The sequence below is a fragment of the Athene noctua genome, chromosome 5 (genome assembly GCF_965140245.1).
Source record: "Athene noctua chromosome 5, bAthNoc1.hap1.1, whole genome shotgun sequence".
In the NCBI taxonomy this organism is placed as follows: Eukaryota; Metazoa; Chordata; class Aves; order Strigiformes; family Strigidae; genus Athene; species Athene noctua.
In genome coordinates, this window is record NC_134041.1 from 62,445,025 (window position 1) to 62,731,096 (window position 286,072).

Consider the following 286,072-nt stretch of genomic DNA (forward strand, 5'->3'; position numbering starts at 1 on the left):
CAGGATCAGTCTGGTTTATCTGCACAATACTCTGAGAGGCTATGAAGGACATGTCCTCACTCCCTTGCCACATGGGGTAGGGAGGAAGAAACAGTGGTCCTAATTCAATGAGGAGAGGAAAAACTAAACTCAAGGGTTATGTCAACAGGAGCAATTCTCACTTGAGCGAAATCTGTGTTATTATTTTAAAATTTCATGTTTGTTTTGCGGGAGAGTATAGAGACTCCCTGTAGGTACTTTGCAGTTGTACCCAGTGAATTAAAAACAAGAAAATGGTGAGCAGGACAGAAGGCTGCTTTAAGTTAGCCTGATGATATTGACTTCAAGGATCTGACCCACAGTGCCTGACTTCAAGGCTTTTTGTTACTGGCCAGATGTTACCAAATTTATGGCAAGCATAGAGATCAATATGTGTGTGTTCTAGGCACAGCTGTAACTGCTGTATTTCTGTCACAGAATCACAGGATCATAAAATACCGGGTTAGAAGGGACCTCAAGGATCACCTGGTCCAGCCTTTCTTGGCAAAAGCACGGTCTAGACAAGAGGGCCCAGCACACTGCCCAGCTCAATCTTAGAAGTGTCCAGTGTATACCACTTAGCTACACGATATTTCCTCTTCAACACTACAGGGATAAAAGATAGAAAGTTTACAGCCGGTTTTAAAAGCATTCAGTAGTCTGTATGTCTGGGGAGAGGGGATGTGCAGAGCACTGGGTACAGAGGATGGGCGTCAGTGACGGCTGACTTCTCCATCTCATATTGGACAATGGCTGAGCGCTTCATCTTTTGGTTCCCCACATGCATATTTTGTGAATATAATTTCGTGAACAGTGTATCTAACAGGATTTGGCTATTTTAAAAGGTTTGTATCTGAGATTAAGCAAAGATAGTTCTTTATATGCATTATTTTCTCCTCACTAAATTGCAAACAACAGAAGAATTAGGCCATGTCAAAAGGAAGGTTGCAGTAGCCTTCCATGGTGGAAAATATGGTAAACTACCTGATTCCAGTATAATCTGGAATCATCTATAAATGTAATCATAAATAAATGTAATCATCTTTTTTTTAATTATTTTTCTGAGTCCTATTATCACAACACATTGTTATTCAAACCTTGTTTGGGAGCCTGGAGAAAGTATTTGAAAGTTAAGGCATATCAGACTGTAGACTGCCGTGGTTTTCATTCCACCATCTTCTGCACATGCATTATGAAACCGCTTTTGATTGCACGGCTTTTTGATTAAAAAAAAGGGCGTATCATTTTTTGCAAAGGGCTCTTCTGTGTGCAGTGCAATGGCAGGCCACATCCTGCAGTCTTTATAATGAGCTGCCAGAGTCATGGTGGTTCTGCCAGCACAAGAAATGTCAACTCGGGACCTAAGTGGGGCAGGGACGTGCTACTGGCTACTCCCAAACATTAAGTCCAGTAAAACACTGTTGAGTGAAAATCATCCAAAAAATGTATGAATAATTGTGAATGGAGTCTAGATCGAAAAGCCACTGGCTCGTGCAGCTGCAGAGTGTGTGACCCAGCCAGGGTTTGATAGGAAAAAGTTGCCATGGGAATGGTACGGCATTGTTTGCGGCTGACTTCAGCTTTTATTGTTGTGCTCTGATTACAGCCTTTGTTTCACTGTGAAGTACGGTTGTTAAACGCCAGCTTGAAACAAAGATGTATTTACAGGCGATGGCAGAGTTCAAATGATTTCTATTTTTAGAGATATCATTGCTTTAAGCTAGGAAAAAAAAATCTATTTCAGATAACGCTAAGTATTGTCTTATAAATTTAGTATTATGCTTAGAAGAGAAGTAACTTCCCGTTACAACAGGTTAAATATCATTAGTGGAAATTGTTAATCGCCACCGGGACTGTAATGACCGATGGCAAAAACCTCGGAGGTAGCACCTGAACCGACAAGCCACCTGCGGGAAGGGCAGGGGAAGAGTCTCCACACGTCCAGACTGTTCACTCCTTTTCTACTGGCCCCTCTGCACTAAATTTAACATTAAAACCAGAGCAGTTCCGCGTTCGAAAAAAAGAAAGCTGCACAAAATGACGTGAGCGCTGTCCCGCGGCACCGAGGGCCGCAGCGGGCCGCGCCGCCGCGCCTACAGCTCCCGTCAGCCATTGCGCCGCGCCTGCCCCCGCCGCACTACATATCCCAGGAGGCCCCGCGGCGCCGCCCCGCCCGGGGAGGTGGGGCCCGGCGCATGCGCGCGGCGGGGCGGGGGCCTCGGCGGTGTCGCCGCGGTCGGTGGCGGCGGGAGGCGGCGGCGAAGTTTCTTCGGAGGGAGAAGGGGGCGGGAAGGGAAAGGGCCGCCCGCTGCGCCGAGCCGAGCCGGGCTGGGCCGGGAGGGGAGCGCGGCAGGAGGCGGCGGGTCCCTGCGCGGGCCCGGCTCTCCTCACGGGGGCTCCCGGACTGCCCTGGACTCCAGTAAGTGCCTCGGCCCGGGGCGGGGGCGCTGAGGCGGGGCCGGGGGGGCTGAGGCGGCGGGGCGGCCCGGCCCGGCCGTGTGGGGAAGGCGCCTGGTTGATGCTCTTCCTGCCGTGCTTGCCCGGTGTTTGACCGGGCAGGGCACTGCCCCGTTCCCTCGACGCCCCTGTCTTTGTGTAGCTCCTCGATCGTGACCGCTTCGTGCCTTCCCCTACCCTCCTCCCTCTCCTTTTCTTAGTTTTCGTTTTCCCTCGAAGCCGCCGCCTTGGCGTGGGGGCTCTCCCCGTGTTTCACCTCGGGGGCAGCGTATAGGAGGCCGTGGCATAATTGCCCTGGTAGAGCAGTCAAGGCTCTGTCACATCCCCAGAGGTAAGAGGATGATCTCATTACCCGTAATAATTTTATTTTTTTTTTTCCTTCTCTCTTCTTCTCAACTTCGGTCTTTGAGCATGATGGGAAGGAGCGATCTTATCTGGGCAGAGCCCTGCAGTGATGGTGCCTGGGAGGGTGTGGGCTCCCGAAGCACCCCTGCTGCCAAGCCGGGCCTCTCTCGGCTGTGCTCGCCTTCGGTATTGAAATCTCAAACTGCAGCTTCCAGGAGAGCTGAGTGTGATCGGGACAGCTAACATTTAGTGGCTAGTTTGGTTTCAGCTTTTGAAGGCGCTACTTCTGAAGAGGGCTGTTTTGGAAAGCTGTTGCCTCTGCTAGCAGTGCAAGTCTGCACCTCTGAGTTGTGTTCTAGCTTAGTTGCAACCTGGGCTGGTTATTTACTGAAGCAAAGTGTCTTTATATGGATAACTCGACTATAAATGAATGTTAAACTATAACTAATGTTGTCATATTTGCAGGTTTTAGCACGTGTAAAATACCAGATAGTCACTTGACGTGCTACTGACTTAACACAGTCTTAAATACCGTATGTCTTGTGCAGTTCCCTTAGGTGTAACTAATGCATTAAAGGTATTATATTATTGCATAGAATATTTGCAAAGGAACATCAAGAGGACAGCAATTTCTCTTTGGGGAACAGGCTTCTGTTTTGAGGCCCTTCTCAAAAAAAAAAAAAAGTAATTTTCACTAATCAGTGTACTACATTAGTTTATAAACAAGCAAAAAGAACAGTTTATCTTCGAGTGAGGAAACAATTGTTAGATTGAGCATTTTGAATTAGGCGTGAGCAAAGTGGTGTTGCTTATCTAGAGTAAAGCCGAGAGGGAGAATTACTTTGGTTTTAGATTCTTAAGATCTAGATCTCTCCATGCTTCACGTTCTTACAAAAGCACAGTACTTTTAAAGAGACCACTAGACATACCTGCATTGTAGTAGGCTGAATGGCATCAGCTTTTTGTTGCCTTCTGACAAACTGCTTACTTTACTAAAAGAGGCCCTAATGTCTGTAAAGATACATTTTTCTGTTCTCTTCCCCGTTACCCAATCCCATACATGACACTGGAAGACAGAGCCATATTTGATCATACAGTTTGGGCCTGTAAGGTGCCAGGAATAGTTTCTTACTGTTGAGTGCAGCAGGGTTTGGTTTTTTGGGTGTTTTCTTTGATTTGTCCTCTTCCTTTTTATACTTGGCTGTATTCATTATGATACAGCACAAACACAATCTGTACTGAGATGGAGCTGTGCGTGGCAACTTTGGCTGGTTGCTCTATGATGAGTTACTCTGTCTTAATGAATTTACTATACTGCACTTTTAAGGATGGGGTTTTTAATAGTTTTGGTTTGAAAGTAGCTCTGAAGTATGGTGAAGTCTTGTATCATTTATTTCACAACTGAGTTACAGGTGCAACTTTAAAGCAAATTCAGTAGTCCTTGAGGTCTATACATCCAATTACATATAGGAAGACTTCTTTAAGTTTGTTCACTTGTTCTCCTGAGGCTTCACGCTGGATAAATTCACAGGACACTAGTAAGTTTCTTTACTATAATATACATTCTAGTAAGTCTTAACGGGGGGTTTGGAACAGTGGACTTGCCTTTTAGGTCCTTGCAGTCTTGTTTCCTACTAATGTTGGTTATTTTTACTTGAGTCACACAAGTAACAATACATAAAACTGTCAGGTATGTAAAGCAGAGAACTGTAGAATTGCTGTTTTCCTGTTTGTCACATGAGTAAGTGTTAAAAGTAGGCTGACATCTCTCATGCTAGAGAGAGATTCTTTGCCTCGTTGATATACAAAGGAGAGCCTTTTAATTCAGGGATAAATAAGCACTGATGTTGCAGAAAGTGATAATTCAAAAGAGAATACTTTCGTGTATCCTAGATATCACTGAATATTAGATTGCTGGAGACAGCTTTGCATAAAAAGTAAAACTTTGTGTGACTCTCTTGTGTCCTTTTACAGTTACTAAAAATTTCGATTTTATTTTGTTAGTGTAGAAAATTTAATTTTGAGTTAGTAACTTGTAAAGATTAAATATGTTTTCTTAAGCTACTTCTGTATTTTCTAACTGCAGTTGGCGTTATGTTCCATTGTATAACCATGCATTTCAATGGCAGAAATAAAAAGATGCACAGTAGGTCACTGTCAGGTATATTATAGTGTTTAAATGTTTCAGAGGAGCAGATGCTTTCATACAAGTTAGACAAAGAACCAGTGTATAAAGAAAATAGGAAGCATCTTTTCCTCCTCTTCTGCCCTGTATTTATTCTTCCTCAGGAGTAGTAACTGAGTGACAGAAGACAGACACATTCGTGGGGAGTAAGGAAGGCAGGAATATGAGGAAAAGACCTGAATGCAGGAAAAGTTCTTGGTTTTTCCAGGTAGCAGTAGTTTATTTCAGAAGACAAGGGAGCTATAGCAGCAGAAATAATGAAGGCTGACTGTATGTCAGAAGAGAGGAAGTGCAAAAGTCAGTTTTTATTGACTGTAACAGATTAGAAAGAACTTGAGGACATTACTGAAATGTGAACAGATCTCTACTTGTAATGCAGTCTCCAGCATAGTGTTGGACATAGCCCAGACTGCCAGGCCTGCAAAATTCTTAATCTATTTTAGTAGATTTAGAATTCCATCGATGTCTTTATTGCTAAATGTTCCAAATTATTTAAGATGACAGTTATCATAGTAAATGTAGTTCCTTCAAAATGCAGCAAACCAGCAGCACTGGGAAGTGAGAAGTTTCCTTGCATGCTGTGGTGTGCTCTTGTATCCAGCTGTAAGTCAGTGTTTGTCTAAACAATGGCTTGTGATACAAGAGCATGTCTCTTTCTTGCAAGATTTTTTTTTTTTCCTGATAATTATGAACAATAGAAACATTCTTAGAAAATACTTACTGGGGTTTGGAGCCAAATAAACCTTTGTGCAGTTGTAGAATTACATGAAAATACAGGATAGTTAGCAACTTCACTGCCAAAATTTAGGGAGTTTAGGTAACTGGCTTTAGCATAAAACATTTTTACAAAGTGTGACCAGGAAATAAAAGATACAAGAACTACGAGAGTCAGTACATACATTCTTTTGGGTTTGAGCCTAAATGCAACAAGACATGGCTACAAGCGTTGCTCTCAATGCTTTATAAAATTATGTAAGAAACAAATACCAAAATTCTAGTGAGCTTATCTGATGTATAGAAATAATGTAGTTGCTCTTAAAAAATTGCCTGCTGAAGAGGTCAGCGTAACAAGTATGGCTTAAGTTCAGGTTTTGAGTTATACTTTAATGCCCAGAATGACTGAAATGAATTGGAATGGAAGACATGGCTGAGCTGTTTCAAAATTTTTTCTGCTCTTAGTGATCTCTCAAATTAGGACTTTGAAAATTTGTAAGTCTAAGGTCATCTTGATACATGCTGTAGCCTAACTTTGAGAAACATTTAGATATGTATTTGTATATGGCTCAATTTTATAAATAACACTTTCCTGTTAACGCTAGGTAAAGCAGCAGGGTTTTGTTCCTGTTGAGGAAGGAAGCTTGGTTCATTGTCTCGGTACTAAGCAGCATTTTCTCCCTCCAGGGACTTGCAGAAGCATCTAGAATGTGTAGGTGTTTCTTTAATCTTGGAGAAGGAACTTATTAAGCTTTCTGGTGCAGAACTATATGAGCCACTTTTAACAGATGTTATCTGCATGAGTAGGGAGTTGCAGGTCTGGTAGACATTTGTGGCATTCAACAGTTTAAACAGTTTTCAGGTTTGAACATATGCCTTCGCCTTGAAAATCTGAATAGTTTCAGGTATTTTATGTAGAAGAAAGGTGGTTCAATGGTGAAGTTGCTGCTCTGGGACTTGGGAAACAGGTTCAGCTCACTGTGTTGCCAAAAGCTTCCTGTGTGGCCTGGGACAAGCTGCTTCTCTGTCCTTCTGTTCTCATACTGAAACTACAGAGCAGTAGCAGCTCTCTGCATCGCGGAAGGGTTACAAGGGTACGTCAGGTTTTGATGTCTTCAGGTGCAGTAGTAATGTGGGGCATATAGCTCCGCTGTGCTAGAGGGAGAGATTGAAGAGACAGCCCAAGTTAAAAGCTAGGGGTAAGCTGCAGGCAGAAGGAGGAGTAAAATCAGAAAAAGGCGGGGGGGGAGGGGGCAGAGAAATTTTGACTGGAAATTTCTTGGATCAGTTAAAAACAGAGGAACCAAGTCCTTAAAATTTTAAGGAGCACTGCACTGCTTTGTTTAACATAATATAAAAACAATGCTTAAAATACCTGAATGAACCAGGCAGATCCTTTCTGTTACAGAGAACAATAGCAAAGCTGTCTCTGTTCCTCTGTCGGCTATTCTCTTCTTTGGAAAATGCTTTCAGTTCTAGGTAGCCATTACATCCAAATGTTTTACCTATCAATTTTGTTCATTTGTTCTGCTGGCATGATAGGCCAGTCTGATTTATTGACTTTTCATGTGAAAGACTTTGAGAAAAGAGAGCTTCTCTGTCTCCCCGTTCCCCCAAGGGGGAAAAGAATTTGCAGCCACTGCTGAAGAGCAGTGTCTTTAATAACTTTATAGAGCTAAAAGTATTTTGGATTTAAAATCCTTCTGGTGGAGACATAAGATGGTGTTATCATTGCTGTAAGCTGAAAATGTAGGCTAGACAGCAATTATCAGGCTTTGAAAATGTGTTTTGTTGAGAGTCTGCGCTCCCAGGAACAGTCTCTCTATACTGACAAATAGGTGATAAATTCATTAGTTTAATATGTAATTGTTTTGATGTGTATGCTCTCCATGGGTGCTTTGGTACCCACCACATTTACATCCCATGTCCAGGAAAATGTGTTTGAACTTGTTCAGACTAGTTGACTTAATTAAGTGTTCTTCTGTTAAGCACTAAAACAGTTACATGTCAGGTTTGTTGTAAGAGTGAGCAGTCCTCTTAAAACCGCACTTCAAAAGGTGTTAAATATATTGGTTAACTCTTTAGGGAGGTTTGTAGTAACAAATGGAAACTTCGGCTGTACTAATAATTCATGTGGCAAGTTATTTCTGTACCTAGCAGACTCAGTGTCTGCATGCTCAGTGGTGCTGCAGAGTTAGGTAGCAGTGCTTAAATTATGTTCTTGCCTCAGAAGTGTTCTTGCTTTTTCAGGACTTCAGCCTTGGGTTATATATATTTTTTTTTTCTTTGTAAATCAAGTTCACCTCAGGTGCTGTCATTTATTTGTACTGCCTTGCTCATTTGTGCTGGTGCCGTGATTTTTTTGGATGGAGGAGCAGGATTTCTTAGGGAGATCCATTTATTCCCTTCCCAGGGGAAGGCTGCAGTACAGTATGTTGAAAACCAGTCTTTAGCATACTCATGGTAAGTTCAGGATTTTCAGGCATGTTGTTACACATACACAGGATTTGTGATTCTTCTGGAGTATTTCTGTCTCGCAGTGTATAGGTCAGGCAGTGATCCTGTGAAGTGCCAGGAGCCTGATGATTTACTGGTGGTGTTGGGATTAATCTGGAGGTGGAGCATTGTTATTCTCCATACGCATCGTCATTTACACTTTGAGAAACACCAGTGTCTGTGCAGAACCACAGCTGTGCAGTAAACTGGTATTTGTGTCATTGCACAAATAAGGAAACAGGTAAGGAAGAAGGTCAGCATCAGACATGGGCTATACCTGATGTGAGGACAGTTCCTTGGCCTCACGCCTTGCTTCCAAGGAGGAAGGCTGCTGGAAATTAAATATGTGAGAAGTTATAGTGAAGTATGTGCTTCAAGTGAAGTGTTAGTGTGCTGGCTCTATGCTACAAAACCTACTGTTGCAGATAAGCTTTTATTTTATAGGGTTTCTCTCTGTGTCATTTGGGACTTTTATTAAATCTACCAGAGTGGGATGTAATTTTCTTCATTTAAGAAGTATAACAAAGTGTCTGGGGGAAGGTAATGACCTGAAAACCTTGCCACTTGATGGAAACTTAGTTTTCTCCTCCCACCATGGTAAACAGGAGCTGGCATCTGTTCTGTGAATGAGTATTGGTTCACTTACATGAGACAAAGCCATATTCTTCCTAAAAAACTTTCACTAAAGCTGCGCTTACTGAAGAGCTTCGAGATTATTCCTAATCGCTGTGAATCCTTGTGCAGTACTAACACAATTGGTAAGTAGGCTAGATTCTGGAGGACTTATCTAGTCTTCACAGAAGTGGGAATTTTGGCCCACATAGTGGCTTATACAATGGACTAAACGTGGTCTGTACCGTAAAGTCCCACAGTATTAAAATAAGTGAGATGACATCTTAATGGCAACAATTTTTCTTTCTTTCCCAAAGTATTAACGTAGGTGAACCATTGTGGGTTTTTTTTTCTGCATTGAATTTTCTAAATTAGATCTATAAAATAAAATTCGATAATTAGATACTTGCTTTGTGTGCTTTGGTTTCATAAAATCCTTTTACATTTTTAAAAAAGGTCAAGCCAGATATTCACCTAGTAGTGTTCTTTTCATTATTTGATACTCTAAATGAACTGAAAAATCAGTTATTTACAGTCCTTGCTAGACTCCACAGGTTGTCTGCAAGTGTTAAAAAATATGCTTTGCTTGCTTTGTTCTGAACTTGCTGTAGACAAAATGAAGTGTTGTCTTAAATTTGTGTTCAGATGGCCTGTAATATGCTGTGCTACTAGTAAACATGTGATATCAGAGTTTGCTGGTATTCATCTATTCAGAGCTCCCTTTAGAGTGTCTTAAATATATACAGTTTAAGGGAATTAGTCTGAGTAGAATATTCTTGCATTCAAATTTTGAACTTGCCTTTGGATCGATATGTAAAAGGTAATCTTTTCCTTATCCAACACTTCCTTGAGTTTCCCTCTGTTTGCCTTCTACCCAGTGTTTTCAGCACATTTTGGTGCTACTGAAGCAGACAACATTTTTTTCTTCAGTAGTACTTTCAAAATTAATTTAACGCACTCGTGTACATGCTGCTATTTCTCTAACAATGTAAGAGTACTCTGTGAAAACTGAAGAAGGTTATTTTTCAACTTGCTGATTTCCTAACCAGCTGGCCTTCTGGATTTTTGCATACTTCACAGGAAGAAGGTCTGTTTGTGCTGGTGAGTTTGTACCCCGGATTCAGAGCAAGAATCAGCAATGCTGGCTCAAAAATGGCAAACTTCTTTTACGAGCCTCACCTTCTTTGTATGGAACTTCAAATCAAATAAGCTTCATCAGGATTTGCAGTTTGATGGAAATAATCTTTGTGCTTCAAAGTCATTGGGATGCTTTTGGGACTCTTGCCCTTTCATATTTGAAGGGTTGAATCTGAAATGTCTGGCAGTGTGTGGAATCTGAGTTCTTGGAGTGGCTGGCCTAGATGAAACAGTTACTAGTAATTGAAATGAAACAGGTTTTTTACTAATGAGTAACTAGTAATAATAAGTAATCCTCATAAGTAATGCATTTATTCCCTGCTTAATTTTTAATTTGGTTTAGTTGTCATGAACGGAATAATTTCTGTAGACTAATGTAAGCATTTTCAAGAACAAGGACCTAATTTGTCCTATTTGGAATTTTATTTAAGATTAGAAGAGGCCCATAATAACATTAAATATAATTGTAAATAACAGTCAACTCTGAACTTGTATTATTAAACATTTTAACTAGTCTGTAACTGAAATGAATAAGCTTTTAAAAATTTCATTTGAGGATTGTATGAAATAAGTCAAAGTGAATTAGTGTAACTATATTTTGTTTTCCTCTGTTGTACTCATCTCTGGTTAGGTCTCATTTTCGGTAACTTTGTATTACCGAGACTTAATATGAAGTGATGAACACTGTAATTCTGGTTGTTGTAAAAACTTTGTGTTATTGAACATATTCTTTCACTGTCTCTTTTAACTTTGTTATTTTACTTTATTGGTTTCTAGGCCAGTCATCACTCATAAGTTATTAATAGATACATTTCCAGAGTGTCTTTATAATGGCCTCATTGCACAGGATACTTCCTTTTATTTGCGTTAGCTCAGTGCACTTAGAGGGACAGTTAAAATACTTGTTTTAGCTAGGCAAAAACCATTAATAGGTGAGGTTTTTTGTTTTGGCTGTCTTAAGAGATCAGTGATAGAGAAGAATTTTGCATCCTGTCAGTGCATTTCCTTATTTCATCATATCCCAAAGCCTTTGGCTGCTATTGCAGATAATTTAACTCCTTTCCTCCATTTTAAGGTAAGAGGATGAAACATCACTTAAAGAAATTCCTGCAAAAGTTTTTGAGGAAGTACGAGTCTATATTTGAAATAGGCCAGTGGATGATGGATTCAGGTAACTTCTGTTTTTCTTAGAACTAAATCCTCCCCTAAAACATACTGAAATTTTTACCTAGACAAGGTAACATTAGTGCAGTTTAGCCTAAAGATGAAGAGCTTGGGTATGGATTGATGTTGTCTGTAGTGAACGACGGCAGCTTTTCGATGAGCAGTGGGGCTGGGGCTGGGGGACAGATGGACACAGCTGTGAAAAACCTTAACTGCCAGCCTATCAGGGAGGGAAGCGGTGGTCTGCATTCATTAATAGTGTGCATCTTTTGTGGTTAACTTCATCTCAGTTGTTTCTCGCTTCGGCTTGAGCCAACTGTTTCTCATTGGTGTATTATTATTCTACCGAGGGTCTTGGGGTGTTGCAGGCTTTACCGGATTCAATCTGTACTGAAAGAAGGTATATCAAACTGTATCCTTTGATGGACTTTTGTTGTAAAATGTTTATTTTTAATGAATATGGGTTATATGTGGATGTTGAAAGCACCTGGAATTAATGCTGTGGCATTTTAGTGGATAGTATGGAATAAAATTATACTCATTTGACTTGCTGAGGTACACTGGAAAAGAAAGGAATAGTTGGCTTATCCTGATGTAACAAGTCTTCCTGGAAAACAGCAGATGAGATGTGTTTTGAAGACAGAATGACGACTGAGCAAGACTTACGTCAAGATAAGACTGCTGTTTTTGTTAGATGATTCATTGGGGCAAATTAGGATTCTTTCATATTGTGGCCTGGTTGGAAGTTGGATTCGGCACTGGGAGAGGGGTGTTTTGTTGCTATGCCTCACAGTTTGATACAGGGATAGGAGAGGTCAATGCTACTGGTACTTATTTCAGGTTTTTTAATTCTAAAGATCAATTTCTTATGCTTAGTAATTATCTTCCAGGTGAATAGTGGCCTTTTGCAGCTGCTTTTTTCCTCTTTCTTGACCACTTTAGAGAAAGAGTCTAAATTTAGGAAGCAGCATACCATGGAGACTTGCAGTTCTCATTTGTAGATATAGTTAAAACATTGCTAATAGTTTCATATGCTTCTAGCAAATCAAAGTCATGTCTTTGTTTAACAGAAGCATACAAGGTCTGTTGTGCCCCCCAGAGCAAAAACAAATCAGTGAAAGATCTTTGGGAAATAGAAAAGCTTATTGTGTCATTTTAAACCAGTCAATCCTAAATTATATTCGGTTGTCATCAGAATTGTCCCCAGGTCATCTCTCCCAGCTCCTGGATTAGGGATTTTTTTTCATGTTTGGGATACTTAGGAAATTGTGGCTTTAAGGGGTTTGTGAAAGATGAGCAGACATATTGTCTCTCAGTTTTAATTATCGATGTGCTCTGCCTCTACTGGAAAGTTTTCAAGGGGTTGAAAATAAAGAAGTTTGGACAACTGTCCTTGATGTCCTGGAGTATTTATGTGACTTGTTTTCAGAGGCTGTTCTGAGCTGGTTGTCTCAGGGTTGGTTTTTTTTCCTTGCCCCTCCTCTCCTCTTTGTTGTCTGGGATGTATGCAAGAAGGAAAGCTTTCATTGCTGTGTTCTTCAAGGTATAAGCAGGACAGTCTGAACTCATCCCATACCCTTGGGAGTCAGTAAATGGAGTAAATGGCCAGTAAAAGAGATGACCAACTGGAGAGTAGCTGATTTACAACAGGAAGCTGATAGTAATTGCCTAGGCAAAAGCCAAGAGCACTCAATAATTAAGCTGGCCCTGGAACTGCAGGAAAGACTGGAGATGGCTGGGGCTGCTGCTTACCTTCCCTTTGCGGTGATAGAGCCTAGTGTAAATAGTAGAGCTTAAAAAGGGGGGTGGGGAGGAGGGATGGGCATGACTCATGGCATCATTTTATATTTATCAAGTGTAGTTCTGTGGATGTTGTTCATCATTTCGCAGAGATGACTAAGTAGGTAATGCATGTTTCTTAATCTTCTCAGCTAATAGAAAAAGAACCCCAGAGTCATCTCCTGTGGTAAGCTAAATCCAAAGTTCAAAATGTCTATACACTAATAGAGCAGGAAGTAGAAGTGTTACTATAAAGAAATAAAAATAATAAGAAAATTATACACACAGCTTGGGGAGAACATACAAAGCTAAAAGGTATTAAACAGCAGTGCTTGCTGTATTTCTTAAGCTTTCACGTGGACAGTGCAAAGCCTATTGCATGGCCTTTTTATTCATACAAAGTTCCACTTTCTCTACTAAGCCAGCGGTTCGTGGTTTATGCCTGCTTGTGGAAATCGAGCATTAGCTGCCGAAGGAGAGGCTGAGCCATAGAAATGTTGCCCTGTATGCTGCTTTAATAGTCCTCTGTGGACTTTGTACTTGAAGATAGGGAGGCTGCAACCAAACTGTGAAGAAGGTGAACTCAAGAACAGGTGCTGGTGTGAAACTAAAAATAGAAATGAATGTAGGAGAGCTTAAGCAGTCCGTTAGAAATGGTGAAAACAAGATGCTTGTGTGCCTCTGCAGGTCCTACTTGTGCAGTCATGCATTTACGGTTACAGACTGGGAGAAGGTGATCTCTGATTTTTATTTATAGTGGTGCCCAGGAGGGCAGGCAGCCTTCCGCTTGTGATATAAATGTTGAGGAATGTTGGTGTATAGTATACTCCAGAGGAAAAGAGCGGTGAGAGGGGAAATCTGAGAGAAGCTGGGCTGATGAGGTATGGACCTACTTAAATTAGTACACTGCCACTGGAAAGAGGGATGTAAGACTTCAAAAATAGGTAAGGCCTCCTGTTTGAATTATAACACAGCCTTCCAAGAAGGCATTTTAAGGAGCTGTGAGTTTTCAGAATTCTTACATATGAGTGTCAATATATGCCACAAAATGAGTTTTCAAAAATATTTTAGCTTCTGGTGGGTTATGGTGAGAACCGAGAGGAAATGGACCACGGTGATTTTTTTTCTGAAGTAGCATTATGTCATTGACCTATGGCTCCTCCCTCCCCTCCCCTGCCTGCCCCCCCGGGGAAGGAAGGCAAAATAAAACTAAGTTGTATGTAGTCTGTTACAGGTTTGATGCCTTCAGCTTTTTTCTCTTAAGAACTCTTAATCTCTTAATAATTTTTCGATCTGAAAGTGGGCAGAAGAGTTATTACGCTGTTCTGTGCTGCAGGTTCTGCTTCAGAAAATAACAGTGTACATGTAATAAGAGTGTAAAACATACACAGACTAGGAGACTTTTGTTTTATAATCACCTGAAATAATCATTTTGTGAAAAATAAATCATATCTATGTAAGACAGGATCTGTATTCTGATGACACTTAAGTTGAAGTTCTGGTGAATTGTTAGGCTGGTGGTCTTCCGCCAGATTTCCTAGTCTCCGAATTTAATGTTGGAGTTCTGCAGTTCCTTTTGTGAATCTTCGGAAGTAATGTAGTAATTCAGTCGTTGCTTTTTTGGTCTAGAGTTGCCAGGAAGGGTGTCACAGTGGTAGTTTTGTCATGTATGTTCAGTGGCTTTAGTAACTGGAAGAAAGGCACAAATTGATTTTTTTTTTATGTGCGGTACAAATTGCGGTTTGTTAATGAACGCTGAATAGAATTGGTATTAATTTACAGTGGAATCTTGCCAAGGTGTAATAAACTGGAAGTGGACTTTTAAAACCAGAAAACAATTGCATGGTTTTCTGTTCAATTTCAATTTTATAATAGAGGGGTTTTTTTTCTCTTATTCTTTAAGAGTGTCAGTCGAGTAGATGTTAGTAATCTTGTGAGGAATTTCAAACTAATCTGAAGAAAAGAACAGTTATACAACTTAAGTTTTAAAATTAATGATAGTTTATCCTGTATTTTCATACAAAGGAACTGCAAATAGTATAATTTTGTATGCTAGAAGTTAGCTAGTAGTACTTTGAAATAGAAAATCTCTATGAAATATCTTTTTTCTGTTACAATTGGTTTATTGGCAAATAAGAACAAGCTTCTGAATTTTGTCTTTTGCCCTAGAAACAAAAACTAAAGTATTGGAATGGTTCAACTTTAGCGAATAGTATGCTTATAATGGGTCTTTATGAGTTATCCCCCTTTCATTTTTGTTAAAAGGTTTTTTGAATCATAGATTCTCCTATAGGGAAAAAGAGCTTTGAAAATTGAGTTGGTTCTATTCAGGGATTCTTAATCATTTGTATCTTGTTTCAAAAACAAGTTTTCCTTGTTTCGTTTTCTTCACATCTTCACATTCTTCACAACTGTGCAGAGAACACAGTTGAAGCCTGCTCAAACAGGAAACCAGCCACCAATATTTGCTTTTTTTAGGCACAAGGCTTTTCTGGGCTTCATAAACTGTTGATATTAAGCTGCAGTGGTGTCCTGGAAGTGCTGTATATTTTGTTGAGGGACCACCTGGCACAATTTAGGACAATACTGGTAAATTACAGTTTTTATATTCATTTAAATGATGGCAATGTGTGATGCCAGGTTTTGCCAGTTTAGAGGTATAATTTAGAGAGCAGCTACCTTTAAGCTGACCCCTAGCTACAGATGTGTTTGTAGTGAGATGCTGCTCAGTGTAAAGTGATCCCAAGAGCCAGCATGGGAATTAGATGAATGTTTGTTATGATTATGACATTGTCTTAAGAGTGCTCAAGTGTTTGTTTTTGCTGTTATAACTTTGTTATGGAACTTGTCGTGGATCTGTGATACTTAAGTTGTGAGGATCGTACCGATAAAATTTAGATTACCATAGTAAATTTTCTTACTTTTATTGAAGAGCAAACCTGTGCCTTTGAAAATTTAAACCATTGTTGCACTCCTTAAATATGGAGACTCTTTTCCCTTTTGAGTTAAAAAGAAAAGCAGATCAATCCAGTGTTTAATGGAAGGCTTATACTCGTTTAATGTCCGTGTAGCTATACAGAAAATGTCTTTTATCTCAAACAAAATTGTGTTAATCTTGTTGTACATAAAAATGCATTTAACTTTAGAATTTAATAGCTTATATTAAAAAAGCCAAACCACTAACATTTTTAATACTCTGTCATCACTATGATACTGTAATCTCTTCAGCTGTTTGCAAATACTCCTGAATTAAGATTGTTAGATCTGGTCCCTGATGCCAAACTTAATATATCAGACTTGAGTTCGCACCAGAGAATCAGTTTGGTGTTGGGCACAGGAAAGGTTATTTATTTTACAGATTTGAGTTAAATGACTTTAAACTGTTTACTAGAAATTCTTCTAGTATGGTATCAAAATCATGATAATAGATTTTTAAAACCAAATTTTCTCAAAGTGGTTGAAACAAAATTTGACTAGTATTCTAATTAGTCGTATAAAATTGCAGCTGTAAATACAAGCATATACCTACACATTTGTATATCTGATTCACAAAAATAAATGTATGCTGATCTGTACATCTGATTCTCCAAAATAAACACTTTAAAATGTGCTTAACCGTATGTCATGTTTTCCTGTGGTGTATCGACAGGCAGCTACAGGTAGTTATCAGGTGTCTGCCTTTGTGTGTGTGTATATGACTGTATTTAAATAACTTTAAGCAAGGAGATAATAAATAATTTCAAGAAATACTAAAACGAAAGTTCCATATTACACAGTGAAAGCTGGAAGATGCTATGAAAAATGTGAAGTGCTTAAGCCTTCTATGTCTCATGTTAATAATTTTGGATGTGTGCTGTTTCTGAGTTCTGTTACAAAATGTAAAGAGGACTGAATTGTTTCTTTCCTGCTCTGGGAAAGAATGGCATCGATCTTATTTTTATCATATTTAAATGTCGGTTTATTGCCTTTTTTATATGAGTATGCAAATTTATCTTTGGTCTCACAAGACTGGTTCTTAAGGTAAAACGACTGTCCCGTAAAATAAAAGGAAGCAAAAAAAAAAAAAAGTGCAATAGCTTGCAGTAAGACAGAGCTGTAAAAGCTATGCTAGAAGCAGGCAAAATGGGAGTAGGTGGTCAGCAGTACAGATTCGTGGTTACTTTTTTTTTTTTAAAGCAAAACAAAAAAAGGCAAAAAAGCAACCCCAAAACCCAGAACAAAAAAAGCCTGCCACCCTCAGTATCACGTGGATATTGAGGATTTTGGTTTTGGACTAACAAGTGTGTTCACATCTCTGCTGCTGCACGTCCAACTTCATTTTGACTGTTTAATGTATAAGGAAGAAAAATGTCTGTTCTTAGACATTGTCAGACACGAAGCTGCTTTTTGTAGGAGAAAAGGAAAATGTGAGCGGTGTTTTTAAAAGCCCTTTTTGTTGAATTTGCCTAAGCAAAATATGAAAAAAAAAATCACGTTGGAGAGTAGAGCTGCTGACAAAGATCCTTTCTTGACCATGAAAGGCAATGTGAAAGAAGGAAGTGTTAAACCTAGCATTATCTCAACTCTGTGCAAGTTGTGAAGGAGAATCTTTGATTATTTAGTGATCTTGTAAAAGCTACTCTTAATGCGCGTCTACTATTTACCACTTGTACCTTTGCACTTGGGGTATTAGATATCCAAGGTAGATGCTTCAAAGAAGTAAAAAAGACCTATCTAAAAATTCAGAGGTGGTAGTGGGGGAGAACAGCTACGCTTCACTTAATCTTCTGCAGAAACTTCTTTAAGCTACTAGTTGAAACTGCTTAAAATGTCATGGGTAGGCACAGAACAGTCTTAAAATTAGTAATGAGGAACTTTGCTTAACTTCTGTGCTTTTTTTCTTCAGTGTGATGTTCAGGGTCAGAAATGCCTTATGTGGATCGTCAGAATCGCATCTGTGGTTTCCTAGATATTGAAGAAAATGAGAATAGTGGAAAATTTCTGCGGCGATACTTCATTCTGGACACACGAGAAGACAATCTGGTGTGGTACATGGATAACCCACAGGTGAGATGTTCTTGGCAATAGTTATCTTGCTTATATAAATTCAAACTTTTTCAGATTTTTATAAGGTTTAATATTAGTTTATGGACCTAGAAGCTGGTGGGGGGGAAGTTACATAAGTGCAATAATTGTAAATCAGTGTCTCTTCTTTGCTAATATGTGCAATATTTTAAAGAAAAAACATAGTTGATATTTCTGTTTAAAAAATTATCAATTGCAGCTAGTACTAAAACATTAAAAAGAACTTGAATGTCAGTGAATTGCCAATATATGGAATCATAAGTATTCAAGAGAATTTGGGATCAGACAGAAATCTGAATTTGATACCCCCTGTAAATTAGTTTTGTTTTGAATCATGATATGCTATATTTATTTTATTTTCATCAGATGCCCTGAAGGTGCGTTGCAGGTTCCTGCAGACACTAGGTAGTGTTGTATGATATAACCAGATGAGCAAAATCACATACTAGTTTCATTATTTAAGGTCTTTTAATTCACCTTTAACCCTCTGTGGAAGTATGTCGTTTTCCTTGCATTGCATGGGTCAGTTAGCAGTTTTATGTTATGTTACTTCAACTGAATTAGTCACTGAAAAGCAATTTCTGATGATGCCTGCAGTTTCAGTATGGAGTGAAGGGTATGTGGATGTGAAAGCCGTTATGATGAAGAGCACCCTTTATACAAAAGCTACTTCTACGGTGTACATGCATTGATGTGTTTCCTAGCACAGGGGAGAACAGATAATTGCTTAGGACTTGGGTACAGAGACAGTGAAATTGTAGTATCTAGGTCAGCTGACAACTGTCTGCCAGAAGAGTATTTGTGTACCATTCTGTCAAAAAGACCACAGTTAAAATGCAGTAGAAGTCTACTGTTCAAAAGAGCCAACCCCCCCAAAAAAAAAGACATTATGTATAGTTCAATGAATATGACTTGTGACTGAAACATTCAGAGGTTCTCACTGAGAAGAAAAAAGAAATAATTTCTTGAAATAAAAGACTTCAAACGTTTGATCTCAACGAGTGATATGAAGCAGTTCATTCCTTCACTTTCTCCTGTGATATAACCAGGGCATGTGGGCAAAAACTTGAAATGCCATAGAAATTGCAGTTAGTCAGCAGTTTTAAGATTAAGGATATTTGCAATGCACACCTCTTCTTAAAGTTTTTAGTTCAGGCTTTTTTATCTTTTTTTTTTTTTAAATGTTAGAGTTCATGCATACATGAAAGGGTCCCTTCCAGGGGGACAGCTGAAGCTTCTTGATTTTCTTCCACTGCTGCTTTAGTTTTGAAGAAGTACAGAGCTTTTAGAGAGCCACTATGTGGACACCATTCTTAATCCTTGAAGTGATGAAACTCTTCATATAGGATGAGTCTACAGTGTGTGCAGAACTTCACTGGACCCTTTGTTGATGATAGAAGTGCTCTAGTTGTATCTGTGAAAATTGTTTCAGCTGTTCAAAGAAATAATGTTTCTAAGTTCACCATTCATCACACCATATAAAGGTTATAGAACTGGTGTATGCTGAGATCAAAATCATTCTGATAAAGTAAAACTTAAATGTATTTATTTATTTGGGCAGAATGGGAAGACTTTTTATCAAATTTCAGTGTTACCAGTCTATAGTAAACCTAACCTACTTCTTATCTTTGAAATACAAATGGAGCATAAACCAATTATTTGTCTGTCTTCCTGACACTGCGGGTAGCATTAGGCTCCTCTTTGCCATATAGATGTTATAAGGCACTATGGAATAATGAAGAGTACTATAATGAGTAATCATCAGTAAGCAGATGCAGTGCTGTTCTTATGGTCTCCAGGGAGGCCTGTAGTGGGAAGAATGATACAGTGACATAAAGGGACGTTTTGAAAGTAAAATTGTAATGGAAAAAAGTATATATTCCATTTGAAACAGTCTTCCTAATTTTATTTTTTCTTCCGAAACAGTTAATAACAAAGTTAACCATTTTTTGTGATGCTCAGTTCTTTAACGGTTGTACTTCTAGGCTGATTGTGAATAATAATGTAAATGTTAAGACTAGTGTATTAAACAAGGATGTGAAAGCAACAGATGGCTCCTTTTTGGATTGTAAATATACTTAGGCTTAACTATAACTTTAGGAAGTATTATGGTCTTTCCCCGCAATAACTTTTAACATTATATGATAAGACTATGATTTTTCAATCCCTTTTGGAAAATACATGAGACGCCCTTTGAAGTGTCTGACATAATAGATGAAGGTCACTTCTTGGCCCTTCCGCCTGCCCTGGTCAGAATACATAAGGCGCCAACATCTGTTAAGGAAAAAGTATTCTTTCCGGATTTCCTGGATGCAGACCTGCAAGAATCCTTTTTCCTCTAGTAGAATACATAAACCTCTGAAACAATTACTATTTGTATTGTTTCTAGCAGTCTTTCTGTTTTTAGTTGATTAACAGATGTGTGTATAATAAACAAGTAGTTTAGATCCTGTTACAAGCATACATTGTGCATTGTCTATAAAAACACGTAGGATTTTCTTTTTGTTTGTGGAATTATTTGCTTTTTATGTGTAAACACTGACTGTGATATAAGAATAGACTAGTTTCACTTTGTGACATATGGTTTGTTTCAGAATCTTCCTTCTGGATCTCCACCAGTTGGATTCATTAAACTTACCTATATTTCAAAGGTAAGAACATAATGTAACACTTGTGGCTAAATTTTTGCTGATAACCACCAAGGGCTGCTTCTGAAGGCCTCAAATTTACACAATTTTCAATGCCTCTTATGTAGCTCATGGGGAGGTTTTTGCTTGCCTGCTACTCCTGAATTTTGGTGAACTGTCACAAACACTTCAATAGTATCAGGTTGAAATAAGAACAAACTAATTACCATGCTGTCTAGGTTTGTTTTGTGATTTCAAATGGCAGCTCTTTGTGCTGCATAGAATTAATATTTCTGAACTGTATGTTTCTTTGTGAGTATTTGAATTCCAATTAGTCTTGGAGAAAAGACAGGCCATTTATGAAGTGGAAGATAAGTCTGAGTGTGATAGTTTGCAAGTCATAATGATCTTTAATAGATAGAACAGAAAAATTTCTAGACAATAATAGATAGAACAGAAAAATTTCTAGACAATACTTAGTTCATGATACTCTGTATACACTCACTTCCAAATATGTCTGAAAGAAAACTGTCAGCTAAAAGAGTCTCCATGGTTAAATTTGTAGCAGGTACTGTGCTACAGTAAGTGGAAACAAATAAGTGGAGAAAAATAATTGACTTTCTGCTCATTCCTCATCCTTCCTTTGCTTTTCTTGTTGTCATACTGCATCTTCCCACCTTCCTTGTTTTATTTTGTTTTTTTTTATTCTTGTGAAAGACATCATTGATGCTGGTTATGAATACAGAAATGTCTGTGGAGACCTGCTTATGTCCATCCCGATTTCCTTCTATGTTTAGCTTACCCCAGACCTCACAGTTGTTATTTTAAGAAATTTGGAATGTTGTCCCTTACTTCTAATGGGAGCAGGGGTGGTCACCTGGGTCTTTGCACCTGTGTGCACCTTTGAAGGCAGCTCAGATGGGTCTCCTGTGCTGGTGCGCTGTCTGACTTTCCCCAGTTCTTCTAGTTATATAGTATTTATTTGTGTTTCTGGCCAAATAAAAGGTTTTGATATGAGACTCCTTGCCTTCTCCCCCACCCTTGACAAATGTGCTCTATAATGTAAAAATGTCAATGCCTCTCAGAACAGGACACCTGCTTCTCTCCTCCCCCAACACTGCAACCTTTTAGAGACTCTGGAAGAAATTGGCAAATTGGCTATTATTCTTGTTATGTAAATGAACCAAAATACAACTGATGCCCGTGACAGTGTGAATGTCTTTAAATTTTTAGTTCATTTGAGATGTAGAACTTAAGAATGCAAGGAGAAATGTTGTGTTTTCTAATTTCATCATTTGTCTGGTAATGAATCCTTAAATTTAAGGAATAGGAACATATGGCTTAAGCTGTTGTCTTACCATAGGCTGCACATTTTGAACTGAATTTTATATAGTATTTTTTGTTATATTTATATATCTTTATACCTAACAAGTGTGCTATGCTACTAATCTTCAAATTTAGCCACTTAAAAGAGAAAAAAAATTGTGATCTGATGTATATTTGTATGCACAATGATAGTTATAATCTTAATTTCCCTACTAGGTTAGCGATGCAACTAAGCTAAGGCCAAAGGCAGAGTTCTGTTTCGGTAAGTTCTTGCATGTGACATATGCATCAGGTACATTCTTCAGAAATTTAAAACAGAGATAATGTTCTGCAATTCTGTTACTAGATACAGCTGGTAGTGTATTTTTTTAACATAGCTTGTAATCACTGTTTCTTCTCTAGTATGAGGGAAACGTTAGCTTCTAAATAAGGTAGTTTTGTGGCTTTTCATATTGCAGCTTAATGAGGAGTAGGTGAAAACTGTTCTTCAGATGTTTGAAATTTTTGAGGCATTAATAAGCTAATAAAAAATGATGGGTGTTTTCCGAAACATGGCATGACTGTCAGCTACAAAGACAAGTAATTTAATTATTTTAATCTGTATTACTGATAAAAGAGTTGATTTAATTGATCTAAAAATACTGCCAGCCTATGGTCTTACATTAAATTTCAGTATCTGTTGCTGCACCAAAGAAAAATAATTTGCTTGGGTACCTTTTAGGTTTATTGATACTTAAAAACTTGGGTAGAGCTTCAGATAATCATAAAAGCCCCCTATGGAGTTTTTTAGATCTTTCTTACAATTAATTTGTCCAGAATTTACCATAATTCCAGATTTTTTTTGACAAGCAATTAGCGTTCATGAAAGTATGTGTAGGGACTGGAATCAGCCTCCACTCAGTTTAAGAATAACCATTCTTTATGGCTGCATTCATGTAAGAGTTTTAGCTCAGATGATGGTACTGAAAATGTCTGAAGGTTTTATGACAACTAGTTAAGTTGTCCATTGCCATATGCAGTGTTGTGCTGGCCCAGAGAAAGCAGCTCCACCAGACTTGTGCAGTTTCTGTGTCGGAGCTCTTGAAACAGTTGGTAAATCACCCTGTCTGTGAGGCTTCGGGGATTCCAGACTAGTACCGAGCGTGTCAGTTCAGTGCCATCTACAGATTCCTCTGCACATGCATGTGTAGAGGTGTTTGTCTCCATCAGTTGGGAAGTTGCTCTTGTCAGCGAGCCAGCTCTAAAAAGCCTTTACGATGCTGGCTGAAAGCTTTTAGTATTTCTAATTTCTTAAAGCATTTTGCATACTTTTTAAAGGAAAACCTTGTTTGTCTTTTTATTTAAATATTGGGAGTTACTGTTTCAGTCAACTCATATGGTTCTGCATTTTGAATTTATATTTGCATTTAATCATGTTTGCTTTGGGGAGAAAGATGATAGAACAGTAAAAAGTATCTGTTTCTGGCATGTGTTTGCTGTTAGCGATAACCTAAAGAACTGTTAGGTTGTAGGTAGGGCACTGAAATCTGTTCAGACTTTAGTTGCAATGCTTAAAAGTTCTGGGGAGATTGTAGTCACTCTTCACCTTAAAACTAATTTCAGGATAAGATCTTAGCATTTGTGAGAAAACTAGCCACTATTTTTTTACTCTTACACAGAAATATGCTTATCCTTGTTGGATAAAGGTATGCTAGGTGTTGCCAGGTAAATATATAAACTTACTAAAAATATGCTTTCTCTGCCAAGTCACTGAAGTAAAATCAAATTTCATGTTCCGGTTATTTTAAGCTGTTTGATCCTGAGTGTCATTTACTTAGTAATCAATACTGATTTTTCCACAAATTAAAAAAAAAATTCAGTGATGATAGTCCTGTTAATGAGTTTGTTGCAAAGGACAAAAGATACTGGTTGGAAGATTAAAAGGAGAAATTGTAGAAGTCCCCAAGTATAAAACTTTCTTGCTTAGGGAAATTGAGAAAAGGGAAATGGAGCTGGAGAAAAATTCTGATAAAATTCAGTGCTTTTTCGATGTAATAAAATGACTTAACTTCTGCATGATTCCATTTAAGTGGAGAGCTTAAAAGAAGCAAAGAAAAATAGGGGTTTTTTTAGAATAAAGCAAACTTATCAAGTGGATGTATGTGTCTTAAGGTGACTTTCTAAAAAGAAATGCAGCAGAAAGCTTAAATACATCAACTGGATTTTCCATCTGAAATTAAATCTTGCTATGGTGGTGTTTGCTCTTAGATTTCAGTGTTGTTAACTTTTCATAATGTTTTTTAACAGTTATGAATGCAGGGATGAGAAAATACTTTCTACAAGCCAATGATCAGCAGGACCTAGTTGAATGGGTAAATGTTCTGAACAAAGCTACCAAAATCACAGTAAGTGGTTTAGTTGATATTTAGCAATGCTTTCAAATGGTGACTGTCTCAAGGTGCTTAAATGTAAACTTTGCCTTCAGTTTTTATGCCAGACTGGTCTTTATCTCTACAAACAACTCTTGGCTTGGCTTTTCAAGACTTGGAGAAACTGTACAGAACTCCTTCTAAATTTTGAGTTTATTTTACTTTTTGCATTGGATATTGGACAAAAATGTGATTAACCTTTTCATTGCAGCATATGATGGTTTCCAGTAATTTAAAATGAACCATATGCATTTAATATTAATCAAAATATCCAGAAGACACTTGCAAGCAATGAAAAACATGCACAACATTTGCCTGGTGTCAAAAGTTTGTATTTCTTAGTGTCACTAAAATAAGGAGCAAACACATCATGCCATGTTCCAGATGTCCTCTCCTGATTCCAAGTGACCATCCATTCAACGAAACAATGTATTCTTCTGATAAATGTTAAATCACTTTTCTGGTTTGTACCAGGACAGCTTGTTATCACATGATAGAAAACCCCACATATTACTTCAGTCTTTTCAGGAGGCAGAAGTTACAGTTTTGTTCTCTCTCTCTCAAGTTTTGGGGAAGTGATGATACAAACTGTCTTGAGAGCATATCCCTTACAAAGAAGGGGTTCTGAGCATGGGTGCACGCATTCATATTTGTTGTCAGTAACTTTCTCATTTTTAAGTTATCTAAGGATGTTTCCATGTTTGCGTTGTTTTAATGTAGCCCTTCCTTTGGAGATACAAAAATGTTAGTACTAATGATAAAAAAACCCCAGAAACACAAAGCCTTCTCACTTGGGTTTTTCATGAGGAGGACACTACAACAAGGCTTGAATTGTTTCCAGTTCAAGCAATCGAGTGAATAAAGAATTAATTGCATCAAATTAGAATGTAGTCTGAAAGCTGTTTATCATATGTTTAACTTGCATTCTAAATGACTGGTGAAATCATTAGTATATTTTGTCTTTGAAGGAACAAGCCTTTGAACTGTTAATCTGTTCAGAGGTTCTTTATTATGGCCAATTATTTAATCAAATAATTACGATCATTCAGTTACTAATTTTCATATAAACATTGCTTGCTGTAGATTGCAATCCTCCAAGAGTGGCTGTGTTTTTTAGTACTGAGTGCTGATCCTTTCAAAATAACGATGAACCTTTGCAGCCCAGCACATTGTGTACCTGTTATGAGTATTGTTTGAAAAGGCATTCATATGAGAAGGTGGTTGTGGGTTTGGTGTGTAACATTTTAAGTAGGAGTTCATGACATCTGAAGCACTTAGCTGTAAAGCTGTAGCTACAAGCCCCTTCTCACAAAAGGTTGAGGCCTGTGATCTGTGTGCACGAAGAGAATGTCTTATCCTCCAGCGCCAGGCTTGGCTGTGAATGGAGTCCCCTTCTACCTGTGTTAGCAAATCTGGGCCTTGTGCAAGGCTAAGGGGATGGTGGAAGCAAGAGAACGAGCCTGCCACCACAGCTGAGCAGCTGCCGGGTGCCACCTTCACTTGGCCAGGAGGAAGCTGTCCCAGGCTGACATTTGTGCTCTCAGCAGTGTTTGTACTTCTTTGCGGGCTGTTTTTTGTAAAGTAGGCAGTCCTGGGCATAGGAACTAGAATCACAGCAGACTACAACGTACTTCTGTTTTTGTCTAGATCAGTTTGATTTCAAGTTCTGAATGTGCCACTGTCTTGCATGGTAATTCACTGTGTAAAGACAATTTGTGTATCCCTTCTTTCTGAAAGAATTTGGATATCTTCTATAAATATCCAGTAAGTTGCTGGCTAGGATATATCAGTGTGAGACTCTTGATCTCTTCTTGTTGAAGTCACTTAAGATTTACTATATTTATGTTAGGGGTGAAAGAGGTTATAAATTAAAATGTCTGGGGTAGCCAGTCAGTGCATTTCTTAGGTTACAGATGTTTACTTCTTGCACAAACTCAGAAATCTGAGTAAACACTTCAGATCAAAACACTTATTGTGGAAATTAAATTGCTGTGGTGTTTTCATTGCTTTAGTTCCACATTTGAGGGAATTATCTACTAGCTAATGAAAGTTAGAAATAGGTAGTTATATGATTTTGGACAGAATTTAGCTATACATGTAGCATCAATGGAGGCAGCACACACAGTCTTCATGCCAGGTATTGGAATGTGAGTGCAAATGTCATACTGGTCAGGCATCCTGTTTGACAAAAGTCTCTGCTGTAGCCCTGTGTTTATGGCCTTACTGTGCCAGCTCTACAGGCACTGGGGCGTCTCCAGGCTAGAGCACTTATAACTGAAACTGAAAGCAAGTGAAAAATAAAGAACTAGTTCTTCTACAAATTAGCAGTGCTTCTTGAAGATCAAGTATGGCACTCATGGCAAAGCTGGGAATTGATTTTTAGATTTCAAGACACGTGGTGAAATGTCTTTATTGGCACTGATTTTCTTCTGAGAACTAAAGCATAGCCAACAGATTTTCATGGAAGCTATTTCTAGGCCTTTACAATTAAAAAACATTTGTTAAATCCTGCTGAAGACAAATAAAACCACTTGAATAATTATTAGGGCTTTTTTTAGGTCTTTCTAAAACTTTTAATGTTAATTATCACATTCCACTTTCAGGTACCAAAGCAGTCTGATCCTCTGTGTCAAATGGATAATGCAAATCGTCAAGCTGAAAGCCCAGGCGGAAAGAAGCAAGTCTCTTACAGGACAGAAATTGTTGGCGGTGTTCCTATCATTACACCTACCCAGGTAATACCCATAAACCAAGTGGGCTGTTATTTGATAGAGGAGGCTTGGTTGTTTGACAGGTAAGAATGGGTTATGTATCACAATACAGCTGTCAGCTGCTCACCCAGAGGACCTACACTTTGATGTGCACCTTTTGTTGATACTGACTGGGGGTTTTTGAGAATTTTTTTTTTTCCCCTTTATACAAGATTATAGAGAATTACACAAGGCTACAAAGAATTACTTGAGTATTGATTTTTGGTCACAGATACTGGTTAGTATGCTTAAAACATCTTTATGTGTGTGTGAAATGAATTGTTGGTGTTAAGAATGCTGAAGTTCTGTCTTTTTAACTACCAGGAAAAGTGGGGGGAAAAAACAGAGTTGATTAAGTCAGCTGGTTATATATACACTATGTGATTAGAGGTAGTAAGGATGACAGAAGATTAAACTATTGCAGAAAGGCCTTACGAAATGGCATGTGTGGACAAATAAGATAGCAAGTGAAATTCAGTGAAAAGAAGTGTGATTTAAGGGACTCTGGGAAAACCCATCATTTTAATGGAAAATACTAGATTGTGAAACAACCATTTCCACTTGAGTGCAAAGTAAGAGTTAGTCACACTATGAAAACATCATCTTAATGTTCAGTAACAGTGGAGGAAAAACCCCACAAACATCAGGAGTTACTAGAAAAAGAGTAATAAGGAGCAGAATAGCAAACATCTTTGCTGCTGTATAAATTCTGTCTTTGACCAGACCTTGATTACTTTGTTTAACTTTGTTCTCATCTTAAAAACTGGAAAGGTTCAGAGAAGGATTTCAAGGATGATTGGTCCATGTGGAATGATCTTCATATGATGACCAATTAAGTAGACTGGTACTCTTCATGTGCAAAAGAAATAACTAAAGGAGGGTGTTAAGAGCTCTACAAAATCACGATTGGCAGGAGTGGGTGATGTAAACTGTCTCTTACAGTATGAGAAAGATGGGCTTTTAAACAAGGTTAATGGTGTAACCAGGTGAAACAAAGGGAAAGAGTTCTTGCAGTGAGTAATAAAATAAAAGGTACTCCTTGCTGAAAGATGTCATGGATATGAGAAACTCCTGAGTTTGAGAGATTGGACAAGCTCATGGAAGAAGAATCTGTACAGTGTTAAAGATATAGACCTGCACCTGCTTCTGGAAGTTCCTTGAGCTGAAAATACAGATTAGATTAACACAATGTAAATTACATATATACATACCTGAATTGCATTTAAAAAATTGTTGAATTTTGGTGTGTCTTACAGTTCTAGAGATAACTTTTTCTTTGCTGTAGCCACCTCTAGTGTTTTGCCCTTAAAGTCACATTATGAGTTTGCACTAAATACATGCATATATCTTGGTTTTAGGTCTGCATCATTCTTCATTGAGTATCTGTCAATACTCAATACTTTCTTAGTTTAATTTTGAAATGGAGCTTGCAAGTACTAAACCAGAGCCCTTGGACAGTCTCATCAGTTGTCTCTAGGAATCAGCTGAAATATTTTATCCATTCAAACAAATTGGAAATGGGATTTATGAGTATGGGATGATACAATTATTTCCTATTATAACTAGTACAGCTATTCTTTGACCTTTAGAAAAAACTGAGAGTATTCTGAACTTTCCTGCTTTTTTCTAGAAAGAAGAAATCAGTGAGTGCAGTGAAGGGGGCGATAGAAATTATTTGAAGCGGTCGCAAAGTCACCTTCCTTATTTTACTGCTAAGCATCCCCCAGATAATGCTATTATCAAAGCTGGCTACTGTGTAAAGCAAGGAGCAGTGGTAAGTATTTGAGATCAGTGTGTTTCATTAATCAAGGGCAAAGGTCCTAAATTGGTAGTTGTACTTAACAAGTAGATGATTAAAAAAAAAAGACATTGCCAATAACTTTAGCACTATTGATAATATTAAGGATGGCTAAAGATAAAAATTATCCTCAGTAGCATGTAGCTTATGTCTGTATTACTTCTCTTCATTGTTTTCTTCAATCTTGTGTTGTTGGAGATATTCTGGAGAGTAGAAGTTGTTTGTACAAGAGGCTTCCACATTCTGGTTAGTCAGTGCATGCAACTAGGAATTCTGTTCTACAGTGATGTACAGATCCTTATTTTGGTCAGCAGAAGCATCTAAACTAAGGTAGAAGTTCAATGCCTCCATACCTTTTAAATCACTAAAACGTTTAGAAAAAGCTAATTTTTCACTTCAGGGGCAGAAGTGTTCAACAGTCTGACGAGTTGTACAGAAGTGGACCTGTTCACATGATACCTTGCTAAAAGGAGGAACAGATATTCTAGATTAAGCAAGATATTCAGCCTTCATGAGTTCTCAAGACTCGTTTTTATCTTGGATTATGAAGCTTCTTTTTGTAATGTTCCTTTTTTTAGTTAAAAATAAACTAGAAACCTTTAATATACCATCTTTTAACACTTCTTATGGGGTATTTGTGCTGCTGAGCTGCTACAGTTTCAGTGGAGATTGTTGAAAAATTCTTATAATAGAAAATAGTACCTTCCAGAATTTTTAATTTTTGCAGTTAAAAAAAAAAACCAAACAAAACTGGGAAGAGTCTTGTAGAATTATTTTGGGGGCACTATATATATACATAACACACAAATAAATTTGTGTAACATCCAAAAGTTATAAATATTATAGAAGAATAATTATAAATAAATAGGATCGATACAGATTCATATATTAGAACTATAAATGAGACAAATATATGAATATATGAACAAGGTATAATGTGTATATTTGTATTATATATGTAAAATATTATATTTGTTTATTTTTCTTTAACAGATGAAGAACTGGAAGAGAAGATACTTTCAGTTAGATGAAAACACAATAGGGTATTTCAAGTCTGAACTGGTAAGTTTCCAAACGTGTGTTATTTTCCATGTACATAATTGCAAATAAATCTAAAGAAATATGCTTGTATTGGAAAGATGTGCTGTACTGCTCCTGCAACTCTGAACTCTATACTGTAATAACTTTTCATGTTCAGGAAGAACAAAAAATTAATAGGGTGGCTGTTAACTCAGACTTCAGTCTTGTCTTTGGGAGCCTGGCTGTATGGCACTGAAGAACAGTAGTGGGATACATTCTACAATCACCCTGATTTTTGTATTCGTATCTTATGTCACTTTGTACTCACATAAAATTGGGTCCTTGAAACAGCTGATCATTATGTGGGGAGACAAAGCTTAGAATTATTAATTTAAAGTTAGAATTATGAGGTGTTTTCTCATACAAATGATGGGATCTTTTCCCACACACTTCTTTCACCAGGGCAGCCAAGACAAAGAGTTCTGCTGCTCAGAAGCAACACTTACAGAGTCTGTTTTGGTTCCATGATCTTTCTTCCTCACTCATCACTCCTCAACCTTTTGAACAGTTTTGACCACATGTTAAATGCCTTCAGGCTTCATTTAAAAATGAAGTGACTCGTATTGGAGACAGTCTGTTTTTCCCAAAAAGGAGTCCCACACTTACTAAACATGAGAAAATCTGTATCTAAGGAGTGAAGTCTGAGTTGTAGAGTATTATAAATTAAGGAATTGAGTTTACAGGCCAACTGTAAGATGTAAAATGTGAAGAACCTGAATTTCAGGCTGTTTCTGAAGAGAACTTTTGCTTTACTTTTAATGAGGGAGCATACAACAGTAGCAGGAGTTTGATCTTGCATCATTATCTTTGTTACTGTCAGCATAACACAGTTCTGACTCATTGCCTATAATAAACCCTTTGTTTTTATTTAAAAAAAAATCTGAGTGCAGATTGCTCACAAGCAAGTTCTCACTCAGTGGAGAATTGTACTGTGTGAGAGTATACTAGAAAGGTGGTAGAAATGCATACACTTTTAGTGTTTCATCGTGCTCTTTTCAGTTTAACTGTTTTGAAGAAAATAAAATCTTGTAGTGTGCTCTGTTCTTCAGGCTAATATCCCCTTTCTGCAGTTTGAGGAAGGTACTGGACTGACCGTCTGTCAGACTAGAGGGAAGTAGATCCTGCTTCACAATTTTTACTGAAATTAGGGGGTCTTGCATTTTAAGTCATCCCTCTTCAGGGAATTAAGTACTGAGTAAATAGACAATATAGTGTCCTTTTATTGGACTACAGTGGTTAATCAAAGAATTCCATGGTTAGGAAACCTGATCATGATAATCATGTTTCATAATGTTTTTTTAAACAATTAGGATCCGCCTTGTCAGTAATGTGTGGGGTCTCCTGTTCCTAATGAGAGTAATACAAAGATAGGAAAAAAGTTCAGTAGTGGTTGTTTGTCATGCCTTTGTGGTTAAGAAGGCTAAGGCATGGAGGTTGTGTTTGGCTAGTGTAGCATCAGACTTCTGATTCTGGAAAACAACTTTCTTTTGGACTTCAGTTCTCAGTAGCTGCAGTCTTCAGTCAAGTATGGCTCTTTCTTGAAATCGGTTTGTCCTGACAGCCAACCTGCTCACCAGTACTTCAAATGACTCCTACTGGATGTCTTGAGGTGCTGTTGTTTTGCATCTGTAGAAATATATCTGTGTTCTGCTCTCAAAAATGTAAAAAAAAAAAAAAAGTTGAGATTTTTTAAAATTGAAAAATGTGTGGATTCTGGGGATTTTTTTTGTTGTGATTGTTTGGTGGTGTGATGAGTCTGTGTCTCCCCTTCCACACTCCCTCATAATTATCTCTCCTCTTTTCAGTTTGAGGAAAAGCCCATGTCAGTCTTGAAATACAACAATATCAGACTCAGAAAATTATCATTTCTGAGCTGAGGTCTTTCCTGCAACATGTGTCGGTGTTCCAGGGATGATCTTGCAGTTCACATTTGATGTATTCAAAAACTCTCTTGTAATGGATGGGTGAACCTAGAAAGAGTAGGGAGGGGAGAGGGGGAAAGAGGGGCAAAATAACAGAAAACACTGAGTTTTAAACTCTGTACATTTGATCAGCTATAGACACAAATGATCTCATGAAAACTGACATTTGAGGATGGTTATATTTGAGTGACATTTGATGTTTGCTGTAACAACATAAATCTCTTAAGTATACGTAATAGAAATTGTAAAGAAAGTAATCATTTCAGAGCTGATAGCTTTTGTTTTGTCTATAAGCTGAAGCCAACTGCAGTAGTCCATTGTAACATTGCTTAAAGAAAACACAGTAGAGGTAAAATAAATTGTTGTTTGTTTTACTGCAACAACCACAGGAAAATAATTGTATGACATCATGTTGTCGTGGCAAAAGTGAAAGTATTTCTGTTTGAATGCTCTCACCTTTTTTTTCTGTTGTGTGAAGCTTTGACAGAATTGTAATACTTTATGGTAACAGAATTTTCATATGCTTTAAGAATACTAGCTCTTTTACAGGTTTTGATACGATTGATTTCTTTGTATTATTTTTAATTGTATTGAGTATAGGGTACAACTAATCTTATTTAAAGCCGTATCATGAGGTACAGTTAACAAAGCAACTTTATTGTAGCATTTCATAGCAAATAAATATAATGGCTTTACTGAAATAAACTGCTTGAGGCCAGATTCAATTTTGTGATCTAGTTAGGGGAAGGGAGCAGGGGTGGTTTTCCTCATTATGGCAAGGTGAATGACTGTTTGGGGGTTTTTTGTTTCTTGATTTTTGCTTCCTCTTCGTTGTAAGTGCCATGGTTGGTTTAATACTTAGAAAAGTAAGATTTTGGTTGACATCACCTTTTACATAAGTGACTGCCTTGAAAGTCTCATTTACCATAAGTCTGCTGCTGTCAACTGTCCTGACCTCTGGCTTTTTGACTGACTGTATTCTAGGTGTTAGATATACTTTACTGAAATATTTTTGCTTTTTTTTTTTTTTTTCCTAGGAAAAGGAACCTCTCAGGGTTATACCACTTAAGGAGGTCCATAAAGTTCAGGAATGCAAACAAAGGTGAGGAGAGAAGCACTGATACGATTACATGGCATGTAGCTCCCTGCCTTGTGATGGCTAGACTGCTCACTGGATGGAAACAGTGGAGAACTTTTTAATAACTTCAGTGGATGTGTGCATGGGTGGTACCCTTTACTTACAGGACAGTGAGTAGTTTTGTGCATAAAACTGGTTTTGAGGGTTCTGCATTAGTGTGCCTTTCAAACTTGTAACATTCAGTAGAATGTAAATGCATTGGACAAGGGTGGAACAAAGGAGTATGATGCAGTCGTGAGGGAGACGTGCATGGGTGCTGTCTGATTTCAGGAGTCTCTATTCTGCTCATATAATCTCTTAACCTTTAGAGGACATTACCTTATGCTGGATGGCTGAATTCAGATAAGAATACTTTCTCCTGCTCTTTTCCTCCCACCAAATGGCAATATACTAAGGTATTATTTGCCTTTGTAGTTTCATTTTTTAGCAGGCTACTGCTTAGGACTAATAGTTTGCAAAGACACAACAAAATATAAATGTGAAACTTTACAGAAGGTTGACTAAAACAAGAAATATTTTTAAACTTAACATGATATGGTTTAGAATGCTCCAATTGAAAATATGTATAGCACGCATGCCCACCGATAAAATAAAGAGTCTTAGGACTAAAATGAGTAAGAGGTGATGGTTTTCTTTTTCTACTTAGTATTTACCAAAAAAACAACAGTAGCATGATAAAGAAATGCAGAAAATCTTGAGTTCCGATTCCTCTGCACATCCTAGAGTCTTTTTAAAATAAAGTTGTACTTGCCGTTGACGTATTTTTGTGTGTTTTCATTTACAGTGATATAATGATGAGAGACAATCTCTTCGAAATTGTAACAACTTCTCGAACGTTTTATGTACAGGTAATTTATTTTTTAAACTTCGGGCAAAAGCAGGGGACTTCCATAGTCAAAGCAAAGAAGCACTGCTGTTGTGCTTTGTATTTAACTATGACGTGATTTATGGAGGGAATGTGATCTTCATTACCTTTCAGAAAGGTGAATGTAAGAAATACTCCGTGTAACAGCAACTGTTTTGTTGGTAGTGTGTGAAAGCAACAGTAAATCCTAATGTGATTTTGTTGACATTTGGGTCTTCAAATTCTGTAGGATCGACTCAATATTTTAAATCTTATACATAAAAATTCAGTACTTCAAAATAGAGTGAGTTTTCATATTCAAGTTAGTTGCCACATTAAAATGTCCGCTAAAGCACGGCAACATTTAGGCTTCAGTACCTATTTGGTGGTACGTATCCATATGCACTTTATTCGCTGTATCTCTGTTACCTGTTAAATGTTTGGATGTAATGTAAGTCACAAAGACTTGCTTTTCCTAGCAATGTGATGCTTATAGTACTGGAAATAATTTCTGAGTTTCTCTGGTAGGATCAGGAAGGCCTCTATAGTCTCATACAGGCAGTGGTGCTAGATGCTGAGTGAGGAACATAATGAAGTGACATGTTGCAGATGTTTCTTGCTGGATGGATGTGCTAGTTTAATAAAGCTGCAACCTAATGAGAGAGCTTTAGTTTCTTATCTGTTTTTATCCCCGATATGTGCACCCTTGGTATTACTGTTAATCTATTGCGGTTTTGTTGGATTGTTGTTCTAAGTACGTGTATGGCTGACCCCCGACAGAGAGACTGATTTTTATTTTGCTGTAACTCTTCAGTAAATACCTCATAGAAGTAAAGTGCAACAGTGACTGAAAAGTGCAGAAGTTATGTCATTGGCCAAAGTCTGCAAAGAGGAGTCAGCTGATCTCCTGTAAGAAATTCTGTGGGTGCTTTAATATTTTTCTTTGCTGAAAAGTAAAAATTTGAGTCTAGAGTGTGCAAATAGTGTTAAAAAAATACTTATTTCTTGCTTATTTTTTTTTATATAACTATATACAGATAATAGTAAATTCAGGGTAAGATTTTAAGAAATGCCTGGGTTAAGAAATTAAGTCCCTATGGCTTTAAATAACAGGCTACTAAAGTAGGGTAAGGCTGTCACTTTAATGCAGATGGTCAGGATGCTGGGAAAGTTGAGAGTTGGTTACGTTAAATACAATACATATTGTTCCAGGCTGACAGTCCAGAAGACATGCACAGTTGGATAAAGGCAATTTCTGGGGCCATTGTAGCACAGCGGGGACCTGGAAGATCAGCAGCTTCCGTATGTTATTCTGAACCTCAGAGAAAACGTGATTAGTTGATGTTCACTTGTGCACATGAAGTTCTAGTTGTTTCTTCCTTTTGCCTGTCCTCTATCCTGTCCTGTAGTAACGTGGCATCTTTGCATGAACTTTCATACAGAATGGCATAAAATACTTTGCATTTTTAATTGAGCACTTATCGTAGTTTTACATGTATGTAATTTTATGTGCACTGTATTGTCTTGAACACGTAGATAATGCAAATGCTAACGTAGAAAAGTTCTTCTGAGTTCAGTATGATCTTTGTCACTATGCTGCTACTAGTTTGGAAGTAAAATTGAAACTTTCTAATTCCTGCGAGGTGTTCCTGTGAATTGCAGAATTTTGCAATCAAACAGCAATATTCTAATTTGGTTTTATCAACTCTACTAAATTGTCATTTTCTATTGTCGATAGTTCATCATATATGCAGATACAGGTTCAAATTTAAAGTAACTTCGCTGAGAGATCTCTGCTCGCATGAATTAGTTTTTGCTGTTGGGAATGTAGTGTGAACACCATCTAGCATTGCTGAACTGAGGCACTGGGACAGATGTTAGTATTTGTGAAGCCCTGTGGATGCCAGCATTTCACACTTATTTGCATTTAAACGGTATTTGGATGTTCAGTACAAAGTACATTAACTTGTGAACAGCGAAGGTTGCTGTAGTGTCACAGTGTCTCCCAGTATTTAACAAATGGAATACTTTCCAGTTCAGATGGTGCAAGCTATGGTTTTCACTTTCTGGCTATGGGATGTTTTGTAATAAGCTGAATATATCATTACCCCCACAATCTGAAATCTAATCGTTTAAGTCTGGCTTTTGACTACACATTAGCATTGGTATTGCGTTTCTGTTAATTCAGTCTAAGCACTCAATTATTTTAGGCAGCTGGGAGCTGCTTCATGCTTTTAAATAAAACTTCCCATCCTAAATTCTGTTTCTTTTTGGGGGAATGAAAATATGCAGATGACTTCCCTTTGTGTATGCTTTTTTTTTTGTGGGGCTAACTGAGCAATCTAGCTATTACTGTCTGCATCACTTCTTTCTTTTTCCCTCTCTTCTCCTCTTTCCCCAAGTATAGGTTACTCTAATCTTAGCTTTGCACTGTGTTCCAGATGCGGCAGGCCAGAAGGCTGTCGAATCCTTGTATACAGAGGTATACATCAAGAACTGGTGAATGCAGCACGTATGTGGGCTCTCATGTAAACTTGCCTTCTTAACAGAGGGCTGGGACTAGAGACTAATTTGCACTATAAAAAACTAAAAAAAAATGCTACCTGTTGTCATTATCATTACTGAAGACTAACTCATAAATTATATCATTCACTTACAGGTTTGCACTGTTTTTTTCTTTTAAAGTAATTGGAAATTAAAAATGGCAGAAATGTATTTATACTTCAAAGCATACTATATATTTAAACATAAGTTATGTGGTGTCATTTTAATAGGAAAGTATTAAAACTAATTTGCATGAGAGTTCATATTTCCATTTTACTTTACATTTATTTGAAACTGCGCAAAAGCAAAATTAAATTTAAGCTACCCACAAACTAATACAGATGCGTGCACACAAAGAATGCACGTCATAACTCTGGCAGTTGGAAGGGTAATATTGTAGCCTGATTTGCATGGCTTATAAGTCTCTGCATGAAATTATTAGTTCAAACATAGAAGCATTATAATGTATAATCGGTACACTGTTCAAAGCAGTACACCTTAGGAGTTACACAGCAGCATAGTCTCTTAACTGTGAAATTACAGTCAGTGTGGGTAGTAAAATCTTGAGTATTCTTCAGTTCAATTCAGCAAGTTTATTATAGAGATCTTGTCCTAATATCCCTTACTTCTGTCCTATTTGTTGAACTAAAATTATTCATACCATGAAGAATAGTGGGTAAATCACTGAATCATATGTTCTTCTAAAGCAAAAAGTGGAGTATCAGGTCAGGTATGAAATAAGGTGATGTAAGTAATGTGAAATACTTCACTGAAATTGAACACAACTGAAGTCCAAACAAAAAAAAAAATTGCACAGCTCCTACCAAATAATATTATTTAATTTATAAAAAGAAATACGGTAGCACTTGGCAGAATCCATTCTGTTTAAAATTACGAATTCACATCATAGCATTCTAAAAGAAACTTGGAAAACTGCTGTGAAAAAATAAGTATTTCATTTAAGATGTATCTTTGCATCTTGGACACACATCTGTGATGTTTTTTTTGCTAACAAACGCGCTTGAAAAGTGACTTGGTTGGTGTACAGCCGTGGGCTCGCAGATTTCTCTAGTTCCTGTACTAACACTGGTGATGGCAGAAGTGGCAGCAGCTGCAGCTCCTAAAGCCTGCAGAGGGAAGTACGCACTGCATCATCGCATGGCGTCTGGTTGTGTCACCTCCCACTGTATCCAGCACTGGTTTAGATACCCCAGGTATTGAGACATCTGTACAGAACTGATAGATATGATGCAGAACCTGGGGAATTTTTGTTCTGGAGATAGAGCTGTAGATCAGGCAGGATATCCTAGGATATCTAAAATGTCACTCTGCCTATGCTTTAGACATCTAAATCATTCCTAGGTAGGCTGGGAACGTGTTTCTGCCAGTAAGTAAATGGTGGAAGCTTCTTTTCACAGTATCAATCTAATAGAGTTGTATAAAGGTCAACAGAATGGCAGATAACAATAATAAACTCAAAAAATAACTTGACAGAAAGAATAGCTTAAAGATCAGTTTTCTTTCTAGGTCCGTCCACTTTGGACACTGTCACACAGTCGTGATAGCATAAAATAGTTACTGTTTTTGTTTAGTCCCTGGAACAAATTGGGGAGATAAGTACCCCAAGAGGAGGGAACTCTGAAATGTCCATTACTTCAGGATTTAGGGTATGAGTGCCTGGTGTGTACAAATATGTTGGAATACATTTTTCTCTTGGAAGGATGGCCCTTCCAGCGGCCTTAAAGTGTGTATCTTCAAAAGGTTACTTAACACCTTAGTAAAATGAGAAGCTTCTTTTTGCTGGACTGTATTATAAAGTCTAAAGAGCTGCTGAGCTTGATTTGAGAAATTTAATTTCCTCAAATGAAGAAACTGATGTTGCTGTCACTGCTGTAAGCTCACATTTAATAACACGCTGCCTTGAGGAAAGCACCTGCCTCCTGCTGCTGTGGCTGATGCTTCGCTTTGTGTATTTTCTGCCTTGATTTATTTTTTTTTTCTGAGAGTGAAATCTAAAACTGCGTCTTTTCAACAGTGAATTCATCTGACACGTGCTCTTCTTTTCCAGGAGCATACCGAGTCTTCTTCCGAACCCAACCATGCTCTCCGTTCTGCCATCCCAGCCCCAACCACCTCACATTCCACCACCACTCACGGCAGCCCTCTGGTCCCAAACCCTCACGCCAAATACCCTGCCTTGGAGAAGCGAGGATTTCACGAATCTTTTACCAAGGCCAAGCCAGGGAGCTACAAGATCCAGGTTGTCGCTCCAAGAGAATCAGCTTCCAAAGTGACTGAACGGGGCTTCTTGGAACCCCAAAGTAAAAATGGCACTCAGGAACAGGATCCTGGCCTTGTGGATCTGGATGATGCAAGCCTTCCAGTTAGTGATGTGTAGCGATGGAAGTGTTTGGAGAATGATCCATTTGTTCGGTCCTCTAATTTCCTTGCTTGGACTTTTAACCAAAGAAAATTATAGGAAATGAGAACAAAAAAACCGGAACACTGATATTTTTTTTTATATATATATGTACGTGTGTGTTTCTGTGCACACATGTGTATATATAATGTGTTTGTATATTGCCTTTCAGCTGAGGGTCTGAAATGGACCTTAGGCATTTTCTCAAAGCCTGATAGTAAATTACTTACTAGGAAGGGGCCAAACTGCACAATTTAGAAATAAAAAAACAAAAGACAAAAACAAAAAAAGTACTACTGCAAGTAAGCAAGGTACCAGCAACTTTTCATTCCTAATCTGGAGAATTTACTAAATTTACAACTAATGCTATATTGCAGAAAACTTATTGCCAACAAATGTGACTACTTAATTTCCTTTTGAACTACAGTAATATTTTGGGCATAGATGAGAATTGTTTCCCTCCATGACTTTCAGATACCAGAAAATGCACAAGATGTTTCTTCTGTTCTTTAGGATCAACAGTGTCAACTGATTTGTTATCAGAACGAGAATTCTGAACTCTCTTGGAATTCTAATCATGGTGCTGTAAAATTTCCACTAAAATAATATTTTGAATAGTCAGCCTATTTTTGATGCACTCCTAAAGGTGGGTTATAATTTTTTGCACGTTTGGGTTTTAATGGACTGCATGTAATGGTGTTTTGGAGGGGGGGAGAAGAGAAATTGGACTTTTGAATTTGGACACTTTAGATCTTTTGAACCAAGTAGGGTTTCTATTGTGTTACATTAGGCTTTGCAGCAATTATTTTTCTTAAATGTCTAAATGTATTGGGTTACTGTTTTGAGAATGGTTTCCTTATCAGTGCTTCGTGAACAGTTCTTGTTTCTACATGGATCAGTGGAAGACTCATCTAGTTTTGTCATTATTGGTACTGAACTGTTCATAGTCCTGCAGTTGTGGCCTGTAACTTTTGGTGCACTAATAATCTTAAGTGCCTGTGTTTTTTCTCACATGGTTGAAACACTTCTGGATTAGTTATGTACACAAACCATTCTTAATGGTTTTGAACGTTGGCTCGGAGTTGTTCTGAATAGCATAGTTCGAAACAGCTATTTAAAATAGAAAACTTACGCTAGGGATACCAGTGTTCTGGTATTGCACCTACTAGCTGTGCAATATATGTTTTTAGAAAATGAATACTTGTTTGTGTACACTGTGTTATGGGACTTGAGTGATGCAAATGAAAAGAACCTTTACATTTCAAGTATTGGATTAGATTGAGTGTGTACTTGTCACCGTTTTTGAAAAACGTTTGCTTTAATGAAAAACCCCACAAATATCTCACGCTGCTGCTTATTGTGATTCAGATTGTCCAGTTTTGTGATTTTTTTTTTTTTTTTTTTTTTTTTGTCTACTGGAACCTAAGATACATATCATCCAAGTCCATCTTCTCTCCAACTTCCAAACTGACTTTCTGCTTGAGAGATATGGATGGCTTTACCACAACAGTTTGTTGATCCAAGGATAGAATAATTGGTGTCATATTAAGAATGAAATATCTAATTTCAAAACCTTAAATTATATCAGCACCTTCATTTTTTTTCTTATCCATAAGCTAACTAACCACTGTCTTAAGGCAGTGGTCTTTGTAAATTACTAGTTTTGTTTGACTCTTTAGATATATGTGAAAACTACCACAGAATTGGAAGTTACTGTAAATGTCTGTACTAGTATTGTAGGTTTTAACTTCTATAAAACAATAGCTCTTTAAAAGCTTATTTTTTCATAAGTACATTGTGTGGAAGACACTTTGCATTGAAATATTTTTACTGTAGTCTAACATCCAAAAATCACTTGCTCTGGTACAGCTTTGACACTGCATGTTCATTTTATTATATTTTGGTATTGGCAATTTTACACATTGGGTGGAGGTAAAGCAGCTCCATTATGGGACTTATAAAAAGAGGGGAGGAAAAAAAAAAGAGAAAAAAAGAGAACTACTGTTGTAGTTCAGTAGCATAGGGAAATATTTGTGGTTGGTAATTGTCAGGGTCTCCTATTTATCAGTACTTTTATAAATCTATGAAAATTGTTAAATTATTTTAGAAACAGTGCTGTAAATATGTCACATTTAAATTGTCAATAAATCAGTTTGGGTAACTTAACATCTGACTAAGTTTCCTTGCACTTTGTGAAATATTTTGTCAGAACAATATATTCCTTTTTAGCATACAGGAGGTCAGGTTATCTTTTATCCAGCTATAATGTCTTTAATTCTTCAAGGCTGATCAGGTGGTGTAGCCTAAGGGAGAAATGGAACAACAGAATGAGCTGGTTTACTGCTCTCAGTTTATTCAGTGGCGTTTTTACATGTTACCCAGGGGCAATTGATTGGGTTTCTTCTGTGCATCAGTGGGAGGGAAGAGATTATGCATAGTCAAGTTAACCATTTGGAAACACTAAGGAACTGTCTGAAGGGGGCGGGGGGGAACCCATCCCAGGAGAACAAAATGTACCATGCATTTTTATGGCTTTATGCTGTTGCGTAAGAAAGATCCTCTCTCAAAAATACTCTCCTGAAATAACGGCACCTGTGTGACTTTGGGAAGCACCTCGGTGTCCAGTGGACAGTGTGACAGCACCACACTTGAGTGACTGCATTTCTCAAGTCCATTTTTCCCTTTTGTAAAGCAGCACACCTAGTCACGCTGTCTCAACAGTACGCAACCTTCAGCTGAATTGAATATTTTATAGAGGCTGCACACAGTTACCCAAATTCCAGTTTGACTGTGACATCTTCTGACTGCCTTATCCCAGGTAAGCCCATATCTGCAGTTACACTCCTGTCAGAATGTGCGTACAGTTGCCCTGAACCTTTTACTCCGTCACATGCAGCTTCTGGAGGAGTTGCTTCCACTGTAACCAGCTGCACCACAGACCAGAGTTGGTAAGAAATGTGTATATAATTGTACCTTTGGTAGCCCACCTCCATTTAGGCTTGGGGAGGAGTGGCTGGAGAGCTGCCAGTCAGAGGGGGACCTGGGGGTGCTGATTGACAGCCGGCTAAACATGAGCCAGCAGTGTGCCCAGGTGGACAAGAAGGCCAATGGCATCCTGGCTTGTGTCAGCAATAGCGTGGCCAGCAGGGACAGGGATCTGACCCCTGTACTTGGTGCTGGTGAGGCCGCACCTTGATTACTGTGTTCAGTTTTGGGCCCCTCACTACAAAAAGGACATTGAGTAACTCGAACATGTCCAGAGAAGGGCAACGGAGCTGGGGCAGGGTCTGGAACACATGTCCTGTGAGGGGGAACTGGGGGGGTTTAGTCTGGAGGAGGCTGAGGGGAGACCTCATCGCCTTTCTACAGCTACCTGACAGGAGGGTGCAGAGAGCTGGGATGAGCCTCTTTAGCCTAGTAGAAAGCGACAGGACAAGAGGGAATGGCCTCAAGTTGCGCCAGGGAAAGTTCAGACTAGATATTAGGAAGGATTTCTTTGCAGAAGGGGCTGTTGGGCGTTGGAATGGGCTGCCCAGGGAGGTGGTGGAATCCCCATCCCTGGAGGGGTTCAAGAGTCGGGTCGATTTGGAGGTTAAGGATCTGCTGTAGGTGAGAACTGTGCTAGGCGAACGGTTGGACTAGATGATCTCCAGGGTCCTTTCCAACCGAGATGATTCTGTGAAATGAGACATTTTCAGCTTTCTCATACATCACTAAGTTCTGAAAGCAGCTTGCTGCAGCAGTGTGGAGCTGATGTTTCAGTGAGGCCCTTGGTTACAGAGTTAGATACTAATCCATGTACAGCAATACAGTTTATTCTTCCCAGTAATAAATGTCAGAATAAAGTGCAATTACTGGCTGCAACTCAAACTCATTTAAAATAACAGAAAAATACCATTTCTAGCTCATCTCTCATCACATACGTCTCCACTGGTTTGCTTTCAACTTTTTTATCCTCTAATTATTTTCATAAAAATCTTAGTTACTTTTCACAGCCCACTGAGACCTGAACCATGGTCCCTGCGATGGCGTGGATGCTCTCTCTTATGATGTGCTGTCTTGCCTGTTTTCACTTGCTGTGTACTTGTTGCTGCTGCCACTTGATTTAGGAGGGAGTTGAATTATTCCTTATGGTGATAGATTTAAACCCGCTGTGTTACATAAGAAATTTACAGGAGTTGTAACTGCTAAATCTGCAATCCACGTGCCTGAAGGTCACTGCCAAAGGGTAATGGTCCAGAATATGGTTTAATAAACTGGCATGTGCCTTAACCTCATGGATTAACAGGATGTCAGCACCACCTAGAGGTCATGCTCTAGCTTTAAAAATTATTTAAGTCGGGCATTGTACTTTTAAAGTCTATTTCTGAATCTTAAAAATCCATCTTGATACTCCAGTTATGTCACTGGACTACTCAAAGTTGGTTGGGGTTTTTTTTAAGCTCTTGCTCCGTGTAAGCTTTGAATAGCAATGGCAGCAAATTGAAAACAAAATGAAACATCCCTTTCTTCCTGCTGTTTTTAATTTACCAGTTTACTGCTGGAGAAGCTATGATGTTATAGAGGAAAAGTGAATAATCTTGTTAACCTGTCCAATGAATAACGAAAGCGTGAGGCTTGAAAGACACGTCTGTGTCCAGCAGTGTAAGGCAGTAACTTTCTGTACTAAAAGCTCTTGAGCTGAGCTAGTTGACTTCCAATTACTGCACTTTAAAATTTCTGAGTTGTGCCCAGGAAACTGGTTATCTGGAGTGATGCAGCTGGTCAGAAGGACCTTTAAGATGTCCTGTCCGAGTACAGTCTCTTCAACTACTGGACTGGAAGGGAAGCATCTCTGCTGCTTTTGGTAGGCAAAGCAATGCCACACACAGACACGAGTTTGGAGGTAGACCAGAGGAATCGGGGCTATGGACCTGAAAGAGGGGACCTAACCGGTTTGAAACTTCATTCTTCACTAACTGAGCTGCCATTTTAATAATTGTACTTTTTGACTTTGGGGTTTTGCAATTGCATATCTAGGTTCAGAAGTCAAAATTCCATTCAGAAATTAGTTAAAAGGACACACGGCATCACAGAGTATTTCCTGTCATAAAAATGACTCTGTTGGTAGAAAATGTTGACATTCAAAGGCTAATTTTTTTTTAGGGTTTATAGGAAGTCTGTATTATAACGGATGTAGAAATCGGTGAGCACACCAAAAAGGTGAATTCCAGAGCTGTGGGGCAGAAATTCTGTTCTCAAATACAGTATTAATTTGAGGGTGGGAGAGAGGGAAGAAATGAAAGAAGGAAATTTAGAGCATTTTTAGCCTAAAAGTTAAAAAACTGAAGCCCTCTGTTATGTATAGTTTCACCTTTTATCAGTTTTATTTAATGTCTTAATATTCATCTACATTTTGGACCATAATCTATATGATGCTCCAAGCCAGTAAGCTGCTAAAGTACTTCTGAGATCTTCCATGGAAGTAATGAAGGAAACTCTCTGGAAAATTAAAGTGTGGGGCCTATTCTGAATCATGTCCCAAACGTCTGCCTTTTTTTTTTTTTTTTTTTTTTTTTTTTTCACTTTAGATTTTCAGCGCAGCCTCTCTGGGAAAGAAGCTGGTACTCATTTGTAAAGTCACTATGTAATGGTGTAGTAGTAGTTGAATATTGCTCTTCAAAGTGGCACCTTTGACACCGTAATTAGGGATTTACATTTAAAACGACTGTCCTTCTGCATATCAATATGCACAGTGAGCACGTCTTGTAAGAATTTAAACCACTCTGTTGCGCTACATTCCTATTGCCCCATTCTCAGGACACCAAGGGCAAAGGCTGCTCTCAAGAGGTGGGTGTCAACTGCATGTTTTTATCGCAGCGTTTTCGTTTTCTGTAAATCTTCAGTAATTTATGAAGCTTCAACGCTCGTTTTACAGTCCCTGCCTGTAGAGTAGTACTTGTACTCCTAGTTGTAGGATTGCCCTCTGCCATCAAGGAAAAAACCACGTGTACACAGATAACATATTTTAATTGTTCAGATTGGCAGTTGTTCCTGGGGGCAGTTATTTGGTTTCCTGCGAGGTTTTACAAAAGACACCCTGGTCGTTCATTTATTTTGTAAATTATGCCAACAGCTCTCTGCCAGTCAAGCACCAGGGCTGAATGCACATCTGGAAAAGAACATGTAGTTTTAAACTCCCCGGTCTGCAGCCATTCTCTTGCAAAGTAACGACATTTTTTTTCTGTATATAGCAGTGAACCCATCATATGGTTTTAAAGTGCTGCTTTTTTTAAATTAAAAAAGTAAATATTTAACAAAATAGGGAATTCCTACAATGTGAAGTCATGGGCTTTTGAGGGGTGGCGATAGGGGTGTGATATTCTGGCCAAAAGTATTTAGGATAGCATGAATTTTCCCATAGAAAGCCTGGGGGAAAGCCATTAATGAATGAAGCAAAATGATAACGCAATCATAATAATCCTAGAAAAGCTTTCTGCAAAGCCCAAGCTCTAAGTTTCCTCAGAATATAGGCATTTTGGTCACCTCAGACTTGCCCATCCTCTTTCTGGACCCTTCCCGACTATTAAGTTAACCCCTTCCTCTCCTGCCAAGTGTACGCCTTTTTCATCCTTTACTTGCTCCTCGCTTCCCATTCTCACCCTTTCCACGTGTGCCCTTACTCCAGAGCCACCTCCCTGGCCCATCTGCAGCACCAAGGTGAAAAAGGTACCACTGGGAGTAGCAGCTCTTAACACATTTTGCTGCTTTTGGAAACTGATATTTCAAAGGCAGTAAATGACACATCTTTGGTAACGTGACAGCATCTTCATGGGCATCCAGGAAAGCTTGCTATATTCAGGAAAACTTGGAATATCCAGGAAAACTGCCTTTAATAGGTAACACAAAAGCAGTGTCCCACTGCAGGAAAGGCTGACCTGTCCTGGCCCCTACACAGAGCAAGGCTGAGGCTGAATGTTGGGGCAAATTCTGGATCCCTGACAGCAGTATCCAAACATTTTTCATATTTTTTTAGAAGAACTTATAGCATGTGATCTCTAGATGGAGCCTCCTGTCATTCACTGAGTTCTGTTTGAAAAGTAGGAGATTAAATATTTTACTAGTAAGTGTGTCTCAAGTATTATTCAGACCACTCTGAGTGTTGATAAATGTCTGCTAGCTTGGATAGGTGTTCCGTGTAAAACGTTATGATGGGGGAGAAATAATAATCTCTGGGTTTATAGTGCCTTTCAGTTATAAGGCACTTCTACACAGATTAGATGGGCAATTAACAAATATATTTGTCATTAAACTGACTTGTTAAACCCCTAAAATCTCAGTTATTCTGGAAAGTGAGATGTTTATTTTCAGCTGTGAGTGCACCCATGTGAAACCTATAAAATTCATATTACAAAAAAAAAATCAGATTAGCATTCACATCTTTACCTGGGTTAAGAAACAAAAACCATAACGGCAGAAGGTCCTCCATGTTAGTCCACTTATTTGGAAGTGAACTGCTAATTTATGATTTTCACAGAGGACTTTGGGATGTATTTCCCTTCAGTGTTTATCAACAAATGTACATCCCTTTTCTGTGCTATTTATTTTTTAAAAATATGGGCTAGTGTATTACAGGTCTTTAGTAGTCTCTAAAAGAGCTTGAAACTGATAGTACTGGCTGAATTGTGGGGGAAAAAAAAAAAAAGAACCATATATCACGGGAAAGATAAATATACTCAACTGATGTTTCAAACTTTTGTGTGAGAACGCTATAAACTTGCAGTAGTACTTGAAGTAGTTAAATATTTCACCTCAGATTTGCAAACTTTATAAGCTGAGCAGTTAAGTAAATACTTTATACTTTCATTGATTAATTACTCCTTTCCTGAGGCAAGGATGCATTCACTTTACTTTGGTTTTGAACTAGGGGATTGACTTACTGAATTATAACTATTCCAAGGAGGTTTCTGTCAATGGGGCTTTTGTTAATGTATTTTGAGCCTCCGTTCATGCTTTTTTGCCGATATCAAAGGATACCAAGCTAAAAAAGACAAAACATCCACGGAAAGAGGGTGGCTGAACAAGGAGCTTTCCCACTGCGTGCAGTTTTCCCCCTGCCTACGGAGATAAGGCTCCTGTGGCTTCAAGCAGTAAGTTATCTGACAAAGGCAATGGGATAGAAAAGCAGATAGTCCTACCCTGCCCAGAAGGGCTAAACCCCACAGTAATTCACTGGTCTTTGAATACTTTGCTTCTGCTTCCAAATAGGAGCTTGTAAGATCTTTTCTAAACCTGTATAATTTTTTTTCCACTAAAAACTGTTTGTTTTTCCTTAAAGACTTGTCTTTATTTAAAAGTAAAGGGAAAAAAACCCAAACAATCCCAAAACAACCCCTCAAAGCTTATTAAAAGTAGCCAACAAGTAATGAATAAACAATTAATAATTTGGAAACATTTACTATGATATCTAGCCATATTATATGTTTACACATATACATCCATAAAAAAAAATAATTAAACTTTCAAACACTTTCAAACTTTTTTCTTAAGCCTTTTTAGCACTGTAATGATGTTAATACTAAGAAAGTTTTGCTGTGAATTGTTCCAGATGACTACTTTACTATTTTGATCACGCACGGTATCAAGTAATTCTGAAATGTCTCTTTTTGCAGAGCGTAGAAGTTGCTGGAAAACAGCAGGTGTAAGGGGTTCGTATTGGAGCTTTTATTGGGAACGTTGGCGCCGATGTGGTTTCCCACCTTCAGGTACTCAGGAAGCAATTAAGTAAGTTTTGCATATTTGTGGCTTTGTGGTCACAGTTTGATAAGATTTTATATTGTTTCCTGGAACAATTAGATTTGAATTTTGACACTTGGGATGCTGCTTCCACCTGCTCAGGCAGCTGGTTGTTTAAGATTATTCCGTTTTTCATAGGAAAAAAGACTTTATATTCTTCTGTATGATGCAGTTGCTGGCATTCTCCATTTCTCACTCGCAGCTCATCTAACAGCTAATAGCATTTCATCTTGCCTAATGGTTTGTAAAGTTCATTAGGTCCTTGGTTATCGGGTGCCCGATCAAGACACACTTAAATAATTACATATTGGTAGTCTGTTCAAAAATTTAATCGGCTTATAATTAAAAAAAATGGCTGTGCTCCATTTCCAGCTATTAGTTCTTGTTACACCTTTCCCTGCCAGCTTTGGAAATGATGTCTTTTCCCTCCGAAGGTACTTGTGTGTAATTAAGTTGCCTTTCAAACCACCTTGTATGTGCTCACTGAGCATATGGCGCAGAGGCCTCTGCCCGCCGGTTCTGGCGGTTGCACAGCTGCCAGATAAATTGGATCAGCCCGCTTGTGGGATGATGGAAAACTGCTCCTTTTTCTTATTATTTCTTTCGCATTAACCTTCTGCTAATTGCTAGTATCCCGGGAGCTGATTCTCCTCTGCCCGCTGCTTTTGGGTACCAATTCTCGGGGAGGACCGGCCCTTCCCGGCAGGATGCCCGACAGCCCCCCACCTTTACCCCCACCCCTTCTCTCTTTCTAGCCGGGGACCAGCTGGTGGCCCAGCCCTCCGTATCAGATAGAAATGTAAATCCACGTTTACTTCAGATTGCCTTTCCCCTAATTCCTGAAGAGGGGAAGAGCGTGTCTTCCCCCCTCCCCTCCTCCTCCTCCTTGCTGGCAGGAGCATGTTATCAGCTTTTCAAGGCCAAGTTTAACAGCTCCGTGCCTAAATTTGCTCCAAAAAAACAAGTCGGAGGGGAGGGGGGTATGTTACTGCCCGGGGAGAAGGGATGTTGCTGTCCGGGGAAAGGAGGTGTTACTGGCCAGAAAGGGGGGTGTTACTGCCCGGGGGGGGCGGGTGTGTGTGTGTTATTGCCCCCTGGGAAGAGGGGGGGAGGTTCCTGCCCGGGAAGGGGGGGTGTTACTGCCCGGGAGAGGGGATGTTCGTGCCCGAGGGAGGCGGATGGCGGGGGGGGGGGGTGTGTTACTGTCGGGAGGGAAGGGGGGATGTGGCTGCCCGGGAGGGGGGCTGTTACTGCCCGGGAAGGCTGGAAGAGGGGTGTTGCTGCCCGGGGAAGGCGGGAGGGGGGGGCCGTGCCCGCCGCCGCTCCGCCCCGCCGCCCTCCCAGTCCTCTCCGCCGCTTAAAGGCGGCCGGGCCGCGCAGCCGGGCGCACGCCTCGCCGCCGGCCCCGCGCCTCGCCTCGCCTCTCCGCCGCCGCGATGCCGCTGTGGGGCTGGAGCCCGCTGCTGCTGCTACTGCTGCTGGCGGCCTTGCTGCCTCCCCCCGCCTCCTCCTCCTCCTCCTCGCCGCCTCCCTCCTGCCCGGAGCGCTGCGATCGGTCGCGGTGCCCGGCGCTGCCCGCCTCCTGCCCCGGCGGGGCCGTGCTGGACGGCTGCGGCTGCTGCCGCCTTTGCGGGGCGGAGGAGGGCGAGCCCTGCGGTGGGAACGGCGGCCCGCCGTGCGGTGAGGGGCTCCAGTGCGTCGTACCCCCCGGCAGCGGCGGCGTCCCCGCCTCGGCTACCGTGCGGAAGCGGGCGGCGAGCGGGCGCTGCCTCTGCTCCAGCAGCGAGTCCGTCTGCGGCAGCGACGGCCTCACCTACGCCAGCCCCTGCCAGCTGCGGGCCGCCAGCCGCCGCGCCGAGCGGCTCCGCCAGCCGCCCGTCATCGCCATCCAGCGCGGAGCCTGCGGGCAGGGTAAGGAGAGGGGCGGGGGGGGCCGCCCCGACGGGGCTGCACAGCCGGGACCCCGCCGGTCCCCCCCCGCGCCTGGGTGAGGTGGTGGTGGTGGTGGCGGCGGGGGGGTCCCGTCCCTCCGGCTGGGTGGCCGCGGGCAGCCGCAGAGGAGCCCTCCCCCCCCCGCCATCCGCCCGCCCGCCCCGTCGGGGCTGGTGGTTGGCATCGCGGGGAGAGCAGCCAAGGGAAGGGCTGGGCTTGGCAGCCGCGCTTCGGTTTTCCCGTTCAGTGAGAAACTAGAGCAAGAATGCAGCGATTCTCTTCGTCGGCCAAGCGGCTGGGGGGGGGGGAAAAGCCCCGCAGCCAGCTTTAAACACCCCCTCCCTTCCCTCCCCCCCGCCCCGAGAGTGATGCCGGGCTCAGAACGGGGGGAACTGGCCCTAAACTGGCACGGGCGGAGACCCGCGTCCGGCTGTGCGGCTTCTCCAAAGTTTGGAGAAATACTTGAGCGCGCTCCCATCCAGGCGCTTTGTCACAAAGAAACGCCTTGGGAAATAAAGCGAAGAATGCAGAAACTCGTAAAATCCGGTGGCAGCAAGTGAATGTGACGTGTCGGCAGGGCAGGCAGCCGGCTGCCTTCGCCCCTTGTAGCAGATGCGCTCTGATTATTAATAATAAATTTGCTAGAGAAAGGGGGGGTGCCTGTAACCAAACAGCGTGTTGAGCTGACTTTGGGGGCTTTGGTTTGGTGGTGGTTTGGTTTGTTTGTTGTTTTTTTTTTTCTTTGAGGATGGGCGTGGCCGTCGAGAAGTAACAATATATAACGTAGTATTTTGTTTCCTTCAGCATTATTATTATTATTTAGTTGCTGGGTTATGGAACTTGTGGCTCTGCAGATGGAGTTGCCGGACTGAGCAGCCCGGGGAAGCGCTGGAGCAGTGATGGGTGCGGGATGTGACACAGCAAGGCAAAACCCTGCTGGGGGGGTAAACAGGGGATGCAGCCCCTCGTACAGGCTGGCTTAAACCTCGTAAGCTAGGGCTGCATGTTCGTCTCAAGCCATTCAGCCACATTTAGGGGGTAATAGTAAAAAACCAGCATGAATTAAGCCTTTATTTCTGAAGTGATAGTCACCTTTTAGTAAATCAGTGCTCTTTCACTGAGGATTGATTCTTTCAGTATAGATTGTACCACTTCTGCACTTTATTTAAAGCTAAATCTTGTTTTTGTTTAGATTTAGCCGTCATCTCTGCAGCAGAATAATATTCTGATCTATAATGACCATAGATTCGGCTTGGGCAAAATACCGATCCTGCACTGCAGATCGAACTTACAACTTTGGTATCAACACAATCAATTTTTTGTACCACCAGTTTTCCCCTCAAAGCTGCGTTGTGCTCTGTGGAACATTGCTGGCATGTACGGACACGGGAGACAATTAAAGCTTTCACGCTACAGTTTCCTGATGTCCAGTATAATATAATGCCTTGTGATTTTTATTCTCAATTTGTGAAGCCAATATTGTTTTCTCAGTCTTTTCTACTTCGCAGAATTTGGGCTGTGTTGGAGCTGGAGAATAATAGGTGCCTCCGGGTAGGCTGTACAGAAAATGCACAGGCTGCATATGGAACTTGTATAGGAGAAACTCCCCTGTGGGAGCTACATCATGTGTAGGTCCAGACAATCATTTTGCCCTGTTGCACATCTGGTTGGAGCGATGCTTATTTTCTGTATCACTAGGAACAAAAGGAAGATGCTAGAGAAGCTGACCGTAGCACATGTTTATCCCTAGACGAGAGCAAACCTTGCAGCGAGCAAAGCTTTTTTTTTCATATGTAAAGAACCTAAAATAAAAAGTGGAGAGAGCAGGCTGTAAAGGCTGTTCCCTGGAGGCAGATTGAACCACTGTTTTGAAAAGCTGTTGTCTAGTATGTGGCTCCTTAGCGTTGTTAATTTTTTGAGTTCATTTTCAGGAGTTCTTTTGCTACCTAGAGTTAACTTTGGTAATATATTTTCATGTTTTCGTAGTAACACGGATATATAAATAATTTGGTGAATACAGTGCAGTGACCCAGGGAAACGAGGGAATGGGGATGCAGAGAGACAGTTTGGAAAGCACTTTTTATTGTTTTTAAGTTTCACATCACTTTAGTAGCTGGTCATGAACAATAGTGTGTATATTGCATGAAATCAAGCAGAACTTTTTGTCTTTCTCAATTTTTGTCATGTACAGTCCACTCCCAGTGCCACTTTTGTCTTTTCAGTGATTCTCAGCATCCGTTCACGTATGGCTGTGTTTGAGACGACACAGGAGAGGCAAGGGAAGGTTGCTCTGGGTTTGTGTTTTCCTCTGGGGAATGTTTTCCTATGCAAAATGGGAATCGCGAGTCTTAAAAAAAACCTCAAGAAAAATTTCACAAGCCTCAGAGCTTATTCTAGCCTCGGCCCTAAACACCACCGTGGGGATGGGTGGCACCGAGGTGCTGAGCAGATCCCCTGCACCGTAGCAATGTGCTCTGGGGTGCAGGATCAGGCACGCAGAAAGGGCAAAACGGGAGAAGCCCCAGGAGCAGCGAGGGGAGAGGGGAAAGCCTAGCTAGGGCTTTTTAGCCAGGAAATTGCATCGATTAAACTAGTACAGTGGGCCCGTAGGATGGGAGCGGGGCTGAAGCGTGCCCTGCCTGGGCTGTCCTCTGTTAAAGCCAAACGAGGCAGGTGATGAGCAGGGTGGCCCACCAACCCATTTTGGTAGCAGTGTGTGCCTTTCCAGCCCTTTCCAGCAGTCCCCTCCTGCAGCGTGGCCACGGGTAACCGGTGGTACCCCCAGCAGCCCCCCCAGGGTGCCCAGATGCAGATGATTTAGCTCTGCTTTTCCTGTCAAGACTGCTGGCAGACGAGCGCTTGCAGCACCCACAAGCCATTTCTGCAGCAGCCTGGCCAGGGCTGCTGAGCGGCAGCTTTCACAAGAGAAATCTTCACTTTCCGTAAAGGACGCGAGAGATGTTGGAAGAGGGCGTTCAGGCCTGCAAAGCACAGCATGATGGAAATGTAAAGGCTCAAGAAAGAAGGTGAACACCCTCTGAGGAGAAACCTGTGACTGTGTGAAGACCATCATCCCACACGTGGGAGAGAGCTGTGCAGTGAGACCACAGTGTTCTGTCTGCTGAGGTTCAATGTGCTGGGAGGATGTTTTCATTTTTCTCCTGCAAATATGTTTTTGGTGCTCTTGAATCCCTCCTGCTGGGCTTGGGATGTTTAACACACAGCTTAAACCAGTCTTGCTTCCCCTCCTCACATCTCCCAGCAAATGCTGGCAGGCGTTTTTTAGGACAGTGTGCCCTTCTCTCCATGTTGTGCTCTTCACACTAAAATACAAACCAACCTGGATTTGTCCTTTCACCTTTAAGCAGAGTAAGAAAAAGAAAGTTCCTCATTGCTGCTCTCAGTTCCTAACTTTCCTCTGCCCCTTTTTGAACTGGGTTTTTATGTTTTCATAGTTTTACTAGATTGGCTATGTCTGTAGCCTGGTATCTCAGTAACCTCAGCAGTCCTCAGCACACTAGCATCTGTCACAGGTGGTTCACGCTTCTCTGTCACAGCTCATACCATGGGGTCCTATCTGGAGTCTGATGTGAGCTCTTCTGGTTTAGATTAAGCAGGTCATTACTGATTGCTGTGGGGTAAGGCCGAGATGAGTTTAGGGGTAACTCAGTTCTAGAAGCACCTTTTTGTATCACTAACAGACACAGGCTTTGCTATTTCTCTTCACCACATTCTCATTTCATAGTTCCAGAGACGGGGGGGGGGGGGGTGGTGAGAAAAAAAATCCATCGCTCAGTCTCAGTTTCTTGCGAAGTGGCTGACTCTGTATTTTGAAATGCACTGGGTGAAACTGCATCCAAGTGCCTCTCTGCAATTATCTGGCAGAAGGAAAGGACCTCCACGGTCAATAAACCATTTGTCATTAATTGAGTCTTTTAAAACCAGCATAAGGATGAGATCCGTGCGGCAGAGGATGGGAAAGCGCAATAGATGGACCTGCCTGAATTCCTTTGCCTGTAGTAGGGGTAGGGCTAAGGGGCTGGCGGTGCTGAGGGTGGAGGAGTGAATAGTCAGGGCAGGAAGAGAAACTCAGCTGAGAAATCTGGGAAGGTCAGGAACCGAGCCAGATACTTATCAGGAGGAAAGTTGATACTGTTTTTAAGGACTAGGCTCTCAGCTGTTTCCCAAAAGATAATAACAGGCCCGTGATGGTTGTTGCGCCGAAGAAATGTTGGGAGACCTTCGCAGGTTACTTGGCATGTGTCGAGTCTATTAAAAATGACCTGGGAGGACCAGGTGTCAAGGAACTGGATGCACAAATGAGCGCTCCAGTGCCATTAATTTTTTTTAGCTGCTTTCATCTCCCTCAGTTGTGTTTGGGTGGTCTGAAAGTCATTATCTTCTGACTTTCCTCAGTCTCTTTTGCAGCAGCAGGAGAAGGGGAGGGAGGGATGGAAGAGGCAGCTGAAGGCAATGGAAATAAATAGCAACATATTTCCAGAAGAGGACCAATTCCCAAGTGTGGGATTAAAAAGCTTTTCCAAAGCCAAGTATTCAGCTCTGCAAGGAGGGAACTGTAAGAAGTGGTTTGTCTGAAGAAGCTCACCTTTTCCCCTTTCCGCATCTAGGTTTCCTTCCCGGGGAGCCGGCAGTAATTCTGTGGTCTCTCGACTTCAAACAGTCAAGTCAGTAAATAACAGATTTGGAACCAGGGAAGTTTCAGTCCTTTCATCTTCTGGGCTTTGAAATTTAAAGGTACCTGTGGACTGGACAGGAGTACTTAAAGCCATGAGTAAGCAGCAGGAGTCTTAGTAAGTAGAGCCTGGAGGTGATGGAGGCAGCATATCCTGAGGAGCTAAAGGAAAGACTCTGCCATCCAAGAAATAGGAGAAGCTGGAAAATATTTTTCAAATGTGAATTTACGTGTGCTTCGAGTGAAAGAAAGCAACATTAGAAATAGAAACCGGGGTACTGTGGAATTTAACTTTTGTTGTAAATAAAGTCATTCCTCACTCCCATAAACTGCTGGGGCCTCTAGGATCGCTGGCTGGACTTGGCAGTAAGTCCCACAGTTTGTAACTGGGCCCAAGTGAATATCTAGTATTATTTTGGAGGCTGTGTTCAGGATGTAGGAAAAAAAAAAAAAAGACTTTATTTTGCCTTCTGGATACAGGTCATTGTGATTCACAAATCGGTTTGCCCGCCTCAGAGAGGAGGATATAACTAAAAATTCTCAACTCCCCTATATAGAAGGGCTATAAAATAATGCAGCTGATCTTATACGAAGTGGTGATCTGTAGGTAACAAGGAGACTTAAAATATCTTACACTTGTAAGACAGGACACAGGTAACTAGTTATTTTACAGTTTAGTGAATTGGGAAGATCTTGGCTGCCATATTTGGTGAGTGGAGGTGAATTAGGCGGCCAGACAGAGCGGCTCTTTAATTTCTGGGTTAATACCAGATACTCTGGTGCACTGATAAAACGAAGCACAAGGCTGGAAGCCAGCTGGGTTTTGTAATTTGTTAGGAGTGCTCTGCCAGGAGCTTGTTTCTGGAGACAAAAATGCTTGCGTGTGTATGCACACGCAGTGCAAAAAAATACCTGTGTGTGTGTAACGTGTGAGTAGATCTGCTAGCCTCCGGTTTTATGGCACGCTAGCAGTGAGGGCTGACACCAGGGCGGTGGCTGGTCCTGTCGGTGCCCCAGTGGTGGGGCTGTGTAGTCATGGCAGAGCCGGGCTGTGGGCACCCCGTTACAGCTGTCTGTGTTACTAGTTCACCAAACCTTGTTCTTGTGTTTTTCCCGTCACATTCTATGAGGGTTTCTCAGTCTTTCCATTTCCCTGCTCTTGTAAATCTGCCTTTTTGGTGAGATGAGTGAGGCGTATACGCAGCGAATTATTCCTGTATCCAGTTTTACAGGCTTGTTACTAGAAATATTGATGAGATGGAGCTCAGCAAATTAAAAAACCCCACACTTCATGTTTCTGATAGCAATCAGATTTACACATATTTTTCCTGACAAACAACTGACGGATAAAATAATGCGTATTAACTCTAGTAACCATGCATAAAAATTATCCAGATCTTAATATTTGGAATAATTTATATAGCAGAGCATTAGGAGAAACTCACAATGTTCTTCCAGAGGCCAGTGTTGTTACGCCACTTTACAGATAGCGAATCTAGGGCAGGGCAAGATAAAGAGCTCTGCTCAAGGTCAGCCAGTTAATGCCAGTATCAGAGCTGAGAGCAAACTGAGGGTTTATGAGTCCCTGCTCATTTTTCTGCCCTTTGCCAGCAGTGCCGCTCCGTTTTCCATTACTTTTCTTTTCCATTACTCTATTCCTTAAACTTGCAGACTGCAGTTTTGGCTTCGTTCTGCACACAGCATCGATGATCTGTCAATCTGCATCTGCAGAAAGTAATTTTGGAGAAGGAAAGAAGTGGGTGGACCAAGCACTGCTAAGGAAGAGACACCCAAACAACTCTCTCCCCTCCTACCATCCCACCCCCAGAATAAACACAGCCCCCCAGTAATCTCATACTTCAACATTTGTGATGGTAAAGGGATGATTCATTACTTTTTTCCGGGACAACATATGCACTGTTGCCCACTCTGTATCAGAGATCTGTATGTAGACCTTCATTTATAAAGGTAAAGCTTGGCTAACTCTTTGTTTTCTTTTGCATTCAGACAGTAAAAGTGGGCAAGCAGAAAACCACTTGCAAAATACGAAAAATATTCAGATCCTCTATAAAATAAAGCAGAACAGATGTGCAGATAAAAAAGCCACTATGTAAATAGTTAATGTTGACAGGGGAGCAGTGAATGTAAGAATTAGAACTATAAGTATTGTGAAAATATGCATATTTGAGAGAGTGAAATAAAAACCTTTCTTCTTTTAACCTTTCAGGAGAGATTACAGCAGAAACACCGGCTGCATTTCTCCGGGTTCATTTCCCAATCACTCCTTGATTTCTGATGCCTACGTTAAACCAAATCTAGTTTTAGAGCGATTCTCTAATGTAGACATCAGTCTACATTAAACCAAATCTGGTCTTAGAGTAATTCTTAAGACACGTGTAGAAAACACTGCCAGAGGCTGAGGGATTTGTTCAGTATGTAGATATCGTGGCTTTTGCGATACAGTTATGCTGGATTTATGTGTGGTGCAATTATGAAGCCCCAGAGTAGGAGGGGGATGTGTTTTATTACTGGTTTGAGGTTTCTTCTATAGATTTGATCTTTCTGTGTATCAATTCTGTGTCACTGTAAGAAGAATCCTGCCACAGCCGCGTGGTGAAATCAATACTGTCTCCTGCTGCAGAGAAGCAGCATCTTAGGTTTTTTTTTTAGTCTTGCATCTTAGGAGGTATTTTTATAGACTTGCATCTTAGGAGGTATTTTTATAGACTTGCATCTTAGAAGGTTTTTTTTAGGCTCGCATCTTAAGATGCTTTTTTTAGGTTTCTTGTTAGAGAAAAAAATGTTTAAAAAGCATGAAAACAAGAACTTGTTTTTATTCCCTTGTTTCTTCATACCAGGGTTCCTGCAAGTTGAAACTAACTCTCTTAAGCAGGGTTTTCTTCTAAAGATGCAGTGGGAAAGTTTCTTGCGTACTTAAAATGGGACCGTAATGGTTTTATCATGTTTAGAGGCATTTTCAAGATTGGACAGCTTCTGGTTACACGTAGGATGTAGGAATTACCACGTCGTTGTTACTTAACAGGCGTTTTGAGGTTGTTTTGCTGGTTCTCTGCCTGTGATGAGTGGAGCTGGGAGGTAGAGTAGGGTGATGACCTGAGTTGGAAGGGATGTAAACTGAGCGGGGCTGGAAAAAGGAGAGGAGAAATTATTCCTGACTCATCTGTTGTATTTTCAGCCTTCTGCAGAGAAGAGAATACCATGTCTGCTTTAACCTGTTGACTGAAATATTCTTTTCATCTGTCTGCAGGAAATCAGGCAGACTCTTTTCCATAACTACCTGACTTACACTTCTTAATGTTTCCAGTTCAGACAGGACTACTGTTAATGATGTTTTCGAGCTCAGCACTCTTTGCCCTTGTCCTGAACTGCTCTTCACCATTTTTTTTTTTTTTTTTCGCATGTCTGAGCATCTGCCTGCACCTTGCCTTCCCGCCTCATCCCCGGACAGGCCAGCGCACCCGTGCAGGGCATCGCGAGCGCAGGGAGCGCCGCTGCCATGGCCACCTGGAGCTGTGAATCTTTGCCAGCAGGCTGCTGAGTTGCAATTAATTTGTCATCTCTGATGAGCCCGGGCTCGGCATTGTATTAGTATGGCTATGCTGCGCCGGGAACAGCGTGTTCCTCCTCGCAGGGCTGCGTTCCGCCGGCCCGGGGCTCCAGCCTGGCTGTTTATGCAGAAGTTGGGTTTCCTCCCACCTCACCACTGGTGTTTACAGAAGGAATTGGAGTTTCCTGTTGTGTTAGATGGAGCTGTTGCTCCGCTCTGGATGCCTGTCCTCCCTGCTCAGCCTCATCCGCTTGAAAAGTCTATTGCTTTTGCTCACTACTACTATAATTGTGAGACTGACTTTTTGCCGGGGCAGCCAGTGCACTTGGCTTATAGAAGAATTTCTGGCATTTCTGAGAGTTTTTTATCTACATATTTTCTCTCTGTGAGGTTCTGCAAGGGTTGCTAAAGCCCAAGACTATTCATAGAATCACAGAATGGTTTGGGTTGGAAGGGACCTTAAAGATCATGTAGATCCAACCCCCTGCCCCGGGCAGGGCCACCTTCCACCAGCCCAGGTTGCCCAAAGCCCCGTCCAACCTGGCCTTGAACCCTTCCAGGGAGGGGGCAGCCACAGCTTCTCTGGGCAGCCTGTGCCAGGGCCTCACCCCCTCACAGGGAAGAATTTCTGCCTTACATCTCATCTGAATCTCCCCTCTTTCAGCTTAAAACCATGACCCTCACCCTATCCCTACCCCCCTGATCCAGAGTCCCTCCCCCCTTTCCCGCAGCCCCTTTCAGCCCTGGGAGGCCGCTCTAAGGTCTCCCCGGAGCCTTCTCTTCTCCAGCTGAACAACACCAGCTCTCTCAGAGTTGAGATTCCCATGAGCTGAAATGGGGGTTATGCCCATTTTAAAGATAAATCTAAGACACTGAGGATTCAAATTACTTATCACAAGTTGCATAGTGACTGAGTAACATGGCTTAAACCAAGAGGCACATCCTGGGTCTTCTTCCTTTTACACAACATTCCAAACATTTGACGTCTATCTAGAAGTTCAGTAGTTGAGTTGCAACAGAAGTATCCGGTTCATTTGCTGCTTATTCTGCCTTGTAGACAAGTGGTAGGAACAGTTCCTGTTCAGCAAAAATTTTAAGTTTTGTGTCCGAAGTTATAGAAACCTGCTGCAAGAAAGCTGTAGGCACATTGCCCAAGGACGTTGCCCATTGACTGTTTTCAGTGGCAAGAAAATACTGAATTACATTGGGACTGGATGCCAAAGAGGTCTGTTTCATCCAAAGAGAGAAGCTGGACCAGAGTTCTCGGAAGATTCTGTACTTTCCAATTTAATTATCTTCAAATACTTTTTTTTCTGTTTTCTTGTTTTATAAACACAGAAGAGCTATTTATGTGGTGTTCTCTTTGTGTAGCCTGGTCATTCACGTGTACCAATATCTGCTGCTCTTACTTACTCATACATTTACGTTTTAATAACTTGCCTTCTTAAACCGGTCAGGGTAAACATTAATTTGTGTCTGATAGCTGGGAGTAGGCTGCACACAGAGACTGAGCTCTCCGAGTGCATCACAGCAGCCTCTGCACCACCAGCAGGAGCATCCTGTTGCTTGGTGGGCTTTGTCTACTCTTTCACACTCTTTTCCATGAAAATCAATAAAGTCAGCTTTTGTTCTTGGGAATATCCATTAAAATGTGCAATTTATTCACCTTCAATTTTATACTCAAACATTATATGAGTTATGTGAGTGACCACACACTGGTCTGAAAACTGGTTTTTGTGTTACTAATTTGAGAGTGGTTTTGTTCTACAAATTTTGTGTAGATTCACTATTTTGTTTAGCTTGGCAGCTTTGGTTTTGGTTTGTTTAAAATCAGTGATTAAAATTAATGGTTTCAGGGTTTTGGGTTAGCAGGGAAAATACAGATTTCAAAGCCTGTTACTTGTAAGATCTCTGGTGCATGTGACAGAGTCCTTGTTAAAGGTTACCAAGAAAGAACTGATCATCTAAATATTATGACGATGCAAATGGACTTTATTTTCCCTTTGCAAGTTTGCATTCATGCCAGAAAGTGATTTTGCTTAAATCCTTACTTTAATCTTGCAGTGGTTCTTGCTGCTGGAAGTATTTTAAGTGAATACCAGATTTGTGCAGTTTACTGTTTACTAGAGTACAACGCTTGAAATCCCTCCATTATTTAGCACTCTGAAAATATTTTTGCTTTTAGGGCTGTCACAGTTAATACAGATATAATTCTCAGAAGTCTGCAAAGTGTCTTTTAGTTTCTCCTTGGATTATACAGGGAAAAAAATAACTGAGGTAATAGTAGCCTTATTAGCAAGGCGCTGTGGTTTAGACCTCTCAAAATTCCCTCCACTGATCTGAAAGTTGTTCTGAAGCGAATCGTCTACGATACGTGAAATGTTGTTTCTTATTTTCTGAGTGTTTTCATTGCGTAACATCCTTTTTTTGGTGTATTACACAATTTATCCTTGAATAGGAAGTGGAATATTTAGGCTTGCAGTTTTATGTAATTTCAAAAAAAAGGCAGCAGATTCCCATACATCACTTTTTCCTTGTGTCTCTCCAGCGGAGCTTGCTGATGCCACCATTTTCAGTGTGAGCTAAGCACATTTGCTGGAGTTTTTGTTTCCATAGTAGCGTCAGAGGTTTTAACGTTTCCCTATATGACATGAATGGGAGTTTGTACAAACACCAGCGGTTGGAGTTTTATTTGGGAGGGTGGAAGCTCTCCAAGCAAAACTTTACAGTCTTGTGGTTTGTGTTAGCAGTCACCGGTTCTGCCAGCCTGGAGGTTTCCTGAGTGCTTAAGCCCTTCTGGTTTCATCCTTCAGAGAAACCCAGTCCCAAGCTGTTCATTCAGACCCTCAGTGTGTGTATGCGCCTGGGATTGTGTATCTGAATATAACATGAAGTAAGCAGCGAGTACAGGAGGAAGTAATCATCTCTTTTTCAGCAACCTGGGTAGCTTAAGACATTTAGTTGTTAGCCCATAAACTTCAGCAGGTTGCAGTGGCTCAGCTCATGCTCTGTTACTGGGCAAGGATTTCATAGACATGCTTCTGATCATCATGGAGTTAATGGGAAAAGATAGATGAACTGTAGATCCCTGGATCCAAGCCCCATTTTCTTCCACTGGCACCAGCCTGATGTTGGCAGACCATGAGACCCCACCAGCTGAGGTGGTAACACTGGGTCTGATGAACGGGGCGGGGGTGAAACAGCCCTCCCGGGTGAGCATGCTGCTGCTCAGGTGCAAGGACACAGCAAACCCAAAGGATATTTTAATTTGGTTCCCCGGGAAGGGCAGGGGCGTTGCACTTCTCCGATATGAAGCATCTTTAATGATGAACCTGGAGATGGTGCTCCACCCTCCCTGCAGTTTGCATACGAGCAGCCTTTTGCATAGGAGCAGTTATAAAATTACAGATACTGAGAGCTGCAGTTGTCTTGGATGATTACTGTTTCATGGAAACTTGGGTTTTTCTGAATCTTAATGGGAATGAGAGTTTCTTGCTGTTTTTAAAGAAATCAAAGGCTTGATTTCAGACTGAATCTTGAGCTTTTTGACATTGGACATGGGCTTGCTGGTGTTTGCTGGGCTGTGCCTTTTTTTTCCCCCCGCTTCCTCTATCTAAGATAAAAAAGTCCCATAGAATGAAATAATTGTGTTTGGTTCTAACTTCAGACTAACTTGTTTGAAAGGGGGAAAACACATGAAAACTGGGTGGGGAAAAGATGCATTTCTGACTGCGATGTGCCTAAAGCTGTGTGTGAAGATCTGCTCTCATGAGAGGCAAAACCTATGTTGAGAGAAGATCTTCCAGCACAGCAGTTCTCACAAGATCTTCCAGCACAGCAGTTCTCACAATTGAAGGGGAGAGGTTACTTTCATGAGATTTCTATCTCCAAAGCATCTTTACAGTTTAGCTCAAAATATTACCAAAAGCAGCGTGTATGAGTTGCAAGCATTAAAGCATCGATGCCACTTTGAGTAAAGACCTAATCAGAACCTAGATCTTAATATGTTTTTTGGCTCGTGTTTATGAAACCAAATTATTTCAGTTGTTTACAGCCCGGTGTGCTTTTTTTCCATGGCTTGGTATTCTGTCTTGCCTCCTAACAGTTTGTTTACTGATATTAACCCTATTAATGTCAGTTGGCAGAGATTTTCCTTTTCATTTGAGGGCTGACAGCCAGCACACCTTTGAAGTCCTTGAAGAATTAGTTGCCTTGGATATTTTTCATGCCGTAACCTGTTTACGTTTTTTAAGTCAGTTTTTGATCATTAAATGAATTCACAACAATCATCTTTATAATGTCATTAATAAAGGTTTCTTAACCATGCTCATGGGCATTCAGGGCATTGTGCAACAGTTCAATAAAAACATTACAAAACACAATAATCAGAGCATATAAATAGAAAGAGGAACAGTCTGCAAAGATCTGAACATCAAAGCCTGAAGTTATTTAGGAACTAGAGCTTTATTCAAGCCCACCTGTCAATGGTTTTAAAAAACCCACAACAAAACTTAAAAAAAAAAAAAAAACAAACAAAAAAACCCACCCAAAAAGCTCCAACCCCAAACCCCCCAAAATAACGAAAAGACTCTATTAAGAACAAACCTTTAGAAGGGTGTGGTTTAAAGAAAAAAAGAAAAAGACTAGGAGATTGGGGAAACAATTCTCATAAATTCAACACTGGTTACAGCAAAGAAAGTAGTTTTGAACTGAGAAAACTACATTTTGGGGACCAATTTAATATGGAATTAAAGAGCTGGCCACCTGCTTGTGGGGTACTTGTTAGTCAGGATGGACTTTCTGGTTAGATGTGGGTAGAATACACAGGCAGTGGGGTTTGCGTAGTCAAAACAATACCATCAATCAAAACGAAGCTATTGCTTTTTGTTGCTTAATAGTCAAGCAGAGTCCATTAAACCACTGCAGAGCCTCCAACTCTTTAAACCTGAAAACCTGGAGGATGTTGCATGATGCCCATTCCATTCTTAAAATTATTTTCTACTAAGACCCTGAACTATCAGTACGGTTGGAAATTACGTGTGTTAGAGAGAAGAGGAAAGTCCTGAGAAGTTCTGAATTTCACCTGCTGTCTTCTGCAGTGGCTGGTGATGGCTGGAAACTACCGTATGGTGGCTGAGGAATGAGCATCTGCTCATATTAGGTTTGTGTTATTGGTGATTTTGTGACAGTTTAGGCTTCTACCTAACAGCCTGTGCCTACTGGTCGTTCAAATGTAAGATAAAATTGTACATGGTAGTGGTTGCTTGTAGGAAAGATCGGTGCTCCTTTCAGCTCTCATGCATTGCTCAGGAATCCCGAAGAGCAATTAGCTTTGGTGAGCATTAAGTATTTACGTAATGGGCAAATGGTATGCACGCAGACGTGTCTATTTTTGGTCTCGATTTTTTCTTCCCGTGATACTTTTCCTCAGTGCTAGAAGAAATATTCAACATATTAATACTTTTACTATAGCCTTCAGATTTTATGTTGTCACATAACTGTAAAGACCAGGTGATATTTTAAAATTTTTTTGTTAGCATTCATCAATGAGTTTATCTGAATGGTACTTTGACTTCTGTTTATTTGCTTAAAAAGGTATGTTTTCCATTTAAATTGGCAGTCGTTCAAAAGCTGTTGCAAAACTGTGTTACACAATGCAAGAATTCCTAATACATAAGCAATAGGCAGGCGTGGCAAGTTGTTGTAAGCTTTTTAGGTCAGTATGCCATGGATCGGTATTTATTATCTAATTTTTCAGAGTATGAAATTTTGACTTTTTAATTGTGTGGTTTAGTTTGGGACTGTGCAAGGAGGCAGATTATATGGAAAACACTGTCAGTTCTGAAATCTGGGCGTTTGTAGCCTCCGACTCAAAGCGAAGGCAGCTCTCTGAGATGAAGTATTAGTAGTCTCACCATGTACAGCTTAGGCATCCTTTCTCTTCTTGAATAGCTAAATGCAAAAAAAAAAAAAAAGATTGAAGGCATAAAAAAAAGCTGTGTGTTTTCCTGTGCAGTTCCCTCATCTGTGAGAGCTCTCTTTTGCAAGGGCAGGATATGACCTTTAAAGTCTACGGCATTGTAACTGAGATGAAATCATTTTATAAGCAGTGATCAAAAAGCATATTGATGGCTACAGTAGTGCCCTGTGGCGTTATATCCCAACATCACGTTAATCCAATCTGATAATCTGTCAAAGCTCCTATTTAATACGAATGAATGCTTCCAAATGGCAGTTCTCGTTCTCCTACTGGTTTTTCAAAACTCTCCCCTTATAGTTGTCAGCTTTACAGCAATGACACGCTTCCTTTGATACCTAATATTTTAATAGAGAGCATAAATCCTTTTAAATCGATGTTTGTCAATCAGCAAGCCTTTATGCCTTTCTGGCATGAAAGTCTTAAAGACAACAGTTTCATGTATAAATGAGACACAGAATACTTTTGAGGAAAGCAGTAGGTGAGGACACAAGTTTCCTGATCAACATTCCTGCTTTGTGAAGCAGATGAACATCTCTGAGCTGTGGTCTGAAACCGCAGAGTGGATTATGTGGTTACTGCTGTGGCTGCTGTTCCTGACTGATTGCGTTTAAAAGCCCTTGAGATGTTTTACAGGGTGTAAACGAGAAAAAAGCATGCTCTTGAGTGATCAGATGGTGTTTGGGTTGAGCATCCACTCCTCTCATGAGGGCAGTGTATGGTAGCTGGCATTGGTAAGTCACCTGAAACCCATTGTTCACCCTGAATCAAACCAGTATCTGGTTACTGTTAAAAGCAGCGGTGTTTTGTTCCCAAATCATTCCTCTGAATCTTCTGCCCTGGGTTTTTGCCTCCAGTATGTACTTAAAAATTTGTATAGTTTTCAGATAATGAAGGGCATTCAGGTATCCATACTGGGATGATTTTATAGGACAGACCTGTGTCTCCTACAGATCTGCAAATAAATCGTCCTGTTACACCATCACAGGCACTTAGAGCATCCACAAGCTGCTTATTGCTTTAATCTCTGGATGGATTTAGAAGCCAAATGGCAGCGATGGATGGGAGCAGCACGGCACATTAATACTCATCTGAAAGTCATCGCAGATTTGGCTTCTGCCTTTATAACGCAAAATATATGTATCAGATAAAAGGGGAAGACTAATGAAAACAAAGGGTGTTTCTCGCCTCTAGGGAAATACAAAAGTAACTCTTTGGGGTGTTCCAACTGCTTAGTTGCTCTCAATTTGAAAAAAAAAGTTTTGCCCCAGCACTACTTGAGAAGGGAGAGCTGTGTCAGAGTTGTGAGTTTTTTCCAAAAATTTTTAGACATCCGATGGTGCAGACAGGTTTTCTGATGGCTACAACAGGAGTTTGGTATCTAGTTGCATTTGAAAATCCCACTGACCTCTCTTGAATACTCAGTGACCATCAGCTTTTGTGTGACGGCACTGCCCAGGAATGCAGAGCTTTGTGGTCCCATTGTTTTTTGTGTGCGTACCTATTTTATAGCCTTGAGGGTGGTTCGGTATCCCGGGGGGTCCATGGGATCCACTCCTCTGTGGGAAGTGGGAAGGATGCCTCGAGTGTGGTTGTGGAGGGCACATGTTACCTGCCTCTACGTTTCGGTGCCAGGCAGAGGCCGGTGGTCGGGGCTGTGTGGGGACACTGGTGGGAGAGGCAGCGCCAACCTCATACCCCAGCTGAAGGTTCACAGCAGCTGCTGCAGGCTCACACCGGGGTTAGGACCTTGTTGTCCTCTGCATTTTACAAATGCAGCAGCATGAGGCTTCAAAAATCACTAAGCAGGCGTATTTTGGCAGAGGAACAGAGCCCGTTTGTTTAATCTGAGAAGAACCATACAAGCTAAATAGACCATCCGGAAAAGAAAAGAGGTGAGAACACTAATGGAGGCAGCTAAATTCAAGATGCCTTTCACGGAGGGAAGAGCGGGGCAGTGCAGACAGGGACTAAACCCCCTGCTCCTCCATCCCTGGGGCCACCAGCAGTGGGGTGTGCTGAACTGGGGGCTGCGGCTACAGCCACGCTGGAGCACCGGGTCTGCTGCCCCATGACCCGATGATGCGTGCTTGAAAGAAGAAGGTTTCATGGATCCGTTGGTCCCGAGGATAAAGCATGCTGCCTCTTCTGTGCAGAGAGGCTAAAGGGAAATCTGGGTGCAAGGGTTATGCTGCAGATGACTTAAGGAGGGGGAAGTTATCCGCGTGGAGCTTTTTTTTAATTCAGGTGTTTTGCAATGACCCTTCCCCTGTCACTTGAAGGACTCATGACATGTTTTCTGTTTCTATTTCAGGCCAAGAACATCCTAATAGCCTGCGGCACAAATACAACTTTATTGCAGATGTGGTGGAGAAGATTGCTCCTGCTGTGGTTCACATTGAATTATTTCGCAAGTAAACAAGATGCCCAGTTTTGATTTTTGTGTTCTTGAAAACAGCTGCCAGTGTGCCAGAAATGTTGATTGATGCTATGTAATGGCAAAGAGGTGGTTGAGATGATAAATATTTGTCATGCTTAAGAATTAAAGAGAATTTAAGAGTCTTGGGGAAAAAAAAAAATTAAACTAATGCATGTGTCTTATCTTGTTAATGATAGTAAGTAACAACAGATATCCTAAAGCATTAAAACTCACCAAACTCTTTTTGACTGTGTGTTATTTGGAGCAATTGGTGATCTTTCAACTTTTTGCAGCAATAAATGTTTATTTCCCATGTCTTTTAGACTCCCTTATTCGAAGAGGGAGATCCCTGTTGCCAGTGGTTCAGGGTTCATTGTCTCGGAAGACGGACTGATAGTGACAAACGCCCATGTCGTCACCAACAAAAACCGGGTGAAGGTGGAGCTGAAGAACGGTGAAACATATGAAGCTAAAATTAAAGACGTTGATGAAAAAGCTGACATTGCACTAATTAAAATAGATTCTCAGGTGGGTTGTGAAAGCAAGACGGATTTTATTCCTCTTAATTTAGTATCCTCCTTTCCAAAAACTATTGCTAATTCTCATGTTTGAAGGAAAGGCTAGTAGTTTAGTGGTCTGAGTTACAGAGAATATTTGAGCTGGGTGGATACACATTTTTAAAAGCCAAGTTTGTGGTTGGTAGTGGTTAAGGTTATCACCTCTCAGTGTAGTGCCAGTGAGTACGTAGCACTTTTGTATGGATCCTCAAAATGAAAAACAACAACATGGTTTGCTGGCTGGTTTACACACTCATTGGTTAATTCAACTCTCCCTCTGAGAAGAAGTGGGGGTATTCCCTTGTGGCTGGTAGAGGGACGTATTGGTCTTTCTTGTGTGCCTGTACTGAAGTCACAGATTGCTTTTAGAGGATGCATTTGTCTCTCTGAAGGCTGTACCATGCTGATGTGGATACTAAAATAGAATATATTTTAGGAAGCATCTTGAACGTGCAAATTAAAGCCAGCTTGGAAAGATGCTCTTACAGGGCAAGTGGTTTTCTGAAGAAATGGGAATGCAACTTCCCATCCATAGTCTTCCTCCGTATCAGACATACATCTGTCAGCATTATTCTGCCTCTTGCAACAGGAGGAGAGCTGTCTTGTGGTTCTGCACGTCAGCAGCGTAGCGCGCGTGGAATATTGTGTCGAAATACTGCGTAACGTAGATGCAATTAGATGCGTGTGATTGCTTGGGGTGCTGCTCATATTGGTTTCCCTGGTTTGGACTGTTAGTTAATGACCTCCCAATTTAACGGGCAAGAACGTTTCATTTGAAACACATGACTCAAAAATGTGTAGATCTTGCAGTGTTGCTTTACTTCAGACCTATTCCCCAGTGAGGTCAAAAGTGTTTGTGCCAGAATTCATGACTAAATCAGATGTCTTGGATGAACCCAAGTTATGAAGTGCTCCTGCCGCTCCCTTGCGACCTTTGTCATTTAAAATTTTTCTTTTTTCTTATTTAAAAGCTTCTTAACAGCAACATGGCAGAAAACCGTAACAATACCAAGAAATTTTTTTTTGCCATGTTGTTTTTTCCTCTGTTTTCCTGAAGTAACCTATTTATACATTTACCAATCACTTATTTTCTCATTTTTATATTAAAATAAGCAAAAGCAGATCTGCAGTAACAAAGCAAAGGGAAAGATCCCCAGGATGAGAACTGGCTGCATTAGGCTGAGTAGGATATGGCAGGGTGTGAAGGGCAGTGGAAAAGTGATTTAAAATTGGAAGCACAACATGGTGGGGAAAGTAGACCAGAAAATTGTGGCAAGAAGGGGAAGGCTTCAAGTGATGGGAAGGTGAGCTTCAGAGAAGAGAGCAGCTGGTGTGAGTCAAAGAGAGGAAACATTGAGCTGATGTGACAGATCATTTTGAGGACTTAAGAAGAGGGCAGACATAGAGGTTTTTGTTATTTGATACCCTAAAGAAATGGCTCCAAAATTTCCCTGCTAAGCTGCTTGCGGGAAGGGAGAACCTGGAAGACTGGAAGCAGCTTGGAAAAAAGAGAACACAGCCAGATGAGTTGCCTGTAGTGGAAACCACTGCTAAACAGGACTGGAACTGGTGATTCTAGTTATGACTTGCAAGATGGCAGAGACTCTTTTTTAAAAATTACTGCTTTATAATTAAACGATAGTCATCTTCTTCCACCAGTTTAATTTTTGAACAGAGTTGTGACCCTGTTTTGCAAATGGCACATCAGCATTGCAACCTAATTCATTTATATATATTTGCAAATTCTTTAAGGCAGGAAAATTTTTCTGTCTTAGAATTATTTAGAGCCAAATCAGCTACATACTTCTTCTTGGAGGTGGAGAGGGGAGGGATTGACCCATTAATATTTAGTTGGCTATGAGAAAAAGGGTTGGTTTTAATAAAACTTTGGGAAGTACCTCAGTGCCTGGAGGCTGAGCTCTTGCAGAAGGAGGTGAACAGGCTCTATCTGTCTTCCTCATGTATTGTCAACTTAGCACATCCATCTGGGTAGCAGGACATCAAATTTCATGTTTCTGCTCTAAATTAGGTAGACTATGGATATAAACTTGGGTCTGGCATACCCCTGGTAAGCATTCTATCAGTTGTACAGCCCAGTACCTTGTTATGTTGTTCCCCCTTGGCCCTTGCCTGTTGCATTTTAGGATAATTTTAGGAAATCTTGGGGAAAACTTTTTTTATCTCTTGTTGTTTTTTTCTGGGATGGGAGACTAGTTTTCCAGCTAGCTCTAGTGATTGGAAAATCCCAGTGGAAGATGAGGTCTGAAGCACCTCTGTTTGCAGGACAGATGATAGTTTGCACTTGGAGAATTAGAAACGCAAAATTGGAAGTGTTCACACAAAGTTAAAATGGAAACGCGGTCAGCTGAGAAGTTGATTTTCAGACTGAACTTTTACGTGACATTTTTATGTGTCAGTTCAAGTTCAGTATTTCAGCTTTCCTTTTTGTACCAAAATGCCTTTCAATCATCCAGATTCATAAAAGGCTTTTTAAAATCACAGAGGTAGTAATTTGTTGAACTGAAATGTATTTGATGCCTAAAGAAGCCAGTGTGATGGAACAAATAACCCTTTAAAAATCTGGATATGGCATGAAAACCATCCCTAAGAATTTGTCTGAAGTAAGAGGTGAAGTTCTTCCTTTTGAATAAATTATTTGAAGGTGACATCAAAGGTGCAAAAATTTTTGTTTCTTCTGTTTTTCTGTGGCATGTCAAGGCAGGATCTGAAGCATGAAGAATGCCGCTGTGGTAGGAACAGAGCTGGCCTTGAAGTATGAGTTCAGGCTGTCAGCTGATATTCTGAAAACTGTTAAGATTTTAGCAGCAGCCTGCATGCTGTTTTTCTTTAAGCTGTGAATATCTGGCCAAAGACCTTGGTAGAACTAATATGGCTTTGCTGAGTGCAATAGGAAATGAAAGAGAGTGGTAAAATCTGGGCACCAGTAGAGGATGAACCATTTCCCTGATTAAATTTTTCTCCATGGAAAAGCATACTGCGGTTTATGAAGAACAAGAAATCTTGGAGTTCTTCTAATCCTAAAATATGCCTAATTTTATCAGCCTGTAAAGGAGAGCAGCTGGTTTTTCTTGTGTCCACAGTGACACAAGCAGTTTGCTGAAGTGTTGAAAGTAGGAAGTAAGATTGGAGTCAAGTGTGGTAAACGTGAATGCAATACAACTGTCCTTCCAGATGCAGACAGCTCTGAGGAGAAAGCAGTACTAGAAAGAATCAGCACAGTTGCAAACAATTTGGATACGAACATGCAAAATATATAAAACTTTCCTAGAAAAATTTGGGCTTTGGCAGCACAGGCGGAGGCTGGTGAAATAATCCATCCTGTGTGGCACGTGTGATGCTGCAGTGAGCATGAAACCCATCGAAAACGTTGCACAACACTCCAGATGCTGGCAGAGCTTAATAAAGAAATTAATCTCAAGACAAATAACTATCTTGTTAAACAAGAATAAGTGATGCAGCGGCTGAGAACTGTAAACACCAGGAGGAAGAAAGAAAATTTTAGGGTGGTTTAATGGGCAATGTCAAGGTGAGTTGCAAGCAGAGTTGTAAAAGAGCCCTGTGCCCTGACCCAAATCAAAGCTGGAAGCCAAAAGTAGTGGAAAGTGAAGGTGGCTTTTGCCTGGAGACACCTTTCGCCTCTGAAAATTGGACTCTGCCCACAGAAATGATCTTTGTGGCAGGTGTTGAGGATTTGGCAGTGAGTACAAAAGGGGGGAGCACAGTGAATGGCTTTATTTAGAGGTGTATCTTCTTCCTACACCCTTAAAAAACAGCTGTGAGACACTTGCCACCGACTCCGAAATAGCATGCCAGGAAACATGCCAGGCTCTGAAGTTTTCTGCTCCTCAGTGTGACCAGTTACTGGCTTCGGTATCCCAGGCAGGATTTGGCATCTGCAGGGTACAGCAGAGTGGGTTTGTGACCAATCTTTAATTTGCGGTGGTATTTCAACCCCGTTGCCCACGGTTTTTCCTGCATCTTACTAATAGCCACTTAGTTTGACACTTTTAAATCAACAGGGCCTTCTGCCCGCGTTCCTCTGGTGGTTTCGTGAGGCAATGCAGCGTCTGGATCTTTGTGGTTACGGGGGATTTGCTGTTTTTTCCCCTGCGTGTACAAACTGGAGGAAGCAGGAAAGCAAACTTTCCTGTTTATGTATCAATATTTTAATAGCCCACATTTTGAAAAACCAAACTACTTGAATACCAGATGTAAGCGGGTTTTCTAAAATGCCATTTTACTTTGAAATCTGTTGCTGGATATTACGTTGCTTCCTCTTGAGAGCCTGAGGAAGCTCACATGTTGCTTCCAGAAGTCTTCAGGACCCATAGAAATGAAATAGCTTGGATGTTAATTCCTGTGTACTCATCAGTTTAGGCAGCAGCTGTTTCCTTCCATAGCTCCTAGAAGCCCTCGCTGAGAGGATGATGCACTGGTCCAGCTCCCCACACAGCAAAATGCTCACACACCTCCCGGGTGGGTCTGCCACCACCAGGGTATATTTTTATTTTATTTTATTTTATTTTATTTTATTTTATTTTATTTTATTTTATTTTATTTTATTTTATTTTATTTTTTAATATATTAAGTTACTAAGTGTTTATTTTTCATTTTAAATTTTTATATTTTATTTTATATTTTACATTGATTTTATTTTATCTTAAGGGAGAACAGCCATATCTTGCCAGGTAATTGAAATCCTGGTGACATAGCAAAACAATGCTTCATCCTTTTTTCTTTTTTTTTTTTTTTTTTCCGCAAGCTTCCCAGGCTCCATATTTAGATAGGGAAACTCAGTTTTGTTTTTCTAACTATAGATGAAATACTTTTGGAGGCTTGTAATGCATTCAGCTTGGGTTTTTCATTTTCTTTGGCGTTTTGACAAGCAGTTTCTAGATTGTAGATGATACTCTACATTTTTATATGCTTATGGCCTGTGTTTTTATTTTGCCATAACGTATTCTGAAAGTTAAGTAGTTTCATTAACGAGAACAGAAATGCAATTCCCAGGAAGTTACATGTTTTGTCAGAGTTACTTCCAGCTGAATTAGCATACCGTACAAGCATCTGTTTCTTTTCCACCTAAAAATAAAATGCATGAAGGAAATCTGTCGCGACTTAAGACAAATTAAACTCAGAATATTTGTCTCATCTTCATCAGTTTATTGAACTGCAAGCTTAAACTACTTCCTGCAAATTTATAATCTTCCGCAAACGAAGGGGATTACAGAGCAGAGAAGGTATTTACTTGCTTTCTGTGCCAACGTAGAGACAGATTCATTTATTTCATGGATGAAAAGGTTCCAACTGAAACACCTACTGCTTATGGCCGTCTGCCTCTTGGTTTTTATTTCTCTTTGGCACTGGCTGTGCCCGGTGGTGGTTACATGCTGCCTCTTCTCTTAATTTTAGAGCTGATTTGTCCAGGCTCCACTTATTTTACCCGACTCAAACTAGGTTGCTTATGTACATCAGGTGAATATCTGGCTCCTGGCTGATGATGTTGTTCTTCTGTACTTGTCCTAATCTCTCGTGCCACGATACCTGAGTCTTAGCGTTGGATGAAGCTGTTTCTTGTGGTGGTGTGCAGCTCTTCGTTTCGTGGGAGTTATGTTTATCCAGGGTTTGAGTCAAATCCATATATAAAAATGTCTGAAGCACTTTGGGATGAGAAAGGCTTAAAATATTAACACTAATTAATGGCTCCTTCTCTGGCTAGCTGTAAACAGTGAGTCATGTGCCACTTAGGGTTTTGCATGTTTAGTCCTATTTCTGTGTCCTTGCAGAATGCCTGCTTGCAGATTTGTTTTATTGAGTAAACACGGATCCAGCAGAGCCCTGAGGCTTCATCAAATGAAAAATGGAGGGAGGAGGGAAAGAAAAGACGTTATGTGTTGCCCAAGGTCGTGCAGTGAGTCACTGGGAAAGCTGGGTTTAGGTGCTGGGTGTTTCTGGCTCCCTCTTAATTGTGCTGCAGGGCATGCTCGTCTGCCTGGGATTTTAATTAACCGTTGTGGCAAATCTATAGTTAATGGAAGAGAATCACGAGTTGTAACAGTAGTTACGTCATCCTGATCACCATCAGGGTCACCACGTTATGTAAAAATTGAAGAGTGCCCATTTATTAAGTATAGTTATTAAGAGCCCTAGACCTAAGCAGTTAAATTAGGTTTACGATGACTGCCTTAACATCCAAGGCAAGAGCTTGCCAGGGGAAGGGTGTGAGGGCACAGGCAGTCTGTCCTGGCATAATTCTGGTTAGAACATTGCTATCAGTGCTCCTCTCGTGGCCCGCAGAAGGACAAACTTCCCACTCGATCGCTTGATGCCCGGAGATTTTGGGCTGGCTTTAAACTGATTTCACTGCAAAGCCACCTCTACCATTTAAATAAATACTTGGATTTCTTTGGTAATGGGCAGTTCAGTTCTGAATGTGGCAATGTTACTTTTAAGCTTTTTTTCAGAGAGAAAACCCTCAATTTAAAGCCACTACAATGTATATATTCACCATAACCAACTCGTCACGGCATTTACTTAGTGGAGGCACTAACGAGAGTATTTACATGCAGTTAGTGCGCTCAGCACCACGCTGTGAACTCACAAGGAATAGAGAACACATTTTCCAAAGCTGCGTTTCATAATATGTGCAGAAAAAGGCGATTTTTGCCGTTGATTTTTGTTCCTAGCAAAGGAAAGGTTAGCCTCTTTCCAGAACGCACGTTGAATCACTCGAATGACCCCCAGCCAATCCATACAGCGTTAGACTTTGAACTGAAGCCTAGCTAGTATAGGCACAGGCTTGAAAACTCAGCACAATCAAAAGTAATTGTATTAGTCAGAGATTGTTCATGTATTTTCTTTCTGCTGCCAAGTGCGATTTTGGCTTTGTAACTGTTTTTATAACTCAGGAACATTGTATAAATCTTTAACTTTGTACATGACCAGTCTTTTTTTACTTTTAATGAAAAAAACCCCCATATTTCTGCTTTCTTTTACTTGTCTCTGTTTCATTTGCTGATAAATGTCCTCTTTCTCTATAAAGTATCAGTTTTCAGTGCACTGGGGTGCAAACAAAAGCCACTTTTTGTGTTGCTTTATTTTTTATTTTTTTAAATAAGGAAAAGCACTGCCAAAAGGAGATGCGCTTCTTGACCAACGACATCTTGAAAACACGTGCTACGTAAGCTTAATAGCATCTGGTGAGAGAAGGAAGGGCCAGGGTGCTCCCTCTAGCCAAACAATACCCATATGGGGCTGTTTGTGTTGCATATGCTGCGTGCTTCCCAGCACAGCTAATCGTAGCTGCCTCTTCCCCGCTGCACTGGGGAGGTCCCTTGGAGTCAGGGCTGTGGTCTGAGATTATGAACTGCTCAGCGGCCTTGCCTTGGGATGTTGCTGCTCCTCTGCCGCACTGCAAACACGATGGGGAAACGGGGTATTGCTGTTGAATCCTTCCCAGAAATAAACCACAGCCTTGGTTGGGTTTATCTATGGCTGTGGCACTGATACGGGCCACAGATATTTATTATTTAATAATAGGGCATTGCTGGTTGTGAAAACTTTCCTCTGAAAGATAATTAGAAAGGGAAATGTTTTTCTTCTTACTGTATTGCCTGTTCTGTTGCTCTTCCAACTGATTCTGTTTAATAAGCAGTTGGTTAATTATTTTCTTGCTGTCTGGAGACTGAAAGATAGGTTTCCACAGAGCATCTTATCCTGTCTGGGATTTGGCAGTGAGTTTTATTGAAACAATCTGTTCATCTGAGTGAAATTTTTCTGGTGGAATCGCAACAAAGTTGGATAAAGAATACACAAGACCAGGCTTGTTAAATATTAAACCCATAACTCCTGTACTTGCAGCAGCATATAATGATGCCTGATGCCTTTATTTTTTGCTTTCTGACTTACAGACATTGTGTATCTCCAAGGGTATTTGAAATAAAACCGTAGGTGGAAAATACGAAGTGATGGGTATTTGGGTTAGTTTGTGTTAGTGGACTTTTGTCCCTATGGGGTAACTTATTGGGACAGGCTTTCAAACTGCTCGTGACAGAAGACCCCTAAAGAGCTAGATCTTGATTTCCAATTTAAGCACGTAATATTTTCCCTTTTTGCCAAAATTTAGTAATGACTCAGCTTCTATTAACTTCTGAAACAAAACTATCACTAATTTACAAATCTGTACAAATAATCAGGGCAGATTAAATATTACCTTGTTTCTTTGCTACACTTTTATGATCCCATCAGTTATAGGCACATAAATCTGTGTGCTTTGGAACAGGTATGGGATGAAAAAAGGCACCTTTACAAGATTTCAGAAAGAATGAATTACAAGAAGGGGTATTAAGCCAATTTGTACCTCCATTTTAGGTACGTAGCTCAAGAATACCTTGAAGGTACTCTGTTTTTTAATAAAGTGACTATGTTATCCACTCCTTGGAAATTGGTTTAAGCTAATTTCTAAGTAGAGCTTCCACTGCATCTAGAATCACTGGCCTGTTCTGAAAGTTTATACTAATGCCTTTTTCCTATTGGGGCCAGGTTTGCTGAGCAAAGAAAAGAATTTTGAATTGGGCCGAGCTTGGAGGAAAGCTAGGTTAAAGTTAAGTTTGCCAAGATACATCCCTTCAGACTTCTTCTGTTTTGATTTCCAGTTCAGTAACCTCCTAATCCTCCAAATCCTTAAAACCTGAATTTATACATGTCCAGGTCCATTGATACTAATAGTCATAGTCTAGTCTGTGTGATTAAATATGTAGTTAAATACCTGGGGAGGATCAGGATTGTTTGGACAACAGATTAAACATAGACTAAAAACCGTGTCACATTACTGAAGGAGTGAATGCTGCTTTTTAAAAATGCCAAGAAAAGAAGAAATGGTGCTCAATGTGTATTTTACAGGCAGGTAATAAATAAAGGCAAAGTATTTATTTGAAATATGATCTGTTTCAGAACACTCAGTTACTTGGTGAGTAGGAGCCCTTAAGAACTTCCCAGCTGTTGTGTGGTTGCTCAGGGGGTTATTGGTCCAGCTTGAATCATCCGTTATCCAGCCAGTTCAGTTCCTGGGAAATCATGCTCGGTTCCCTCGATCTATTGCATTGATGGATCCAACCTTCCCTCTCTTTTTACTAAAAAAGTTACTGTAAATTGCAGTGATCTCTACTGATGCTGGATTTTAAGAATGTTTTGTGTCTTAGTGGAAATGTCTTCAATAATGTGATCGTTAATGTGTTTAGAGATAAGATCTTCAAAGGAAAGTGTAATGGTATCCTCTACTCTCATAACAGAAAAATCCCATAAAGTCTTTAAATCCTAATATCTCCAGAAGAAGTCATCAGTGTATGTAGGAGGCAATATAATTATTTAGAAGAGATAGTCCATTGAAAAGAAGTAAGATGAAATATTAGCTGGTGTCTTATGAGAATATAAACCGCTTTTAACTGTATATATGTATCTTTGATACACTTCGGCTGTAGATTTCTTGACTTCAGTGTTCACTCTCAATATATTATTTTTACTTCAGCAGCTGCTGGTTAATTATTTCAAGAAGCTGTTGGAGACAACTCATTCCTAGTATCATCAGATGTTCACTTTGTACAGCAGAGCATAAATATTCCTTTGGTCTTCTAATTGTTTCTGATTTAATGGCTACCTGTTGTGGAAAAAGCACTCCTGCGGTCTAAAGAGCCCGCTCTTTAGGGTAGAAGCTCATTGAGATATTTCTGTACCAAGCCACATGAAATATTCAAAGAAAACAGAACAAGGAAAATCCCCAAGGGATAAAAGCCTCTCTCTTTTCCTCTGCTCTGTTAATGTATTCATGATTCTGTAGAGTTTGTTTTACCAGTCTAATAGTGTTTTAATGTTTGAATCTTGTTTCGATTTGGTGGTTTTGTTGTTTTGTTTTTTTTTTAAATCTATTTCTTTTTGTAGGGTAAACTGCCGGTTCTTCTGCTTGGTCAGTCTGCAGACTTGAGACCAGGAGAATTTGTGGTGGCGATTGGAAGTCCGTTTTCCCTTCAAAACACCGTGACTACAGGGATCGTTAGTACCACTCAGCGTGGAGGGAAGGAGCTGGGCCTCCGCAACTCCGACATGGACTATATTCAGACTGATGCCATCATCAATGTACGTCCTGCCCTGAGCCTTGTCCCCTTCAGCTCTTACATTTCTTGAATAGTTGCTTTGAAAATGTCACCAGTGATACAGTTCTTAAGAACAGTTGAGCGTAGTTGGCTCTTCCTTCATCCATGTAAATATGGACAGCTGCGCTACAGCAGCACTTGATTGTTATTTAAAAATCCCCCAAGGAACCACACCAAGTACAATATCTGCCTTCAAAATTCTTACAAATTACAAGGGAGGAGGCAATATTCTCTGGCAAATTTTCGAAATCCATTATGTTTTCTGAAAAAGAAGCCAAGCTTAGTTTAACGATTCCAGTTGGTTTCTGCATTGAGGCAGAACAATAGTTTTTGTACTTCCACTGTTAGCCTTGTAAGAAATCTTCACTAACAGCTCCCACAGCTGTATCTTCTAAGTGGCTAGTGTGGTACTATTAAAACAAAAGAAAAACCTTGGCTCTTTATTTACTCTGGCAAGAGAAGAAGGACTTAAGCATTTGCAAAGCTCATCTAAAAGGGGTGATGTTAAGTGTAGTTAATGGGTTTGGATGTTAAGACTGTTCTATTGCACATATTTAATAGACAATGAAAAAATGACTACAGAAATATTCCAAAAATTTATTTTATGTTTTCCTTTCCATGAATTAAGAGGTAGATATTAAAACATATTCTTGCCATGTGTTTATTTGCAGTATGGAAACTCTGGAGGACCCCTAGTAAATCTGGTAAGAGTTTCTTTAAGTTTTCTTAGTGTCAAGCTGCTTATTTTTTATTTTAAAAACAAAACCAAAAAAACCACCCCACCTAAATCAATCAACCAACAAAACCCCACATCAGAAATGTGATCCAGAGCATCTGATATCTGGCAGATTACGCAAAAGTCATATGGTTCTTACTAATCAGTTGTCTGTGTTCGTGCTGGCAAATCACAAAATATGCTTGGATTTCAATATTTGAGGTGTTTATAATTTGCATAATTTTGAGCAAGTGTCATGCCCGATATTTTTTGCCCCTGCCTTGCAAAAAGTAGAATGTGCATTTTAAAGTTGAGGCGTTTGCCCTCACTGTTTACCGTTCAGCCAGCAATGGGGGTTTTTTTGATACTAGAACTCAGCTTAATGATTCAAAAACATGCCTTGCTGCGGGAGCTATGGACACGCACACGACCAATATGATCAAGCAATGCCAATCTATTGAAGGTAAGCAAGCCCTTTTATAGGTTTCTCCTGTGCACGTGAATGGTACGTGGTGCAATCCTTATGACTGGACAGTTAGCTTTGTCCACGCACTTCAAGCCTTCTCCTGATTGGATCACTCAAATGTCTATCTCCGCCCAACCCATCTCCTGGAGTTGGTTGCTGAGTTCTTTGTTCTATGTCCTTGCCGAGCGTGCACGTGTGTAGGATTGCTCACATGTCCATTATCTCCCAACACCTTGCCCCTTTATTTTGGATCACACTGAGGCAGATTGAAAACCCCACATATTTATCTGGATTTTAGGGTTTATTTGCTGATACTGTAGCACATAGCCAGAGCTGACCTTGCAGCAGCTGTGGATAAACCCGAGAAAGAGCAACGTGAAGCAGGTTGTGAACCCCAACTGATCTGTGAGAGCTCTCAGATGGGGGAACCTGGGGTCGAACAGAGGAGAGGCAGTGATCCTCAATGAAGGGTGGCACAAACTGGAAGAAAGAGTTAGTCAGAGCTTCTGCCTTGGAGATTTGGCATTTTTTTTCCACCCGACTCACAGTTTCAGTACCAGTAACCTCCATTTAAAAAATTGTAACTGGATAGTTTTTGTCTGGGATAGATCAGGGAAGGAAGCTGCTGAGATTTCAGAAGGGTTCGAATCATCGGGTGACAGCAGACATGTTTTATCTGAAACTCTCCCTTGGAGTCACATTGCCAGGAAAAGCTTTTGATTTTGGTGAACTGTTGTTTTTCTTGATATTATTATGCAATACTTGCTCGTAACCGGTCAACACCATGTTTTCATGAGGTTCCTGCTGAAATAAACAGCCCAAATTTGGCTGTAGAATATGCTGCTTGTCTGCTGCAGGCAGGAGAGCTGCCCAGTTCTGGTATCTCTTTCTGCTAGTGGCAAGATGAATATGCACATCAGTTTTCCAAAACTGTAGAATAGCTTTTTATCAATAGACTCAAAAAATTAGAATTAAAGAAACCGTTCAGAAAATTGAAAGCCAGCTGCAGAGTGTTGTGTGAATTTGTCTTTGTGATTGCTTGGAAGAAATCATCCATTTCTCTTTGACACGTTTCACATTTGCTAATGACAATTTTTTATTTCTCCAGGATGGTGAAGTCATTGGGATTAACACATTAAAAGTGACAGCAGGCATCTCGTTTGCTATCCCGTCGGATAAAATAAAAAAGTTCCTAACTGAATCCCGCGACAGACAAGCTAAAGGTACTGTATGTCACTGCTTCGAAAGAGAAAAACATGAAAATAGTAATAAACCAGAAAGTCAACAGCCTTTGAGGCTCTTTTGATAAGAGCAGTTGATCAAGGCCTGTTTTCCTTTTTGTAGGAAAAGCTATAACCAAAAAGAAATACATTGGCATACGAATGATGTCCCTAACTCCTAGGTAAGTAACAGTGGTGGTTCCTGCCCTTCCCGGAGTGTGGTCACTGTGTGTGTTTGGGTCAAGCTCATGATCTGAAGAAACAATCAGAGGGTTTGAGCCAGCAGCGTGTCCCTCTGCAGGTGCTGGTGACAACTTGCAGCCGACTTTTGCTGCCTTTTTCTCTGCATCTGCGACATGGTTGAACTTTCCTGTAGACTCTTGTATGAGCTAGTTTTTAAACAACTCCCTGCCTTTTTCTTTTCCTTAATGCTTCAGAAGAGAATAGCTAGTGATTGTTAATTTGTCCTGGAGCTCTATTACTCTTGTTACCATCTGTCCCGTGCTGTCAAGGACAAAACAGGACAGTAAGTTTTCAAGAATTGCAGCAGACACATGCATATTTCCATTTCTTTAAAATTATTTTCATTAAACAATTCACTTAATGTAAAACGAAGCTTTTGTGTGACTTGCTTATTCATACTCAAACCAGAAAAGACTCACAAGCAGGTGATACTGCGTCCTGTAGAAATAACCAGAAGTTTTCCTGTGTGCAGCATCACAGGTATAACAAAGCATTAAAACCTGAAGGGTTATTTTTTTTTTTAAGGTGTTCAGGATCTGCTGGTTCTAAAGTAATGACCAAGTGCTGAAATGTTTTAACTCCGATTCTCTGTATCTATTGAAATGATTGCCTTTATCAGATACAGGCATTGAAAAGCTGTGTGCATGCAAGAAGTTAAATACTTGTAAGGGTTAAAATGAATTGTGAAGTATCACATCAATGTGTAAAATACCCTCGGTTCATTAATGCAAAGGGACTTAACTAAGTAAAAATGCACGATGGGTTTTTTTCCCTGTCTTGTCAAAATATTTTTGTTGCCGTTTCTTCATTTTCCAGCAAAGCTAGAGAGCTGAAGGATCGCCATAAAGACTTTCCTGATGTGGTCTCTGGGGCCTATGTTATTGAAGTAATTCCAGAAACACCAGCTGAAGCGTAAGTTGAAGGACTTTTTTCTCAAAACCGCTGCCACTGACTTAAGGGGGTAATGATAGAGAATGTTCCCAGCTTAACTGGCTATCTTGATTATGTTAAATTAACAAAATTACGACCATCTGATAGCTATTAGGTTGTCTGCTGGAAATCAGTTTGTGGTTTTAGTCCGGTCCCTGATGGGCAATATTGCAAACATATCAGGGTATTGAAGCGAAGCCCTGTCAGTCTTCCTGGCCAAAAGGGTAAGGATTCAGTGGGCGTGAAAACTCAGTTTTTGTTTTTCTCAGCGATTGCTTCCAAGACCTGTGTTGCACCAATGCGAGTGCTGAATAAAGATGTTTGCTTGTGCATGCTCCCCATGGCCCTGCTGGTCACTCCCGTGGGAGAGCAAGGGAGAAATTTTGTGCCCATCTTGTGAAGACGTGACCGTCTCAACCCAAGCACCTCAGTGTTGGGCAAACCCATCAGCTCTCCTGGTGTGCCTCCATCGGGGGTGAAAGCCTCTTGGCAGGAGACACTCTTCCATGTGAGAGCTTTGCCAGGAGTCACGTTACTGGGAAGAGCTTTTGCTTTTGGACAACTGATCTTTTTCTTTGCATTATTTGGTTTTTGCTCAGAAGCTCACCTGCTAGTTGGTACCACACTTCACGAGATCCTTGGCTGAAGTACAGCATCTGGTCTGGATGCCTTTTGCTGGAGACCCTTTTCTCTCAGAGTTTTGAGATATGAAATGTCTCAAAATATTGAGATATGCTTGATATGAAATCACTCAGTAATTCAGCGTAGGAAATAGGAAACTTTATTCATTTTCTGAAACTTGAGATCATTTAAGAGAAGAGTAAATCTTTGTGGCAACAGAGAAGTGTATGTAGCACCAAAGGCACGTGGGCATAAAGCTGCTTGGAGCAGGCATATGTTACCTCTTAGGAAGACTGTGAGGATGGCTGGATGATGTCATTTTGTTGCAGTTTGGATGCCACTATAAAATATACAGTGTTAGCTCTCTAGTGTGCTCTCTAAATTATTGCTGCGTTTTGTAGATAATTGTTGGCAGCGGAGTTCATGCAGAATACCGGTGTATGTCTGTAATATGAAATTAAACTGCAGTTAGGGCAGAAATAATGTGGCTGCTCCAGTGTGGGACTGAATTTACTGCCTTGACATGCAGGTCCAGTCTGAAGGTGCAGAGAAATCTGTGTAGGAGTACAGATAATAGCAGAGAGTGGGAGAAGGACCTTGGAGAGGTGGAAGACGTGAGGCAATGTAGCCTTGGAACTTGAAGGCAAACTCTAACCAGGATGCTTCCTCCGAAGGCTGGCCTGGCAATTAAAGTGCAGCCCTTATTTGCCCATGTCCCCCTGCCAGTGGGTTTCCCCATTCTGCTCGTTTCCTCTCCAGTGCACGTTGTGTAGATGTTCTGGGTAGGGGATGAGAGCAGCTCTGCAGCGACCTGTCCTGGGTGTGAGCTGAGAGGAGAGACTGCCTGAGAGACCAAGATAATCTGGAATGGTTTCTCTCGTAAAAATGTTTTAAGCCATGCCTTCGGTAGGCAACTGGAATTGTTGCAGACGTTGGCCAAGGCATCCTGCTTGCAGAAGACACTCATGTAAGGCGTTTTCTGCGGGCGGAAGGGGCCGATGACTGCTCTGTGGTTTTGTGAAGAAGGATTATGCTGAAGGGCTGAATCACGTCTGATCTGGTTACTTGGTTAATATTTCCATAACTTGGAGCCAGATCGTTGTGCAAGACCGGGCAAGACGTTGTGGTCGATGGTATCCCTCACCACCCTGTTTCTTGGTCCCAGCAGCTCAGGGAGAGACCCGTGGCCCCAGGCACTGGGGACCTTGTAATGCTGGGTCTTGCTTTGAGTCAGGAAGGGTTTGGGTTCAGTTTGCATACGGTGCTGAGGTCAGGAGATTCTGGGGACTATGGGCAGGTGGGTGAAGGGAAAGGCACGCATGAATTTTGGGTGACTGGGCTAGATTGCTGCATGTGTTATTCTGCTCAGGTTTAAAACACGAAGGTAAGGTGAAATAAAGCTATGCATGGGCAATCTGGGACTAAAATTCTTCATGTGTTAACACATAGTGCCACGCAAATTGCTTTGCTATGTATATGTGATTAAGGCTTGGAAAATTTCCCCTCTAAAAATGAGTGCCTTGTTGGAGTTATTTTAAAGAGAAAAATACGCTTCTATCTATTCTACTGAATCAGCATCTAGGATCCTTACTGCAGAATTACTGCACTATTTGCAACAGTGAATTCCTTTGAAGACAGTGGAATATGGGATTCATCAAACTTTTGTACCTCCATCTGATTTCTGAGGTTTCTGCATTGTGTTGTAATCTCCACTGCTTCATAAATTCACATTGCTTTTTGCATGCCCGCTGTGTCGCTGTGCAACTGCCGTTGGGTGGGAGATAGGAAAAATACAGCAATCTTTTCTTAAAACAATATTGTAAAGACAATGAAATGGCAACTATAATGATACATTGCTGCTTTGTATTTTCAGTGGTGGCCTGAAGGACAACGATGTGATTATAAGCATCAATGGACAGTCGATAAGTTCAGCCAGTGATGTCAGTGACATTATTAAAAAGGACAGTATGTTGAACATGGTTGTACGCAGGGGCAATGAAGATGTTATGTTAACAGTAGTTCCTGAAGAAATCGATCCCTAACCAGAAACATGAGCTGGATTTCATGTTTTCTTTTAACAGCATTGGACTGCTTATATTCTCTCTGTGCTGGTACAGGAAACGTTAGACTTCTGACCAACATTCTGCTTGTTCAGTGGATTAGTATTGGCCAACCGAGTAACTTCTAATAGGTTTAAGGTGCAAAACCAGCGTAATTTCACATACTCCAGATGATAATTTTTTTCCTTCTGTATTATGTATGCAATGTATTCTTTACTGGCTGTTACATTCCCTGCTTAACAAATCAATGTTTGCTTCCCTGTGTTGAATAGATTTACCATTATTTCCGCTCAGATTTAAACAAAACCCACGCACACAATGTGTGTTGTGGTATTCAGGTATTTATAGGTTAGCTGTGTTTTAACTGGAAATACCATTGTAAAGGTGTAGTTGGTTTAAAAGAAAACACAATTGGGAAAAAAAAAAAAAAAAGTTTGGCTTATAAACACAAAAGAAATCCCAACTGAAATAACCTTTTGAGGATCCCGTGCAGGATTTTAATACTATGATATTTTCCTAGTGTTATTAAAAGAATTCAACAGTATGTCTTCTTGTGAGTGGTTCATTTTACTTCCCCTTGTGGAGTGTTTTTCCTTTGAGCAGCACATCTGCCTGAAAGGATGTCCTGGTGGTCTCTTTTTTTATCATCATAAACCGAGACACTTATTTTTCAGTATGTGCTTGTATTTGCACTCCCGTGTATCTGTTTTTCTTAGCATGGCTGGCTTGAGTTTGTCATGTGGGCTATCGCAGATTGCCTGTCTTCCAGACGTTAATACGTTTCCCTTACTGTTTTAATTACAGCTTCACCAATGCCCGAAGTCTGTTTGCTCCACTATAGGAAAAATTGTCATATTATGGATCACAGATGCTATACCATTCCAGCTGAGATGTTGGGATGTTTGCAACTGTGGTAGATCTGGCCTTAAGCTCTTTCAAACAGGCTGTTTTATTTGCAGTCTTGAGTGCTGGTGCGTAGATAGGATCTGGTTTTGACTAGGATAGTGGGTATTCTTCTAACATGGAGACGAATCTTTATACATATATTTATGGATGCCCTTGAAGTTTGGGTAGTGAATGGGATTGTCTTACTGTGAAGCAGAACAATCAACTAAATTGAACTACAGTGTAATTACTCATTGGGTAAACAATAGGCTAAGCAGCCTTTCCTTTCCTCTGTTGAAATATGTATCTCGGAGAATAAATTTAAGGGCTGTAGATAAGTTTTGGTGACTGTCATTCCTAAACGTGCTCTTCTTTGGAAACTGCTTCTTAGTAAACTTCAGCTGGGTAGCTGGCAGTTTATGATTTTTAAAGGAAGGGCTGTATTCCACACAATTACAGCAAGAATCCAGCTAGACCTGGATCCCTGGCAGTGCTGCTTCTCCCTCCAACTGTATTTTGGTTCTGTTTCAGCCAGTTTATCCTGATTTGGGGAGTCTCTGTATCCCCAAGCACCAGTGCCTGCACTTACTTGCCTGCATCACTATAAATTTACACAGTCACACAGTGTATGGACACTTGACATGATTGAACACCTCATTACTGATTCACTTGCTCCATCACTGTGATAAATCACACATGTCTAAAAATCTGCCAAGATATTATAGTGCCAAGCGCTGAAGGTCTGCAGTACTTTCTGGCATGAAAGATGCAACGTAGAATGATCTCGCAGAGTTGCTTTGTCAAATATTTTCTCACTGCAAGTTTATTTTACTGATGTTGATGAATGTTTTGGCTGCCTGTTGAAGTGGTATTATATTTTGCAGACCATTCATGCCCTGTGTAGTGCATAGTGTGATGACAGACAGCTCTCAGCAAAACCAAATTAAAAAAATCACCTGCCTCCTCTGCTACTGCACCTAACCCAGCTAGCAAAAACTAAGCTAAAGTCCCAAAGCCAGGAAATGGTGCTTAAAACAGAAGGTATTTTTCATCTGCCTTTTTATTTCAAAACAAGTGGTTGCATAATTTACAGAGCTGATTGATTCGCTTTGTTCCTGTTGTTTGTTGCTGTGATCTCCTAATATGCAAAATCATTAATTTTTTTTGCTTGGTTTCTAGCTAGCTGCTTTGGGTTTACCGATGATGTCCTTGCAGTGACAGCTGGCACAGCACATCTTTATGCCTGTGCTTTAAATAGATGCTACTGTGAGGCAGAAATGCCTCAGGGACAATGGCTCGGGTTTTGTGTGTGCATTAGGAAAGAGGCAAACGGACTTGATTTCTGTAAATGGTTTTCCTGCGCCACTGGGATTAATGAAGTATTTGACCAGATTTCTAGCCCGTAGCTCCATCTAGTGGGATGCAAGATGGTCTCTTCTTGCAGCCAGTCGTTTTCCATCGTATATTTGAAAGCGTTTTTTTGACTTATCTTTTTTAAAAAATGTATAATTCATTTCTTTGCATCAGATATCCTTAACCAGGTGCATATCCTGAAAAATATTTAGAAATTACTCTTCTGGTATCCAACCACGTTTACAGCTACCCAAATGATTTCCTACAATCAAAGTTGTCTTAGTGTTTTTTAATTATTTAAAATGATTACTGATAAGCAGAGACACAGACGCAAAGTTTGTCTTTAATACAATTAATTAGCATTTATTTTCGATGTATTATGGGGTTATAGATTTGGAGTGGTTTTTTTTTCTTTGCTTCAACGCTCAGTTCTTTCCAAAATGCAATTGAAAATACTTTGTACAGAAGAGCTTTGGCACAGTTTGTATAAATATCAGTTTCCTGGAAATTTTAGCATGTGTTGGACACTAAATCAGGGAAATTGGACATTCTGGCTTGATTTTCAGTATTTTGGAGTGTCTGAAATGGAAACTGGAGTTGCTGCGTATGTGATGCCGAGTAGATGGCTACGTGTGGCTACACTCAGAGGTAGATTTGAAAAGCTAATACACTTATTCCATGAGGGAAATGTCTCGAGCTGTAAAAGACATGATCATCAGTAACAACTGTCTGGTTTCTGTGGCTTATATGCCAGGCAGTAAGGTCCTCTGGTTTCAATATCAGAGGACTTTTTTTTTACTTTTTTTTTTCCTCTTTCCCCCCTCCCTCTAACTACTTTGTATTTATGTTAAAGATGCTGAGGCTGTTTTTAAAACTACATCTTTCCAAATTAAGAGTGAGAGAGACATCTAGTAGGGCATTAGATTATATGTATGTTCTTATTGTCTATCAGAAAAATAACTGTGGAGATGATTAAAACTGCAGTTGCAGATACCCAGGAGAAACAGTGGTGATCAAGAGGTTAGTAGTCACCAGTCCAGAGTAGTGAATGACAAGTGCCACTGAGTATTTATTTGCATGCAGTGGTAGGTCACTGCCAGGAGTCTTTTTCATCCTAAGAATGAGAATAAAGAAATGTTCATTTGAGGTTCCAGGGGTCTCCTTGATTGAATTAGATTTGAAATTATTCCTGCTGTTCCTAAATTCCCATATTATTTTCCACTGTTTCCTCTTCCACCCAGAAAATAAGGATGTGACTAGACATCCTTTACTCTGTTTCCCACCCACACTTTGCTCCGACTCCCTCCCTGTTAGTACTGCTGATGTCTGGCGGTGAAAGAAAACCCAGATTACATCCTGGGCTGACGTTCAGTGAGACTTTGAAGTTTAATGTCACTGAGCTGTTAGTGAGCCTTTCTTCACACTGAGAGGCAGAAACGTCCCTAGGAGACAGGAAGGGGCCAGAGAAGTGATGCCTAAAGGGCTGCCTCATCTTGCTGTACCCTCAGCTTTAAGATGCAAACCTCAGCTCTGCAACCTCTCATCTGGACCCCGGAATTTGGCCAGCATCTCATAACTTTATCTGGGGGTGAAGGGCTTGGTAACATCACACAGAAGGCCGTTGCCATTCTTGGTTGTACAGAAATGGGTAGCAGAAACCTTTGCTGATTTTACATTCTCGGTGCGTGTACGCAGTAAATCTCTACATCCTGCACTGTGTGTCCAGCTGTGCTGTACAGATGTCTGACACACACTCCATCTATTTTTGTTCCCTTCAACCCCCAAAATTCATTCTCTTGTGCAAGATCCTGGGAAGTCAGGTCTGGAGCCACTGGGCCCCAGCCAGTTTAGCCTCTTTGTACTGTTACTCTGTGAATATGCAATAACTTGGTTTGCTAAGTGTTACTTATTGCACAAAATTACTGCTAAAACCAGTGCATATGTAATTTGACCAATTGGACAGAGAAAGTGAGGAAGAAAGCTACCAGAGCAGCTCATCAATTTAATCTTATCTGCATTTTCTGGAAAGTTTCCTTCTAATTTTCATGGTTTTGTTTAGTAGTCATGGTACTGCAGTGTCTGTCCCCATAAACTCTCTGAGGAACTGGATGATAATTAGGAATTGATTAGAGAGAAGATGAGTCAGAGCTAAAGTATGGGAGTCAAATTTACTAAATTTGGTAAAGAATTAACTTTAGTAGCTTAGAAATACTGCATAACACGCTGGAGAAGAAAATTAAATATTTTTTCTGTTCGTTCCTTTTCTGTTCGGTGTTTATGCAGAGAGTACAGAGATTTTCAGACAGTTTGCAATGTATCTGGGGGAAGTGGGCTGTGTTACAGCAGTGTCCTGCTGCTGGAACATGCTCCATCAGGTTTCTGCTTCTGTTACTCTAAGCAGTTGCAATTAACTGATCTCCTGAACCTGCTAGAGAACTGCTGCTTACGTGAATGACCATCTTGCTGTGGGTTTGGGTACAAAGCTATCGATGCATCAAGAAGGGAACGTGTCTGCCTCCCTCTGTGGGCTCAGAGCACCATGCAACAGCAACCGCTGGGTTCATCTGGACTCATTGCACAGACGTGGCTCAAATGGCCTAGCTCTTCCACGCAGCAACTTGTTTAGTTACTAGAAATGCTAAATACTACAGCTCCACTCTTGCTTCTTGGCATCACACACCATCTCCTATATTAGAAAGTTTTTAGACACAACATACACCACGCGGTTGTTGGCCATCAGATAAACTGAAGACCGTACTTTCTCATCTTTATCGTCGAAGTGCTAGACTTGCTTAAACAGAAATCAAAAAGTAGAAGCTTTATTGCTAAAATGGAAAGGGTTACTTATTTTATCTATCTTGAGGTAGATGTCATGATATCCAGATGTTACTGTAGGGAAATCTTTTCATATAGCCATCAAATAACTATAACATGCTGTTAACCACTTATTTAATTGTAAATCCTTTTATTTAGAATCAACCAATTAATAATAAAATAACTGCCTGTGCAAAGTCCTTTGGTCAAAATTACATCTGCACGTTATGTTATGCTAACTATTCTGACACTACTAGAACTTGAAATTTGCACTCATTAGAGGAAAGCAATTTAAGCAGCATGAGGTTAGCTTCTGGGTATCAGGATGTCTACATTAAAATTTCTTTTATGGCAATTCATTTTCTTAAGTCTGTTTTCTTTGCTTGCATTTCTCCCAGGCAATAGGAACCAGAAGTGTTAATACAGTCTTTCTAAGATGAACTGATGTCCAAGTCAAGTGTGAATAGGTTCTTCTGTGGAAGTGGGTGTTGCTGAGAAAGGCAGCAAGATGTACAGTCTGGGGTGAGCTTCACAGGAGTCAGCCAGCATTGTATTTACAAAATTGCATCATATTAAGACTTTTTTTTTTTTTTTCCTTTTTATGTTGAGCCATTTTGTGGTAGATCTTGAACGGGAACTTGGCGAAGGTGTCTTATTGTTGCAGGTGTCATTGAAAGTGAAGTAGGAAGTAGATCAGCATGATGCTGGGCAGATGGCTGGTGCAGGGAGCGGGGTGGCACCACCCTGGAGTTCACCTGGGACTCAGAGTCCTGTTCGAAGGGTCCAGCAGGGCTGGGTGTGGGTAAGAAACATGATATTCTGGGAGGATTTTGCCTCTTGAGTTTTGCCTGACACCTCATTAGTGTGATATGCTGCCTGTATGATTTTTATAAAATGGTGTTTGCAATTCCCATAGCTGCTGCCCTGCAGGGAATCGAGGTGGGATCTGGTTTAGGGGATTTTCTGTTTCTGAATCAGACCTTTGCCAACCCTTTGCCACAGCAGGGAAATTGGGCTTCCAGGAGAGTCTGCTTCAGCAGAGAAATATAACCAATTTATTTGAAACAATAGCCACAGAATATTACTTCCAGACACTGCAATGACTCTGAAGAACAAAGAATGGGAAGTGGTAGAAACCCAAGGCAGAGAAAGGTGCCTGATGTGATCCTAAACGTCCTGTAGCAGGGCAGTGCAGGTGTAAGGAGGGCTGGGGGTGTCTCCACTGAGAGCATCGGGGCCAGGCTGGAGCCACGGCTGGCGGCTGGTCCCTCAGAGCAGGGACCTGCATTCGGGTGTTGCTGGTCCTTCATGGCTTTGGGAAGCACTTGGGCCTCTCTGAGTGGGAGACTCCCAGGATGCAGCCTTAAATGTCTGTCATGAATTTCTGGCATTTGGTGTTAGAAGTGAGTTTTTCCTCCAAATACTGCTCTGAGAACTCAGGATGCTGGAGGACGTTTGGCAAGTACTATGCAGTATTTTGGAAAACACATCACAATAATGAAGGAGGACACAACTGCAGAATTCAGTCATGTTTGTGCTGATCAAACAGTTGTTCCTCTCATGGAGCATATTTTTGTGGTTTCCTTTTTTTTCTTTTAAATGTCTTTATGGGTACAGTCTCTCTCCTTTTTAATAGAAATGCCCTTGGCTTTGACTTTTTGTCTGCCTGTGGGCTTATTTATTTTGTCAGGATAGCAGAGGTATTTGATGCATTTACAAGTCATATTGGAAAAAGGAGGAATAACTGCTACATTTAGAACTAGCAGTGACCAACCCGGCCCAGCCACATTCATGAAACTGTTGCCCTAAATTCAAAACTAGGTGAGATGGATTGTTTAGGAAGTCAGCCAAATTGTATAAGCAAAAGTATGCATTAATAATATATAGCTATGTTAATTTATCTCCTGCTGCATAAACAATGTAGGAACCTTGTCAATATTTATGTAAAAGCAGTGTTAAACTAATTAATGACAGAACAAAATGTTTTGTCATTTTTGGAGGTGAAGCAATTCATGACAGGTTGTGAACTTTAGCACCAACTTTGGGTTTGGAGTTCCCGGTTGCAAGAAAACATAAATTTTCAAGCTGTGACATCTGTCAAATGCATCTGGTTATCCTTAAGTTTATGGTAACATTTTTACTTTTCCGTGAAGTTTTATGAGATTGTGGTTTAATGGATCATTCTACTATTTTTCTTTCTGTGTTCAGCAAACAATAAGCTTGTTTCAGATCCATCCTCCTGCAAGCCACTGCTCGCCTTTTTCAAATTCTGCTGGTTTGTAGGGTATTAGATCAAGTTTGTTCAACAAGATAAAGCTTGTTCAACAAGCTGAAGGGATGATTCAAGGGAGATCTTGGATGGTTGGAAGCTGAACTGCTGTTCCCCATCTCTTGCTGGCATCAGTTGCCACCAACTTTGGAGGCACTTAAATTTGATTATTGGGCCTCAGACATTTAGTACCTGCCTAAAGGTCTGAAATGGTGGGTGATCTCAGCAAGTGCCCTGCGTGCTGTGACTGGATGAGGCTACTTACAGATGGAAAAGAAGAAGCCATTTTCTTCTGCACGTGGGTGGTTCCCATTTTATAGCAGCTTAAGAGTTCAGCAAGGAAATGCCCAAGATGAAAAGGGATCAATTCTATCTCATCTCAGAAAACCAATCTAAACACTTGACTGTCAGCCAGGGTAGGAGAGGTCTCCATGCTTCTACCTCTGTAGTGCCAGACACAAAGAATTGCAGGGTAAGGAGCAGCTTTTTAGCAGTGACTAAAGGCTGTTTAAACTGGGCAAGCCTCAGTCCTAGTCCCAGCTCTAGGTCTCATTATTGTCTCTGTTCCAGTAATTGTTTATGTAAGCCTTGGGTATTGAGACTTCATAGTGACAGCGATATTCTCTGATATTACATTTTTAGTTTCTTTTTCCTTTGCCATCGAGCCTTTATCTATCTGTACCAGCTGCAGGTCTGAGTGTGTTGATTTAAGGAGGGAAAAGTGAATCTTCATATAAGGAGTATCTTGTACTCTAACATGCTGGATAATATATTGGGGTGTTTGTTACCAGAAAGTAAACAGGGATCCAACAGTTCCTGCTCTGCAAGATGTCCTCTTTTTGTAAGATAAAGGCATTTGATTTCTGTTATCTCATAAAGTCCTTTGGTAAACAGATCTTGTTGCATTCAAATGTGGCAACGAGCTTGTGTACCTCACTTGCACATGACAGAGAGGTTGGTGTTTGTTAGCTGAGGTAGGTTGGAGACAGTCGAGGTCCGGGAGAGGGAGGGGAGCTGGAAGCAGATGAGGAGCAACCAACAGGAACACAAAATGGACACTAGACACAAGTTTCGTGTCTTTCATGGCCATCTGCTTCACACTTTTCCCAGATAATCCCAAATCCCCTCTCTTCCTCAGCAGTTCCCTATCTCAGGCACGGGCAAGCAGTTCAATATTAGCAGAGCTGGTGAAGAGTAAATTTTTCAGTTGCAATCTTACACTGCCTCAAAGGAGCGGTGTTGTTTTGCTCTTGAGTTCTTCAAGCTTTAAAAAAATAGGTTGGGTCAATTTCCAACAACTTTATTTGAAACATTTGTTATGACAGGTTACAGAACACAATTTTTTTACACTTTAGCATTTTTCTCAAATGAAATAATTTGTTGAATTCGACCTGAATTTGCGATGAGCCTTTTTTTTCTCCCCATTTTTCAGCAGTATTCACTCCAGTTAGGGGTACAGTTACTGTTCAGGAACATGTCGTAGATTCTAAGTATCATAAAATCAGTGGGATTATTTCCTTACACAGCTCTTGAATCATGAAAACTCTCCTTACCTGCTTACCTGGACGCTCTCACCTGTAACACCAGGCACAGGTCTTGGCCAAACACTCACTGCTTTCCTGCTGGGTGCCCTCCTGTGAGCTGCTAGTGTGGATCTAAGTGCCATTCCTCTTGAGGAAGAAGGAGCCAGCAGTGGAGCAGAGAGGACAGGGCTGGGAAAGGAACAGTAAGCCAAGAGAAAGAGGGTGTAATGAGAGGAATGAAGAGAGTAGACCCCCATGTAGTCATGTGGTGGGGACTGCAGTGTCTATGTGGTTGCCCACAGCTGTGACTTCTCTGTTGGTGGTACGTTGCAATCAAGATCAATCTTTAATCAGTTCTGTTCTAGCTGTGCTTGGGCTCTCAGACCTCCACGGTAAACACAGCCAGAGCTGTGTAACAAGAAAAACAGTGTGGGCTGAAGGAAAGCTGGTGGAGTTGGTGCTGAGGGAATCTGTAGAGTATGAGGTGAAGGGTTGTATGGCTGAACAAAGCAGCCAGAGGACAGGGACCAAGGAGTGCAAGCAAGTCTTCTACAAGAAAAGTCAGTTTGACACCATCTTCTCTTGTTTACATATTGTCAGATGCACCACTGTACTTGTAAACATTTATTCCCTAATGGCCACTGAGAAATGACCATTACTGGAATCAAGTGCATAAGAGGGAGGGTAGGAGGCCATCTACGTCCTCTATGAGGACAGAAGCCAGTATTCCCATGGCTGTTCCAGCTGCTGACTGAATCATTAAATCTTCACCATTCCAAGCAAACATAGCTTAATCATGTCTTGATTTCATTATGCAACAAAACCATGCCAGCCTTGCAATTTGCTTTGGTAACACTTGTGTGAACAAAAGCTTTGGACAGAGGTGCAAGGAAAGTGAACAAATGGGGAGAGAGGAAGGAGGCAGGGGAAGGTGGGTGCCATGGAGGCTATCTCAGCTTGGGCTGAGTGAGTGGGATGTGCTTTCTGCCCCTTGCTGTGTCCCAGGCTGTGGAAGCCCCGTTTGACGTTGCAATAGAAATTATGGTATCAGTTGAATTTAAAGGAGTTCATGGTAACTGATAATAATAATTAATTAAAAAAATGTGAACAACTTGCATCATTTCTGCCACCCAAAAGACAAACATTTCATTGCATAGTTGACTTATAAACACAGTATGGATCCAAACTGAAGCTAATATTTGTACACGCCCTCTTCCAGTTCCAGTTCTGGCAAAAGGAGCCACGAGTCAACAACCAATCCCTCACCCCATCAGCCATCCAACCTGGTGGGAAGAAAGGTCATTTTGTGCAAAAAACAGGTCAATACCAGAGTACTGTTTTGCTACTGTCTCTTTGTGTTTTTTTCTGCAGTGTCAGGGACAATGTAGTGACGACTGTATGAAGCAAATGTACTTTTTTTGTACATTTTTATGTACGAAACATATGAAGCAGTACGGTAAACAGAAAGGGTGGTTCTGTCTGGTGCCAGCTGGCATCTTGATCTCTGACCCAGTGTCTCTGGCACTTTGGTGTGTTCCAGCCAGCCCTGCAACAGCTTCACCTCGGGGCATAGCTGAGCCACATTGGTGGCACCTCTGGGAAAATATAGTTGAGAAAGAGCAAAACGCCACACAGGGAGGGAAAAAGTGTGAGGAATAGCCCTGTAAACACCAAGGTCAGAGAAGACAGAGGGGGAGGAGGTGCTCCAGGTGCTGTAGCTGAGATTGCCTCGCAGGCCGTGGAGGGCCCTGTGCTGGAGCAAGGGGACATTTCCTGAAGGAGCGGTGGCCATGGAGAGCCCATGCTGGAGCAGGTTGATCTTGAAGGACTTCAGTCCATGGGAAGAACCCACCCGGGAGCAGGGGAAAAGAGCGAAGAGGACAGAGCAGGAGAGACAAACTGCTGTGGAGTGGCCACAGCCCCCCATTCCCCTTATCCCCCCTGCTCAGGGAGGGGAGAGCTAGAGGAGTTGGAAATGAAGGAGTGAAGCTGAGCCTGGGAAAATGGGGAGTAAGGGAGGCGTTGTTTTGTTTCTCACTATCCAAATTTATTTTAATTAGCAGTAAACTAAATTATTTTTCCCCAAGTTGAGTCTGTTTCCCCTGTGACATAAGAAATCACTTCCCTGTCCTTATCTTGACCCATGAGCTTTTTCACCTTGTTTTCTCTTCATGCCCTGTTGAGGAGGAGGAATGAGAGAGGAGCTGGGTGTGTGCCTTGCAGCCTGCTAAGGCTGATCCACCGCACTTGTTTTCTTTTAATCTAGAGACGGAAGAACTGGGATGCTGGTTTCCAAGCAGCAAATGCCAGTCCTCAAGCAGGGTGGCCATGAAGTGATACTTGCCATTGGAATCTCTTGGGACCTGTGTGGACCAGCACTCTGACTTGCCTCAGACTTAATCTTTGGAGTTGTCTCACATGCTCTCCTTTTCCATTTAAATATTAACAGTTTTTGTTGAGTTTTCAATGTTTATAATCCTATTTTTGCTTTTCTGGTCTCCCAGGGGAGTCCAGCCCAGTCAGAAGGGTCTCCATCAGCCCCTCAGTTGTTTCCCACCATGCTCTTACCCTTCCACGTCTGCAGTGACAAAAGGGAAGGCTCTACAACACATACTTAAAAGGCAACTTTAGCTCAGATACCACTCAGATCCAAAAAAAAAGGACGTGTTACATTAGTGACATCAACAGAACTTCACAGCTGGAAGAGAGACACGACGGGAAAATAGCAACTACTGCAACCACTTTTGATCTCTACCTTTCCTGAGAAAAATAGCAGGTGTTGTCTTCTTGTAGAACCAGGAAGCTATAAAAAGTTGGGTCATGAAAGTTAGGGAAGTAATGCAGTAAAGGAATGTGTTTGGTATTGACTTACCAAAGGATCAGATTGGGCTGCTGGGCTACACCCTTCAGTGTCTCTGCCTATAAATTCTGGTGCCCTCCTGTATCAGGAGCTCCAGGGAGATGGCTGCTGCCGTGATCTTGTCTTGGATGGTAATGATAAGTCTTCAGATTCAGGTGGATGCAGGTAAAGAGTCTCACTTCTGATCCCCTTCATGACTATATTTCACATCAGGCTAACGCTGAGATTTAAGGGTAAAAGAGGACTTAGCAGCATGGCTTAGCTCTTTCAAAAACCATAAGCAAGTCAAACCTATGAACTGAGCAAATAGTTATTAATTCAAAAGCTTTTATTAAAACTGCTCAGTGAATTTTTGTATATTTTTGTAAGGAGACTAGTAAAGCAAATTCATTTGAATATACTGTAAAGCAAATGGTATAATTTTCTGAATCTCTTTATTGGGATAATGAATTTAAAGACTAATATGTATTTTCTGGGTGAAATGCCATGTTTATTTTAAAGAGCTTGAGGTGCTCTTTGAACCATATATTTTGTATTTGATTAAGTATTTGTTACAGCTGACACATTGGTGTTTAATAACAGAGTGCTCTAGATAAAACAAGGACGGCACTTGTCCCTGTTCCTCTTAATATTGTAATTATTAGAATATGATAAGAATTACTGCCATTTTATATTATTCTAATTTCCCATAGTCTAATGCCTGTTACGAGTGTAATTTGATTGGGTTGCATCTGCCCAGCCACTTTGTCCCTTTGGGGACCAGTACAAATATCAGGGGGATCTGATGGGAGGGAGGATGCTTCAAACAGGGTAAAATGGTCTTCCTGTGTTCAAAACACACTTTCCCCTTTTTCAGGCGAGGCTCCCCTGGCTGAGCAGAATGCCAGCATGGTGCCGTGAGAAACAAGGCATTTATTTTCAAGCAGCTGCTGTCACATTCTTTTTTGAGGAGGGTGGAATGGAAAAAGATCAAAAGCGTTTGCCAAAGCTGCTGTCTTTCCATCCCTTCCTCTTTCAGATGTAAAGTTCTGAAATGAACTTGGCTTAGACTAGTGAACCAAAAGCAAAAACCTGCTTTGCCTTTCTGTGCTCCCACACACATCCGTTTACACAATGGAAAGATAGAAGCATTCAGGGCTGTTTCTGGGGTCAGGTTTTTAATGCTCTTATTATTTACTCCCTCCATAAATATTTGAAGTGCAATTAGTGATATCAAAAACTAAGATGGAATGTTGATACTGAGCTGGAAAATACTGAGGTTTTAATCCGTACATTACCATCTAATTTAGATTTAAAGCCCTGCATGCATGAGGAAGAGTGTGGTGGGATGTGTTGAAAAGTTCCCTGCTCACTGAATAAATGTCACATCTCCCTGTTAGGATCTTCTACATCCAGAAACCACTTTAAATACAGAAACTGCGTGTTTTAAGGGCCACTGTTACAGGCGTTGTCATACATGATATTAGTCAGTGAAGGCATGTTCCCACCTCTCAGGCTGCCCATGGAGCAGGATTTCTATGTCCAACAGTAGTTGGACCTGATCTACCCAGCTGTCAATCAGCAGCCATCCCTTTATCAGTGTCACCAGGGGATCCTGTGCATGCAAACTTTCCATCCACTGTATTTAATGGCCTTTTGACTTTTTTTTTTTTTTTTTTTTTTTTTTGGTTGCTCGTGATTGCAATGTCTGCAGTTTCTGGAAGAAACACTTCTAAGAATGGGTAGCTTAGAAGTTATATAAAAATGCACATAGTTTATAGAGTTGGCATTGCAAAATATTCTCTGCAGGTTGATGCTTGCAGCTGAAAACTTTTCTATTACAGTTGTAGACGATGTAGCCAACCTACCATTATAGTCGGGGTTCAGTGTCCTTCAGACTGGCCTCCTAAATGCTGAGATGCACCACCCCTACACAGTCTATATGGTAGCACGTTCAGGCAATTAAAATGCAACATGTAATTGAATATATGTCACTCCTCTCCAAGAAAGAATGGAAGTCATTGGTGCAAGGAAGAGCTTAAATAAATAGGTGCTTGGGTTAAAACCTTAAAAAAATAATGCCATGTGAGAAGGGGAGGCTGTATAAATGCAGTAGTTTCTGAGTATCTGAAAGCCCAGAGGAAAGTTATCCACAGTTCGAACAGACAAATTTTAACTGAATACAATTTTGTAGACTGTTTTCCATTGACCTATACAGAGACAGAGCAGGACCTCACTGGCCCTGTGAAATGCTCTTATTCGATTATAAGATTGGTGCTGTCACCTGATCTGGTGGCCTAATTTTTCTAGCCTCATCTATGCTCGCTCTCCTCTTACAAGACCCATCAGCTCATCTTTTCCCAAACTGCAGTTCTTACAAAATAATATAGTGACACTGTGATTAAGACAATACGGAAACCACTTTTGTTTCGGTAACTGCAATTATTAAAATACGTCAAACGCTGGAACAACTTTGTTTATATTTGAAAACTAGTTTTTAAACAGCCAAACACATCTATTTTAAATCCTTTTTAAACATTTCTGTGAGAGGACGTTGGGAGAGTTGTCAGCCCTGATGGAGAAGGGTAATGGTGGTCTATACACTGTCCTGTGCCCAGGGTTCGAATAACCCCATAAAACCCTATCTCAGGAAACAACTCTAGGTTAGGTGAAAGGAAACACTGGGAAGATCACCTTCCTGGCCCTGCAAGAGCCCTGTCCCACAGGACACCTCTGATCTGCTGGTGCCACCTGGAGGGCTTTCCATCGAGTGTCCTGCACAGGAGCCTTAGCAGGGAAAACTCTGAGCCAGAGTTTATGCCACCAGCTGGGTTTAGCAGCAAGGTGTGATGAAATCTTGAAGGGAGCAAGAGTAGCTTAAATGTGGTGGGAATGTGAGCAAAACTTGTCACAGGTAGGTTTTTGTCTGCAGCTGTGCAAAATGAAGAAGGATAGTTGGAAGTGCAGCCTCCCTTCCTTATCAGCCTTTCTCTGACTGCTCCCCAGATAGTTTTCTGTCATATTCATTGCTGTTAAGATTTTTAGGGTAGATTTGTTCTTCCTGGTATGGAGAAAGGGAGGAGGAGACAGCTGTTCACAATAATTCTCATGCAAGAAGCAGAGCCATGAACTTCTGATCAGATCAGGTGAAACCGGCATTAACTTGTTCAAAGCAGAGAGTCTTCTCACTTCGAGGGCACATAGCACCCTCTGGGCCAGTTGCAGGTTTTGGTGGGTTGACAAAGAGATTTGTTGTCTAATGGAGGAAAAACTGCCGAAGTTCACTGAAATATAAAGTTCTGGATCTAAAGTTTGTCACCCACAAATTACTAGAGGCTGGAAAAGTGTTTGGGGAAGTTTTAAAAGATATTTGCCTTGTTGACCTCCCCATATGGTATCATGCATATTTTTTTCTTCTCTAGAAGAAACAACAGCTCCCCCAATGACAACTGAGACCACTACTAGTAAGTAGAGTCTATCGGATTTTAATTTATATGGCAGTGATAGCTTTATATTATTGATGTCATATGTATTCTTGGGAAGAAAGGTGATGATCAGAAACCTCACGTTTCCTTCGTGCTGGGGATGGGGCTGTGTGTGAGAACAAAGTTCTTTGGGAGCCAGGATTTCAGGGGTTGCTCAGGTCCCTGGCAGCCAGCATCCGTGGTAGGAGGAAGCGATCTTCTGTCGCTTGTGCCCTTCGCTGGGGACTTGACTTGACTCACTGGGAAAGGGTAAAGGACACTGATGGCCCCCAAGGGATTTGTCCTAACTCGCTTTCTCTCCGTGTGTTTTTTTCTGCTTGTTCTCATCCACAGTTGGAATCATAGCTGATGGTGAGTCTGTCTGCCAGGACCGTCACCGTGTCCCTGGGCAGGGGGCCGTGCGTGCGCGCTGCTGCCCCGGCCTCTGCGTCCCCCAGCGTGGGAGCCCGAGAAGGTGCTGGGGTCCCTGGGCCGTGCTGCGGGTGGATGGCGCTGGGTGTCAGGGGCAGCCGTGGCCGGGGAGGACGTGGGAGCCTGCGCTCGCCCGCCCACTGTCGTTGCCTGCAAGCAGAGCACCGCTGGCCTGACCGGGGGGTTTGTGTCTCTCCAAGAGCTGTTGGTGCAGCTGAGCGGTGGGCCGAACAGATGTGCAGGCAACGTGGAAGTCTTCTACTTTGGAGGCTGGGGAAAAGTGTGTGGGCAGCTGTGGGACCTGCAAGACGCCCAGGTTGCGTGCCGGCAGCTTGGCTGCGGCTCGGCTCTTGGTGTGATGCACCATTTCCCGTCGGGCGGCTGGTACCCGTACATGATGACGGAGGTGGATTGCACGGGCTCTGAAGACTATTTGTGGCAGTGCTCTTACAAGGAAGAGTACTCGGATTGTTACCCCGGGGAGGCTTCTGTCATATGCTCAGGTGGGTTTTTGCGTTTTGGTGGCGTTTTCCTGCAGACGCCCCGTCGGGAGTTTGTGTGAGGCTGGGCGAAGGCTGGCCAGCCCTTGCCGCGTGTCTGCAGGGCAGCAGCGGGTCGTGGGTCCGTGTCCCTGACGCAGGGTCCCGTGTTTCAGAGGGGGCACTGTGGCTGTTCTTGCAGACTGTGCTCGGGAGACCTGAGGACTGGCGATGGCTCGCACACAGAGCAGGGTGCGAGGAGGGGGTTGGTTTTGAGCCAGACCCTCCTCCCCACGGGTCCCTCCATAGCTGTCCGTGAGCTTATAGCCTGTGGTGCGAGGGGAGCCGGGGGGTGCGAGTGCCTCACGCCCTCGGCTTTTCTCCTTTTCCAGACTCGGGACTAACAGTGCCTCCGCCAACAGGTAAGCAGAGATTCCTGTTTCCTTTTCCATGGTGTGCTCTGCCCCTGGGATGCTCTGTGTCTGTCAGAGCACAAGACTCAAAAATGGGCCGTGCTTCCAGACCCTGGGGAATGCTCCTGACGCTCAGGGATTTGAGGCATCACTTGGTTGCAGAGAAGTGGTAGCGGGATGTGGTTAATACACACTGTCCCTTGGATATGTCCACATGGTGTTTTGGGGTTTCTGCGTCACGGTGCCTTATGGGCATCAGGTGATGCAGTGTGGTGGGTTCAGCCATTCTGTTTCCATTGTTTCTCTTCTCTGATAGCCCTGTCTTTCTTTTCCGTCTCACTCCTGAATTAGTGGTAGCTTTCTTCCTCTCCTGCAAATGTTGGTGATGGGTAAAAGCTATTCTTGCCAGAGCTAGACCATGGGAAGCTCTTTTGTTGTGCTTCTGGGCGGTCTTTGTTTTCCTAAGCTGGGATTTCACGGTGGGTATTTCTTTTCCTCTAGCAAGAACAACTACAACAATCCCGACAACAACAGAGAGGACGACTTGTAAGTTGAATTTAGTACTGTCTTTCCCACCATGACAATCCAGGCCTAATCCAGACACTAAACACGGCTTTATAAGGCTACTCGCTCCGTGCTGTTGGGATGTCCCTTTTATGATCCTGTTGAGAAGTATCTGTGTGATGTTATTCACCGCGTAATCCATGTGCTTGATCATGGTCAATCCTATGTGTTCACCAAGAAGTCTTTATAGCATAAAAGTATGACTGTCTCTCTGTGATGGGTAATAGGGAGCGCAGAGTGTAATGAAAGCAGTGACATTGGTGCAACATGTAAGGTGGAGCTTGCAGGCAAAAAGATTCCCATGTCTGCTTGATGCTGGGGTGAAGGATGTGTGTGAGAACAAAGTTCTTTGGGAGCCAGGATTTCAGGGGTTGCTCAGGTCCCTGGTAGCCAGTATCTGTAGTAGGAGGAAGCGATCTTCTGTCGCTTGTGCCCTTCGCTGGGGACTTGACTTGACTCACTGGGAAAGGGTAAAGGGCATTGATGGCCCCCAAGGGATTTGTCCTAACTCGCTTTCTCTCCGTGTGTTTTTTTCTGCTTGTTCTCATCCACAGTTGGAATCATAGCTGATGGTGAGTCTGTCTGCCAGGGCCGTCACCGTGTCCCTGGGCAGGGGGCCGTGCGTGCGCGCTGCTGCCCCGGCCTCTGCGTCCCCCAGCGTGGGAGCCCGAGAAGGTGCTGGGGTCCCTGGGCCGTGCTGCGGGTGGATGGCGCTGGGTGTCAGGGGCAGCCGTGGCCGGGGAGGACGTGGGAGCCTGCGCTCGCCCGTCCACTGTCGTTGCCTGCAAGCAGAGCACCGCTGGCCTGACCGGGGGGTTTGTGTCTCTCCAAGAGCTGTTGGTGCAGCTGAGCGGTGGGCCGAACAGATGTGCAGGCAACGTGGAAGTCTTCTACTTTGGAGGCTGGGGAAAAGTGTGTGGGCAGCTGTGGGACCTGCAAGACGCCCAGGTTGCGTGCCGGCAGCTTGGCTGCGGCTCGGCTCTTGGTGTGATGCACCATTTCCCGTCGGGCGGCTGGTACCCGTACATGATGACGGAGGTGGATTGCACGGGCTCTGAAGACTATTTGTGGCAGTGCTCTTACAAGGAAGAGTACTCGGATTGTTACCCCGGGGAGGCTTCTGTCATATGCTCAGGTGGGTTTTTGCGTTTTGGTGGCGTTTTCCTGCAGACGCCCCGTCGGGAGTTTGTGTGAGGCTGGGCGAAGGCTGGCCAGCCCTTGCCGCGTGTCTGCAGGGCAGCAGCGGGTCGTGGGTCCGTGTCCCTGACGCAGGGTCCCGTGTTTCAGAGGGGGCACTGTGGCTGTTCTTGCAGACTGTGCTCGGGAGACCTGAGGACTGGCGATGGCTCGCACACAGAGCAGGGTGCGAGGAGGGGGTTGGTTTTGAGCCAGACCCTCCTCCCCACGGGTCCCTCCATAGCTGTCCGTGAGCTTATAGCCTGTGGTGCGAGGGGAGCCGGGGGGTGCGAGTGCCTCACGCCCTCGGCTTTTCTCCTTTTCCAGACTCGGGACTAACAGTGCCTCCGCCAACAGGTAAGCAGAGATTCCTGTTTCCTTTTCCATGGTGTGCTCTGCCCCTGGGATGCTCTGTGTCTGTCAGAGCACAAGACTCAAAAATGGGCCGTGCTTCCAGACCCTGGGGAATGCTCCTGACGCTCAGGGATTTGAGGCATCACTTGGTTGCAGAGAAGTGGTAGCGGGATGTGGTTAATACACACTGTCCCTTGGATATGTCCACATGGTGTTTTGGGGTTTCTGCGTCACGGTGCCTTATGGGCATCAGGTGATGCAGTGTGGTGGGTTCAGCCATTCTGTTTCCATTGTTTCTCTTCTCTGATAGCCCTGTCTTTCTTTTCCGTCTCACTCCTGAATTAGTGGTAGCTTTCTTCCTCTCCTGCAAATGTTGGTGATGGGTAAAAGCTATTCTTGCCAGAGCTAGACCATGGGAAGCTCTTTTGTTGTGCTTCTGGGCGGTCTTTGTTTTCCTAAGCTGGGATTTCACGGTGGGTATTTCTTTTCCTCTAGCAAGAACAACTACAACAATCCCGACAACAACAGAGAGGACGACTTGTAAGTTGAATTTAGTACTGTCTTTCCCACCATGACAATCCAGGCCTAATCCAGACACTAAACACGGCTTTATAAGGCTACCCGCTCCGTGCTGTTGGGATGTCCCTTTTATGATCCTGTTGAGAAGTATCTGTGTGATGTTATTCACCACGTAATCCATGTGCTTGATCATGGTCAATCCTATGTGTTCACCAAGAAGTCTTTATAGCATAAAAGTATGACTGTCTCTCTGTGATGGGTAATAGGGAGCGCAGAGTGTAATGAAAGCAGTGACATTGGTGCAACATGTAAGGTGGAGCTTGCAGGCAAAAAGATTCCCATGTCTGCTTGATGCTGGGGTGAAGGATGTGTGTGAGAACAAAGTTCTTTGGGAGCCAGGATTTCAGGGGTTGCTCAGGTCCCTGGTAGCCAGTATCTGTAGTAGGAGGAAGCGATCTTCTGTCGCTTGTGCCCTTCGCTGGGGACTTGACTTGAGTCACTGGGAAAGGGTAAAGGACACTGATGGCCCCCAAGGGATTTGTCCTAACTCGCTTTCTCTCCGTGTGTTTTTTTCTGCTTGTTCTCATCCACAGTTGGAATCATAGCTGATGGTGAGTCTGTCTGCCAGGGCCGTCACCGTGTCCCTGGGCAGGGGGCCGTGCGTGCGCGCTGCTGCCCCGGCCTCTGCGTCCCCCAGCGTGGGAGCCCGAGAAGGTGCTGGGGTCCCTGGGCCGTGCTGCGGGTGGATGGCGCTGGGTGTCAGGGGCAGCCGTGGCCGGGGAGGACGTGGGAGCCTGCGCTCGCCCGCCCACTGTCGTTGCCTGCAAGCAGAGCACCGCTGGCCTGACCGGGGGGTTTGTGTCTCTCCAAGAGCTGTTGGTGCAGCTGAGCGGTGGGCCGAACAGATGTGCAGGCAACGTGGAAGTCTTCTACTTTGGAGGCTGGGGAAAAGTGTGTGGGCAGCTGTGGGACCTGCAAGACGCCCAGGTTGCGTGCCGGCAGCTTGGCTGCGGCTCGGCTCTTGGTGTGATGCACCATTTCCCGTCGGGCGGCTGGTACCCGTACATGATGACGGAGGTGGATTGCACGGGCTCTGAAGACTATTTGTGGCAGTGCCCTTACAAGGAAGAGTACTCGGATTGTTACGCCGGGGAGGCTTCTGTCATATGCTCAGGTGGGTTTTTGCGTTTTGGTGGCGTTTTCCTGCAGACGCCCCGTCGGGAGTTTGTGTGAGGCTGGGCGAAGGCTGGCCAGCCCTTGCCGCGTGTCTGCAGGGCAGCAGCGGGTCGTGGGTCCGTGTCCCTGACGCAGGGTCCCGTGTTTCAGAGGGGGCACCGTGGCTGCTCTTGCAGACTGTGCTCGGGAGACCTGAGGACTGGCGATGGCTCGCACACAGAGCAGGGTGCGAGGAGGGGGTTGGTTTTGAGCCAGACCCTCCTCCCCACGGGTCCCTCCATAGCTGTCCGTGAGCTTATAGCCTGTGGTGCGAGGGGAGCCGGGGGGTGCGAGTGCCTCACGCCCTCGGCTTTTCTCCTTTCCCAGACTCGGGACTAACAGTGCCTCCGCCAACAGGTAAGCAGAGATTCCTGTTTCCTTTTCCATGGTGTGCTCTGCCCCTGGGATGCTCTGTGCCCAAACATGGGCCGTGCTTCCAGACCCTGGGGAATGCTCCTGACGCTCAGGGATTTGAGGCATCACTTGGTTGCAGAGAAGTGGTAGTGGGATGTGGTTAATACACAGTGTCCCTGGGATTTGTCCACGTGGTGTTTTGGGGTTTCTGCGTCACGGTGCCTTATGGGCATCAGGTGATGCAATGTGGTGGGTTCAGCCATTCTGTTTCCATTGTTTCTCTTCTCTGATAGCCCTGTCTTTCTTTTCAGTCTCACTCCTGAATTAGTGGTAGCTTTCTTCCTCTCCTGCAAATGTTGGTGATGGGTAAAAGCTATTCTTGCCAGAGCTAGACCATGGGAAGCTCTTTTGTTGTGCTTCTGGGCGGTCTTTGTTTTCCTAAGCTGGGATTTCACGGTGGGCATTTCTTTTCCTCTAGCAAGAACAACTACAACAATCCCGACAACAACGGAGAGGACGACTTGTAAGTTGAATTTAGTACTGTCTTTCCCACCATGACAATCCAGGCCTAATCCAGACACTAAACACGGCTTTATAAGGCTACCCGCCCCGTGCTGTTGGGATGTCCCTTTTATGATCCTGTTGAGAAGTATCTGTGTGATGTTATTCACCGCGTAATCCATGTGCTTGATCATGGTCAATCCTATGTGTTCACCAAGAAGTCTTTATAGCATAAAAGTATGACTGTCTCTCTGTGATGGGTAATAGGGAGCGCAGAGTGTAATGAAAGCAGTGACATTGGTGCAACATGTAAGGTGGAGCTTGCAGGCAAAAAGATTCCCATGTCTGCTTGATGCTGGGGTGAAGGATGTGTGTGAGAACAAAGTTCTTTGGGAGCCAGGATTTCAGGGGTTGCTCAGGTCCCTGGTAGCCAGTATCTGTAGTAGGAGGAAGCGATCTTCTGTCGCTTGTGCCCTTCGCTGGGGACTTGACTTGACTCACTGGGAAAGGGTAAAGGGCATTGATGGCCCCCAAGGGATTTGTCCTAACTCGCTTTCTCTCCGTGTGTTTTTTTCTGCTTGTTCTCATCCACAGTTGGAATCATAGCTGATGGTGAGTCTGTCCGCCAGGGCCGTCACCGTGTCCCTGGGCAGGGGGCCGTGCGTGCGCGCTGCTGCCCCGGCCTCTGCGTCCCCCAGCGTGGGAGCCCGAGAAGGTGCTGGGGTCCCTGGGCCGTGCTGCGGGTGGATGGCGCTGGGTGTCAGGGGCAGCCGTGGCCGGGGAGGACGTGGGAGCCTGCGCTCGCCCGTCCACTGTCGTTGCCTGCAAGCAGAGCACCGCTGGCCTGACCGGGGGGTTTGTGTCTCTCCAAGAGCTGTTGGTGCAGCTGAGCGGTGGGCCGAACAGATGTGCAGGCAACGTGGAAGTCTTCTACTTTGGAGGCTGGGGAAAAGTGTGTGGGCAGCTGTGGGACCTGCAAGACGCCCAGGTTGCGTGCCGGCAGCTTGGCTGCGGCTCGGCTCTTGGTGTGATGCACCATTTCCCGTCGGGCGGCTGGTACCCGTACATGATGACGGAGGTGGATTGCACGGGCTCTGAAGACTATTTGTGGCAGTGCCCTTACAAGGAAGAGTACTCGGATTGTTACGCCGGGGAGGCTTCTGTCATATGCTCAGGTGGGTTTTTGCGTTTTGGTGGCGTTTTCCTGCAGACGCCCCGTCGGGAGTTTGTGTGAGGCTGGGCGAAGGCTGGCCAGCCCTTGCCGCGTGTCTGCAGGGCAGCAGCGGGTCGTGGGTCCGTGTCCCTGACGCAGGGTCCCGTGTTTCAGAGGGGGCACCGTGGCTGCTCTTGCAGACTGTGCTCGGGAGACCTAAGGACTGGCGATGGCTCGCACACAGAGCAGGGTGCGAGGAGGGGGTTGGTTTTGAGCCAGACCCTCCTCCCCACGGGTCCCTCCATAGCTGTCCGTGAGCTTATAGCCTGTGGTGCGAGGGGAGCCGGGGGGTGCGAGTGCCTCACGCCCTCGGCTTTTCTCCTTTTCCAGACTCGGGACTAACAGTGCCTCCACCAACAGGTAAGCAGAGATTCCTGTTTCCTTTTCCATGGTGTGCTCTGCCCCTGGGATGCTCTGTGCCCAAACATGGGCCGTGCTTCCAGACCCTGGGGAATGCTCCTTATGCTCAGGGAGATGCAGGATTGCTTCAGATCCTTTGGAACTGAACAGGTGCCCCTTTTGTGGGAGAGGTTTGGCCCTGGTCTTCATGGTACTGCACTATTGATGCCCTTGAGCAAGTGCTGGGGTCATTGGTACTGCTGCTGTCTTGCTCAGTCCTGCCACATTGCAGTGCCAACTGTTTGTTTTGTGTTTCATTGTCCTGGGATTGCCTTTGGAGAGTGGTGGCTCCCAGAAAGATGTTTCTCATAGCAAAACACTATTTGTTCTCCTTCTGCTCTCTCCCTGCAGCACCAGGTAGCTTCAGCTTGACTCCCCCCGTGTCATCGGCCACAGGTATGTCCAGAGGTTTTGAGAGGTCTGTCTAGCTCCTGCCCCCTGTTATGGATCACAGAATCACAGGATGGCTGAGGTCAGAGGGGACTTCTGGAAGACATCTGGTCTAATCCCTCTGCTATAGTCAGGTCACCTAGAGCTGGCTGCCCAAGGGCATGTCCAGAAGGCTCTTGGCCATCTGCACGGATGGAGAGTCCAATATCTCTGTGGGCAACCTGTGCCCATGCTCAGTTACTCTCAGAGTGAAAAAGTGTTTCCTGATGTTCAGAGGGAACCTCCTGTGTTTCATGGCCACTTGTGCCATCAGTGGGCACCAATGGAAAGAGCCTGGATTTTGGAGAGGGTTGTCTCCCAGCAAGTTAATCCTCTTAGGAAAAACGCTGCTCACTGACATGCTGATTTCTCCCTGCAGGACCAGGTAGCTTCAGCTCGGCTGCCGCTGTGTCATTGATCACATTTAGGTCTGGAGGTGTTAAGGGGTCTGGTTGTCTCCTGCCCCAGGTGTTCTCGTGGACGGCCAGGCCCTGCTGAGGGGTTACTGCCCACGCCGAGAGAACCTGTGCTCTGGGCTGGGGGGGAGGCTGGGATAAGGCTTTGGGGTGCAGCCACATGCCTGGGAGGGCGAGTCTCTGTGGGACTGTGGCAGAGCCCTTCTCTGACATCTTCTGGTGGCAGGATTTCAAGAGCTCTCTGCCCATCCCCAGGCTCTGCTCTTTTCCTCAGGAGCTGGCTCCTGTGGTGGCTTGCTTCAGGGTTTGTCCGGCTCAGTCCAGAGCCCAGGCTACCCCGACTCCTACCCCAACAGCGCCCGCTGCGTGTGGCGTGTACAGCTGCGGGACCTGGGTCGCAGAGTCGAGCTCCGGTTTTCGGATGTTGAGTGAGTCCAGCGGGGTGGTGGCTGTGGTGTGGGCAGGGTGCTCAGTGCTGGCTGTGGGCTCAGGGGTGGCTTTGTCCCCATCATGGGGGTCTTGGCCAGGAGTCAGGTTGCTTAAGCCCCGCAGCTCCTGCCGCTACTCGTGCTCAGAGGCTGCGCAGCCTGTGTTGCAGACAGAGCCTCCTCTCCTTCCTCAGGCTCGAAGGCAGCAACTGCCGGTACGACGCCATCGAGGTGTATGATGGGGGGTCCCCCGGGAGCCCACTTCTCGGGACTGTTTGCAGGAATGACCATCAAGTCTTCAAGTCATCTGGGCACCAGCTGACCATCCTGTTTCGCAGCGACATCAGCATCACCCGGAGAGGTTTCCAGGCCTACTACTACTCATTTCCCGCCTCCAGCAGCACCACAGGTAAGACCAGAGCCTTCCTTTACTCTTTGACAGGGCAGAAGCACAAACTCTTCCTTAAAGGCCTTCTGATGGCTCCTGACAACTATGGAGATCCGGACCCTCTGGCCCCACTGACAGGCATTTTGGGTCAGGGGCATCTTTTTGGAAAGGACTGCCACCAGACTGCTGCCAGAATGCTTTCTTTGCCTAATGGGCAGGGACAGGGATTTCTCCACCTTTGCCAGTGCTGCTGCTGAGCCATCATCGATTTTTCCAGACTTTACTGCAAGCAGACCTTGGGATACTCCCGCTGGGCTCTTCATCTTAGGTAAAATGCTGCTCGCTCACTTTCTATTCTCTCCTTGCAGTGCCAGGTATCTCCAGCTTGACTCCCCCCGTGACACCAACCACAGGTAGGTCTGGAGGGGTTGAGTGCTCTGGTTGTCTCATTCCCTTGCTCAGGGTCACAGAATCACAGGATGGCTGAGGTTGGAAGGGACCTCTGGATGTCAGCTAGTCCAACACCCCCTGCTAAACCATTGCTGGGTCACGTTGAACTTGGTGTCCACCAGGACCACCATGGTCTTTTCTGGAGAGCTGCTTCCCAGCAGGCAGCCCACAGCACGTACTGGTGCTTGGGGTTGTTCTTACCCGGGAGCAGGACTTGGTGCTTCTCCTTGTTGAACTGCATGAAGCTCCTGTTGGCCTGTTTCTCCAGCCTGTCAGGAGCCCCCTGGATGGCAGCAGAACCTTCTCGTGGATCAGCCACTCTTCCTAATTTAGTGTCATCAGCAAACTTGCTGAGGATCCACTCTGTCCCATCATCCCAGTGACTAACAAAGACATTCGAGGCCCTGCTGGTGGGAGCTATTGCACATGCAGAATGCGAGCCGTGCTCAGGACTGGTGGGATGGAGGGGGAAGGCTTCGAGGTGCAGCCACACAGGGACCTGTCACACATCCAGGTGGTGACTGTGGGTCTTGGGTTGTGGTGTAGCGGGAGTTTCAGTGTCCTGGGAGCCCTCTGGGGAGGGCTGACTGCCAGAGGGTTGTTTCTCTTGGGCAAAATGCTGCGCATTCACCTGCTGCTCTCTCCCTGCAGCACCAGGTGGCTCCAGCTCAACACCCACTGTGTCATCAACCTCAAATAGATTTGGAGGATTTGAAGGGTCTGACTAGCTCCTGCTCCCAGTTACTGATCACAGAATCACAGGATGGCTGAGGTTGGAAGGGACCTCTGGAGGCCATCTAGTCCAACCCCCCTGCTAAAGCCAAGTCACCTAGAACTGCCTGCCCAAGACCATGTCCACAGGGCTCTTGGTTGTCTCCCAGGATGGACAATCCACCACCTGTGGGCAACCTGTGCCCATGCTCAGTCACCCTCACAGTAAAACAGTGTTTCCTGATGTTCAGGCAGAGCATATATGGAGCACCTGAGATGGGGTCCCCAGATGGAAAGGCTCATGTTTGTGTTGGGGCTGTGTGTGTACGAGTGCAGGCAGAGGAATTGCTGGGTCCTGGTTGTAGCCCATGAGAGGGATATTACTGCTTATAATTTTGGGGCATATCCCTCTTCATTTAGTGTTCAAAGCATTGTACAGGTTCTATTTGATTCAGTTATGTCTGCATTTAATGTGAGTAGTTTTCTAGGCCTGCATTGTAGGCACTGAATATTACATGTAGATTACAGATTCTTCTCTCGAGAACAGGAATTACTAGGTTCAGCCTTCTCCACAGCAGGCTTTCTAGGAAATCATGCATTTACTGTGCACATTGCTGTAAGGATACAGAAGAGTTTAGAATGCATAATAGGAAACCTGACTACATGAATTAATTTTGCATTTTATTTTATATGCCAAACAGGGAAACAATAATACAATAATCTATTCCAACCTTCTTAGAGGATCCTCTTCTGATACTGTAGTCACAAGAAATAAAAATCTTCGCTTGCATGTTCACTGCAAAATGCTCCAGGACACATGGACACAAATAATGTATGCTGCAGAGGACAATTTTGAAGGCAATGAAACTCAGTATGGCAGATATGATATAAACCTTACATTTTATGATTCTGCATCCTTCTCACGGCCAGTGTATGACTCACCATACTGTGTTGATATCGACCAGAATTTGTTCCTTGAAGCTTACCTGCACAGCTCTGATCCAAACCTGGTATTATTTGTGGACACATGTGTGGCATCTCCCACTCCCCACAATTTTATGACAGTAACCTATGATATAATCAGGAATGGGTAAGCTTTTATGTATCACAATTACAGATAGCACTGCCTTTGAACTCCTGTTTTTTCTTCTTTTTCCTTTTCCTTTTCCTTTTCCTTTTCCTTTTCCTTTTCCTTTTCCTTTTCCTTTTCCTTTTCCTTTTCCTTTTCCTTTTCCTTTTCCTTTTTTTCCCTTTCCCTTTCCCTTTCCCTTTCCCTTTCCCTTTCCCTTTCCCTTTCCCTTTCCCTTTTCCCTTCTCCCTTTTCCCTTCTCCCTTTTCCCTTTTCCCTTCTCCCTTCTCCCTTTTCCCTTCTCCCTTTTCCCTTCTCCCTTTTCCCTTCTCCCTTTTCCCTTCTCCCTTTTCCCTTCTCCCTTCTCCCTTTCCCTCTTCATTTTCCTTTTCCTTTTCCCTTTCCCTTTTCCTGATATTGTAAATACAACATACATTTATGTCAACTTCTAACTAATTAATGAATATGTGCATTTGGGGTTTACTGGAGGAAAGGGGATGGATTGACCCAAAATAGAACATACACACACACACAGAGCTTAAAATGACAAACAGACTAAATGGCTGTGGCCAGTTCACCATGGATTGTTATTATCGAAGAGGTAACAGTGCCATATCACAGGTAAGGATTATTCACCTTCAGATGAACATACAAACAGATGACATGCCATCCAGATGACAGGCTGAGAGGAGGTAACATGGCTCAATGCTTCCAAAAAGGGGCATCTTGCTTTTCCCAGTTGCAGGTTTCTGAACCATTTCCATCATCTTTCAAAAACCACTTTTCATGTTATGTGTTCTATTGCATGTAAATGACTGACTGCAGTGCGTATTCATGAGAGTTTTTGGTTTCTTTTTAGGTGTGTTTGAGATTCTACCTATGCTACATATTATTCACCCTACAGACACGTGGTTGGATTTAAATTCAATGCCTTCCAGTTTGTTCGTAACAATCCATTGGTTTACCTGCAGTGTGAACTAGTGGTGTGCAGGATCTCTGACTATTCTTCCAGATGGTACCAAGGCTGTGTTACTAAATCCAAGAGAGAAGCAAATTCTGGCCAAGAAAGTATGGCTGTTGTTGCTGACAGATTCAGGAAGCTGGTGCTGAGAATAGGAATGCGCGTGATTTTAGATAAAACTATTTCCTTTGACAGATAGCACCTTTAAATGCCAATTTAATTCTGAAAGAAACTATGCTGCTGCTGGACTACCATCAGCTCTACAATAAATATTAGGAATGTGTTTACTGACTCAAGCCTGTTAATGCCACTTCACACCAGTTGTCTTCATCTGCGTCTAACAAAAACTCTGCTTCAGCAGTTCTGTGGGGAGCCTGATGAGATGGGCACAGGCAGCTCTGTGACACTCACCTCTTCCCAAAGGGCCTGCTGCTTGGAGCTCTCGCATCCAAAAAGCCAGGCTGAAAACTTTGTGATCTCTCAGCTTTTTGTTTGTTTTCTTAACGGTGAAAAAGTGAAATGTTTAAATTCTATAAACAAGCTCTACCAATATAAACCTGAACCTGGAGGTATCAGAGTGCAAGAAATTGACTAGTCATTAAATCTGATCTAGAATGCCACTATTTTTCATTTTTTTATGTTCTGGAGATAACAAGATGAGGGATCAAATGTAATCAGGTCCTCTCATCTTTCCCAGAGTTGGACTCTTGTCATCCAGGAGAACATGAATTCAGCTCCTGCCCCAGCTGATGTCTCTCGTGCACCATGTATTAGTGCTGTTGGGCCCCTGGCAGTTGCTGTTTCCACTCTTGTTGGGTTTCTTTTGAAACATAAAGTGAAGAAACTAATTCCATAATGGATCATGTAAGCCTTGATAAACACCTGCAGCTGATCAGATTGGTTGAGTAATTTGATGGATTGAGTAATTTCCTGGAATTGAGTTGAATTGACAATCCAAGATTAAAATCCAAGCATGAAAGGCTTTCCCTGGTGAAGGCTCACCTTGTGAGAAGAGGTGGGCTTGACATAACAATTCAGCATTGAAGGAAGCCAGAAGACCAGGGAAAGTTTGCAGCCCCAAAACAACCTTTGAATTAATTGCCACCTGCAACATTAGGCTCTCACATCTTTATACAGTACCTGAACCATCAGCTCCCTCCTCTCAAGATGAACATCTTGACTCTGATAGCGAAAAATACACGCTGGGTTTTGGGCAACCCAGATGGCCGGTTCCTGCTCCACACCAGCCATGAGTTTGTTTCCCTCTTTCTCAGATATAATTAAAATCAAGAGTCTTTCCTTTCCATAGGGCAGTTGTGAGTGCATCACACAATGTGTGCTGTGTGATAGCCAGCATCAGGGCCCATGTGCGTACCCTTGAAAGGTACTTCCATAAATCTCAGTGAGATGCAATGTATATATTTCAATTTACCCTTCAGGCAAGGTACACACAGTTGAAACTGCTCTGTAATGTTTCCTATTTGCACTGCAGTCAGTGCTAGCTTGAATTCAGGCACTCCTGTTGTACTCTGCTAAGCCTTCTTTTAAGTGCTGTTTTCTATCAATTCAAATTTCCTAAGGTGAAGATTAAATGTAAAAGTTGCGTAGCATAATGAAATGTTTCAGATGGAGAAGGTTTTATGCAGCTAAAAATACACAATCATGCACGACTGAAAAAAAAAAATTATTCTTCCAATTGCGTATAGATCCTCATACGTAATGTCTGAATATTTTGTGACTAGTTAATTAGGGTGCTCCTTCTTGTTGAGAAAATGAGTTATTTGAACTATTTGCAATTATGGCTGATTTCCAATATAGATTATGTAATACAAGATCAGGAAGGTAGGGTTTCTAGTACATTACAGTCTTGATCCCTGAAAGTGTCTGCATTTGAACTCAAAGTTTTGCTGTCTTGAAGAGCATCATCTGTAAAAAAGAATATTTCCAAGCAACATGTTGTTCATGTATGGGGTTCTTCTGCAAGAACACGGGAACATCACATACCAGGGTTCTGGAAAAGTCCAGGAAGTTTTTATTTGTGGTCCAGATCTGCTGCAAGATCAGCCCTGCACGACAGCTTATGTCTGTGACTTACTGCCTAAGCCAGACACCTCTGTAAAATTCATATGAATCTTTATTATATTATGACTGTGATGGTATAATTACTGCTACAGCCTAACCTAATACTTCACTGTCAGCCAAAAGCAATTCTGGAAAACAGCTTAAAATCTAGGGGGTTTTTTGTTTGTTTGTTTGGTTTTTTGCCATCAAATAAGGTCAAATAAAGTCAGTATAACTTTTTTAGGTAATACCATAGCCTGCTTCATATCAAACAAAGGTACCAATTTATCTGCCTGAATTTCTGCAAGAAAAAAAAAAGACAACTATCAGCCACAAGAAGTGACTACCGCTACAAGGGAACATCACCAGGACAAATAGTCCCTTCCTGTAGGGCTGTGTGGCACAAACATCTTGGTGGTTGCAGGATGGCAAAAGGGCTGTCACCCCAAGAATGCCTGGCTGCCCCCCTCCTGCTCCAGGCTGCAACAGCCCCAACTCCTCCTCAAGGCATCCACAGGTCTGCTGGATCAGTGCCATAAGGGTTGCAGAAGTGACCTAGGACGATTTGCTCCTTCAGGTTGCTGTTGCACGCAACATCTGGTCACCTCTGGGCTCTGAGAAGGACAAACCGCTATATATATAAACCGACACGGCATCAATCTTGACTGACTGCAGTTTTCAGAAGCTAAACCCCATCGCTGCCATCAGCCAACTGCAAGTGTCCTCCTCCTGTTTTTCCAAATAACAATAAATGTTGTGGATGGTACATACTGGACTGAGATACTGGGAGATCTTCATCCACCGGGCCATCAGCAGGCAGCTTCTAGAAAGATCTCTGAAGAAACTGTTGCCTTGAAGAACTGCTGTGCTTCCTCATCCCCTGCCTGTGGCTGCCTGCATGAGCTGGGCTGTTCTCCTGCTGCACCTCTTGTGACCACAGCACAAGATGGGGCACAGCAGAGGCAGAGCATGACGCTGTTGGCAACAGAGCATACCTCATCGGAGCCCTCAGCAGCTTTTCTTTGATACCTCTGAAAAGTGCATTTTCATCCTTAGCGCTGGATTGTGTGTGATCAAGGTTGGCCCTGGACTGTGGCCAAGGCAGGTGGAGCTCTCAGGCTGCTCTCAGGTCAGTTCCACCTGAGTCAATAGACCTTTGGTACCTTTATTGCAACATATATGACCTTTGACAGAAGTATATTGTGAGGTTATGGAGGGAGAAAACTAGAAGGGTCAAAGCCCTCTAGAATTTAATATGACTATTGCTGTAAAAGACAATTAAAAATGTTTCTCTAAATGCATCAGCAACAAAAGAGGGGCTAAGGAGAATCTCCATCCTTTATTGGCTGCCAGGGGAAACCTAGTGACAAAGAATGAGGAAAGAGCTAAGGTATTAATGACTTCTTTGCCTCAGTCTTTAATAGTAAGACCAGTTGTTCTCGGGGTACCCAGCCCCCTGAGCTGGAAGACAGCGATAGGGAGCAGAATGAAGCCCCCATAACCCAAGGGGAAATGGTTAGTGACCTGCTACACCACTTAGACACACACGAGTCCATGAGCTGGACGGGATCCACCCAAGAGTACTGAGGGAGCTGGTGGAGGTGCTCACTGAGATGCTTTCCATCATCTGTCAGCAGTCCTGGCTAACCGGGGAGGTCCCAGTTGGCTGGAAGTTTGCAAATGTGATGCCCATCTACAGGAAGGGTTGGAAGGGGGATCCAGGGAACTACAGGCCTCTCAGCATGATCAGGACAACCAGGTGGTCAGGCCCAGTCAACGTGGGTTTATAAAAGGTAGGTCCTGCTTGACTAACCTGATCTCCTCCTATCCCACTTAGTGGATGGGGGAAGGGCTGTGGATGTTGTTTACTTGGACTTTAGTAAAGCCTTTGTCACCATTTCCCACAGCATTCTTGAGAAACTGGCTGCTCATGGCTCGGACAAGTGTAGTCTTCGCTGCTGGATGGCCAACCCCAAAGAATTATGGTGAATGGAGTGAAATCCAATTGATGGCTGGTCACAAGTGGTGTTCCCCAGGGCTCAGTACTGGGGCCAGCTCTGTTTAATTTTTTTATCAGTGATCTGGATGAGGAGATCGAGTGCACCTTCAGTAAGTTTGCAGATGACACCAGGTTGGGTGGGAGTGTTGATCTGCTGGAGGGTGGGAAGGCTCTACAGGGGGAGCTGGACAGGCCAGATCAATGGGCTGAGGCCAATTGTTTGAGGTTCAACAAGGCTGAGTGCCGGGTCCTGAACCTGGGTCACAACAACCCCACACAACACTGCAGACCTGGGGAAGAGCAGCTGGAAAGCTGCCAGATGGAAAAGGACCTGGGGGTGTTGGTCGACAGCAGCTGAACATGAGCCAGCAGTGTGCCCAGGTGGCCAAGAAGGCCAATGGCATCCTGGCGTGTGTCAGCAATAGCGTGGCCAGCAGGACTAGGGCAGTGATTGTCCCCCTGTACTCATCACTGGTGAGGTTTCACGTCGAATACTGGGTTCAGTTTTGGGCCCCTCACTGCAAGAGAGACATTGAGGTGCTGGAGCGTGTCCAGAGAAGGGCAACAAAGATGGTGAAGGGTCTGGAACACATGTCCTGTGAGGAGAGGCTGAGGGAACTGGAGGTGTTTAGCCTGGAGAAAAGGAGGCTCAGGGGAGACCTTATTGTTCTGCAACTGCCTGAAAGGAGGTTATAGCGAGGTGGGTGTCGGTCTCCTCTCCCCAGTAACAAGTGATGGAACAAGAAGTGACCTTCAGTTGCACCAGGGGAGGTTTAGATTGGATATTAGAAAATATTTCTTCACCAGAAGGGTTGTCAAACATTGGAACAGGCTGCCCCAGAAAGTGGTGGAGTCCCCATCCCTGGAGATGTTTAAAAGGTTTGGAAATATGGTGCTTAGGGACATGGTTTAGTGGTGGCCTTGGCAGTGCTAGGTTAGTGGTTGGACTTGATGATGTTAAAGGCCTATTCCAACCTAAATGATTTTATGATTCTATGATTTAAAGGTTTAGGATACTGGAGAAAGCAAGACTAACCTTAGGTGTAATTGGAGCTGTGAATGAGCAAGCTGAGCTACTGTTACAGCCTCTTGTTTTGGAACATGTTCAAAATTTCCCAAGGGAAAAAACCTAGATCAGACTTCAATGTCTTTTCACTTATCGCACTGCCACTGTGATAATGTAATTGTGTACAGCTGGAGGAAGATTTCCTGTGTAAGGTTTCTGAAGAAGAAGAGGGCTAAAAGATAACATAGATTGAGGCCTGAACTGGATGACAGTTAAATGACTCACAAATACTTAATATTTAAGACCAAAGTATGTGCAGTAGCTAAGGAACTGTAATTTCTGTTATCATGCAGCTACAACCTACATAACTGCAGCAAAACCCCAAAACTCTCCATAATTTTCTTCTCTATTAAACACTGGTGAATGAATAGAAAAGATATGAGCATCCCTGTAGTAATATTTACACTGTCATCTTTGCACTAAGGTCTGAAGTTTTCCCCACCATTCCTTGTTTATGTACAGTGAGTCTCTTCCATCTACATACCAAATCTCAAATTTTAGGTCAAATGGTGCAATCATTCCTTTTAGTAAATACAAATACTGATTATTAGTAACTAACATCTACTCTGATATCTTTTTAATCATTCTTTCCATAAGGGTTGTGATAATTCTCATTTGAAAAGGCTTGTGTTGGTATTTATTTCTCTTTCAGGACTTCTTGTCAGTTCAGTAAAAGCCTGTATTATTACTATTCTTAGTCAGGTTCTTGGTTCAGAACTACACCAGTCTTCCTACACTGTAGGGGGGCAGCTACCAAAGGCACAATGGAATAAGTCAATGGCTATTGTCTTTTTCTTTTTTTAAGAGATGAGTCATACATCCTTATGACAGGACAGAGTAGATTCATTGTGTTATTGTATTCACGTGAGCCAGGGAAGGGCAAAGCCAAAGGCAGTTGCAGCACAGTGAAATCCTCAGGAAAAAAGTATACGTCATACAGGGGATGAAACGCATGAGATTCTTATAACTTGCAAACGCAATGCAGAATCTTTTTAGAGTGTTTTAAACATTTCTGTAGATCCGCACTGTTCTTGGACCGTGTTTGTTGAGCTTACAATCGATCTAATAAAACTGAATGCCAGAGAAAACCATAAGAAGATATTTGATATTGGCTCCCATGAAGGTGTCTCCACCACCTTTCAATCTTTTTTTTTCTTCCTTTTTTTAGACAAATAAACCAGTACAAAATTCCTCTTATCGAACAGAGATATGTTTGCATGGTCTGAAGTGGCTGGGTTGGCAGCTAAGCCTTGCCTAGACTTTTCAGCAGGCGGTGAACACTTGGGCAGTCAATAATGCTTTCCCATGCACTAAGCTATAGCCAACTTCTAGACTTTATGCTAATTCTTGGTTAGTTATGTAACAGCAAACACAGGCTGGAGCCCACTGGGCAGACTTTATCACGTGTTCAGACTACTCAAGATCATTGTTGTGTTTTCTCTTCACATTAAAGAACAAAATCTACTGCTTGGCATCAGTGTGGTCATGCCCCGGTTTTGCCAGGCTCTGTAGAAAGGCATAGCACAGTCTGTTTTGGCCTTTGGGAGTTTTCCAATGTGAAGGTTGAGCTATGCTGCCCTCAATATACACCCGCATGAAGTTTCTAAACGGCATGCATCAGTTGAGCAATAAGTATTTCAGCAAATATCTTTGGAATGGCTTTTGAGAATCGTGTTGGAGGCCTGATCTTGCAGAGGTTAAGGCAAACATTTAACTATGTCGATTATTTCCAAAGATTTTGGGACACTATTCATAACAGAAAAGTTAGGCACATGAGCTATTTAAACATTTGCAAAGTTTTGCTGCTAATTCAGATATTTAATTTTAATGATCCATCTTGGCTCCCAGTTAAATGTCAATACATTATGCAATATCTAAAACAACAATGTACGTGAAAAATTGACTTCATCCAGCATGGCAAAATTCGCTAACTTCTTCTCCCTGTCTAAAAATTGTTATATAATGCCCAGTAACCGAGGTAGGGAGGGAACAGATGAGATGTATTTATATTTGTCGTTGCTCATCCCTTTAGTAACCACCACGCTCTTGTTGCTTCAGATTATCACATGTAGGGCACCCCTCATATTATGAAAAGCCCACTAGCAGAAAGGATCTGTTCAGTTAGGTGGGGGAAAAAAAAAAAAGCAAAAGGAAATGGAGCATAGTGCACTTTTCATTCTATCTTACTATATTTGTGATTTAGAGAAAATAAAACAGACAGCCCAGAAAACTAGCTCATGTTGCACCGGGTATTAGACTGGAGATATGAAGAATTTCTTTTAATTGATAGTTTTTTCTTTGGTGCAGATTGTAACTATTAGAACTACACAATCCTAAATTAAACTGCTTGATCCTTTTAGATCTTTGATTAGTGCAAGGAGGAAATGCAACTAAAAGTGTTAAGAAGTGTTAAGAAATATGATAGACACAAACAACAACCTAGTCTACTTTAAATGACAAATCAAGGCACATAATTTTTGTATGAAAGGTATAAATGCTTGGGTCCTTGAGCAGAGAAAATCTAAAAGCTGTAATCCTAAGACTTTTCCGTTATGGCTCTTTGTTTCTTTTGTTGTTTAACAGCTGAAAGAAGATAAAATTCCTGAAAGAGTCTGAACAGCACGGAGCAGCACAATGTAGACATCTGCTGTCCAGGCTACCAGTTCAGGAATCTTTGGGAAGACCTTGTACGAGTGGGGAAATCATCAAAACCAGCACTAGCTACACTGTAGACTTCTATCTTTGGGAATCAAGACCTTTAGTTCAGTTGGCTTCTTCAGGATTAAAAGCATTTCATAACTTCAATGTGTTTTTTCTCTCCCTTAGAACCACAGGTGTTTCTCTGCACATACATATACTGGAAACACAAATATGATGAGACATGGGACTGAAGTCCAGTGCCACAGTTAGGTCACAAAAAGGAATTCTTACTCTATGAGCTTTTGAATATCCTTAAACACAATTAATATCAAAAAATTTAGGGACACTTGTTTTTATTCAGTAACATTCCAAGTAAATAAAATATATTAATTTTAAAGTAGCTTAGTTCAGCTTTTACTTTGCACTTCTATGTTTAACCAGAAGTAAAATAGTTTTAAAATATTTTTTTTGATGGTGACAAGTTCTGGCAGGTATACAGGATAAACAAAAAGTGCTTGACAAAGCTATCATATTGTGGCCAGAGAACTATTTTTAAAGTTCATGGGGTCATTTAAAAGCTTCAGAAATATGCTATTGTTGTCAAGTTGTAAGAACAAAGAAAAAAAATATGGAAGCTAGCTAAAACCAGACATGGAAACACATTCTTGAAAAGAGCTGGAATGGTTAAAAGCATTTAGACAAAATGTTATATACAGGGCACTTTTAGCTTTCGTAGGAGGACTTCACAGTTTATCAGTTGCAAAGCAGAATAAAAGTTGAGCAACACATTATGAGTGGATTGGTGCTGAGAAGCAATCACTGCAAAACTGCTAAATGACTGACTTCTATATCTTATGTTGAAATAAACTTTCACACAGAAATAAACGAATATTACTTCCTTATATACTTTCCTCGAGTTTATACGTAAATCACATAGCACACACCTGCAGAACAACACCTGTGATGTTTTGAGTGCATGTGGCTTTTCATGCATCTAGATATTTTTGCATAAGTCATGAAGCAATGACTTTCCTTGAGCAATTCCCTTTGGCAGCTTAGCAGCATCATTTCCTTCCTGCTGGTCCTTCTCCTGGTTTGAAGGCAAGGTCAGGGCACGGAGGTGAACAGATGGTAACACTGAGTAGAGCTGGAAGTCTTGGAGCCAAGTTGTCTTCTCCGTTCACACCTTCTCTTTCAGTAGCCAGCTGCCTCAGGCTCCCCCACATCTGGTATATTTGATTTCAGTGAAGCTTGGAAAGGAAACTGGCATTACTTGAAGACAAAATCACTCAACTAAAAATACTTCAAAGAACTAAGGATGGTTTAAATAGATGAGTATAAAAAGAGGCTGGAAGGCTAAAGCCAGGCTTGAGGCTCAGATATAAAGCAGTAGGAAAGAAGGCAGCTGCAGGGAAGTGTAAGATGGGAGCAGATATGGCCTGTAAGAAGCATTCACTGAGATTGTACTCACAGTCTTTTCCAGAAACCCTCCAAGTACAGGCTGTTCTGACTGTTGAGGACCTTCATTCATTAGGTGACAAAAATGCACATGTATTGTGTCACCACAAGAGAAGTGCAGGGGTGGGCATACAATGAGAGAGTGGCTTGCAGGTTGACTTGCATCCTTGAAGACTATTTGTACGTCCCACATCCCAGACATCACTGGGAGGCAGCTCTGCTGCATGTTCCCAAACCACCTCTGCTGGACCCTGGCTGTCCAAGTCTGTAGGAAGTTCCTTGAAACTGGTACGTAGTGCAGGGAAGGTCACAGAACATGAGTGTCCAAAAATGTATAATTTATGTATCAGCAATTAGCTATAATTTATGTGTGAAATCCTGTTCAGCCATTGGCTAGGTGTTGCCAGCCATCTCTTCCACGCTTTATCCTGCTTTTGCCAGAGGTCTTGCAATCTTACTGGACACCACCGGGCCGAATGAGGGAGGTGCAAGCTGAGTAGTGCACAGAAATTAGAGAGGAGTGGACTAGACATCTACAGAAGAATTTAAATGAAATAGGGGAGTGGGCCGTGAGAAAGCAAATGCAGTAAAACTGTAGAGAGGTGAAAATAGCATGAAATGGGTGATTTAAAATAAGGAGGTAATGGCTAGGGGTAGTAAAAGAGGCAAGACCAAGCTATTGCTTTAGGCATGACCAAATCAAATGGTATTTGATACCACTGGAGTTGGTAATGCATCACTTTATAGAAAGGTACTTGGGAATTTAGCAGAATGTATGTTGATCTTTTGGTACATATACTACTTAATAGGAAGCACAAACATCTCTACGAAAGGATTAAGGGCTTATACTCAACTCTACGTGCCAGGTAGGGGCAGTCAGGCAGCTAGCTGAAGAGTCTGAACAAGGGAAGAAAAATTACTATACCCAGATTTTAAATGCTAATGTGCTGACAACCAGAGGTGACAATGAGGTTATATACAAGCTAAAACTTGGCTATTGACTTTTCTGCTACAGGCAGAAAGAATCAATTCAAAATGGAGAACATCATTCAAGAATAGAGTGTTGCTGCAAGCTCTCAATTCAAAATTTCTTTAGATTTTCCAGATTGGTTTGTAGATAGGAGATCCTACCCAACTAGGACACTACCCAAATATTAGACTTAAGCATGGATGGTGTATAGATTTATTTCAGCTGTATATAGCTCTTCATAAGACTTCTGATATTTATTTTTGTCACTTTCTTGGACTTACAACTGAAATTTTCTCCTGTTGTAGAAACAAAGCAAAGTAGACTAAAAGTAAAGTCTGAGAAATAGTGGGTGCTCTCCTGATGGGGTATTACCCATCTGTCTACAACATGAAATGAATGGGAACATATCTAAGAATTTAAGTCCTGCAGAGAATTCCTGGGCAGACACAGAGGATCAGTGTGAAGACTGATGTGTATAAGCTCCCTCCTGTGAGCAGCACATGGCAAAAAAACAGTCCATGGCTCTAGAACACAGACTGTTACGGTAAGTAAATTTTTTTTTTCTTTCTCAAAGAAAATGATTGATCAAGGGAGATGGCAGAGCTTTCTATAGTCTTTAACAGCTCTAAGTGCCACTAAAAATGACAACTGTGTTTGAAAAATTCAATATTTGGTAGTTTGGACCTGCATTTTTAATTGAAATTTCATAGAAAAGATAACATTTTTTTCTTTAATCCAAGTATAATTTAGTGAACACTAGTTCCAGCACACGTCTGATCTATGACAGAAGATAGCATGAGTTGACTGAGTCTGATTTTCTTAGACAAACTTCTTTAGGTTTCATGTGCCTGACATTTTTTGTATTATGGTAAGACAAATTTGATCCCATGTAATCTGTCTCAGTGATATGCGGTCAAGATCTGAGGAACTAGTGAGAACAGGAAGGGATCGCTGACACACTATCAGGCATGCAGCCTCACACATCAGGTTATTTAGTTTTTTATGGCACTTCATTTTGCAGCAAACTTCCTGCTGATTTAATGTCAGTAAGTGCAATGGAAAAGAGAGCTAATCTAAGGCGTATTTTGTACGAAGGACTCTGGCGATTTAGCAGCTGCAAACCAAAGGTTCCTGTTATCAAATCTGAAGACATGAGTCCTAATATAAGTTAAAGGACATTTACTGCAAATGTCAGAAATGCACCAGTAAGCTGGAATTGGTGAGGCCTGGCAAGAACTCTGACAGCCAAGTTTGTGTGAAAGAACCATGCTAGCAGATTTAATTGTTAAGGATAAACAACCACAGCACATTTAGTCCTCCTCTGTTCTTGAATATCCTGACATCATTCATAGATTTTCTATTCACAGTGTCACAGACCAAACAAGGCTGGATGATCTGGAGATCCCCTAGTCTGTCCCCTTGCCCAAAGCAGGGTCAGAGAAAAAAAGGTTGCTCAGGACTGTGTGCAGTTGGGTTTGAATATCTTGAAGAATGAGGAATCTATAACCTTGCTGGCCAACCTATTCCACTGCTTGACCACCCTCACAGTGAAATTCCTTTTTATGTATAAATGGAATTTACTGTACTTCATTTCATGCCCATTGCTTCTCATCCTGCCACCGGGCACCACCGAGAAGAGCCCAGCTGTGTCTTTACTCCATGCCATCAGGTGTTTGTCCACACTGATGAGATCCCACTGAGCCTTCTCTTCTCTGGGCCTCTCCTCATATGAGAGATGCTCCAGTCTCTAAATCGTCTCAGTGGCCCTTTGCTAGACTTGCTCTCGTATGTCCATGTCTCTCTTGTACTGGGGAGTCTAGAGCTGGAACCTGCACCCCAGGACTCTCTCACCAGTGCTGAGTAGAAGGGGAGAATCACCTCCTTTGGCCGGCTGGCAATGCTTCTCTGAACGTAACACCAGGATGCCACGGGCCACCTTACTGCAAGGGCACATTGCTGGCTCATGTTCAGTTTGTTCACCAGGACTCCCAGGTCCTTTTCTCCAAAACTACTTTCCAGCTGCTTGGGCTCCTTGGTCTGTACAAAGGTTTTATTTTTCAAGAATTTAGAGACAGGATTATGCCCTCATAGCCCTTCCCCAGTGACACTGTGTGTTCACTCCACTGAGCACATGGCATTGTTTTTGCTTTTGTCAGGAAGTCAGGAACAGTAGAGCTGTGAATAGCAATGTTCAGGATTACATTTCTTTATTAACATATGAATACAATCAGTTGTATTTACCATTGTCCTCCAGTTTGTTTGCTTTTCTCAGCGACTGCTTTGACAGTTTCTGATTCTGTTTCTGGACTCTGGCCTTTTGTCTTTCCTTCTTGTATTCTAGTGCTGTGAACCTTTGCAGAAAGAGGACTCTTTATTCCCTTTTTCTGTGGACTCAAACTGTGCTTTTCTGCAGGAGGAAGGTTGGAATATACCAGCAGGAATCATGAGTTATGTCAGCTATTGTGGTTTGGTCGGCATTTGTATCATAGCCAAAATGAACAGATAGGTACAGTCTGGATGAAGTGTAACGAACAGAATATTACAATTGGCCTGTTTCTAGCTGGCCGGTATTTGCCCTCATCAGATGAGGAGAAACAGCAGAAATACAATATAGTGACTGCAGCGAACAGATTAGCAGGACAGGATTATGGGTTGTTGTGCTCTAAGCGATCAGTAACTCCATTAAGACTTCACGTAGACCAACTGAGGAAATCAGTTCAACAAGACTTCTGATTTTACCTCAACCTACTACTTTCCCTTTTTATACACCTTGTGATTCAAAGGATTGAAGGAAGCCTTGTTGGCAAATTCAGCTAAGGAGCATAGCAGTAGATTGAGGGAAGACATTGGTAAAGCAGAGCAAGCTCAACAGAAGCCCCCAGATGAGTTCCATTTAGTTGAGTTTAGATGAGTTCCATTTAGGGTATGTTACAAATAACGGGTGTTAATTTACTTTTGATACCTGACAGAATCCCATTTATGATGTGCTGTTTGTGTACAAGCAACAGAGAAATAAGCCTGTAGTTTCAAGTGGGAAACCATCAGAAATACAAACATTTATGAGACCAGGATTCTCTGCTGAAGGATTTATCAGAAAGCTTGCTACAAATTTGCTGCCTCACCTTGCAATGCATTAAGCTTGCTTAATTAAGTAATTAGCTACAAGCAGTAAATAAATAAAATTGGGATGGTGGGTGCAAAGAAACATGTAGATTTACTGGTCTGGTTCCAAAGGTAACACTGGGCCTGCACACACAGTTAAGATAATTTATAATAAGAGCAGTAGCACAAATTATCCAGGAAATGGCAACTTTACCATTCACATATAATCAGTATGTAAAGATCAGGTAGTCATAAAAATATTGCCTAAGAAGAAATCAGACATATCATGGGCCAGAGTGACCTTGGGAGCCTCACTCTTTTACAGGTGCAGAGTATAAATTCTCATGCCCTGCTTTATTGTCATCTCTTGACAAGATGGGTACCACCAAGAACTTGCTGTGGTTATTCCTGTTAAATGCAGCACTCCTGGATGCCACCTCACATAAACCACTTACAACCTTTAATGAATATTCTTCCAAAAAAGGTAGGAAAAAGGGGTGTCTTACTCCTCTACACTGGTTCCATACACGTAGCTCACGTGCTAGTATGATGAATTTTGTGCAAAGATTAGAAGACAGACTGAAATTAAATAACTTCATGTTGTCTTATTAAAAATATGAAACAATGTCATTATTAACTATTATTCGTGTTGAAGTAAAATTAATGCAATGAAATTAGTATTGATTTGTTTTGCAGCAGTGTCTTGTAGCATGGTTTAAACCAAATTAAAAAAACCCAAACAACTACCATGAAAATACTGCTGAAATACTTTGTTCTTGTGAAACTGCGATTTTCAGTATGGAATAGAGGGAATATAGTATCTTTGGCTGCCATGCATATCTGCTTTAAAAGACTTCAATCTTGCAGATGCACATGGAACCACCCAATACTGATTTAACTTTATATAATTTAATGGAAGCACAATAGTACGACAGAGTTGCTATCCTGTATGGTAACACAAAGTCCCAGAGGTGTGCATTTTGCTGACAGTTGCACCCTTGACACTTTCGTGCATGTGGAATAAAAACCTGGAGGCTGTAACAATCCAGTCTGCAAATTTACACATGCAAATCAGAACAGCGTGGGGTTTTCTCAGAAACCAATATTTAGTATTGCTAAGGACTTTCTGAACACTACCAGTATTTTACAGGGATGGATTCTTGGATTTACTACTGCCAGCCAACTGTTGAGTTGTATCATGCCTGCCAGTCTCCCACTTTGCCTTTGCAAGGTGACTTCCCTGTTTTAATTCAGGCACAAGCACTTGTAATAGCAAGGAAAAAAAAAAAAAAAAAAAAAAAAGAAAGGTGTAACTTTTATTCCTCTTTCAGAGAAGAGGTCTGAGGTGTTGTGCTCCTGCTAGGAATTTCTTCTGACTGGGGCACCTTTCTGTTCACTGTTCTTTGCAGCGATAAGTAAGATCTGGGGATATATGAGGGATGTAGTGTGTGTTGCTTATTTTGCCCACTGCTTTCAAGAAGGCAGCACAAAATGCTTGAATTATAACAACAGAAAACAGAGAAACAGTAACTAAAACAAGGAAATTAGAATTTCTGAGACATTTTTTTTTAAAAATAAAATAATAGAACAAAGAAGCCCAAAAAGTAACACTAAAATCAAGCCAGAGTTGAAAATTTTTGTAGGCAACCTGACTCATATCCACAATGAATTACAGAGTATTATTCAGATGAGGGATGATTTGAATAAACTATGTCTTATATAAACTTAACAGTGTGACTCAAACCCATGGCTTTATACATCACTTCTTAAAGAAAATCACTTCATTTGGGGAGGGTTGAAGGGAACATCAGGGTGTCTTGTTTGTTTTAAATCAAGCTGTACAATATTAAAGAATGCACAAACCATTACTTAATGAGTTACTCTGGCTTTCCAAAGAGTTTACATGACCCAGACTGGAAGAGGAGGAGTTTATATGGTGATTGCTGTTTGCTGTTCATTTTACCTTAAAGTCTGATATCTGTGTCAACGTATTGAGTAACTTTTTGAATGTGTGGGAAATACCAAGTATTTTGTGTGTGCTACTCAAAATGAAAAAGCCTTGAGAAGTACACAACAGTTCAAAAATGCTTTTTTCAGCCATGAATTATGGCTAAGCATTTTAATACTTCATTTTAAGTGAAAATCATTAATACATTTTTCCTATTAGATATGAAATATGTAAGTTTTCTTTACTCATGTTTTCTGTGGTTTTCAATACACATTTAAATTTACAGAAAAAAACCTCACAACTGCAGATAAATAACATTCGTTCAACAATTAAAATACTGTGGGTATTTCAAATTAGAGTTATTAATGAAATATCTCAAATATTCTACATTAGTCTTGCTTAGTCAAATTTTTCTGTAAACTTTGACTATTTCTTTTTATGATGACAATAAGTCTCAGCAATTCTTGGTTTACTTACCTTCCAGCACCTTCTGTCCATTATTGCCAGCAAATACACTCTAAGAATTACCACAGAGAATTCAAATATTAGTCAACAATCCAAACTATTGTCTTTAGTCTGACAGAAGGTTAATCCAAACCTGCATGTATGAAAAATCAGTTTGCTAGATGATAGATTTGCCCTCAGTTCTATCTGTTTATAGCTTTTATGTGTATCAAGCCATTGTGGAGTATGTCTCCTCAGAAGTAAGTTCCTTGCCACTGTTTTGTAATTAATTTGTAAAAGAGTTGCCTCCACTGCTTCCTTTGACCGTATTTCTGGGCAATCAAGAAATGGGCACCTGTATGCCTGAATAAAAAGTATTTATGACACAGGTTCAAAGGCTGTGGTTTGCATTGCCCCCACCAAGAAGGAGCACCCAGCTGAGACACCCAGGCTCTCACAACCCCTGTATCACGCTGGCAGCAACATTGGCAGTGGTGTGAGAGAACCTGGCCATGCTCTTTATCCACAAGGCCCTCACTTGCTCCTTTCTCTTCAGCACCTACAGATGCCACAAGCATGACCCCAGATAGCTACACAACGTCCGCTCCTCCAGGTGGGTTGTGTGCTCAGGTACTATTGTTTTTTCTTCCTAATTCTTGGAGACTTTCTAAAAGTTGCCCCTTGTTGGCTACAACTTGGTAAGTGTTGGAGGGGTGTTGATAGACTGTGGTCTGCCTTGGTGGCACCATTGAAGAACAACCTGCTGAGACAAACAAGCTCTCCATGGTGTCAGGGTGGCACCAAAATCTGCAGCAGTTTTTAAAAAAATCTGGCCAGGCTCCTCTATCCACAAGGGCCTCACTTGCTCCTTCCTCTTCCTCCACTACAGCTGCCACAAGCACGACCCCAGACACCATCACAATGTCCGCTCCTCCAGGTGGGTTGAAATTTTTCCTGGTTTTATTGAACTCTACTTCTGACACCACCAGTTAATTTCTCCCTGGGTGGATTTGTTGCTCTTGCTGCGAGAGCAGGGCCAGGCACACGCCCAGTCGAATTAAGCTGAGGGTGCCAGTCCTGTTGCTCTGGAACTCACAGAGCACGTCCAATGCTCCGGCGAGAGAAGGTGCCTGCGTGCTGCAGATTTTTCCCACTTTTTCCCTGTTTCCTCCTTTCCCAGGTGCCTACGTGAGCCTGGTGAATGGCACGAACCGGTGCGAGGGGCGCGTAGAGATTTACCACTACGGGGGCCGGGGCACTGTCTGTGATGACAGCTGGGACCTGAAGGATGCCGAGGTCGTGTGCAGGGAGCTGGGATGCGGCTCTGCTGTTTCTGCACCAACAAGTGCCCGCTTCGGGCAAGGCACGGGCAGTATCTACCTGGACGATGTGCAGTGCACGGGGAGTGAGTCCTCCCTCTTCCAGTGCCGCCACCGTGGATGGGGTGTCCATGACTGTGGCCACCAGGAAGATGCTGGTGTTGTGTGCTCAGGTACCATTGTTTTCCTTCCTAAATACTTGGAGACTTTCCAAATTTGGACCCTGTTGGCCACAACTTTGTAAGCGTTGGAGACTTGTGGATACACTGTGGTTTGCCTTGCTGCCACCATTGAGGAACACCCTGCTGAGTCAGACAAGCTCTCCATGGTCTCAGGGTGGCACCAAAATCTTCAGCACTGTTTTAAATAGTCTGGCCAGGCTCCTCTATCCACAAGGGCCTCACTTGCTCCTTCCTCTTCCTCTCCTACAGCTGCCACAAGCACGACCCCAGCCACCACCCCAACGTCCGCTCCTCCAGGTGGGTCATAATTTCTCCTGTTTTTCTGAACTCTACTTCTGACAACACCAGTTAGAGTCTCCCTGGGTGGATTTGTTGCTCTTGCTGCGAGAGCAGGGCCAGGCACACGCCCAGTCGAATTAAGCTGAGGGTGCCAGTCCTGTTGCTCTGGAACTCACAGAGCATGTCCAATGCTCCGGCGAGAGAAGGTGCCTGCGTGCTGCAGATTTTTCCCACTTTTTCCCTGTTTCCTCCTTTACCAGGTGCCTACGTGAGCCTGGTGAACGGCACGAACCGGTGCGAGGGGCGCGTAGAGATTTACCACTACGGGGGCCGGGGCACTGTCTGTGATGACAGCTGGGACCTGAAGGATGCCGAGGTCGTGTGCAGGGAGCTGGGATGCGGCTCTGCTGTTTCTGCACCAACAAGTGCCCGCTTCGGGCAAGGCACGGGCAGTATCTACCTGGACGATGTGCAGTGCACGGGGAGTGAGTCCTCCCTCTTCCAGTGCCGCCACCGTGGATGGGGTGTCCATGACTGTGGCCACAAAGAAGATGCTGGTGTTGTGTGCTCAGGTACTATTGTTTTTTCTTCCTAATTCTTGGAGACTTTCTAAAAGTTGCTCCTTGTTGGCTACAACTTGGTAAGTGTTGGAGGGGTGTTGATAGACTGTGGTCTGCATTGCTGCCACTGTGGAGGATCACTCTGCTGAGCCAAACAAGTTCTCCACGGTGTCACGGTGGCACCAAAATCTGCAGCAGTTTTTAAGAAAATCTGGCCAGGCTCCTCTATCCACAAGGGCCTCACTTGCTCCTTCCTCTTCCTCTCCTACAGCTGCCACAAGCACGACCCCAGCCACCACCCCAACGTCCGCTCCTCCAGGTGGGTCATAATTTCTCCTGTTTTTCTGAACTCTACTTCTGACAACCTTGCTGCGAGAGCAGGGCCAGGCACACGCCCAGTCGAATTAAGCTGAGGGTGCCAGTCCTGTTGCTCTGGAACTCACAGAGCATGTCCAATGCTCCGGCGAGAGAAGGTGCCTGCGTGCTGCAGATTTTTCCCACTTTTTCCCTGTTTCCTCCTTTCCCAGGTGCCTACGTGAGCCTGGTGAACGGCACGAACCGGTGCGAGGGGCGCGTAGAGATTTACCACTACGGGGGCCGGGGCACTGTCTGTGATGACAGCTGGGACCTGAAGGATGCCGAGGTCGTGTGCAGGGAGCTGGGATGCGGCTCTGCTGTTTCTGCACCAACAAGTGCCCGCTTCGGGCAAGGCACGGGCAGTATCTACCTGGACGATGTGCAGTGCACGGGGAGTGAGTCCTCCCTCTTCCAGTGCCGCCACCGTGGATGGGGTGTCCACAACTGTGGCCACCAGGAAGATGCTGGTGTTGTGTGCTCAGGTACCATTGTTTTCCTTCCTAAATACTTGGAGACTTTCCAAATTTGGACCCTGTTGGCCACAACTTTGTAAGCGTTGGAGACTTGTGGATACACTGTGGTTTGCCTTGCTGCCACCATTGAGGAACACCCTGCTGAGTCAGACAAGCTCTCCATGGTCTCAGGGTGGCACCAAAATCTTCAGCAGTGCTTTAAATAATCTGGCCAGGCTCCTCTATCCACAAGGGCCTCACTTGCTCCTTCCTCTTCCTCTCCTACAGCTGCCACAAGCACAACCCCAGCCACCACCCCAATGTCCGCTCCTCCAGGTGGGTCATAATTTCTCCTGTTTTTCTGAACTCTACTTCTGACAACACCAGTTAGAGTCTCCCTGGGTGGATTTGTTGCTCTTGCTGCGAGAGCAGGGCCAGGCACACGCCCAGTCGAATTAAGCTGAGGGTGCCAGTCCTGTTGCTCTGGAACTCACAGAGCACGTCCAATGCTCCGGCGAGAGAAGGTGCCTGCGTGCTGCAGATTTTTCCCACTTTTTCCCTGTTTCCTCCTTTCCCAGGTGCCTACGTGAGCCTGGTGAACGGCATGAACCGGTGCGAGGGGCGCGTAGAGATTTACCACTACGGGGGCCGGGGCACTGTCTGTGATGACAGCTGGGACCTGAAGGATGCCGAGGTCGTGTGCAGGGAGCTGGGATGCGGCTCTGCTGTTTCTGCACCAACAAGTGCCCGCTTCGGGCAAGGCACGGGCAGTATCTACCTGGACGATGTGCAGTGCACGGGGAGTGAGTCCTCCCTCTTCCAGTGCCGCCACCGTGGATGGGGTGTCCATGACTGTGGCCACCAGGAAGATGCTGGTGTTGTGTGCTCAGGTACTATTGTTTTTTCTTCCTAATTCTTGGAGATTTTCTAAAAGTTGCTCCTTGTTGGCTACAACTTGGTAAGTGTTGGAGGGGTGTTGATAGACTGTGGTCTGCATTGCTGCCACTGTGGAGGATCACCCTGCTGAACTCTTCAGGCTCTCATCACTCTTGTGTCAGGGTGGCAGCAACATCCACAGCGGTGTGAGAAAACCTGGCCATGCTCCTTCATCCACACAGGCCTCACTTCTTCTTTCTCTTCCTCCCCTACAGATGCCACAATCACGACCACTGTTCCAACTCCAGCATCTAGCACTCATGGTGTGTCTGCTTTTTTCATCTGTTCAGTGACTTTGTTTTAATATGTTTTAGTTAGTAATATCTAGATTAGAATTTTATCATTTACATGTTTTAATATTGTTGTTAAAGTTTATTACTGGTTCTAGTTTTTTAAATCCTACTTACTGGTCCTTTATGTCATTGAGTTCTATTGCTGGTGGTCAATTTCAAACCATGTTGTTTTGTGGGAAGTCTTTTCTTTCTTGTCTACCTTTTAAGTTATTTCGGCCAGCATCTCTTGCTTTCTCTCAGAAATGCCTATGCCTTAAGCCTATGAAATGCAAAATTGTAAGGGAGAGTCAGAATCCTCTGAAGAGATCATCACAGTTGTAGCCTGGATGAGAAGAGCAGAACAGTTCAGGTTCTCTTGAGATTTAACCTTGTTGCTATGCCTTGTAAATATAAAATGTATTTTCATTTGAATCTAAATGAAAGACATCTATATCTTCTTTTTTTTTTTTTTTTTTTTTCAGCTATAAAATATATTTGTGGTGGCTTCCTTTTTAATTCCTCTGGAACAATTCAGAGTCCTTCTTATCCTTTAAATTATCCAGATAATGCAGATTGTTTATGGCAAATACAAGTAACAAATAATTTCCGCATTATGCTCACATTTGGAAGTATTCAGTAAGTAAACCACATCCTGCCTGGGCAATAAACGGGTCTCAAATCCCAGCTACCACAGTTTCCAAGCACATTTCCCATGTTTATAAGTGATTTATAAATATTACATGGGAATTGTGTGAATTCAGTATCTTATTTTAGTGTTATTCAGCACTTAAAAGCAATGTTTATCAAAAGCATTTTATAATATATTCATGTTTCTTCCTCAGGTTGCAAGGTGGATGCGACAATGACTATATTGAGATCTATGATGGGCCACCCAAGACTTCTCCTCTGCTTGGAAGAATTTGCTCTAACTCTCATCTCACATACACATCATCCTCAAACTTTATGACTGTCAGATTTCAAAGTGACTCCAGATATTCCAGTAGAGGATTTCATGCTGTGTATCAGTCCTTCCCAGCAGACCAGAACACCGGTAAGTTTCCATCCTGTTTGTAATGTTTTCTTTGCTCAGAAACTTTTATATCAGCAACATGGCTTCACTAAGGGCAAATCGTGCCTGACAAATTTGGTGACCTTCTTCTGTGGGGTTACAGCGTTGCTGAATAAGGTAAGAGCAACTGACATAATCTGCAAGGACTTGTGCAAAGCATTTGACACTGTCCCACATGACATCCTTGTCTCTAAATTGGAGAGACATGGACTTGAGGGATGAAGCATACGGTGGGTAAAGAGTTGGCTGGATGGTCGCACTCAAAGAGACAGCTCAACAGATTGATGTCCAAGTGGAGAGCAGTGACGAGTGACATTCCTCAGGGGTGGGTGTTGGGACCGGCGCTGTTTAACATCCTTGTTGGTGACATGGGCAGTGGGATCGAGGCACCCTCAGCAAGTTCACCAACGACCCCAAGCTGTGTGGGGCGGTGACACGCTGGAGGGAAGGGATGTGCCATCCAGAGGGACCTGGACAGGCTGGAGAGGTGGGACATGCAAACCCCATGGAGTTCAATAAGGCCAAGGGCAAGGTCCTGCCCGTGGGTCGGGGCAATCCCCAGCACAAATCCAGGCTGGGCGAGGAGTGGCTGGAGAGCAGCCCCAAGGAGAAGGACTTGGGGGTGTTGGTTGTGGAGAAATTCAGTATGACGCAGCAATGTAGCCCAGGATTACAGTTGGCTTTCTGGGCTGCATCAAGAGAAATGTGGGCAGCAGGTCGAGGGAGAGGGATTTTCTCCCTCTACTCTGCAGGAAGAGACCCTTCCCTGCAGGGCTGGGTCCAGCTCTGAGACACCAACAGCAGAAGGACACGGACCTGCTCGAGCGGGGCCAGAGGAGGCCACGGAGATGATCAGGGACAGGAGCACCCCCTGTGAGGACAGGCTGAGAGAGTTGGGGGGTTCAGCTGGAGAAGAGAAGGCTCCGGGGAGACCTTAGAGCGGCCTCCCAGGGCTGAAAGGGGCTGCGGGAAAGGGGGGAGGGACTCTGGATCAGGGGTGTGGGGATAGGACAAGGGGTCACGGGTTTAAACTGACAGAGGGGAGATTTAGATGAGATGTAAGGCAGAAATTCTTCCCTGTGAGGGGGGTGAGGCCCTGGCACAGGCTGCCCAGAGAAGCTGTGGCTGCCCCCTCCCTGGAAGGGTTCAAGGCCAGGTTGGACGGGGCTTTGGGCAACCTGGGCTGGTGGAAGGTGGCCCTGCCCGGGGCAGGGGGGTGGGACTAGATATTTTTTAATGTTCCTTCCAACCCAAATAATTCTATGACTCTATGATTCTATCCTGATTTTATTTGCTAAATAAGTATTTGTTAATGTTGTTCAAGAAATCCCACAGAGATGACATTCCTACTTGAATTTCATAACTGATTATTGACCAATCACTTTCAGGCAATAATATTTGAATTTTAAAAAAAAATCTTCAAGTATTAAATTAATTGCCTTTAGAGGTTTTCTACAATGGGTAGTCTAAATTAATATTTTTTTCTTATCATATCATTATTCACATGTATTTTTTCTACCTTTGTGGAGAGATTTTCATCGAATCATTGGTTAGAAAGGACCTTTGGAGGCTTCCTAGCCCAACTATTCGAAGTAGAGCTATAGCAAACACCAGGTCAGGTCCATTATGAATTTGTCTTGCTGAGTCTCTAGAAACATTCAAAGGATGAAATCTTCAAAGCCACTTCTCTGAGTGACCTGTTCCAGTACTGTCCTGCCATCTCAGTGAGAAAGTTTATCTAATACACACTCACAACCTCCCCAGGCACAAACAGTGGCCATCACATTTGGGTCTTTTGTTTTTGTAACTGCCTTTCAAGAGGCTGTGTGTTGCTAGTAGGTCTCCGTCATCAGATATCTCTCTTTATCAAAGACCAAACTCTCCCTGGGATCATTGCTTTCTATGTCATGGACTCAGTGAACCATCATGGAGATTGGTTTCAGGATCCTCTCCCACCCAAGTAATGTTTCTGCAAGTCAGTGTGCACGCTTAGCTCTACACCTTTCACAACAGCTTTTGGATTCTTATTCAGGCAAAACTCACACTTAGCATTTTTGTGTGAAGAGTGATACAGGCTCAAGGTCTCAGCAAAAGCCTGTTGTAAGCTCTATATTTTTGTTGGGAGAGTAACCAAAGGTCAGCTGAAGTTTGTCAGAGATTATTGCTTATTCATATCTAAGTCTAAGGTGTAAAAATAACTGGTTTGGCTTATGAATTCTCTCACCTAAAAGGTAGCAGCTATTGCATTTGTTGAAGTTGTAACATGCAAAACATGAAAGCATTATCAAGTACCTGAAATCACTAATAATTCATATTTTCTTCCCTAGCCCTTGTGTGCTTGCCAACCTACATGCGCGCAGTTTTAAACAGAAGCTATCTCCAGTCACAGGGCTACTCGGTGTGGGAAATCAGCTTGTCTGATTCTTGTAGACCAACAATTACCTCAACCGAGGTTATATTCGATGTTCCATACAACGGCTGTGGTACACGTAGACAGGTTGGTGTCAACATATTTTGAAGGGCCCTCCATGTCTGGGCATGGAAATTTAACAGACATTTAGAAAATTGTCATGAATCGCAAAGAGTGTTGTAGCCCACAGGTATTCAAAACACAGAAAAGAGACATGTATTTCTGGAGGCTAAAGTTTGTTAAACATTCTTACTTATTCTTCCTAGGATTTAGTTAATCCTTGTAACTATTTCAGAGTGATGTACAAGAGAACAAAGTATAGGAGAAAGTTAAGCAAATAATCCCATCCAGGATGCTTGGGATTTTTGAGTATGACATGTTCTTTCTGACTAATACTAGGCAGGACCTGATGTATACAAAAGTTCATAGTATACACTGTGAACATGTCTACAGGTGATAATTTTGTACTCATCTCATGTGTCAAATAGAGCAACAATGAAACGATCACCTACTCCAATGTGATAAAAGTGCCTGCTTCTGGTTACATTATCAAGAGGCAAAAAGACCTTAATTTGCATATCAACTGCAAAATGCTCCAGGACACCTGGGTACAAGTAATGTACATTGCTGATAACATCACTGATGTCAGCGAAACCCAGTATGGCAGATACGACGTGAAGTTGACATTCTACAATTCCTCATCTTTCCTGTGGCCAGTGGATGACTTTCCATACTACGTGGACCTGAATCAGAATTTGTTCCTTCAAGCTTCTCTTCACAGCTCTGACCCGAATCTGGTGGTGTTTGTGGACACATGCGTGGCATCACCTGATCCTACCAATTTTAGAACACTGACTTATGAATTGATCAGAAGTGGGTAAGAACTTTCTAAAGGATTACTTTTAAAGTATCTGTATGCATAGTTCTGAAAGCTTAACTTAGGTGATTTAAGGCCAGCATATGCTGGCTGCAATTCTCGATACAAATATATTTATGTGAAAGACCTTCTGGTAAAGCCTGAATAAAAGATAATATGACAGAGAAATGCCATTCAGAAGTTGCAGTCAAACACCGATATTTTATTCAAGAAGGTAATGTAGAATCTGAGGTCTGCATTTCTTTCTGAATTAGATGCATGAAATATAGGGATGTCAATGGCTCTACCTTTCAGTGCATCAGAATTAGAGTTTTGCATCATCACAACTAGAATCCAAAACAGTCTGTTCAAAAAGAAGAGAAAATCCTTAGCCTTTTGTTGCTATTCTAGCAATCTAAAACATTTTACTTAATTTGATACAAAATGCGCCTTTTGGTTTGAAATGGAAAATTTGTGGACTCTTGTAAAGAATACAAAAGAGACAGGGAGCTAGGAGCATAAAAGTGCAGCTCTCAGTGTCCCATTTTGTTCCAGGAATGAAAGACTCATACGAGTTTATTTTGCTTCTGTGCTCGATGGCATCTGAATTTCTCTGCCTCGTGGGAGGGTGTTCACATCAGTAACCTTAGCAGTGGAGTAACCTACTGCTAAGCTGGAGTCCCACCCCCCTGCCATGGGCAGGGACACCTTCCACTAGACCAAATTGCTCAAAGCCCTGTCCAACCTGGCCTTGAACACGAACACTTTTGTGTGTACAAAACAGATCCTCACCTGAAACACAGAAGCCAGCAGAACCACTAGACGTTTTTCAGCTATTCATGTTTACATGAAATTTGTTGATCTATGAAATTTCTGTGCCGTACACATTATTGCGGTAGAGAACACTGCCACTCTTGCTTATTTTTGTCTCTAGTTCTCTTCTTGCCAAAAACACACTTTTTAAAAAAATCCTTCTGAGTTCTTTTATAGTTTTACCTTCTGGATTTCTGTGTAAACTGGAAACGTTGCACGGAGATAGTGTAATAGTGTTTCTATTCATGACAGCTAATCTGTTAATTTTATATCTTGCCAGGTGTGTTAAGGATCCTACCTACTCTTCTTACTATTCATCAGGCAGCAACGTTGCTCGGTTTGCATTTAATGCTTTTTCGTTTCTTAATCGATACCCATCAGTCTACCTGCAGTGTGAGCTGGTGGTGTGCAGGTACAATGACTACTCTTCCCGCTGCTATCAGGGCTGTGTGAGCAGGTTGAAGAGGAATGCAGGCTCTTCCCAGGAAAACATGAATGTTGTTATTGGGCCTGTCCAGCTTCGGGAAACTTATGCTAAAAACAGGAACACTGGTAAGTTTTAAATAACATAAGACTCAGTATATTACTGCATGTTTGCATGTCAGTTCAGACATGAAATCCAGCTCTGAAATATACTTTTGTTAGTTTAATAACTGCAATAATTCTTATGTGGATTTTTTAAAATTATTTTTTATAAAATTGTTTTATAAGGTTTACAAGCTATGTCCTTTCTATCATAGTTTAGATCCATTATTTGTCCTGCACATGTCAAATGGCAATCGATTCAGTTCTGTGGGAAGAAGGATGAGATATAACTCATCTCCCTCCAGGATTTACATTAATTTTTCAAAGCTGTCTGTGCCTGATTGGCATGTCTCTTATTTATCAGCAACCAATCTGTAGATCCCCTTGGAAATGTTGTTACCCAGTGTCCTGTAGCTGCTGTCTGCCCTATCAGAAAACAGCATCTTAGAGTGTAATCATTACAAAATCTTACTTGCTCTTTAATTTCTTGTCATAATCTTTACTTGTTTGGCATGGCCACAGAATCATTTGTGAAACAATGTGTGATAAAAATCTGGTTTCTGATCAGACACAGATTTTAATTCAAGTTCTCTTTGCTTAATTACCTTTGAGATTATCTAGCTCAGGAAAACAAATGTAAGCCTTTCTTTTTCTCATTTATGTACAGAGCTGGTATCTGACATCCAGGAGAAAGGGGAGTCTCAGAGCTCCGTGCCTGCTGCCAGCTCCCACGCTCCTCTGGCTGTGACCATCGTGGTGCTGGTAGCTGCTGTTCTCACGGTGGGAGGATTTCTTCTGAAGCGTAAACTGCAGGAACCCATCCCGTACCAGATAATGTGAGAGGCAACCCAAGACTTGCAGGTGGAAGGATATTTTCACCAGCCATCTGGGTTTTTTTTTTTCATCTGTGTAGAGGGCAACTCTTGCTTGACTATTCCACAGCAGACCTTGTTTGAAGAATGTACTGTGTCAAGATAGCACCCGGTGTTACCATGAACTGAACTTATAAAGGAGCCTGACTTTAAAATCCTCTAGTCCAAACACACCTAAGGTCTAAAGAAAGGTTAATTCTTCCATCCCAGCATCCAAATAACCTACTGTCTTCAGTGCTGGACATTTCAGAGCATCTCATTTGAGCTCCTGATTGAGTGTCTTTTCTGAGAAGACTGATTTAGGTGACTTGAGAAAGAAAAACTGACTTCTTTTGCCATTGCTGATATGAAGATAAAACACCTGTGTAGCACTGTGTGATACTCTGGAAAGTAGCCCAAGAAAAATGTTTCTTTGCAGTAAAACCATTTCCATAACAAGTCATAAGGGAAAATGCATGTAAGGAATTTCTCCTGTACAGCATTTGATATTTTGGGGGGCATGGTTCTTCACAATTACATGTTTCTCTGAGAAAATGTAGGCCATTTATAAGACAGAGGATGAACATAACCAAATTTGTTCTGTAAATGTGTAATTAAAAAAAGCACAAAAGCAAGCACCTTTTGAGCAATGCTTTTTTGTGTACTTGCAAGCATGCCACCTATGTGTTTGAACTCCCAGCTAATGCATGATCAGGTTGGAGAACGTGACTTCTGACAAAGTGCCTTTGCCAATCAATGATTTCTGCTCTTGTTCTTACGCATTTCTACACCTGCAATGGCGCGGAGAGGGAAGAATATACATAAGTTGCCGTAAGGGTGACCTGTCTCCTATCCCCATGTGAAAACAAAATAAAAACAATAGTAAAGGAAGAATCTCTTTAGAAGAAGGTACTTCCTACAGGTGGGAAGGTCATTGGTATTTGATTGAGAAATGCTCTTCTTTAGATTTACTTGTTTTCTAGCCAGCTATGAAAAAGTTCATTAGGAGCAGCATAATGTACTATGTGTGAGGTGAGCCAGACACAAAGTAGTGACGTGTGAGGAAGGTGAACTCTACTCTAGGGTGACATCCTGACCTGACGAGGAGGATGCAGCCAGCTCTGACAGGAATCATCATTACAGCCTGTACCATTTCTTCCTTCAAGCTGCCTTTTCCTGGTGACTCCAAGCAGGCCTCTTGTCGCTGTGCTGTGGAGAAGGTACTATACGAGGAGGGACAGGCATTGCACACAGAAAGCTGAAGTGAATTTTGTTGTCTACACATGAGGAAGAAGTATAGATGGTCCTCCTCTCCTCTGCCTATGGCCAACTTTGAAAGGCAGAGCAATCCAGGAGGCTGACCTGAATTTCATCTAGTGGATTTAACTCTCAGCAGTAGAAAGTTCTGATCCTCTTGCACCCCAAATGCAAATCGATTTGCAATGATATGCTTCACATGACACAGGCAACAGAGCCCAAAAGACCATCAAGGATCCCGGTAAATTAGACTAAACTGTCCCATTGCATCAGAACACATGAATTCAGATTATCATGCCTTTACACAGAAGTCTGTGGATACCCTTATTTCAGTGTAGGGACTTTCTGAGAGTTCACAGGTGAAAGCTGATTAATCTTTGTCCTTTCACTGGTTTTCCTCTGGACCTCACAAAAGCCAGTATGTCTGCAAAAGTCTCCTAACGATAGTCAGCAGAAGAGAAAGTCCTTTCAAAATTCAGTGGAGCTGCTTTCAGAGTAATGTGCTGAGAAACAATTCGGTCTGCCTGACATCCTAGAGAACAAAAAGTATTACCGCAAGAGACTTATCTAGCTAATGGGAAGGATGAAAACCTGTGCTGTATGGTATTTGCATTAATTAATTAATTCAAATTAGTCAAAACGTACAAGTGATGAGTGACGTCCTCAGGGGGGGGTGTTGGGACCGGCGCTGTTTAACATCCTTGTTGGTGACATGGGCAGTGGGATCGAGGCACCCTCAGCAAGTTCACCAGCGACCCCGAGCTGTGTGGGGTGGTGACACGCTGGAGGGAAGGGATGTGCCATCCAGAGGGACCTGGACAGGCTGGAGAGGTGGGACATGCAAACCCCATGGAGTTTGGCAAGGCCAAGGGCAAGGTCCTGCCCGTGGGTCGGGGCAATCCCCAGCACAAATCCAGGCTGGGCGAGGAGTGGCTGGAGAGCAGCCCCGAGGAGAAGGACTTGGGGGTATCAGTGGATGGAAAACTGAGTGTGAGCCAGCAACGTGCGCTGGCAGCCCAGAAAGGCCCCGTGTGCTGGGCTGCACCCAGAGCAGGGTGGGCAGCAGGGCGAGGGGGGGATTCTCCCCCTCTGCTCCGCTCTGTGAGACCCCCCTGCAGGGCTGGGTCCAGCTCTGGGGCACCAACAGCAGAAGGACACGGACCTGCTCGAGCGGGGCCAGAGGAGGCCATGGAGATGCTGGGGGGGCTGGAGCCCCCCCTGTGAGGACAGGCTGAGAGAGTCGGGGGGTTCAGCTGGAGAAGAGAAGGCTCCGGGGAGACCTTAGAGCGGCCTCCCAGGGCTGAAAGGGGCTGGGGAAAGGGGGGAGGGACTCTGGATCAGGGGTGTGGGGATAGGACAAGGGGTCACGGGTTTAAACTGACAGAGGGGAGATTTAGATGAGATGTGAGGCAGAAATTCTTCCCTGTGAGGGGGGTGAGGCCCTGGCACAGGCTGCCCAGAGAAGCTGTGGCTGCCCCCTCCCTGGAAGGGTTCAAGGCCAGGTTGGACGGGGCTTTGGGCAACCTGGGCTGGTGGAATGTGGCCCTGCCCGTGGCAGGGGGGTGGGACTGGATGATCTTGAAGGTCAGTTCCAACCCAAACCGTTCTGTGATTCTAGGATTTATCTATTCCTACTGTGCAGAGATTATCTGATGATCAAGGTATCTAGAAATATATAGATCTTTAAATTTTGTAGTAAAGAATTAATTAGTGAAGAATGTAGTCAATGATTAATTAATGTCTTGTTCATTTACCTGGGCAGTTTGATATGTCTTTTTCACTTGAACCACCTAGGAATCACTTTCGTGTTCCCTTTCCTCCCCACCCTTTCCAGTTATTACAAGAGTTTGGAGAAGAATTGCTATCCATCACTTACTCTTGCTTCACTGATTACAGTGTTTGATTGGTCAGTCAAATATACAGAATTTTTTCTGCTTCTTGCCAGATGTCAAAACCAGAAGAATATGAATAGTGAATACCAAGTGTTGCGTACATTTCCTCATTCATGTGCGAATCTGGATGTTTGAATAAAGATGAAACATATTTACCCTTCTCAACGTCCACTTTCAAGGCTTCCAACATTTTCTTTGGCCTCTTGTGTTTTGTACTTCCTTCTTCCATTCCAATAATTCTGACCTTTGTGTAAAGACCTTCTAAGTAGTTCTTTTTTTACCTTGGGCTTCTGGACTTGAGTTTTCATCCTTGATGTCTGTCCCTGGAGGCAGTAAATACATACATGGCAACAATTGTGCCATGAATTTTGACTCCTGATAATGCCATCCAAGACTTGATGGCTGTAGAGGTAGGAATCAGGTAAAGAACAATATTCTGGCTCTTCATTGTTATAATGGTCATCAACTTTTTCTCATTAAATGGTTAGAACACAGAAACAGAGAAAAGCAACCAATCTGGCACGAGAGTGACGAATGATAATTAAGCAGTATTTCATGTTGTGGAAAAGATCTGGGTTCATTCTTTAAAGAATAACGCAGCTGTAATTGTCACTATGTGAAATTAAGCAAGAAAAATATTAAGAAAAATTCTTAATCGAAATCTGAACCTTTATTTCCCCCTTTTGATGGTTCAAAGGATCAAAGGAAATTTTAGAATAATGTGAAGCCGCAACCTGTGTAATTTACTAAACTATGCATAAAATCCACTGATCTTTCTGCACAGTTTTCACAAAATATTACCAGCTGACCCTAATTCTCTTGACACTTTCTTCCATTCTAACAGTGTCTCGGTGAATAGAGTTTTGACCTGAACTTAAAAGTGCCAAAAAGGAACAGAGCTGGAGGTTTTGATTTCAACAGCTAGGTTCTTCAGAGACTCCTTAGTCATGAACATGACCACCAGGTCTTATTTTATTTAAAGTTTTAAGAATGAATATGACTCCCCAGGGAGACTTGCCACACTAGTTGGCACCAAGTTATGAAGTTTTTTTATTACTTTGCTGGAGGAAGTGTATTTAAGTTTCAAGATTCCACTAGCTCCCCCAGACCTGCCAAAGAATCTCCCCATAAAAGCAAAATACTGAGATTAATCAACCAGAATTGAAAGGTATCTTTGGATAGGAGCTCATTTTCTTTGAAGATGAGATGATTGTGAAACCTATGGTAGCATAAATATTTCCTTCCAGGCAGTGGAAAGTGTTACTCTTGAGATATTATCTTTCTGCAAAAGCCAGGAAGTTACAAAATCTTAAATAACAAATGAAACATATTTTTGTTTCGGATCATGGGGCTTTTGTTGGTTTATTGTTCTCCTGTAGAAAGAGAAACCTATACAGCCACTCCCCTTCAGAAATAGAGACTATATATTCTGACGGTACTTTCTGTCAACACCACTTGATGACATGGGTACCACTAAGATTTTGACATGGCTACTCTTGCTAGGTCCAGCAATTCTGGAGGTCAAATCAGGTAAAGCACTTCAACTTGTTCCAGAGTGCATAAAAAATATATATAAAGACTACTTGGGGTCCTCTCTGTTGATTCTGTAAATAAAAATCACAGTCATGTTGATATCGGTTTGGGTGAAAGATTAAAGGGGAAATTGGAAGAAAGAGATAGGACAGTTTCGTTCTAAAATTATGAACTAATCATCAGAGGGAATAATAAGAATGATTTAAACCATTTATTGGAGCTCGTTTTGCTGCCACACGGTCGTACTTGTCTTAGTGCCTTGTATCATTGTGAGAATTGTGTCTGTGAGTACGTTATGAATGAGTAATTGTTCCAGTTTCAGAAATCTGCTCTAAGAATTACAGGACAACGTATTTATTTTTTTAAATGTATATTTATTCCAGGGTATATGCATGCATACATATGGTATATGTTCAATATCGCTTGTATTATTTGATGCTTCTTAATCTTATGTACAATTTAACAAAATATAACAAGAAGTTAGTTTTCATAATTTAGCACTGGATAAATGAGGGACTTCTAAAAATAATGAAAGACATGAAACACTTTTAGTTCAACTTTTTTTTGGTCATTGGCTTTTTCTTTTGTATGATTGGTTTCTATCTCCTAAGTTATTTAGGTGACTATGTATAGTCCTATGTATAGACTTAGGTGACTGTGTATAGTCCTATGTGTATCCTAAAATGATTTTTCTAACTAATTGTTTAAGCATCATTATGATAATTTATATTGTCATCTGCCACCTCATCCAGTTTTCTTCATCTGTCTTCTGCTTGTCTGGTGATAAACCATCTCACCCTGGCAGCTCTAGTTTTTCTCTCTGTTTCCTGGCTCAGAGTAAGTGCTGTATTTGTATAATCACAGGCTTTTGTCTTTCTGACACCTTTAAAGTGTGAGGCAGGACGCAACCTATCTAATTACATGCCCAGCTGATGGTTATGCTCTCACAGTGATGACAGACCCTGAATGAAAGCAAATAAAACTGTTTTAGCTCAGCTTTAATTTCCTAATCCCACTCTGACTTTTTGCCAGGTTTGCTGTTTCACTTCTCAAAAATCCTGTAAGTGTGGTTCAAAAATGTGCATGTCCAAGTAGATATTTGAAGAAACAAATTAGATATAAGTCAAGGGGCACTTTCATAGCTTCTCCCTTTGAACTGCCAGTTAAATGCATACAAACAGAGACAAATTTGGTTTGACACTGTTTTTTGTTTGACTGTTCTTCTAGTCCAACAACAAAGAATTAGATTTGGTGAAGAAATCCTAGAGCTGTTAACATCTCAAATATGTTTTGCTTTGGATGCCTCTTCAGTGTTTAACAACAAACTAAACATGCTTTTGGCAGAAATGCAAAGTATAACAAATGCATTGCGCATGTTCCGATTTCCAATGTGTAAATACTGCAAATTTAAATTACAACATTTATTTGCTCACTTACACTTAGTGGTAAAGTCTTTAATAAACTTCTTCATCAAAAATGAATCTCTAAAATCAGGATTTTTATACTGTTCACTGCAGAATGTCTAAACAAGCTCAATCAAACAGGGAAGCAGGTTGCCTTTATCAGAATGAATGCAGTAATCATATGGATACATGATAGGCGATTAGGTGTTTCTTTATTTAAAACTCTAATAACATTTTACTGGCATATAAAAAAATGAAGCCACTGGATTCCTATTGAATTTTTTATAATCCCGTTGAGAACACTGTCCGTTCTGTTGAACACTCAGCGGAATTCTTCAGCTACAATTATTCTTAAAAACTATAGGATTTGTTTGTGATGTGTGGACTTTAGGTTCTTAAAAGTCTCCTAAAAATTTTAGAGCAAGAAGAGAAATTCTGGTTAAATTACATAAACCAGAGAGAAAAATAAAGAATGGCTATTGTTTTCTCTAAAAATCTATAGTTTTTATGAAGGATTCGTTTGGCCTAATTCTGGCATCATTTTAAGCAAAGTCGTGCTTGTTGTCCTTCAGTAGAGCATAATAGCTCACGAATTGCAACTCATTTGCCTGATAATTTTTGTATGGCAGCACTGTAGCAGCACCATGAGCATATGTTTAGGAAAAAGCCATGGTCTTGGCTGTCCAAGGTGCATCTTGCTGTGTCCCTGAAGCCTCAGTGATCTGCTTGAGCCACTGCTCTGCTTTGCCCCCCTGCACCCAGGTCAGCAGAGGCTTTGTACATCACGGAGGAGTGCTACACAGACATGCTTCTGGTAAGACACAGGGGGAGGGCAGGAAAGGTGTGCTGTACACCCTAAATTCCAGTAGGAGTCAATGCAAATTGTGACATCTCCTTGTTCTTTAATAAAACATTCTGACAGCAATTAATAAAAGAAATACATAAACACGAAGTGTGTTCTTAAAACATGACGTTCTCTTCCTATTAACAAAGTGAAAAAAAAAAAAAGTGCTATTTTCTTAATGCAGTTTTACTTAGATTTCATTCAGAGACTGAAATTAATTGTATCTCCTTTGTTTTCCTGTTATTCTTTTTTTATTATTATTAAAGAATTTCCCTTCTTGCTGTATTGGATTGTGCTTAGCCTGCCGTCTAAATTTTCTGTAGAAATCTTACATAAAATGTATGCAGCTGATGTTGAGATCTGGAAGAGAGGAAGAAAAAAGGTATCACCTCTGTCCTCACAGACATTTGATATTGGGCTGGGCAAGAACCTACTAGGAACGATGGGGCAAGAGGAGAGAACAGATGACTTTTTAAGGTCACTTCCAGCTCCTTTATCTGACCGTTTGTGTTCAATTCCCTCTCTCCCAAAGCGACCGGTCTCCAGCTGGTGAATGGAAGGCACAGATGTGAAGGTCGTGTTGAGCTCTCCTACAGAGGCCAGCCGGGGACAGTTTGTGACGATCTCTGGGACCTTTCCGATGCCCAGGTTGTGTGCAGGCAGCTGGGATGTGGCCAGGCCATGGCAGCTCCAGGACATGCTTACTTTGGGCAAGGCTCAGGCGCTATCCTGCTGGACAACGTGCAGTGCAGTGGAAATGAGGTCTCCTTGTTGCACTGCAATCACTCTGGATGGAGGATACACAACTGTAACCACTACGAAGATGCTGGTGTTGTCTGTTCAGGTGCTGTCGCATTTTTCTTTTCTAAATATTTTTCCTATATATTGCACTCAACATACGTGTGTCAGCATGGGGATATGCAGACGTTCTCCTCCTGAGATAACATTTTATTCATTCAAGTCATATGGTTGAAAGCTATACCAGTTATACCAGACATATGTCTATCTTGCTTTCTACTTTATTATTAAGAATTTTCTATCTGTGGAAGGGCACACTCCCTCTGAAAAGCCCTGTTCTCAGGAAGCAGAGTCTGATCTTCCAACAGCCCTGTCTTTTCACTCTGATGATTCTGCAGGTCCAGCATGGTACTTATGTTTTTCTCACTAGGTTAGTATACAAACTGTGCTTGGTCACTCCATGAAAAGTAATTAAAAACCCCAAGGATCAGGTATGCATTGCAACACGCAGAATTTTTATTCCAGCTAATCAGCCAGCAGTGACAAAGAGAATAAGGAAATAAGTTTAAATTAGAGGCAAAGCTATGTCTGATAGGTCATGTTCCTCAGGGAGGAATGGGGTTAGGTGAAACCCATCGCAAGCCCAAATGCATTCATTATGGGCAATACTAATTTCACAGGCACAACCTAAACTGCCATAGCTGACAATTCACGTTGCACTGCTTCTGTATTGAAGTTTTCCTTCAAGTTTAGGTCCGTTAATATTATTTTCTTTTAGAAATAGCCATCCACTGTGTCACTTTGCTGTTTTCTGATTTTACTTTCCCCTTATTTCTTAAGAAAAGGTAGTGTATTTGTAAGTTATTTTCTTCCGTATTAACAACAGATCATCATGAACTCGGATATCACTGACGGCAACAGGTTGTTCAGGTGTTTTATATATATTTCAGTTTTCCGTATGTACGGGGTGTGGCTCAACTGGAATTGGATTTCCCGTATAGCAGTCCTCACGGCGCTGTGGTTTATACTGGGAGCTGGCAGGGTGTTGGCAGCACCCTGGTGTGGTGGCTACTGCTGAGTGGTGCTTACACAGCACCAAGGCTCTTTCCGACATTTTCCCCCCAGTGGGACGGGGTGGCCAAGATCTTGGGAGGGGACACAGCCAGGACAGCTGACCCCAACTGACCCAAGGGATATTCCAGACCATGTGATGTCTGCTCAGTATAAAGCTGGGAGAAAGGAGGAAGGGGGTGGGGTCACCCTTGGTCCTCCGAGGCAACCACTCCGCGTATGGGAGCCCTGCTCCTGAGAACCCACATCGCCTCTCCATGGGAAGTAGAGAATAAATCTGTTTTCTTTTGCTTCCGCACGTGGACCTTTGCTTCGCTTTGCTTTTGTTTTACCCACAAGGGTTGGTCTATCTTATTTTCTTTCCCCTCTTTGCCCTGTTGAGAAAACAAGGGGAAAAGGGAGGGGGGGGAAGTGATAGAGCGACTTGGTGGACACCTGGCATTTAGCCAAAGCCAAACCACCAGTCTATTTAGTCTGACGGAGGGTGGAGGTTAACAGTAGACTATCGTGGCCTGAATGAAGTGACGCCACCACTGAGTGCTGCTGTACCAGATACATTAGAGCTCCAATATGAACTGGAGTCAAAGGCAGCCAAGTGGTACGCCACAATCGACATTGCCAATACATTCTTTTCAATTCCTTTGGCAGAAGAGTGCAGGCCACAGTTTGTTTTCACGTGGAGGGGTGTCCAGTATACCTGGAATTGACTGCCCCAGGGGTGGAAGCACAGTCCCACATTGGGCGCCAAAATAGACTGTGATGGCTGGGAGCAGACACCACATCAGTCAGTACCTTTCCCTGCTGTTACCACCTGGTAACCGCTTTCAAGAAAAATTTTCAATTGGCTGTTACCCACCTCCATTCTCTCCATTTACCTCAGTCAAGATGGAGTATGCCATCAGAGTAATTTGTCTTGGTTTTACTTCATCCTTGAGGAACTGGGCTTGTAGCTAACACACAGATGTACCCACTGCACAAGCATGGTACTCATGTGGATGTGTTTTTCCTCTGTATCCACAGGAAACACCACTACAGAGCCAATGAACTTCACAGTGCCAATAATCTCAACATTGGAGACAACCTCCATAGCGGAGATAGGCACCACAGAACCAATGACCTCTCTAGCAGAGACAAACATCACAGCATCGTCAAACCTCATAGCAGAGACGACCCCCTTAGTGAAGATGACCACAACAGCATTAATGACTCCCACAGTGGAGACAACCTCCCTAGCAGAGACAACCTCCACAGCAACAATGATCCCCATAACAGAGACAACCTTCCCAGCAGAGACATCCTCCCCAGCAGAGGTGACCACCACAACAGAGACGACCATCCTAGCAGAGAGGTTCTTCCCAATGGAGACATCCTCCCTGGCAGAGACAACCACCACTGCGCCAACAGCCCCCACAGCAGAGACAACCACCCTAGCAGAGGTGACCACCACATCAACAACGGCTACCACAGCCGAGGGGAGCACACCAGGTAACTCTGTGCACTCTCACTGGTCTCCTTGGTGCCCTTGATCTCCCTTCCCAGAACTGAAAGCACTGGAGGGTGTCTCCCATCCCTGGGCCACTCCAGTTAGGCCATTCCTGTCACCCAAGTACACACGGAGGATGCTGGCAGATCATGGAGGAGAGCTGGTAAACTGGGGGGCTTAGGCTTGAGGCCAGGACCTCTGTAGCCATTGCCAGTGAAGGAAACTGTTCAGAGAGGGATTTCCTCTCACTGTAACTGGGGAATTGCAACAGGGGATCATTTTGCCTCCACCCCTCCAGTTCCTCCGTAGTTATTACCTAGACATGCTCTGGGCTTTGGATGTTACTGGAAAAGACAAAGCTGCTGCATCAAAAGTTTTGCAATGCGAGTTTGATCTCCATGGGCATGTGATTCTTGCCCAGGGAGCAGATGGCTGCATGCAACAGAGAAGTAATGATGGTCATTTTGATTGAATGAAAGACCTCCATATGCTGTGAAGTGCCATAGAACAGGGGTTCCTTGAAGATGGGTGACTCTGGGGTGCATGACAGGTGCCTGACTCTGATCTGAGCCTTTCTCATTGACACCAAATTCTTATTTGAATCCGTAGCTCAAAGGACCACCAGAGACTGGCCATATTCAACAGGTAATTCATGCCCACCAGACACATCCCTGGTCTTGCATCAACCATGCAAGCTCCCTGCAGTAGGGGCCCACCTGGGGACAGCAGGGTGCCAGGCTGGAGAGCCCTAACCCAGTACCATGTGCCCTGTCCCAGGCACCCGCCTGCGGCTCTCCGGTGGGAGGAACGGCTGCGAGGGCCGCGTGGAGCTGTACAACGGCGAAGGCAGCTGGGGGACGGTGTGCGACGACATGTGGGACCTGAGGGATGCCCAGGTGGTGTGCCGGCAGCTGGGCTGCGGCCAGGCCGTGGCCGCCCCGGGCAGCGCGCGCTTCGGCCTCGGCTCCGGGAGCATCTTCCTGGACGACGTGCAGTGCCGCGGGGACGAGCCCTCCCTCCAGAGGTGCAGGCACAGGGGCTGGGGCGTGCACAACTGCGGGCATGTGGAGGACGCCAGCGTCATCTGTGCAGGTGCGTGGGCAGCAGAGGCCACCGGCCCTCACACAGACCCCAGCGGGTGGGTTTCGGTGCCCTCCCTTGGGAGCAGCCGTGCTCACCTCCCCTGGTACAGCCGGGGACAGCAGTGAGCCGGGGGCTTTGCTGCCTGGTGCTGGAAGCCCATGTCATGGAAAAGCCCCTGGTTTTCACACAGGGAGCACAGCAGGCTCTCCACGCTCACAGCTCTAGCTGCTCATTGTGGTGGCAAAGAGCAGGATTGTGGGATCCTGGTGTGGGGTGGAGCGGACAGAACTGGGACACATCAGGCCGGTGTTTGGATGGGGGATGGCAGGAGAGAGCCCCATGGTCTCTTCCCCCATTAGTGCTCCATCCTTGCCCACTGCCATTGCCACGAGCCTGCTGCATATACTGCCCTGTCATTCACTCTATCTTCTTCCCTGCAGCTCTGCATTCGACCCCTCCTGCTGCATGGCCGAACACAGCAGGTAATTTGGCTCCATCCAGCTTTTTTCCAGCCTTGCAGTGAGCCCCAGCCTGGCATGAAAGGAGAGGAGGGGGGACTTGATGGCCTGTACCTGCCAAGTGCAGGGCTACTGCTCTGTTTTGCCTGTGAAATCTCCAGGGTGCACAAGTGGTTCGCCACAGGGCATGAGCCACGGTCAAGGTGTACAAAGGTTTTTTCTGCAAATGTCCCAGGCATCCGCCAGGCAGCTCATAAGACCCCCAGGCAGGTCTCTGCTCATTATGCATCTGCATTCTGCTAGCCCAGGGTCTTCCAAAGCTCCCCTTTCATTCACTTCATCTTTTCCCCTGCAGCTCTGCATTCATCCCCTCCTGCTGAATGGCTGTACCCATCAGGTAATTTGGGCCCACCCAGCTTTTTCCCAGCCTTGCAGTGAGTCCCAGCCCAGCACGAGAAGAGCGGAGGGGGGACATGATGTCCTGTGCCTGGGTGCATGTTACTGCTCTGCTCTGCCTGGGACAGCTCCAGGGTGCACGAGTGGTTCCCCTCAGGGGATGGGCCACGTTCAAGGTGTGCAAAGGGTTTTTTCTGCAAATATCCCTTTGCCCCAAGCATCCCCCAGGACCCCCAGGGAGCACCCATGGACCCCCCATGGACCCGCAGCTGGTCCCTGCTCATTGTGCATCTGCTTTCTGCACCCCCAGGGTCTTTCCTCACCCACCACACTCCCCTGGGCCCTTTGGCTCTGCCCCACGCCAGTTCATGGTCACTGTGGCCAAATCCCCAACAGAGTCGGGGAGGTGGGGGCCATGTGTGCCAGGCTGGAGAGCCCTAACCCAGTGCCATGTGCCCTGTCCCAGGCACCCGCCTGCGGCTCTCCGGTGGGAGGAACGGCTGCGAGGGCCGTGTGGAGCTGTACAACGGCGAAGGCAGCTGGGGGACGGTGTGCGACGACATGTGGGACCTGAGGGATGCCCAGGTGGTGTGCCGGCAGCTGGGCTGCGGCCAGGCCGTGGCCGCCCCGGGCAGCGCGCGCTTCGGCCTCGGCTCCGGGAGCATCTTCCTGGATGACGTGCAGTGCCGCGGGGACGAGCCCTCCCTCCGGAGGTGCAGGCACAGGGGCTGGGGCGTGCACAACTGCGAGCATGGGGAGGACGCCAGCGTCATCTGTGCAGGTGCGTGAGCAGCAGTGGTCTCAGGTCTCCCATCACGCTCCTGGCCCTCTGTCCCTTGTCCCCTGTGTTCCCATGCCCCCCTCAGCACCATCCCTGCCACGTTACCCTATTCCCCACAGTGAGTTCATATCTGTGCCCTAGCACCTTTGTCCTGAGACACATGTCTCATTTTTGTCTCTTCTTCCTCCATACCCACAGGTCCTCCAGCCACCCCGACACCTCCCTCAGGTAATGCTCTTCTGTGGCTCTTTTCACCTTCTTAATCTGTGGGCTGTCTCCTTGTTTTCCTGGGTTTAATTTGATTTTTGTTTCATAGAATCATAGAATGGGTTGGGTTGGAAGGGACCTTAAAGACCATCTAGTCCCAACCCCCTTCCACCAGCCCAGGTTGCCCAAAGCCCCGTCCAACCCAGCCTTGAACCCTTCCAGGGAGGGGGCAGCCACAGCTTCTCCTGTCAGCCTATTCCAGTACCTCACCACCCTCATAGGAAATAATATCCTTCTTCTATATAATCTGAATCTCCCCTCTTTCATTTTAAAGCCATTACCCCTCATCCTATCCCTACACTCCCTGACAGAGTCCCTCCCCAACTTTCCTGTAGATCCTCTTTAAGTACTGGAAGGACTGTTCTATGGCAATGTCACTTTAAATTTGCATGATATTTCTCAGACTGACTGTGATATCCCCTTGCTTTTCAGTGATGCTTATTTTGCAGTTATGCTGTCCGGCTGTGGGCAAGCCGTTTCCTCGTTGGGCTATTCAACTGGGTCAAGGCTTAGGAAATGTTGTCTGTATCTCTCACTTTTAACCACATACTTCAGTATTGGCAGGGTGGTGTTCAAGTATTTCCATGTGTAATTTTTGTCTTTTCTGCTTACTACTGCAGTTATGGTCTTCAGTCTGCTATTTATGACTTAGAAAGATTTTAGATTTATAGCTTGACCATTCACAATAGAAAATAGTACAAAAGTGAAGGTGCTTGATAGCCCGTCCAGTCTGATCAGAGGAAGGTGCGGTGTCTGGGTACAGTTGATGCTCCCAAGTTTGGAATTTCCCAAGAACCCCAAAATTCTGAGGCAGGGAGGAGTGTGTTGCACTGAGGGTTGTTCGTGTACAGGAATATAAAATGGGGCGTGTTGGGTTTATGTGTCACATCTTGTAGAATATAAGTTCAGAGTTTGTGCTCACCTTCCTATAAGGAAAACTTTAGGATTATCTGTGTGTTTAATATAAGAGTTATATGTCATTCATGCTGGCAGGGACATGAAAGCTTTTTGCTTCTATGCATATAGGAGAAATGAAATATATTTAAGACTTGGCCCAGCAGCCTGGAGTGATTATTTCAGTCTGAGACCAAAAATTACAGGGTTTCCTAGAAGACTTGAAACATATTTATCCTCCAAAGTCCTTAGGGGAATAAATAGAAGCAGCAGAGTAACTGAGGGGATGCTGTCTGTTCAGAGAGGTACTTCCATTTTGACTGTCATGACACGTCCCAGAATCAGACCCCAGTTGCAGAATGGAGAGACCAGAGCAGAAGACATCAGAGTGTTACCAGCCCAGCCTGAAGAGGGTGGCCTGACACCGTGGATGTGACAGGGAATCCTGAATCCAATAATAAAGTAAACCTAAAGATTAAACAAATATTTGTTTTGATTTGGGTCATACAGAATATCACCTACAGTCATTGGGAGACCTGCTTTTCAGCAGCTGTAAGTACAGTTTTGTAGAGGTTACCATAAGTAAATTCTCTTCCATTTCTTTCTGCAGCACCTTATTTTTGTGGTGGCTCAATCTCAAATTCCTCTGGGTTGCTGCAGAGTCCCTTCTACCCTGGAAATTATCCAAACAATGCTGACTGCGTGTGGGAAATACAAGTAGAGAACAATTTCCGTGTTATGCTCACATTTAGAGATATTGTGTAAGTAAAACATTGATTCCCTGGGCAAATAACAAAGTAAAAAACTTGTCTGAGAAGTTTGAAAACTTATTTGAAACAGACAACCTACCTAGTTTTAAAGATACTTTCCATAACATCCAGCAGTTGGAAGACAAGAACAAAATCTGGTTTACTGTGGTATTTTCTACTCAAAATTTCCTGCTACAGCTACATACAAAATGAATACCTCTGCCCTGAAAACTTTAAGTGCTGAAAGATTTTATCACGTGTCATGCAGTTAAATGAGAGTTTCTGAAATGCATTTGACAAGGTGCTGACGTTTGTTCACCAGGATGCAAAGCAGCAGATGCCAGTATGACTACGTTGAAGTCTATGATGGGCCTCCACACTCTTCCCCACTTCTTGGGAGACTTTGTTCTGGTTCCTTTCCCACGTACATATCGTCTTCAAACATGATGACCGTTCGCTTTCACAGCGATTCTAGATACACTTTCAGAGGGTTTCAGGCTCACTACTCCTCCATTCCAGCAGATCACAACACTAGTAAGTTCCTGCTTGATGTTTCTCAATGGACAAGCCTGTTTATTGCTTTTGTTTGAAAAAAGAAAAAAAAAATTGTGTATATTTAAAGATGTTAGGGAAATGAGATTATGTGTGTGAAATAAGATGGGTTGGTGTGTGAACTACCTATCTTCTAAATTAAGAAAAAAAAAATCAATATTTGGTTCAATTAGAAACTTTAATCATTAACAAATTCCTGAAGTCACTAATATATTCTTTCTTCTTCTTCTTCTACCAGCCCTTCTGTGCTTGCCCGACTACATGCATGCAGTGGTTAGCAGAGACTATCTCCAGTCTCAAGGCTACTCGGCACAGATGGTCACCCTGAACGACAGTTACTGTAAACCAACAGTCACATCACACGAAGTGATATTCGACATTCCCTACAATGGCTGTGGGACCATACGAGAGGTACGTTCCCCGCTGTGCACACTGAATTGCAGGACCCGCTTTGGAAAGGGCCATGAAAGGGCCATTGTGGTGCTAAGAAGTCAACCAACAAGACCGGGAGGTTTTTGGTGCTTTAGATTTCCATGCCTTAGGGAATCCCCATGCTTAACAGAAAATAGCTTCTAGGGAGGAAAACATGGGAGGAAGTTATATGAACTTTTGTGGTTTTAAGTAGACAAAGTCTTGTATATGCCATGCAGGTTTGGGATGACTGTGTACTCACAATTGGGGTTTTGTACAGATGTTCTATGAGTTAGCTCTGACTTGGATTTAGCAAGCAGTTTTTCTCCACTGATTTCTGTTTAATGACATACTTCAGCAAGTTTATTTACAATGTGTGAGCAGAAAAGACCAACATCAAGCTTCTTGATTTAAAGAGTTTAAGATGAATCAACATTTTAAAATTGCATTTTACTCTATCAAAGCTTAGAACATGGTATGTGACAAAAATGTAATTCCTCGTTTTAAACTGTGTGTTAAACAGGAGAACAATGATACAATCAACTATTCCAACACGATCAAAGTTACATCTTCTGGGTACTTAATCAAGAGGAAAAAGAATATTCACTTACACATCAGTTGCAAAATGCTACAAAACACCTGGATGCAAATAATGTACGTTGCTGAGGATACTGTAGACGTGAATGAAAATCAGTTTGGAAGATACGACGCGAACATCACTTTTTATGATTCCTCATCATTCTTGCGGCCAGTGCACGACTCTCCATACTACATTGACTTGAACCAAAATTTGTACCTTCAGGCTTATCTTCACAGCTCTGACCCAAATTTGGTGGTGTTTGTGGACACATGTGTGGCATCACCTGATCCTCATGATTTTAATACTCTGGCCTATGATATAATCAAGAACGGGTAAGAGCTTTCTCAAGCCATTAGAAGTATAGCTGTAATACCCGTTCTGCATTTATTTAAAATAATAGAGTCAATTTGAATGGGTTTAGATCTCATTAGCAACAGACTGTTAAAAGGGGTATTTGATTTTTTTATTTTTACTGTATGACTGGGAAATAAGAAACGACATTAAGACCGTACTATCATTTCATGTAATGTACTTCATTCTTGTCTGATATGCAGAATTCAAAGTAGTGGGAGTGAAGTAGATGAGATGAGATAGTGAAAAATGGCAGCAGGAATCTACTGTCCTTTTTTAGTAAAGCCAGGTCAAGCATTAGACTCATTTTTTTCTGCCTTGTATAGCACAGACATTAGTAAGAGTCTGTTCTCCCTTCTTCTTATAGTCTTATATATGTAAGAGAGAGACTAAGAGATTATACGCCTATAGTCTCCTCTTGATAAAAAATAGTTGCCAACGCTCTAGATGCTTCGGGGGACTTAATAAGTCTATATTTTAAAAGTCTATGCTATAAAAGTTGCATTTTTATCCCATTGTATTTAGCACCTGTCTATAATATAATTTTGTTTTAATTGTGTCGCCTATAATTTTGTTTTAATCGATTGTGTTTTTGCAGGATTGTACATGTGTGTGTCCATGAAGACTAATTCTCTTTTTTATTACCTTTCTAGATGTGTTAAAGATTCTTCCTATGTCACGTACTACTCTCCCTACAGCCACTTTGCTCGGTTCAGATTTAATGCCTTCGAGTTCATCAGCCGCCACGCGTTAGTCTACCTGCAGTGTGAGCTGGTGGTGTGCCAGCTCGGGGACTACTCCTCCCGCTGCTACCGGGGCTGCGTTACCCGGTCCAAGAGAGATGCAAGTTCTGCCGAGGAAAAAGTGAATGTGGTTGTCGGACCACTTCAGCTTCGAGGAGGGGGTGCTCAGAGTAGGAATACTGGTAAAGTCAAATAAATTTCTTTCTCTCATATTTACCCTAAGACTACTTCAGGCTTCAAAAAAAGCCACAGCTCTGAGCTTCTGACATCTGTCACTGAAATCTGCTTTTGCTAACTTCACGATAAAAAGGTAGGGATTGTTTGGCTGACTCAGATTTATACAGATCTTTTCTTCTTTCAACACCTTGCACGCTCCCTGCGTTCACCTGCAAAAAATATAACTGCTTTGGCTGTCCCAACGGACAGGTAGCGTGTAACCCATTTTAGTGTGGGTTGCTAATTACTAATTGAACTAATTAGGCCCAATCTGCATGTGTAAGGTGATGGCCAACTAGGAGCAAACTCCCAACCTTCTTGAGAAACATTTCATTCCCTCAGCTGTCTTCTGCTTATGAAGTTTGCATAGCTAGGTTGTCATCCCTGCTGCTATAAAGCCTGTTCATGTAGTTTAAAGCAATGACTCTCTAAGAAATTAGTTTACTTCTACTCTGCTCTGGGAACCACCCCTTTTAATGCAGCAGCTCTTTGTGCCATTATCTTTAATATACTGAGACCAACCCCCCCCTTGCCTTCACTCGCAGGGCTGGACCCTTCTGTGCCTCCTCCCCAGGCGGCTTCCACTGCTGCTGACAATCCCCTCGCACCATTCATTGCTGCTGTCACCATCCTGGCAGTTGTTGTTTTTGTTCTTGCTGGTTTTCTTGCGAGACTTACACCGAAGAAAATACTTTCACATGGGATAATGTGAGATCAAAGGTCAGCACCGTCCGCTAATGACTGCAGAGCAAATGCCACATGTGATGAGCGACCAAAATACCTCACTGACGACAGTCACCTATGTGCCATTTGTAAGAAGCTGTGATATCTTTATCTTCAATCAGTTCTAGCCTGTTACAATGCTTTAGAATAACTTTGTAATCCTATCATCTCTTAAATGATTAAAAAACACTTTCCACATTCATGTCACAAGTTGTTTGATACAACCATTTTCTCATTTTCCCCCTCTTTAACTCTCTTCTCACACCTTCCTAAGACCATTTACCTAATGCCTCGGAATGTTGTGAGCTGGAGAGAAAATATGAATGAGGTATGGATAAATATTTCAAGCTTTATTATAAGGGAGGAAGATTTGATCTGGGGAGAAGTAATAGGTCATGTCTGGAAAGGAAATGTAAAAATTGATCTTACCATGGCATCTGGAATTGTGGCTATACAATATTCTAATTATTTTGAGCATGGTTTTTAATGCTAAATTTCTCTTTGAAACTGTGCTTATTTATAAATGCAGAGATCTCCAGGCTGAAGTAATCTGTTATGTGAGCAGTGTAATTTAAAATCAAAGGAAGGAATGTTTACAAAGCAATAATTCCATTTTGACTTTCAAATTAATGTCTCTGATTAAAATACAAACAAATGTTTTACTGTGTTGAAGAGCATGGTCTGTTGGGTTAAAAATTCGCCAAGCGACAAACTGAGCCCCTGCTTCTGAAATACTATGTAGGGAGTTTCTGAATTTGTAAATATCTTAATGTAGACTTCAAAAGGAATGAGCTAATTCTTTTTCCTTCTGCACATACATATTTACAGAAAATACTTGGCCCTGGGAAGCCAGATTGCTGACTCTTGATTCAGAAATGCCTTTTCTTTTGTTTTCCATTACTTTCTCCTGTGTGTCACACACAAAAGCAAAATGACCCACATAGTTCAGGGGACTTGTAAGGACCTGTCTATCTACATTTCCCCAGCCCCTGTGTTCCCTCCAGAGCAGACGGCTGTCCAAGTCCAGAGCATCCTTTCCCACCCAAGCACGTCCAACTGCTGTTCCCACAGCATCGCCAAAGGTGAGGAGCTTCCCCTACATGCCAGTGAGGAATAACGGCCCTCTACAGCTAGTGTGTTTCTCCATGTTATTGGAGAGAAAGCTTTTCCTCCAGTATTTGACTTTCTGCCCATCAGTTGTATTTTGAAACACTCCGTGTTGTGAAGTACCTCTGTTTTGTATGAGTGTTGGGCACACCTCTGTGCATTCTGTGTATGTGGCTACAGCAAGGCATTTTAATAGACTTAAACTGTAAAGGGTGGGTATAAAATAAAATAAAATCTACCAGCAAAGGTAAAACAAAAGTCCGACCCTCACAGGAAAGGCTTAGAAAGACTCCTTGGTTCCTCATTGATGTTAGACACATTTGCAAAGCTGAGAATCAATAGAGCACAGAAATCTTTGCGCCCTGAGAGGTCTACAAGTTCCCCAACTATTTCAGTGTAACTACCATTGTTCTTTGCTCTTCTTCCATTTCTGTTATCTCCTCATGACACCGGCCTCCTGCTCCTGAGATCTCTGCTGTAGCCCTGTGTTTTGCTGATTAAAGATACCAATTAAACTCAGACACCAGAGTGAAAAGACCAGGCGTATTTTACTGGTGATAACCAAATAATATAACAGTGTAATACAGAAGACATGCAGTAAGAAAAGGCAGAACAGTGCACCTAAAGAAACAAACAGGAGAATACAGTTTAATACATCAAATCATTACTACACGAGAGAGAGAAAAGTGATTAAGAAAGATCCATCACCACTTGCATACGTTGCCGTCATCCAGATCCGCAGATATTGGGCAGCCCCGGTTACAGCGAGGATGTGCAGAGCCTGTCCCGGCAAGTGGGAAATCCTACGTGGTGCGTCCACCCGTAGGTGAGGCTTCCAAAGTCGCTGTGAGTGGGTCCAGTGACTGATCGACAGGCCAGAATAGCTGGCACCTTTGTTTTGAGTGGAAAATTTTGGTTTCATTCTCCTGTTGGATTCCACCCAAAGCCTGGCCAGGGCTCAGGGTGGGAGACCAGGGGAGTTTCTAACAAGGCCAGATATATGGGTTCTCAGCCTTGAACAAGGGTAAACAAGGGAAGCCGGATACATTCTCTCAGCATTTCAACCTCACTACTGATTATATTCTAAGCCGCATCTTTCACTAGCGAGCTTACACACTCTGTAGTGATTACACACTGTTAGCAGCTTCAGCTTGGGGCCCGTTGTTCAGGCTGCAGTATTTCAACGCTTTAGCACTTTTTACATCAGCATAAGTGGGTTGTTATAACTTAGTACAGTCCCTACTAGCACGGTGGTTATCAGTTATAAAATATACAGGATTCATCTATAGGTTAACACTGGCTTGGGCCAGTTGTCCAAGCCTTATCATTTCACCCTGGTCTCTTCTCTCCACATGGCAGCACTTGTCCCCATGAACACCGCAGCCCATTTTCCACAGAGCTGCTAGGTCACTGCTGCTGTCTCCATCCTAACTGCCAGCCACCCCTGTGCCACCTCCTCCTTGGCCACGGGCACTACTGCTCACCCAGAACATCAAAATCACATCAGCTGGAGCTTCCCCCCGCACCCTCAGCACCACAACCTCAGCCCAACATCTTCCCAACAGACTCTTCCCTAATTTGCCTAAGCAATCTCTTCTCATGCTTAATGAGACTCACTATTGAAATTAGCACCACTGCTGAAAAAAGGCTTTTCATAATGTCTATCCTCAATTTTCACTGTTGCTGGTCAAGCCAATTAGTTCTTGCCCTGTCCCTCCTGGCCATGGAAGTAGTTTTCTCCCCTTTCTCTTTAGGTGTATTTATCTAGTTGAAGATTAATGTTTTTTCCATTAAGTTTTCACTTCTCTAGACTAAATAAATCCTAATTCAAAAGATACTGAGCTGTTAAAGGTGTTTTGCTTGTAGTATTTAAGGCTGAATCACACAATCTGATCTAAAGGTTTGTCAAATTAATTGGAAGCCTTCCATTAACATACATCCTAAGCCAGGCAAAACTGTAAATCTCATCCAAGAGATCGAATCTCAGCCAGGAGACATTTCAGGTCTCAGCAAAATGTCATTTAAACGTTGAAAGACATTTCAGATCTGCTTTCCAGAAGGAAGAGCTTTGTTCAATCTTTAATATTTTCAGTTGCTGATCACAATAAAATGATGATTTCTTTTTTTTTTTTTTTTCCCATGGTTGTATGCATTGTGGTTGTGAGGAGTTTGGCTTCTCAGGACTTACCCAGACTCTCAGAGCGTGTTGTGTGCATTCATAAATCAGGCTGAAATATGTTGGAAATGCAAACAGTCAAATCCCGCATAAACATTAACCATTGGTGCATGAAAACATGAAAAGCAAGATCTGAGATTTTTGCCTTTCATGTCCTAGTTGAAAATACAGAGAATTAAAGCCAAAATGTTAACTAAACTGTTTATTCATTTTGTGTGGGATCAGTGTTATGCCAACCACAGAGTGAAGCCGGGTGCCTGCAAGCACAAGGATGTCAAGAACCAGGAGCATGTGGAGGCCACTTGCTCTTTTTAAATGTGCTTTCTGGAGGCTAAAGTTAGGCTCCTTGTTGTCACCTCCTCCACCTTCAGAGAAGACACACCAACCATCACTTGTCAGGTGTTCGCTTTGAATAACTGTCTGACTTTGGTGTTAGATCATTCAGTCTCTTCCTAGTGTGCCTGTCACTACCTGTTCTCTCAGTAGTATGTACTCAACCAACAATCTCAGCACCAACTAAGCATGATGTTGCAAACAAATCCCTTACAAGTGTCAACCTATGTAGTGTGAACTGTGCTGGGAGAGGATAATTCCTGGATTATACCATGTATATACAGACCATGTAGCTCCGAGTGTTCATAACTCTGACGAAACTGCACATCCCTGAGCAACTCCCTTGAAGTGGTGCTTGAGGGCTTTTTTTTTTTTTTTTTTCATGGAAAGAGGATGGATCCATAGCACTTCGGTTTCAAATATATATTCCTTTTTTGGTAAAAAAAAAATTATATGGACTCTATGGGTTCTTGCCATTATGCTGTTCCCAGTGTTGTCATCCAATCTATTTGGCCAGCATCTGGGTTAAAACAAAGCTCAGAAACAAAGTTCTTTTTTGCTTGTCCGTATGCTAAATTTCCTGTGTTTTGGTGTCCTGTTTATCTTTCTATTCTAATTTTGGAGTATGAAGCAGATAACTCAACTCTGTAGTCCTCCTTCCCAGGAACATAATATAAAAATATTTATAACTGGGTATAAATAAACATTGTTTTGTTTCTATATCTCATAGCTAGCAAGTAGATTCATTTTCCAGTTGTTAGTAACAAATCCTCGTGTAGATTGAGACAAAAAAAAGCACTAATTTGGGTTTGCAGGGTATGGGTAAGAAACACAATTTTTCTCATTTCCATTACTTTCTCCTCAGGACTTGCCATAGAAGCCCACAGATACTCTTTGACATCAAGCTGAATTAAGCAGCTAAGAATAACATTCTGCTCACAGTTTTGACATAGGTGTCCTTTAATGTCCGAGACTGAACGCTTGCACCAAATTCCAATTAAATAGCTAAATGAATACGCTCTGGAGATCACTTTCGCTTGACCGATAATTTTATTTTTTTTTTCAATAACTCATCAGCCACGGACAAGCTTTTTTAAGAGGATTGCACTAGAATCTACCTTGAATGGGAAATCAGGCAACTGGGTTGCTGAATTGTCCAATACACTTAAAAAAAACTCAGAGGAAACAACAAATGCATTTCTTGAGACCGACCCACCACTGCCATTCATTTGTGACAAGTTCAGGATAAAAAGAATTGCAGTCCTTTGCTGTCCAGCACCCCTGAACCCAAGAGCAATTTTTTGCACAACTTACGTTAAACGCCTTATGTTACAAGGAGAAGAGATTTTCCTTATTTATTTGTTTTTCTTTACTTTGGTAGTCTTATTTTCATGGGGTTATTTATTTTTTATTTATTTGGCTGTTTATATCTAGCTGGGAAAAACTGAGGCGATATTAAAATTCTCACAGCAGCTTGTATATTTTAGGAGACTTTCTATCTCAGGCTCAAGAACTATAACACAAAAAGCATATTTTAACAAAATCAAGCTTGGCTGAGGAAACTCATTAGTGACCCAGCTGGGTCACTGGGAATGAGATTTTTTTTAATTTCCTAGAATAACACTTGGATTGACTCTTTTGCCCTGAATCACCTGGTACCCCTCCAAGTAGATTTTTTCCTTCGTTCTGAAATAAGTGAATTAGTCACAGGCTGTAATGTAGAAATTAATTGGACTGCTGTTGTTCTAAAGAGCCTGAAAAGTTTGAATGACTGTCATCTGCTTTTTTTGCCTTTTTTTTTTTTTTTTTTTTTTCAGTATTAAGAAACTATAGTTTCAGAGAGATGGCTTCTCTCTTTTCTCCTCTTTCTGTATGAAGACTGAGAGGGCTGTATTTTGTCCTCAGACATGCTGAGTCTATGAAAGTTTCCTGAGTGTGTATGTGTGACTACACAGAATAGAGATAATGTGGGTTTTGCACAGTTGCAGTCAGATGAGTGCTGCCTGGTAACCTCAGAGGCTGCAAAAGAACCCATCTACTGGGATGGGGATGAAGTCTCTTCTGATTTTAGTAGAGGTTTCATATGACTTCTTGCTTTCTTTCTTCTTTTCCCTCCCTCTCATCCCTGCTTCTTGAAAACCATGCAGGTAAATTCCTGGTACATGTCAAGATCCTTTTACTCCTTGCCTTATCTCCCTCATCACTTCTGCTTATTGATCTTTAATTTAGGCACTGAGTAAAATTAGGCACTCTGTACAAAGACTGACTTTTCTTCCATGACTGACAAGTTGCTAGCACAAAAGGACTCCCATCTGAGGGCTCCTCGTTTGATGAAGTTACCTGTTTACAAAGGTTTATACACAGGTTCATCTAGTGATGTTGAGGTGTTTCTGAAGCATTTGGCATTAGTTACCACCATCTTCCATAGCTAAGCCCAGATTCAAGCAGAGCTTTTTTCATGAGATATGATGAAAACTGTTACACTGATGAGAGGGATCCATTCTCCCACAAAAAGAGGTGGCAGGGAGCATGACTTAATGTGGCAAAGCCAGACCTTCTTTAGGGCAACGGAGCTGGGGCAGGGTCTGGAGCACAGGTCTGCTGGGGAGCGGCTGGGGGAACTGGGGGGGTTCAGTCTGGAGCAGAGGAGGCTGAGGGGAGACCTCCTGGCCCTCTGCAACTCCCTGCCAGGAGGGGGCAGAGAGGGGGGATGAGTCTCTGGAGCCAAGGCCCCAGCGCCAGGCCCCGAGGGAATGGCCTCAAGCTGCCCAGGGCAGGGTCAGGCTGGCTCTGAGGAAGGATTTCTGTGCAGAAGGGGCTGTTGGGCGTTGGAATGGGCTGCCCAGGGCAGGGGGGAGTCCCCGGGATCCCTGGAGGGGTTGAAGAGTCGGGCTGAGCCAGCGCTGAGGGATCTGGGGGAGTTGGGAACGGTCAGGGGGAGGGTCAATGGTTGGATTGGAGGAGCTTCAAGGGCTTTTCCAACCGAGATGATTCTGTGATTCTTTCCAAACTGCTGGATCCTGCCATCCCTAGTTGCAGGCTCAGAAAGCCAACTGTGAAGCCCAGTTGCAGGAGGGTGGCCAAAACCTCTTGCTTCAGTTTTCTTTTCAAGTTCCTGGGCAGCTTGGGCAGCGTGCATTTGAAAGCTGCACACTGTGCATATAGAGTAAACACTTGATCCGAGCCTTGCCAGTGTGAAACAAGTCTTCTTTGTTTCATAAAAGTTCAGTGGATTTCTCTAAGGAATGCATTGTTGAGGAAGACAAGTGGACTACTCTCTGCCAACACTGCAAGGATTAATCCAGGCGTCACATGAGATTCCTCCTGAAGGCTGTGAAATATGACAGCTGGGATGACACTGACAGATCAAGCTGAAAATTAACTGTTTGAAATACAGACTAGAATTGGAGGGGTTTCTGGCATTGCGTTCTGAAAAAAAACACACCATTTTGTCTCCTAGCAGATAAGGCAGTCCATCGCCCCAGTAACGCTTAGAGCTGCAAGTGCTCTGGTGCCCAGGGCCTGTCTGTGTGAGCCGTGGGAGCCAGCTCGTGGTACCCCTGCCCAGAGGGGTGCCCCAGAATAGGCTTTCCTTGCTGGGACTCGATCTGTCCAGGCTCCTGGACAGCACAAGCAGCCCAGAGCAGGAGGTGTTGCAAATCCCTGCAACCCTCAGCCCACAGAGCCATCCCAATGGACCCCAGACAGAGCCACCACCATGGATGTGGGCTGGGGGGTCTGGTCTGTGAGGGGATGGAGGAACACAACCACCCTAGCTCAACTTCAGGGCAGTGGAGAAACTGAGAGGCGAAAAAAGCCTGCCATCATTTTTTGCTTGACATCACTAATTTTCTCCCTGGCTGCATGCAGCTCGTTCCTCTTGGGCCACTGGCTGCCATCAGATGTGCCAAGGGGAGGGTTTAATCTCTGGTCCCATAGAAGAGAAAGGTTCCAAACAATAATTAAGGCAACCAAAAAAATCAAGGTATTATAAACAAACTCTTGCCAAAAAAAATTAAGAGAATGTTTTTAGAAGTTAAAACTATCTCCATTGTATGAAAAAGCTAACTTAAAAAAAAAAAAAAAAAAAGAAAAGAAAAGAAAATAAATAAGGCTGGTCAAACTGCAGAGCACACCCCTTTAAATCCACATGCTTATAAATTCTGAAACATGTTTTATCAGCATTATAGGGAACCTGGTTCATGTGAGTTCCATGTTGACTGCCCTTCAGATGCTGCTACTGCTGCACGGGGATGTCTGCAGTGTCCAGGTACTGTGTCTTTGTTATTCAGCACTGCCTTTCCCTCTTGCGTTTTCTTCTAAAATCAATACTGGCAAATTTTGTAACCTGTACCAAAGCCCACTCAAACCAATAGCCATCATGGGTGTTTAGTGGGCTCGAGGACTCAAGATGCAACTGAAGATTTTAATTATTTCTTTTAATGTAATGTAGAAAGCATATATATGGAACTGTGTTCTAATGCTTTGTAGGAAAACATACACAATGATAAGTAAGTAATTTTCTTTAGTGCACTGGAGAGTCTTGGACAAAAATATAATAACACACTGATAAGGGATCCTACCAAGCAAGTCAGAGTATTTGGTAAAAGCATGGTGAGCTGCATATGTGTAGCAGGTTAGTCACAGCCTAGAGGTTAGACACAGCCTAGGTCTGAATTACTCCTTTGGGTACACCAGTGTCAGCAGATCTCTTCCTTATAGCGAGGTGTTTGTCTGTGACACGGTTTCTGTGAGCTTTGGGAATAATATTAGTCAGTGTGGGTAATAAACGGGAAGTAGTTGAGAGCCAAGGGCTACCACGGTGGTCTTCACCGTGCAGATCTTCAGCTAGGAGCCACGCAGTATGCATGCACCCAGGGCAAAAGTAACCCCTGAGGGGCCACATGCATTCAATTTTCATTCAGTAAATGAAACACTGATGGCAGTGACCTTCTGCTACACTGTTCTCAGCACTGGCTTCCTTGTCAAGTCCATTGCTAGCCAGACAAAACACAATATAATGTGCTGAAGTCCCCACTAGATGATGACAGCATTGTATCAGTGTAACGCTGACTTTATGCAGCTGCCATAAGGACACTCACATGCCTCACCCTTGGAAGGTGCTTTAAAATCAGGCCCCAAACTACAGGAACTGAAGTCTGGTGCACAGCAGAGCTTAGAGCACACTTCCTTGCTGAGGGACTCCTTAAAAATCTGTTGTAAAGCATTGCCTCCAAAAGCCTGGCACTGCAGGGGTCACTAAAAACACATCAGTTACCCTAAATAGTTGATCTAATTTCTTTTTGTCTTCCACAGGCTTGCCCCTAGGGCTAGTGAATGGGTAGAACAGATGTTCTGCACCTCTGGAAGAAGCTCTTTTTGGTGATGGCACAGGAGAAATCCTCCTGGAGGAGGTGCAGCGCCGAGTGGGTGAAGCTCTCCTCTGGCAGTGCTCCCATAACAGATGGCTCATCAGTAGCTCTTTCCATCAGGAAAATGCCAGTGTCATCTGTGCAGATAACGCCTGGTTTACTGACGTCAGTGATCAATAGCATGCTATATACACCTGCTGCCTTGATATTCTGGTGCTCAGAGACAGGGAACTAAACCACCAAAATCATTATCAAGCTCTTCAGGACATCCCAAACTATTCCCCTGTATTTCAGCAGATACTTCTTGAGAGTGTAGTATAACCCACACACTAGCCTCTGCATTCAAAGTCTTCAAATAATAAACTGTAAGGAGCAGGACAGTTACATTTTATTTTATTTTTTTGTAGAGCATAATGCCCTTCAGAGGTTTATCCATCTTACCATTCCTGTTGCTTCCTAACTAAAAAATTATTTCAACTGATTGTTCATAAGAATCATAAACCAACTAGAAATTTCCTTATGTGATGTAGAAAAGCATCTTTCATGAAACATATTACTGTATATTTGCAAAATATATGCTACTACGTATTTTAAAAATATAAATAACCTTATAAGGACAAAATTACTGAGAGTTGCTTTGCATTTTTTTTGTTTTGTTTTGGTTTGGTTTTTTTTCCCTAGCAGTGTAGGTAAAGAGATAATTTCTGTTCATTTTGGTTTAGTGCAAGTTAGCTCTTTACTTACTTTTTTTTTTTTTTTTTTAGCTTCTTTACTGTCTGAAGTTTCCAGTAATTTTAATCTCATATATATCCTTATTGATTTTACTGATGAAGTAAATTTTGCCTAATATAGTCATTTAGTACCAGTATACTGTTTATGAAGAGGAGTAAATATAAATCCTTTTGTCACAATGAGATTTTAATTTATGAATCCCAAATATTTCAGAATATGCACCCCTGTGAAATTTTGACAGTATCATATATTTTTCCCAACCTTTTGTGTTAGGAATATGCCATATCTTCCAGTTTTTAATGAATTCATTTCGTTTTTGTCCAGTCTCTTGTCTCTGATTACCAGAAGTTCTTGTTCTTGTCTTCAATTTGCAACAGCCAACTAAAGACCTGGCAATATGGAAGTATCACTCACAAATACCACTGTCTTTTTTGGCCTTCCAAAGACTTGTCCCTGATGCTCGTGAACGGGAGGAACAGATGTGGGGGCCATGTCGAAGTCCATTACCAGGGCAGCTGGGCCACTGTCTACCGTGACTCTTGGGACCTGAGGGAAGCCCAGGTCACCTGCAGCCAGCTGGGGTGTGGCAGGGCAGTTTCTACCCCTGGAAATGCCAATTTTAGTCAAGGCTCAGGAGAGATCCTTCTTCACGCTGTGCACTGCAACGGGAACAGGACTTATATCTTGGAGCGCCCCAGAGGTCTGTACACAACTGGAAGACATCAGTGCCGTTTGCTCAGGTGCATTTTATGTAAGTCTGACTTTGCAGAGCTAAATGTCAGTATAAAAACCTCTGTTGCAAAAACCTACTGCTTTATTTCCTCCTGTACTGACCTTTTGTTCACCCCATACTCAATGCTCCATTGCACACCTGGCTCACAGCCTGGCAGTGGAGTGGTGCAAAGTCACGGCCAGGCAAAGCGCAGGCGAGAGCCCTGCTACATAGATATTTTGGTCTAGGGTAAAATTGAAACGGCCAAAGGCATTTCCATGAAAACTGGATAAAACAGTCCAAGAGAATTACCAGGTGAAGTAAAACTGCTCAGCCATTAATCTCCTAATATTTCCCACTCCCCCCATCACATGGTAGTTCCTTTGGTGTTTGGTTATTTTGCAACTGGCATGTCAGCAAATAGAGCCATCCCAGGGAGAAATGCCTGCGTGGATGCAGAGAGTGGATCTGGATTGATTTTTGAGTCATCTGGCGAGGCATATCTTCAAGAATTTTAACACAGAGATGTCATTGTGCTAGAGGTGAAATAAGCAGTGGCCTCATGCAACAGGGAGCGACAGCCTGTCTGGACACTGATAAACTGAACTCTTTGTAAGCAAACTGTCCTCATCCTTTACTAGTTAATAGTAATAGTATCACCTATGCTGCACTGAACTGTTCATGGTAACAACAGGCCTACAAGAAAATTAGTACCCTGAATTTATACACTGTGAGACACCCCTGGACTTCACATGAGAGTCATTGATGTCCTCAGAGAACAGCCTAGACCTAGCTTTTCTCTTCCCACTGCAGCCTACCTGAGTTTCCTCGTTAACCGGAGTCTTCTGAAAGCCAGCAAGCAATCATTAAATGAGACACTTTGGCCACCACTGCTCTTTCAGTTTCTCGCAATATTTCTACCTTCCAGTAACATTTCCTCTGTAGTACTCAAACTTTACCAAATCAAGTCTCTTGTTTTTATTTTTTTACCTTGGGTTGTTTTGTTTTGTTTTTTTTTCTCTAGTGACTACACTGTCTAGTTTATACAATTTTTTTATCACTAACACTTTAAAAATCCGTATTTTCCCCTACAGTCATCAGCTGATGCAGTTCAGAACTGGTCGAACTTCTGTCGTAGACCTGTGTAACTGTTGTGATGCAAGGTGCATTAATCTGCTTTTTACTCTTTCAGTAATATTTTCAGCATAATGTGCACCATAACATTTCATTGACAGATGTAGTTGTTAGAGCAGTGACTGAAAACTCCACCGAGGGGTCACCTACTGTTTTTTCATTCACAGCTTACACAGGATCTGAAGTGACAGGCAAACCTCTGAATTTGTGCCATTGCCTTTAATATCAACATGTTTTAATGTTATAGAACTTGGTTTTTCCTCTTACGTCCAAGCCACTGAGGACTCATGCAAGGAAGAAAGTTTTCCTAATCAATTGAAGTAGTTAACCTGATTGTTTCCTGTTGTTTATTTTCTCTACTAATTCATCTTCCTTATTTTGTTAATTACTCTTTCCATCATCTTTCATTAGTAACTAATAAATCAAAGCTAGGACAGCATCAGTTCTATTTATCATTATTATTTCCAGTAAATATGTATCAAGATTTGATGCAGCTTTGCACCTACAACTGGTATATTCAGCTACCTTATGAATCCAGACCCAGAGCATTGCTACATTAATTTCCTGAGGAAAATCAAAGTGCCAGACCCATTCCCTCTGCTCTCTCGGAGGTGCCACTGAGGCTGATGGATGGCAGGAACCATGCACGGATCCTGCTGAAGTCTTCTACTAGGGCTCTAAAACTGCATTAAAAAATCCTTGAGTTTTATGCAGGCACAACTCCCAGTGTTTTCTCCAGAGAAGCATTTGTGAGTTTCCCTAATCAATTTTTTTCATTCATTGAACACTATTCATGAGGAGTATCAGGAGCCAATTAATCAAAACCAGTGGAAACATTGGCTCAGGATACTTCTTTCTCCTCTTCTGTGATTTGAGCTTTGATTACTTTAATAAGGGATTGAATTGGGTTGGGGTTTCGTCATTTATGTGCTGGGTTTTGTGTTGTCTCTGTGCACTTTTTAATAAGTAATGTATTGATTATTCTTATGTAGAGATGTCTCTGAATCAAAATCCTATGAAATTGTTACAGTCTCCCCAGATTCTCAGGAGCTAAAGCTCTAAATAGAAATGTAGTTTTCATAAAGGGATCTTAATTCTTGAAAGAATTAGACTTTGGGATACAGGTACCATTTGGTCAGACTGTGCATGTCAATCGCCATTTCTTATTGCAGTGATTTTACTATCAAAATCTACTTAAAAGAAATTTAAAGGCCGTATTAGTCACACCTGACTCCCTGACACCCCCGATGCACTAGAAGGCCACTTTTGTTTTTGTAATAACAAATGCTTAAAGGGTGCTGGAGACAGTCACCAGCACTGGTGGTACCCTGAGTGACCCCTGCCCCTGGTACCTGCTGAGATCCAAGGGATTTGCTAGAAGCTGAGAAAACCTCTTTATTAAGACTGTACCATTGGCCACGTGAACATGAAAAGCCGGAAAAACTGCAAGAATGCAGCATGTGCCAAGATAAGCACCCTGTGTTGACACAAAGCCTTAGCTGGGTAACAGGATGAAATGACCTGTCCTACTGTGTGCAGAGATCACTGATACCCATTTACATTGGCATAGCCCTCATCTCTGAGGAAGATTTTCCCTTGCAGGATTCACAGGGATGGACTGGGGTTTCCAGAGGCTGCATGGTGACATCCTTACCCCAAGGCAATTCTCCTCTGGGACAAGGAATCCAGACCCAGCACTCGAAATTCAGTTTTGTCCACAGAAGATGGCTTCCCATGTAAAGTTTTCACTTTGCCTTACCAATAAATGCAGGGAATCTGTTTGAAGGTTATTTGGGATGTGATTTATTTCACCTGGGCTTTGCCCTTTTCTCTGCACGTTCTTCAGTGTGCAACAATACCTTTCATTTCAGAATGGGGGCCCCAACATCAGAAGGACACGGACCTGCTCGAGCAGGTCCAGGGGAGGCCACAAAGATGCTCGGGGCTGGAGCACCCCCTGTGAGGGCAGGCTGAGAGAGTTGGGGGGTTCAGACCTTAGAGCGGCCTCCCAGGGCTGAAAGGGAGTAGGGATAGGACAAGGGGTCATGGTTTTGAACTGAAAGAGGGTAGACTTAGATTAGGTATGAGGAAGAAATTCTTCCCTGTGAGGGGGGTGAGGCCCTGGCACAGGCTGCCCAGAGAAGCTGTGGCTGCCCCCTCCCTGGAAGGGTTCAAGGCCAGGTTGGACGGGGCTTTGGGCAACCTGGGCTAGTGGAAGGTGGCCCTGCCCAGGGCGGGGGGTCAGGACTGGATGGTCTTGAAGGTCCCCTCCAACCCAAACCATTCTGTGATTCTACAACTCCATGAACTTATTGGGGTTGAATTTAGTGGAATGGCTGGCAGAGAGAAAACCTGAAAAAAACAACACATTGAAAGAATACACAATTATAATTGAGAATATGTCTGGACAGCGAAGCAACAAATATTAAGGCACTACACAGCTTCACACAGAGATGGCATGGGTAACAGCAGTGCTGAATATTTATCATGGGCCATAATGGGAGTCAGTAACCAGTCACACACCCAGGGTCTCCAAACCTCAACAGAATATTGCATTTCCAAATGTACATCTTACCACCAAGTTACACTGTAGCTATTCATCACCCTTTGTTGCACACTTATTGCACCCAGCCCACTGCTCACAACAGGCATGCAGAAATATGTGTGTACACAGGACAAGGACTCCTGTTATCAGGTAAATCTGCTGCCCCTGAGGTGGCAGGGATTGGGGCTGGGAGATGTAGGAAAAAAGTCAGTCTTTGGCTCCTCTGTTTGCTCACTTTTTCTTGTGCATCTTTTCCACCTTGCCACTCTTTGGCAATGTATTATTTCATTCCTATGTTTATTTCCAAAGTAGAAAAAATAAGGAGCCTTCATTTACATGTACATCTTGAGGCCTCAAAAGTTCCTTTGAAGTTAATCCTTCTTCTCTGGTTTTAGAAGGTAAAACTAATGAAACAAAGCATGACATTTCTTCTGAAACGAATGTTTTGGCTTGTCCTTATTATATTGAACTGAATCATTTTTCATCATACTTCAAAATACACTATTTTTCAAGCAGCTAAGCAGGTCCTTAGCAAAGGTGTTTCATGACCTGAGAGAGTATTTCCCTTGTCTCTCCAGGTCAGCCCTGAAGGAGATGAGTTACTTGTGTAGGGATCCAGGCTTTGTCACTCTGGCCCCTCAGCCCCACTAGCTGAGACCTGCCCGGGCTGTTTCTGTGTTCTGGCACTGCAAACACCTCCACCATGGCAGCAAACTAGACATGGCCATTATCAGACCCTTGGGAAGGCAATGGGTGCAGCAAAAATCAGGATTTGTTGTGTAAGAAATCTGGACAGTGCAGTAAGTATATTTAAAGAAGTCACAAATACATTACTATAGCAAAGAAAAAAGTGCACCATTTTGTGAGTTCACACACACTAGTAATTTTTTTGGGGGAAGAAGAGATACAAATAAGTATTTATAGAAGAAATACATGTATAGGAGAAAGGCAGTCAGCCCTTGTTTATTCCTTCAAAGATACTTCAGTGAAATCCTTTATAAATATTAGAAACGAGAGCTATCAGGTGTCAAGGTTTATGTGATAACGAGGGAAGATGAAATAGATGGATGCCTGAGGTGGGCTCGAGTTTCTCCCAATCTCCATTTGGGCACAGACATATCCTCTGACCTCGGCAGCAGGTAGGTGAGGAGTGGAAACCACAGTCCTGCTGTTTGTAGCTGTCTCTGTTGCATATTTTTATTTTCACGTCTGCTTGTTTTTAAAGGTATTCACTGAAGTGGAGGCCTCTTTATGGACCCTACCAAGGCCCTGTGTTGTTAGACCATCTTTACGGACCCTACAAACACAGTGTTAGACCATCTTACCCAGAAAGATGCTCGTCCCCAAGGACAGTGCCTCGCTGCCCTCCAGTGGCAAGAGCCTCCAGAACAGCCTCGAATTTTCATTTTCTCATCGCTTTTAGCCCTTTAAACTACGTTAGACCCTTATGGAAATTACAACACTAATTTTCCATGAAAATTAGATGTTTAAACGCCTTTGGTGAGCTTACTTTTTTTTGCAAATGCTGGAAAAATTGCCCACCCAGAGCTGCAGAGCAGAATGACTTCCCGGAGAGCCTGTCCCTTAGCAGAAGGTGTTCTATGAGAATATGTCCCATAAACACACCCATAGCTCTGTCTGTCTACACACACGTATAGCCCATACTTTACGAATGCTATTTCCCCACTATTCAGATCCTAGATCGCACCACACAAAATACACACTGAAATTCATACGTAGTTAGAAAAAGCTGGAAAAAAAATCTTTTTCCAGTGAGGGGTAGTTTTGCAAGTGCATAAAACTCAACCTCCAACATAAAACTGTTTCACTACAGACAAATGCGGTTAGTTTTCTATGAGCGATTTTTGACAGATTTCTTTAAGAAGATGTTCTGGGAAACAGCTTTGCTACTCCAAGACCACAAAGGTCATCCCTAATTGTCATCACTGCTGGTTTCTGCCTCGCAGGATTAGTCTGCTTGCTTAGCTTTGGGCTGAAAGCTTACCACCTCCCTTCTCATGCCACCTTCAATGTCTGTGACAGGAGCTGCAGTGTCTGACGTGGAGGCTGGTCATTCTTTGTCACTTATCACTACAGATTAGCTGTTCAAACCTTCTGTCCCTGCTAGCATTCCCACCTACCACCGTTACTTCTTAGATATGGTGTAAAACAGCCTGAGGCGAGATCCAGCTTCACTAGGCAAGAGGTAGGTAGAAAAGTTCTCAGCTCTCCGCAGATTTGCTGAGACTAATGTCTTCTTTAGGACCTGTTTTATAAAAGACACTGGGGAATGCTGAAAAAGCAAATTTTGACACTTCTTCATATTCAAGTTATTTGTATTCAGCCATGTTCCCCATATTTTCCTATCCCTTTATTAAGGATCCAAATAGAGGTGCATTGAAATACGACTAAGAGTTTAGTTTCTAAATATATTACATGTCTACAACCAGATAATGTGAATTATGTCCCCACTTTCCATTATCACCCATGCTCCTGCTGCATGGGGTTTCTTGGACAAGTAGCTTTACTGCTGAGCACAGCTCGGCTGAGTCACCCAACTGAAACATCAGCTATTTCTACAGAACTCTACACTTCCTAGAGAGAATATTATTAAAAGTCCAGCAGCAGCCAAATAAATACTTTCATTATGAGGTGGATATGAAGTGCATTGAAATGGCACAAACATATCAGACTTCTGTGTCTTCTATGTGACATTGTTTAGATCCAAACCCGTAAATGCAGAGCACTTAGATCGGGGTCGAATCACAAGATATAATGAATTTGTTAGTCATTGCTTTGAGAATAAAATCTTAATGAGATTTCTGTTGGAGTTTTGTTTCTAAATTTCTTTTTCAGTCAAAAGTGAAAAAATGTTTGTATAAAACAGTTTAATTGCTGTCAGGAAAGAAAACTGGTACATACTGTAGTGTTCAGGCCCAACTTAAAGCTACATGATAGAAGTATATTGATATCGATCTACTATAAACCCACTTAGTCACTTCAGAAAATGACAACGAATTTAAGTAATACAGACACGTGGAACTAGGAGTTTAGGTGTTTGACATGACTGGTTTTGCTCAGGAAGATACTGTGAAGGTAAGAACATGAATATCTAGATAGATATCACACATTATACTGTGCTAAGAAAGTAAGAAAAGCATTTGCGGAAAGAAAGAATTTGTGTTCATTTTTAAATCAGCTAAGAAAATTTAGCTTTGCTTTTTTTCTCTCTCTAGCTTTTCGTCTTCTCCCTGACAGTACAGAGTGAGACAGAGCTGGAGGCATCCTCTGGGGTATCAGAGGCCACAGTGGTGTTGACAGCACCACCTCATGCCAGGGAGAAAACTGCATAGCTGGAGGGATCCTGTTGGATCCGTGGCTTTGCTAGAGGCAAATATTTTCCAGCTGGTCTTTCTAGATGGAATTCCCTTTTTTCATGCAAGTCACTTAATCTGAAAAGATACCATGAAAACAGGTGGCAAAGGGTGATCTCCAGCGTGGCCTGTTGTATATTTCCTTGTCATGATGACTTTTTTTCATGTTTTCTCCCAATCCTTTATTAATTTGTATTTATACTGGCACTACAGTATCTTCTGGCTCTCCTCCTATGATCGCATATCTCCTGCCACTAGAATAAAAACCTGATTCTAGTTTCTCCCTTTCACCTGAAAAATATATTGTAGTTCGATTCTTTTGTGCAACATCTCACAGATCCAAAAGCATGTCTCACAGGCCCTAACGGACAAAGGCTCCACTTCCTTAGGCTCCGTGCCATCTATGTTTATGAGGGATGCAACACACAGGACTATCAGATGGCATGTGTACTTTTGTCCTTTGAAGACAAGGAGAAAATCTCAGTCTAGTTTGATCAGAAACACACCAGCTGTGAAACTGGTGATGGAGAGCAGGGCCTGTATTAGTGGAATTCATCTTGTCCAGCATTTATGGTTACTGTAATGTAGGGAAGGTGACTAATTCCCTTCACAACCTCCTGGCTCATGAAGGTCATTTGGATTTTCCCTGCTGGGCTCCATCAGTGCTCATCATTCTCTGAGGGATCTCATCAAATCAGTGCAGATCGCTCCATAGTGCCTCATGACTTCAAGTCTATACTGGTCTTCCCCAGCACAGGGTATGGCAATTGGTCATGCTTCTCTGTTTTTACACACAGATTCCTTGACTTGTTTACCTTAATTAGGCACCTTCTGGCCCTATCTTGCTCCATTTCCTTCGTTGTTGTAGTTTAGCCCTACTTATTTACCCCCCAAAACAGTTCTTCCCACCCAACCATGCCTTGGCCAATATCTCTTACAGACATTTTATTGCTCTGTAGGCTGCAAGTGAGAGAAAGATAACTGCAGATCTGAGACATGATAGAGGGATTTAGTCCCACATTAAAGAGGAGTCAGAGAAATATGAAAAAGCATAGAAACTGCTTCTTACAGGAATAATCTGTAGCAGACAGAGAGAATTTGGTCGAGCCTTTGCTGACATTTTTAGGATGTTAATCTTCTCTTGGCACAATTCTCGCACGAGTTTAATCTGGTTTATTATGGTTGTAAATTGAAAACCAATTTAGCTGGTGGTATGAGAATCCTTACCAAACAGCCTAATCTCCAAAAGTAAATCACTGCTTCCTGGAACAACCACATCATCAACACACGGCCAAAAAGGTGCCTGGGGAGTGTTTGGGAAGACCTTGGTAGCCAGTCCGGAACAGCACCGTGATCTGGATCTACTTATCCGGATGTCTGGATGTACCCTGTGAAATGAAAATACTCAGTAAATCACTTCCTTGGCATTGATCTGGAAGTTCAGGAAGAAAGATCAAATTGCACAGCACACACCTTTGATGCAGACCAGAACTCAATTAGTATAAATTCTGAAACTGCATTGGGTTAGAACACACAACTGCAATGAAAATGGGCCCTCCAGTGAGTCTCACTTGGTTGCTGCTAAGTGCTACTCTTCTATCTGAACCAGGTACTGTATCTAAATTTTTTTCAAGCTTGTGGGGAAATGTTACAGACAGAATTAGTTACTGACAGACTGCCTTGCTGGGAAGTGTGGCAAAGAGTCTCCTAGAATATTGCTGACAAGATTTGTACCATAAAATTGTTGGTTTAATTTATCTTCTAATTCAGTGATCTGGATCAAGCCCATAGTTTAAATTCCCAAACTGGAGGTGCTAAAGAATATTTTCTCTGTTTCTCTTCTGTGAGAGCATAATTTGGGGAAGTTGTTCTCTAAACATCCTTCTTCCAATATTCTAGTTTTTAATTTAAATTCTTCTATAATGTACATTTAAAAACGTAGAGGAAGAGAGAAAAAGAAACACAGAACAGCCTGCCAGACAACAGGTGGAAATATATTTTACTGCAGTGCTATGTTCCTTCAAACTTCAAGCAATAATAACCCCAAACCTTCCTTATGATCTTGGCAGTTTGAATGAGATACTTTGATCTTTAATTATCAGTGTGAACACCACAAATAAAGTCTTGTCAATCCCTTACAAAAAGAGATAATTACATGGAGTCTAGATTAAGGGATTTGTTATATTATTTATAAGACAAGAGCAAAGGCCATCCAGAGGGAGGTGCAGTATCAAAGAGGACTAAGCTTCATTTCAAGAACTTGGTCAAATCCCAGCACTTCAGCAAGCCTATAATCTTTGTCCTTATTTCAGAGGTTCACTTTTGTCTTTGATTTGACTCAATGTAGACTGGAATAACTTTGACTGGAAAAATCACTTGGGATCCTGTCTTGCAAACCCAGGACTTTAGCATCACTAAAGTAAAAGTCTGTGAAAGTGACTGTCTGAAAGTCAAATGCCAATTTGAAAGAAAAAAAAAAATATCCCCACATGAAATTTCTCCTGATTTTAGTGACTGAATCAGGCACAGATCTCCAGAGCATGCTGATTCTGAAAAAGCAAGGATATTATTTCAAAAAAACTGCCATTTGAAAACATTGCTTCAACCCCTAGCAGCCTAAATCCTTTTTCCTTTCAGTGAATATAAGTAGATTTTCAGACATGACTAAACCTACAGATTATAAAACCACACTGTCAGACCCCAGGTTTGCATCCTGGTTTGGAAGATTATTTCATCCCCTGGTACCAGAACCATGATGCCATGGTCTGCTTTAATCGAACATACATTTTTAAATACCTTAAGCAGTATGTAGTATATTCATCACTGCAGAGTTAGACAAAGTTGGGCTTCCCATACAGACCTGAGCAGGCATTTGCAAAGATTTAAGCTAACAGGATGGGCTGTCAGCCAAAACAACTGTCATGTTCTGCACGGACAAATGGTCCACAGCCTCCCCTGCTATTGTGGTAATCACGTATGGCGAAGGTAAGTAACCCTTTCCACCACCTTGGTAAAATTCAGCAAAGCTCAGCTCCCAGAAGCCCATGTCTTCACTAGGGTGAAGGACGTACACAAGGATTTCTGGGGTCATATCCCTTTGCTCTTTGTGCTGCCATGAAATAAGATCCTCTAGAGTCATCTTCCACTGAACTATGAGAAAATGAGCTTGTCTGTCCCGTCACAGGGAGGAACTGCAGGATTGCTTTGAAAACACCCCACATACCAACATGTACCATATCTAACTCTGCATCAACACATACCGGGTACTCACAACAAAACATAAAACATACCTAGAATTGTAATATGTTACATCAATGCTAATATGTTTTCTTATCTGCCACAGCAAGTGCATGGTGGAACTCACCAGGAAGCTCAGCAACTGGAGGTGAAAACTTACTGTGGCAATTTTCAAAGTGGATAAAAGACAAATTTAAACCCAAAGGTAAGAGGGTGAGACATGCTCCTGAGTGTGAACATACCAAGCACACCTGTAGAGTTACAGGAGGCAGCTCTGGGCTAGCTGGTTTTCTCACCAGCACAGCCAACGACAACCTACCCCCAGAGACCAGGTCCTGTACGCAGCAGAGCCGTGTGAACAGGGCTGAATTAACCACACTGATCTGGGCTCTGCTGTCCAGCTCCCTGCCCTGGACTGCTTTGTGCACTGCAGGCATTTCCCAGTAAGCCCAGGGTACTGGGGACACAGAAACCCTGGGCAGTCCACCCCTGCAGAGATGGGGATGCAAGCTTAGATGTAAGAATTTTAGATATACTTGAAATAAACAAATTGAGACGTTTACTTGTTAATTTTTGCTTTTGTTTCAGAAAATCCACAACTGCGACTGGTATCTGGAGAGGACCGATGTGCCGGGAGGGTTGAAGTTTACCACAAAGGCAAATGGGGGACAGTCTGTGATGATCACTTCGGTATGAACAGTGGCAGTGTTGTTTGCAGACAGCTTGATTGTGGTCAGATTGTCTCTGTCCTGGGACAGTCTTATTTTGGCCCTGGGAAAGGAGACATCCACCTGGATGATGTGGAGTGTAAAGGAACTGAATCTCACCTTTGGGACTGCCAGCACGGCACCTGGAGCTCACATAACTGTGGACACCATGAGGATGTCAGCGTCATCTGTTCAGGTAAAAAAAAAAAGTTATGCACTCTTAAAAATCTCTTTGGATTTTCCTGTTGACCATAAATGCAAGAAACATCAGAGCAGAGCTCGGAAATCAGACTAGAGCTGAAATGTGTGCGTGTGGAGGCTCCTCGTGTTTAGGCTGCTCTGTATGACTGAGGAACAAAAGGTGTCCTGGACAAAATACCAAGTGTAGCACAAGCATTGAGTATGAAAATGGTGAAAAGAGGGTAGTTCAGACCCACTTTAGTCCGCATCTGATTACGGGCTGTTCCCAAGATAAGGAAGGTAACACGTTAAGAGGAGATAGAAGCACATCCAGATGTGAAACAGGCATGTATGAATTAGAAATAAAAACTAATACTCGTGTCATAAACATAAGTGAAATCAAAGACTGCATAGCTAGAAGCAGCCTATTTGGAAGCAATATAAATAACTGCACAATAAAAGTAAATTTTTGCTTTTTTTTTTAATGTTCAGAAGTGTGGCACGCTCCACGGTTGCACCATCAGGTAGGGCAGGGGGGTTGAGATGTAAGTCCATTGGCTCTTCACAGTCTTCTGAAATGCTCAGAGTCTAATTTTTTAACTCAAAAATCATGTGATTACAGCTCCTTGGCAGATGGTATTCTAGAAAGGTACCTGAATAACTAGTTATTGCTCCAAATTACTATTTATTCACCCACTGTAACATTATTTCTGTTCTTCGGATTGCTCATAGGAACTGTATTTGCTACTCGTCTACTAATAATTAGGGAAAACATAAAGCAAGTCTTAACATTCCAGGTCTAAGTTTCTGAATCCTTTTTTTTTTTTCCTGTTCCTGAAATAATCATAGCACCCTGGAAACCCTACAGACTTTACTCACATTTCCTGGGGTTTTTAAACGTTGAGTTAATTATGCTCTTCGTAATACAGACACAGACGAATGGGTGCTAAAATGTAGTTTTCTACTATATGTAGCACAGGAGGTTGGTTCCCAAAATCTTTTCTCAAAACCTGAACCCGCAAAACCACGTTGTAGTAGCCCTGAAGTGTCGCAGCATATTCTGCACATTATTTCTGCCCTTGATGGCACCACTGGCAAATATTTCTGAAGTTCATTTAGAACTGCCATTAATCAACAGAAATCTCACTCACTCTACCAGAAGTGAAGGTCTGGTGCACTAACCCAGTGCTGCATAAAACCTGATCATTAAATTACTTTACCAGCGTTTCAGTTCTCATGACCATTCTTACAGTTCTCTAATAATTTACTTCTTCTGACTTCCAGCAACTTCAAAGAAGCCCCAAACTTCCACTTCTGCACCAACATTTTCCACAGACAGCACTGTTGTGACATCTACCACAGAACCCCTGACATTTGCTAGAAAAGGCAAGGGAAAAAACAAAACTGCAAATGTCACGTGTGGAAATTTTGAGCCATATACACAATTCGTTTAGAGCAGACAGGAGGAACACTGGAAATTCAGTAAAAATATTTAATAACTCTGCATGTAATTAGCCTTGGAAGAGCCAGTGGCCAACACTATCTTTATTTTCATAGGCCAGTGGCCAACACTATCTTCATTTTCATAGGAAAATGTGGTTGGAGGGATAATGGGTATGTGATTAAGCCCATATGCATGCACAATTATCAAGACTGTATGTATGTATGGTGAGATCTTTACAATCAGTTCATCTGGGGCACTCTTACCTGGATATTTTCTTCACCTTCAATTCCTTTAATAATCTTGCTTAATTATTCCTGGTTCTTAAGTTAGTGCAAAGATTGAATGGAAGTGAGGTGTGTTTATACCCTGCTGAGAGGTGCACCAGTTGCATCAGTCTCCCAAGTTCACTTATAATTACTACTTGGAAGATGTTCTTCTGAGCCACATTAGCACAAAGTCCCGGGAACTGACTTTCTTTTCCATGAAGCCTAAAGTATTAATGATTTTACAGATCCTCAAAATGTCTTTTCTTTTACATGGTGATGATTTTGTTTAGTAACATATTTCCCTGCCCCCTGACCACCTCTGCAGATTCCTCCTCTGCACCCAGCTCAAGCACAACTGCGGCCGAGACATCATCTGCTCCAGGGACACTGACAACCCTCGAGGAAGGTGAGACACACTTGCATGCTGGAAGTCACTTCCAAAGCACAAGAAAAAGCTCATTCTTTATTTCCCCTAACAATGGCCACTTTGCATCTTTCCAAATAACTATTGCATCTCTACTAGTAAAAGAATGCAGTCAGAAATATCTGCTATTTTTATTACTAAATATTAAATGAAGAACAAATTCTTTATTTTTCAGCAAAAGTAAAAGGCTATGCATTGACTCACTGTCCTGCAAAGCCCAGATCCACTTACTTTCATGAAGATTTCAGTTCACATATTCACTCCTAACTGCTGCCAATCTCTCCTCTTTGTATTTCCTCAACTTTCTCTTAGCCTCAGTTACGTCTCCTGTGCCCACTGCTGTCACAGAGGAAACTGTCACATTGACTCCCAAAATCCCAACCACAGTTTATAAAGGTAAGAACAGCCATTCTGCAAGCGCTTTTAAAACCAACTATTTTGTTAATTTGAGGTTTTCAGGTGAATTAAGATGTGACTATGTAAATCTGTAAATATTCATAGCAGACAACTACAAATTAAACATCTCTGTGAAGGAATAACCCCCTTATGACATCTTCACTTCAGAAATATCAGGCTGTCAGGACATATCAGGAATGTATGCATTTAATGATTAATACCTCAGAGCTTGTAGCTATAAATACTACACATTTTTGTAAAACAAAAGTGATCAGATCATTGTGATTTTGTGTGTCCGAGATTCATAAAAACTCCAGAAAGATTAAAGAGCACTGCCAGGTATTCACATTCATTTTCCTCAGTTGGACCTCTGCCTCTCCAATTATTTAGCAGACCGATAACACAGTTTTCTGTCAAGTCTGAGACCTAAAGCAAATCACAAGCTCCTCAAAGCACACTTGTGCTTTTAATTGCTATTTGCAACCACTTAATTTCTCATCGTTACAGCTTGCTCTGGTAGCACAGGTGCCTCCCTGGCATCCACCACCATCACAGGGGTGGAACAGAAACCCTGAGTGTTCTGCAGACAGGTAAAGGGCATTTGCACAACCTGCAGCATAGAAAAACAACTAGAAAAAGGTGCTTGTAGGTTTTGCTTAAGAGGGAATATCAGTGGAGATGCCAAGAAATGTTGCAAAATCATCATCTCTCAGTACAGCTGATGCTTGTCTGTGAACTTCATCTGCATATTCATATTATTTATGGAGCTGGAGAATAATCATCATCTCTCAGTACAGCTGATGCTTGTCTGTGAACTTCATCTTCAATTCATATTATTTATGGAGCTGGAGAATAATAATATGGAATAATAATATGGAGAATATCAACAGAAAGTTCACTTGAATGCCTGCTGCCCCTAAGACCCCAGATCTGCTGCCCACATCCTTATTGTCAACATTGACCAAATATCACCTTACCTGAGTAATTATTTACTTGAAGTTTTGACTAAAATGACCAGATTTTAGCAGCTACAATCCAATTCACTTCTCCTTCAAGGACATAATCCAAATCATATCAGCAATCATCAGCTCCAGTTTCTATCACTGATAATGTTTTTCTCCAATAATGTATTTCCTCAACTCTTTCACAGTCCCTTCAATATGCCTGTATTCCTCTTTTGCATCCATTTCTGTAAATGAAGAGACTGAGAAAATATCTACAGCAGAAAAATCTAAGCACAGCTTATAAAGACAAAGTTATAGTTGCAAAATCAATTTTGAGTCTAAGTGACCTAAGGGAAAGCCATACTGTATGGAAAATGTACGTAATGAAGTTTTAATGAAGAGAACTAAGAACACATTACTTCATTCTCCCGTAGCTAAAGAAGCTTAAAAATCCAGATTTTAAATATTTATTTATCATGGTATTATGTCGTGGTAGAGACTTGGGTAGAAATACAAGGGTTATATACCCGTGTGCCTGCATTTTCACACTTTTGTAGCAAATCCAGATCATTTCAACCAAAAATTTAATTCTGATTCATATTTGGTCATTATTGTTCATTGTTCCTATTGTTTTTTTCCTCAAAGCTTCAACAGATTATTCTGTCACAGAAACAGACGACCTGGTCACATCTCCTGCAGTCACAGATAGTACTGAGCCATTAACAGCTCCAGCATCTCCATCTACCCTGAGCGAAGGTAAGGAACCACCAGATACAACCCGGGTGCTTTGCGTGCTTTAGGAGCAGAAATGTCTCTGTCCTGCATCACCACACAAGGCACCACTTGGGGCTCAGAAAGTCCCCGAGCTGCAAACAGGTGCCTAGGGGACAACTCTGGGCATACCTTGTATGCTTGTCCCATCCCTGTACTCCTCCTCAGCACTTCTCAGTGGTCCTCGTTGGGGAGGAGAAATTAAATTATACAGAGCTCAGGTCCAGCCCTTCTTCAGGGCTGATCATGCTGCAGTGTGTGTGCGTGTCCCACCTTTTCCCCATTCTCTTTGTTGGGTCAACTTTTAGTCCATCATCCATTTTGTGATATCTTTTATATTATTAAATACAATAAATATAAATATTATATCTAATACAATAAATTAAATACAATAAAATAATAATTATATATTAAATACAGGTTTTTAATTAATGAGCTGTTTTAATGAATCTATGAAATAATTTCTTAGGCATTAAAAAAATCTTAAAACCAGAATTTTGCCAGTCAGGGCTGTTTTGTGTCAGACATCAGCTGAGCTGGGACCTTCCTACCCACCACATGCTGTCTTATGTCCTCTTCTAATGAAGCAGAAATTGGTAGCATCAGTAGGCTTTAAACTGCTATGTAAATCTCCACCAGGGAAAGATGACTATGTACTTTGCCTCTGAACTTGACAGATATTTTCAAGACACACCAAAAAATGTGTTAGAAACTATATTCAGAGTTCTTTTATTGATGGGCATTTTCTGGAGTGCCTACTTTTAGCTCTCTGGGGGCACCCTCTTTAGACCCTTCTTCAGAACGGTGAAAGACACTTCCCACATAAACTAAATTCAGCTCTTTAAAGCTCTCCACAGAGGTCATGATTTTCAAGCCTATTATACTCTTGATGAATTCACCCAAGCTCTCCCCATTACCTCTCTCTTTCCTAAATGTGCAACCACCAACCAAGCGGCTGAGCTCTCCTTAGCACCAAGGAGAACAAGTAGCTCCCGTGTATCACTGAGAGCAAGGCTGAGACTGAGCTGGCTCACCGTAGCGTTAGCATTACCAAGCTCCAGTTTTTCCATGGTCCTTCTGTGCCAGCTGAAAGGATGATTTTGCCTTTGTGCATTGGTTTTTCTCTTTCCAATGAGCAGCCCGTTCCACCTGTCTTTATTGAATTTCAGCTTGCTGACTTTTGACATTTATTCAGTTTGTGAAGATGGTTTTGAATTCTCATCGTGTCCTCCAGAGAGAGCACAGATCTTGCCTTTCCTTCTGCCACTCTGTACTGTTCCAGTTTCAGTGGCAAGGGCTGAGGATCTCATTATGGTTTGGTAGCTGTGACTGGCTGTTTAACCCCCATACCATCTGTTAGTCCAAGATGCTGCATAACGTGATAAACAATTAGCAAAGCAACTGATAACTCCTCTCTTCTCAAACTTTTTTTTAACACTGCTCATCTTCTACAGCCTTATCTATGCTGTCAGAAGTTCAGAGCTGTGACTCAATACCCCTGGTAGCAGCACTGGAAATTGTAATACAGATTTGCTTACTGCTCCACCCATTAACCTTATTTTGAACAATATTTTCACGTTCCAGATCTAGGATCTATCCACCCTAATTTCTACAAAAGTTGTCTTAGAAATTAACAGACAAATCTTCAGCACGGTGAAGAAAAAATTTCAGTCAGTGTTCTTTTACCTTTTTTCTGCCAGTCAGTTCACTTTCAAAAGAATAGAAATTAAAACCTTCCTACTTTGAAAAATATTTTACAGAGCTTTGGTCAGATTTTGCTGCTTGTCTTACTTATTCAGCCTGGGCTCTATTCCAGCTGAATGAAAGAAGTTTGCATTTCTTTGCACACAGCAGTGAAACTGAGAAATTAAGCTGGTCCCTCAAGATTTACTTTGATTTGCTTGGCTTTCAGAAGCTGAACGTGAATTTCTTAAATGAGTAATCTGCTGACTATTATGCAGGCATAAGGAACTTAATACATGGGGTATATATGGTTTCCTAATAATTCCCTCATTACTATGCAACTATGTGCTTGTAACTATTAAGTGCTTTGCCTGTGTCTACTCAACCAAGTATTTGAGGAAAAAAAATTCATTTTATTTATGCATCTTCCGTGTAACAGGGACGCTATTCAATGGTTAAAGGGAAAAAAAAAGGCTCGTCTATAGCCCTAACTAATAATCTCATTACTTTCATTTGTACATATTGCAGGTAAACTGCTGTTTGTGTTAAAGTCTCAGGAAAACTAAATGCTTACTGATTCCTTTGATTATATTCTACACTTAACTAAGCACAAAGCATTGAAGAGATACGAAAGTTATTTTCTCTTATTAATTTGCTGAAAGTAAAAAGTTGCCTTTCAGCTGTCTGTAGACACTCCCACAAGAACACATTAAAGATTCTTGGGACTGTTACTTAATCAATCCTTTATTTGCTGAAAAAGCACCCCCAAAAGTTTCATGTTGATGTTCATACTTCAGATTAATGAAAGACATCATTTACTTAGAAACTTTAATAGGAAAGATGCCTCCCTCCCAGTAAAGCCATTTTTAGTATCAGCTGAATCACAACAAATTTATTTCTGCCTGTATCTTAAGTCAAGATCTGGATGTAGAATTTTTAATCTGCCTCTTTCTCACTAGTCCCACCTGAACTTAAGATAGCTAATGTAATCCAGTTTGTAAACTTTTTATTTAACGTCTTTCACCATCACTGGTGAATATTCATCGCCTGGATCAACAGGTTTATTATCTTTTGCCCCCTTTTTTTTTTTTTCCTCCCTGAAATCATATTTGAAAGTCTTATAGAAGTTTAGACCTAGATCTTGGGAAGTGAGCCAAGCACATTGCTGCTGGCATTTCTTTACAGCCAACTTTTGCAGAAGTAAATGAGAAGCATGGTACTCAGATGGAAGGAGCTTTGATCATGGTCAGCAAAGAGGAATTAAGGAGAAAGAGTCCTAGGAAACATGGCCCTCATTCTGAATGGATGTGCATTAGTTGGTTACAAATGGCTGCCAGGTGACAGCAAAATGTCCCAAAATTAAAACCTCGTAATCGCTGACCCACCAAGGAGTAAGACAGGTGTATATACTTGGTACAGTTTATGATGGCCACAAACTAGGAGGAACTCAATTATGTTGTCAGCAGTGTCTCTGATTTCTTTCTCTGAAAGAAAAATACACCCCAGGCCCATAAAACTCATTTGGAAACTCCAGATCTCTAAAAGCCTTTCCCTCTGAAAGTGAGATAAATGTGTGGAGTATTCCATAAGTACCCAGCTCTCAGAAATGAGCTTGGTCTGTAGAAATAGCTCTGCTGCTCTTCTGGGGAAATGATGCTGTGCCGACCATCTGTTATGCCAGAGGGTTAGCAAGGATGGGGAAAGAAGCTGAGCAAGGCATTATCTAAAGGGAAAAAAACCAAAAACAAAACCAAAAAACCCACCAAAAAAATCGCAACACAGCAAATTAAACCATATCCCTTAGATTGCAAAGTATTCCAGGAAAAGTTTGGCTCTGGGTATTTGTGTTGATGCTTTAGACAGCACTACTGTATAGATGAGAATGATGATAAAGAAGAGGTAGAAACCCTTCCCTTTGAGCGTGGGGAGAGGTGGCAGCTAAGCAGGCAGGGAGAATTTCCCCCGGAGATCAGCACATTGTGGAAGAGGACTCTGTCCACGCCCGCTGGGTTTTGCACATAGAAAGATGGGTTTGAGCATTTATATATTATAATATTATACCCTGCAACGGCACTGAAATTCAGGTGAGGACCCTTTGTGAGTGCAGGCTACATTATGGGCTATGTGCTCCCGTCCTCACGGGGGTGGCACTTGTCCTGAAGCCCCAGATGAACCCCAGCGACGCGCTCTGTGGGCTCTGTCTCCCCAGCAGACCCCTTCGCTCCGTCCCTGCGCCTGGCAGACGGCGACGGCCAGTGCTCGGGCCGCGTGGAGCTCTATCACAACGGCAGCTGGGGAACGGTCTGCGACGATGCCTGGGAGCTGGCGGACGCCAAGGTGGTGTGCAGGAGCCTGGGGTGCGGGGAAGCTCTGCAAGCTCTGTCAGAAGCCCGGTTTGGTCAAGGCTCTGGGAGCATCCTCCTCGATGACGTGCAGTGCGGAGGGGACGAAGACAACCTGTGGGAGTGCTCCCATGGAGGGATCGCTGTCCATAACTGCCATCACAAAGAGGATGCCAGCGTCATTTGCGCAGGTACGTTAGAACATCTTTCATAAACTATTGCTTCGCGAGCAAAGCAAGATGGCCGGCAGCTAAAATTCTGATGCACAACATGTTTCCATCAGCAGAACTGAACTGGGGGGGTTCAGTCTGGAGAAGAGGAGGCTGAGGGGAGACCTCCTGGCCCTCTGCAACTCCCTGCCAGGAGGGGGCAGAGAGGGGGGATGAGTCTCTGGAGCCAAGGAGCCAGCGCCAGGCCCCGAGGGAATGGCCTCAAGCTGCCCAGGGCAGGGTCAGGCTGGCTCTGAGGAAGGATTTCTGTGCAGAAGGGGCTGTTGGGCGTTGGAATGGGCTGTCCAGGGCAGGGGGGGAGTCCCCGGGATCCCTGGAGGGGTTGAAGAGTCGGGCTGAGCCAGCGCTGAGGGATCTGGGGGAGTTGGGAACGGTCAGGGGGAGGCTCATGGTTGGACTGGAGGAGCTGCAAGGGCTTTTCCAACCTTGATGATTCTGTAATAAGATTATTTTCATGGTTTTGCCATTTTCTGTGCAACACAACAAAGTTGGCTTTTGCTCTTTGATAAATGCACCTGGAAAGCCCATTTCTGAGGCTGACAAGTGCCCATGTGTTTGCCTCTGCTTTTCCAACACATGTCCCTGAGACTGGTGAACGGAGGGGACATGTGCTCGGGACGCCTCGAAGTCTTTCACAACAGGAGCTGGGCAACTGTCTGCAATGATGGCTGGAACATGCAGGATGCCACAGTTGTGTGCAGGCAGCTGGGCTGCGGACCTGCTGTCTCAGCCAGTATCGATGCATTTTTTGGGGAAGGCACAGGAGATGTTCTCCTGGACAACGTGGCGTGCACAGGGGATGAGTCCTCCCTGGAGCAGTGCTCTCACAGGGGGCTGGGCACACATGACTGCTACCACAAGGAAGATGCTGGTGTTATCTGTGAAGATACTCACCTTTTTCATTTTCTTTAACATGAATTAAATTTCCTAAGCTGTGCATGCAAGCCAGTATGGGTGAAAGGAGGAGCTTGGCACAAGGTGGGAGCCACTATGGGAACAGGGACCCTTGGCAGTGGCCATGCAGGGAGAGAAGAGGCTGATGAGAGCCAAAAAGGATGGCCAAGGGCACCCTGGTAACAGATGGGACCAGCCCCCATGGGCTCCACGCATCCTGAGGGCATCCCGTCCTTCCAACAAGGGGATTCCTCTACCTGGGCCAGGGGAAGCAGAGAGAGAAGAGCAGGGCTATAGGCATTTTCCTCCAGAGAGGACCACCAGTAGGTTTTGGCAGATCAATCTGGAATCTGCTTTTGGGACAAAGACTATCTGCCTAAAAGCCTCAAAGTACTTGTGTCAGACTTGAAGTTTTATAAAACATCTTTTCTTCTTTTTATGAATTTGTACTCGTTTTCAAAGATCTGCATCATATTTATGTGAAGTTTATTGAGGAAAGTTAAGAAAGTTCCTGCCAGCTGAGGATGCACAAGGACGTTGTTTTGATGGAGGTTCTGGCACTAGATGAATGTGGTGTGTCTGATCCTAGACATCAGTGTAGGCTGGCAGGCCACTGCATCTTTGTGGACTCAGCTGTTTCTGCCCAAGAGAAACTGAGATCCTATAGGGAAGTGATACTCATGTTGTTGTGTCATATTGAATTATAATGATATTATGATATAATGAATAACAACAGCCATGGCACATATATATTCCTGAAGAAGAGAATAAGGCTTCTACTACCCCTCTGAAGAGGCCCATATTTTCACTTTGATTTTATTTTTATTTCTTTTCCTCTCCCCTTTTTCTGGTACCACACACTGTTCTCAGCCGATGGTGACTGACAGATAATTACAATGAATATTTGAGAAACAACTGCAACGAATCATTGACATGCTGTACACAAGCTGCAAGCCCCAGGAGAAGCATTTAAAGAGAAATCACATTCAGACAATCAGCCTGCATTCCTAATTCACTCAGTCCTGCTCAATCCACCATAGTCTGCTCACTGCAAACCATTTCTCCTCTGATCTACCAAGAGGCTGTATTGCAGCACAATTGCTTACTCGCTTAAACATTTTAGTAATTCACAGAACAATATGTTTGTTTCTCAACTAACCTTCCCAAGCTGCAGGGAATTAATTTAATTTAACAAGGAGTTCCCGGCGGCTCATCTTCGAGGCTCTGGCAGATCTTGCAGTGGTGGAGCTACTTCACTGCGAACACCAATCCACACGGGAAGCACCAACAGCGAGGCAGAAACACCTGCAGTCTTCTACAAGGCTTCGGAAAACATCACCTCAGTCACAGTTCTGGAGAGAGCCCTGACTCTTCAGCTGCTTGTCCCACCTTATAACTGAACGCATTGATCCGGCTTTCCTTCTTTTCATGTTTTTTATTTTGTCTCCCAACAGTCCCTCCAGAGCCTACCACACCTGAAGCAACAGGTATAGAGTACTTCAGTGTTCACTTATTTATCTCGGGTTTAGTCTAATACAACTTATCCTGCAGCAGAGTGCCAATTCCCCTGGATTTCAGCAGCGTTGAGCTGAAGTTTGTGTTCCCTCAGAGGTGAGAGCACCCTTAGCTCATCACCAGCCCCGACGGTGCTCGGGTGAACAGGAACTGCTGGTGGGATCTGTGCACAGAGGTGTCCTGTCGCACTGAGCCCTTTTGCCTCTGTGGAGATGCACACAACCAGACACAGGGTTTCCATCTATCCTCAAGGGCTGGTTTACACAAATGACAAATTATGGGGTAAACCGCTGCAACGTAGTTGGATTGGGGATCTCATTATACCATGCCCAATTACACCTAAATTATAATATTACTTTGCTTTGTCAACCTATGCTTTGCTCACTCTGTATTGGAAAAATTACCGAAGCATGGCTTTTATTTTCTCTTTGACAGTCCCGACTGAGACCACAACGGCTGAAACAACAGGTATTTACTTCTGGTCGCTTACTGAACCATGGTGAGCAGAGGTACTGTCAGAGCATGAGGAACTGCAGGAGCCCTGGCTCACGCCACGCTCCCAGGCTGAGTTGAGGAATTAACTGCCAGGCACTCACGTTTTCAGTCTCAATTCAGGATTTAGCAGACTACCTGCCTTCCTGGCAAGGCAACGCTGGCTGCCAGAGCCGTGCCCTGTCCAGCTGCATTATTTGTTTCCCTGCCCAAGCTCAGGGTTTTCCAGAGGTGACGCACACCATCGTGCTGGCTGTGTCACCCCAGCGGGTATGTTCGCAGCCGTACGCAGCAATACTCGGGCTACGTTCAGCCGTGTAGCCAAGCATTTCCCACTTACTCACATGGCTTTGTGTGATATTGCAAGCAGCCAAGGCTGCTTCTACGAGTCTCAGGGCAAAAATATACATTTAAAATGCAGACAATATTTGATTTCATCTTTTCTTTCTCACAGTCTCTACTACTCCTGAACCAGCAGATGTTACCACTTGTAAGTAATACAGTGTTACTCTGGCTTACACGCTTAGTTGTCTGCCCCAGTTCTGATCACGTATTGACTGGCTCCCTGTCTCCACCGTGTGTATAATCTCATGGATTTAACCGTTAGCTTCAAGGATAACCCCAGTTGCCTCTCCCTTGGCTTCCATACACAATACAGGAGGGAAAGGGGCTTGGTATCGGTACAGCGGAAACACCTGCACTGATGAAAGCATTAGGGAAGGGGAAACCACTGGGGTAGACACGTTACACCCATACAAACTCAGATTTGCACTCGATCATCCCACTCCAAGAAAGCCAGCCTTCTGCGCTTCCCACAGCTGCATCCCCATCGCTGCACGAACCGGGCTGTGCTTCCCACCACAACGGCCGAGTTCAACACCTGAGGAGGCGGCAGCACGGGCCTCGCCCCCGTCGGTGCAGCGCTCAGCACTGCTACGGGCACCGCATATTAGCAACAAAACTTTATCTCGTTGTCCCCCAGCACCCAAACTGTTATTTAGCAAACACCCCACAGGTTTCCAGAGCCTTTCCCTGCAGGTCAGCAGCCTGTCGGAGGCCATGGCAGGGGCAGCCTTCATGGGGACGTGGTTTCCTCCCACCAAGGCTGCTCGTGCTCTGGGCAGACTTTACTAATTAACACCTGCCCTGGGCAGCAGCAGCATCTTCCAGGCACTGCGGCTGATCGCCACTTGAATGAGACCTGCAGGTCTCCTGGGGTTTGGGTACCTCACGCATTTCCAGTACTGGCACAAGGGCTAACCTGCAGTTTTGTTTTCTCTCATGTCTCGGCTCAGCCCCTGCAGAAAATACGACACCTGAAGCAACAGGTATGTATGACTTTAGCTTTAGTAGATTTGGTCTAACGCTTGATCCTGGAAGTAAACTGATTTGCTCCACATTATCAGTCCTTGCCCTGCTCTCACAGTAATACAACAGTTACTGAATGTGGCTTTTTCTTTCCCTTTGACAGACCCGACTGAGTCCACAACAGCTGAAAAACCAGGTACTTATTTTTGATCATTTATTGAACCACGGCGAGCAGTTTACTATTTTTCCTGTGAGTCATCAATCTACTTAAAACATGAACACTTTCATATTTTCTTTTCTCACAGTAACAAACTCATCCCCTCCATCAGTCTTTTCAACTCCTGAAGCAGCAGCCATTACCACTCGTAAGTAATGCAGCATTACTCTGGTTTATGTCCTTAGTTCTCTATCAAAGTCATGATCTGATGACGTGTTAGCATGGCTCCCTGTCTCCACTGTGTGCATAATCTCATGGATCTAGTATTTATCTTCAGGGATAATTCCTCTGGCCTCCATAAAAATCAGGGGATGGAAAATGTTCTTGGTATTGATATGGAAGAAATACCTGCACTGATGAAAGCACCAGGGAAGGGGAAAGCACTGGGCCAGACACACCACACCAGTATAAATTCAGGTTTTCACTCAATAATCTCATCCCAAGAAAATCAGCCTCCTTGTGCTTTCAAAGTTGTGTGCCCATTGGAAGTTAAGTCAGTGGGACTCCTGACACATCCAGTGCTATCTGGTTTGAACCTCAGTTTTCTACAACGTGATTTATCTTTTGAAAAATCTAAACTGCAGGTTCTTCTCATTCACTGAAAATATTCTGCCTCAGATGCTTAGATAGCAGACTAAGGTTTTCTTTTAAAGTCTGGCCCTATCAGCTACACATTGGTAAAGGCACATGCTTGCCTCGGTAAAACATATGTACCTGTGTTGACAGCATAAAGAAAACTGAACTTCAGATGCAAAGCATGAATTGGAGCATGGGACTATCCACCTCCACAAAGGGATAAACAGAATTAAATCTTGTTCACATTAGTGCTAGTAGGATGTAATCTTTAGTACTGAAGCCCCTTTTCTTAGTATGAGCCCTTTGTCCATGACACCTCCATTCCTCAGAACTGTTGCTACTAACATTTCCTAGTCTTAATGCATTCAGCTGATTACAATGTATATTAATTAATTTCCTTCGTTTGGTCTCACTTTTTTTTTTTTTTTTTTTTTTTTTTTTGCATTAAAAGCCCACTCAAAACCAGACCCAGCACCTATAAGCCAAGGTAAGGGGTTCTCATTCTTTCTCTTTAATGACTTCGCCTCCCCAGGGCTGAAGGGTAAGAGATGTGAGCTGGGAGAGCCTGGCAGTTGAATGGCAGAGGGTATCTGAGTGCACAACAAAGGGAGGAGTGGGAGAGGCCAGGAGCAGGCAGAGAGCTTGGGGATGCCACAACCTACCCAGGGACCACACACTGCTGATAGAGGGGCTGGCAGCCCAACCATCCTTGGCAATAAGCATCAGGGGGATGAGCTGGCCTATGTCTGCACCATTTATGGAAAAAAGCATTTAAAATATCTGCCTGTAGCCTGCCCGGCTGTCGGCCACTCAGTGCCCATGTGCTCTGGAGGGCTCGCAGGCAAATAAACCACTCGTTATCATGGTGAGCTCACCCTCTTCCCTCCAGAGAATGGACAGATGGACAGCAGTAACTTGTGTAACCTCGGGTTCATCTTAGGAAGGAGTAAAGAGCTTTCCATGGTACACACCATCAAAGAAAGAGAAATTAATTTTCTCTCCGCTCAGTCACTATTTCCAGGTACAGCAGCAAGGCCCACATTCACATTTGTAAAGCATACTAGGATTTAATACATGCTGCATTTTACTCTATGCTTACGTATGGTTTGTTAACATTACATTTCTTCTCCAGAAAACCTTCACTATCTGCCTCAGTACATGCGGTTGACAGTACTACGATTCTTAACTGGCCTGTGCCGACCAAGGACGCCCGGGATGCAAAGTATAAAATTAAAGGGGTAAATATTTCATGCACATGAGGTGTCCTAGGCAAACTGGGGCACCCTGCACGCGGTTTCACATCGGGTTCTTACACCTTTCAAATGTCCAGGTACAACACAATTTGACTAATCACTCACACCCGCACTATTGATTACCAATCACAGTAAAACTTTGCCAAACAACTTTATTTCTGCAGCATTCTTGCTGCCTGTCTATGGATCCAGATGTCCCTGGAGTCAGTCTTGATGGAGTTACTGATCTATGACACCAGGTGATGTTGGGAGGGTCTCAAAGACATGTCAGAGGGGCTGGGGTGCTGGTATTATCTCGGCTGTCCGGGGGAATCCTTCCTGGACAGCTCTAAGGTGCCACAAAAAAAGTCCTTCTTTCCAGGGCTGGGTTGTCCTTTAGTTTAATTAAGTCTGAACAATACCAGATTCTCCAGTAAAACTCTACTTCATTACATTACAGTTTATAATATGAACTAATACGTATTAACAAAGTTAATACACTTTCATCCTCTAAAGCCTGATTGATATAAGAGTTAGGGAAGGGAATTTTCATAACAGTGTCCACCAGAAGACCCTACACCAATTCCAGAGGCTACCATGGAGGGAACAGACATGAGTAACCCCCAACGTAGGCCTGGAGTCAACTCCTGTTTCATATGCCATCCGAGATGCTGTGGCACAAGAAGGCTGGTAGGAACAGATGGGTTTGAAATTATCACATGCTAAAACTTTATCAACATTATTTATGAAAATAATATTTAAATATATTTTTAAAGATTGTTACTGGATGATGCCACCCCGTGGCTTTGTGAATGCCAAGAAGGCATTCTTGGAATTTGAGGTGGAACATCTCAGGAAGTTGAGGTGGAACATCTACAGCGTTAAACAAACGTTATATTAACCCAACAACAAAATTACATTTCTAAAAGTTCATTATTCTAAATTATACGATATAACCAACCTTCCCCATTTCACACACTTCCCCGCCCCACTTCCCTTTGATAGCCTTCCCTCGTCAGGTCACTTTGCATGTGGCTAAATGTGACCAAAACAAAGAAACTCTGCAAGAGGGTTAAGTACAGCTGTGACATATATGGTGTGCTCACTCCAACATAATAAAATGGAGAGTAGAATTTAAGGAGCCGGGCAGTGGCATGCTCACCACAGTGAGGAGACTCCCAAGGAGCCTTTGCTGGCCAGGAAACAGTCAGGCAGGGGAGGGTTGGCCTTCCTCCATACTCCTTGAAACAGACCCTCCCCTCTGCTCAGCTGCCATTGTCCAGGGGTTTTGTCCCTTTAAGACTTTCTACCTCTCCATGTTGTTGTTTTCCCTCCTGAGTCCTTGAGCTACTCACTGAACGCAAATGAACAGTAGTGGATTCGGCAGTAATTTCACCTCTCTTATCTTGCACGGCTCTGCAGACTTTGTCACAACTTGGCAGTGTCCTCAGCTGGGACCTGCAGTTGGGCCATCCTGGGGGGCCGGGATTCTCCCAGCAGGGACACCTGAGTCCAGTCACCCCTTAGTTTGTCTGATTTTCTGGAGACATCCAGAAAAATCTCTTAGCCGTACTTTGCAGGTCTAAACTCATAGCCCATCAAGCCACGACCTGTTCCAACACAGCAGAAGGATCCATTTCTAGAATCTTCAAGAGGAGAAATACAGATTCTCTGGCCAACCTCAACTACGAAACACACAGAAATGTTGGTGCCCAAACAATACTCGGTGTTACAGAGTCTCCGTATCAGCAAACTCCACCTAGATGATCTATTGTCAAGTTTGCCTTTTATGATTCACCATCTTTTTCAAATCCGCTGAGGGCTTCATCATACTATGTTCAGCCAAACTAGGATTTGTTTGTTCGTGCTAGCCTCTACTGCACAGAGCCAAATCTGATGCTATTTACAGACACGTGTGTGGTCTCTCCAAATCCTCATGACTTTACGACAGTGGCATCTGATTTAGTCAGAAGAGAATAAGGAAAATCTCTCCACAACTATTTCAAAACAATTCCTCACATGTGATTGACTTCAATGCAGACAACAACAAATACATACACCAAAGATACACATTTAAGCTACCTGCTTGCAAGGAGCAATAGGATTTTAAGTGAACTAGCTATTAGGACAAAAAGAGTTTTCTTAGTTGGCTTTTTATGTTTAATTCACCATAATATTCTTCTAGGGAAGAAAAACTGGTATAAATTCTCAGAAGGTATTTCACAAATCATATCAAAAAATCAGAGAAGGATGAAGCATCTGATTAAAGGGGTTTTAGCTGATCTGGTATATGGAAATGTTTCTTCATAGCTCTTTAGAAATTCTAACAATGAAATAAAAAATAGCTTTGGAGAGATAACAGGCCTACACAGTAACTCTTTTTCACATACTCAGAATTCCATCAGGTGCTTTACATTTATACATTTACATACACGTGTGACATTTATGTATGTTGTGTTACATATTATACCCCCATAGAAATTTTAATTCCATATAGTTGCAGCTGTGTTCAGGAGTCCTGTGCTGTGAATTGTAATTGACATCACAGTTAGAAATTTCTGAAGGAAAGTTTCTTGTAACCAATGAAACAAATGGGATTAGTGACCATGTCACAATTTTTGTACAACAATTATATGTGGGCTTTTTCCTTTTTTTCTTTTCGCAGGTGTGTAAGGGTCCCAACCTGTAGGAACTACTATTCACCAGGCCAGAGGATTGTCCAGTTCAGAGGTCCGGCCTCCTCAGGAGTTTGCCTACGGTGCCAAATAGTAGGCTGCAACAGTTACAACAGTTATTCTTCCCAACGCTACCAGGGCTATATCATAAGAGGCAAAAGAAGCACAAGTGACCGTGTCATTACTATTATTATCCCCAAACAGCCCCAATAATGCTTCTTCTGACATTATGTTGGTCACTTACATCCACGATTAGTGTGTTGCACATTTGCTACTGATTTCGAAAAATAGGTTATACTAAAGGGTGTAATTCTAAAGGTATTTTAATCTCAGCTGTACTTGTGTTCCTTAATTCCAGATCTTTTGAATCTATATTCCAGATTTGTAAAACCCTAAACTTCAGTAAATACTCTCAGTGACAAAAAGTGGATCAGTTGGCTGATTTTTCTCATCAGGACTTTGTTTCGCTCTCACCGTTCTTCCAGTTCTCCCCATTGTACCAAATAACTCAAATACTGAGCATTTAAGGAAGATTAACCTGCCTCACAGACACACACATCACATGCTGCTTTCTGAGCTCACAGAGACATAAATCACAGGATAAGCATCCCTTGTAACCAGCAATGTCTGAGCAATTACCTTAAATATGAACTCAAAAATATTTGCAAAAAATACTGTACACATACTGAGATATAATCTCTGCAATACCTATAAACTATTATAATCTTTCCATAGCTATCAGGTTTTATTACTGGAGATTAGAACTATAAAAGATCGTTCATCTAAATTTACTTCATCATAAGCATTTGCTTCATCCTTTTTCTTTCAGTATCTGTTCAAACAGTATCACTTTAAGCCAAGAAAGCATTTCTGCGCTTTAATGTTAAATTGTCCTGCTTGCAATGCCTTAGTGGGAAAAAAATGGAAATTAATAATTTTCAGTTCATAGTAGAGAAAAATATCTTGTCGATTGCAGAACTGTCCAGGACTACAGCAGCCATCTCGGGGAAAGAGATGGATTAAATTTTGATAATCTGGTGAGTTTGGCCTGAGTATGGAAAGCATCTTTAAGGCCAATGCTCAGTTTCCACATGGTGAGTATGTGCCGATTACTCAGACTCATAATGAGATGTCCTGTACTGAGTAAGGATGCCGAGTGGCTAAAGGCTGTGCCACACAAGACAACAAAAATCCACTTTTTTCAGCAACTTTTCCTTTTATGCCTCATCCCTTCAAAAAAGGAACTAGAGTAATTCTGAAACGCAGCTTCTCCATGAAAAACACAGCCGGCTCTCAAATGCCAAAATTATACAGATCTCCCACGAAGGCTCCAGATCTAATCTCTTACCTGGTGGTTAAGCCTTGGCATTGGCTGAGCGGGCTCAGAGCCAAAGTCCTCATCCCGCAGGACCGTAACACCCATCCTGAGCCAGACTATTTCCTGATCATACTTAGTTCTTACAAACCTCCATCACACTCTAACCCTGCTGCTCTGCTTCTCACAGGTAATGAAAGTGCTTGAAATCACATTTTCCCTGCTGCTGCACTCCTGGCTGCAGTGAGAGAAAATGCCTATAAATGTGTGTCACAACTGCTGAATCCTTGCTCCTCTGCACTAAAATGCAGGTTAATCTGTTCTGAGGATCTGCTATTGTAAAACACCTTCCCTATAGTCATCATCTTCTCATCTTAAAGGACTTTCCTGAAGACTTGTTGGCCACTTTCTTTTGAGGTGGGAGAGGAGTTTCAAAGCGGTCCATTAACATTTCAGCATCACCTGATATCTGAACACATCACACCATCCCATCACAGGGGCTTAACACACAAGATTTAAAACCAGTCTGAACACTGGGATTTGTAGCACGAGTACGGAGCAGCAGGAGCAGCCACAGTTGCTTAGAGACTTGTCTGTGCAAACAGAGCTGCCAGCCAGCTCGAAGTGGGAGCACCCGCTCAGCCCTTCAGAATCACCAGGTCACGGCTTAGGGATCCAGTCCCTTAGTATCAACTCCAGAGCAACAAAATTTCCTAATCATTCACATACAGGTAACTCCAAACAGTTTAACTACCAACTTGTAACCATCAGAGTAAATTACCAGGGTGTCATGGCCACAATCATTTTTTTCTTGATTCTGATAGACACAGCATTGATTGGCAAGGCTCCATACACCAGTTCACACATGAAACTCATACAAAATAGATGTCAGTATTTGAAAATTGTTTGTAAGTATGCGTGTGGGTTTAAGAAATGAAAGACTATACAGAGTAAATGCAAATTTAGCATTTCCAGAAGCTAAATGGAATTCAGATGTGATGCAACATCGTTATATATGTATTCAGTGCCTCTGTGTTTAGAGGCAGTAGAAGTACGTTGTCATGATGAAGAGAGTTGTATTCAAAATCCTTAAAGTGAGTTAAAAATCTGAGAAAATTGTTTTTAAAAAGACATGGGTATGAGATTAGAAATACAGGATCATTACAGATGCATATTTCAGTTTGATTATAAAAGGAAAAAAAAAAAAGGGGGTTCGTAAAAAAAGTTGTTTATCTTAGAAGCGTAGATTAGCAGGTTGGAAGGGACCTCAAGGATCATCTGGTCCAACTTTTCTTGGCAAAAGCACGGTCTAGACAAACTGGCACAGCACCCTCCAGCTGAATCTTGAAAGTGTCCAATGTTGGGGAACTCACCACCTCCCTGGGGAGATTATTCCAGTGGCTGATTGTTCGCATTGTGAAAAATTTTCCTCTTGTGTCCAACTGGAATGTCCCCAGCAGTAACTTGTACCCATAATGAGAGTTCTTTATGAAAGTAAATCACCTGGATGTGTTTCAAGAAGGTCTGCGTTGCAATTTGACTTTTCTAGTAAACTGGAAGGAACAGCTGTTTGCACAGCTGTGGGATACCCACTCTCTGCACTGGAAAGAATCACACAGCCAAGCTCTTGCATGAACCCTGGCTGTTCACACCCCACGCAGGTACTGCACCCAACCAAGGTCAGGGTAACAGCACACCTGTGGCGCTGGCACCATCACAGCCCTGGAAGCTTTAAAGATTGGGTATCTGTCACTGCAGTAGGAAATGCTCTGGATTTCAAGACAAAGTAACGTAATTATATTGACACAGATACTCATTAGTCTCATGCTAGAAGGAATTGAGGCTCTTGGGACTGTGCTTGTCTCCTTACCTCAGGAAGGAAAGGCTGATTCCTTTTTTTTTTTCTTTGTAGCTTCTGCTGTGGGACTAAAAGTTTTATCTGCAAAGTGGTTGCAGTACAATAATCTTTTAAATCTCTGACTAACATGAATCTGGCCTTGTTCATCCATAAACATTTAAGCAATAGGGAATTATTACTCAAAACAACTCTATTATGATAGTTGCACTTTACAACCTGAGGAATCCTCAGAAAAGACAGAACGATTTCCCCAGTGCAAGCTAAAAGGATGAGTGTCAAAACAAAGATGGGAAGAACCAAGCTCCTGCAGACCAGCGCTGTTGAATATGTCTCCCAAGGGAGTCTGGCAATCCCTTCCAGAACATTCCTGCTCACATCAACACACCCAAGGAGACGCTCAACAAAATCAACTGAGAAATATCCTTTGAACCCCCGAGCGCCGACAAAAGCACAGTTAAACTTACTCCATGCAGTGCATATTTAAAAAAGAAAAATAAAAAGGCACAGCTGTTACTTTCTCATTTATATCTGTTAAAAAGAAACAGTAACTGAGAGATTAAGTCCTCCCTCCATGATACGATGTAATACAAGATGATTGTGAAATATCAGGGGGTATAAAGGGTAGAAAATTCTAACCTGCCCAGCTGCCATCAAAATGCAGGTGCTCACACAGCTCCTCCTCCTGCCTCTCTTTGCTGCTCTAGCTCTCGCAGAAGACAACTCAATAGAATCCACAGGTATGGAAATTTAAGTATTTTTTTCATCTGTGAAATTTTATTAATTTTTGCACAATAGGTATTTTGTAGGCAACTGAATGGAAAAAATGTTAAACGTATCTCTAAAAGTGCATCGTATTTTAATGGACTGGTGCACAATAGTAACACTTGAATATGCCAGCAAGCGTTAAAAGTGGTGAATAAAAATACTTCAATATATAATTCCCTATGGCAAATTTTTAACCTAAGAACTTGATTCTGAAGAGATTTTACTCTGGAATGGAAATTTGCAATTATAAATTAATACTGTACTGGACTAAAAGGAATAAAGTGACTTAACTGGGAAAAGATCGCTTTGAAAAAGAGATTTCTTCATTTTTCCTTTGTTCAATCGGAAGCAACAAAGAGTTGTTTGTTGTTTGAATTGGGGTCACCATTCTGTGCTCAGATCAGCAATTCACCTGGCTAATGGCGGGTAGCTACTGTAGGATAACGAAGTATTGCTGCAGAGCTGCTCTAGTGGTGCCTGGCTACGGAACAGTCCAGAGGGACACACAGAGGGAGGGTAGGGCTGACCTTGTAATGCTCTTGCAATTGGGAGGTTTTGTGTGTGATGAAAAAGGTCTCTCCTAAATATTTTTTATCCCTCCGGAGCTCATCAGAAAGTCTGACCTTTTTATTGGGGACTGCATACACTGTATAGGAAATCCTTCCTGCTCTTTCAGACCATTAATTTCAGATTAATACTAAAGTAGAAAGATTTTATGCTCAATCAGGTTTCTCTAAAGTTTCCTATACAATGGCCATTACTGCAATTACTTCATAACTTATTTAGTGATGTGATGTCAATCATGGTTGGTTTGTGGGGGTTTTTTTCAGAAGAGAACTGGGTTGAAGTCCAGGTAGTCCCACATCCTGAACCCAGAAACAGCCAAGAGCTCAGGCAAGCATACAGATACGAGCCTGCATAACACTTCCCCAGAATACACCAACAAATGCGGTTGAGGACTTCTGAAACAGATGAAATGCTATCTTTGTGCTTAATAGTTACCAAAGGCTTTTTCCTGCATGGATTTGACCTGTTTTATGTTTCACTTTTACCATCCACATCACCCTGTAGCAAAGTCCCACATGCAAAGAGACAGTTCCTTTTGTTTCAAAACCACAACTTACTGGTTTTACTGCAGGCCACTGAATTACTATACTGGAAGATAATATCCCATATTAACCCTCTCCATGAATTTATAGACCTCTAGTATCTCCTCTACTCCCCAGTTCTCCCCTTTCCAACCTTAAATGCTTCAGTCCATTTACTTACTCCTTGTCTGGGAGCTATTCTGAACTTTTGATCAACTTCATTGCCATTTTCTGCAGCTTTTCCTCTTTAGCAGTACCCTTTAAAAGATGAGAGAATCAGAATTGTATGCAGCAGTAAATATACAGTAATGCTACACATAAGTCCTTTAGAAGATCAAATCTGAAAAGCCTGTTATTTTCTGGGCATAGGTTCCCAAATTCAAGTCAAGCACCGAATCTCAGAACTGGATTCAGTGATCTTTAGAACTCAGTGCAGGGGAAAGACCAGAGGCTTGAAGTGCTTTTGTGTTGACAAACCTTGCTGAAGAAAGCTGCTGAGGTATCCTGTATCACTCTGCGTTTCCAGTTTTGCCATTAGATTCATCTGTGATATGTGGTCCCCTAACTCCCTTTTTCTCTGCTACTAGGAAAATAAGGATAAAATGTACTTTCTAATATTCTTTTACTATTTGATTCTTCAGGTTTCATAAACTGCAGTAATAGAAATTTTTAAAAAGTACATTTTGCACGTCTGTTCTGTAACGGACTGTCCCAGAGTCTTTGCATGGTGGAGGACGAAACATTACTGCAAAAGAAAACTTGATATCCTCGCAAGCTGGTTTTTGTTGTTGCTGTTCTTCAACAGGTGTACCTCGCTGTGGTGCTTCACTTCGTGAGCTGAACAAAGCATTAAGCATTGAACTAAATGCAAATGCAAACTGCGTCTGGCAAATTCAGAGGAATACAAATCAAACAATTAGGCTCCTTTTCTCTCATTTTAAGTAAGTATTTCTTCCAGATGCTCTTGTACAGTTTCATTCCATTAGAATACAGCGCAGAAAAATATTGCCTCCAAATACTTCTCTGTATTCAATCAGTATTGTGGACTCCAGTGATTCACAGAACGGTTTGGGTTGGAAGGGACTTTAAAGCCCATCCAGTCCCATCCCCCTGCCACGGGCAGGGCCACCTTCCACCAGCCCAGGTTGCCCAAAGCCCCGTCCAACCTGGCCTTGAACCCTTCCAGGGAGGGGGCAGCCACAGCTTCTCTGGGCAGCCTGTGCCAGGGCCTCACCCCCCTCACAGGGAAGAATTTCTGCCTTACATCTCATCTAAATCTCCCCTCTGTCAGTTTAAACCCGTGACCCCTTGTCCTATCCCCACACCCCTGATCCAGAGTCCCTCCCCCCTTTCCCGCAGCCCCTTTCAGCCCTGGGGGGCCACTCTAAGGTCTCCCCGGAGCCTTCTCTTCTCCAGCTGAACCCCCCAACTCTCTCAGCCTGTCCTCACAGGGGGGCTCCAGCCCCCCCAGCATCTCCGTGGCCTCCTCTGGCCCCGCTCGAGCAGGTCCGTGTCCTTCTGCTGTTGGTGCCCCAGAGCTGGACCCAGCCCTGCAGGGGGGTCTCACAGAGCGGAGCAGAGGGGGAGAATCCCCCCCTCGCCCTGCTGCCCACCCTGCTCTGGGTGCAGCCCAGCACACGGGGCCTTTCTGGGCTGCCGGCGCACGTTGCTGGCTCACAGTCAGTTTTCCATCCACTGATACCCCCAAGTCCTTCTCCTCGGGGCTGCTCTCCAGCCACTCCTCGCCCAGCCTGGATTTGTGCTGGGGATTGCCCCGACCCACGGGCAGGACCTTGCCCTTGGCCTTGTTGAACTCCATGGGGTTTGCATGTCCCACCTCTCCAGCCTGTCCAGGTCCCTCTGGATGGCACATCCCTTCCCTCCAGCGTGTCACCGCCCCACACAGCTCGGGGTCATTGGTGAACTTGCTGAGGGTGCCTTGATCCCACTGCCCATGTCACCAACAAGGATGTTAAACACCACCAGTCCCAACATCCACCCCTGAGGATGCCACTCCTCTGCGTATCTATCAGTGAGCTTAGGTAGTTCTCACTGTTTTTTCAATAGATTTGCTCCATCTTCAAGCTGTGAAACAGAAAGTATTAAAGTATATGATGGTCCCTCAACTGATTCACCTCTTCTTGGACAAGTATGTAACGACACTGATGCAGTCCCAGTACTTCAGTCATCTACAAACAGTTTAACTTTTCTCATAACAACAAACTCCGTGGCTTTCACAAGAAACTTCTTTGTCTTCTATTACTTCATTTCACCAGACACAAGTAAGTCATTAAATACCATTTTAATTGCATCATTAAAATAAATTTTTCCATTAAGAGGAAGTTTTGGACTGCAGTTAGCTACTATTAACAGAATCTTTAACTAGTCTCACTCAGTTCTTCTGGCCTTAGAGAATGGTGTGGGGGAAAAAATCAGTGAAAGGAAAGACGCAGCAAAACGACAGTGCACTTGTACAGAGCTTAAGAAGTTACATTTTACTCAGATAAATGACTGCAAAGACAGCATTAGGGGACTCTACTTTTACTTACAGGCTTCTACTAAATTAACTCAGTTTGTAAATACTCTAGCATTTACCCAGGAAGAGAAACTAGTCAAAACTTCTGCTGAGTACAGGTCACAGAAGTCAGGCTTTTCACTGAACAAGGTCCTTACATCTTTTCCTTAAAGGATAGCTTGAACAAAATCAGGCTTTGCTTGTGACCAGTTCCTTTGCTTCTGCTGATAAGTGGCATGACATTAAGCTCTTAAAAGCTTCAATTTTACAGAGTAGTTAACACATCCTAGTTTATGCTGCTTCAGTGTTTAACTTTGCTACTGAAAAATTATGCCTTATTTATAGTCTACATTCGTCTTTCTGAGGTTTCCACTCACTTGATTTTATTTTGCCCTTATCTATCAAGTAAAATCTCTCTCAAACTTGAAGATTTTGCACTTCCACAGAGGTCCTGACTGAGGAAGGCCTCATAGATTTCTCTAACATGAAGTCTCTTTTCTTTTGGTTGGTGTAGCATCTTCATTAGCAGTTTTTCAAGATGGCACCGAATTTACCTGAAATGTAGATATAACTATATTGCCCACAGTATCAAAGCTAACTCATCTACAGCCGTCTCAGATGTCATTACACTGTGCCTCACGGATACCCCATAGTGACAACAGGCTTCATTTTGTAACATCCAGCTGACCTAAAATCCTCTATAGAAGTTCTATCTTTAGTACCTTTAATCATTTCCAAAGGAACAGAAACATAAAGAAATAATCCTGCTGGTGACATAACTTTAGATCTTTAATTTATGTTTTATGGCTCATTATGTATACTATTATGTTACCGATATATCTATTATTCTTTTCAGAAATTGAAAATTGTGGGGGACAATTGACTGGTCCTAATGGGACATTTACCAGCCCCAACTACCCAGCAGCCTACCCGGAATTTATGTACTGTGTCTGGCACATAAAAACAGCAAAAAACTCAAAGATAAACTTACAGTTCCAGGATTTTTTGTGAGTAAATGCCCTAACGCTCTATTACTCTTTTTTTCATTCCTTTTAAAGGTATTACTTTAAACACAGGAACCAGAAGTGCTTTCAAGCTTTTAGCTATACACTTTTAAAACAAATATGCTTTGCTGACTCTTATGATAAAGTAACTGCAATGTGTTTCACATCACTATACATTACCCTATAGCTACTGCAGTGCAGGTGACTAACCATGAGGTGTAGGTCCATTTTAAGCTAGCCTGAATGATCAGAATTTAAAACCATCAGTGTAAGTAAAGCTTTTGCTACATAAGGAACAGGTTTAAAACCATCATGTGCACTGCAATTGCAGTTTAGAACTAAGGGTCGAAAGAATAAAGCAAATATTGCCTAAAGCACATCTTCCTCAGTATTGCTGGCCACTGGGAAAAAAATTGCACAGCACTGGCTTGAGTACTTCCAAGCACAAATGCTAATGGATGCATTTTCATAAGGAAACCACACTGGCATGGGCTTCCCTGACCCATAGAGCTCTTTATCAGGGCTGGTTGCCCATATGTAGTGGGCTGATAGCCCCTTTTCTGGCTTTCCCTGCAGCAGCTGACACCTGTGCATGAAGGGAAGTCTCAAGAACAAGGGAATTTGAAGGGCAGTATCTTCAAGAACACCTCCTGAGGTATTCAGACTACAGAATGCTGTATAAGAATTCAGTATGAAACGCAGAGGATTCTATAGGAAATGGTTACCTTAACCACTGCCCTCTGAGAAGGTGAACTCTGCAGTGTGGTCTGTGTTCTCACCTGAGAGCAGCTCTCATGCAGACTGACAAAAAGGGCAAAAGCCTTCCTCTGGTGACATACACAACAGGTTTCAGAGATCCACAGAACTCAACCATACACTTTAAAAGGTCTTTAAGATACAGGATTATTTATACATATATATATGCATTTGAAGGTGTGGTTATTTTTAGTAAATAAGTAGCAATCAATACATACAGTATCAGAGCTATAAAAGCATACCTGACTCAGCTTCTGTCGAGCTATGGCAAAACGTTTGTTATTTCATTGGGAGCAGAATCCTGCTCCTCAGTATTTCTTGCCTTTAAGAGTTTTTCATATTTTATTTGGTTTTAGTAATGTCTATTTATGTATTCATTTATTCTCCATTCGCTTATTTCAGCTGATGGGAATTCACCACTTTATCTGCACTGGATCCTCTATCCAGTATGACCAACGTTGTCTTTACTCAGATTACCCTGTAATTATCTTTTCTCTGCCTACAGCCTGGAACTAGATCAAAACTGCCGATTTGACTTCACAGCAGTCTATGATGGCCTCACCACTAACACCGGCTTAATAGGAAAAGTATGTGGTCGTGCTCAGCCTGCATTTGAATCTTCTTCAAATGTTATGACAGTTGTTCTCTCTACAGACTATGCCAACTCCTACAGAGGATTTTCTGCCCAGTATATCAGCATTCCGCTGCCAGGTCCTGTGGAGCCTGACAGTAAGTACACAGGATGCTGTTTCTTATTCTCATGTATGATTCTTGCCTCCCCTTATAAATATCAAAAAGAACTGATGGCCGATATTGAGGATTTAAGCCTTTTTACTGGTTGTCAGTAACCCTCCTTACATGCAAAAATCCCACATTAGTCTCACCTATGTTATTACCTGACCCAACTGCAAAATAAAGCTTATTCTTTTGATCCTTTCTCTAGCTGGCACCACTAAAAATCCGAGGTTTTTTTCTTTCTTTTGGACAAAGCAGGCACTGTCACCATCCTAGAGATATCAACTTTTTTGACTGGTTAATTTAAATGTTTTTGTTCCCTGAGATACTCAGGAAAATAGTCTGCACTAGTTAGTCCAACAGGGTTTAGGTGTGTTGTAATTTCCCTTCCCCCAGAGCTGGACCATTCCCCTTATTGTCTCCATGTTTGCATGCCCAACTTCTCATTAACTGAGGTGGAAAAGGAGCTTCTAAAGCCTTGATGTCTGCCATAAATCAGTCTCTCCACCCTCCATTCTGTACTAGCACTTTGACTCCTTTTCCCCCTTATTAAGGCTGCATTTCACTCCGTGTTACTGTGATTAAATTTTCAGCATGAGTTTTCCATGGTTTTGCTTATCTAACATTTCTGAAGTTGAGCATGAAAGTTTCTTCCAACTTCAGCATAACCTCAAATGTGCAGGAGCTGTTTCAGACTGACAGATCAAGAGGCACACAACAGCTTCAAGGATCTAGACCAAGTGAGAAATGACTGCAGTAGTTTGTGGTAATATGTTTGTTTTGTGGTTTTTTTCCTCTTTCAATGGCAGCATTCCTTACATGCTCTTCAGACAGCATGAAAATTGTTCTGAGCAAGTCTTATCTGGCCTCTCTTGGTTATAATGAAACTCACCTGCAGCTGAATGATCCATCTTGCAGGCCCGTTGTAGCAGAGTCGGTGATCTTTTCCTTCCCATTAGCCAGCTGTGGAACAACTAAAAAGGTAAATGGGGGAAAAAATGTTACATGAGGAAGCTAACAATAGCTTATGAATGACAAGAGCTTCTAAAAGCAGTTCATAAATAGCATGTGAATAAGCCAACAGATTTGCTTTCACTTCACTCATCCCGTTGTCTGTTTTCAGTCTTGAAGTAGAACATTCTTCCTCTTTAAGGACCTGATGAGCAATGAGCCTTTCCACGGAAGTCCAGGAGAATCCACGCAAATTAACCCCCAATGTTTCATTCCCTCTCCAGTCCAGGTTATTAGAAGTAGCATGACATTAGGTAACTTAAACATTCTCCGCAAGTGCTACAGCTGGCACTTATCCTGGAGTCACAAGGAAAGGGGAAAAACCCCCAAGGTGTGAAGATTCCCAAGAGCTAGTTCATAGCATTGTTCTGATAAGGGTGACTGAAGTGTAGCTTTGGTAGTTTCCACACTCCATGCGGTATTTCTTAACCTTTTTGCTGCATGGGTTGGTTCAGTGTTTTGAAAAAAAAAAAAACAAAACAAAACAAACAGGAGTGTTGACAATGGGTTTTTTCATTGAAACCTGTTTCACATTTCAAAGGTATCTTGAGCCTCTGATAAGCATAGCTGGGCAGCTTTGTAACTTCAGTATTCAACTGCACTGCTCATATAATTGCACCTGAGCACTTCCTACGATTCCTTTTACAGGATGAAGGTCACAGCATCATTTACACCAACATCGTATCCCTCTCTGCAACTGGCAACATTATCACCCGTCAAAAGAGCATAGAGATTATTGCAAAATGCAAAATGGAAAACAATTCAACCTTAGAAGTCATTTACATAACGAAAAATAATATAATCCAAAACACAACTGCTGTGGGAAGATACAAAGTTAGCATGTCATTCTATGATTCAGATTCATTCTCCAAGCCTGTACGTCAGTCCCCGTATTATGTCGACTTGAACCAAACTCTTTTTGCTCAAGTCAGTCTTCATTCCACTGACCCAAATCTTCTGGTGTTTGTCGATAGCTGTATAGCATCTCCACAACCTGATTTTGGATCACTAACGTATGACTTAATCAGGAGTGGGTAAGACTCTGTTTTATGACTAACCCCTAACATGTGAGGAAATACAATCTAAATGTCAGCCATAGTTCTTTTATTTTTGTCTCTCTTCCACTTTGCTTTAGTAGACTCTGGTTGGAAGTTAAATTTCTATGAAATTTAAAGGCATTACATAAACAGAGCTAAAAAAAATGAGCACCACATTGCACTGGGGAGAGGAAAAAAGCACATCATTTTATGCCCGCACGTAAAAATAATTCCCTACTTAAATGCTGTGGTAATAGTTAATAGTTAGCAAGAATGATTATTGTACGTGGACTGTAACAGGTCTGTAAATTCTGTTGCAGCTGCAATAAAGATGACACCGTGGTAACTTACCCACCACTTGAACACTATGGAAGATTCAAATTTAATGCCTTCAGGTTCCTTCGGAGCTTTGCATCAGTTTATCTCCAGTGTGACATTTTAATTTGTGACAGCAAAACCACAAACTCTCGCTGTACCGAAGGCTGCATCTCCAGGCAAAAAAGAGCTATTTCTTCATACACGTGGAAAACTAATACAGTAGTAGGTCCCATCCGCCTGAAAAGAGATCTCAGGTCTGCTGATCACCCAGGTAAGGGCAATACATAAGTTAAGAACCTGATTAAGCTCTTCCTTGGTGTAAAGCTGTTATCATCGTTCTGCTAATGAAATGTGAGCTACACTAGTTCAAAACTAGCGTGGTATCAGAGCAATGAGCTCAACAGTTTGTGCTTTGAGATCACAGAAGTACTTTTCAAAGTGACAGACTGATAAATCTTTTGGATTAGGGGGGACTTGGAAGGAGAAAAAGCAGTGCTTACTCCTATTACAGAACTAGTGTATGTGGAATCTGACTTTGTATTCAGAAAAAGTTACGAACAGCAAGAGAATAATTCAGATTTTCAAATGTGACATTTTTTGAGGCATACACAGGGACTAGGGCTCACTTCTCAAAGCCACAGACTACTTATCACAGTCAGCCTTCGTTACAACCTTTGTATCTTCTAAGAGTCCACTCAGTTTCACCCAGTTTTTTGTTGGTACTACAGAAAAGCTATGCCAGATGATAAACATAAACGACTTCTTCCAGGCTAGGCTGAATCTTCACACTGTACGTATTGTCTATTAGAATAAAAATATGAAGAGGACAGCCAGTGGAGCAGATATCAGAAGCACCACACGTTCAAATTAGAGCTGCAAACTGGTTCTAAGTGCCCCAATCTGCCATACTTTTCAGCACAATTTGTAGTCAGCTCTACAGTGGTCCAGAGAAGCAAGAGCTAACGTAGAATGGACTGAAAAATATAGAAAAAACTATTTTAAAGAGCTTGTATTGCAACTCCCACTCCACCCATCATTCCAACTTTTCTGAGCACAGTGCTTCACCTGAGAAAAGCACAGTGTGCCACACACTTTCAGGAGTCAGATCTAAGAACTGTTTAGCATTAATCATGCTCCGAATAGTAATAAACGTTTTCTTCCTTTTAAAAATAATTATTAACCTCTTTGAACTCTAGCACAATTTTAAACATGCTCCCATTTATTTCAATAGTAAAAGATTTTGCATCTATATGCTAGAAACCAGACACATGTATAATGTGAAAAGGGTTCAAGGGCAAATAGATCACACCCAATGTATTATAAAACAGAGATTAATGCTCATAGTATCTTTCATGATTTACAGAAAATCATGATTTTTACCAAGGAGCAGCTAGTAAACCATTAGAAGTGACAGGGTTAGAATCATGAGTTTCTTCTTTGCCCAGCTTTGCTTCCGCAATGTCTCCCATCTATCCAGTTACAAAGATAACAGAAGCACTGCTTGGCAGAAATCTGGCTGCAGCAATACCAAAGAATTTGTTAACATTGCAAAGCTCTTCTGCATGGCTGTTTTATTCCAAATTTTTATAACTCTATAGTACTTTAGATTCAGAATTTGCAGTTGGTGTGGGTCAACTCCTCAGAACCAAAATATTTGAAGAAAGGCTTATTTTTCATTGAAATGACACGGTATTCAAAACTTTAAACATCCCACTTAATTTTTTCCTCCACACAGAATCCTTCACTAAAGCAGATGCCGAAGAAACCCGGAACCTGCAACAATACAGCTTCTACACTCTTTCATTTGTGGCTTTAATTTCAAATATTGTCATTGTGGTAACTGTGATACTAAAATATCACAAACATCAAGCAGGATACAGCTACCAAAAAATCCAGAGCTCCTATTAACTACTTCAAGATACTCTGAATTTGTGTTAACTTCTACTCAGATCTGTCACCCAAGGAGGAGAGAGAAAAAACCCCAAACCAATCAAAAATCAATAAACTAAAAGCCTTGGAACAAGCAACAATGCTTGGAAACATATTCCAACTTTTTTTGTAATTAAAAAAATCCTCTCAACGTAGTACTGTATCTTAAATCACTGAGTTGAAAAAGCCTGTAAGTGTTTACCTCAGGGTGTTGCTTAAAATGCATCTAAAAACTGACTTCACAGGTGTAAAGTACAAGATTTTTTTTCTTCCAAAAGAGAAAAAGTGACCTAAATTATCTTTTTATCTTTTTCAATCACTTTGCACCTGGCACGAGTTAAGCTGAGGGACAAGTGCAATATGTCTGTTCAAAGCAAATTATCCTTTCTTCAAAAATCTACTCCTGGGGGTTGCTACCATCAAGATCTGACAGTCTTCAAAAGACATCAGTTTTTCTGGAGAAAGAGAAAACATTAGATAGATTAGGTAAAGATACCGGATTGTATGTACTTATACTGCTAGTTGAGTCACACTTGTTTCCCCGTCGATAGCTTTTGCTCAAAGCATTTTAAGACACCAAATAAAACCAACACCTGTGCACCCAACTTAGGAGTTTGCCACACAGTCCTTACACGGTCCAAGTTAACCAGCATACCCCAGAATTCAAAGAGCAATAAACAGAATGAAGTATGAAGCTTGACCTTCCACAAAAGAGTGACTTTGACTCCCATTTCTATCTCCCAAAATGACAGCAGAACTGATCCCAACAGGTTAAATATGATGCACTAAGACTACATCTCTGGCCTAAGGCTGGTGAAGTGCAGCAGATCCTACCTACCCCAGCATGTCCTATCAGGCAACAAAGTCCCCTTGAGAGGGCCCACGAATGAAGTACTTCCATTTCTTCAGGTAATGAAACATGGACACATACAGGTCTGCTAAGCACCCCTTCATTTCAGTTGTTCCTGCATGATTCCATTCATTTAGGAGGGAAAAGTTTAATAAGTCTTGTTTTAGATATCACTTAAGGATCCTAGATTCCTAGCTTAGGCATCTACACAGCCAGCAAGGCTTTCAAAGAACCCAGGCTGGGCTTCAAGTCAGCCTGTCTCTCTAAACCTGGCTCCTTAAACAGTCTAAGTTAGGCAATGCCTGTACTACCCTTCCTCTTATAGATGGGAGTATTAAAAATCTTTAACAGGAGTGCCGTTAAGATAAGCCAAAAGCATAAAGAAACTACATTCTGTTCTACTGGTAGCATGTTACCCATCAAAAACCAAGACAACAAAAAAGTGAAATGATTACACATAGGTAAAAGCTGTAATTCGGTTTATTTAGATTACTGCTCCATGGTTGAAATTGAAACTGGGGAACTGTTTCATACGGCATTTTAGCAATGCTCTTTAAATAAATAAGCCGCAAAGGGCATACAAAATCCTTATATTTAGGAAAACACACACATTCTTATGATCTTTCATAAAACAACTGTGTACAATGTGGATAGAATTACAGTAACAAAATGCAAGTCAACAACACTGAGGGGTTTTTTTACAGTTATAACTCCATAAATACTAAGCTTGGTAAAGTATAGTTGCCCTTAAAGTACTTGCACTGAAGTCCTGTATCTATATACACCTATCTCTCTCCATTAGAGAGCCCTTCGTTAGAATCATAGCGTGCTTGTGAAATTTTGTTTGGCTTTGAGTTCTGAACCAAGTCCATTAAGAGAACCATTTTATTATCTATATGTGTCTGAAGAGCCTGGATTTGGCAATCAATATAGTCCATTAGTTTTCTCTCCATCAGATCCATATTTTTTGAGATGATCTTTTCCAAATAGGAGCAAATGGGCTGTTGTTCTACTCTGTGAAAAGAGCAAATAAAAGAGTAAGTACAACCTATTTCTTAATGACAAGGGGCATGATAGAGATGATCTGGGCACTTGAACTTCTTTTAAATGTGAAAATCTCATTTATTAGACAACAAACCTTGGAAGGTATTAGCTTTTTAAGCATAAGTGAAATAGGTTGCCTGCCTACCACATTTTAAATCTCAAAAATTTTTACATGCTACAGTATATAGTCGTCATTTTTCAGCCTGATTTTTCTAAAGGCTCAATTATGCATTAGACAGCTTAGCTACACATAACAAAACCCATACAACTCTACTGTACGCACAGAGTTCAAACTGTCAGTACAGCAGACTTTACTCTTTTCAGCTAAAGCATTTCAAGAGTTACACAAACCATCTCATTTTTTATTTTCGCATCTGCAGGCTCTGTTAGAACCCAGATTCCTAAACAACATTCCCATGTCTCACCAATTCCACTATTGTTACTCAGTTATCAAACTACTACTACGAAGTTTGCATTGTGATGGAGGATCAAATGAGGAGGAACAGTAAAGATTGGTGGGATGAAACACGCAAAGTACAGCAGAAAGATCGCGGCACATAGTGTGAAGAGATAAGAATTTAGAAGGTAGAAGTAGTGAAAATGAAAATGTAGTAACAGATGAGAAAAACAATGTGTATGAATTACAGAAAGAATAAACTTTTTTTTAAATCCTAAAAGGTGAAAGAGGCAAAAGACACAGTTTAGTAACAACAAATGATGTGATTTCTTCCGAAAAAACTCCTATACTCAAGCAGTTCATCTGAAAAATTAATTCTAATCGTGTTCATTGCCACACAACCTCCAAACCCACTTCATTTTAAAATTTGCTATTGCTTTTAAGCAAATAAAACGCTTACATTATGTATTTTATTTTTTAAATTTGTCAATAAATGCAGTCAAACTACTACTTCGATACGTGTACCAAACTGAACTTACCCAATGCACTGAATGCCTTCCTCTTTAGTCACTGCATTTTTACCATAATGCCTATCGCCATCTTTTAGCCGAAGATGATTTACCTGACTACATAAGTTTCGAAGAAAAGGAAGAAGCACCTGTGGATTAGCTACATTTGGGGTTTCGCTCACTTGTTCCTGTATATGCAAAGATCCGATGACTTTAAAATCATTTCTGAGGTCAACTGTATTTTGCTGGGTAGTAAGTCTTTCAGACTCAAAAGCATTCCCTCTTTCAGGCACCTGTGCGTTCCAATCATGACTTATTTTTAAGTCTTCATATACTGTTTCACTTGTTAAGTGATTTTTAACAGGCAAAGGTTCACTGGCTGAATGATCTAGTGACGTCTGAACAGCTGCACTGCGCAATCCATCCACTGCCTCACCCCCAAAGTCTGAGTTTTTCCCAAAGATCCAATTAAGTTTGTCTCCAAGAGGTAAACTGTTCTGATGGAAAGAAAAACAATACAATTACTATTTAAGTATTAAAATATACTGGAAATTATAAAATAGAAGTAGATACTTTATAACTCTGTATTCTACAAGTGTGGTGCAAAGATTTTACAAGTAGTTCTGAATTATATTCTTAGAGAAAAGCACAGAAAAGATTTTCCCTGTACATACTATGTGTTAATTATCTTGTCAGTCTCCAAGTAACGAAACAGTTTTACTGACTTCATTTTTACCATGCTATGTCCCCATGACTGAACGTTATTAACATCTGATGGACTCAGGATTCTGTTGAAATAGCCTGCTTTACAGGATTAGGATCTGATTCAAATAAATGCTCCGTAAGAGCATGTTCCCTTTAGCTGAAGAACGGTCAGTGTTAGGTTAATGGTTGGACTAGATGATCTTCAAAGTCTTTTCCAAACTAGATTGTGATTCTGCGAAGGTGACATGCTTTTAATAACCATAAAGGAGACAAACCAGCCCATTTACCTACATCCCAAACATTACAGGGAACACGCCTACCACCCTTGACAAGCAGTGACAGTGGAAACGAACAGAAAGAGTAGGATGGCAGTGAAGTTTAAAATGACTATACAGAGTTCTTAACTCTGGACTTGGCGTATGCACAGTGATTCCTCAAGTATACCATCTTTATTCATTGTGCTCATTTAAGGGTGGCAATAGCTAAACGAGCATTAAAATGGCAGAAAACGTGGGTTAAAAAAAGCTCATCTGAAATCTTTTTCACCGAATCAGTTTAGAACATGCTTGACTGTTACAGAAAGCAAGGTCACAGATCAGTACTACTTATGTTTATGGAAAAGCAGAGCGACTTACTTTCTGCTGACATCGGACCATGTCCATGAGTTGCTGAGCACCTGGAGACAACTTAGATCCCATAGATTCCATTATAGTTTGCACTCTGTCTAGATCTATGCTTGAGCCTAGTAGAGGAAAATCAGTTGCTAGTTTTGCAGACACTGTTTTCACTTGTACAATTATTTTACTGATGAGTACTCTCTGTTTCTCACCAATGGAGAGCAGCTATTGCAAGAAGGAAAAAAAATACTTCAATTAGGAAGAAAATAGTTTTGTGTTTTCTTTGTATGTATGGGACAATGCGTTATTCTTTGAGTCGTGGGAACAACAATGCTGAACTCTTTTCCAGAGAAATTAAGCCGATTTCTCCTTTCTATTACTCTTTGGAAAATTCTGACTGGAACAGAGGTGCCTACATGACCCAAAAATAAATGAGGCTTTGATCGTCTAAGCGCTTAAGAGCAGTGGTCATACAGATTTTCATGAGGTTATTTAACCACATCAGAGTGGGCAGTTCTAATTACATAGCAACTGTTGATTCATCTGCAGTTTATCTGGTTTACAAACTTTTTTCCCTCTAAGACTATATTATATCTCTTATATAAAGTTTCATAAAAAGAAAACTGTGATACAAATTTTGAAGAACTCTGCTATCAATACAAAGCACCACCTAACAGATTTTTAAATGATTACATGAAGTGATGAAGCGTATAAAAACAATTATTTTGACTACGAGCAACGCAGTTTAGTCAATTAAGTGATTAAAAAGGCAGGGAAAAATAAAACAATTCTGTTCAACTTCCTACCTTAATTCTACAGGAGGCTGCAGGGCATTCGAACTTAAGGTACTTTTTGTATAAAGTCACCTGTTCAGTCTCGCTAGAAAAATAAAATAAAAGACTTGTGACATCACTATATGAAGTACTTTAGTAGAAATACTCTATATCAGTAAATATTTCGATAAGAAACAAGGCTGACTGGAACATATTTCGAATGTGGTATAGCAGTTTTAATGCTTGTATTGAATCTTATCAGATACATATGTAAAAAAGGATTTGTATGCGTACGTACATTAGCTACCAGAGAAGCTTTTGAGGTTCTGAACATTATACACACAGTAAATATTTAGGTAAGAAACAAGACTGACTGGAAGCTATTTCTAATATGGTATGCAGTTTTAATGCTTGTATTGAATCTTATCGGATATGTATGTAAGAAAGGATTTGTATGCGTACATACATTAGCTACTAGAGAAACTTTTGAGGTTCTGAACGTTATTCACACAGCTCTCCTGAGGCTCTGAGTCAGCTGTTTTAATTCAGCTAATTAAGTAGTAGATGTGCCATATAATGACTTAAAAACAAAAGATAAGACATTACTTTAATTCCCCCGGCAAAGTACAGACGGAAGTACTGGAAGGGGAAAACAAATCCTTATTTTTTTTAAATTATTTTCTCTCTTATTCTTAAAAGTGTGAGATGACTAAGTAGCAAAGAGACAACAGATCTTTTGGTAAAGATCGGCTAAAAGAGACCTGTTGAAGAGATAAGCAGATCTGCTGCCCAGCAAGATTAAACTATACAGAAAGTTACAGCTGCCCTAACTCCTTCTGTAGTAAAGCACTTTACAACTTACTACTAGCTTCGCTAATTACAAAAGAACAACTAACCACCATAACTGCAGCCTTATTATCTTCATCAGAGAGACAAGTTTTGTGCACGCCAGCAGTAACCGTGAGGAGTACACCAGGGTTATCCCAGGCGACCGTAGAGCCTGTGCCCATTCCCCAGTTTTGCACAGACCTTCAAGAAAGGCCAAACCGGGCGGCTACCGTGCGGCCGGCGTCAGGTCTCTGCTAGTAGCAGCACCTCACAGATACACCGAGAGCGACGCTGCCAGCAAGAGAAGGGCCTGACGGTGTTGGGGACCCAGTCGTACACATCACACACACACAGACACCCCCCGCCGGCACCCGCCTCCCGCTCCAGGCTCCCGCCGCGGCCACTCACCCCGGGCAGCGGGCGGCGCCCAGGCCCTCACCCCGGCCGGTGCCGCAGTACTCCTCGCCCACGTACACCTCCATGTTCCGGGCCTCGCTCAGGATCCCGACGGAGACCATCTCCCCGCCGGCGGGCGGCCGACACTCCAGGTGCAGCACGCAGGGCTCCTCGCTCCCGCCGCCCGTCCGCCTCTCCACAACGACGGCCTCGGTGCTACGGGAGGGACCGGGGGAAGCGCCACGGCCGCGTTGCCCCGCCAGGCCCGCTCCCGCCCCGCCGCCGCCCCCCAGGCCCAGCCCGGCGCCCCTTCACGCCGCCCGCTCGGTCGCAGCCGCTGAGGGGCGGCCGGTCCCCAAGGGCGGCGGACAGCCCGTCTCCCCCTCCCCTCCGCCGCCCTCACCTTGCCTCGCCGCCGCCCGCGTCCCGCCGCAGGCAGAGCGCCCGGGCCAGGCCGTCCGGCGGCGCGCAGGACCAGGAGCACCCCACGGCCACACAGCACGGCTCCGCCGCCGCCTCCTCCTCCTCTTCCGCGGCCGCGCAGCCGCTCGCCATCGCAACGCCGCGGGCGGAACCGAGCAGCGGCGGCGGCACCGGCCCTCCCGGCGGCGGGCGGGCGGGCGGACCGCGCCTGCGCAAAGCGGCCTCTGCGCATGCGCGGCTGGGGCGGCGCGGCGGGAACCCGCCCGGAGGCACCGGCCGATCCCCGGCCCGGAGGCGAGAACGGGTCGGGGCGCCCCGGGGCTGTTTAACGGGTGTTCTGCCCCCGGCCCGGCCCGCGGGGCTCCCCTCGCCGGCCCCACGTCCCTCCTCCCGCCGGGGAGCAAGGGCTGACATGGAGGGAGCGGCGGGTTGTGGGCGGGCTCGTCTCTGCGCGCCCGCTGTTTGAAAGAACACCCACCACAGGGTAAATGCCAGTTATTAGTCCTTTTTCTAATAAAATAAAGTTCTCGCCGAGATGGAAAAACCCTTAAAAGCGTGTCAGTGACACGAGATTTGATAGGATAGCAAAATTCGGAACAGCGGAATTCTCCCTTCCAAGTTGCATGCTAATAGTGTGCCACATAGGAGACAGGCTATAAATAAAAGATGGGATTCATTTAATTTTCAGTAGGATCCCGGTTTCTGGAGTCGGGGAAAGCTGCTCCTGACGCTGCGGAACAGACACAAACCCAGGCAACGCGGATATCGGGTTCTTCGCCTCGGCGCTCGCCCGGGGAACCGTAACTAGGTCTGTCAAAATGGGAAGATGGATTTGAACGGGCTTTGTACAAACTAATATTACAAATACAGTCAGCACCTCTGCTTGCTTTTTTTTTTTTTTCCCCACTTAAGCCATTGTTTTATGTGATTTACTAGCAACGGGAAAACAGATTTGCTCTGTTTTAATGGACTGATTAATTAAAATTCATTAATGTAAATGTTTTAGCATGAAAACTGTGCTGTCTCAGGCTCCTTTTTTGAGTTTCTTACTGTGCTTGATACTTCTGAAATGCATTGCAAATTCATCCAGTTTTAGAAGAGTTTATCTTCTGGTTTTGGTGACGCTGTGGTTGCGTGGTGCCTTGGAAGATTATTCTAATAATCACCTGGAAGAGTGATGAGCTGCACAAAATCACAGAGTTTTGGTGAGAATTACCTTTAACGTAGCAGGGAGTGGGTAAAATCCCCCGTTTGGGGATTTCCATGTGTTTGTTGGGATTTCCGTGTGTTCACATGCATTTTATTTTTAATATCTTTAAAGATGAAAAAATGGAAAACAAAGAACAAGCTGAAATTTCAGGGAGTAGACTGCTTTATGCTAGAGCTTTTTACAGAGCTGACGATAGCCAACATAAACATCCTAAGCGTCATATCCATTGGTAGCAATATTTGGTTTCTAATCTTATATGATCTCACTGTGGTATCAAAGTCCTTTAGAATAAACCAGTTTGATCCTGGCGTGGGTTTGTGCTCTTTCTCCAATCAGCATTTAAGAATGTGCTGCTGTTTATTGGCGTTTAAGCTGTCTAACCAGATTTTTTGCCAGCCTAATGGATTCAGTTTTACTTCCCGTTTCCTTAGCAGAGATGCAGTATCAGAGTGCTTTTTCAGTTGTTTGCCTTCAGAGCAGAGGGCTCCTGTTCTGGTTCTCCTACTTAGAGCAGCTAAGTTCCAGATACACAGTGTCTGCTCAGATACTGTAGTAGTTTCTCCAGGAAATCTAGTCATGTTAAAACACAGCCTATTTTTGTTCACTTTTGGACTAACTTTAACTGGAAACCCTTTTTGGATAAAAGGTAAGCTTTCAGTTTTTAAGTATTCAGAAAGTTTCTTCAAATTGTCTTGTACTCTCTGGTTGTGATCATAAGGATGTACACATTTCAAATCGAGTCACAGCTCTCCCCAGGTATGAGGCTGTTAGCTGACCTGCTAATTGAGAAAATCTTGTTCAAGAAAAAGGTGTCTAGAAAAGATTACAAGCTTTTTATAATTGACCTCTTTGTGTTTTTTTTTCTCCAGGATATAATAGGTATATAAATACATTATCTTCTCTACAAGATGCTGGTTGTGAGTTACTGTCACTCTGATCAATAGTAGAGACTGTAGAAAAAAAAAATTTCTTCTTCGGTAATGTGAGGCAAATTCCTACAGTTTTGGTTTAGTTCCTCATTAACTTATTTCTATTTATGATTTGGTTTCAGATTGAGGTGTAACATCTGAAATATTTCTTAGAAAGTGATATTTTTATGACGTGCACTAAAGATGGTTTCCTGCTTTCAGGTGTTGAAATTGTTAGAACTGCATTTCCACTGTTAGACTTAACTCGCAAAACAGAATGGATTTTGTGATTTAGATAATAAAATTGTTGGAAGACTAAGAGCAAAGTCAGAAGTAAATACTGAGTGCCAAAATTCTCTGCAGAACTGTTTGCTGATAGCAATTTCCACATTTTGATTGCAATGGCAGTCTTTAATGTTAAACATATGCTACCTGCAACTAGCTTTTAAAAATCCTGATGTTATCTAACAGGTAGAGATCATCATTACATTGAAGAATCCTCCTCCTCACTTTGAATGGGTGATTCTGTGGCTTCTTTGCAATTATGAATGCTGTTCACAGGAACGTGGGAGGCTGAGGGTGACTTTGTGCTACTATAAATGAGAAGAAAACTCTTTATTTCCTTATAAAATAACAATTTCAGAAGGAAGAAACCACTTTCATTGTTAAAACCCATGTTACTGTTGGTTCTGTAACCTGTTTAAAAACAATGGTTGTGTCTCTGTTAATCAAAGTCCACACTCAGACCAGACTGATGAGCAGACAAGAAAAAGGAAGATGAATTCAAGTTCATACAATTAAAAAAAAAAAAAAAAAAAGGTCACTGGAGATTGTTTTTATCTTTATAAAACTGTTTACCTGAAACCAGATACTCAGCGGGCTTATCTTTAGCTTCCTGCATTAGCATGATGTCCTGGAGATAACTCTGATATAATGTAAAAGGCTACAAACCTTTTGCAAAGGTTTGACTGTCACTGGGACAAACGAAATGCAGCGTTAGGGAGTGGCAGGAGGCAGCGTGGTGAGCCGAGTTTATACACGCAGCAGGTGGCAGAATTCTATCCAGAGGACAACTATAAGTATTCCTCATTCAGGGCAGTGGGGAAAGGAATACGAGTAAAGGGATTTGAATGGAAGGAAAGAGTTGATTTAATCGAGGAGAGGACAGAAGGAAGTAGAGGCATGAACTAGAGGGAGAAGATGAGCAAGTGCAGAACTTAACAGTAGCCAGAAGGTGAAACCACGGCAGATGGCTCTTGTCACCAGTAAAAAACATTTCCCCAGAGTATTTAGGGACAGAATTTATTCTTCTGGAGTTATAATATTCTCCAATTCTTTGTCTAGCAAGTTCTGAAACATCCTGGAAAAGTTGGATCCACCATTCAAAATAACTGCAGTATAGGTCCATCAGCTGCTCCGAGAGAGCCCTGCTGTAGATTTACAGAGCAGCACAGGCTTCCTGGCACTGACAAGGGGATTTCCCGAAGCTTGAAGGAAATTAATCTATCTGAGATGTTAGCATCTCTTTGCACAGTTGATTTTAACTGGCCAGCTACTTCAGAAATTACTGTGAGGGGACAGACGGATGGACAGAGAAGATAGCTGCATAAATTTTCTGTGGTACATTAGGTTAAAAGTATAGGTCATGGAAGAAAAAATGTTTCAAAAATTATCCACAAAGGTACAAAGTTATTAATCTAAAATATGTGAGAATTAAGATTGTGTTTAAATCATTTGATAATTTTAATTTGTGTGCTCCAGAAAACCCCAGGTTTTATCTGAAACTAACTTTTTTAAAATCAGTTTCCCCATTCCTAAATTATTTCTTCATCACTATCAAAGTATGTATTGAATACAGGAAGGGATTTTTTTTTTTATTTACATTTTTCTTGTTCTTGGGATTGTCTATTAATTGTTACTCTTATATTGGTTGAGAGATTTTTTTTTTCAAACAATAATTAACTTGGTTAATTGTTTATATGAAGGAATTAGAAAACATTTGTGCTATTATCCCAGTTTATAATGTAAATAACTAAGATCAAGGGTTAAATCCAAGATTGCCATCCAGTTTTGGACACCCTGATTAAGAAAACTTTTTCTCAAATTTGCAGGTTTTAGCACTTTACATCAGCTGTGTTTGGGGTCGTGTAGTCATTAACCTGAATACAGACAAAACAGCATTTCTGCAGAGAATGAGGCCACATATATTTACTCTAAACACTCAGAAATGAAGAGTAACTTAGCCGTGAATGAAAATGCTAATTTCTGTGACTTTCCCGGTATAATCCAAGAGCTCTGGCAGAGACAGAACAGACCAAGCTGAGCATGGGCAATCAGGTCCTGTACTGGTGAAATCACTTTTTCTCCATTTATAGCCAGATCAGAATGGTCTTTTGGCAATCACCCCTGTGCAGGTGCCAACATGTCTTACTTACCCTTTCTGATTCTTCAGAAATTTCAAACTTTTTTTTTAGGTGTATCTTCTGAATGGACATCCAGACTTTCTACATTAGAAATAATTATTCCTCGAAATCTGACAGACATAGAGAAACATCACCAATTTTTTCATGAGGTTTGTTATTCTACCTGATTTTTAATTCTGATGTTGCTCTTTTTCACAATACTGTCCTATATTACGTACACACAATGTATAGTATACATAATTTTTGTGAAGAAAAATGCCCCACACTACCTCTTCAGTTTCTTAGTGTTTTCAGCTAGTTTTGAGTAGATTTGTTCCCACAAGATCTGCAATTACACTCTAAGTTGACACCTTTCAAACTTCTAGTCCTGTTAACAGCCTCATCAGACAGAAGTGAGAAGGAACGTGAAGAATATTTCCATTTCCTCCAAGTCAGAGTAGATGTTGAACTCGAACTTGAACTCACATCCATGCTGTATATGTTATTCTGCTCATTATACCCGGTCTTTGGATAACCAGAAGATGTCGACCATGTATAGCACCTACAGGGCTGATGTCCACTTGTAGAAATGGTCCCACAGAGTTGCACAGGTTAAATGAATGACTTAAAAGAGAAAGATCTGAGCCTTAATTCTTCAGTTCTGAGGTAACTTACCTTTGTGCTAGGTATCGAGTTCAGTTACTGAAGTAACTGCAAATGAAATAACATTAGTCATCTTTGTGCAAACCAATTAAGGAAGGAAGAATCTGTGAGTCGTTCATCCGGCTGCCAATGATCTAGATAAGGAGTGTCAGGAAACAAGATGTGGTAGTTGGGCAAAGAGTGCATACATGGGCTGTACCCTTCTACCTTTGGCGTGAAAGTTTATAGGTTAATAGAATTTAAACTTTCCCTAGGAAAGAATGTCGAGTGTGCTGCTAACGCTTTGAAATATAGAAGGCACGAGGGTTAGGAATTTTTATTTTGGTAGATACTTAAAACATATATAGTAGTTGGACCTCTCTTCTCAGACAAAACATGGAACTGACACAGCCAAGTAGAAAATCACCTAATTAAGTGATATCTTCTGTTCTGTTTTCAGGAGCATTCAGATGACAGTCCTTCTTACTCAGTTAAAACCAGAAATGGAACTTATCTCCTAAAACTGAAGAAAAATAAGTATGTGATAGGTTCATATCATCTTGGGACCTAGCTGCATATAGACAAATGTTTTTATACTGAAAAAATTCGGAAGAAACCATTTAAATGGCAGATTGTAGTAATTACAAAATTACTATTACAATTGTACAAATTACAAAATTACAAAAAAGACTCTATTAAATAGCGTTTCTGTTACGTTGCTAGTTTGCAAATAGAAAGGAATAATACTTTTTCTAGTTGTAAAGAAATTTATTTTGATTAATTTTTTATTTGCTGCACAAGATAGTGGACTAGATGATCTTCAAGGTCTTTTCTAACGATTCTGTGATGATTCTGTGATAGTACATTTCAGAAAATCCTTATGGAAAATTAGAATTCAGTTCAACATTAGCTTTTTTATTATCAGGGGGGAGGGTTGTTGACCATGTTGTATTTGAAGAAATTTGTCTGGTACTGTTGTTCCTCATTTCTGAGCCTGCGGTAGTCCAGGCCCTGATAAAACAGAGTCTGCTCAGATTTTCTATGGTTATTTTAGTTACAATATTTCAAAATAAGTCATTTTCCAAATTAGGCATCTCATTTTAAGGTATTTTGATTCACGTCTGTGAATTTTAATAATTTAGCATGAGTGTGCTGCTAAGAGAATGTAGTACTTACTAGGATTCTTGACTTAATTCTTGCTTTCTAGACTGTTAAAAGAGCAGTAGTTTATTTTTGTTTCCAGACAGCTTGTTAGCGAAGACTTTATGCTATATACATATGGGGAAAATGGGAAACTGGAGGCTACACAATCAAAAACCAAGGTATTGTATATAATAAAATTCCCCTTTTGTGTCAGCTTCCTCAAACCAGGGAAGCCAAGCTTTATGAAATGAAGGCCTTATTAACAATTTGAATAGAACTGAGGCTGACAACAAGGATGTGTGTGCACCTAAATGAATTTTCAAAGCAAAAGCGAACGCACAATCGTTAATTCTGAGCGTCTTCACATCTCTATAATAAGACAGTGAAAATTGGTTACATTTTTGGCAGTGGAAGGGAAAATGCAAGTGATGCCCATAAAGTATCTACAGAAGAAAAGCATATTTGCTGGGAAAGGGTCTTTTGTGAGTTTTCACATTTGTAGCATTTCTGTTTCACGGTTACCACTGATACAAAACATAAGGTTCCATGTCTCTTGAGGGAGTGGGCTGTTTATGGGGATCAAGCACCACTGTTTTCCAGACTGTGAAAGGAGATGCCAGGAGATTATGCCAAGACTGAATTTGAGCTCCCTGATTAGGTCAGCTTTGCATAGTATGCCATTAAAGGTCCAAGGATGGCACCAAAGCTCTATAGTTTTTAGGTCCTGCATCAAACAAGCCTTACAAATACTTTTGAATTTAACTTCAGCTTTAAACTGAATGTGATCTCAGTGAGAGCTAATTGGGTGCTTTGTGCATGGGAGATCTCAGACCAGCCTTTTAGAGGAGTCTGTTTAAGAACAAGATGAGCATTATGTAAATGAAAACATTTTGCTAAAAGATGATGATGGATTAAACTAAAAAGCTGGTTGTTTACTAGAACCAAGGAACCAAATGCTATTGCAGGTACTCATGTCAAGGAATATTTTACTCTATGAAGGTTGGGATTATTTTTAGAATAGGGAATTCCGTAAATTTGTAACAGTCAGCTTTAATGTCATGCAAATAAAAAGGTTACTTAGAAAATGTTTGCATTTGAAGGCAACAACCTTATTTTGTCATTATTTATATGGTTTTGTTGCATTTCAGACACATTGTTATTATCATGGCACTGTTGAAGGAATTGCTGACTCAATGCTTGCTCTTAGCACCTGCGATGGCCTTAGGTATTACCTCTTGCTTTTTAATTCATGGTAATTAATTGTACGGTACCATAGTAAAAGAGTGAAAATCCAGTTGCTATTCATCATACAGCCAGAGAGAAAACACCATCCTATCTTGCAAATATTTTTTGTAATGTTTCACCTTTTGATGAAGCTGAAACTCTTTACGGGTTTTATAGATTCCCTCAACTACCACTTTTTTTTTTTCCCCCCTTTCCAAAATTCCTTTACAGAAAAAAGATGAGACAGAAAAATATAGCCAGAACATGGGCATCAACTGAGGTTGACTCGATACAAATGTCTTGACCAGAGGTACCTTTGCAGAAGTGCTATCTGGTGAAGATTTTGCTGAACATACAACTCTCCTGTGAACAATTTGATCTTATAAATGGGCACATTTCAAACACAAACCATTTCTATGAAAAATTTTTGACCAAATTTAAAACAACGTTTTGTGTTTCAAATACAATAAAATTACATTTCTTTGAGAAACATAAAGGGGCCAAATTAATGCATGAAAGATGGTGGTGTTCTCCCTGCAGAATCAGTCCATGTGAATTGGCAAAATGAGATGGCATGTACAGCAAATTGTGTGGATGTTCAGAATGTGCTTAGAGTGTGTCCATGCTCCTCGGTGTTCACTGAGTTTGGCTCTTCAGCTGGACTTTGAATATGCTTGTCGGTTGTAGTAGCCTTGTTGAGTTTGATGTCTCTTTGATAAGCAGGAAGAGGCAAATGGGATAAATGGGATAAAATTCAACAACGTATCTTTCATGTATTCGTGTCTGTGAGATGCCACTCGCAATAAATAATGACATTTCCTGGCATTCCTCTAAATGAAGAATAAAATAGTCAACATACTGGTATTTCACTAAGCAGAACAGATATTTCATTTTGGCTCTTCTGCAAACTTACATGGATTCAATTCCTTTGGTTACCTTACACTCACATTTTTGAGGATCTTCTTTCACAAGATATTAACTAGAGAATTCTTGTTTTAAATACAGTTTTGAGATTCTGAAGAACAAGATAATAACTTCTGAGAGATTCTGGTACAGCAAATGGGCATGTTCCAGGTGTTTATGAGCCATGGAGAAATGCAAAATCCTTATACTTAGCTGCACTCCACAGTGCAACATGCTGTCTCCCTCATAAACACCCTGGTGGCTGCTTTTAACCTCTCTGTCTGTAGTGGAAGACATCTTTTTCTAAAATACTAGATTATTTCAGCTGCATGCAGCTAGGAGTAAGACTAGAGGTAAGGAGTAAGAGAGCCTTTGTATCAGCTCTGTACCCACAATCCAGATTCATTCAGTCACAATTTGGTTTTCCTGCTAACTGATGCAAGGAGCCCACACTTGTGTACGATTGACTATTTTAAATAAGTTGTTTTGTCTTCTGAGGTCCTGCTGGGCATTTGAACTTATACCCTATTTTAAGATAATTTAAGATAATCATTTATTTCAACATAGTGGTATGAAGAATTCTAGTTTTTAAGTATCCAGTTGTCATTTACTCACCTAATCATAACCACAAGGGAAAAATTGTGGGATAATTTTTCATTCTTTTGTGATTATTAGAGGAATTCTCTACATTGGTGGCAAATGGTATGGAATGGAGCCGCTCAGCACATCCAGCACATTTGAACACGTGTTTTACCAGTTAGAAGATATGCGGGATATCCCCTTCCGATGTGATGTGCTGAATCACGAGAAGATATTTGTGAAGCCGTCTATGAAATATGCGTTTTTATCAAACAGTACCTCTAGCAGGGATAAAGTTTTGAGGGTAAATATCTTTCTGTTTCTCTCCTGAGCTCAAGCCTTCTCCTCAGTCCATTCCAGCAGCCGAGGGTCTCCGAGCTCTCGCTTTGCCTTGGTATTGCTGCAAGTGGGTTTGGCCTTGTTGCCTTCATTTTCATGGACCCCAAAGTGGTGGGAGTGGTGCTGAGGACATCCCAAACCAGAAGAACAGCACAGTGTGAATTTAACATAGCTTGAAGCAGTCCTTGGGCAGAAGAGCAGAGCTCTGCCCGAGACAGTTGTGGGTATGGTGTGAAAGGCAGGAAGCTGATGTTCAGCTCCTGCATCCCAGTGCCTGAGCAGAAGTGTATTACTGACATATATTTATGTGGAAATCTATGGCAAACTGATAGGCCACGTTAAAAAAAAAGAATATGCAGAATTGCTTTATAAATCTTTGAAATTAAAATCATAAGAATAGAGAAAGATAAGTGAAAAAACCCTTGAACTCATTAGTCATTATGTGAACTTATTGTGCTTTCTCATTTGCAGAAGAAGCGAGCTGTCCTGCCACAGAAAAGCTATGTGGAATTATTTGTGGTTGTGGATAACAACAGGGTAATGATTTCATCCAATGCTACGTGCATTTTATTAAACCATTACATTTTTTCTCTGATATTCTCATATGATACTTTGCAGTTTTTACTGAAGAAATCTGATCCTGCTGCGGTGCAAAAGGAAACAGTTGAGCTGATTAATTACGTTGATGGGGTAGGTCAGATAAGTTGCTGAGATTCAGTAGTTTCTACTTTATCATCGTTTTCAAAAGAACAGCTAATGCAGTAAATCTGAACAATTATGTCCTGAAACTGCATTTGGAAGTTATACAGCGATTTCTAACATATTTAAGGCACCTCATGAATCTATGCACAAGTCTTACAGAGGTGTAGAGAGAGGGAGAGATGCAAGATGTTTTTAAACCACTTCCCTGCGCTCCCAGACTTTGGCTCCTTCAGGAATGCGAGGTCTCCAGTAGGTTTTACATTTCCAGGAAGCCTGTTTCTCATGTATGCAGTTCTTTTTTATTAAGCAAATGTCAGCGCTGTGAACAATTCCATACTCTGACCATTTGTTCCCAATTTCTCCTCAAGACAATTAGCTAAGGAAATGAATAAACATGGTCTTTCCAACTTCTCCAACTGAACGATATGTTTAGGTGCCTTCATGAAGTAGATTGCCTTCAGTCATATATTCTTTCCTCACATCAAACTGTTAATTATTCAAAAAACCTAAAGTTATATCTCAGCCGTTATGTTCAGCTTAATATTTACTGTAGTAGTGATATAAGCTTTCATAATTCAGCTGAAACAGACTGATGGACAGTAATTATAATATTTTTTTTTCCAGATGTATAGAGCATTAAACATCCAGATTGTTTTGGTTGGATTAGAGATCTGGACAGATACAAACCACATATCTGTAATGGATGGTTCAGCTGTAGATGTACTGCGTAGATTCGTTACTTGGAGACAGAAAGATCTTCTTAAACGATCACAAAATGATGTCAGCCATCTCATAGTGTAAGTGTTTGTTCAGTGGAAAAACTAGCCGTGCTGCCAGAGTTGTCAATGTGTATGATTTTGGGTTTGTGTATGAATGAACTAGAGTAAAATTCACTCCACTTCCAAACTGTCTTAACCTGGAAAAATGTCAAGAAAGTGTAATGAATTCTTTAGAGATCATCAACTCCAGGTGGCTCTGCTTGAGCAGAGGGGTAGGACCAGATGACCTCCAGAGGTCCCTTCCAACCTCAACCATTCTGTGATTCTGTGAACTCAGAAGCACTGACACAGCAGTTTTAGGTGATCAGTCATTATTTTCAAGTTCTGTTATTCAGATGTTTGTAATTTATTGCAGTGAAACCCCGATATGATGATAAATTCTCTTGACTTCAAGACCAACTTTTGACTTGCGGTATTTGTTTCAGACTCATCAGTGTCTTTTAGTAGAAATCATGAACTTTCAGCCCCTCTTTCAACACCACCTTCAAACTGCTTTCATTGCAGAGGGAGAAGCTCTTACAATACAACCATTGGAATGGCTTTTGTAGGTAGCATCTGCTCACAAGTCCTGGGAGGGTCAATCAGTGCTGTAAGTACATAATGTTGTGGTTATTGGCAGAAACTAGCACAGGAGCTGCTAAAATGTCATAGATATGCTGCTAGTGAGACCAAGAGGTACCTGACCAATCGAAGGCTTTCCCCTGTGCATTTACACAACCCAGAGTTGTAGCTACTGTTATTGCCAGACACTGCTTCCACAGAGGTACCTCCCAGAACTTCCTAAATAAATAATGTGCGATGTGTTGACCTGTTTGCTCAAGTCACTCAGGTCTTGGAGCGGTATGGTTTCTTTCGTGGCGTTTCTGATATAAAAATATTTTTAGACTTACATTTAAAAAAACCTGTTTTTTACAATTTCTGTCTTCATCACGTTCCAGTCCATTTGGCTGATTTAGCCCTGAAATTATTTTTTATCACCTTTTTGTAATTGAGCTAGCTCGAGGTTCTATAAAAAAAGCCTATTCTTGTACTGTTAAGGTTGATAACCAGAGTGTTTTGGGGACAGGAATGCTGCTACAAAATAATGTGTATTTTTTGACTCTTTACATGGACAGACAGTGAACATAATGCGCTCTATTCTAAAGTGTCTGGAATTCTCCACAATGAAGCTGTAAACAGGCAAGAATTTTAAATTTGGCAAAATTAGCCAGAAACTATTTTTTTCTCCTTCACCCCTGGGACAGCACCAGTATCTCCAGAAGTGCTTGTCCTTACAATACAGGTGCCACAACATCACGGACAGTCTTAGAGGCAGATTCTGTTCTTTTAGAGTCTTTGTCTTTTTGTCTTTGAAGATTCCATTGAAATCAGTGTCATGACTGATTAACTCTGTCATTATTCAGAATATGATCCTAATGAAACAAATAGAGTGGCAGAATCTGGCCCTACTGCAAAACAGCGACCAACTGTCTGTTCTTGCTGCTTTTGCTTTGCAATACAAATTAGTATTTTGTCTTTATAGCCCCTGAGAGACTTCTGGATTGATTAAATCAGTAGGTAGAAACTTAGTAATGTCTTTAGGTTTATATATATATTTTTTAACACTGATTCTTTTTATTAGTTGGATCATAACAATGTGTTACATCATGCTACAGTAGTTGCACATGAATTGGGGCATAATCTCGGAATGAAACATGATGATGAAAGGTGTCCTGCATCCTATATTATGTACAGCATAGATAAGTAAGATTTCCAGTTATTTTATTTTTATAATTGTTATTGACCTGCAGTGACTATGCCTTATAAGCTCTAAAACTCTCATGAATCTTGAAGAATTTTTGTGAATGGAGTTGTTTGAAAAGTTTAACCACAGAGGTGAATTCACTGACCTAGTTCCTGACATAATTTTAATTTATTTGAAATGTTACCTGTTTTCTGATCCCATCATTATTTATTTGTAGCATTCCTAAAAACTTTTTTGGATTTGTGTGGGGTTTTTTAAATTATAGTATGCTGCTTTTTTTTAACACTGCTATAAAAGCTTTAGATATATTCATTGTGTTTGTGCAAACATTCATCCTTTGCACAGATTCTCTTAACGGTTAATTTAAACAAAAACTATGAGCCTAAATTTCTTTCAGTTCATTTGTTCTTTGGCTTCCCCTTAAGAGAAAAAGATCGTATTATTTTATCTATCCACATTTGTATTAATAAATCGGGGTAGTTGAATACTGGACAAAACTACTATGAGAAGATGCATTCCTGAGTTCTTAGGGACTCCAAGTTAAGGTGAATGTCTTTCTGGAAATTATTTTTTAATCAAGTGGTTTTAGATTCAGTATGGACAAGGAATTTCTAAGGCCTGGTTTATATAGGACACCGGAATGAATAATCTGATGATCTCTATTTCTTCTGAAAGAACTTGCATTTATGTTATATATAGTATTTTTAACTTCTAGTACTGTACTCTAATGCAAAATAGAGTTAAAGTTAAGTATTTCATGATCTCCTAATGCTGTGAAACACAGTAATTATTATAGATTGACATCATTTTAAGGGCTTGAGTTGTATTTTTTCCTGTAATATTTATAATAAAAAATAGTATTATGCTTTTCAGGGGATCCAGGAATTTCAGCACCTGCAGTGCTGATGATTTTGAGAACCTTATTCTAAATGGAGGTGGAAACTGCCTTAGAAATCCTCCCAAAACAAGTAATGTTTACAAGGAACCTGTCTGTGGTAATAATGTGGTTGATAACAATGAAGAATGTGACTGTGGCAAACCGCAGGTAATGAATGAAATTCAACTGGATGCTTGTTGATTATTATATTAGTCTGTATTATATAATCATAGAATCATTTAGGTTGTAAATGACCTTTAAGATCATCGAGTACAACCGATACCTAACACTGCCAAGACCACTGCTAAACCATGTCCCTAAGCACCACATCTACAAACCTTTTAAACACCTCCAGGGATGGGGACTCCACCACTTCCCTGGGCAGCCTGATCCAGTGCTTGACTGTGTAACACTGGTGGTTTGGTATACTTGATTTGCATTAATGTCTTCCTTGTAAATTTACATTTTTGCAAGCAATATGAAGATAAATTTTAGAAAAAGCCTAAAATCATACTTTGATTTTGATATGAACTCAGTTAAGGGCCACAGGACTTCACAGAACTTTGAGCCAATGCCTAAGCAAGAAAAGCATTTCAGTACAGAGTGTGTGGAAACACCAGTTTTTTTGGTGCTGGGTTTTAGTAACATGGATATTTCTGTTACATAAAAGAGACTACTCATCTGTAGAGCACTTACAGATTTCCTAACTGCAACCCTTAAACTTTGCCCACAACAAAATTACTTTTGTATTTGCATTGTCAAAATGTCTCTCAAATAATGACTCATTCTTTAGAAGATAAAGGTGTCTCAAAAAAGACCCCAGTAAATCAAAAGGCTGCCAGCAAACTCAGGTTCTGTCATATAGGCCTTCTGCTAAGTCATTAAAAGTTACCAACATTTCTCTACATCAAACTGCTAGTGTAGTGGAAAAATAAGATGAAGGGAGGGATGATAAGAAGTGTTACTGAAAAAAACCCCAGTGTGTTCTGCTTCTTTTAGTGTAAACCTATCCTTTACCTCTGTGCCACAACAAATCAAAACAGATGTCTTTCTGATGACTTCTGGTAAAAAAATGCAGCCAAACTCTATGCTGATTTCAGTTAGAGCAGAAGGCTGTCAACTTCAGAACACGCAAGAGAGAGGGTGTGTGTAAAGTTTGGTTTGTCCGTGCACTTGGTTTGATGATGTACTTTCCTAGCTACATAGCAAGGTAGAAAAGTTGTGTCCCCTTGTCCCTGGCTGTTCTTCAGGAGTGTACTAACCCTTGCTGTGATGCTGCAACCTGCAAACTCACACCTGGATCGCAGTGCGCTCAGGGACTGTGCTGCAAAAATTGCAAGGTAGGCTGTGTTTTATAAAAATAAATTGATGTTATTTATTAGTATTTTTTAATGTCTGAAAAGAGCTATCGTAGTACTCTTGACATATTTTCACATTATCCAACCACATTCACCAGCAGAGAGCGTGCAGGCAGAGAATTTGTGTCTAACAGCTCTTGGCCAGCAGCTTAGGAATGGAATGTCATTTCTGTGTCATCCCTCGGAGGAGGCAGGAGCAGTCTCCCTTAGGCAACACCAAACTGCTCCAGCTATAATAGTTTTAATTTGTACTGATGTACACATTCATACGATCTACCCAAGTCCTCTGTAGGCTCAGCTCATAAACTTTCTATCTACACCATATGAAACTGAGAGTTTTGGATATTTGTTAGATATCGATCCGAAAAACTCTTTTATCGTCCTTAAAATCACATTGTTTCATGTTAGAACTTCTGCTGTTGCAAAGTAAAAGTGCACCCTACTCTCTGGTTCTAGTTTAAAGTGGCAGGAGCAGAGTGCAGATCCAAAATGGATTTCTGTGATCTCCCTGAATACTGCAATGGAAGCAGTGCCTACTGCCCGGATGACGTTTATATCATGAATGGTTACCCGTGCGACAACATGAAGGCGTATTGCTACTATGGAATATGCCAGAATTTTGATTCACAGTGTGAATCTATATATGGAAAAGGTATGTTTATAATTTAACGTAAAAAGGCTTCTAGTCTCCTAATAGACATTTCCGATTTTTCTTTTTCTTTCTCGTATTTTTAAGACAGCGTCATGGCTTACTAAGATTCACTATTTTTTTTGTACAGGGGCACAAAAAGCACCTGACATATGCTTTGAAAAAGCAAATATTAAAGGAGATAGGTTTGGAAACTGTGGAATGAGAGGTGGAGCGTACAAGAAATGTCCTGTTCAGTAAGTCACCAGCAAATAAAAGCTAACCCTAAAATCTTCACTGTCAAAAATATATTCTGCTACAAACTCTTAGAGCATGAGATTTAAAAGAATACTTCCTTGAAATGCAAGCTATAAAGTTCATCTGGATGGTGTATTTGCACTGATACTGGGTTTTTTTTTCTGTTCACCTTCTCTCTGCGTGTCGTTCATTCAATACAGGCACAGTCTGTGTGGGAAGCTCCAGTGCACGTCTGTTAGTCTTCAGAATCTTCCTGCTTGGAGTGTGGTCAATAATGCATCTGGGGTTTTATGCTGGTCTTCTGACTTTGACTTAGGATCAGATGTCCCTGATCCTGCCCAAGTTCATGATGGAACAGCCTGTGGAGAAAAGAAGGTAAGATGAATTGCAGCAGCATTACAGAATTCATTCCTCCAACTGTAAAGTTCTTAACTTTCAAAAGCATTACATACCATAATATAATTAAAAATCTGCCTTTTTGAGATATATACATACAAACAATTAATTAACTCTTGAAAAACTGGGATGCTACAAATCCATGAACTACATTATCAGTTATTCAAATTACTCCATCAAAATGCATACACAGACTTGGAAATTTGAGACAAATACAGCTATAAAATTGTTGAAACAAAGAGGTTCACTCAACAGCCGGGACTGAGTATAACTGTTCAGCAGGGATTCCTTATTCGCAGCGCTGGGCAGCACCGGGGATCACTCCACCACAAGTGCTGCACTTACTAACAAAACTCTCTGACTAATATATACAAAAAGCACACACATGCATTAGATTTCTTAGAAAAGGCAGTCATATGCTAATGGATCTTTAGAATTCATTTACATAGTCTGAGCATGCGTAGTAAAAGTAGAGTGAGGGTCTTCTCCCCTCCTTAGGGGTCCACACAGCCTTTCTCACACTGTCTGTTAGTGAACTTTAGGTTTTTTCTGTCCATCTCTGGTCATAGAGTTACTTCATCCATCCTTCAGCTCCTGTTTGTATCTAGGAGGTTAGTTTAGACCAGCTTTCAGTGACTTATCTTGACACTGGCATCTTCTTCCTTGTTTTCTTTAGGTTCCTACTATTAGGGATGTACTCAGGGAGTTTTTCAGACTGTCCAAGGTCTGTCTTATCTTTACTAGGCAAGGAGTTTAAGGTTTCAAAACATCTTATAATTGGTAATAACTATAGAGGGTAGTTAGGAAAAAGTATAAATGAAATTATATACATTACAGTAAAATACAGAAAAACACAAGAAAAATAAAAGCTAGTAAAATACAAGTCATGTCTAATGTTAAAACTAAATGTCTTATATTACAGGTCTCTGTACATTAGCAGTTTCAGGTATGCTTGTAGCAACTTCCCTTCATTGTGAAGTGCTGAATGTTCTATCAGCCCTTTTTCGTGACATTTAAGTAAAAGCTGTAGGCTTGTAAACATGTACATCTATATAGTATATTTACAAAAGGATGGGATTTTTTTAAGTTTTGTGTTTGAAAGATGTTAATTGCTTTTTCCAGGCTTGTGTAGATTTTCAGTGTGTTGATGCAAGTCATCTGGGCTACAGCTGTGATGTAAAGGAGAAGTGTAATGATAATGGGGTGAGTAGATGGTGTTTTCATGCCCTGTTTCTGGAAGACAGAGAGAGGCAAAATCCCTGCATAAATGCAATAACCAGCCAGATGGCTTTGTGGTTTTTTTTTCCCTGATCTGTATTAAAAGTGAAATCCACTTTTTTATTTGTAATTCATGTTGCCAATATACTGTAAACCTCTTAGCACTGACATTGAAAGACATTTCTTATGAATTTCCCGAGGGAATTTTCTAATATTACTGAGCTGTTGAACTGTAAAAGGCAAATATTCCTTTGAGGAGGACAGTCTAGTGATTCCTTATTTATGTGTGTCTTGGTGAAAAATCAAAATGGAGTCCAAAGGTTGTAAAAGTGTTAAATTCTTTGGACTGTAATCTATTGCAGGCAAATAACAAAACAAAGATTAACTTCTGTAGAGGTACCAGGATCACTCAGTGTTTTGGGATGTTATGGAGTGGAGACCTTATTATCAGTTAACACTTCATGTGTTTCTATGCAATACTTCTTGTTTCCACGTGCAATGCTTAATGTGCAATTCCTAATATACACTGGAGGTTGAAAGTGGCCGCTTCCAGAAAGGCTAATTTGACTAATACCTGTCTTTGACTTTGACTAATCCCTGTTTTATCGACTGTAGGTGTGTAACAACAAGGGGAACTGCCACTGCAATTCTGGGTGGGCGCCTCCATTCTGTAGCCAGTCAGGCTACGGTGGCAGCGTTGACAGTGGTCCAGCTCACATAGGTAGGATAGTGCAACTGGCCTTCACTCTGCCCCTGGTGTCTGATAAAATAGTCTACTAATAACAGGGGTTTTTTCAGTCTCTTTTCAACTGTTTTCTCCTACTGCTTAATCATGGACCGACTTGAATAACAAACTTTATCTGATGTGTACGTTTGCAGACATTGAGGAAGTTGGTCCGAGGGAAGATCTGATCTCTATTTTCTCTGAGATACAAAGCAGTATATTAAATTACTGAAATTAAGAGCAATACGTAAATTACTCTTACATTTTTAACTAGATATTTACTTAGGTATTTAAAACAGTTCTGATAAAATGGATGTAATAGAGGAAGCCTATAGCTTGAGAGTGAAACCAGCAGCCTGTATACATGGAAAGGGTGTCTCAGAAATGAGAGGGGTTAAGGAGGTGCATGCAGCAAGCAGCAGTTGGTTCGTGTAAGAGCCATGAAATTCTGCAAAGGGAAAATGGAGTAGATTTTGCTGGCCTGCACACTGAAACCAGGCAAAATGTTCCCCCTCTCTTTCTTTACAAGCAAAGTTCATCATCTGTAGCTTTGTGAGGCAAAAACCAATTCATATTTTATCAAATTATTAAAGGCTTAGGAAGGCAAGACGTACAGATCACTTGTGGGTAAGCTAATACACAACACGTTTGTCTACTTTAGAATTCTTGCAAAAATATACGGAAAAGGAGAAAGTTTGTTTCTAATACAATGTGGGATGGGTAGGGCAGAAAGAACTCGTGATAACATAAGGCCAATCCTCCTTTTGTGATCATAGCATTTCATAAATTTCAGTGAAGTTACTGGTTTTAATCCATAATAATGTGAAGATTGTAGTTTTTACAACAGAAAGGTGGTTTTAGCAGAAAAAATGCTTTAATATGAGGCTAAATAAGATTACTATCTTACATGATTTCAATTCTTTTTCTCTAGATACATCACTTCGGGATGGTCTGCTTATTTTTTTCCTCCTTGTGTTGCCAGTAGTAATCGTTACTGTATTAGCAGTAATTAAGCGTGATGCAATAAAAAGGAAGTTTTGCAGGAAAAGTAGAAGACAACACAGGTATTTCAGTTATTACAAATGCATATTTCAACACTCCAAATTAAAATAGCAAGCCTTATCTATAAAAGAATTCTTACCCCCTAAAAGATGTCCCTGCTAATAGTAGTAGTAGGTAGTTTAACAGCCAGTATCCTGCTATTGGGTAGTTTAATTCAGATGCTCCAGCTGTCAGTTTTTAAGCTCTTTTTCTCAAAATACACTGCACTTTCCTAACTGTTATTGATAATTGTATCGCCTGGACACAGGGGCATAGCTATTGAAACTACCTGCCAAAGCCAGAAAGGGGTGGAGTCAGAAACAGAATCCAGATCTCTGAGCTGTAGCCTCATCCCTTGAAAAAAGCTCCACCCCTGAAGGTAGTGAAACCAAATGAGGATTTTCCTGATGATATGGTTCTTGTTTCAGGGATAACAACGTGCAGCAACCAAAGCAAAATAACAGGCCAAGTCATAACACAAGAAATAATCAGGTAAGATAATTCACCCTTGCATTATTTTGAGTAACCCAAATCATACAGTGCCTTTTCTCTCATACAGTTACTGATGACTTTGTGCCTTTTTGATATATTGAAACCATCAATAATTCATATGTGTTAAACAGGATTTCTGTTTGGGTAAGTATGAGCTTTATTGCCTGCCCTGTTAACACAGGCTGTGAGCAGACTGCGTTGGAACAGGCTGTGACTTAACAGAGCAGCTGAAGATTGAACTCTGAATTCTGCAGCCAAATGCCAGAAGCTGCTTTAGCCAACTAGTTCTGATAAAGCAAAATAAAAATTATTGAAACAAAATGTTGCAAGAGAATACGAAGAATGTCACGGGAAATGAAAATTAGTTTTAAAGCACCGTTAGCTTAATACCGATTAGCTACACTCTGAAATTGGTGTTTTCCGTTAACCTGATTTTCTGCCACATCTTTTCCAGCCTGCCCCATCAAGTCCTGATGTTTTTACTGTATCAGGTTTCCCTGGTCCCAGGTTTGTAGTCTTTAAAACCTTCTTTACTACATGTATGTTTACATTACTGTGTCATTGTAAGTGAAGTTCCTAATGTCTCATGTCCTGCTTAGGAGCATTTTTTGTGCAGCATCATATGAGATACTAGGTTAAATGCTAAAAGGAGAGATGCTGGTTTACTGCTTGTATAGAGAACAGCATAACTGGACATGTCAATGCTACTAGGGCAAGGGAAGGGCAAAGAGAGTTAAATATGTGTATAAATGCTAGCAACTGTTTAAAAATGGTAAAGAACCAGTTTAGAAATACCAGTTGTCTCAAGTCATGAAATACTTCACCAAATGTGTTTTCCACCCTTCAGGCAGCCAGTACAAAACCAGTTTCCTGCAGTTCCTTCAGGACCTCAACAACCTGCTGTCCCACCTAGACCAGCTGTCTGAAACGTTTCTTGGGAGCCCTCAACCAGTTCTGACAAGTCACTGGTCTGAAAAAGATCAAAGACTGCAACCTTCCAGTCCACTGCTTGGGCAGCCAAATGCCTTCTGAAAGCACGTACCTCTGGAAAGGACCTGATGCTAAGAGGCACTGAACACAGATTTTGTAACATCCCATTATTTTGCTGATTGCTACTGACTGTATTTGTGCCTCTTCTACCTCACCTCTTCGGTTTTTTTAAATCAGAAGCCTGAAGTTCAACTCTTGTTAGATTGAATCTGTAACAGCATCAGAGAACAGGACTCTTCTGAAGCACAGCCTTACTTGCAGGCCAAAAAGAAGTGAACTCAGTTATTCACAGACATGATTTTTTCACCTCTAGTCATACCCTGCTGTGAAAATCAGAGTGTAGATTGACCTCTTGGGCTGTTTGCTGTCAGTCGACCTCGTGGCCCAGCCTCTCAGCAGCTGGGGAGCTCTGTGGCCCCGCTGAAGGCGGCTGTACCCCCTGCGCCAGGCTCGCAGAGAGCTCCCACGCGTCACTCAGAGCCTCGGCTTCGGTGCAACCCCATCAAACCTGGGATCCAGACCCCACCTCGCATCACCCACTAGCTGTGTTACTTTCCAATTCAGGTAGTTGATGAAAGTAACCTCATCTAGGGAGAGTAGCAATGGGAAGAATCTCTTGGATACTCTTTTGTACCAGCAACAGCGTGGCCAGCAGGGACAGGGAAGGGATCTGAGCCCTGGGCTCGGCACTGGTGAGGCCGCCCCTCGATTCCTGGGTTCAGTTTTGGGCCCCTCACCCCAAAAAGGCCATTGAATGACTTGAGCGTGGCCAGAGAAGGGCAACGGAGCTGGGGCAGGGTCTGGAGCACAGGTCTGCTGGGGAGCGGCTGGGGGAACTGGGGGGGTTCAGTCTGGAGAAGAGGAGGCTGAGGGGAGACCTCCTGGCCCTCTGCAACTCCCTGCCAGGAGGGGGCAGAGAGGGGGGATGAGTCTCTGGAGCCAAGGAGCCAGCGCCAGGCCCCGAGGGAATGGCCTCAAGCTGCCCAGGGCAGGGTCAGGCTGGCTCTGAGGAAGGATTTCTGTGCAGAAGGGGCTGTTGGGCGTTGGAATGGGCTGCCCAGGGCAGGGGGGAGTCCCCGGGATCCCTGGAGGGGTTGAAGAGTCGGGCTGAGCCAGCGCTGAGGGATCTGGGGGAGTTGGGAACGGTCAGAGGAAGGGTCATGGTTGGGCTGGAGGAGCTGCAAGGGCTTTTCCAACCTTGATGATTCTGTGATTCTGTGAAGTGTTGGGAGCACAAAACTGAAAGGCCGCAAACCCCACACTTGCTGAGCACCTGGTGCCCAGGGCTGACCCAGTCTGGTGGTTTGTGTTGCCATGGCACTGAGGAGGAATGTGAAGTGAAGTAGAAGGGTGCAGTCCCATTCTTCTGCTCCTCACAAGAAAAGTTTTGCACAACTGCTTGGAAGTTATACCAAGAAATGTGTTGTGCTACAACTCAAGGAACAGAGGCTTGACCACAGGCCCACCCACACCCACGTACACACTTGGCACAACAGTGAGTAAATGCTACCCCAAGCTCGTACCTAACTGAGAGGGACTAGAATTCTATACCAAATCACAAGGCCAGATCAACGGGTTCATTCTCCTCACCCCTCCCCAGAAGGGAAGCCTTCTGGTAAGATTTGTGACCTCAGCTACACCGGGTGACGACCCAGGAAATTAAGCTTACGATTGCAATCGGTTTTGCTTTCTGTTTTGAGAGTTATGCAGCCATTCTGCAGCACGGGGCACTTATCACTGGCAATCTCAGAGAATCTGTAGATGTTGCATAAGAATAAATCATATTACTCATGAATCTGACTGCTGCTTTTGAATGTGACCAGACCATGAACTGTTCTGGTGTCACACCTAGTCACAGCAATAATTGCCCTACTTATTAAGAGATAAGTCCAGCCACCCCCTGGCCCCTCCTCTAATCTTTGAGGACCGGCTAGAAAGTGAGGTTTTACCAAATTTACTCATTATCTTAAATGCAGCAGAAGCTCTGTAGATAATGTAGCCGAGTCTAAAAGAAAGAAGCCATCTCTGTTTCAGAAAATCCGGTCTATCAGGAAATACATTATACAATTTAACAGCATCTTAACGTTTGCTGGTCATTACAGCTTGACATTTTTACTTCAAACTGATTCCACTACAGAAGCAACAGAAAACTTTCATCATTCTAAATGGGACAATTAGAAAATAGTAACGGTTGCAAAGATACGTAGTTTGGCAAAATGGCAACTAGTCAAGGAAGCTGCTCTGCAGAAAAAAAAACCTCACTGGCAAGAACAAAGCTGTGGCTACTGACCAATGTGTACATGGGGGGGTAAATCACACACTGACCATGTCCCTGTGCAAACTGCGGGAATACAAATTGGCAAAAAGAGTGAATAAATTATGGAATCGCCTCAGCAAGAAAGTATTTCTAATCCCCTAGATGACCTTTCACCAAGGAGCTGGACAAAAAAAACCCCAAATATATTGCAGGCAAATACCAGCAGTGGTAAGAAGTGTCTTTCTTCCAAAGTGTGATCTTAATTCCTCAGAATCTGAAAGTTATTATTAAATATTCTTATCATTTAGACCTTATTAACAAGCCTAACGTTACATTAATAGACTTGAAAATAAATCAGGGTTAGCACAGTTAGGAATATCTTGATTGTACGATCACGACAAAAACCACCGCTGGGCACACCCGGGATGGCTCAGCCGCCTGGCGCTTCTGGGTTCACTGACATGTATTCCTGAACTAATTACCACGCCAAAATCGAGTAAAACCGGCAATTCCAAGCTGCCGGCGCCGAGGGGATGAGGCCCGCGCGCCCCGCCCGCCAGGGGGCCTCCCGCGACGGCAGCCTCGCGCATGCGCAGAGCAGCGGGCTGGCCACCGCCCCGGCGGCCAACCGGGCTTCTGGCGGCGCTGGCGGCGGCGGAGCAGGCGATGGGCGCGGGGCGCGCCCGGGTGGGGCTGTGCGTGCTGTGCGGGCTGCCGGCGGCCGGCAAGTCCAGCCTGGGCCGCGCTCTGCGCCTCCGCCTGCCGCGGCGGCCGGGCTGGGCCTGCGCGCTCCTCTGCTACGACGAGCTCATCCCGGAAGAGGCCTTCCTGCCGCGCGAGGCGGGGGCGGAGCCGACGGGGCCGCCCCCATTGGTCAGTGCCGCTTTTACCCGCCCCGCTGCGCGCTCTCTGCTCTCATTGGCCAGACGAGACGCGTCGCTCCGCGGCGTCACCGCCCGGTGCCGGTGCCGGTGCCGGTGCCGGTGCCGGTGCCTGGGGAGGGCGGCGGGGGGGGGAGCAGGGGCAGCGCGGGCCTTCACCGCCTCTGCGGCTTTCCCTCCGCAGCTGCCCCCCTGGAAGCGGAGCCGGCGAGAGGTGCTGCAGGGCCTGGAGCGGCTCCTGCGGGCGCTGCTCAGCGGGGGGCCGCTGCCGGCCCCCCCCGCCGCCGCCGCCGTCTCCCCGCAGGTCTGGGGGCGCCTCCTGGCCTGCTGCCGGCGGCAGGGGCTGCTGGCCGCGGCGGAGAGTCACGCCGGAGGTGGCCGGGACCGGACACAAGCAGCCGCGACTGGGCCGCTCTACCTGATCTTGGATGACAATTTTTATTACCAGAGCATGAGATACGAGGTGTACCAGCTGGCTCGCAAATGTAATTCCTCTTTGTTCCTACGCTTAAGAACGTTTTCCCCCTTGTAGGAAATCCAGTGCGCTTCAGCTGCCTTTCTTTAAGTGCACTTGTGGAATATTTACTATTCTTAATTGCTAGATGCCTGCACTATACTAAGCATCAATTTTATTACTCTATTATTAGAAATTACTAGGTCACTTAAAGCCTTTCTTAGGATGTTGATCTCAGAAATTACTACCTGAGCAGCCCTGAAGGTGAAATAGTTTGCATACTTGTATTCTTTTCAGGGTCAGAACTAGCATAGAAGTTCCTCATTCACTTAAAGCCTTTCTTGTGCACGTTGCGCTCAGAAATTTTTATTTGAACAGTTTAAAGGTAAAATGGTCTCTTTATGTTATTTCAGATTCCTTGAGTTTCTGCCAGCTATTTTTAGACAGTCCAGTTGAATGCTGCTTGCAGAGAAATCGTCTGAGAAGTCATCCGTTACCTGACCAGACGATATATTTAATGGCAAGAAAAATAGAAATGCCAGATCTCAAGAAAAATGCATGGGAACAGAACAGCCTCATTCTGAAAAGTTTTGATTGCACTTTGGAGGATGAGTATGCTACTGGGACGATGCTGGGGTTTTCACTAAGTACTGTTTTCATGAATGGGGTGTAGAAGCTTTTTGCTGTATCTAAACTATGTAAAACTATTCTGTAGGGTAATTTTTGGAAGCCGGTCAGTTACACACCATATATGCCAGTTGTTGGGAACACGCGGCCACCATTCTTTGCAGAGTTAACCTCAAAACTAACTGTATTTCTAAAGTATTTTGGAGTAATTTACATAAATTGTTAATACATTAAGAGTGTAAATAATTTGCTGTGGTTTTAGTTGTAATTGTTTTTCATCTAACTTGCCATACAAAGATTATTTAATTGCCCCAAATTTAACTGAAAACTTGCTTTTTTTTTCCTTGTATGTAGTGTCATTACAAAAAGAAAGAAAAATCTTCGGTGAAGCTGTTTGATTAATGTGGGTTTTGCTTGTTTTCTTAGTGAGCAGATAATTAGTTTGCTGGCCACTGCTTTGGAAAATCCGGTGAAGCAAATGGAGGAGAACACTGAGCAAAAGGTAGTAGCGCTTGTCTGTGCAGTCAGGGCTCTGTCAGACGATGGTGAAGGAGTGAGTGGTTCCAGCGTTGCATTCAGAACACAGTGATGACAGAAACTGAGAAACAGCTACTGCATTTCTTGATTACAAAAGCCTACACAAAAGAGTCAGTCCTATTTGAAGTGGGTACTTTTGTCATCTTAGTAAGTTAAACCACTGAAATAAATTTAAGTCATATGTCCTAGAGCAGTAAAAAGATTTTGGAGCTTGGAGCCTTTCCATCACACTGAGGAAAATAGTTCTCACTTCTGACTGCAGCTCTGTCTCTGGCAGTCACCTGCCTCTGACTTCAGAGGAGCAGGTGTGCACTGCACCATCACTGACTTGCTGCTAACAGGTTCCTTGTTTTCAAAGAGCGCTTCAGAAGTTGACAGTCTAAATCAAATTTAATGCCTCTGCATGTATTCTTCCCTTCTGTTGGTCACCCTGGCTAGGAAGCAGATCGGGCAATCTGTGCGGCTAGTGCTGTCCATCAGGCCGACCAGGCCTGCAGACGCATCGTCTCACAGACAATGAAGGATGCAAAAGGTACGCGTAGCACATTCTGCCCCGAGACTAAACCTGTGAAACTCCCCTGGCGTAAATTGTTAAAGAATCCCCACCCTGCGGGTGGGACTGAGGCAATTGCCTTCAGAAGTTTGGTCATAGTTGTAGAATGTGACTCAAAGTGTGTAAATTTTGTCTTTTAAGCTTGAAGTTAAAAAGTTTGGCTTTAATCTTCTTTTAGATAAAAATATACTTCCGAGTGAGATGAAGAGCCTGGCGGCAGAACTCAACAAACTCAAAATAGAATTTTTGGAAGACTTGCGGCAAGGAAGGAATTTGAAAAGCCCCATTTGCCTACAAAATCAATATTCTGACCCTGCTACAAGTGTCATTTCTTCATTCCAGCATGAGGCAACAAATGTAGTTAATAAATACATCTTAAAATGATGAGAGTGTGTTGGTGTTTTTTAGGAGGCCGGAGTGTTTAAAATTTAGTACTTTTTCAGTACTAAATTTCAGTACAGTTGAAGATGTTTGCGATCTCCAGGTTCCTGCTCTGGAGGCTTGTGCCTTCTCAAACTCCTCTCCCCATATTATGGAAGAGAAATACCACCTCACATCCTCTGTTTGACTTTGAAGATCAAGCCAATAACAAACCATCAGATTTTATTTAAATTTCACAGAATCATAATAAAAGTTAGCCTGGGAGGAACACTTAAGTCATCTATCCTGTTTCCTGCTTACAGGGGGACTAACTTCAGGCTGGATCAGCTTTTTCAGAGCCGCCTCTGGCTGTGGTTTTGGAGATCACCCTGTGGGTGGTGACCTGCTCTGCTCTGGCAAACGGGCAGCAAGCACAGAGAGCACATGCCTGGGAAGGTACAAAACCAAGAAGCGAGATGGTTCTCGCTTGTTTCCGTGACAGAAACTGCAAAGCACCTGAAGCTGGAGGGTTGCGTGCACGTACACACACAGGGAGAATTAACTCTGGTGTCCAGAGGAACTTGGTGCTGCCTTCAATGTTGCTAATAGTAATCTACTTAGAAGTCCCATATGCAGCCAACAACCACCTCTCCATGATAAAAACTCAGATTTCAGACAGAGAACCACTCTTGTTAAGAAGGAAATGTATGAGGCAACAAAGAATTCAGATGATGACCAAATGGGCAAGATTAACGGTGGAAACAATGTCCTGGGTCAGCACCAAAATTAAGCATTTTCAAATTAAGACTCCAAACATGTTCCTCACATTGTTCCTTGCTTACCCAAAAGGTAAGCTGACCTTCCTTACCATATCTAAACCACAGCTAGTTCATCAGTTCCACCTGTTGAAGCGTATGCAATTAAGAATTAACATAAGACTTAATTAGAAAGTGTTATTTTATTCCTATCTTACAAAAGCAAAGCTTCACAACATGAACTACACTAGATATAATTATTTCAGAATTAACCTTGTCATCTGAAAACATTCACTACACAATAAAATTTATTTTACAACTCTTAACAGGTTTCATTTCTGCATACAAAATATGCTCTTTACACTGAAATACATATTATTAACAAAGCAGGTACTTAGAAGCACATACACAAAGATTGCTCAATGAAAAATGCTTCAGCAGGGGATAGATTTCCTGCAGCAGAACATCCATTTGCTGTAGATTTTCAAAGAAGCTTAAGATGAATAGAAAACTTGCCAGTGAAGACTTCTAAATTACATTCCCTTCGTCAAAAAGAAACAAAAAGCAAACACCCCCCAAACATTCTGGAACAAAACAAATAGCAACAGATCATTTTGCTAGGAAACACTGTTGGAACGTGTCTTCCAACACTGAGTTTTATGTTAAAATGCCAATCAATGTTTTATGTCAAAATCCTCTTTATCTAAACATGTAACTGCTAATAAACCAACTATTTTTCCCTATTAGCTGCTTCACAGTTGGTTTAAGTATTAACTGAGATAATCTACTATGATATTCAGTCTAATATTTGCATGTTCATCAGAATATTCATAAGAATAAGAAGTCTATGTTGAGAGAACTATAAATAGTGCATGTTAAAAATGTCAACGAATCCATAAAACAATCCATTACAATAAAAACAAAAAATCCACAGTTAATTTGAGTTTTTTTTTCAACTACATAATTTAACAGAGTCAAGCTATGGAAAAATTTCAGCTCATTCCCAAACTTCCCTGTTAAGACAAGTTAAAATGCTAATCACTGCCTTATAATATAAGGATTTGGGTTTAAAAAAAAAAAACAAAAAAACCCAACAAACCAAACAACCAAAAAACCCCAAAACAAACAAAAAAGAAGTTAGTGCAGTGCAGCACACTGAGAACTCAATATGAAAAGTCCTATTACCCGAGGACTCGAGCCCACAATTCCTGCCAAGTATCCCTCCTTGACTCTGAGTAAGGCCTTACTTGTGCAAGGGAATCATCACGATCATACTCTAAAACAACTTTCCAGTCCTTATTATGCTCTTTAAATTAAATAGTATGTACAAAATTATGAAAAACTCATATGAAAATTCACCTTCCACACCTACTCAGTAGACAGAAGGAAACAGATATAGTCATGGTGACGTTTGGCACAACTGAACACACAGTATTACACTGAAAAATTAATAATTAGTCAGCAGGGATCCGCCCCACAGATCTGGTTGCAGATCAAGGGATGAACACCAAGGCCTGCTGCCGCCGAAGAACCCCCCTGCAACCAGGAACTTGCAGGAGGAAAGAAGGAAAAATATTTTTTTCATTGCTCAACAGTTCATAGATGTTCAAGCTAATTTTCTCTTCCTTAGGTACTTCGAAGCAGAAACAATGGTATTAAGTCAGCAGTATTAAAATACTTCTAAACAGCTATTTGTAAGGTTTGGGGTTACATTTTTTTTTTTTTTATACTGAGTTCTAAAATTAAGAACATATGTTCCCCTGCAACAGAGGATCCCCTCCTAAACGAGGGCCCCTTTTCAATAAGATCACACAGGCTTCTTGCCGTCAGCAACCTATTTGTGATCTAATTCTTCTGCTAGTTAAAATTTTGTTCAGGAGCATCATGGTTCAGAAGTCCTTTTTCTAAATCGCCAAATCATTAGCTGACAAAAAAAGGAAAGTTTATAGTTTACAGGCACTGTCAGTGAAAGTCCTAACGGATCAGAAATGGCATAAATGGAATGGATGAAATCTCAAAACCACACGTGTGCATTTTGGAGTTAATCTCTGTACTGCCACCAGGAGAGGGAAAGGCTGGAGCCGCAAACCAAAGAGAACTCTGGGGTTGTGATCGGCATCATTCAGTGCTGGAAGGTGCTCCTGGAGCCCCACCATTTGAGAACACTCCTTGGAGCCGCCACAGCCGAGGAATACAAGTGCGCAGCAGCTAGCAAAAGGCAAGGAAAATGATCTCTGTAAATCACTAATGGTCTTCAACAGTAACATCTGTTGATCTAACACTGTATTTTAGCCAAATTTAGATTTTCGAATGTGTCAATTCACAATCAAAAGAGGGCTGTCACTCCTGCAGTATTCTTTGACTAAAAAGAGTCATGTTGCAAACCTGTACAGGAGCAGTAGCTTCCAACTGGATTCCCGTTCAGACAACTTTTCATCCTTAAAATGAAGGAATCTGTACATTTATGCACACAGAGTTGCAGTTTTGCTTATAATTTAAAAGCAACAAAGAGACATTTTGGAACTATAAAAAGTGGAAATTACATTCTGTTTTACAAATCCACTGAAATGGAGTTTGAACAAGGCCTGAAACCAAAAACAGTTTCTGGAGTGGTAGTGTGTTATCATTCTTCTTCACTACACTGGAAGTACTTCAGTGGCATATTTTTGATCTCATTACTACAAGACTATGTGCAGCCAAGAATCCCATTTCCTTCAACTGGTTACTTAAGCAACAGTCGGTAAATTAGGTAGAGAGAACCATATTTGGTTCCCAAATTTCTAATTCACTAAAGTCAAAATTACTTCTAAAGCTAAAATTCTCAGAAGGGTGGTTTCTCCCACGTTGATCTTACACTGAAGTCATTGTAAGTTTTTCCATCAGCTTCAGGAAGCTTTAGCTCCCAGAACAATATAGATTTGAATAAGCCAAACATTTGCTATTCAGATTCCAACCTCTGACTTGCACAACATGAATAAAATCTTCCTGCTTTTAACAAAACATATCTCTTGCCATATTTTGCTGATACTAAAAGGAGAATATATAAGGGAAGCTTTAATTTGCCTCGAGTAAGACAAACTAAGGTAAAAGTGCATGTCTAAATATAGGAAAAGTAACAGTTCTTCACTTTTTTTTGAAACATTACAAATTCCTGTGTAGCAACATTAAGAGCTTTTATTAATTTTGCTAAGATGTTTTATTTAGGTTTAAATTAAAGTGCCTGTTCGTTAGCCTAGGTGCTTCTAAAGTAAGATGTACAGCGTAAAATAAAACCCCAACATGTGCAATGGACTTCGTGAACATCTTTAGTTACCTACAATTATTAATCACAATGACTTCAAATGTAGCCAGCCGGTATTTCTTCACCTACCACATGAACAGTTCAGATAACCCAGAAGCCTTTCCCCTTATTTCTACCAAAGCGACAACAGATGTGGGGGAAGGGACAGACAGACTGACTTCCAAGTTAGCTGAAGTTTACAGTAAACTAGATTATACAACTTTCAAACATACAGGCAACCTATAAGTTGTAGCTTGGCCCAAGATAAAACTGAACAAATGTTTTTTTAATTTGTAAACCTCTTGTTTGTTTCTCATAGAACTTCTATCGGCAAGACAGAAGTCCAGTTGTGCAAACTTTAAACAGCTGTACAAATTAGTTTAAGGCAGTTAAAAATCTCACAGAATATATATTAGTTCTACAAGCTCTTTATTATGACTGTTAAGAATTACCTTTGAAAAAGAATGACATGTAAAATTTTGGTAAGTGTAGTTTAAAATAAGGTGTCGTATTTAACTCTTCTCTTGTGTAATTAGTGAACGACAAGCTTTTAACTCTCTTTTCCTAGCAGAGTTTCATTCATAATAACCTGTTATCTTCTAGTTTTGTGACGAGTTTTAAAACTAATAGTTAAATTAGTGTTTGAGCCCTGGCATGAAGGGTTTTCACTATACTACGCTAAAACTTATTAGTAACCTTCAGATTACAGGAAGTTTTACATCAAACTGAATTCGTACGTGAAAGTTGCGTCTGTTTGTTTTTCCAGTTTGGAGTAGCTAAGTTTTTAAGCATAAGTACGCCTCAAAAGTAACCACGTGCCACTGAATTAACTTTTTGTATTTTAGGATTAATATATTTGGTCTTGCCTAGTAAACAGTCCAATAATTGCATCCTATGTTTCAGGACACATGCTCTGCTTCTGTATTTGTAGAATGTTTATTGGGATTAAGTGCAAGCAACATAAATTTAGCAACCAAAGCATGTAAATGCATTCCAATTCTTATAGCACTCTCAGCTTTTTTGAAAGGCTACATATAAAATAACAATCACATCTTATATAAAATTTCCCTGGCAAGTTTTACAACATAGAAATAAATTTGCCTCCTTTGTCAAATTGATTAATGTGAAGATTCCTTATGGGAATGTGCAAGCTTTTCTTCAGCAAGTATGAAAAATATATTGTAATATGTTAAAAAACTAAATGAAAGCATGTTCTCAGTCAATGTTGACTATGTTGGCCTCTTGCAAAATGGCAAGCAAAGTCATACTTATTTTTACACTTACACCCACATATGTTGCACTGGAAAGGATTTTCAAATCCATGACATCCCATGTGAATAGTATAAAGGATATTGTCCGCAAAGTACATGTCACAGTGTTGGCAGTGATGCAGAAGCTGAGGGTCCTGAACTGGAAGGGTTGGAGCCGGAGTACTCGGTTGACTGTTACTTATGCTGGGAGTACTGGTGTGGGCACTGCGCTCACTGCTGGGACCTGCCACGGGACTATAGTTCCTTTGATTGTGCGTAGGCCGAGGATCTGGGCTGGTCGGAGATGAATTTTGAGGAATATTTGCTGACACAGCTGAAACCACAGCAGGAGCAGCAGGCTGCTGTATCATGAAAGGCTTTTCATCTTGACAGGAAACAACATCAGGAGAGGCTGGATTTTGGTTTTCAGGTGGCAAGCTAGATAACTGTCCGGCTAACGTAGAGAGCTGGTTTAAAGGATTATCTACCATAAGGTCTTGTGGATCTCTTGGCAACCCACTGCTCTGGGTTGACTTTGTCATACTCTCATAGGCTTCAGTCTGGATATTTGGGATTTCATGAGTGAAATCATTAAGGTAGTCTGGTTTCTGAACCACCATGGAAGGTGGACTCAAATTAATTAATGCTCTTCTGCTGTACCCTAAATTGCTGGTCTTCTTCTGCAAAACCCCCCACATTTTCTTGCTGCTTAGGGAAGACCTTGTACCCTTGACAGGCACCATTTTATGTTTGCGCCTGCGGTGGTGAGATAAATTGCTTCTGTCACTGCAGCGAAAGGAACACAATTCACATTTGTATGGTTTTTCACCAGTATGCGATCGCATGTGAGCTTCCAGGTGACGTTCATAAGCTGATGCAAAGGGACACAGATGGCATCTGTGCGGCTTCTCACCTGGAAAATTAAAAGAGATTATACTACAGCATCTCCAAGTGCTTGAAAAAGGCATTTCAAAGAACAGAAAGTAGCTGACTGGGAGCTGCTCATCAAACAGCTCAGCTTCAGAGTCACTGCTAATCTTGAGTTTAGCAGGATATGTGGTGGAAGAGTGGAGTAGATTAAGACATCTCTGCCTCACCCAAGTGATAGCAAACACAATTAAAAGATGTGACCAGAATTAGCCTAACAAATAACCTGACTAGGAATTGCAGCAGTGATGCCAAGAACTGAATGCCATGATGTCTGTGTGGTGCTCTTAACTGGATCCAAACTCTACCTCGCCTACAAAGCACATAAGTAGGTGGCTACAGAATGTCCGTACCACCAAAGTGTAGTCATTCTTAGTAACTGTGTTTAAACATTGATGGAGGGTATCCTTTTGATATCTTCCAAACATTCCTATTATCTAAATAACCTGTGTATCCACTGAAGAACTGAATTTTGAAAAAGGATCCTGTGGCTAAAGAGCTCTGAACGAACACAAAAGGCAGCTAATCCCTGGACAGCCATGTGCTCTCTCAGACATGAGAGTCAAGTATTCTCCTTTCTGACAGGTAGGACTTTGCTCTTCTGTTAAATACTTAAGAGATATTCACATTAACACTTTTAAAAGTACTTAGAAAACTTGCAAACATAATTACAGGCCAACACATTTGTAACACAATACTTTGGGACTTCTGATTTTCCTTTCATAGGCTGATCTTCTAGGAGTTTTTAGATCCAGGTCTGCAACATTAGAAAAGTCCTAAAGGATTTGATGCACGTTCAGGTGCTGAAACGAAACATCATCTTATCTTCCTATCTAGAACGTCAGATCAATTTCTAAATCACTGTTGTGCAACTGATTCTCTTGCCACACAGCCTGACAAACTCAAAAAAAAAAAAAAAAGCCGAGCAAAGCGAGTGGACTCCTCTTCAGCCTTTACGGGTTTTTCTGGAGCATTTTCTATCATTTTAAACCACAGGGCAATACATCTGGTTTGTGGCTTTCAAAATCCATCTAGAACAACTGTAGAAGCCAGAGATCTGCAGGCAGCGAGAGCCACTGTGACACAGCGAGTGCTCTACAGGCCCCGTAAGATGGGACTGATACAGAAAACCCTTCCCATGCTGAGCATCCCACAGTTTGGAATCACAATTTAGCACACTGAACAGAAGATTTTTTTTTTCCCCCTACATCACTGGCTCTTCAAGAAAAGAGCAAGCCATTTTTGTGCTACCTTTAAGCATGTTATTTGCACCAACTGAAAATACAATTTTTCCATAAGCTTATAAATATATTCAGATAGGTGGATGTATATACACATTCAGAGACACACACGTGTAAAGAGCTGCAGATCTGGTACAAACAATGACATAAGACTCACAAACTCTGTTGGGTTCACAAAGAGCTTGTCAATCTGAATGGTCTTCATTCTAAACTGGTTACACAGAGATAAATATTCACATACCATGTTGCACGCCCTTAATACGACACAGCTGGTGAACTACTAATTATACTGCTGTCAGACTCAGCATGAAATTAATTCTGTGGCAAGTTGCACTTAATAATGGTTGCGTGATCCTGCCTGGGCCACAATTACTTTGGCAGACACCTTGCTGCACTCATGTTATCCCGGATGCATTATCTGTTTCCTTGCAGAGTTCTGAGGCTACTAGCCAGCTATCACTACCTGATTTTAATGCTGATTCAGTCACTCTGAGCCTTCATAGTTCATGCAATCCACCTCTTGGCCTTTTGCCATGCCTCCCCACTATGCTTCTGAGCAAAACTACACTCAGGTCTTGGATTTCCTTGCCCTTAAGTGAAAAGAAAAAAAACCCAAAACAACCAAGAAAACCAAACCAAAACCACCCTTCCTCGTTCTGGAGTCCCCTGTTTCTGTACGAACGAACAAATCGGGGCTTTCTGAAGAGCCATTAAGGTAATGGCCAAATGGTGTTGCCATCAGCACACCATGCAGTGCTGTATTAAAATTAAGGATATGAAACAAATTGCAAGAAGACAGAGGGGAAACTATACAGAGAAACAAAAAGGCCTCTGGCAGCCCAAGACTGTTGTCTATATTATAGGGTATAGCGCAATGGATTGGTACAGGGAAATGAACTGTTATCACTGTACAGTTACTGGCATTTCATTGGGCACCAGAGATGTTTGAACTAGTAATTTGGCTCTAAAGTGTTGACTGGGTGAAGGTGTGTTCAAACTGCTGAAGCTCTTTGACAGACAGTAGGCAGAAACCCCCAGTATCCCCCCTCTCACAGCTAGTTTGCTTTCTGAAATGGAAATAATTCAGACTGCATGATTTTAAGTAGAGTAATGCGTGCCTTCAATTTGGCTACCTTATCCTAGCACCTTTGTGGAAGTTTCTTTGATGAAATGAGTCATGCATATACCCTCTGATAACGGCAACACCTGGAGCAGCATCGAGACAACTGTCAACCCACATGAAAAGCTCCATTCTTCTGGTATAATGCCAACAATATCATATGCTACAACCATGAGAAACTACTCAAAATGTTAGTCAAGTCATAAACCCAAAGTATTATGCTTTGCCCTAAAACCCAAATTTGTGTAGGTCATGGAATGTTTGTTTCTGGATAATAACCACTGGGTCAGAGATTTTTGAGGACATTTCTCAGTATCCAATTCTTTATTGAAATCTATCTTGCTTTCGTATACATTATGCTGCAACTGTGCTGAAATGGTCATAATCTGCAGCAGGAATTCTTCTGCTACCTCTAGGCACTTAGTGACCTCTACTCCCTAAGGAGACATTCTGAAAACTTCGAAGAACTATAAACCAAACATCTGAGGGTATAAAAAAGCTAGGCAGCTTCCAGGAATAAGAGAAGGAATGCTGACACACAATACCAACATTTTGATACTTAAAGAAGGAAGATTTCATTTTTTTGCTCTCTAGTATGGATAAAATTTATGACATTTAAGTAACAACACATTATTTCAGTTGTTCTGTTTGAGAAACCCCATGCATGCCAAAACCATCTCAAGAATCAGCAAATATACCAAGAACATCAAATATATCAGCAAATATACCAATACCAACACCTTCTAGTAGCAATTTATGTCTCCCATCACAGCTTTAGCAGCCCATCTGCTCACATTGACAACTGGGCAGCAGTAACTGTGGGCTCAGGGATGCAAGTTTTTAGATGGTAATAGCAACAAGCTACTGAAGAGACATGAAAGTCAATGTTACTTCTGCATCTTTAAGTACCATTTAAAAATGAGCTTGCCTTAGTCTGCAGTACAGCTTCTCCCACTATATGACGCTCATTTCGCAAGCTCAGAAATAGCACTGCGCAGAGGAAAGCTGTTAAAAGAAAAATAACTTGTCCACATGCCACGAGGCAAATGGTAGGTGAAGCTGTAACTGCTTTCTGAAAAACTAGACCAAAAAAATACTCCAAAACACACTGCTGCTTTACAGATCTGCAGCAAGCCATGGCATTAACACTGTCAGATGCAGGTACACAAGCAACAGTATTTTATCCACTACTGGAACTACACAAAATTTCCACTGGGAATCTGAAAACAGCAACAGCTACACATAGAGGTAGCTCATGGTAGCACAAGAGAGGAATTTATAAGATCACAGAACCATTCTATGACTATCTTCAGAGTCTAAACCTCACAACTCTTATTTCTAGTTGGTTGCTGTTTTCTATCCCATTACACCTTGTCAAAACAAGCCAACACTGCAGGGCCAGTGCAACTGCTGCAGTTTAAACCCAGCTGGCAGCCAAACACCATGCAGCTGCTTGCTGACCCTCCTCTGCCCTGGGGGAAAAGGAGTGAACTGTAGGGTAAAGGTAAGGAGACTCCTAGGCTGAGATAAAAACAAGTTAATAATTGAAATAAAATTAAAATAATAATTATAGTAATAATACAATATACAAATGACTAATGAATAATGTGACTCTCACCACCTGCCAACTGATGCCCAGTCCATTCCTGGCTAGCAATCCCAGAAGAGGAAAAAATCCCAAAACCACAATTCCAGAAAAAAACAGAGCTTCCCCATCAACCTTCATCTCTATACTGAGCAGGACGTTGTACAAATGTGGAATATTCCACTGGCCAATCTGGGTCCGTTGCTCTGGCCATGGTCCCTCCCAGCTTCACGTGCATCCGCACACTAGCGGGACACAGGAAGCCAAAAAGACCTTGATTTCTTAGCAACAACTGAAAACATCAATGTATTATCAACATTCTTCCCACACTAAATCCTATACTGAATCCAAAACACAGCACTATTCCAGCTGCTAAATTAGCTCTAACCCAGCCAAAACCAGGACAGCAAGGAGCGCTGACTTCCCCCAAATACATCCTGGGAGTCACTGTGGAGAAGCAATGGTTCACAGCAAGGTGAGAGTCTGCCTAACAATAACCGTACCTCAAGAGAGCTACAACTACACCCACGTTACAACAGCGTGTCTTCCTTCAAGGTGAGTCCCAGAATGCCACCTATCCAAGACCACTGACATAATACACTTAAAAGCTTTAGGACAGTCCATACCTGACTGGAAACCTATAAAAACTTCTGTTCTTTGCAGAACACAATATTTTTCTCTCCTTTCTCTAGTTAGTTAACAGCCATACAGTCTTTTGTATCAGTGTAATATACTCAGCAGACACTGAAATCAGACTTCACAAGGATCTTTTGTTTGTTTTCTCTCATTTGCCAAATCGAACTGACTTCACAGTTTAGGATATTCTAACCTTTACTGAGAGTTTTGCTTTTCAGTGTTATAAACCCAACAGTGGCAAACACTCTTTAACAAGCACAGTAAGTGCTCTTACAAGCCACAGTAAATATTTTTTTTTCCTCTCCATTACTGTTATTAATCACTTATTTGATGATATGCCCACACATTTGCATATTCTACCAAGAAAACTTTATTCTTATTCCTGTTTTGCACGACATTCTAGATGTGGAAGTATAAAACAGGAATATTTTCATAGCTAAACAACACAGGAGGAAAAGCCGCTATAAATCTCCCTGTGGCAGCATATACATTTTTCACTTTGCTGATTAGCAAGGAAAAACTAAGAGTTACTTTTAGGGGCCTTCAATTTATACTGATGCTTTCATGCTAAACTTTACTCCCATATATGTTTACTTCAAATTCAGTAGTCTGCAATAATTAATATAAGTTGGAATTTACATAATTTAAACAGGTACATGGCACACTTAAAAAAAAAAAAAGTACATTAAAAAACAAACAAAAAAAACCCCTCGAGTTGTTGAGTAATTGTAAGAACTATCACACTGCTTAAAGATGCTAACTCCTCCTCAGATACAAACTGCAATGTTGAGTTAATACCACAATGTCTCACAGCGAAGTACTGGGGGGTATTTCATACCTGTATGGATTCTGATATGCTCTATGAGCCGTGCTGTTCCTTTGCTGGCGTAGTTGCAGTATCGACACTTCAACTTTCCATCAAATGTCCTTTCAAACCCATCCACTAACATTCCTGAGTTTTCATCCAGTGAAACTTCAACAGAAGGATGATCCAGACCATTCTGATCACCCTCTGTCCCAGCTGTGAATAACGCAACAGATATGTCAATCCAGAATCCGTGGGACACTATCTATCATGCTATGAGAATATGCCAAATATCTTTTGCTTCTCTATGCACTTGGTGTTTAAATATATAGAACTATAAAAACATACCGTGATCAAAACAAAGGTACATACACATCTTTTGTGATGCAAAATGCTTCCATACAACTGTAATCATCTGCATAATTATCTGGAATGTAAACAGTGCATTCTCAAAAAAAATCAAAGCTGATATTAGCTTACCTCCCTGAAGAGTCTCTGCTTCCTTGTCTCCGCTAACTGAACCAGAAATCATATTTACATGGTGAGTCTGCTGTGTAAGGTATTCCTGAAAATCTTTTACGAAGTCCAAAGGTTCTGGCTTTTTTTCACCCATATTCACTCTTTATGTTTACAGCCTCTTGTGCCTAGAAGGAAAAATATTTTCAAAACGCAGGTGTCATTGAATTTGAATGCATTCATAAAAAACAAGTTATTGGTAACTCAACACACAAATTGACAATCATAAGGATATTATTTTCAGAATTTTTAACTCATTAAAGATCACCAAATACATGACTGTGGAAGCCATTTTCAGCAACAGTAATAAAAGGACAATATCAAATTGGATAAAATAACGTAATAACCAAAATCAACGTCCTTTTTTTTTTTAAAAAAAAATTGATTATACCTGAATTTCAGTCCCCTGCTAAGTAGCAAACATGCTCCAAACTGTACTCCCAACAGGTCAGACAGAAAGCACAGAGCACAGCTTCTCCACTTTTCCTGGAAAGAAAAAAAGGAAACGTAGGTCCATGATTCTTCCCAACCCCCATGAGCTGTAAGAAAGAAACTTGAAAAAATAAATATGTTATGAAAGACAGATTCTAATGCTCTACTGCTGTTTTATTAAAACAATTACACTTCCAGAAAAGACTTTTCAAAGACTGCATCCACTCCTTCATGTATCTCACTGATCATTTTAATAGCTTCTCTGGTGAACACGTGGCTCCAAAAAAGTCCCAGAGTTGGGCAAGTCAGTTACAGCAACTGTAATACTGGGAAACCAATTGAATGTTGCTGATTAACAGAGATGAAAAGAAACCTTATTTCATAGTTCTCCAAAAATCTGAGTCTCCTATCCTGCACAAAAGTCTTAATCCATTTCATTATTTTGCATTGAAATAATAAAAAAATTCACTAGAAGTCACTGGTCATGCTCTTTTCTGGGACTGTAAATTACAAACCTCTAGAGTCTCGATTTGCAATGAATTTGTGAAGACAGAACTTAGGATTCAATGGGAAAGAGGGCAATGAGTCAGTCACATTATTATTCCTGCAGGTTATAATCAGAAAGTTCGTAATGCTACATTTTCATTAAGAATATCTTTCTGGTTTTCCAATAGCTACTAAATAAAGCACTACGTGACCTACAAAAGCTCAAGTCCTGAGTTCAAGGCCACTTTTAAACACACTCCTGTATTTTGAAAGTTATTTACAAGCATTAGTTCATTTCTGGCATGCAGATGAGTATGTACTTTCACATCATACCTAAGTGTGCTCAACTACTATCATTATTATCACCATTAAGTTAGTTTTAACACATCTTTATGCATCTGTTTCGCCTACCCTCTTTCTTTCAGGTGTCACCAGCCTCGTGTAGGCTTAAGTTAATTTGTGTTCCATTTGTTGGTGTCTCCTGCAATAAAACAAGGATATCAGGATATGAATCAAAGATACGGAAGAGAACAACAGGACATTGTAGAGTCCTGACTCACCAAATTATAATAAGAAATAACAATTTAAAATGAAGCCATTCTAAATGTTGAATGGTTCAACATGAAACATTAAAGGTCCATATTTTCACAGAAGAATCCATGTATCCCTTTGTGTAAGGCACAAAAACTTACTCGATCAATTACTTTTATAATGACATTTTTAAAGAAAACTAGACAAAATTTTAAAAATCCGACTGGTGACATTATTTTGGTGATCAACTGCATAAAACCTCATTTCCCTACCTCATCTTATTTAATTGGAAAACATTCATCCTTCTTTTTTTTTTATATCAAATTTATATTACCCCAATTTAAGCACCACCTCAAGCCTCTATATCTGTATTCACAAAAGAACCTTTTGTGACTTTATGTGGTATTTTTTATGGATATGCAAGCAGCAGTTCTCCTTTTCGGGGAAGAATGATACAGGTCAGATGCCTGCTATGTCACTACTGCAAACTGGTAAATGCAATTCCAATTATTAGAAACCTGAGCAGACCAGATCATGTTTCATGCACTTGAATAGGCTGATCACACTAGAGGATCCTCAAACTCTACTTATACAGAACATTTTCTGCATAAACAACTACATCTCCTCCAGCTTTATACCCTGACAGGTAGAATCCTAGTTATGCATTTTCTACACAGGCACAACCGCTGGATTTAACAGTAGTTACGGTGCTGATGTGGAGTAAGTTTATTGTCCCGTTTATTATAAATATTTTGTCTAAAGAATTCTATCAAAGAAAATAATTCAGACACAGTAAAACCAGTGGTTTAACACACAGAGGAAGAACTCATACGGCAGTAATTATAAAGAAATAAAATCATGACTGTGAGCCTATGTACCCCATTTTCTTTTAAGGAATAAAGGGGAAAAAAAAAAAAAGGAGGCTGTCTCTGCCCCAGTCTCATCTTTTCCAGTGCAAAAGACTCAGATTAAGGAAGAAGGAAGGATCCCAAACTCTATCCAAGTCTTTCCTGCTCCTTCTCGAGGCGTTTTGCGCGTGGAAAGGGGAAGAGGAATCGCCGCGCCGGCGGCTGCCGGGCCGAGCCCCACAACCTGTCATCCGCCACCGAAAACTGCCGGTTGCTCCGCCGCCCCCTTCCCACACCCGAGAGCGTACCATCACCCCGACCTTTCCTCCACCTTTCTCCGAGCCACGCCGCCTTCACGCGTGGGCGCGGAGCGACACAGCCACGGGAGAGCTCCGCGTTAGCCTGGGGTCCCCCCCCCCCGGCTCCAAAACAAGGGAGAAGCAGCGCGGCTCTCCCCGCCCGCCTCTCCCCGCGGCGAGCCGAGAGCGGCCTCCCGGGGCGAGGCGGCCCCCCCCCTCCTCACGTCAAAGGGAGGCCCCAGCGGGGACCCCGGGGCAAGAGCCTCACGGCTGCCGCCACCGCCCCGGGGGCTGGGTGTGTGCAGGCCACGCTGCCGCCGAAGCCCCTTCGCGGCGGTGGGAGGAGGAAGCAGCGCGGAAAAGGGCGCTACTCACCCCCGCCGCCGCCCCTCACCGCGGCCGCCGCCCGCCGTCGCCGCCGCCGCCATGTTTGTTGTGCCCCCCGCGGCCCGCCCGGCCCACCGCAGCCTCGCGAGACCGCGCCGGGGGTGTGGCGGGACGGGCCGGGCGGCAACATGGCGGCGGCGGGCGGTTGGCTGAGGAGCTGCGCGAAGGTGAAGCGAGGGCGGGAGGGAGGGAAGGAGCGGGGTGGGCTCCTCTTTGACCGAGGCGCCGGTGTCCCCCGGTGTGGCCGCGCCCGTTGTTATGGCGACCCCGGAGCCGCCGGGCGCCTGAGAGAGCGGCGGAGCGGGGAGATGCCGCCTCGCCTCTCACCGCCAGCCGCCGGTTAAAGCTGCCGAGGGGCCGCCCGGTGAGGGCCGCGGCGCTGCCGAGGAGGCTCCCGCGAGTCCGTTCCTCGGTTTCCGTTCTCCCGGCACCGGGGAGCCGCTGGTTGGGGTGCGGGGTCTGCCTGGCCGGGTGAGGTGCGAGTCTGGTGGGGGTGCGTTTGGAAACCCCTCTTCTCCTTCAGTCTGGCGGGTTAGTTGATGTGTGGAGGGGTGGTGTTAGGTAACTTCTCGCTAAGAAAAGTTCTCTTAGGGCTTGTGAAACGTCTCGCAGTCGGAGCAGCCCGTGGCTGATACCCCTGTGAGGAGGCAGCACGGTTCTAGCAGCAGAGGTGCTTTGATGTCTCCTTTGCTTCTCAGCAGACGTGTGGCACTGTAGGGGTAATCAAAAGACAAAAGAAACAAGTGGAAAATCTGGGTTTGTGCCACACACACACACTTTCACTGTGCAGTGAGAAGACATGCTGGCCTGGGACCTTCTCACGGCAGCTTGTGGGTGTGTTGTGACAGCTGAAATAAAGAATTCTAACCCGTAAACGAGGGCAAACAACCTTCCTGAGATGGAGCTTCTCTGCTGAGGAATAGGAGCCGTCTGGAAGCCAGCTAGGAGAGATAACAGGAGTGGAAATCATCAAGGCAAACAAAGCCAGTTTAGGAAAACATATTGCTTTGGCCTTTTTTTATTTATATCTTAATGCTGCTGCCAGGTCCACCAGCATTAAAATCTCGTTTTAGATTGTAAAACAAACAGAAGGAAACCAGAAGAACCAATCTTTAAAGAGCTGGGGTGGAGGTAAGAACTGAGATAAACAGAAAAATCAATGTTATCAGCAACCCGGAAACCAATTTTCAAATACATGGGTTTAGTAGGGCGAGCAGTCAAAATCTTGTAGCAGCATAAATCATTACCTTAGCTATGGAAGAAGAGGGGAATAAAAGCAAGGAAGCAGTGTCAAAGCATTTGAGTAACACACATGTACCTTAAATAACTAGCTTAAAGTTAGTAAAGCCGTATGACTTCTAAAAATAAAACTATAAACAATAATGACTTGATTGTTCTTTTTTTTTTAAATTAAATGTTGAAATAAAACATTTTTACGCTGTGCTGTTGCTCTGGCGTACCTGTGGGCTGCAGCTCCGTGTGTGGATGTTGCCAGTGTAGCTCCCATCCCTTGGAGCCATCCTACTGGTTTTGAGACTTTTCAAGGTAACCTTGCTATGAATATTCCTTTTGCCCTTTCATGCCATCTCAATCACCGATCCAACAAGCGTTTATCAAACCGTGTCTGCATATGCACGCTCAGGGCTGCCTTTGTTTCTCCAGCTGTAGTAGGACACCTTTCTCTGCCACTCTCAAGTGGGTTGGTGGCAGTGGAAGAGCTTTCAGCTGGAAGCTCTGGCCAGGGGGCAAAGCCTGGGGCTAGCTTTTTACTAAGGGGGGAAGGAGGGGAAGTGAAGGAAGGGACAGTTCCTGTGATCACCAACTTTTTCAAAACCTTTGGCATTGTTGGCAAGAGCAGCCTGCTGTAATGGCTGTAACCTGTAACAAACACTGAGCTGTTTGTCGTGTTTCATAGCTTTTACTCGCTAGCCAGGCTAGTGGCAGGTCACGTCAGCTAATGCAGCCCTGGGCACTTGTACCTGACCTTGCTGAACTGCTTTTAATCAGGTTTGTCCAGCTTCCCATGTTCATGAAAGCACCTGAGAAAAATCTGTGTATTTTTTGTGGTCAAGATCTCCTTGGAGCAGAGGCCTCTGCGTGCATTTAGCGATGGGTTCACCTGCGTGGTCAATAATTCTACATCCACATGTCAGGAGCCATCAAACGAAAGTAGAAGTAGTCACAGAGTACTACAGGTTGTTTCAACAGTACTGGCCAATTCCTACTGATTGTACCTACTTACAGCTTTTCAGAAAGTTTTGTACTCTCAAAAAGGCACTGTGTGTTTTTCCTGACAGCTCTTGGTCAATACTAGTGAAATATTCTCAGCGACTCTTCTTTGGTTATGCCACCATGAGAGAAAAATACTCTTTTCTTTGTACTTGTAAATAAGTAGTGGAAAAAGCAGGGAGTATGTGTGATTTGTCATCTTGTAACTGCTCAGGAAGCATACTGTGTTAACTATATATGTCTGTGTGTGCATATACTTATGATTTCCTTCTCAGACCTTGCTAAGAATATGAATTTACACAGCTTGATGTTTAATAGTCTTGCACATCTGGATGTTGAGTGATCCTACCATACCTGGATGTTCTGTGAATAATCCATTCCTGACTGATGGCTTCCAGAACGTGCTTGCCTTGGATTTGATCTCTCTTAAGGCAACTCCTTCTGTGAAGACCTACAGTGCCTCCAGTAACTCAAGTCTTCATTTGAAAGTGTTGCAACTATTTCTGATCATCCAACCTGTATTCATGAATCAGCCCCACTAGTCAGTATTTGTTTTATGGGACCAGGGATGCCGAGTGTGAATGGATGTTGAATGTTCACAGCAATATTTGTTTTGCATATTACCACTTCCTACTGTTTTTTGGGGCATGGATGACTGGTTGTGCTAAAGTTGGAGTTTCTTTACCATAATAGACTTATGCATTATGTCCCTGAGACAGAAAGAGACTATATATCTGGTTTACATCAGTTCCTTAGCCAGGAGGATGACAAGTGTTGAAAGCCGACATGAAAGAGTGAATTATTAGGAGGATCAAAGGAATTTCTACTTCCTGACCCCAAAGTTTGTGCCATTTTTTTCAGGAATGCTTCTATCACAGTGTGCATTGCAAAATTGTCTTGTATTCTGTGAGCTAAGCAGCAGTGTGGTTACAGCACAGGCAGTGGGTCTGCTCGCTCTGGGGTTAACAGTGTGTGCTGGCAAAAATGGATGTTGGCAGGCATATGCTTGTATATACATTATTTTTATGGCACAGCTGTGTCTCTACTGGGGGCTTCTGTCAGCAGTTGTCTTGGTAAGACTTTAATATCTCCACACTTTAGACTGACATCGCAATAGTGACAGATATCTGTAGCAAAGATCTGATCTGTAGATGTTAGCCACAGTAAGTCGAGTTTGGGGAGCTATGAGAGCAAAGCCATTTTTCTGTCTTGCCACTTGAGATCAGTCAGTCAAGCTGTGCTGCTTTTTTGAATATTGCTTTTCAGGAATACGTTTTGTAGCAGTTTAGCTACTGTTAGCCTGTTACTTTTCGAGCCAGATCATATTCATTATGCTAACTTTTCTTACAGTCCTAAGAAATTAGTGGTTATAAAGTAAATTAACTTTCAAATCAAACGTCTTACTTTCTAAAGCCTGCTGTTATCTATTGAGTAAGCCTCTGAACACTAAGTGGTTTATAGGTCTCCAAGGTACAAAACTAATTGCCTGTCACATTATCTGTGTCCACCCACCTGACAATCACTGTGCTTAGCTTGCTCCCAAAAGCCACTGTCTGTTCTGTTTGGTTTTGTGACTTTTGCCACATATGTGTAACACCATTCCCCCTGTAGTAAAATGCTCTGTGACGCTTCTTCTGTCTTGGGTGGATTCTTCTTGATTTCATTTGAAATTGTATATCATGGATGAATGGGGAGAGGTTAAGCATAAGTTACTCAATTTTAGTTCCTTCCTCTATTTTTTAAATAAGTCAACCATTAATTAATTACTCTTTACATTAATTATTAACTATTAACATACTATCTATAGGATTTAAACTAATTACATAGAAATTAAGTGTACAGAGGAATTCAAATGTGTGCCATTCTGGAAATCATTAAGTGGTGGATAAGAACTCAGTTTAAATACAAAAATCCATAGTGTTGTTAAAAGTTATGCCCTTTCACATCAAAATGCTAATAATCCAAATGAAGTGCTGTCAGATTGCTTTAGAAACAAGTTGCTGGTCCCTAGAAAACCAGAGAGAAAGCTATGTCTATCATTAAACGTAATAAGTCTTCTGTAAAAAACCATTTGTATGTCTCTTTCATATTTATTCTTACTGTATTTGTTAATGAAGATATTAATTCTATCAAAATACACACTACTATGAATATTGAAGACTTGCAAAATCCCTATAAAACTAAATAATATCAGCAGGGTTTATTTGCTGAACCCATGAAAACTGACTAAAATGAACGTTTGTGAATACTTTGTAGAATAACATCGTGTAAACAAACTTCCAGAAAGAAAATTGTTTAGGGTTAAAAGAAGAGTGATTAAAGAATATTTTGTTTTAGGACACTGGGGGGTTATTTCTTCTCAAAAACTTTCAAACTAGATATTGAATGTTATATTTTGTCATCACTGAATAAAAACACAGGGTAGAATTGTGTATTGCTGACTGTCTACAAATGCAAATTCTATTAACTGTTTGCATGTTCTGTGTTTATTGTCAACAGCTGAAAAGAAATTTGCCAGCGTACTTGGCTCCTTGGAGAGCTTCCCCACGTGTCTCTAGATCCTCCAAATCGGAACTCATGCCAAATCTAGCCAGTGATGGAGTTATCTGTGCTCCACTTCAGACATTCACCGAAGAGGAGACAATGCTGAAAAATATGGGTACCTATTATCTGTGTAGTTAAAATTCAGAAATGTCTAACTAGAAGGAAAATTTTAGCTTAAAAAATTTCTTGTCATTATTTAATTCTAGTTAAATGTTGAGGTTGGGGGGGGGGGGATTGTGCTTAATTTTAAAACTGCTTTAGTTAAGAAGAGAAAAATATAGTGTTCTTTTTCCATGTTACCATAGCAGTTCCGTATACCACAGTGCGGTTTACTCTGCATAAATAAACAGTAAGTGTTTAAAACTTGCTGTCGCAGAACTGAAGTTACCTGGCATTGATTTGTGCCCTTTCTGAAGTGTTTAGTTCAGCTACAGTTAGCTGCTCGGGCAGGTTTGCAGAGATATTAAGTATACCCAGAATGGTGACGGATGTGTCTGCCATGCCTCCAGGCCTGCACGACAAAGTGTTTCAGAGCAAAGGTGGAAGAGTGAGGACCTGCACATCTGAGAGAGAGCTTATAAAAGGCTCTGGTCAGTCTTACAGGATTTTGAGCACTCAAAATAACAGCATTAAAGCCTGAGACCATCTTCCCAAACTGCAGGTTTAATTTATAAAGAAATACAATACAGCTCACCGAGTAAGGGATGTATTTGAAATATTTTCTGTGGTCAACCAATGTTATATAAGTGTTGCTGAGATACTTTCAAACTTTCTGAATTTATAGGAAGTATTTGTTTTGATTTAGAGAGTTATAGCTGATACAGAAAGCAATTATAATTGAGCCTGGTGGCACATCGCCTTGTTTCACTCAGGCAACTTTTTGTCCTTTTATTAACTTGTTTGGGAGTCAGGAAATATATGCATAACCTGTCAGAAGTACCACATTACTGTTACATTGATCTTCAAGGAGAGTGTTAGAATACTTACACTCTTTTCTTTCTTTCTTTTCACTACAGTGACAAAATTTGCTCAGGAACGAGTTGCACCTTTAGTGCAAAAAATGGATGAGAATTCGAAAATGGAAGACTCTGTAATACAGGGATTGTTTGAACAAGGGGTCTGCACACTTAATCTTTTATTCAGAAAGTGACATAATTTTATGAGTCTCTAGCTGTGCACTTTTCAGATTTCTAGATTAAAAGATAGAGGGGTAGAATTCAAATTAACTAATGAATCATTAAAAATTCTGTATTTAACAGCAAGACAACTTTATCTTCTTTTTTACTGCATTATTACTCCCCATCTTTTACTGTAATATTCTTTCCATCTCTCCCTCTCCCTTACCACATTCTTAATCTTGAGTGCCTTGCCTCCCCCCCCCCTTTTTTTTTATTGGATGTGTAATCACATAGCATGTTAAATGTTAGAACTGCTGTGACTCTGATAAGTGTTGTTGGAAAATGGTATCAGAAGTCCTTTGTGTCCTCACTGGGCAACCACAAGGACTTGTGTCTATTCCTGGATTCAGTTATAGACTTTGCACCCTATCAAACATAAAGCTTGTCTGTGTTTAGGATGTCATTTTATACAACAACTTTAAATAGTAGACTTCTGTTTAGATTGCAGTAGTTCTGGAAATCAGATTGGGGTGATGATTGGCCTGTGTACTGCACATGATAGTTATTTCTTGCATGAATTGGCTATCAACTTCTGTGAAGAATTGTTAGTTTAAGGCTATTGAAGGAAAACAGGTCTTTGGGGAAGGATCTGGCAATACATTCTGTGGTTTTCATTTTAATCTCTTAAGTATCAGCTTGGACTAACAAGTTGTTGACAGGAACCAACAGATTGATATATCTGCATCTCTTATATTGCAGCTGATGAGTATTGAGCTTGGGGAAGAATATGGAGGAACTGGAGCTTCATTTTTTTCAGTCATATTGGTGGTAGAAGAACTGGCCAAAGTTGATCCAGCTGTATCTCTTCTGTGTGAACTCCAAAATACACTAACAAATAGGTTGTTTACTACATATGGAACAGAAGAACAAAAGAGAACTTACTTGCCCAGAGTCGCTAAAGATACAGTGAGTCAAATCCTCACTTTACTAAACTAGAATACAATTTTTAATACTTAAGTAATGTTACTGTTGTGGGGTTTTTCAGTAACTAAATGGGGTGACCACAAGATTGGAAAACATGTGTGAACTTTAACCAGTGTTTCAGAGCTGAGATCTGTGGTGACATAGATACGACCTGTCATCAGTAGTTGAGAGGTAAAAGTGGAAGGGTGCTTATTAGTTTCATTAAAATTTAATTTACTGTGGAAAAGAACTTTAAAGCAGTTGACTGAGAGCTGTGTAATTACATAGTGCTTCTATTTTTAATCTCTGTATCTGAAACTTTGTTACTTCAGTGCAGTAGGTTAAAATGTTTGAATTTAAGAGGCTTGTGCTTGTTTGTAACTGTTTTCATTGCAGAATTTGTTATATGTTGTGCCTATACGTTTAGTAAAAATTAAAATTAATTTTTCCCTTCAATTGACAGATAGGCAGTTTCTGCCTTTCAGAGGCTGGATCTGGCAGTGACGCTTTTTCTTTGAAAACTCGGGCTGAAAAGCAAGGAGACTACTATATTATCAACGGCTCAAAGATGTGGATTAGCTTAGCAGAACACGCAGGAGTTTTCTTTGTGATGGCAAATACAGATCCGTCCTTAGTAAGTAGCTCAAGAATAGTTGCATTTCAGTGACAGCTGATGATATATGAACCTATGGATTTTATATTAATAATCCCATGTGAAAGGTTAATATTCTTTGAACCTTTTGCTAGGTGACAGCAAACCTTTAAAAATATTTCCCAACAAAAATTGCAAGCTTGTTAGGCAATTTAATAAATTCCTCCCACTAGGGAAAATAAAAATGTCAGAATCATAATTGCTTAGATGAAGAGCACAGAATATTATTCTGAGCAACAGAAGAACAGAGAGTCGGTCTTGGCAGCCTTTCTAACTTAATTGACAAGTTGCTGTTCTTAAAAGGCAAAATAGAGCTTAGTCTAAATACACTGGAAAACTAACAAGAATGTAACAGGAAAGTATGTTCAGGTAAAAAAATACATAGCTGAATGTGCATGTTTCAAGTTTTGTCACCAATTTGGATGTAGGTAGTAGATTCAGAAAAGTCAACTGCAGGCTTTAAAATGTACCATACCAATACGGTAGACCAATAATCAAATACAAAACTAAATTGCTTAACACTTACTTATTTTTTAAATTTCCAGTATCTTTCTTTGAAATATAACTTGAAGATATTTACCTCTAAAATTTAAATTTCAGGTTTTGACTAAATAGAAGGGGGTTTCTTTCATTGTATCAAACAGTTGAACATTCCATTGCTTTCTGAATTTGCAGTTATTTCTTCACAAGCTAGTGGGCGATTTGAGTGCTACACACCGTGAAAATATGTTTGATAAGCCAGTTTCTGTATTTGTTAACTGCTGTGCATTGCTATATAATCTGTTGTTTCTGTATTACTGTAACATTTTTAAAATATATAATACATTGTCTGCTTTAAGTTAGAAATTGTTTTTTAAATATTCAAGAAGGAGTATAGATAAAAATATGAATATAAAAATATATGTAAATTATATTTATAAATATACATATAAATATATTTAAAAATATATAAAATATATTTATATATAAAAATATATATAGATAAAAATATGAATATAAGTATAGATAAAAATATGAATATAAAAATATGAATATAAAAATAGATAAAAATAAGAATATTTTTAAATATTCAAAGTCAGTGCTGCTCAAAGATTAAATAACAGTTGATGTCAGTTTAAAGGAGAGAACAGACCAGTGTAGAATTGTGTACTGAGATGTATGCTCTGCACTAGCAGCTCCCATTTGGTGAGATGGGCTGTCACTGAGGAGAGATTGTAATAAGAGTGTAATTTAAGAAGAGGCAACTCTTCCAGAAGAACCACAGGAACTTTCCTGTCTCTCAGTGTCACCCTCTCAGTGAGAAGAGGTGCTGCAGACGTTAGGGACAGGAAGAGATGGAAACACGGCCAGGAATCCCTTGCACTTCTGTCTCATGGACCTTGTAGTATGTTGAATAAGAGACTTCTGTGGTTCTGGCTGGGGGAAATGCTGAGGGAGCAAGAATGAGTGGTAGAAAGGCGAGAGGATGGGGAATAAGAAATACACAGAGGGAGAAAGAGAATGTGATAGCTATCAGGAATCACCGTTCTGTACTTCAAGAATCTAGTTTAAGGCATTGAAGATGTAAAGATTGTAAGCCTGTATGTAGGAGATACCAGAATTTAGATTGGCTAAACAATCTATTTATATGTTGTCACAAGCATTATTTAGTGTTCTGTCCAGATCATTATCTGAATACCTGTCCTGGATGAACCTATTTCACATGGTTCTCAGTTAATAGCAGTTTAAGATTTCTTAACGGTGTGAAGTAGATCAAGGCTGAATTTTATCAGCAATTAATGATTGATTAATTTAAAGATTAACAAGGTGATTTGGCAGGCTATATTATGATTAAAATAGTGACTTATTTACAGATTTGAGAATGATGAGATTCACACTAATTTACTGCAAGGTATTCTAAATCAAAGGAGATGTATACGTACATATGTATAAACACAAAACATACCCAAACAGCACGGAAATATTTGGATATCCAGCAGATTATGTAGGCATCCACACTCCTAAATGTAAATGTGCGTATTTAAGCACACAGATAAGTAAAGAGGTGGATGGAAGAGGCTAGTCTGTAGTTAAAATTTCCCTTTTCTCATGTTTGAAGCAAATACAATGCATTGGTTTCTCTGAATGGGGGATAATTAAGAGGAAGTCTGACTTCACCCCGACCTTTTGTGGCTTTGTGGGCAGAGGATCTTGAAAATTCCAGGAGTCTGAGCCCTAGAGGCGTCCCAGCTGCAGGGAGATGCTGGTCACAGCCCCCTGCCATCCAGGAGAACTCGAAGGGTCTCGCTTGGCATCGTTATTTATAGGGGCCGAGACAACTGACTTTTGCCAGATACTTTTCCATTTCAGTCCAACTTGGATGATGAAATATTGTGGTATTTTCTATCCATTGTGCAAGCCCAGGACTTGTTAAATCTTGGAGTTCTGGTATCACCCCCTTTGGACCTGAGTGTGGATAGCCTAGGCTGTCAGGAGGGATTGTTCCTATTGTTCTTAAAAGATAAGAGAAGAGAGGAGCAGGCACTGAGGGGCCTGAGGAGATGCCTTAAGGCTCTGGTCCATTCTCTTTCCCAGTCCATTCTGAGTTGGCATGCAGTGTGTTTTCCTTTTGATAGGGGAGCTAGGAATCTGGAGCATTAAGGGAGTGTCTGAAGACTCTGGCCCACTACCTTTCGCCATTCGTCTTGGGTTGGCGTGTGGCCCAGGGGGGAATGGCACTAAGTATGGGCAGCTCAGGGGGAGGCAGTTGTACCAGCACAGTCCACCCCATGAGTACAGTCAGTTTATCTCCTCCATAGAGTGGCAGTGTGGTTGCCTCTTGCCTCTATGCCTATAAACAGGCAGCACTGTAATCCAGTTACAATTTGAGGGAAATTTTGTGTTTGGTTAGTCTCTATTAAGTGTGATTTAAAGCAATATTATGTACGTGAAGGAATATATACAGGAGGAAATCTCCCCATTAGTGTAACTTGTTTAGGCATCCTCCAAACTCTTAACGTATAAAGCAATGATTAACAACAAGCATAATGTCACAGCAGTTACTAAAATTTCGATGGGATGCAACATCAGGTTCAGTGTTCCAGTTGCTGTTGGAGACCATCCAAACAGGACTTCCCACCATCGGTGTTCTCCGTCCTTTTTGACTCTTTTTAACACTTGATACATTTCTTTGATGTCATGCTGAACTGTGATAATACTTTTGTCTGGTTTCTCAAGCTTTTTATCTGGTGTGCCAGTGCTTCCAGTGTATTTTGGTAGCACATGGTCCCAAGGATCTCGTGCTTGGGCAATTGTGAATATACTCACTCCAGTGAGCAAGAAAAGAAAAGGGGAAGGGGCATATAGGCATCGTTGTCGTTGCCATTGATTTATATCCCGGTGGATCAGTGCATCAAGGGCAAGGAGGAGTAAGGCACAGTGTTGTGAAGATGGTGACATCCAAGATGAGAATTGCTGCCAACGTGCTGTTAGTGGGATTGTTTGTCCTCACGTTGTCACTGGTGAAATTCATTGTTGCTGGTAAAGAGAAAGAGAATGGTCTCAGTGGGGAAGGCTGATCAGGTTACCCCTTTTATGATACAGGATAAATCCATCTTTTACAGATTTTGTGGTTTATTTCATTACTTCCAATAGCATCCCGTGCTAGAGATCCTCGTGGTTTAATTAGGGTTAATTGCACAGACTAAAGACAAAAGACCCTTTTCCCACTCAGCATACCTCTTTCTGTTTCTTTAAAAGCTGTCGAGCTGTATAGTAAAGGTCTTTTTGGTCCATCAGGATGGGTTTGAGATAGATTACAGTAAATACTGTGTTCCGCAATTGTTTGTAGGAGTTCAGCAAGCGTGGCTGAGCACTTGTGGGGGAGTGTTTATATCCCAGTGGGAGTCTATTAAAGGAATACTGGATACCTTCCCATGTAAAAGCGAATTTCTCTTTATCTTCCTCCTGCAAGGGCACCGTGAAGAACATATCTTTCACATCTAGCTCTGCGGTCCAGGCGTGTGCAGCTATAAGCCAGAAGTCTTGCTAACATTTTTTTTTAGTCTTGCAGCTGGTAAAGTAGCTGCTAAGGTTGCAGTGTTGGGGACTGCAGCCGTCAGTGGGGCTGTATTGGCCTTTAAGTGCCCATAACCGATTGTTAAATGCCTTCTCCCCTCCTGTTTACCAACTGGCCAAACTAGAGTGATCTGTGACGAGTGAGTTTGGGAAATAATTTGTCTGTAATTACTTCAGAAATTCCAGTCCATGCCGCAGCAGAAATTGAGTGTTGCAGGCCATGAGTGATTTTTGATTTGGGAGGTACTGGGGCAGTTTGCTGACTTCTGTCAGGATTAGGGTTGGTATTTGAACCAAAAGATGGCAGATGCCAGGTTCAGCTGTTTAAAGCATCGAAACCTAATCTGTGTTCGTGCTGCTCCTTAACTGCAAAGTGAAAAGATGTCATATGCTTTTTGCCAGGGAGCCATAAATTAACTTTTGTGGTTTGGTGCACAGTACTACTTCCCATAACTCCAGCAATTTTAACCTATTGCCATCCAGGTGGTGTGCCTTGCTTGTCGGCTTCCTGTTCTGTAATTATTGCAATTTGTGCTCCAGTATCAGTTTAAAAATTTGTTAACTGCTGTCGACGAGCAACTGGAATGAAATTGTAAGGGCCGTTTTCATTTAGCCATTGATAAGCTTCTACTTGCCAGGCAGGCAGGCCCAGTTGCCATCCAGACACTATTAGTTTTTTGGTTTGTGTCTTGTAATTGATCCCTTCGAGGAAGGAAAAGGTTATTTCTCCCTCTAGGAGTTGGCGGTGAGGGGTTGAAGTATTTGGGATGTTGTGTTTCTGAAACACTAGAATCAGAATAAGGCTGGCAGGCTGTCTCTGATCGCCGCTCGAGGGATTTCCACTGCCAGTGCTTGTGTCCATAGCTCATTTCTTCACTTCTGGGCCTTTAATTGTTTTGGCTTTTGGGAGCCGTTTTGATGTGATAGTTTAATTTGCCTAACAGCAGGACCTGTATTTTTTGTTTTGCTGGGAATTTCGTGCCATCCCATTTCTTGCGCATGATTTACAACTTCATGCGTTAACACTGTGCATGTAGGGACCTCCCTTCCTGCTAGTTCTTCTTTATCTTTAAAGACTTGCATTAAGTTTATTAATTCATTGTGATTTAAGTCCCTCTGGATTTCATCTCGGTTTGAGTGCAGCAGGGGCTCCTTTTATCAATGATTTAATATAGTGGGAGCTACAGGTGCTGAGAGAGGAACATCGGTGGGATGGCGTTCACGTACAGCTTGAGTACAGCAGCCTTTGTAAAAGCTGTGGAGAGTTGTTGTACAGATTTTATAGATATTAGTAAAGGTTTTGTTCTCTTTAACACGTCAGTGCCACCAGCCCAGTATGCCAATCTGTGAGTGGGGGTTACTTGGGGGGCTGGGGCCAGCATTTAAGAAGACACCAGGACCCCAATAGCCATTGGTTTCATCGCTGTTTAGCAAAATTCTGTCTCCCCCCATCACACTAACTACAAGGTATTCTAAATCAAAGGATATATGTGTGTATAAACACAAAACATATACAAGCACACACACAAACAATGCAGAAATTTTTGGATATCCAGTAGAATATGTGGGCATCCACACTCCTAAATATAAATGTGCGTATTTAAGCACACAGATAAGTAAAGAGGTGGATGGAAGAGGCTAGTCTGTAGTTAAAATTTCCCTTTTCTCATGTTTGAAGCAAATACAATGCATTGGTTTCTCTGAATGGGGGATAATTAAGAGGAAGTCTGACTTCACCCCGACCTTTTGTGGCTTTGTGGGCAGAGGATCTTGAAAATTCCAAAGTCTGAGCCCTAGAGGCGTCCCAGCTGCAGGGAGATGCTGGTCACAGCCCCCTGCCATCCAGGAGAACTCGAAGGGTCTCGCTTGGCATCGTTATTTATAGGGGCCGAGACAACTGACTTTTGCCAGATACTTTTCCATTTCAGTCCAACTTGGATGATGAAATATTGTGGTATTTTCTATCCATTGTGCAAGCCCAGGACTTGTTAAATCTTGGAGTTCTGGTATCACCCCCTTTGGACCTGAGTGTGGATAGCCTAGGCTGTCAGGAGGGATTGTTCCTATTGTTCTTAAAAGATAAGAGAAGAGAGGAGCAGGCACTGAGGGGCCTGAGGAGATGCCTTAAGGCTCTGGTCCATTCTCTTTCCCACTCCATTCTGAGTTGGCATGCAGTGTGTTTTCTTTTGATAGGGGAGCTAGGAATCTGGAGCATTAAGGGAGTGTCTGAAGACTCTGGCCCACTACCTTTCGCCATTCATCTTGGGTTGGCGTGTGGCCCAGGGGGGAATGGCACTAAGTATGGGCAGCTCAGGGGGAGGCAGTTGTACCAGCACAGTCCACCCCATGAGTACAGTCAGTTTATCTCCTCCATAGAGTGGCAGTGTGGTTGCCTCTTGCCTCTATGCCTATAAACAGGCAGCACTGTAATCCAGTTACAATTTGAGGGAAATTTTGTGTTTGGTTAGTCTCTATTAAGTGTGATTTAAAGCAATATTATGTACGTGAAGGAATATATACAGGAGGAAATCTCCCCATTAGTGTAACTTGTTTAGGCATCCTCCAAACTCTAACGTATAAAGCAATGATTAACAACAAGCATAATGTCACAGCAGTTACTAAAATTTCGATGGGATGCAACATCAGGTTCAGTGTTCCAGTTGCTGTTGGAGACCATCCAAACAGGACTTCCCACCATCGGTGTTCTCCGTCCTTTTTGACTCTTTTTAACACTTGATACATTTCTTTGATGTCATGCTGGACTGTGATAAGACTGTGATAAGACCCCTGCTCAAAGGGTCTCGCTTGGAATCACTATTTATAGGGGCTGAGATAATTCACTTCTGTCAGATACTTTTCCATCTCATTGCAACTCGGCTGATGGAATATTCTGCTCTTTGTGTGTGTCTGTGTGTTTTGTGTTTATACATATGTACATAGATAAATATATCTCTCCATTGATATGGAATACTTTGTAGTAAGTTAGTATGAGTCTTGTCATTCTCAAATCTGTAATTAAGTCACTATTTTAAACATAACATCGATATCAACAAATCACTTTATTAATCTTTAAATTAATAAATCACTAAGTGCTGCTGAAGTTCAACCTTGATCTACCTCACACGATTAATGAATCTTAAATTGCTATTAAGTAATAATCATGTGAAATAATTTAATCTGGGACAATAGCAAATCAACTTTTTGAGCTTTTTGATAACAACCATCATCATGACTTCAGACTACTTTATTAATTATATTCCCACTACCTCTCTAAAGTGAAGAGACAGTGATATCAGTGTTCTGCAAACTGGAATCACAGGGAGAATGTGTGCACCAATTCTGGGTGTTAGATTAGGACTGTTATCAAACAATTAGGTCTGTTACAATTAGGCTGCAGTTTGAATGTTCAAGCACAGTTCCCAGTGCCACCAGTCTCATCAGTCAGTGCTCTTCCTTTGGACAACCTTGAAAGGAAGAGTATATCTGGAGCCTTCCATGAGAAGAGCAGCTGAAGTAATTTGGCTTAAGGAAAATCTTGCATCCTAGGGAATCATCTGACAGATGAGTTTAGAGCCATTATTCGTTTGACCACTTTAGTCTACAGATACCTGATGTCTTCTTGCAGTCCATTGTTTTACTGTGACATATGTTCCAACAACAAGCAGTGACTTCACTGCACAGCAACAGCTTGCTTTCCCAGTGATTTCCAGTATGGACAGGCACCACAGTCCTTTCTGCTTCATTTACATAATACCAGTTCCCTGTCTTATCATGAGAACTTTTAAGGTTGTTCTGATTATGTTTGCCATGTGGAATATTTTAATAGAAAAGTCTCTCTGGCCTTTGTTAAACCATAATTAGGAGACACAGAGGGAACAGATGACAGTATCAGTGTTTTATTTAGTAATATAGTATTAAATAGGTGTAAAATTTCAGTATTGGAATGAGATATTTAGACCACCATTTGGTGATATTAGTATAAAACTCGGTTCTTGATTATTTTTTAATTTGTCCTAGGGATACAGGGGAATTACATGCTTCATAGTAGATCGCAACACAGAGGGACTGCATGTAGGGAAGAAGGAGGACAAGCTTGGAATTAGAGCATCTTCTACCTGCCCAGTAACATTTGAAAACGTAAAGGTACTGTTGAGTTGTTCAGCTGTTGAAGCAGAATTTGTATATAATTGGAATTTGACCACGTATAAGGAAAGAATGTTAACTAAATGCCCATTTTTTTTTCCCTTAGACATACTGACTGGCATATTTTAACTTTTCCCTCCCAATTCTTTCACAGAAGTCTTGAGGGGGGATTGGGTTTCTTCAGCTGTGATACAGTTTTTCTTAGTCATCAGTTTGTAATCACATGTATTAGGAAATGTTCTAATCAGATATTCTAGGAATCAAATGTCTGGTTTATGTTTTCTGCCTTCACTTAGGAGAAACATTAAATAAAACATGTATTCCGATTCACCTGTTAACCCTACTAGCGGTTGCAAAGCAGAACAGAAAAGGATTAATTGAGTGGTTTCATTCTTTAGGTTCCTAAAACCAATATCCTGGGACAGGTCGGACAAGGCTATAAGTATGCGATTGGAATGTTAAATACTGGCAGAATAGGTATTGCTGCACAGGTGGGTAATTTTGTTTAATAATGAATACAGCCAGTGTATAAGTTTGAATTGAAACTGACATTTACAAAGTATTTAAAGCTACTAGGAACAAACTCCTTAGAAAATACTTTATTAAAAACTAAATTGCCACTAGGTGTCACTATTCCTGTATCTAAGTTGCAATAAAATACTGAAACCACGGTAAATGGTAAAATTCTCCTTTGGCGACATAAGCAATAGATTTAGAAAACATTAAATGGCAATTAGTTTGTCTTTGGTGGTTAACTTACTTCTGAAATATATCAACATTTTTATCTACCATTACGCAAATATATTTTACAAAGGAAACTGCCCTTGGAAGGTATAGCACGCTGAAATGTTTAATTTTAATGCTTCCAGCTATGATTGTATGGGATTGCCAAATGTGATCTTATGCTAACTGATGTTTTCCCATCAACTTCTTTTTAAAAGTCAGCTTATTTTTAAAATAAATATGATTTTTTTTTTTAATAGCAGAAATGTTCTAGTTCATTGTTGTGTTTGAAAATTGAACCTTATAGCATCTTAGGGGAAAATATTTGCTGACCTTGGAGTTATTTCAAAATGTAGTATTTTGTTGCAAACTCAATTTGGATCTCAGATTGCTGCTGATTTCAGGGGAAATCAGATTCAGCCCTTTAATAAAATGACTTATGACAAGTTTTTATGGTTTTAATTTATTTTTGAAAGTAATCTTTTCTTTTTTTTCTATTTTGTTGTGGTTGTAGTTGTGCTGTATAGGGTGTAATATGACTGTACTACCAGTCTCCCTTATCTTTTACCCTAGTTTGCAGACAGACCAGAAGTTATCATCCTCATGAAATTTAAACTTTCCACATGGCAGTATACTGTGCTGCTAAATGGGTTGGCTTTTCCATCATTCCTAAAGATTATCTGTGATTAAACTTTGTCTGATATGGCATTTAAAAACTAGGGCTGTGGGCCTCATTGTTCCCAGAGATATAAATAATATTGAGGCTCTAGCAGTAAAATACATGGTCTGAATTTTACTCTTAATTACTCCAAGTTACACTTATAACCTAATTAAAAGTTAAGGTCAGATAGTTGTTATATCTTAGTTACTACTTTCTTGGCACTTTCAAATTAAGAGAAATGTACTTGGGTGGACAAGAACAGCAGTTCTAAAGCCCTGTAGTATTGAATTTAGTTTTGTAGTAGTAATAGTTTTAAAAGATAATGAATATCTTATAAAACGTAATTGTGGCTGTGAAAACAGTTTCAGGTAATGTTAGTGCAAGGTAGCCACATATATCGTTACAGGTGCTGAAGCTGATCTAGTTGATTCATCTACATGAGTTTATACAAAAAGGCAACAAATCTGGTAATACAGCCAATTAGCAGCAGACCGTATCATTATTATTATTATTCTGTATTATATTCTTTTCCCACATACACATTTTCCTGTGTATTGTGTCATTTTGTTGAGGAAGGAGTAGATGTCTGAACCCAGTCAGAGTCATGTTTTTAATCTTCTTGGGGCCCTTGGCTTTCAGCTTAATATGTGGGTCTATCCAAAAATACCCATACACTGTTGTACATCATTGAAAGTGGTTTGACATAAGCTGCGTGATGTGACAGCTGACTGCCACCTTGTAGTGTCCTGTCTTGACTTAGGCAAGTTTTATAAGATTCCAATTTTACCATGTACTGTTACCTTGCTTTCTGATAGTTCTTCATGCCATTCAATTCCCTTTTATTTTTTTTTTCCCTCTTGTTTGATACTTCAACTAATCTAATTTCCTATCTTTGTTTTTCCTAGGAAAAAAACTAGGTAGAAAGAATGTATTCAGATGGATGGTAGCTATGTACTGAAACCAGCTAATTTTTACTAATAGCTATGTATTCCAAGGTATATGAAAGGCAGGATCCTTTTTTTTTGCTATCTTGTTTAGGATGAAACACACTTCTCAAAATTCAGTGTTTAAACAAAAATAAAACTAGTTTACTTTCCAGATTTCATCATGTTTCTTTAGGCTAACAAGTCAGACACTAACATAGACATGTTACTTTTTAATAAATATTCATATAGACTTTTCCCAGATATTATCCTCCAAAATAACAATCGTGTTTTGCTGTCTTTGCTGCCGAGTGAAGAGAGTGTGTGAAAAGACAGTCTGTCTTCTAAAATTGTTCTGATGAGTTGTTTTTTCCTAGAAAATGTTGGCACAAATGTTATCACCTTCCACTATACGAATTTTCTACCTTCTGAAATTGATTGCTAGTTCTGACAGTCTAGTGTCTTCTGTAAAATGAGAAATTATTTTGATTACGAAAACAGCTTTGAGAAATCATTCAAATTATTTTTCCATTAATAGTGTAATGTAGATCTACAGATCTTTAGTTTACAGTAATTTTCCCATGTAATTAAGAATTTTCCCAGAAACGCTTCATATTTGCACAATCACAATTGACCTGTAAGTTTTGTTCAAAAATTAGTAATTTTGTTTTCACACGTTTTGCCTTTAGTAAGAAGGTTTCTTTCAGGAATGGAATAGGTTTATTCCTCAAAGTTTGATATTTTTTTTTTTCTTTTTGTCCTAACTCACCTCATTTCTTACAGATGTTAGGACTGGCACAGGGGTGTTTCGACCATACGATTCCCTATACAAAGGAGAGAGTCCAGTTTGGGAAAAGCGTATTCGATTTCCAGGTACTTGTTAGTGAACACACGGGAAATTTCCTGCAGGAGAGCAGTAGTTACCACAGTAGATGAAGTCAGTAAAATATGATTTGCGTAATTTGCGCTCCACTTTGTGTCATGTCTCTACTTCTCAATATTTGAGGAGAATTTTTCAAAAGAATTTCGGATGAGCGTTCATCTGCCACGTAAAATACATAAATTCAGTGCTATGTGCCTTCGCAAGTACCATCTAAATCATTTAAAATTTCAAAACATTATTAACATAACTCCTTTTGCTTGCTAGTATATTCACTGCCTCTGAAAATAATATGCATGGAACTCCTTTCTCTTCTGATTTTAATATCACGGTATGTTGAATGTGTTCCAGTTTTCATACCCTTTCACGAGATGTGGGGGAAGACCTTTTTTCTGGGGACACTAGAAATTATAAAAAGATGAGGAAAACTGAATTATTAGATTTCCTGTGTTATACAAAGACATTTAGTTTTCATGATAATATCTGTATCTTAAAGCGAAAAAGACTCTTTGTTGCAGAAATGATGTATAGTTTAATAAGGAAGATATATAATTGTAATTACTATAGTAATTTTCTTGTTAAAAGAAACCTACATCTCGGCTGAAGAGAAGGAACATTAGTACTACTCATAATTTATACAAATTTTAGGAAGCACCCACAGATATCTAGGAAATGATTGGAACTGCGTTTCTGAATGGGAAATGGAATTTATAATTGCCAAATCATTTTGTTATTTTGACCTGCGTAGATATTTTTGCAAATTTTAGGGAGCAGTGTTAGTGTTCTAATAAGATGAAAGATTTCATTGTGGTTTAGGAGCAAGTTAGGCTACTAAATGTTCTTTTTCAGTCATCATAATGTTTGAGTCTCCTTAAATCAACCTATTCTTCTGTAATACCCACCATTTAGATGTGAGCTCCATCACTTTTTTCCTTCCCTTTGAATCCATTCATCAGTCATGTCCTCTATACTTTTACGCTGCTCCTAACTCTCATCTCACAGCTATGGGACATGGGAAGAAGTGGTTGTCACCTTGCTAGTTCCCCGCTTTATTAAAGAGGTACTTTTTACAAGCCTTTCTCAGTTAAGCTCATCAGGGAACTAAACTCGTTAATGTATGAACGTTCTGAATAGACAGCTGCAAAATAAAAATACAGCTTTGACCTACCCGTGTCTCTGCAGCGCTGAGGAGAACATTAAGATTTGGCTGAAATTTTCTTTGATATTCATGGGTGCAAATAGGTTCATGTTGAATCCTCCTGTCCAGCCAGTCAGGCAAGTAGTTCCCCAGTACTCCTGAATCCAAGAAGAGGGAAGGAGAAAATGGGAGTGCAGTTTCTAAAAGGGCTTTGGTGGCCCAGAGGTTTTCCAACATCAACGTTATAGATGCAGAGATGTGCAGAATTGCGAGTCCATCTACATTTTCTGTTTTTATTTTAGAGTGTAGGTGTGTTCCGTGGTGAAAAGATTCTTTTCTTGCTAGAAATCCCAGTTGAGTACTAGATACTGGTTCTGTCTGACTTGTGGCACGCTTCTTCCAGGGGATGCAACATCAGATAGCTCAGGTGGCCACGCAGTTGGAGGCGGCGAGGTTGCTGACCTACAACGCAGCTCGTCTTGCGGAAGCGGGCAGGCCATTCATAAAGGAGGCAAGCATGGCCAAATACTATGCTGCTGAGGTAACCTACAGGTTCTTTATTCAGTGGATTTATTTCACGGCTGTTGAAATGTTTCTTCTGTTACTGAATGTATAACTTTCAATTCATGTTTTGCTGTGAGATCTGCGGATGTACTTTTAGCTTGTTTCTCATCCTCAGTCTGTGCATGGAATGTAAAGTAGGTCCCCAAAGAATGAACTGCTCACACCCCTCAATAAGAGAAACAAGCAGCAACATTAAAAGAGAAAGTGAGTTGTTATTGTCCCTCATCTGGAGAGATTTCATTTTCTCAGAATTCTCTTTTTGTGACTGGAGAAATGGCATGGTGAGACTTTATTTGTGACCATTTCAACTCTGCTGGTCACGACTGTGAGTCTTAATATGATTCAAAACTAGCTTCCTTCTGGCTCTTTGTAATTGCTGTTTCGCATACACTATTGCAATAACTGTTAGTGAATCCTTCATGTCCTCTGATTTAGAAAAATTTTATTTTTATTATAAAATAACTTGCATAAATAAGATGAATACAAAATTACCAGTCCTTCCTCTTCCCACTTATTCTAGTAACTGCTTTAATTGCTGTTTTTTTTCTTTTTACTTTAAATAGCTACAAAGAATAAAGTTTACTACCACCTGCATGAAGTTGAATCCTGAAATCGTAACTCTGAAACTATTTTCATAGGTTGCAACACTGACAACTAGTAAATGTATTGAATGGATGGGTGGTGTTGGATTCACAAAAAATTATCCAATAGAAAAGTATTATCGTGACTGCAAGATAGGTGAGTGATAGTTTCTTAACAAGTATTTCTTGTAGCATTAGTAGTATTAAAGTTCAAGGGTGAAGGACTGGCTGTTTTTTAAAGATATTTTTCTGTGGGACTGTAATCAAAGTTGATTCAAAGGCTACGATATAAGAAGGTAAAACTTTAGGTATAAATACCTGTGTATGTAAGACTAATTTAAATGTTCAATTAGTTACCGATAAAATACAGACACACACGTTGTGTCCCATTCTGTTAAGAGAATTGCATTTCAAAAATATTGAAAATACTTTGGCTTTGAGGTCTGAATTTATGTGGAATTTATTTTCAAGACTTCCCTGTTTACCAGTATAATCCTCAGACCTAACAGTTTGACATTTCTAACAGTATTACCCTTTGAGCTTTATTGCTGATAGCATTTGTAAATACTTAATTTCTGTTGTTTATTTAGGAATTGCTTTTCAGGAAAATGTCTTGTCATTATGTTGTACCAGCAGAAAAGTATTCTAATTGTTGCAGATAATAAAATATGAATATTTATATAAATAATAATGCTGTTTCTAGAACTTGCTCAATAAAGCTTCACTTCATAATTGTAAATGTTCCAACTGGACTGTTAGAACAGTATCTCCATCTCTCTTCATATACCCCCTGTGGTTTTATAGTCTTCTGATTTATTTTCTTCTGATTTCAGGTACAATATATGAAGGAACTTCAAATATCCAGCTGAGCACCATTGCAAAAAGCTTAGCACAGGAGTACTGAAACCATGAGGACTTCTTGGCTGTTAACAGAACTTATTTCACTGAACATTGTTTGGGAATTACACATTTATTTGTAATTATAAAAATCTTAAATAAGAATACATCATCACAGACAAAATCATAAGAAAAACAATGAATTCCCCATTTCAGGACAGGGAGTGTGAAACTGTGAATTCCATGTGTTCTAACCCAAATCACGGGTTAAAAGTATTCTCTCTCTGCCTGAGACACTTCTAAACTAACACATTGGCTGAAATTATTTTATTGCTTTAAGTTACGCAAACAGTGTATCTCCAATTTGAGATTTCCAAGTCAAAACGAAAGAAGCCAGATCCTTGGCTTGCCTGGTGTGAAAGGTTCTGTTAAGCCACCTGGGAGAAAGGACTTTACACCTGCAGCAGAGATGTTGCATGGCACAAAGTTGCTGTTTGTTCCCGCTGCCCTTTGTTAGCATGGGGTACAGGAGAGGTATGTGGGAAGAGAAGTGGTGGTTTCCTCTCTCCCAGGTGAAGCTATGTCTGTGATGCTGCTGTAATTGGAGTAATTTTTATAGCAGCCCTTAGTGTGTTCTTAAGTATATCTTGGTAATTAAGCCCTTCCAGCCCCAATTTGTAGTACTGAAAGGTGGATAATATCTACCTCCCTTTGCAGCCTTCTCAGCTGTTAAGGGTTTTAATCTAAGAGGCTATTTATAGTTCTCCTTTCATAAAAGGTTGAGTTGAAATCTTTGTGAAATGGGGTTAAAAAAGCTCTAGTAGTTCTGCAAAAAGACAGAGATATAAGCTATGTAAGAGGAATGCTGTGATACTACCTCACAGCGGCCTTTCCTTGTTCAGTGGATTTTGCAAACTTTAATTCTCAGAGCCTTCTTGGGAGTTAGGGAGGGACTGATCATTTTTAGCCTAGAAAATTCACTCATGGAAGTTAGTGGTTCTCTAGTGAAGTTCTTCTCCTTTTGAGAGAGAGAGAGAGAGGGAAAGAGGAAGGAGGGTTTTGAGAAGTATTTGCTTTTTTATCCCTCTCTGTTTGAAACTAGACATTTTATTTACAGCAGAAACCTCTTCAGTGCTGAAGAACTAAGTAATAATCAAGAGACAGAAAGCTTAATACATGAAAAATCATTGTAATTGCTGGAATTGGCAATTTGTTTCAAGTATTTTGGCGGGGAGGGATTGGCTTTCTGATTTTGGCTGACTTGGAAGAATCTCATTTTTAAAGCTTGCTAGTCACTGATGATTCACTTCGAGTGGAGCTTAGAATGTTACAAGCTGCAACTCCCAAAGGATTTTCTAGCAAAACTAGGGTAAATGACACTTAACAAGTATGATTTCATAAAACGAGCAGACCTCAGTGCCTTATACAAAGAAACAAGCAAGGAGGAAAAGCACTATTAAAAAGTTTCCTGACTTTCTGTCAGCTTCAAAGGGAAGTAATTACTTTAGTGAATTCATCTCCCTTACATATACACTTTGCCTGTTGATAGGTGAAGAATTAATGTGATAATCATCCTTATGCCAATAAGAAAAGCCCCTCCGATATCAGTTAGATCAACTGCTTTGAGATTTTAAAAAAAAAACAAGAGTAGGGGAGGGTAGACTAGATGATTTCTGAAGTTTAGCATTATTACTAATGTTATACCATTATTTCATTATCATTATTAATGCATTTCAAGTTGCTTGCAGGCTTGCTTTCAGCTGAAATAGCTGGGGAGATTGTTAGACTAGAATTAAGACTACAGACACCACAACACTTAACTACAGTTATTCTGCTCAACACAGTCTATCTTCAAGAATAAAATGATCATAACCATACTACAAAATGCTTAGTTAATGTTGATTAATGTGATGAGTTGTGATGATGTGAGGCAGTCCTTAGCTGCAGCAGTCTAGCATGGTTTGCTAAGATGAGTGTCAGCAGAGATCAGGTTTTGATTCATACTTTTTAATAGGTCTCGTACTTTGAGGTACTGTCTTAGCTTGGCTTCTGCAGTCTTGCGTGAGGCTAGGAAGTGCACTTACGGAGGGAAAGTGCAGAGCTTGTCAAAAGACTGTTGAGGGCTGGATATCCAGGAATATGTAGAAGGACTGTCTTTTTGTGTAGAACTGTGTCAGGAATCCATGTGAAAAAATAATCAGGAAAAAATCAAAACAATGTGATTTCCTACAGTCTGAACTCAGACGCCTTAGTCCAGGGAACAGCCTGAACAGCCTCATCAGCTATTCAACAGTTCTCAGAAAAGCAAGGTCAAGCCTTTAACTAATGTTACAGCTGTAAATATTTTCGTGTTTCTCATATCTATATGCTGTATTCTGTACACAGTAACTTTTGGAAGAAATGTATTTATTGTATTTGATTTTGGATTTTGGTCTACAAAATTCTGTGGAGGAACATGCGCACAAATGTATTGTAACCGCTGAGTTTCTTTCACTGTCATTTTAAAAGGGCACGTAGCACTGTGAGAGCATTAGCTGTTGTGGTCACTGATTCTGGGAAGAGTGTTTCAACCCCTTAAGTCTGATCCCATTCCTGCCCTAAATGCAGTGTTGGTTTAGCAATAAGATGTGCTGTGCCATTGTTCAGGAGCTGTTAAGAGCTGCCTGCGCTCCCCACCCCCTCTTCAGTTTGGGACAGGCATTTATGGATTGTCATAAATTGCATTTCTGCATTTGGCACAGTGGGCACAGGGCTGTTGATGGTGGCTGGCTGCACCAGGAGGTGTGAGTGAGTTTTCCCTTTGTATGCCCTTAGTCAGCCCAGCCAATCCAGTCTGTTGCCCTGGAACAGCATCTTCAGTATCAAATGGTGCATCTGGGCTTCCCCAGTTAGTAGAAAAGACTTGTATTGAGAATGTATTAAAAAGTGCCTGGATTTGATATTTGATACAGTGCTAATCTTGTATATCATGTGATAGTCCTCTAATAATCCGTCTTTTAAAATTTTCCCCAGATCTTGCAGTTTTTGGACTGGGAGAGAATGACTGCATCATCTGTCAGGTTTCTGTAGTTTTATTGTGGTTTGTGATAAAGGTCTGAGGCAGATTTCCACAGGAAGGAGTTTAATCGCTACTTGGGAAATACTCAAATACAACATTTCATATGATGTTTTCTATGCTGTTGTTCTTTCTTTCGTATTTCCTTTTCCCCATATAAAGATTGTGTTAGAAAAGGCTTATGTGAAATACGAAGTAATTGTTCATTGGGAGCCTTTTGCTGTGTAAAGAATTTCCTAATTAACATATTACTGCATTTCCACTTGGAAATCTTTTGGTGAGAGACACATTTCAAGTTCTTCCTACCAGGCTAAGCTGAGTTTGAAATAGTCTGTTTCAAAGGCAGCTGTCTCGACTTCCCTGAGCTTGCTTATTGGATACACGACAGCTGAAGAAATGTTTTTCCTCAACCCCAGCATGTATGCAGTGTACCAATGTGACAGATCTCCTAAGAGAATTACGTGAAAGTAGTTAACAGCTACCACAAATATTTCATAAATATTTACCTGTTATGTTTTCAGTGTACAGACTGTTGGCGGAGGCACAAATCAAGTGAGAGCTGACAGGCAGATGAATATGTATTGTACGATTCCCAAAGAATTTTCACACAATTTGTCATTTTCTGCTGTGTTGAAATACAGTCGTCGCAGAGAGTTTTTCAAGGAGTTGTCTTCTCTTAAAGCATAGCTCCTCGGTCTAGGTGCAGGTGAGGGGACACGGCCAGACATCTTACTCTTCTCATTTGACTGTCTGGAGTTACGTAGTGTGGGTGATTGTACACACAGGTGAGAGGAAGCACGAGTTCCTTCTGAGCCCACACCAGAAACAGTCAAACATCAGTGCACAGTTAGTCCAGAGTTCCAGGATGACAAACAGGATTTACAGTCATTATTTCAGTTAAATATGCCAGTTGTAAGATCAGTTGCTATAATTAACCAAGTTCATCTTAGCAGCATTGAGGGAATTTCTTATTATCTGTTACTAGAGACATTATTAAGCTGCTTTTGGCATTCATTATCCTCTAAAAATATTCTGTTCATGTGCAGTAACCTTATAATACATTAAGTAACTAGAACTAACCGGTGTGTTGCTTAATACCTTGTTTCACACATCAGAGCATTCAAATGTTGACTTGTGTTGGTTTATTAATGTTCAAAAGAACACGCAATGTACAAGGTAACTTTTTCTGATAAAATATTTTAAAATATAAATCAAAAATATGTCCAGTCTCAATAGGCAGCAATAACATTTTTATATATTCTTCTGTCTTTCAAGATCATTTGGATTTACATCTTACTGAAACTATTTTTCCTCTGTGTGTCTTAGTAGCTGCAGAGCTACTAACACTGGAGGACTGTACATAGCAAAAAATCTCAAGGTGACTTCACTAAAGATTCTAAAGGAATAGCACTCCCCACCTTACAGAAAACAACGTTGCAATAGCCAGGTAACCAGCACTTTCAGAACTGGATTTATTTAATATATGCAATAAGGACTTCTGAATGTGCAGAAAAATATGTTCATCAAACATTTTACAGGGATCTCTGAAGAAAGGAAAGCAATGACAAGCTGTAACTAATTCTCTTACATTAGAAAAAAATCAAATAGCAACAGGAAAACCTAAAACACAGCAATAAATCCCCAAGTTCCACATTGCTGATTTGTGTATTTGCAGGTCACCTAACCAGGAAATTAGCATATATGGACTGAAATTAAATTCTGCTCTCTAACCAGCCAGACCTGGAGGTCTTACAATCTGTTTGAAGTGTTACACAAACCATTGTCACAATTTCTGACAGTTTTAAAACCATGTATTGTAAATCACCAGGTGAGGCAGGGCTGGAGTGCTTTGGGTATGGGCAGCAGAGGAGAGAAGTCAACTTGCAGACGTGAGCTTTGGTCCATCTGTAACGACGGCTGGAGGGTCACGGTGGGGAAGTGCTGAAGCAGAGCGCTACTGCCCGCTTGGTTTAGAGTCAAATGCAAGTTGGCAGATCAAGAAATGGCTTAATGTTTTCCAGCTAGGAGATGACCTTCTCTCCTAGTGGAGAAAAGACAAAGGGGAGAGCAGAGCTGCAATATGATGGGTTCATGTTGAGTCTGTATCCCCTGCCTCTCCGGGTCCCCTAAGTTTGATTTGATTTTCAAAAGTTCCATGTTGGAGCCTTCAGAAGGATTCTGGTTTGGTCTCCACTTCCTGGAACACAAGAAGCTCTATACACACATCCAGAGCTGATGTTCTCCTGGCTGAGGGGTTATTTCCTGCCTTCTCTTACAAGCATTCAGCCAAGACTTTTAAACGATGACCCACCCATGAGAGGAACAGAATAATTTTCTGATCATCCTTTTCATCACATTAAGTTTACTGCAAGTGTCTTGGATATTTTTGTCCTGAGTTGTTTTCTAGGACATGCTGCAAGATTTTTCTGTTCACTAATTTGCATCCTAAAGATGCAAATTACATGCAAATTTTTCAATATAACCAGAGCAGTCATCCAGTTTTAATTTGATACTGTGTCGCTGAGTTTTTCTGCCTTTGTTTAGATGGTACCCAAAGACATGCTAATTACATTTTAGTAAGGCACTAGCTTCTCTGGATATTTTTTGTTTTTCTATAGAGATACAAAAATCAGAGTGTGAAAGGTGAAGAGCCCCAGAAGCTGCAAATGTTAATTATGCTAAAAAGTATTAGCTGATATAACTTTGTTTATGGAATCACTGTATCATGCACCCAACACCAGCTAAAGGACCAGTTGAAGCAAAAAAGCCAACATTGAAATTATACTAATTTGTAGGCACAATGTTTTCCTTTTTTTTTTTTTTTTTTCCATTTTATCTCATAGAGAACAGCTTTATGTCAACTCTGCTAAACGGACCTAAAAATAATCAAGGAATAATTCAGAAATTAAGATTCTGGAAATGTAGTTAAAATACTGAAAATCTCCTTAAAACTTGGTTTGGTAATGGAGCTGTTGAAGATGCAGTTGGTATGGAGACAACGTGTTTTAGTGCAAAAGCTGATGCTGTTTGTTTTAGGAAAGAAAATGTTAGACATTCTGTTCCTGAGATGGAGGATGTTTACACACCAAATGCAGCATTTGCTCCAATTGTTCCCATAAGAATTGAGGCAAAGCTCTTTTTTCAGCTCAGGTACTTTCTGAACTTTGAAAATGTTTTATGATTCCCTGTTATGTACTAGAAGATGGTTATATGATACAAAGGCTGTATTTACGTTCAGTCTTGTTTTCCCCACGTTCAGAGAAAAATTCCTTATGTTCCGCTGTATGATTTTTACCAAACACAAACTGTTACGCTCCCTTCTTAAATTCCAAATTAGGTTTTCTTAATGTCTGTCTAATCAAGCTTTAAAAAGAAAATAATTTTCTCAGTTCATTTGTAGCAATGTCTACATTTGATTGATATGACAGGTTACTTTGACTGTTGCTTGAATAATAAATTCATCAAACTATTTGTCGTAAAATATATTTGACTGCCTTGCAGGATTCACCATTTCCAAGCACCAAAGTAAGGTGCAGCAATAGGTCTTCCATTTTATGCTGAAAGTATTTTAGCTCTACTGGACTTTGACTTCAGTGATTCGATTTGCAGAGATAAACAATTCTCTGGAGGTAATGTAGCTTGTCATTATTTAATAATTATTTAAAATGTGCCTTGTTACCCTTGTGTAAGAATCTGGGCTGCAATAAAGTTGTGGTTGTCCTCTAGTTCTTCAGGGGGCTGACACAGCACCGGGTTAAAGCACCCACTGATCTGGTGTCTCAGACTGTGGCATTTCAATAGCCAACCTTCTCTATACTGCTGCTTCTATTTAGAAGTGTCCAAAAATCTTTTTTTTTTTTTTTTTTTTTTTTTTAAAAAATCCAACTGTAAAAGCCTTCTGGCACTGAATTACATCTATTTCTTGACTGAAACATATCTGCTCTATGCTAACCTCATTATCCAGGAATGATTTCTAGAAGAGGAAGTGAAGAATAATTAAATCATT

General features: G+C 41.8%; 11 protein-coding genes across 23 annotated transcripts; 9 read left to right on the forward strand and 2 right to left on the reverse strand.

Moving 5' to 3' along the window:
• The first annotated feature begins 2,279 nt into the window (after positions 1 to 2,279).
• On the forward strand, positions 2,280 to 40,993 carry PLEKHA1 (pleckstrin homology domain containing A1). 9 transcript variants are annotated; one of them, XM_074907908.1, is made up of 13 exons: positions 2,280 to 2,437; positions 17,793 to 17,953; positions 20,566 to 20,622; positions 22,141 to 22,186; positions 24,211 to 24,308; positions 26,936 to 27,067; positions 28,713 to 28,856; positions 29,874 to 29,942; positions 32,920 to 32,984; positions 33,805 to 33,868; positions 35,077 to 35,166; positions 36,272 to 36,376; positions 38,477 to 38,601. In XM_074907908.1, exons 2-12 carry the CDS (start codon positions 17,813 to 17,815, stop codon positions 36,365 to 36,367), a joined length of 1,002 nt encoding a protein of 333 aa, XP_074764009.1. In that variant the 5' UTR covers positions 2,280 to 2,437; positions 17,793 to 17,812; the 3' UTR covers positions 36,368 to 36,376; positions 38,477 to 38,601. The 9 variants fall into 9 exon arrangements, with proteins under 9 accessions (XP_074764009.1, XP_074764008.1, XP_074764000.1 ...); XM_074907899.1 differs by having other exon boundaries at positions 2,281 to 2,437; positions 36,272 to 36,346; positions 38,477 to 40,993; XM_074907903.1 differs by having other exon boundaries at positions 2,281 to 2,437; positions 36,306 to 36,376; positions 38,477 to 40,993.
• Positions 40,994 to 48,946: 7,953 nt separating this feature from the next.
• Positions 48,947 to 83,716, forward strand: HTRA1 (HtrA serine peptidase 1). 2 transcript variants are annotated; one of them, XM_074907910.1, is made up of 10 exons: positions 48,947 to 49,302; positions 49,351 to 49,513; positions 66,087 to 66,186; positions 66,515 to 66,719; positions 76,706 to 76,900; positions 77,589 to 77,621; positions 79,207 to 79,321; positions 79,449 to 79,500; positions 80,378 to 80,473; positions 82,986 to 83,716. In XM_074907910.1, exons 1-10 carry the CDS (start codon positions 49,039 to 49,041, stop codon positions 83,152 to 83,154), a joined length of 1,392 nt encoding a protein of 463 aa, XP_074764011.1. In that variant the 5' UTR covers positions 48,947 to 49,038; the 3' UTR covers positions 83,155 to 83,716. The 2 variants fall into 2 exon arrangements, with proteins under 2 accessions (XP_074764011.1, XP_074764010.1); XM_074907909.1 differs by having other exon boundaries at positions 48,948 to 49,513; positions 79,443 to 79,500.
• Positions 83,717 to 98,285: 14,569 nt separating this feature from the next.
• Positions 98,286 to 99,372, forward strand: LOC141961192 (CD5 antigen-like). The gene is made up of 3 exons (XM_074907913.1): positions 98,286 to 98,319; positions 98,674 to 98,691; positions 98,952 to 99,372. Exons 1-3 carry the CDS (start codon positions 98,298 to 98,300, stop codon positions 99,311 to 99,313), a joined length of 402 nt encoding a protein of 133 aa, XP_074764014.1. The 5' UTR covers positions 98,286 to 98,297; the 3' UTR covers positions 99,314 to 99,372.
• An 89-nt stretch (positions 99,373 to 99,461) lies between these two features.
• On the forward strand, positions 99,462 to 137,348 carry DMBT1 (deleted in malignant brain tumors 1). The gene is given in 27 exon segments (XM_074908041.1): positions 99,462 to 99,495; positions 99,623 to 99,652; positions 100,762 to 100,779; positions 100,866 to 101,342; positions 101,711 to 101,740; positions 102,850 to 102,867; positions 102,954 to 103,430; positions 103,799 to 103,828; positions 104,304 to 104,348; positions 104,921 to 104,938; positions 105,199 to 105,501; positions 105,870 to 105,899; positions 106,290 to 106,334; positions 107,968 to 108,012; positions 127,035 to 127,091; positions 127,659 to 127,970; positions 128,519 to 128,830; positions 129,090 to 129,137; positions 129,346 to 129,741; positions 130,206 to 130,517; positions 130,779 to 130,826; positions 131,318 to 131,471; positions 131,678 to 131,886; positions 134,232 to 134,401; positions 134,803 to 135,191; positions 136,264 to 136,535; positions 137,176 to 137,348. Coding segments are annotated over 27 exon segments (4,452 nt in total).
• Positions 137,349 to 141,971: 4,623 nt separating this feature from the next.
• LOC141961240 (scavenger receptor cysteine-rich domain-containing protein DMBT1-like) lies at positions 141,972 to 186,805 on the forward strand. The gene is made up of 20 exons (XM_074908042.1): positions 141,972 to 142,038; positions 144,821 to 145,132; positions 147,118 to 147,582; positions 148,190 to 148,225; positions 148,358 to 148,676; positions 149,964 to 150,298; positions 150,497 to 150,526; positions 152,070 to 152,220; positions 152,531 to 152,742; positions 152,999 to 153,171; positions 153,695 to 154,083; positions 154,756 to 155,027; positions 155,607 to 155,769; positions 171,121 to 171,205; positions 173,132 to 173,188; positions 177,095 to 177,196; positions 177,265 to 177,409; positions 181,513 to 181,623; positions 185,531 to 185,866; positions 186,468 to 186,805. Exons 1-20 carry the CDS (start codon positions 141,972 to 141,974, stop codon positions 186,803 to 186,805), a joined length of 4,098 nt encoding a protein of 1,365 aa, XP_074764143.1.
• Positions 186,806 to 198,630: 11,825 nt separating this feature from the next.
• Positions 198,631 to 209,112, forward strand: CUZD1 (CUB and zona pellucida like domains 1). The gene is made up of 9 exons (XM_074907912.1): positions 198,631 to 198,712; positions 200,634 to 200,769; positions 201,896 to 202,110; positions 203,200 to 203,350; positions 204,609 to 204,832; positions 205,648 to 205,820; positions 206,498 to 206,883; positions 207,207 to 207,475; positions 208,940 to 209,112. The coding sequence occupies exons 1-9, from the start codon at positions 198,631 to 198,633 to the stop codon at positions 209,110 to 209,112; spliced, it is 1,809 nt and encodes a 602-aa protein (XP_074764013.1).
• Positions 209,113 to 210,447: 1,335 nt separating this feature from the next.
• On the reverse strand, positions 210,448 to 215,868 carry C5H10orf88 (chromosome 5 C10orf88 homolog). The gene is made up of 6 exons (XM_074908479.1): positions 215,656 to 215,868; positions 215,265 to 215,468; positions 214,062 to 214,134; positions 213,274 to 213,480; positions 211,964 to 212,430; positions 210,448 to 210,997 (listed from the first exon to the last, which is right to left on the reverse strand). The coding sequence occupies exons 1-6, from the start codon at positions 215,805 to 215,807 to the stop codon at positions 210,769 to 210,771; spliced, it is 1,332 nt and encodes a 443-aa protein (XP_074764580.1). The 5' UTR covers positions 215,808 to 215,868; the 3' UTR covers positions 210,448 to 210,768.
• A 1,593-nt stretch (positions 215,869 to 217,461) lies between these two features.
• Positions 217,462 to 236,417, forward strand: LOC141961526 (disintegrin and metalloproteinase domain-containing protein 9-like). Its single transcript, XM_074908480.1, has 22 exons — positions 217,462 to 217,531; positions 220,268 to 220,365; positions 221,298 to 221,374; positions 222,081 to 222,159; positions 223,129 to 223,205; positions 224,783 to 224,990; positions 225,497 to 225,562; positions 225,644 to 225,715; positions 226,352 to 226,524; positions 227,011 to 227,095; positions 228,128 to 228,249; positions 229,124 to 229,295; positions 230,378 to 230,467; positions 230,942 to 231,137; positions 231,265 to 231,370; positions 231,572 to 231,746; positions 232,890 to 232,970; positions 233,601 to 233,706; positions 234,641 to 234,773; positions 235,179 to 235,242; positions 235,697 to 235,749; positions 236,090 to 236,417. The coding sequence occupies exons 1-22, from the start codon at positions 217,462 to 217,464 to the stop codon at positions 236,166 to 236,168; spliced, it is 2,382 nt and encodes a 793-aa protein (XP_074764581.1). The 3' UTR covers positions 236,169 to 236,417.
• A 2,627-nt stretch (positions 236,418 to 239,044) lies between these two features.
• PSTK (phosphoseryl-tRNA kinase) lies at positions 239,045 to 241,925 on the forward strand. Its single transcript, XM_074908481.1, has 6 exons — positions 239,045 to 239,362; positions 239,555 to 239,855; positions 240,238 to 240,436; positions 240,878 to 240,953; positions 241,427 to 241,520; positions 241,720 to 241,925. Exons 1-6 carry the CDS (start codon positions 239,078 to 239,080, stop codon positions 241,923 to 241,925), a joined length of 1,161 nt encoding a protein of 386 aa, XP_074764582.1. The 5' UTR covers positions 239,045 to 239,077.
• Positions 241,926 to 242,840: 915 nt separating this feature from the next.
• On the reverse strand, positions 242,841 to 257,056 carry IKZF5 (IKAROS family zinc finger 5). Of its 2 annotated transcripts, XM_074907914.1 has the most exons (7): positions 256,988 to 257,056; positions 255,346 to 255,415; positions 254,408 to 254,502; positions 253,981 to 254,144; positions 253,534 to 253,716; positions 247,221 to 248,099; positions 242,841 to 244,864 (listed from the first exon to the last, which is right to left on the reverse strand). In XM_074907914.1, the coding sequence occupies exons 4-7, from the start codon at positions 254,111 to 254,113 to the stop codon at positions 244,779 to 244,781; spliced, it is 1,281 nt and encodes a 426-aa protein (XP_074764015.1). In that variant the 5' UTR covers positions 254,114 to 254,144; positions 254,408 to 254,502; positions 255,346 to 255,415; positions 256,988 to 257,056; the 3' UTR covers positions 242,841 to 244,778. The 2 variants fall into 2 exon arrangements, with proteins under 2 accessions (XP_074764015.1, XP_074764016.1); XM_074907915.1 differs by having other exon boundaries at positions 242,841 to 248,099.
• A 58-nt stretch (positions 257,057 to 257,114) lies between these two features.
• ACADSB (acyl-CoA dehydrogenase short/branched chain) lies at positions 257,115 to 282,185 on the forward strand. 3 transcript variants are annotated; one of them, XM_074907916.1, is made up of 11 exons: positions 257,115 to 257,166; positions 261,728 to 261,887; positions 262,789 to 262,889; positions 263,650 to 263,856; positions 264,317 to 264,487; positions 272,579 to 272,704; positions 273,103 to 273,195; positions 275,795 to 275,884; positions 277,433 to 277,570; positions 278,232 to 278,331; positions 279,008 to 282,185. In XM_074907916.1, exons 1-11 carry the CDS (start codon positions 257,128 to 257,130, stop codon positions 279,076 to 279,078), a joined length of 1,296 nt encoding a protein of 431 aa, XP_074764017.1. In that variant the 5' UTR covers positions 257,115 to 257,127; the 3' UTR covers positions 279,079 to 282,185. The 3 variants fall into 3 exon arrangements, with proteins under 3 accessions (XP_074764017.1, XP_074764018.1, XP_074764019.1); XM_074907918.1 differs by lacking the exon at positions 257,115 to 257,166 and adding an exon at positions 258,526 to 258,544; XM_074907917.1 differs by lacking the exon at positions 279,008 to 282,185 and having other exon boundaries at positions 278,157 to 278,248.
• Positions 282,186 to 286,072: the final 3,887 nt, after the last annotated feature.

Excerpts from the sequence above, each read along its gene's own strand:
- PLEKHA1 (XM_074907899.1), top strand. The coding sequence starts at position 17,813 with ATGCCTTATGTGGATCGTCAGAATCGCATCTGTGGTTTCCTAGATATT. Across the intron at positions 17,954-20,565 it reads GGTACATGGATAACCCACAG|AATCTTCCTTCTGGATCTCC; the intron begins GTGAGATGTTCT and ends GGTTTGTTTCAG. Across the intron at positions 20,623-22,140 it reads AACTTACCTATATTTCAAAG|GTTAGCGATGCAACTAAGCT; the intron begins GTAAGAACATAA and ends TTTCCCTACTAG.
- HTRA1 (XM_074907909.1), top strand. The coding sequence starts at position 49,039 with ATGCCGCTGTGGGGCTGGAGCCCGCTGCTGCTGCTACTGCTGCTGGCG. Across the intron at positions 77,622-79,206 it reads GAGGACCCCTAGTAAATCTG|GATGGTGAAGTCATTGGGAT; the intron begins GTAAGAGTTTCT and ends TTATTTCTCCAG. Across the intron at positions 79,501-80,377 it reads ATGATGTCCCTAACTCCTAG|CAAAGCTAGAGAGCTGAAGG; the intron begins GTAAGTAACAGT and ends TTCATTTTCCAG.
- LOC141961192 (XM_074907913.1), top strand. The coding sequence starts at position 98,298 with ATGACAACTGAGACCACTACTA.
- LOC141961240 (XM_074908042.1), top strand. The coding sequence starts at position 141,972 with ATGGGTACCACTAAGATTTTGACATGGCTACTCTTGCTAGGTCCAGCA. Across the intron at positions 150,299-150,496 it reads CGCCAGCGTCATCTGTGCAG|GTCCTCCAGCCACCCCGACA; the intron begins GTGCGTGAGCAG and ends CCATACCCACAG. Across the intron at positions 150,527-152,069 it reads CACCCCGACACCTCCCTCAG|CACCTTATTTTTGTGGTGGC; the intron begins GTAATGCTCTTC and ends TTCTTTCTGCAG.
- CUZD1 (XM_074907912.1), top strand. The coding sequence starts at position 198,631 with ATGCAGGTGCTCACACAGCTCCTCCTCCTGCCTCTCTTTGCTGCTCTA. Across the intron at positions 200,770-201,895 it reads CTCCTTTTCTCTCATTTTAA|ATTTGCTCCATCTTCAAGCT; the intron begins GTAAGTATTTCT and ends TTTTTTCAATAG. Across the intron at positions 205,821-206,497 it reads GCTGTGGAACAACTAAAAAG|GATGAAGGTCACAGCATCAT; the intron begins GTAAATGGGGGA and ends TTCCTTTTACAG.
- C5H10orf88 (XM_074908479.1), bottom strand. The coding sequence starts at position 215,807 with ATGGCGAGCGGCTGCGCGGCCGCGGAAGAGGAGGAGGAGGCGGCGGCG. Across the intron at positions 215,469-215,655 it reads GCGGGCGGCGGCGAGGCAAG|CACCGAGGCCGTCGTTGTGG; the intron begins GTGAGGGCGGCG and ends TCCCTCCCGTAG. Across the intron at positions 213,481-214,061 it reads CAGCCTCCTGTAGAATTAAG|CTGCTCTCCATTGGTGAGAA; the intron begins GTAGGAAGTTGA and ends TTCTTGCAATAG.
- LOC141961526 (XM_074908480.1), top strand. The coding sequence starts at position 217,462 with ATGTTAAAACACAGCCTATTTTTGTTCACTTTTGGACTAACTTTAACT. Across the intron at positions 231,371-231,571 it reads TACAAGAAATGTCCTGTTCA|GCACAGTCTGTGTGGGAAGC; the intron begins GTAAGTCACCAG and ends CATTCAATACAG. Across the intron at positions 233,707-234,640 it reads CAGTGGTCCAGCTCACATAG|ATACATCACTTCGGGATGGT; the intron begins GTAGGATAGTGC and ends CTTTTTCTCTAG.
- PSTK (XM_074908481.1), top strand. The coding sequence starts at position 239,078 with ATGCGCAGAGCAGCGGGCTGGCCACCGCCCCGGCGGCCAACCGGGCTT. Across the intron at positions 240,437-240,877 it reads GATTGCACTTTGGAGGATGA|TGAGCAGATAATTAGTTTGC; the intron begins GTATGCTACTGG and ends TTGTTTTCTTAG. Across the intron at positions 241,521-241,719 it reads GACAATGAAGGATGCAAAAG|ATAAAAATATACTTCCGAGT; the intron begins GTACGCGTAGCA and ends ATCTTCTTTTAG.
- IKZF5 (XM_074907914.1), bottom strand. The coding sequence starts at position 254,113 with ATGGGTGAAAAAAAGCCAGAACCTTTGGACTTCGTAAAAGATTTTCAG. Across the intron at positions 253,717-253,980 it reads AGCAGAGACTCTTCAGGGAG|CTGGGACAGAGGGTGATCAG; the intron begins GTAAGCTAATAT and ends CGTTATTCACAG. Across the intron at positions 248,100-253,533 it reads GCATATCAGAATCCATACAG|GTGAGAAGCCGCACAGATGC; the intron begins GTATGAAATACC and ends TTAATTTTCCAG.
- ACADSB (XM_074907916.1), top strand. The coding sequence starts at position 257,128 with ATGGCGGCGGCGGGCGGTTGGCTGAGGAGCTGCGCGAAG. Across the intron at positions 275,885-277,432 it reads AAAGCGTATTCGATTTCCAG|GGGATGCAACATCAGATAGC; the intron begins GTACTTGTTAGT and ends CGCTTCTTCCAG. Across the intron at positions 278,332-279,007 it reads TTATCGTGACTGCAAGATAG|GTACAATATATGAAGGAACT; the intron begins GTGAGTGATAGT and ends TTCTGATTTCAG.